The sequence below is a fragment of the Saccopteryx leptura genome, chromosome 4 (assembly GCF_036850995.1).
Source record: "Saccopteryx leptura isolate mSacLep1 chromosome 4, mSacLep1_pri_phased_curated, whole genome shotgun sequence".
Taxonomy (NCBI): Eukaryota; Metazoa; Chordata; class Mammalia; order Chiroptera; family Emballonuridae; genus Saccopteryx; species Saccopteryx leptura.
The window spans coordinates 111,929,056-112,217,413 of NC_089506.1; the positions used below are offsets into that span (position 1 = coordinate 111,929,056).

Consider the following 288,358-nt stretch of genomic DNA (forward strand, 5'->3'; position numbering starts at 1 on the left):
GAAAGAACCACAGTGCTCTCTAGTGGTAATACTCATGCATTTGCTTGAAAAAAAATTAAATCGGCTAACTTCTAGAAGTAAAATATGCAAAAAATAATTGTTAAAATTTTTTTTTCATTCAATATTTGCATGTAATTAGGTTGTATTTTTTTAGCATAAGTTTACTGTTATAGTCCATTATGCATGTATAGCCTGAAAATAGTATATAGAAAATTTAACTCTATTTCTGGAACCAGAGCTAGAATTCTGTCTGTGCTTCTGTACCCCTTGATGCTAGTGAATGCTGGGGTTTAGAACATCAGTGGGTAAGAGCAAGGGAACAGTAAGACCACTGAAAACTAAAATGAGTGAGTCAGAGCTATGGCCATTCCCAAATTCAGGCATCATCCAGAAGTCAAATGACATCTATGTGGTTACTCATTGGAGACGTATCTCTGAAGTGTATAATTTTCCTCAATTTGCTTGGTTGTTATACTGTTAAAAAATGTACTGTATCTTAACTGAAACCATACAAAAATGTTGTGTGTTTGCATATAAAATTTAGAAAGTGTCTAAATTCAGATAAATGTAAACAGATTTTCAGTTACAGGGATATATCATGGGACTTTTGAGATTTGTCTGATACTTAGAATAATGATTCGTTTTGTAAGCCTTTCCATGTATGAAAACAGTCTCATCTCCCTGTTCTTTTCCTGTTAAGTGACAGTGGAATGTATCCTCATCATAACAACAATCACATCATTCAGAAAATGTCATGTCATCTAGAGACCTGTAGCCCTGCTGAGGGCCAGTACATGAATAAAATGTGTTCAAAAAGAATCTTGAGCCACTTAGCTGATTTGGTACTTCAATTCAATATCTCAGTGCGATGGTGTAATGTTCTGTGATTCTTGTCTTGAAATTCTTTTATTATTATTGTTATTATATATTTTTATGAAGTGAGAATCAGGGAGTCAGAGAGACAGACTCCTGCATGCAACCTATTGGGATCCACCTGGCGTGCCCACCAGGGGGCGATGCTCTGCCCATCTGGGATAATGCTCTGTTGCAACCGGACCCATTCTAGCACCTGAGGCAGAGGCCATGGAGCCATTCTCAGCACCCGGGCCAACTTTGCTTCAATGGAGCCTTGACTGCAGGACGGGAAGAGAGAGACAGAGAGAAAGGAGAGGAGGAAGGATGGAGAAGGAGGTGGGCGCTTCTCCTGTGTGCCCTGGCCAAAATCAAACCTGGGACTTCTACATGCCGGGCCAATGCTCTACCACTGAGCCAGCCGGCCAGTGCCTTTAAATTCTTAATAATTTAATCTTTGAATTTTGTGTTTTGTAAGCCCAGTGGGCTATAGAACACACTTCAGATACTTTGGAGCATTCTCCCAGCTCCTCATCTCTATAGGATGAGTCTTGGCTGCTTTTTTTTCCTCCCAAGGTCTTCCTTCCCCTGAAGTCCTGTTCGCCACTGCTATTATTTACCTGGGGTGAGGATCAGGTCACAATGAAGGGGGAAGGCTCCAATTTCAGTGAGCCCCTCTGACTGTAGAGGGACCCATAGACATAGGGAGGATGGGCCTGGGCCAGGAACACCCCAGCACATTTGGCAGGCGAGTCAGTAGAGGTGACCCTCTTGGCCATTGTGGACCAGGTACTGAGTGTGAACCAGCTCACAGACTGGAGTTAATGAAAGTCATTTATCTCCCGTGGGATGGAGCAATGAGCCCTCGTGAAAGGAAGATGAAGTTTCCTGACCCCCAGCTGGGGTACAGAGCTTTCTTGCAAGGATGACAGAAGGAAGCCAGCATGCCTGCACATACACATCGAGTTCAAGGCAGTGGACCTGGCAGCTATGAGGGTCCATACTTCCTCTGCGATTATGCCCATGCACCAGGGAGCATTGCATTAAATGGAAAATACAAACCACCTAGACAGAAAAAAGTTTTTCATCTTTCTGCCTTAGATGGCTCCATTTTCTTGTGTTTTGAATGAAGGACCCTCCATTTTCATCTTGCACTGATCATGAAAATTATGTAGTCAGTCCTGACCAAGTTCTAAATTCCAAGACCCCAAATGGAGCCAGACCTTCCAGATACCTCTCACTTCTTCCACATCACCAATAAGTAATTTTCTTTTACCACTTTAATTGTTTTTCCTTTTTTATTATTCAATTACAATTGACGTTCAATACTATTCTGTATTATTTTTAGATACACAGCATAGTGGTTCGACAATCGTGTAATTTGCAGTGTTCCCCTGATATTTCCAGTACCCGCCTGGCCCCATACATAGCTATTACAATATTATTGACAATAGTTCCTATGCTGTAATTTACATCCCTGTGACTATTTTGTAATTACCAGTTTATACTTCTTACTGCCTTCACCTTATTCATCCATCTCCCAAACCTCCTTCCCTCTGTCAACTGTCAATCTGTTCTCTGTATCTATAGTATGAGTCTGTTTTCATTTTGTTTGTTTGTTTTGTTTTTTAGATTCCATATATAAATGAAACGATATGGTATCTGTCTTTCTCTGTCCAACTTACCTCACTTAGCATAATACCCAAGGTCCACCTATGCTGTCACAAAAAGTGAGCTTTCATTCTCTTTTGTGGTTGAGTAGTATTCCTCAATACTGGAATGGTATTTCTGGGGAGCATTTGGCAATATGTACCAAAACTTTAAAATGTGTACACTTAAAAAAGTTATTATTCTAGAATATTTCATATATATACAAAAGTGGGCAGAAGAGTATAATGAACTGTCCGTGACTCAACCTCAACGATGATTGACTTTGGGTCAGTCTTGTCTCAAATCCACTCCACTCACTTTCCACTCGTGCATTCACTTTGTTTATTGAAGCAAAGTCTAGTTATTATTTTTTTTCTAAAGAATTATTTTGTCACTTTTATTTCCATTTATATTTTAAACTTTATATTGAAGGATAATATACATACATAAATGTGCTGCTCATCAAATTTTTTTAAAATAAAGATTTTATGTTTTAGAGAAGGTTAGGGTTCACAGCAAAATTTAGAAGTTACAGAGATTTTTCACATACTCTTGCCCTCACACATGCATAGCTTCCCCCATTAACAACATCCTCACTAGAGTGGCACATTTATTATAATTGATGAGCCTCCATTGATCATAATAACCCAAAGTCTATAGTTTACACTAAGGTTCACTATTGATAGTATATGCTTTATGGGTTTGGGCAAATGTACAATGACATATATTCTCCTTACAGGGTATTTTCACCACCCTAAAAACATACTCTGTGCTCTCTGCTTATTTCTCGTCACTACTCACCCCTACCACTGGCAACCACTGATGTTTTTATTGTCTCCATAGTTTTGTCTTCTCCAGAATGTCATATAGTTGGAATCACATCATATGTAGCCCTTTTGGATTGACTTCTTTCATCCAGTAATATGCATTTAAGTTTCCTCCATGTCTTTTCACGACTTCATAGATGGTTTCCTTTGAATGCTGAGTATTATTCCTCTGCCTAGATGTACCACCATTTATTCATTAATTCAACTACCAGAGGACATCACGGTTCTTAGTTTTCACACTCATGAGTAGAGCTGCTACAAATGTTCATGCTCAGGTTTTTATGTGGATGTAAGTTTTCAACTCTTTTGGATAAGAGACTGCCAAATTGTGTGTCAAAGTGGCCGTACCATTTGTAGTCCCACCAGCAATGAATGAGAGCTCCTGTTGCCCCACATCCTCACCAGTATTTGGTGTTGTCAATGTTCCAATTTTTGGGCACTCTAATAGGTGTGTCATGGTATCTTATTATTTTACTTTGCATTTCCCCAGTGATATAAGATGTTTGTTTGTTTGTTTGTTTTTTGCTATTGATTTTTATAAGCTATTTATTTATTTACTTAGTGAGAGAAGGGGAGGAAAAACAGACTCCCACATGTGCCTGGACCAGGATCCAACCGGCAAGCCCACTAGGAAACAATGCTCTGCCTATCTGGGGCCCTTGTTCCATTGCTACTGGAGACATATTTTAGCATCTGAGGCAGAGGCCACGGAGCCATCCACAGCACCCAGGGCCAACTTGCTCCAATTGAGCCATGGCTGCAGGAGGAGAGGAGAAGAGAGAAAGAGAGAGAGAGAGAAGCAAGAAAGGTGTCATGGAGAAGCGGATGGGCATTTCTCCTCTGTGCCCTGACTGGGATTTGAACCTGGGACATATGCCGAGCCAATGCTCTACCGCTGAGTCAGCTGGTCAAGGCTGAGTTGTATAAGCTATTTATATATTTTGGATATTAACACCTTATGAGAAATATGACTTACAAGTATTTTCTCATATTCAGTAGAAAGCCTTTTTAATTTGTTGATGGTTTTTCTTGCTGTGCAGGAGATATTAAGTTTGATGTAATCCTACTTATTTATTTTTGCTTTTGTTCCCTTTGTTTTTGGTGTCAATCTTTGGAATTTATTTAAAAATTAGGACATGTTTTCTTGCAAATTGGTAAATATATCTAGAGGCTTGATCAGATTCAAGTTAGATTTTTATTGAAATAATACCTCATAGGCCTGTTATTTTCTTCTGTTGGGGCGCATCTAATGTTTGGTTGTTTCTCTGTGAAATAATAAGCAGGTGTTTGGATCCATGATTTTCATTATAATTTAAAACATAATAATATCCTAATATTTCTTCTTTATTTTTTTAGCTGGACTACTGTTCACAGGAAACTGTGGTTATCCAGTAGTATAGTTTGTATAAGACAGGCAGGGTAGGCCCTGGCCGGTTGGCTCAGTGGTAGAGCGTTGGCCTGGCGTGCGGAAGTCCCAGATTTGATTCCCGGCCAGGGCACACAGGAGAGGTGCCCATCTGCTTCTCCACCCCTCCCCCTCTCCTTCCTCTCTGTCTCTCTCTTCCCCTCCTGCAGCCGAGGCTCCATTGGAGCAAAAGATGGCCCGGGCGCTGGGGATGGCTCCTTGGCCTCTGCCCCAGGCGCTGGAGTGGCTCTGGTCACGACAGAGCGACGCCCCAGATGGGCAGAGCATCGCCCCCTGGTGGGCATGCCGGGTGAATCCTGGTGGGGCGCATGCGGGAGTCTGTCTGACTGCCTCCCCGTTTCCAGCTTCAGAAAAATACAAAAAAAAAAAAAAAAAAGACAGGCAGGGTAAATGATGGCTTGTTTCTGTTTATTTGTCAGATTTCAAAATAATGAGTGGGTTCATAAGCAACCTCTAACAGTGGCTGTGTCTTTATATTTTAAAATATATTATTAACTCATGGATTTAAATGTATTTTGTTACAATTCATTAGTGAACTATTCTACAATAGAGGTTTGTTAAATCAATTATGGTCTAAGTGTATAATGGAACAGTAGCATATAGTCACTAAAAATGAGGATATAGGTGTGTATTATTCACCTGAAAGTTATTCATGATATTTTCTAAAAGTTATTTTAATGTTAAATACATAATCACAGTACCAAAAGGAACATAGTGAAAATTTTCTCTTCCACCATTGCTCCCAAACCATCCAGATTTCTTCTTAAGAATCCACTAAGTGTGTGTGTTCTTGTAATTCTTCCAGATGTTTTAGAGCTGATCATTCAGCAGCTATGCGTTTGTGTGGCTGTATCAGTTATTAAAATAATTAGATACGGCCCTGGACAGTTAGCTCAGTTGGGTAGAGTGTCCTCCTAAAATGACAAGTTTGAGGGTTAGATCCCCAGTCAGGGCACACATGGGAAACAGTCAATGAATGCACTACTGAGTTAAATAACAAGTGAATGCTTCCCTTTCCCCTCCCCTCTCTCTCCCTTCCTCCCTCTGTCTCTCTAAAAACATCAATCAATAAATAAAAAATTAAGTCCTGGCTGGATCGTTTGGTTGGAGAGAGTGTCGTCTGGAAACACAGAGGTTGCTGGCTCAATTCCAGATGAGGGCACACACAGCAACAGCTCAATGTTCCTGTCTCTCTACCTCTCTCTCCCGGCCTCTCTCTCAAATAAATAAATAAATACTTCTTTAAGTTTGTCACAGAGTCACTTCCCGGACCCCCTGAGTGCTCCCCTTTTCCTTTGGGCACTCTAGTCCCTGCCTCATGGTTGCCTACCATCCCTCGACTGCAGGGGGAATGCCTGGCACCAGGAGGATCATCCAGCATTGTGCTCAAGCTACAGTTTTTATCTGTTCTAATTGGTCTTTGCCTATTCTCTACAGTTGCAAATATTTTAAACATTATCTCTAGAGATTTCTACAGAATAATATGCATCTTACATTTTTAAGGAGGTAAGTTAGTTTATAAAATATTATAAATATATGTTTAAGATATATTAAACTTATATAAAACATATAAACATTACATTTTTATAAAATGTGAATATAATATTTAAATGGAATATATTCTGAACTGATGTGTAACAAAGCATTAAAAATACTTTTCTCTGGTGGCATGATTATGATTTTTTTTTCCTTTTCAAGATTAACAGCATTTTAAGACTTCTCTACAATAAACACATTTTAAAAAAAGAATATACCTAAACTGGTTTTATTTTAGCAAACACAAGTGAATTTTAAAAAAGTTAATATTAATATTTTTCAACAGCTCCATCTGCTGGCTGCTGAAAAAAGTTTATTTTCTAATATTACTGTATTTATTTTTACCATAACCAGGAAAAGAAATTGAATTTCTGTATTTAAACAAAAGTTGCTCCTTATATTTTATGAATGGTAAATATCAGGAGTCAAGTTAATTTATCTGCAATGAAAAGTGATACAAATGTAGGCTGTTCACCTATAACACAAACATAACATTGAAAACTCAGTTTGATGTTTTTGGCTTAGATTGGCATACTGATTGAGCAAAATAAAAACACTGATTAGTGATTATGTATTATATAAACCGTACTTTAGGAATTCATATGTCTTTTCACAAATATTCAGAGCTGCAGTCTAAATTCTCCTGTGTCATTCTTATTAGTTTTCAAGTGAAATTGCTCTTGGTCCCATATCTCTATTATTTTCTAAAGCTGAATGAGTGATAAATGCTTTGCTAAACACAAATCTCTCTTTAGATGGTAGTGAGAGGTATGATATTTTGTGTAAATATCTCTCAGTCATCTAATAATGGAACTCTTAAAAAGGATCTTACATGAAGTAAACCAGTCATGAGAAGACAAATACTGTACCAATCCACTTATATGAGATATCTAAGGTCAAATTCATAGAAACAGAAAATAGAATTGTGGTTACCAGAGGCTAGAAAAAGGGGAGTTGTTGTTTAATGAGTATAGAGTCTTAGTTTTGCAAGATAAAAATGTTCTGGAGATCATTTCACAACAATGTAAATATACTTAATACTACTGAACTGCATTTAAAAATTAATAAGATGTAAATTTTATGCTGTATTTTTTTTACCACACTAGAAAAGTATGATCTCTCAAAAACACATATAGACATATAACAAATCTGAGACTATAAACTATACCTAAGGTTTCATTTTTGTTGTCTTCTCACAAGTCAATCAGTATTTTCACAAATTCTTAGTGTTTGTTTGTGCTTATATAGGACTACATTTAAAAAGAAACTCAAACATGTTTGTGAGATGGAATAGGATTTTAAAGTTACTGTCTAAATTAATTGGAGGATGATGAGATACACTAAAAAATTTTCTCCTATTTATATATCCCAGGACAAATCACTTGGCTATTTTGGTCTCAGCTTATTTACGTAAAATGAACTGAAAAAGGTGATCACTTCTAGGCTCTTTGAACTCTAAAATTCTCAGTGTTTTCATGGCAACTTTCTGACATCCTTTCCCAACCAGCTATAAAGCAATAATATCTGTAAGCAAATTGGTAATAAAAATTTAAAGCCACCATCAAATAATAAAAGACAATTATTTATAGTGATGTAAACTTAATAAAGAACATACTTGTGAAATATGCAGACACAGCATTAATATGGCATCACACTCTATTTGGGGAAAAGATTAAGATCCTGGGAAAGAATAGAGAATGCTTCCTTTTTTGTCCTTTTATAAAATGAAGCAAAATTTGGCCCTGGCCGGTGGTGCTGTTCATAGAGCATCAGCCTGGAGCACTGAGGTCGCTGGTTATAGCCCCAGTTGGGGCACATATGAGAAGCAACCAATGGCACAACTAAGTGGAACAATGAGTTGATGCTTCTTTCTCTGTCTCTCTCCCCTTATCTCAAAAAAAGGGAGAAGCAAAATTGTTCTACAATAGTACAGTAAGACTGTACAGAGAGGAAAAGAAAATTAAGATGAAGGGTACACTTAGGAGCAAAGGAAGTCATGGGCCAAAGCACTGTGATTGTGGGAAGTGGGGAAGATGTAAAGACTAATGAGAAGTAAATAAAAGTGGCTAAATTAAGTCAAGAAATCTGGCTGAATAAGTAAGGGCAGCCTGACATAACCTCAGGTCTAGTCAACAGTAGCAGGGCATGTCTGGGATGCCAGACAATTCATTGTAATAAAATGCAAAGAAGAGGTTTGGGAGAGAGCCCTCATTTTTATGCCATTCAGTCAGATTGTTTTATTATTATTTCTGACAATACATAAGAAAATTTTATTCTAAACAAAAAATGTTTTTAAAGGAGTTCATGTAAGTATGCTTATGGTTTTAAGTTTAACTGCTTGCTGAGAATTATGGCTAGTTCTAGTAGTTAATCATAATAGTCTTTAAATTAATTCTCATTTGCTTTCTTACATATCTGAGCTTATGATATACTTGATATAAATATAAAATTTAGAATGAGTCATTGTTCTATATCAAAATAAAAACATGAATGTAAAATAACCATATACATATATATAATGTATGTATAATACTATATAAATATACATACTTATGCATATGTTTCCATATTCCATTTTCAACTGGTATTAGCTTAACAAGCTCCAACAGTTGCAAAGAATACCTGATGAAACAATGTTACCTATTTATTATAAATTTTTAAGGTTTTTTTTTTTTTTTTTTGTATTTTTCTGAAGCTGGAAATGAGAAGAGACAGTCAGACAGACTCCTGCATGCACCCGACGGGGATCCATCCGGCACGCCCACCAGGGGCAACGCTCTGCCCACCAGGGGGCGATGCTCTGCCCCTCCGGGGCATCGCTCTGCAGCGACCAGAGCCACTCTAGCGCCTGGGGCAGAGGCCAAGGAGCCATCCCCAGCGCCCGGGCCATCCTTGCTCCAATGGAGCCTCGCTGCCGGAGGGGAAGAGAGAGACAGAGAGGAAGGAGGAGGGGGGGGGTGGAGAAGCAAATGGGCACTTCTCCTGTGTGCCCTGGCTGGGAATCGAACCCGGGTCCCCCGCACGCCAGGCCGACGCTCTACTGCTGAGCCAACCGGCCAGGGCCTATTATAAATTTAAAAAAAATAACATTTGATCCCAGAGTCTACGGGCTATTCTGTTCATGCTAGGAAACCACTGGCCTCAGGTGCTTATGGAGCTCCTGGAATACAGTTATAGTGAATTGAGATGAATTTTAAGTGTAAATTCGCAATGTGAACGGAAGAATATATAACATCTCACTAGTATATTTTTATATTGATTCCATGTGGAAATGTTCATATTTCTGGTGACAGAATGACTTTACTGTGTGAATTTAAGCAGTTGCCTCTCATGAACCGAGTTTAGGCCTGAGGCTGCACACGTGGCAGAGCCCTGACTGTGGGTAAGTGAACTGTCTTTGCTTTGGCAGCTCGGCTTCCTGCATGCAGGAACCCTCAGCCAGCAGCTCAGAACCTCAATTACAACGATGATCTATGCGGTTTCACTCCAAGGAAGCCACGGAGACTCTACCAAGTCAGTGTATTTAGCCAAATGATCTTTGATAACACGCATACACACATCCCAGAGAGTTCTTCAGGAAAAAAAATAAAATAAAAGGCAAGAATGTGCACAAGAGGTTAGGAACATCATTGGTAGGTAAAAAGACAGTCCCGAACTCTTTTGGGAACAAAATGTACCTAACAAGATGAGAACCCTATGAAAATGTTTTACAAAGAAAAAAAAATTGGAAGGTAACTACTTTGGTGTAGGTTTTCTAGCTCTAGGGTGAAGCTGGATTATGAAGTAGGCAAAGGTCCTCTCTGAACTCTGTCCCCTAACTTTCCTTTGTGGCATCCTTCCCCTCCTAGTTCCTCTCCCTGTCAGGAAATCCCTATGCCTTTCTCAGCCCTGCCTCTCTTATACCTCTCTCTCTCTCTCTCTCTCAAGGAAGGAAGGAAGGAGGGAAGGAGGGAGGGAGGGAGGGAGAAAAGGAAGGAAGGAGGAAGAGAGGGAGGAAAGAAAGAAAGAAAGGGAGAGAGAAAGGGAGGGAGGGAGAGAGGAAAAAAGAAAAGAAAGAAAAAAAGAAAGAAAGAAAGAAAGAAAGAAAGAAAGAAAGAAAGAAAGGAAGAAAGAAAGAGAAAGAAAGAAAGAAAGAAAGAAAGAAAGAAAGAAAGAAAGAAAGAAAGAAAGAAAGAAAGAAGAAAGAAAGAAAAATGAGAAAAAAGAAAGAAAGAAGAGGAAGGAAGGAAGGAAGGAAGGAAGGAAGGAAGGAAGGAAGGAAGGAAGGAAGGAAGGAAGGAAGGAAGGAAGGAAGGGAGGGAAGGAAGGAAGGAAAAACCGCAAATGCAGAAATTTCCCAGGTGATTTGGAGATTTCTGCACTCCACTCAAGGTAGAATAACTCTGGATGTGGCATTCTTTCAGGAATGTTTTTGCATTTTTAAAATAGTTTTATTTAGACAATTTTAACGGGGTGACATTCATCAACTAGAGCACATGGATTTAGAGAAAACATCTCCAGATCATTTTGACATTAGATTATGTTGTATGTCCATGACCCAAAGTCGAATCGTCCTCTGTCACCCTTCATTTGGTTTTCTTTGTGCCCCTCCTCTCTCACCGCCCCCTCCCTCTCGTCCCTTCCCCTCCCCTTGGTAACCACTGCACTCTTATCTATGTCCATGAGTTTCAATTTTGTGTCTCACCTATGTATGGAGCATACAATTCTTAGTTTTTTCTGATTTACTTATTTCACTCATTATAATGTTATCAAGGTCCATCCACATAGTCGTAAATGATCCTATGTCATCATTTCTTATGGCTGAGTAGTATTCCATAGTGTATATGTGCCACATCTTCTTTATCCAATTTTCTATTGAAGGGCTTTTTGGTTGTTTCTATGTCTTGGCCACCGTGAACAATGCTGGGGTGAACATGGGGCTGCATGTGTCTTTACATACCCATGATTTTGAGTTTTGGAGGTATATACCCAGTAGAGGGATTGCTGGGTCATAGGTAGTTCTATTCTTAATTTTTTGAGGAACCACCATACTTTCTTCCATAATGGTTGTACTACTTTACATTCCCACCAACAGTGGATGAGGGTTCCTTTTTCTGCACAGCCTCTCCAACACTTGTTACCTGTCTTGTTGAAAATAGCTAATCTAATAGGTGTGAGGTGATATCTCATTGTAATTTTGATTTGCATTTCTCTAATTACTAATGAAGATGAGCATCTTTTCATATATTTATTGGCCATTTGCATTTCTTTTTGGGAGAAGTGTCTGTTCATGTCCTCTTCCCATTTTTTAATTGGATTGTTTGCTTGTTTGTTGTTGAGTATTGTGAGTTCTTTATATATTTTTGGATATTAGCCCCTTATCTGAGCTGTTGTTTGAAAATATCACCTTCCATTTAGTTGGCTGTCTCTTTGTTTTGTTGTCAGTTTCTTTTGCTGTGCAAAAGCTTCTTAGTCTGATGTAGTCCCATTCATTTATCTTTGCCTTTACTTCCCTTGCCTTTGGAGTCAAATTCAAAAAATATTCTCTATGGCCAAGGTCCATGAGTTTAGTACTTACGTTTTCTTCTATGTATTTTATTGTTTCAGATTTTATATTTAGGTCTTTGATCCATTTTGAATTAATTTTTGTACAAGGAGACAAACCGTAGTCAAGTTTCATTTTTTTGTACGTTGCTTTCCAGTTTTCCCAGCACCATTTATTGAAGAGGCTTTCTTTTCTCCATTGTGTGTTTTTGGCTCCTTTATCAAAAATGATTTTACAGTATATTTGTGGTTTTATTTCTGGACTCTCTATTCTGTTCCATTGGACTGAATGTCCATTTTTCTGCCAATACCATGCTGTATCGATTACTGTGGCTTTGTAGTATAATTTGAAGTCAGGTATTGTAATGCCCCCAGCTTCATTTTTTTTTTCCTCAGGATTACTTTGGCTATTCAAGTTTTTTTTTTAAATTTAATTTTATTTATTCATTTTAGAGAGGAGAGAGAGAGAGGAGAGGGAGACAGAGAGAGAGAAGGGGGAGGAGCTGGAAGCATCAACTCCCATTTATGCCTTGACCAGGCAAGCCCAGGGTTTCGAACTGGCGATCTCAGCATTTCCAGGTCGACGCTTTACCCACTGCGCCACCACAGGTCAGGCTATTCAAGTTTTTTTTATGGTTCCATATAAACCTGATGATTTTTTGTTCCATTTCTTTAAAAATGACATTGGAATTTTGATTGGAATTGCATTAAATTTGTATATTGCTTTGGGTAATATGGTCATTTTAACTATATTTATTCTTTCTATCCAACAACATGAGATATTTTTCCATTTTATTGTGTCTTTTTCAATTTCCTTTAACAATGCTTTGTAGTTTTTATTATATAGGTCCTTTACATTCTTTGTTATGTTTATTCCTAGGTATTTTATTTTTTTGTTGCAACCATAAAAGGGATTATTTTTTAAAATTTATTTTCTGAAGTTTCATTGTTGGCATATAAGAAAGCAATTGACTTCTGTATGTTAATTTTGTATCCTGCGACCTTACTGTATTGGTTTATTGTTTCTAATTGTCTTTCTGTGGAGTATTTGGGTTTTCTATATACAGGATCATGTCATCTGCAAAAAGTGAAACCTTTACGTCTTCTTTCCCAATATGAATGACCCTTTTATTTCTTTCTCTAGTCTGATTGCTCTGGCTAGAACTTCCAGCACTATGTTGAATAGGAGTGGAGAGAGTGGGCAACCTTGTCCTGTTCCCGATTTTAGAGGAAAAGTTTTCAGTTTTTTTCCATTTAATATGATGTTAGCTGATGGTTTGTCATAAATGGTCTTTATTATGTTGAGATATTTTCCTCCTATACCCATTTTGTTGAGTGTTTTAAACATAAAATGATGTTGTATTTTGTCGAATGCCTTTTCTGCATCTATTGATAGAATCAAATGATTTTTGTTCTTTGTTTTGTTGATATGGTGTATTATGTTGTTTTACGTATGTTGAACCATCCTTGTGATTCTGAGATGAATCCCCTTGATCATGGTGAATTATTTTTTTTAATATGTTTTTGTATTCAGTTTGCTAGTATTTTATTATTTTAGCATCTGTATTCATTAGAGATATTGCTCTGTAGTTTTCTTTTTTTGTATTCTCCTTGCCAGGTTTTGGTATGAGTGTTATGTTGGCCTCATAAAATGTGTTTTTAAGTATTGCTTCTTCAATTTTCTGGAAGACTTTGAGTAGGATAGGAACCAAATCTTTGAATGTTTGATAGAATTCACTAGTACAGCCATCTGGCCCTGGACTTTTATTTTTGGGGAGGTTTTTGATAGTTGTTTCTATTTCCTCCCTGCTTATGGGTCTGTTTAGGCTTCCTACTTCTTCATGATTCAGTCTAGGAAGATTATATTGTTCTAAAGTTTTGCATTTTGAGGAGAGTCACAGGATGGATAGTGTTTAATGCAGGGGATTGATCATGAAAGGAGAAATTCTAGGCCCTAGGAACTGAGTTTGGGAAGACGATGGAGGAGAGTCGCTATGCACTTTCAGAGATGGCGGCATTATGAATAGAGTCTCACTTCAGAGGTTGGAGAAGACAGCTTTAATCCTTTACCTGCTGCCCTAATGCCTGAAGTATCACAAAACTAATGTGTGCTCAGCTTAATCTCTATTCATAAATACTAATGAGCTAGTGAATTATCTTTTTCAAGTAACACAGCCATATCTCAAAATGTTTTCTGGGGATCCAATGCCTTAACCCAAAGAATTGGTCTAGTCAATCTCAGCACTGTTGTAGTCTGGCCAGGGTCCTATGCTCAGTTTGACTCGACTTCAAAATACATGGAATAAGTAATAGCTTATATCTAGGTTGGTTCAGTCTTCTTATTTACTAGCTGTCCAGCATGCTTTACTATGGATGACAAATGTTTTACTTTTTTTGGAGTAAAATGATAATGTAAAAGTAAAATTATAAATTTGCTCTGAACAGACAAGGCCTTTCAAAAATTCTCTTTCTCCGTTTTTTTTTCTTTTTATTATACACTGATACATTTCTTACCTCCAGTGCATTTTGAAAGTGATTCTGACTTATATTATTTTTGCTATTCACATACTTCAATAAATTTCAAGTGCTAAGTGCTTTATTTCTAGAGGAGCACGTTCATATAACATTATGTTTATTTCTTTCTTTTTTTTTTTTTTCATTTTTCTGAAGCTGGAAACAGGGAGAGACAGTCTGACAGACTCCCGCATGCGCCCGACCGGGATCCACCCGGCACGCCCACCAGGGGCGATGCTCTGCCCACCAGGGGGCAATGCTCTGCCCATCCTGGGCGTCGCCATGTTGCGACCAGAGCCACTCTAGCGCCTGAGGCAGAGGCCACAGAGCCATCCCCAGCGCCCGGGCCATTTTTGCTCCAATGGAGCCTTGGCTGCGGGAGGGGAAGAGAGAGAGAGAGAGAGGAAAGCGCGACGGAGGGGTGGAGAAGCAAATGGGCGCTTCTCCTGTGTGCCCTGGCCGGGAATCGAACCCGGGTCCTCCGCACGATGTTTATTTCTTAACCTGAAAATAATTTTGTTTCAAATGGTATAAATTCAAAAAGGCCAGAAAATAAATTCTCCCTTAGGCTCTCCAGAGAGGAACAGGGCCTGTGCCCAAATCTTGATTGCTCAAGAAACCCTGTGCCAGTGAACTACAGAACTATAAGACCAATTCGTATTGTTGAAACTATAAATGTTGTGATTATTTGCTACAGTTGTAATAGAAAAGTAGTACATGTAGTGACTGGATTTGTGCTTCCTTATAATCAAATATACAAAATTCTCCTAAGCAAGGGTGTATAAAATCAGCATTTTTAAATATTCCCACATAATTTCTCTCTGTTGGGATAGACAGCATTCACAACTGATTTTTGAATGGTTGGGACAGGACAAACATCCAGTTATATTGCTTATGATGAGTTTCAACTTGGTTATGTATTTTTGGCCTTTTTTTTTTTTTTGTAGTAGATCAGTTCCAAGTTCACAGCAAAACTGAGAGAAGGTACAGACATTTTCTATGTACACACTAGTCTCCACACTTAGTTATTTTTAAAGTCTTATAAACATAGAAGTTTATTTTTGTTTTACTGCTAATTTCACATTCCAGTTTTCTAAAGTATTGTTTTAAATGGTTTTTATTACTGATTTTTGTAAATCCATTTGCTGCTGAATGAAACATGAAAAGTTTCTTCTGTTAACAACGTTTCATCGAGGCCTTAAAGATTTTTTTCTGTCTCTCTGTCTTAATAGGAATTGTCAGATCAACTTGCAATATACTCCCCAAGGCGCAGGAGGGAGGAGCCGCATCTCTAGAAGGTGAAGAGGAGTAGAAACCCACCTCCCTGAGAGCATTCTTGTGGTCTTCAGATTTTTTTCTCCCTCCAATAAGGACAATTGTGATAACAAATGAATGCAATGTTTTGTTACAGGTTAAATTACTCCATCCCCCCTCCCATCACCGTTTAAACAATTCTTCAAAATGGAAGGCTGTGGGATTAAGTAAAGTTGAGACACATACACTGTAGAAAACTATTTTATGGCATTTTGAGTTGGTTAGGTCAGTAAGGAGAGAAGTAATTAGTACCAATTTCATTTACATAGGACAACATCTGTATTCAGTTTCAGTGCTTTAAAAAATAAAAAGCCCAACTTTTATCCATCAAGTTAACGATCTATTGCAATTTATGTGGTTTTCAGCAAAAGTCGCAGAGTAAGAAATAGCAGGGATAGAGACGAGTCTTTCCACGACCCGGGCCACAGCAGAGACTTGACCGTGCAGCTGCGTGCGCGCGCGGCGGGGCGGGGCAGAGTGGGACCGCGCGCGTGTGCACAGGCGAGGCGGCGGGGAGCGGGGTGAGGCGGAGGGCGCGCGCTCGCGGGTTGTCGGGTCGGCAGGGGGCGCTGCGCACCCACGCCGCGCTTCGCCTGCCCCCGGGTGCTGTCCGCGGCGGTTCGATTGGAGCAGCCGCCGGAGAGCGCTTGGCGCCATTTTGAAGCGGAGAGGAGGAGGAACGACCCGGCTGGCTGCGGAAGGGGAGGGGGGGAGGAGGCGATTGGATGCGGCGGCGGCGGCGGCGGCGGTGGAGGATCCCGGAGAGCTGCGGCGGGAGAGGAGTAACGAGTCGGACGCCCGGAGGTAAGAAATGATTCAGTTAACGGAAAGAAATCGTCTCTCCTTTCTGGTCGCCGCGCTCCATTTTTCAGCGCCGGCCCCGGCGGCGGTGTCTGGCGGGGCTCCACGCCGGCCGCCCGCCAGGCGAGCCGAGCCCTCGCGCTCCGGGGGCTGCAGCCGCCGGCTGCCTGGCGGCGCTGGGGCCGGGCGGCGGAGCGCGGGCCGGGGGCGTGGGCCGGCCGGGCGGTGGGGGTGGGGCGGCCCGCGGCCCCGCTCCGTCCACGCCGCGGACTGCGCCGCAGCCCCGGGAAATTAAACTTGCCGCCCTGGCCCGGGCCGGGGCGCCGCGGCGGCGAAGGCGGCGGGCGGTGACCTTGCGCGCGGGCGGGGGTCCGGCTGGCCGCCCCTCCCCCGCCGGCGGGCGGCCGCGGCTGCTTCCCGGGGCGGGCGGCGCGCTGCTCCGGTGAGTCCTCCCGCTGGAGGGTCCCCCTTCCGGGCGCCGCGCGGGAGGCGCGCCGAGCTGAGCTGGCGGCGGGCGGCCTCGTCTTTCTCGCGCCCTCCACCGGGTCCCCGCGCCTCGCCCGCGCCGCCGGCCTCTACTCCGGGTGAGGGAAACGGGCTGCCCCCGGTGACATTTTTACGCGGTTCCTCGCCAGTCGGCGGAGCTAAAGCGCGCGCAACGCGCCTCCTGGCGCCGGTGCCGGGGGACCCGAGGACCTGGTGGGGCAGGAGCCCGGCACCCCGGACCGGGGAGGTGTCCTAGGCGACAGCTCGGTTTTAGCTCTCCTTTTGCAAGCTTCGGGGTGGAAACGACGAGGAACGGAAGGGTGTGCAGTAGAAGATAGTGAACACTTTTTGCATTCTCTGATTTTAGTGACACTTGAAAAGTTTGCCTTCGAGACAAAACCCTGTTTGTCAGTGCTGACTGGGTGTAAATGCGCAAGCCGCGCTCAGCTGCGGGACAGTTATTTGCCGGCGTGAATGTGAGCCCTGAAATGCGGCGCTTCGTCGCTTTCGGCGTCGCTCCGCGGGGACCCGCTCCGCCCCGGGACGTCTTTGAAAGAGCAACTCCTTGTCCGCTCGGCGGCCGTTTGTAGTAGCATCTTTACCAACCCAATAAAGGGAACCCTTTGTTTCTACTTGGAAGAACGAACCTCTCGCTCTTCTCTTACTCTGATTATAAAATGATTATGGTCAGTACTGTCCCTATCGACCTACCCTGTTTTAGAGAACTACTGTCTCCCAAGTAGTTCTACAAACTTGGGAGACAGCCCTTTATTCCCAGGAGTGATCTGCTGTCGTGAGTAGTGATTTAGGAGTCTTCTAATGTCTGATAACCTCTAAAAACTCAAGTGTGTTTATAAAAGATGAACTGTGGACAAATCATAATCGTTTAAAACTGGAAGGGTAATATAACCATTGTTCTCAGTCAATGCATGTAAATCAAGTTATAAGATACAACATTTTCTGTATTAACTCGTGCACTAGTCAAATATTGTAAAATAGCTAAAAATACAAAAGTGGTATTAAGCAAAATAAGGGCTAGAAAGGACGCTTCTTAATCTATGTAGTACTTATGTGGGGCATGTTAGCATTTTTCGAGTCAATAAAATGAGCATTCCTGTGGTGTACGCAGGTCAGTTTGTGGAATAACCTTGTATCACCTGGTGATAGCAGAAAACTCAATTAAAATGTAGAGTGGTGATATGTAGGTAAAAGGTTCAACATGGGTCTTCTTAGTTAAGATATATTTATTCTCAACATCTTAAGTCAAAACATTCCTTCGAAATAAATTTACAAATATACATTGTATATGGAAAAGATGCACTTTAGATTCTCTTTGATTATTGAAGTAGTTGTTTATTGCCTTTTTTATGGTGTAATAGTTATCCTCCGCTTTACTGGGTTTTTCTTAACGGCGTACTTTAAATGACAAGGTAGTGTTTGGGTTGACCTTTTTTTAAAGATGACTTTTGTGCCCCCTTTTTAATTTTCTCCCGTTTTGTTGAGGGTAATTCTCCTTCTGTTAACTCTGCTTTCACAGCAGCTTTTGTTCTTCCTGCAGCTTTTATTTCTGTCTGGTTATGTCTTTCTTTTCCCTCACTTTCCCCAAGAATTAAAGTAGATAAAAATGTGGGGAGCTGATTCTCGTCATGAGATGGTTTGTATTAAGCTTATTGGACATGTAGTTTTGCCAAGTTGGCTGTTGGATAAAGTTGTTATTTTTAAATTTTATTTAAAAGTGCTCTGTAGTTTTAACCGTCACAAAGAGGGAGATTTTGAGGACTAGGTTTATCAGTAATTTGTTAAGCATAAAATAAAGTGATACCCTGTATTAGACAGGCCATGCCCTGCTGAAGATTGATATGGTAGGATAAATGCTCTGTGAGGAGGGGAGTGTTTTAGGAGGTTGTGTTCTTTTGTTCTCTCCCTGTAGGAGAATTAGGATTGTCCTTTGGTTCCTCAGTACTACTTTTTTTGATCATATATGTTCCTAGAACTAATAGGAATGCTCACTGTGATTTAGCTTGGATGACAAGTATTGTATTTATATTAGAAAATAAAAAATCTGTGTGTTTCCTTTGTTAGTGTTAGACAGCTACAAGAAAAATTAAACATGATGTCCAGCTCACTTAAGTACATGAGAATTAGGTTTATATTGTCATATAATTGATTTATTGAAAGTCAGAGTCATATTCATGTGGCATTGTGGCCGCCCTTCCTCTTGGAAGTTTAGAAGCTTCCCCATAGTCTGCATTATTTTATTTAGGATTTAAGCAGTATTTAAAATTATAGCCAGGTAGTGTGTTCTTCTCCATCCTCTTCTCCCCTTTTCATTCATTCATCCATCCATTCATTCATTCATTCATTCATTCATTCATTCATTCAACTGAGAAATAAAGTTTCAAGGTTAACCATCTGTTTCAGAGCCTGGTTTTAATAATTTCTGTTCAGGATTCAGTCTACTTAAGTTGTCTCAGAAGATAACCTCTTGCATGTCTCTGTCTCCTGGAGCTGTGTGCTCTTCGATTGTGTAACACTTGACATGCCATTTATTTATTCTTTGTAAAATTGATAAGCCAGAGTAATTTGGAAAAGATGGTATCAAACTTTCTTTTGTTATAAGACGTATGTGATATATGAGGTGTGTGTGTGTGTTTACTTTTAAACAATTTGCTTTGTAAGTCATTTGTCACTTCAAATTACAATAGGTATTTGGTTTGAGAATATTAAAAATTCTAACAATAGTTTAAAAGTAAACCCAGGTCCTGGCTGGGTAGGTCAGTTGGTTAGAGCGTCTCTATATGCCAAGGTGCGGGTTTTATCCTCTCTCTAAAATCAATAAATTAAAAAAAAAAACACCCCTAAAAATAAACTCAGTAATTTCTGTGAGAATGTATTTACTTTTAAAGCCTTTTTAAGAACTTGTTAATGGTTCACAATTCTCACTCCTTCCATCTTAGAGGTCATCTCTTTCCTCACACTGTACTGTTATGAACCACCTGATTATACCCATTTTCCCCCATATTAGATAAAGGTTTTAAAACTTTCTCACAAATTAGTTCAAAAGTAAGGTTAAGTTTGCTGCTTTGAAACAGTTACTGTTGTAGTTAACATGGTGATCATCCACAGTGAGAAAATCATGAAGATTAAAGAGGAGTAAAATTTAGTTGTTTATATCTTAAAGCTATTCATCTGAGATATTAAGAATATTCATAATAGTTATTCTGTAATGATTAGACATTAATCATAAGTAGTAATTAGAAATACTTGGTTTAGATGGGGGTGTGTCTCTGACAGGGAATGTTCTGGACAGGTTCAGTTATAATGAACAAATAACTAAGCTTCCATATACATATTGTACCATGGGTGATGCAGTAACCAGGACTGAGATCCTGCCCTATGGAAGTTTAGAGTCGTGGTTAACCACCTGCGCCTCGCTGATGAGAACTGAGAAAAACCAGAATGCAATCCCTGCTGTTAAGTGATTCTACAAGGGTAGCATTTTTTTTTTTTAATATGGGAGTGAAATTGTGGTTTTCTGGGCAGTATAGGGATTCTTTTTCTCTTTTATTTCCTAGAAGGTCTTAGAGAAAGAAGTGAAAAGATTTAAAGAAAAGCCCCAGATATATATCCAAAAGTATATCCCGTGGTACTTGAAATTCTGCCTTCAGATATTTGGTTGGCTTGGGGGTTGCAGAGTTGGTGATGCGAGTAGTGGTTAAGGTTTGGGGAAATAGAGTATATTAAAGCATTGTGTATTTTAAGTTAGAAGTTATACATGTATATTGTAAAAAATTCTAGCCTTGACCAGGTAGCTCAGTTGGTTAGAGCATCTTAAAAGGTAACTCACTATTACTGGTAACTGTTTCCAGAAAGGTTACTTTTCAAAATATTTTACATTAATTGTATATCAGACTGTTTACTTTTAAACTGCATTTTACTGTTTTCCTTAGTTAATGTTATAGAGCTTTTTTTCATATTGGCATATATAGGTAAACATTTTAAAAATTAGAGTAATTTATTATATGGATGTATCATTTGTTCTGACTCCTTTTAAGTGATCCTTGGGTGCTAACAATTTACACTAACCAGCAGTATATGAGTATGCCTGTTACATGCGCACTGGTATTGGACTTTATTAAACTTTACATTTTTTTGACAACTTGATATGTGAAATTTATATCTTGTTTTGGGTTTGCATTTTTTTGATATGAGCGAAATGTGCTTGTTGGACAGAGAATCATTGCAGCACATACTTTGGATCACGTAGCTTAATTTACTTGTGTCCCCACCCCAGACCCCCTCATCTAAAATGACCTGATGGGAATGGAACTTACAGAGAGGAGTAAGAGTTCGGAGACCATGGTGTCTTGACAAGGGAACAAAGCTCTGCATGGAGAGGCTAAAATGTTAACAGGAGAAAAGGCAAGGAAAGAGATTTGAGAGTCAGGGCAAATTTTGTATAGACTCAGCTCTATCTCCTACTGACTCACCTCTCCCTCCTCCTGCCCCCAATCGTCATTTCATTTTTATATAGACTGTCCTTTGATTTGCTCCTTTTCCCTGGCAGGTTGGCAACCTTGACCTTGGTTTTTCAGTTCCCCCAGAGATGAGGGATACTTAGTCTTTCTTATCAGAGAAACAGATTTTTCTCCATATTAGTCAAAGGGAACAGCTCTTTTCTCTAGCATTTTTTACATCTGTTTACTAATCTTTAGTAATTATATTCTGTCAGAGGCCTTATGGGCTGAACTGCATAGAAATCTGGGGATGTTGGATAGACTTTCACTCTATTTAATCCTTCACTCTATTTAATCCCTACATGCAGTCCCTAACCTCAGCTTTACATTTTTTTATGAAATGAGGTTTTTTTTTTAAACTAGTCTTGGGAGGTGACTGGTTTAAAACAGGGGTCCCCAAACTACGGCCCGTGGGCCACATGCGGGCCCCTGAGGCCATTTATCCGGCCCCCACTGCACTTCTGGAAGGGGCACCTGTTTCATTGGTGGTCAGTGAGAGGAGCATAGTTCCCATTGAAATACTGGTCAGTTGTTGATTTAAATTTACTTATTCTTTATTTTAAATATTGTATTTGTTCCCGTTTTGTTTTTTTACTTAAAAATAAGATATGTGCAGTGTGCATAGGGATTTGTTCATAGTTTTTTTTATACTCCGGCCCTCCAATGGTCTGAGGGACAGTGAACTGGCCCCCTGTGTAAAAAGTTTGGGGACCCCTGGTTTAAAAGGCCTTGTCTGTTACACCCTCCCCACCCCCCACCACTACTATCATGGTAACTGTGTAGAGATGTTGGTCCTGGCAGGTTGGCCCAGCGGTAGAGCATCAGCCCAGCGTGTGTAAGTCCCAGGTTTGATTCCTAGTCAGGGTACACAGGAGAAACACTCATTTGCTTCTCCGCCGCCCTCCTCTTCCCTTCCGGCAGCCATGGCTTGAATGAGCATGTTGGCCCCAGTGCTGAGCGTGGCTCCATGGGCTCATCTCAGGCACTGCCATAGCTTGGTTGCCGAGCAGTGGAAGAGTGGCTCCAGATGGGCAGAGCATCAGCCCCAGACGGGGGTTGCTGGTTGGATCCCCGCCAGGGCACATGGGGGAGTCAATCTCTACGCCTCCCTGTCTCTCATTTGATTATAAAAAAGAGATATTGATAATTAGCTTGACTGTGGCTATCTTTTTATAATGCACACATATATCAAAATGTCATGTTGTATACTTTAAATATATACAGTATTTATATTTCAAAGATATCACAAAGCTGTTAAAAAAAAGGATCTTGTCTGTCTCCATTTGACAATGTCTGGAGATATTTTGGTTGTTAAAACTGGGGTGAGGGGATAAATTGGTGCCACTGGCATCTAATTTAGTAAGTAGAGGCCAAGGATGTTGCTAAACATCCTACAGTGTTTAGGAAAGCCCTCCATGACAAAAAATTATCTGGGCCAAAATGTCAATACAGTAGTGCCGAGGCTGAGAAACCATAGTCTAGGAGCTACTCCCAGAAGCCTGCGGTAACCCCCAGCGCGCCTCATTAGGTCTATCCACCAGCTTTATGATAGCAATCATGCAGTAGTAATCTTTCATGTAATCTTTTTTTTTTTTTTTTCATTTTTTTCTGAAGCTGGAAACAGGGAGAGACAGTCAGACAGACTCCCGCATGCGCCCGACCAGGATCCACCCGGCACGCCCATCAGGGGCGATGCTCTGCCCACCAGGGGGCAATGCTCTGCCCATCCTGGGCGTCGCCATGTTGCGACCAGAGCCACTCTAGTGCCTGGGGCAGAGGCCACAGAGCCATCCCCAGCGCCCGGGCCATCTTTGCTCCAATGGAGCCTTGGCTGCGGGAGGGGAAGAGAGAGACAGAGAGGAAAGCGCGGCGGAGGGGTGGAGAAGCAAATGGGCGCTTCTCCTGTGTGCCCTGGCCGGAATCGAACCCGGGTCCTCCGCACGCTAGGTCGACGCTCTACCGCTGAGCCAACCGGCCAGGGCTCTTTCATGTAATCTTATGCTCAAAATGACAAGCTTTGAAATTTAGCTCTTGAGTTTTGTTTTTTCTCTCCTCTGTCTTTGGTACCTTTCTTTAAACGCTTTTGACTTTTTCCCTACCTTTACGGTGTAACGTAATCACGTCAAGGCTCTGTGGTCCTGCTCTAGTGTTTAACTGAACAGCAGTGAGAGCGAATTTAGGGCTTTCATAGGATGCTTGGTGAGAGAAGTTCCTTTTTATGGAAGACAAAAGAACATGGTGGGTACGAATACAGAGTACTTAAGAGTCAGGACTGCATGGGTTTTTATCCTGTATCTGTCCTGAGCTATCTGTGTCACTGTAGGCAAGTTACCCAAGCCTGTTTTCTAATTTGTAAAGTGGGGATTATGGTATACTATCCCATTTTTAAAAACAGATTTGAGATATAATTTGCATACCATAAGTCACTTACTGAACATATGTAATTCATTGTTTTCTAATACATTCACAGGTTTGTATAACTTTCACCACAAACTGATTATAGAATATTTTTGTCTTCCAAAAATGAAACCCCTTTGTCACTTTCCATCACCCCTTATCTCATTACATAAGCCAGGCCAAATGTGTAAGTATGGAGTCCTTGGGTTATAATACAATTCTGTTCCTATGACAGTGACAACCTGAATTTTGGTGTAAGTTAAAACACACCCTAGTCTAAGTCACTTACCTGTCCATCCTAACACAGTTGTAAAATCTTAAACCATAAAAATACAACTAAGCCACAGAAAAAGGGATGGGACATAAATATACTGTACTGTACACTGTACTGTGTATTCCACTACGTGCAACCAAACTAGTTCTTCCACGTAGTCTGTAAGTACGATGCTAATGGTGTAAGTTGAAACACATCTCAACTTTTTTTTGATTAATTTTAATGCAGTGACATTGATAAATCAGGGTACATATGTTCAGAGAAAACAGCTCTAGGTTATTTTGCCATTTGCTTATGCTGCATTCCCATCACCCAAAGTCCAATTGTCTTTTGTCACCATCTAACTGGTTTTCTTTGTGCCCCTCCCCTCCCCCATCCCACTCCCTCTACCCCCCCACCCCATAACCCTCACACTCTTGCCCATGTCTCTGAGTCTCATTTTTATGTCCCACCTATGTATGGAATCATATAGTTCTTAGTTTTTTCTGATTTATTTCGCTTAGTATAATGTTATCAAGGTTCATCCATGTTGTTGTAAATGATCCGATGTCATCATTTCTTATGGCTGAGTAGTATTCTATAGTATATATGACCAAAGCTTTTTAATCCACTTGTCCTCTGACGGACACTTGGGCTATTTCCAGATCTTTGCTATTATGAACAATGCTGCCATAAACATGGAGATGCATTTCTTCTCTTCATACAGTGCTATGGTGTTCTTGGGGTATATTCCTAAAGGTGGGATAGCTGGGTCAAAAGGCAGTTCGAATTTTAATTTTTTGAGGAATCTGCATACTGTTTTCCACAGTGGCTGCATCAGTCTGCATTCCCACCAGCAGTGCAGGAGGGTTCCCTTTTCTCCACATCCTTGCCAGCACTTAATCTGTGTTGTTTTGTTGATGAGCACCATTCTGACTGGTGTGAGGTTATATCTCATTGTGGTTTTAATTTGCATTTCTCTAATGATTAGTGATGTTGAGCATTTTTTCATATGCCTATTGGCCATCTGTATGTCCTTTTTGGAGAAGTGTCTATTCATTTCTTTTGCCCATTTTTGGATTGGATTGTTTGTCTTCCTTGTATTAAGTTTTACAAGTTCTTTATAAATTTTGATTATTAACCCCTTATCAGATGCTTTGTCAAATATGTTCTACCATTGTGTAGTTTGTCTTTTTATTCTGTTCTTATTGTCTTTAGCTGTGCAGAAGCTTTTCAGTTTGATATAGTCCCATTTGTTTATCCTGTCTTTTATTTCACTTGCCTGTGCAGACAAATCAGCAAATATATTGCTGCGAGAAATGTCAGAGAGATTACTGCCTATGTTTTCTTCTAAGATGCTTACGGTTTCACGGCTTACATTTAAGTCTTTTATCCTTTTTGAGTTTATTTTTGTGAATGGTGTAAGTTGGTGGTCTAGTTTCATTTTTTTGCAGGTAGCTTTCAAATTTTCCCAGCACCATTTGTTGAAGAGGCTGTCTTTACTCCAATGTATGCTCTTACCTCCTTTGTCAAATATCAGTTGTCCATAAAGGTGTGGGTTTATTTCTGGGTTCTCAGTTCTGTTCCATTGATCTAAATGCCTGTTCTTATGCCAGTACCAGGCTGTTTTGTACAGTGGCCTTATAGTATAACTTGATATCCGGAAGTGTGATACCTTCCACTCTAGTCTTCCTTTTCAAGATTGCTGAGGTTATTCGTGTTCCCTTTTGGTTCCATATAAATTTTTGGAATATGTGTTCTATATCTTTGAAGTAAGTCATTGGTATTTTATTCAGTATTGCATTGAATTTATAAATTGCTTTGGGTAATATAGACCTTTTAATGATGTTTATTCTTCCTAACCATGAGCACGGTATACACTTCCACTTGTTTGTATCTTCCCTGATTTCTTTGATCAATATTTTATAATTTTCTGAGTACAAGTCTTTAATCTCTCTGGTTAAATTTATTCCTAAGTACTTTATTTTTTTGGTTGCAATGGTAAAGGAGATTGATTCCTTAATTTCTCTTTCTGACAGTTCATTGTTAGTGTATAAAAATGCCTCTGAATTCTGAGTATTAATTTTATATCCTGCCACCTTGCTGAATTCATTTATCAGGTCTAGTAGTTTTTTGACTGAGACTTTAGGGCTTTCTATATACAATATCATGTCATCTGCAAATAATGATAGTTTTACTTCTTCTTTTCCAATTTGGGTGCCTTTTATTTCTTTTTCTTGTCTGATTGCTGTGACCAGGACTTCCAGGACTATGTTGAATAAGAGTGGTGAAAGGGGGCACCCCTGCCTTGTTCCTGATCTTAAGGGGATTGCTTTTAATTTTTGCCCATTGAGTATGATGTTGGCTGTGGGTTTGTCATAGATGGCCATTATCATGTTGAGGTATGTTCCCTGTATTCCCACTTTGCTGAGAGTTTTGATCATGAATGGGTGCTGGATTTTATCAAATGCTTTTTCTACATCTATTGAAAGTACCATGTGGTTTTTATCCTTCCTTTTGTTTATGTGATGAATCACATTGATTGATTTACGAATATTGTACCAGCCTTGCCTCCCAAGAATAAATCCCACTTGATCCTGGTGTATGATGTTTTTCATATATTGCTGGATCCAGTTTGCTAATATTTTGTTGAGGATTTTAGCATTTAAATTCTTCAGGGATATTGGCCTATAATTTTCTTTCTTTGTGTTGTCTTTGCCTGGTTTTGGAATCAGAATTATGTTCGCCTCATAAAAGGAGCTTGGAAGTCTTCCTTCCTTTTGAATTTTTTGAAATAGCTTGAAAAGGATAGGAGTTAGTTCTTCTTTGAATATTTGGTAGAATTCACTTGTGAAGTCATCAGGCCCAGGACTTTTCTTTTCTGGGAGCTTTTTGATAACTGTTTTAATCTCATTTGTTGTAATTGGTGTGTTTACGTTTTCTGATTCTTCCAGATTAATTTTTGGGAGATGATATGTTTCAAGGAATTTGTCCATTTCATCTAGGTTGTCTAGTTTTTTGGTATACAGTTCTTCATAGTATTTTCTTACAATATTTTGTATTTCTGTTGTGTCAGTTGTTATTTCTCCACTCTCGTTTCTAATTTTATTTATTTGAGTCCCCTCTTTTTTTTTCTTGGTGAGTCTGGTTAAAGGTTTATCAATCTTGTTTACCTTTTCAAAGAACCAGCTCCTGGTTTCATTGATCCTCTGTATTGTTTCTTTAGCCTCTATGTCATTTATTTCTGCTCTGATCTTTATTATTTCCTTCCTTCTACGACCTCTGGGCTTTATTTGCTGTCCTTTTTCTAGTTCTTTTAGATATAGGGTCAAGTTGTTTATTAGAGCTTTTTCTAGCTTCTTGAGGTATGCCTGTAATGCTATTAACTTCCCTCTCAGAACTGCTTTTGCTGTGTCCCATAAATTTTGAGTTGATGTATGGTCATTATCGTTCGTTTCTAGGAAGTTTTTAATTTCTTCTTTGATTTCATTGTTTACCCATTCTTTATTTAATAACGTGCTATTTAGTTTCAAGTGTTTGAGTATTTTTCAGTTTTTCTGTTGTGGTTGATTTCTAGTTTTATGCCATTGTGATCAGAGAAAGTGCTCGATATGATTTTAATCATCTTAAATTTAAGACTGCTTTTGTGCCCTAACATGTGGTCTATTCTAGAATGTACCATGGGCACTTGAAAAGAATGTATATTCTGCTGCTTTAGGGTGAAAGGTTCTGAAGATATCTATTGAATCGAGTTGATCTAGTATGTCCTTTAAGTCTGCTGTTTCTTTGTTAAGTTTCTTTCTTGAGGATCTATCTAGTGATGTTAGTGGGGTATTGAAATCTTCTACTATTATAGTATTGCTATTTACCTCTCCTTTTAAATCCATCAAAGTCTGCTTTATATATTTAGGTGCTCCTATATTAGGTGCATAGATATTTATAATGGTTATATCTTCCTGTTGGATTGCTCCCTTTATCATTATGTAGTGATCTTCTTTATCTCTTACTTTAGTCTTTGTTTTAAAGTCCATTTTGTCTGATATAAGTATAGCTACCCCAGCTTTTTTTTCATTTCCATTTGCGTGAAATATTTTTTTTATCCTTTTATCTTCAGTCTATGTGCATCTTTTTTTTTAAGGTGTGTCTCTTGTAGACAGCATATGTATGGGTCCTGTTTTCTTATCCACGCAGCTACCCTATGTCTTTTGATTGGGTCATTTAATCCATTTACATCTAAGGTTATTATTGATATGTACTTGTTTATTGCTATTTTTTTCTTTAAAATTGTATTCCTCTTTTGCTATATTCTTTTTCTCCTTTGATCTATTTACAACAGGCCCCTTAGCATTTCTTGCAGCCTTGGTTTGGTTGTAGTGAATTCCTTGAGTTTTTTGTTTTGTCTGGAAAGCTTTTTATTTCTCCTTCAATTTTAAACGATAGTCTTGCTGGATAAAGTATTCCTGGTTGTAGGCTCTTGTTCTGCATTACTTTGAATATTTCTTGCCATTCTCTTCTGGCCTCAAGTGTTTCTGTTGAGAAGTCGGAAGTCATCCTTATGTGGGCTTCTTTGTAGATGATAGTCTTTTTTTCTCTAGCAGCTTTTAATATTTTCTCTTTATCACTTAGCTTTGGTATTTTAATTATGATGTGTCTTGGTGTTGATATCTTTGGGTTTCTCTTTAATGGAGTTCTCTGTGCTTCTTGAACATGTGAGATGTTTTCCTGCCTTAATTGTGGGAAGTTTTCATCTATGATATACTTGAACAAAGTCTCTATCCCTTGTTCTTTCTCTTCTTCTTCAGGAACCCCTATGATGCGGATGTTATTTCTCTTCATGTTGTCACAGCTGTCTTAGAGTTTCCTCAGACTTTTTGAGTCTCCTTTCTTTTTTCTGCTCTGCTTCCGTGCCTTTATTTATCGTGTCCTCTAACTTGCTGATTCGATTCTCAGCTTCATCCATCCTTATTTTAATTCCTTCCATTGTGTTATTCATTTCTGATATTGTATTTGTCATTTCTGACTGATTCTTTTTTATTATTTCAATATCCATTTATATATCTGCTATCTCTTTATTTAGGTGTTCATAATAACCATCTATTGTTGTCCTAATATCTTTGAGCATCCTAATAATTATTATTTTAAACTCTGCATCTGGTAATTTGGTTATATCTGATTCATGCTGGTCCTTTTCTAGGGATTCCTCTTGACTTATTTGTGTGGCATTTCTCTGCCTTCTCATCTTCTCTGTGTAAAAGAAGGTCTTGGCCACTGGAGTCCACTGGGTGTGGCCTCTGTTTCCTAGGTCTGGTCTGTCTGCAAGCCCACCATCCTCTCTGTTGTTGCTGCCTAGGGCATTTGAGTATGGGCATTGCCAGTGCCTTCCCACTGGGGCTGTTGCTGTGGTTTCTGCCTTTACTTCTCTGGGTGGCTGTGATCACGTGCTCGGGTATACAAGCCTTGGTGGCCTTGGCCTTCGCCCCGCCCCTGTGGGTGGTGTTATGCTCGGCCCTGAGGACAGTGACGAGCACCTTTGCTCAGTTGCGGGTCTCCCCTTGTGGGAGCCTTGTTTCCAGGCTTTTGCCCCATCCTTGCAGGAGGAGCCCGCTTGTGGGAGGGCTGCAAGCCTCGGCTCCACAGTCTGGACGGGACTGCATGCCCACGCTCAGTAGCGGGACTCTGCCTGTTCTGGGCTTTTGGTTTCACCCCCGCGGGAGGAGCTGGCTCCCAAGTCAGGCCAGAAGCCTTGGTTCCGTCGACTGGGCAAGGCTGGGCTCCTGTGCCCTTGCTCAAGGGCCTCTCTCCACTCCTTCCAGGGTTCCTGCCCTTCTCCTGGAGGCTGGATTACAGGCGGCCCGCAGCTGTGCTTGACCACTTTTGCACGCCTACTCCTCCCCAGCCGGGCAAGACAGAGATCACACCTGGGCCCAGTGGTGGCCAGCAGGCTTCCACCCCTGCTGACAGAACTGCGCCTCCACGTCCAACCGCCGCCTGCCCTCTGGCGAGCCCTCAGCCGTGTGGGGTGCGGGCGCTGCAGCTCAGACCCTAAGACTCACTACTGTCTTCCTGCTACTCCGGTCCTCTCCTCTCTCCCTGTTCCCTTAGCCCCGGGTGAGTGGTTGTGAGAGAGGTTTTCTGCGTGGTCCCTTTAAGAAGAATCCTGGGTCTGAGAAATCAGTCTCTTTCTCACAAACAGTATCCTGACTTGTTTCCAGCTAAATACTGTCCATACGCCTCTGCTAGGCTCTGGGGCTGCAGGCTGGGGCTTTGTTCCTAGGATTCAGGACCCTCCCCTTTCTGCTAAACTCACTTCCCGCCACGTGAGTCTCTCCCGGCTGCCATTCGCTCGGGGAGCTGGGCAGCCCTCTCCACGTTTCCGCTTTTCCTACCAGTCTCAGTGTGGCTTCTTCAGTGTTCCTTGGTTGAAGAGTCCTCTTGGTTTAGTCCAAAGTTGGTTTTTCCAGATGATGGTTCTTAAAATTAGTTTGTAATCCACTTTGGTTCTGGGAGGTGGGAGTTGGTACGTTCGCCTACTCCAGTGCCATCTTGTCTTCTCTCACGTCTCAATTTTTTTGAAAAGTTTTTATGGGAGTAAGTGTTGTAAACTCAAAGTGTTGTATGTAGACACTGTCATAACACGAGGACTCCTATATTTAATAAAATCCAATTATAACTTAGGGCAGGGAGACTGTTTATGGCAAAGTTCATTCTCGTTGCTTTAGAGAAGGCAAAGATGGATCATTGTTCGTTAAATGATATTTGCATGCTATATTATAAAAAAAATTGTGCTAAAAGAGATATAATGGTAAAAATGTTTCTTTCAGAGATATATATTCAAGTAAGAAGAAAGACATTGGTATTATAAAATGCCAGTTACGATTATAAAACAAGGCAGAATATAGTGCTTTCAGGAAGGTGTAGACAAATATTTGAAATTCAAAGTTTGAAGAAAGGAGATGGATTGATTATATTTTAGGCTGAGTGCAAGACCCAAAAAACTTCTTGAAGGAGGGACCATTTTGGCCAGGTATTAGATGATGAAATATAGGACTTTGGCTTCTGTGAAAGAAGCTATGATTTTTGAGGTATTTGTAGTATTATCACCTTTTTGCTACCTCATGCTGCTGTCAAATGATTGCCTCTGGTCGCTTATACCCACACACTTTTTTTTTGAGAGACAGAGATGGGAAGGGAGAGAGACGAGAAGCATCAACTTTTCGTATGGCGCTTTAGTACTTGGTTGTTCATTGATTGCTTCTCACTTTTGCCTTCATGGGGGGAAGGGGCTCCAGCCGAGCTAGTAACCCCTTGCTCAAGTCAGTGACCTCAGGCTCAAAACAACAACCTTGGGCTTCCAGCCAGCGACCATGGGATCAGTCTATGTTTCCACACTCAAGCTGGATGGATCAGCCCGTGCTGAAGCCAGCAACCTCAGGGTTTCGAAGGTGAGTCTTCAGGGTTCCAGGTTGATGCTCTATCCACTACACCAATACCAGTCAGGCCACACCCTTTTTGATGTTTCTAATCTGTTGTGAACTTGGGAAATTATTTAAATGTAATAAGCTTTTAGTGAGAGTCTGGTGTCTATGCAAAAACAAAAAAAAAAATGAGTATGTGGCCTTATACTGTCACTTTGTTAGTTGCCTTTTTAGTTTATTCCCTGGGTTAATTGGGTTTATAGAATAAGTACTTCTATATAAATTAGGCTCATATAACTGTTTTCCTCGCCAAGGCTTATTGTAACAGCTATATTATATCCCCCCCTTCAGATTTCCTGTCCTTTTTTACTAGTGTACTTACTATTGGACATCATACCTCCGGTACAATGTGTCCAAAAACTAAGCTGACTTCCTCTACTGTTTAACATCACCCTTGTTAGTAACACAGATATCCTTTATCAAGTCAGAAACCTGAGAGCCATCTTGACCACTTCATCTCTTTTACTTCTTACATTATGTGAGTGACCAAATTCTGCTGAATGTTACAGTATTTTCAAAGGCTTTTTTTTTTTTACATGATATATACAATACTTCAAAAGGAAAAAAGCTAAGAGAAAAAAAGAAATACAGTAAAACGTCTCACCATCTGCCTAGTTCTCAGACTCCTCCAGCAGTTAAGTAGTTTACAAATGTTACTGATTTCTTGCATGTTTTTCTGGGGATTAAAAGAATATAACCATACAGAAATGTGTTTAGTGTGCCTCACTCCCTCCGCCCTTGCACAGGTTTTACACTACGTAAATCTGGAAACTTTGAACTGTTTTGCCTTTTACTTTTTTCACTTAACATTATATCCTTCATCTTTCTGTATTAGTACAGAGAGTGCTAGTGTGCAGTGCTCTCTCTCCACAGCTGCAGTGTTAATTTTTATTGATGTACCCCAGTTTAGCCCACTGATGGATAGATTGTTTCTAGTTTTTACTTTTATAAAAATGCTGCATTAGCAGCCCATATATCATTTTGCATATACACAGGTATGTCTATAGAAGTTCCTGGAAGTGGAATTGGTGGGTCCAAGAATATAGCAGATCTAATTTTGAAATAAATTGCCCTCCATAGAAGTTGTAACAGTAATGTATATATAAGACTATTTGTTTTCCTTATAGCCTTGCCAACACAGTGTATAATCATACTTCTTTGGATTTTTGCCAGTATGATAGGTGAAAAATGGTATCGCAGTGTAGTTTTAATTTACATTTTGCTTATGAGTGAAACTGAGAATCTTGTCATATGTTTAAGAGCCATTTTTATTTATTTTTAATGGGAACTGTCTGATCTTAATCTTTACCAATTTTTTTTAATCCATTTTGGGGATTCTTTTTTTTTTTTTTTTTTTTTACAGAGACAGAGAGAGTCAGAGAGGGATAGACAGGAACGTAGAGATGAGAAGTATCAATCATTAGTTTTTCGTTGCGCATTGCGACACCTTAGTTGTTCATTGATTGCTTTCTCATATGTGCCTTGACTGTGGGCCTTTAGCAGACCGAGTAACCCCTTGCCCAAGCCAGTGACCTTGGGTCCAAGCTGGTGAACTTTTTTTGCTCAAACCAGATGAGTCCATGCTCAAGCTGGCGACCTCGGGGTCTCGAACCTGGGTCCTTCCGCATCCCAGTCTGACGTTCTAGCCAGTGCGCCACCACCTGGTCAGGCAGTTTTGGGGATTCTTAAATTTCTCTTCAGCCTCTGTGTCATTGGTTGATTTACTAAGAGTACGCATGATTTGTTTGTTCTGCAGTTGCCTTCTGACAGGTTTCTGCTTCCATTTGCCCTCCCAGGCTTTTTCTCATTCTGCTAGCCGGGATGTTTCTAATTGCAGATTTGAATGTGTCATTTCCTGGCTTACACAAGTATTCAGTGGTTCTTTCCTGATTCTACTCCAGGTACCTTGGCATTAGCATGGTACCTACATACCTGATAGCATTTCCTTTTACTTCTTCACAGGTCCTCTAAACTCAAAAAAACCACTGAACTGCTCCTCTCTACATGTTGTGTTTAGACCCTTTGTCCCTGTGTCTTTGCATGTGTTATTTCTCTGCCTGTAATGGCCCATTCTTGCTTATCCACACGTCCAGAGTCCTGCTTTTCATCCGTGACTTCATGGAAAGTCTTTTCAGAAACCTATCTCTCTGTCAGGTTATTTATGGTGCTCTTTTCTTTTCCTCACAAGACCTTATGTATGTCTCTGTAATGGAGACCCTCCCATTGTGTGTTACTTAAGTGTGTGTCCCCTTGTTAGCTTCTTGAGGGCACAGACTTTTACTTACTTTGAAACCCCAGAATAGTGTTTGGCACATAGTAGATGATATTTACATACATATAAATGTTTTTGTGTATACCAAGTATATTTGTGGACAACCCAAGACTAAAGGAAAATTAATAGAATGAGCTTGTAAATTCATTCTAAAAATTTATTTGTATTTTACTTACGTTGAGATGTAAATTAAACACATTAAAATGGACAGACATTAGGTGTTCACTTTGATGAGCTGTGACAGTTCTACTCATGTTATCATTGCTCTAGGTATCAGAGCATTTTCTTCACCCCCAAAAGTACCCAGGTCACTTTTCCCATTTAGTTCCCCACTTTCTCCCCCAGCACTCTGATTTCGAACAATGTAGATTAGTTTGCTTCTGTGTTCATATAACGTGTACTTTTGTGCATTTAGCTTCTTTTGCTTAACATATACTTCCAGATTCATCCATGAGGTGGGACATACCACTATTTTTTATTGCTGAGTAGCATATGTCATTAGTTGTTTACACTTTTTTTCTTCTTGTTAAGAATTAAGGCCTGTGTAGATCTTTCTGCAAACATGTGTTTTCATTTCTCTTGAGTAAATACCTGGAATTGGAATGCCTGGATCATAGGCAGATGTGTGCTCTAACTCTATGTGAAACGACCACAAGTTTTTCCAAGTGGTTTTCCATTTTATACTCATGCTGTAAATATATGAGAGTACTAATTGCTCTACAACCTTGCCAACACCTGGCTAATGGGTCTTTTTAATTTTAGCCATTTAGTGGGTATGAAATGGTACCTAATTATGTTTTTTTTGGGGGGGGGTTCTTGGCAGTGTATAATATATATATAATATATATATGTATTATATATATATAATGGAATGCCTCTAAGTTTTCTTAATATTAAAAAACTTTTATTGATGTATAAGAATTCTTACTATATAGTTGTCCTCGGTATCTGTGGGGGATTGGTTGCAGGACCCCTGTGAATACCCAGATATACGATGCTCAAGTCTCTTATGTAAAATGGCCCAGCATTTGCATGTAATTTACGCATATCTTCCTGTGTGCTTTAAATAATCTCTAGGCTAATTATAATACCTAATTACAATGTATATGTTATGCAGATAGTTGTTATACTGTATTGTTTAGAATGAGAACAAGAAAAAAGTGTATATGTACAGTACAGTACAACCATTATAGGCCTAATTGTATAATCCATGTCAGCAACAATACAACATTTTTTTCAATTATTTTCAATGCACTATTGGTTGAATCTGGGAAGGTAGAACCCATGGATATGGAGGGCTGACTGTATCAATAGAAATTCACTGACAGATCAGGCACTGGAAATATTTTCTCCTAGTTTGTAGTTTGTGTTTTCTTTTCATAACAGTATATTTTGATGAGCTGACATTTTTAATTTTGATGGTCTAATTAATTGGTTTTTTATTTAATAGATTATGCTTTTTGAGTTCTAGGAATCTTTTGCTTACCCCAAAATCATGTACATATAATTTCTTTTAGAAGTTTCATGGTCTTAACTTTTACATATAAGGCTGTGCTCCATCTTAAATAATTGTGGATGGTGTGAAGTAGGGGTTGAGGTTTATTTTTAAAAGTACACCATTGTTTGAAAACCTTTCCTTTCCAGTACTGAATTGCCTTTGTGTTTTTGTCTAGAATTTGAATTTATATACATGGATTTTTTTTCTGGATTCATGGTGTTCATTGATCTGATTGTTTCTCCTGTGCCAGTATCTTAATGTCTCTATTACTATAAGCCAGTGGTTCTCAAACTTTTTGAAGTCGGGGCGCATTTAAAATCCTACAAATAATTGTAGGCGCACTATATACAAATTTCTGAGAAATATGTTATAGTAATTAAGTCAAATATTAAAGAAAAAGAAGCATGCTTTTATGGTAATTAAACAAAATATGACAATTAAATTTATTCTGACATTAAAAATGTTTTTTATTTTACATTTTTTATGCTTTTTAGAATTCTTAAAAAAGGGGTAAAAAAAACAACAAAAAAGTTATCTTTTTATATTTATAGATACATTCTTAGTAAGATTTAGTAAATTTGGCAGGTCCTGGAGTGAATGTGTTAAGTTTTTTCATTCTTGTGTTTATGAGAAACATGAGTCTGATGTGTCCTAGTGATTTCTTAAATGTTTGGGCATATATTTGAAAGGCAAACTCATTTCCTTGTCAATACATTGAAGAATTCCTCTCTTTTTACTTTTAATTGTGTTGAGTGCAGAACATCTTAACTTGACACCAAAGGATAGAAGGAACTTACCTCCGGTCTTTCTGGGGAACATGGGAGGTAGTAAACAGTCCACAGTTTAACAGCCTTTTGCAACCTAATCAGGCAAGTGAGGTGGGGGGTTGGGCAGACTTTCAGCTTACAGCCAATTCCCCACACCTCTGTCCCCCAAAATCTAAACTCTAAAAACCCTGTTGGTTTTTTTGGTCCCCAACAGGCACATATTTCCCTGGAATACCATAGAGCACACCTGGAAATATCCTATGCGCACTAGTGCGCCCTGGTGCACACTTTGAGAACTACTGCCATAAGCCTTGGAATCAAATATTGTGAATCCTCTAACATTGTTTGAGCCAGTCTAGTTCCTTAGAATTTCCATACACATTTTTTTTTTTTCATTTTTCCGAAGTTGGAAACGGGGAGGCAGTCAGACAGACTCCCTCATGCGCCCGACCGGGATCCACCCGGCATGCCCACCAGGGGGCGATGCTCTGCCCCTCTGGGTCATCGCTTTGTTGCATCCAGAACCACTCTAGTGCCTGAGGCAGAGGCCATAGAGCCATCCTCAGTGCCTGGGCCAACTTTGCTCCAGTGGAGCCTTGGCTGCGGGAGGGGAAGAGAGAGACAGAGAGGAAGGAGAGGGGGAGGGGTGGAGAAGCAGATGGGTGCTTCTCCTGTGTGCCCTGGCCGGGAATCGAACCCGGGACTCCTGCACGCCAGGTCGACGCTCTACCACTGAGCCAACTGGCCAGGGCCTCCATACACATTTTAAAGTTTTGCTAATTTCTGGTTTAAGAAAGCTTTTTGGGATATTGATTAGAAGTGTGTTACTCTATAGATACATTTAGGGTAAACAAAATTCTGACAGTATTTGGTAATCAGTCTTTGACATGGCTCCCATTGATCCCTGCCTCCTGGCCTTTGTACCCTTTTATAGTCAATTATCTTGTGTATTGTATTAGGATTGGTTTGCATGACCAACAGAATATGGTAAAAATGATGGTATGTCATTTCTGAAATTAGGTTATCAGGGACACAGTGGCTTATGTGTTCATCTCTTTCTCTCATCACTGTAGGTGAAACCAGCTGTTTTTGTTGTAGAGAGGTCCATTGCCAAGACTAAAGAGTGAGATTTTTATCCTATTTGCACAAGATTCCTGGGTCAGAGTCAAAGGCAGTTAATTTCCATAACTATAGTAGAAGCCAGGGGTATCAGCATTTTTGCACCAGCTTTTCTAGCTCTGATTCACACCAGGTAATGTGAAGGCCAGCTGACACATGTGCATGCAGTGTGTTGTGATATAGGAGTGGAACTCTAAGCATAGAGAATTTGGATAATTTTTAATGGGCAGTAAGCTTACCTGCTCTTTGTTCTGAAGGAGACTATCACCCAAGGTTTATTTTATAGATGTCTTTGGAAAAGGCAGTATGGAACAAAAGGCAATCAGAGCTTTAGTTGTAAGAGGTGCAGAAACAAACTAGATCCAAGGAGTATTTTCTCCTAACAGCTATATGACAAAGAGCTGAGGCCTTCTGCCAATAGACTTGAGTAAGCTTGGGAGCAGATCCTATAGCCATCAGTTGGCTGCAGACCTAACACCAGTGTGACTGCAAACTCAAGAGAGACCTTTGAGCCAGACCCATCAGCTAAGCTGCTTCTAGATTCTTGACCCATAAGAACTGTGAGATAAGTATTGTTTTCAACACTAAGTTTTGGAGTAGTTTATTATACAGCAACAGATTACTACCTCTTTTTTTGTACCTCATTTTGTTTTGTACCTCTTATTTTTATTTAGATCATCTTTATTTTCACATGTACTACTATAAACATACACAGGGGTGGGTAAAAGTAGGTTTATAAGTTTTTGTAATAAATAATAATAAATAATGCAAGAATGAACTCGGTGTTTCATGTACTCAGAACTGTAAACCTACTTTTGTCCATCCTGTATATGTATATAAATGTGAGCTCTTCATATCAACTTACTAAAATAGGCTTTTGCATATTTATAAAATTTTAATGTTCTCTGTAGAGATTTTGCATATTAAATCTCTAAAGTTTTTTCTTTTTGATACTATTATAAATGAAATTTTATAAATTTTTTCCCTGCTAGTCCAAAAAAATACAGTAGTAGTTTTAAAAATCATTGTTCTTGCCTGGCCATGTGGTGGTGCAGTGCATTGACTTGGGACATTGAGGTCCCAGGTTTGAAACCCTGAAGTCTCCAGCTTGAGTGCAGGCTTACCAGCTTGAGTGTGAGGTCGCCGGTTTGAGTGCAGGATCACAGGCATGATCTCATGGTCTGTGGCTTGAGCCAAGGGGTAACTGCCTCAGCTGGAGCTCCCAAGTCAAGGCACATATGAGAAGCAATCAGTGAACAGCTAAAGTGCTACAATAATGAGTTTATGCTGCTCATCTCTCTCACTTACTAGCTGTCTGTCCCTGCCTGTACCCTCAAAAAAAAAAAGTAAAATAAAATAAAAATTATCCTTTGTCTTGGTCTGTATATAACAGTCATTTTTGTAATGCCTTTTGGTAGCATGTTGATGTTAATTGTTTAAAACTATTTATGAAGTGTTTTCCTCTTCTGGTTTCATAAATAGTTTATATAAGATTAGTATTATTTTTTCTAGTGTTTGATAACAGTCCAGGTGTGAAGGGATTTTGGAGGGGCTTTTGATAACAGATTTTGTTTCTTCAGTAATTGTATTATTATACAGATTTTCTATTTTGTCTTGTTTTCCAAGCAGTCTGTTTCAGTTAAATTGTCAAATTTCTTGGCATAAAGTTTATAATACTCCCTTGTGATATTTTTAATATTTGTAGGAACTGTAGTGATCTCTTACTCCTATTTTGATAGTTTTTATATTCTCTTCATGATCATTTTCGCTAGGATTTTGGCAATTTTATTTCTTTCCACAGTTTTTGGTTTTAATGATACCTTTTAATTAATTCCTGCTCTTGATAATTTCCTTTACTTCTGTTGGTTTAATTCTTTATCTTTTTAAGGTAGAATTTAGAGTTTTAAGACTTTATTTTAAATATATAAACACTTAGTACTGTAATTTCCTCTTTAAGCATTGCTTAACTACACCCCCCAAATTTATATATATTGTATTTTCATTATGAATCAGTTCAGAGTATTTTCAAATTTCCCTTTTGTTTTCTTCTTTGAATCATGGATTATTTAGATAATTACCCCAAATTTGAATAAACTATTTTGGGGAATTATCAATTAGCTTAAATTTTTATTCTAATTGATTTTTATTATAATTCTGCTATGGTTAGAGAATATACTCTAAGATTTTTGTCTTGAAATTTGAGACTTATCTCATGCAGTATAGTGTTCAAATAATCTATATCAGAGGTCAGAAAACTTGGTAAAAGACTTTAGAAAAATTTTATGTTTTGTTGATTATGCAATTTCTGTTGCAGCTACTCTGTCCTTATACATTTCTTGTCAGCTTTTGCTTTATGTATTGCTTTCATGCAGTTTTTGTCTCAAGCTCTAGTATTAGATGCATTTTCATTTACGATTGTTATGCCTTCTGATGAATTGATCCTTTTACCTTTGGTAGTTTTCCTTTATTGATTTTTTTTATCCCTCCTATTACTATAACCATGTCAGTTCTCCTATGTTTACTATTTATATTCATGGTGTATAATTTTTTATCATCATACTTTTAACTGGGTTGTATTTGTGGGGGTTTTTTTTTTTCCTTTTGTATTTTTCTGAAGCTGGAAACGGGGAGAGACAGTCAGACAGACTCCCGCATGCGCCCGGCCGGGATCCACCTGGCACGCCCACCAGGGGCGATGCTCTGCCCCTCCGGGACCAGAGCCACTCCAGCGCCTGGGGCAAAGGCCAAGGAGCCATTCCCAGCGCCGGGGCCATCTTTGCTCCAATGGAGCCTTGGCTGCGGGAGGGGAAGAGAGACAGAGAGGAAGGAGGGGAGGGAGGTGGAGAAGCAAATAGGCGCTTCTCCTATGTGCCCTGGCCGGGAATCGAACCCGGGTCCCCCGCACGCCAGGCCGACGCGCTACCGCTGAGCCAACCGGCCAGGGCCTGGGTTGTATTTGTTTTAAAGTGCATCACCTATAGATAGTTTATATTTAATGGGCTTGTTTCCAGTTTCTCCTGTGTTTCCCTTCCTGTCCTGTGCTTACCACATCTGTCTCTTCTCTCCTTCCCACTCTTCCTCCCTTTCTAACATTAAACTTATCTAACAGTCTTTACCTTTGACTGGAGGCTTTGGCAGTTTTACATTTATTTGCTTATTTATTATTTATTTATCTTTTTCTTTTTTAAGTGAGAGGAGGGGAGATAGACTCCTGCGTGCATCCTGACCAGGATCCACCAGCAACCCCTGTCTGTGGCCAGTGCTTGGACAAACAGCTATCCTCAATGCCTGGGCCTTTGCTCGAACCAGTTGAGCCACTGGCTGCGAGAGGGGAAGAGAGAAGGGGGAGGGGAAGAGAAGCAGATGGTTGCTTCTCATTTGTACCCTGACCAGGGATCGAATCCAGGATGTCCACATTGCTGGGCTATCTACTGAGCCAACCAGCCATGGCTAATAATTTTACATTTAGTGTTATTTATTTGGTTGAATATTAAGTGTACCATTTTCCTGTTTGTTATTTATCTATTTTTCTTTATTTTCTTTTGTGGCCTTCTTTTATGTTAGTGAAATTTTTTTTTTTTCATTTTTCCGAAGCTGGAAACGGGGATGCAGTCAGACAGACTCCCGCATGCACCCCACCGCGATCCACCCGGCACACCCACCAGGGGCGATGCTCTGCCCCTCTGGGGCGTCGCTTTGTTGCATCCAGAGCCATTCTAGCTCCTGAGGCAGAGGCCACAGAGCCATCCTCAGTGCCCGGGCCATCTTTGCTCCAATGGAGCCTTGCTGCGAGAGTGGAAGAGAGAGACAGAGAGGAAGGAGAGGGGGAGGGGTGGAGAAGCAGGTGGGCGCTTCTCCTGTGTGCCCTGGCCGGGAATTGAACCCGGGACTCCTGGAAATATTTTTTAAAATTTATTTTAAAGCCCTTGTTGCATTGTTAAGCTATACTGCCTTGTATATTTTTAATGCTCACTCTAGGAATTGCAGTATTCACAATTAACTTTTACTGTTTATTTAGTGTTAATATTATGCCACTTTATGTGAAATGAAAGACGTGTACAAACCATTTAACCTTTGTTGTACTGATGCTTAATCTTTTGCTTCAGCAGTGCTATTTTTGCTTTAAATAGTTATTTTTCAAAGAATTTAAGAGGGGAAATGAAATAGTCTTTTATATATACTTACATATTCATTATTTTCAGGTTTTCTTTATTTCTTTGCATAGATCTAAGATTCCTCTGATGGCATTTCTCTTCAGCTTGAAGAACTGCCTTTAACATTGCATAGTATATACCATATTTTTCTCTCCATAAGACACACTTAGGGTTTTAAGGAGGAAAATAAGAAAAACAATATTCTGAACCAAATGGTGTGTTAAAATATTTAGAAAAATACGGTAGGTCTTGTGATAGCTTTCATTTAGTTGAATGTATATATATTTTACTCTTATTTTTAAAGAATATTTTGACAGCTTTTTTTTAAATTTAAAAGATGTACAGTTGACTCTTGAACAACATATATTTGAAATGCTTGGGTCCACTAATATGCAGGTTTGAAGACAGTATTTTCTATCTGTGGTTGGAAATGAGGTATGAGGAGAGCTGACTTAAGTTATCTGCCAATCTGAGATTGCATGAGGGTCGATTCTCCCGAATCCTTGCATTGTTCAGGGCCAAATTTATTGTTTTCTGGTAACCAATGTGTTTTTAACTTTTATTTACAACAATTGGGTATTTTTCTTTAATTTCTTTTTTTTATTTTGCTTGGTTTGCCAAGCTTACTTGATTTGTAAGTTGATATTTTTCACCATATTTATGACATTTTAACCATTATTTAAAATTATTCTTTCGGCTCCATTCTCTCTTCTCCTGAGATCTTTGTTTTTCTGTTTTAAATTGTACTATAGGTCTGTGAATCTGTTATATTTTTTCAGTCTTTTCCCCTCAGTTCTTTGAATTGAATATTTTCTACTGATCTGTCTTAACTTTCATGACCTTTTTTATGTATTTTCTAATATGTTGCTAAGCCCGTGTGCCCCCCATTTATGTATTTATTTATTTCCCAGCTTAATTGAGATATAATTGACAAATAACATTGTGTAAATTTAAGGGGTGCAATGTGATGATTTGACATATGTGTATGTTGTGAGATGATTACTACAATAAGGTAGTTAACATATTCATCACGTTACATTGTTAACACTATTTTGTGTTTGTGTGTGTGGTAAAGACATTTAAGATTTCTCTCAGCAACTTTCAAGTATACAATGCAGTACTGTTAACTATAGTCACCGAGCTGTACTTTAAGTGCCTAGAATTTATTCATCTTATAACTGAAAGTTTGCATTATTTGACAAAATTTCCCTAGCAACTACTAATTTACTCTCTGTTTATGAGAGTTGACTTTGATTCCACATAGCTGAGATCATACAGTCTTTCTCTAATTTTATTTTATTTAGCATAATGCTTTCAAGGTTCTTTGATGTCAAAAATGGCAGATTTACTTTGTCGTGGCTGAATAACATTTCATTGAAAGTACATGTCACATCTTCTCTATCCATTTGTCTATCAGTGGACATTTTGGTTGTTTCCATGTCTTAGCTATTGTGATTAATGCTGTAAATATCTTGAATCATTTTCAAATACTGTGCCCATCAGTTACAGTATTTTATTTAGTTTTTCTTTAAAGAAAACTATTTCAATTTGTTCAGATTCTCCATTGGGACCACATTTCTGTTAAGTCTATGCACAGATTAATAGTATTCTGCTTTAAAGTCCTTGTTTGTTAATTATCTTGTTTGAATTATTTCATGGTGGTTTTTTTTTGTGTATGTGACTGCTTTTTTCACCCTTGACAATAGGTTATTTTTTTGGTTCTCTTCATGTCTAGAAAGTTCTAATTGTAAAGTGTGTAGCATGGATGATATAACACCTTTGAATTCTCTTTATTTTCCTCTTATGAGTATAGTTAAATTATGTACTGGCTGATCGTCCTGAACTTGTGAACTTCTTACTTTTTAAGATGGGTCTGTAGAAAGCCTGCAGTGTTTTCCAAGTCCTTGTAATTTGGTCAAACTCCAGGCTCATTAAAGGGCAACTGAAATTGCTGCTAAGTTCTTTCTACTTCCCACTGAGCCCCATGGAATCTTCCCTGAGCATATACAGGCCAGCGGCCAGTGAGAAATTTGAAATTTATGTTAGTTTTTGGGTCTTCCCTGCTCTGGTTCACACCTTTCCTGACTTTTCCTTCTGAATTTCCAGCCACACTGTTGCCGTGAACTTGAATAAAGGCGCAGCTTTCTGCTAGAGTTCCACTGGCCTTGTGCTGGTGTAGGCTAGGAGTGTCCTTGGGAAAGCTGTCTCAATTTGAATCTCCCTCCGTGGACCTTCCCTCTTTCGTGGTCAGATCTCTTATCTAGTTCGGCCTGCTCTCGCTTACTTTCTTTTGCTTTCTGATCATTAAAAAAAAAAAGAGTTTATAATCGTCATCTGTGAAAGGTTAATTTACTGAGTTGACAGAAGCTACTCCACCATTATGGGAACCCTCCACAGACTCATTTTCATTCATTTCAAACTGGACCATTAAGCACAGTTACTGACGTGTACACCTTGTTTTAGGTTTACATGTTTCAGAGTAACATAGAAATTCACTGTTGCTTCCATTGCATACACTTGGTCTAAATAGGTTATTACTCAGTGAAAAGCTGGGAGCTGAAGAACCTTGACGAAGAGGGGTTGAAAGGGACAGCCATACTTTTACTGCTATTTCTCTTCCCTTTATTAGCAGCGACCTCTAATAGACAGCAGTGGGACATGTGGTCCCAGATAATACTGGAAGATAAATGTTGTTTTTCAACTGCCTTCGACCTTTACTTCTCTTGGTATTTCTACCGTGTGGGAAAAGTACTAAACTGTGAATGTCTTTCTCAGCTGCTTTTGTCTCAAAATTCATGTTCAGGGTAGGGCCTTTGGAGCTCGATGTAATTGTCATGGACTAGCTGAGGTCCAGAGGATCCTTTAGGATCAGTCCACAGAACTTTGAGTTTAAGGCTCTGACTTAAGCTAAATGGCTTTTTTTAAAAGTATGTTCATGAGGGAACTGGATGAGTTGTGGTTGTAGAGGTAACACAAGTCTAAGGTTAACATTAAGATAGTCTAAATATATTTATTAAGGCGTGTTGATTTTTAACGTTTCTCTTGAATTTGGACAGTGCCTATTTTGTTATGATGTAAATATAACTTTGTAAGAAGGTGGATTTCAAAATTTAAACTTGCTACTTTAGAAAGTAAATGCATTCCAAACTTAATATTCTTCAGGTAAAGCCCTAAGTATTTTTTCTTATGGAAAGAAAGTGAGGTTCATGATAACCCCAATTATGATATTTGAATTTTTCTTTATAGTTAAGAGGCCTCTATAGTTAGGAGGCCTATAGTTGGACACATTGAACCTTTTCTACTGTAGTCTTAACTCTTAACTAACATTTCCATCTCTATCAATTGGGGTTTGAAGAGAAGTAAAATTATTCTAGTGATTGAGTTTTACCATTTGTAAGAACTGGCTGTACACTTCTGAGTCTGAGCGAGGCTTGAAGTCATCAGGACTGGCTTGTGCAGGGAAGATAGTGGGGAAGTGGGGGAGAGTAAGTAGCTAAGTGGAAACCGGCAAAGATCTGGAACTGAAGGAAATAAGCTGGAACCTGTCAGCATAGACTTGACCCTATCACCCTCTCACTGCTACGTTGATGTAGGGAACGTGCAGTCAGTGTGCACGCTTTATTGTGAAGCTGCACACAGCCTTTCCCACTATTTTTTGGAAAAGCAAAGGAGACCTGACAGGAGCTGGAGGAACTGTGGGCCCAGTACTGCCCCATGCCAACAAAAGTGAGCCCTTAGATCCATGACAGTGTTTGCGAATTGCAGGAGCACCTAACTTTATGTTAGCATCTTGAACATTTCTGCTGCTTTACTTTTGTCTTCTAAATCTCACAGGAATTTCTTTTAAGGCCAACCAAGCCTTACCCACAACCATACCATACAGGGAACGGAATATGGAGAAGTGTACTTGCAACCTAGTTAAAATGACAAAAAGCCATCACAGTTCATTCCTTGTCACCATGACACCTTCTTTTAATCATATTTAACTTATAAAAACAATTGCAAAATTACAGTTTTGATGAACATAATGCAACTATTTTTTCTTCAGATATTCAAACCTCCTTAGAGAGGATGCAAAATTACATTATCTATAGTTGGGTTCATTTTCCTTCCTTGTACATCACATTCTCTCTGTAATATTTTGTAAATGAGATACTGAGATATGATAAGACATTAGCTACTATTAGATGATTATAGAAAGGAAGGTAAATAAGTTGGCTAATTCACATATAAAATTTTTATATTAAAATAATGAAGAGATACTCATTAGAATTTTCATTTCTGCAACTAATCAGGTGGTTTAGTTGTTATCTCTACACCTTCTCCTGCTGTTATTCCACCGTTCCTCTGTTCTCAGCAGGTACCTCAGCTGGTTGTGGAGTGACCCAGACCTTTATCCTGAAGAGTCTGGATTATTAGCAGTCCTGCTTTCTGTTGGTTCCTCTGACTTTACTCACAGTACAACACATAAAATACTAAATGGTGTCCCAGAGGAACTCTTGCACTCCAGACCTACTTTTCCCTTAGCCCTTCCTGCATGATAGCAACCTCAGTTCCCCTTACTCACCCCGCTTTTTTCTGTAACCCCCCTTTGTTTGTTCGTTGGCATGAAAAGGCTGAAGTGGCTGGGTGATAGTCTAGACTCCATGAAATAGAACCATTGCCATATCCCTTGTGAAAACTAAGACCCACTAAAGAACTGTGTGGCTTAGGTGCATATGGGGGAGCTGATGTGGCGTGCTACCTATCCGTGAGTGGGGAAGCAAAGCAAATCAGGTAAGAGTGAGAATGAGTTCATGTAAATTAATAGATCCATTTCACAGTACTTGGGGAGTTAATTAGGATACCCTGTACAGAGGTATTTATTTACATTGAAAGAACTGTAACTACATCCAGAAAAGTACAAAAAGTTTTTCTTTATTATATAATTTTGAACAAATTAATGGAGAGATGGTTGTTTGTAATTGAGTTTAAATTCTTGGTCTGATAGGCTTCTTGGACTTTTTGTTTGTACCAAAAGGAGGAAACAAATTATATTTACTATTTTGAACTTTTTAAGAAATTATTTTAAAATAATATAAACTAGTGAGTATAAATGACTTCATTTTCTCAAAGGCAAATACTACACTAGTGTTGTATGTTATGTCTACTCTGAAATTGGAATTGATTAGGACGGTGAGCTTGGAGTCAGACCTGCCTGGCTTTAAATCTCAGCTTTTTTTGCCTTACCATGAATTTCAGTGACTATCCTGCAACTACCCCCCCACCCCATTCAGTGGCTTAAAACTAATCTGTATTATTATTATTATTACTCATGAACCTTTGGGTCAGATGGATATTTCTGATCATTTGGCTAAACTGGGCTCATTTCACCTGAGATGATTTCATCGAGGATCACTCATATATCTGTGAACTCTTGCCAGGTGGCTGGGAGCTGGCTGGTCTAGGGTGGCTTTTCTTGTTTCTAGTGGTTGGCTGGCTCTGCGGGATAGAGGCGTTGCTCCATTGCTCAGCAACCAAGCTCTTCTTAGTGCCTGAGGCGGAGGCCTGGGCCAACTTACTCCAATCAAGCCTTGGCTGTGGGAGGGAAAGAGAGAGAGAGAAAAGAGAGAGGGAAGGATGGAGAAGCAGATGGGCACCTCTCCTGTGTGCCCTGATTGGGAATTGAACCCTGGACATCCATACGCCGGGCCAACCCTCTACTACTGAGCCACTGGTCAGGGACAGAAATCTGTTTCCCAATCTGTAAAAGTGAATAGGAGAGTAATGATACTTTGAGATGATTTTTAGGGTTAGATAAAATAGCCTATGTGAAGTGCTTTTAGGGTAGGTAGTGTCTTGATAGATGCCAGTATGTGCTTAGTGAATGTTAACTATTATTAAAATAATTACTCAGGTGTTTTATATTCATGACTAAATATGCATAATAATCTTGTGATACTGTCATTATTGCCCTCTGATAGCTGAGGAGACAGACTTCAGTTACATAAGTTGTCAGTATGCCAAGATTGGTGGAGACACAGCATTTGAACCTAGGTTTTATTTTTTGTGGGCTCTGGAATTGATCGTGTTGGAATGTCGGCCCCACGCCTTACTAGCTAGTCAGCCTTGGGCGAATTCTTTAATCTGTTTATGCCTTACTCTCTAGGAAAAAAGATTGCTTACCACACAGGGTTGTTGGTGAGGGTTAAATGAATTAGTACTCATTAAGTGTTAGTATTCTGAGCCCTGAATTCAGAAGGCATGGGTCTCACAGGTGGTTGTTTCTTATGTGTTTGGTCATGCTTGAGTAGGACTCATCATGTGAAAATTTGGGAGCATAAATTGAGGGTTTTTTTTAACCTCTATAGAAGATTTGCTTTTGCATTCACTAACATTTAGATTTGTTATATACTGGGGACTTTCTAGGGTCCTTGTGTAAAGGATGACTTTAAGGTTCAGCTTCGCTCAGAATGGGCATAGTGCTGATAGGGATGTTCACCCTCTTGAATCTCCTGTGTACAAACTACTCACTGCTCAAGTCTCAATTTATGCTACTCTTGTGAGGAGTGTGGTAAGTGAAGGTGGAGAGTAGAGTGTATTTACAGATTTTCTTTACTTGTTAAGAGTTAGTCATGTGATACGTTTTCTGCAGGATATGTTGGCCCTTCAGAGTTATATAGTCTGTGTACTACTGGATATGGTGTTCAATTTTTTAAGGTGTATTTAGTTTTTTAAGCTGAGATTTAAAGCCAGGCAGGCTGATTTCATTGATTCTGTTGAGATTTAGTTCCCCCCCTCCCACTCCACCCTGTAAAGCCAGTAGCCACGGCCACCATCACAGTCGCCTGGCCCATGCAGGTTTGCATTTGATTCAGACAGATGGTAATGAAACAATGGAGCCAAGAATTGGTGGGCCATTAACTTTAATCCTAGCTTACACCTGGTGGGTGAGAAATACACACAGTGGGAAAACACTTCTCTTTCCATTCAGGGCTCCCAAAGCCACTGACTTATCTGAGTTTCCTAGAACCAAAGGTTTCTAGCTCACCAGCCTTATTCACCTCTGTTCCCCATCTCCTTCTCTCTGCACAAACTCTGCACAAACTGGCTTCTCCTTCAGCACTCTGACATCTTGGCTGCCTCTTCTCTGCAATGCTGATGGCAGGATCTGAGTTGAGAGTGCCCCTGGTCTGCCTTATTTTATAGTGTAGAAATTAAAGCCTTTAAGCCAATATACAAATAAGGAAGTCTGTGATACAAAGCCACTTATCTGAGGCATAAATGGGATTCCTCATAAGAGTGCACCACCCCACATCATGCAACAGTCGAGGGTGTAGGGAAAAGCTTAGTTTTGAGAAGATCTAGTATTAGAAGGATGTTGAAAAGATCTTAGTATTAAAAGGGTGGGAAAGGCTTAGTCTTAAAACTAAGCCCTAGGGCTATAAGGACCCTGCCTGCTTATAGCCCATCTCCCACACCCAATGCAAACTATAAGCGAGTAAACATATATAGCATATTTACAAACCTATTTGACTAACACCCCCCACACACACTCTTCCAGTTTGCACCAACATGCTTTCAAGTCCCCAGAATTCTCTTCTACAATTGCTGTTTTTCAGTGTAGTCTGTTTTAGGCAGTATGGATACTGATCTCTCCATATTTCCTTGGATTTACTAAGTAAAATTAAAAAAAACTTATTCTGTGTTTTTCTGTATTAACGTTTAATTTGGTCTGTTTACTCTCTCAGTTTGTGCACCTCTTTTGGATTGGACTCTTAGAGTCTCCTGTGTGCTTGTTCGTTTACTCTTACGCAGTTACATTTATATATGGGGTTATATTAATAAATTAGTCATTTTTGGTAGTTTATTTAGCACTTTGCACCAATTAGGATTATTTTCTTTAGATGAATTCTCCTAAGAGAATGGGTAACTCCAGTTTTTTTTGTGTGTGACTTATCCCTGGTATGGTGAATGAATCGACTTGAGAGGAGCTTTAAACGAAAAGTTGGAGTATTTTTAGGGTATATGGGCTGGGAGGATCCTGGCAGGGCTAGTGTCTCCCATGAATAAGACAGATGGCTGATGGAGCATTTGGGTCATAAAATCCCAACTTGATTTATCAATGCCAAGTCAAGAAAGCTCAGGTGCAAAACCTTTCTGTATCTTAATTCTGTTTTGGTTTCTGGTTCAAAATCTTGTTTGCTTTGTTCTCTGAGCTGAGATTATTAACAGGAATTAGGAAAAGGAGTCATTGGAAGAGTGTTTGCTTTTTTGTTAATTTGATGGGCCTAAGGTAGGGAATTTTCATTCTCTTGTTTTCATTCCAGCCCTCCCCTCCCCTCCCAGTGAATTTTTCTGAGTTGATTTGCTGAGTCCTGCTTTTGCCTGTTTTGACTATCAACACTAAGTGATCTGATTTCTCAGACTGCTTTAATTTTTTCCTTAGTTTTGTATTTCTTTGGCTATTTGGATTTGAGAAAGAGGAGAGCTAAATGTTTGTTATAATTCAGTTGCCCACCATAAAAATCAGAATTTTTTTTGATAAAGATGTAAATGTTTATCTTTTGTTTTTGGGTTGAATAGTTTTTTCTTAGCTATAGATAAGATCTTATTTTTTACATTTAGCTCTAATTCATGCATACCCCCTCCTTTCTCTCCACTCCATTTTTGGTGTTTTTCTTTGGTTTTGATGAGGTGGAAATCCTATGTTGTTTATATTTGTTCTTACCTTTCTTTTCTTCCCACTCCAATTTTTTTTTCTAGGTTGAGAAGTCATTGAGGTAATTTTTAGGCCCGATTTTTGTAAATGGGGTTTGTTTTTATTATTTTGTTTATTGAGTTTAGAGAGAGAGAAAGGGGAGAGAGACAGACAGACATCTATTTGTTGTTCTACTTATTTATGCTTTCATTGGTTGTTTCTTGTATGTGCCCTGACCAGTGATCTAACACTTAGATTCTAACCCACAACCTTGACATATCTAGGTGACACTAACCAATAGAACTACCTGGCCAGGGCTGTGACTGGTTTCAAATGGTAGAAAATCTCAGAAAGAATTACATGCAAGAAGAATATTATGTAATCAGGGCCTTTTTTTTTTTTTAAACATATATTTATGCAGTGAGTTGTATTGTGATTTTAAAGAGTTTGAAAGTTGTTCTAACTTTAGGCTATGGCTTGTAACCTGTGCTTTTCCAAATAAACATTTATTTAAATGAGATTTATAAAGGTGAGCTGCTCTAATGGAAGGTTGGCTCTTTTCCCTGCAAACTTTAAACTATTTGTTGAAACCCAGCGGTTGCAGTGAATATTGTCACAGGTGTGGAGGAGGAAGGGCCACACTGTGGTCTTAGGCTGCCCTTCAGCTGCTGAGAACTCTGCTTTTTAGGTATTTTGTAAAACGTAAGAGTTGGTGGGAGTTTTATTTCAAAGTAGGGCTCAGCTGCTAGTGTTTGAAAACCATTGAGATAACCAAGGCTTTGAGACTGAATTAGCCTTGTCTTTAAATAAAGCAACCGTTGGGTATTTTGCCCTTTAATTACTGTATTTCACTTTTAGTTTTGTCAGCTCCTTTTCTAGAATGAAATGAGGGAGAGCAGTCTGTTATCCTCATTTTTGGTATGTTTTCTTTCAGTCTTCTCAGTTTTTAACTTTCTTAACCCTGTTACCAGTGAAGATAGGGTAGAGATGTTGTTCCATAGTGCTACTGCAAATGTTGTTGAGAAACTTGTAAACATGCAGTGAGAGGTTCCTAATAGTTCTTGGCTCACAATGCCCTTAGTGCAGGGGTACCCAAACTTTTTACACAGGGGGCCAGTTCACTGTCCCTCAGACCGTTGGAGGGCCGGACTATAAAAAAAAACTGAACAAATCCCTATGCAAACTGCACATATCTTATTTTAAAGTAAAAAAACAAAACGGGAACAAATACAATATTTAAAATAAAGAACAAGTAAATTTAAATCAATAAACTGACCAGTATTTCAATGGGATCTATGAGCCTGCTTTTGGCTAATGAGATGGTCAATGTGCTCCTCTCACTGACCACCAATGAAAGAGGTGCCCCTTCTGGAAGTGCAGCATGGGCCGGATAAATGGCCTCAGGGGGCCGCATGGGGCCCGCAGGCCGTAGTTTGGGGACCCCTGCCTTAGTGTTTCATTGTCGTTTTTATAGAGGCAAGGAATGATACCTAACAGTTCTGTTTCAGTTAGGTACAAATAGCTTAATAAAATAATTATTTATGGTCTAAGAATTGCACATACATCAAAAGGAAAAATACTTATTTTTTATTCTTAAATAACAGGTGACTTACTGATGGGATATGCTTGCCTGTTGGGCATTGCAAGATCTCAAGTCTTAGAATCAAATTAGACACTGCTGCCCTCATTTTCTCTTTTACATTGGTTTTCATGTGGTGTTTTTTTGTTTTTTATCATATCAACTGCCTCAAACACATTTTCTCAAAGATACGGTACCTTCAGAAGGAGTATAGAATGTTGAGGTGAAAGTACTTTGTGGCAGAAGTTCACCCGATGTCTGATGGATCTTGAAGATCGCTGTTTTTCTTCATAATAATAATATCCCATGATGCCTGTGAGTTTGCCGTGGTGTCCGGGGTGTTCCAAGAGGTCTTGATGCACAGTGTAGTAACTGCAGGTATAGTGCTTTACAGTTTATACATCAACTGAACAAATAGTTCAAATAGTTACTGTTGGTCAAATAAGTTTATAAATATGATACATCTGTTTGCTTGCTTATAGTTTGCATTGTGTGTGGGGGACAGGCTGTAAGCTGGCAAAGTCATTATAGCCTAAGGCTTAGTTTTAAAACTAAGCTTTCCCCCACACCCTTGACTGTTGTATGATGTGGGGTGGTGTGCTCTTTTTTTTTTTTTTTTTAATTTTTATTTATTTATTCGTTTTAGAGGAGAGAGAGAGAGAGAGAGAGAGAGAGAGAGAGAGAGAAAGGGGGGAGGAGCAGAAAACATCAACTCCCATATGTGCCTTGACCAGGCAAGCCCAGGGTTTTTTTTTTGAACCGGCGACCTCAGCATTCCAGGTCGACGCTTTATCCACTGCGCCACCGCAGGTCAGGCGGGTGGTGTACTCTTATGAGGAATCCCATTATGCCTCAGATAAGTGGCTTTGTATCACAGACTTCCTTATTTGTATATTGGATTAAAGGTTTTGATTTCCACACTATAAAATGGGGCAGACCGGGGGCTTGCTCTCTCAGTTCCTGCAATTAGCATTGCAAGAAGAAGCAGCCAAGATGATGAAGTGCTGAAGGAAAAGCCAGTTTGTGCAGAGTTTGTGAAGAGAGAAGGAGATGGGGAACAGAGGTGAATAAGGCTGGTGAGGTAGAAATCTTTGATTCTAGGAATACTCGGATAAGTCAGTGGCTTTGGGAGCCCTGAATGGCAAGGGAAGTGTTTTCCCACTGTGTGTATTTCTTGTCCGCCGGGTGCAAGCTAGGATTAAAGCTAATGGCCCACCAGTTCTTGGTTCCATTGTTTTGTTACCATTTGTCTGAATCAAATTCGAACCTGTATGGGCCAGGCAGCTGTGATGGTGGCCGTGGCTACTGGTTTTACAGTTACTATCTGCATTTTATAGAACAGAAGATGGAGCCATCTTTGTAGGTACAGTTACAGGTATTGGTACAAAGCTGATCTGCTAGCTGTCTATTTGAATCTCAGGAGAGAGTCTATATTTTAAAGTTTATTTCAGATTTGTACTTTTTTGTAGTTTATTTTCTGAATTTTTACCCTTTTAGTAGAAGAAAGTTTGTTTGCCAGGTGATTAATATGAAATACCTAGCAAAATCATTTTTATATTGACATTCTTTCTGCTGCTAGTTTTTCTGAGAAAATATATAGAAAGGGGGTCAAAAATTAATTTTCAGTTTAGTAACAGTTTAGTAACCATTCATTAATGGTTCTGTGAAGAAAGATTGATAGTCATCCAGGATGAATGAATCAAAATTATACCTATTTCTTTTTGTCAGATTGGCCAAAAAATACTTTTTGGTGTGCTACAGGATTTTAGTAATTAGTTTATGTGTGCCCTGAGTTAAAAAAGGTTGAAAATTGCTTGTATAGAAGCTCTGATACAATTTGTTGTTTGTAATGACTGCATAATATTCCATGGTATTTCCACTTCATTTAGCTGTACCCTTGTTGATACGTTAAGCATTTTTTCATGTTCTTTTTTTCCACTATGAACAGTGCTGAAAAAAATACTCTTGTACTTTTATGTTGTTGATTTTATTCTTTTTTTTCTTTCTTTCTTTTTTTTTTTTTTCCTTACAGAGACAGAGAGAGAGTCAGAGAGAGGGATAGACAGAGACAGACAGGAATGGAGAGATGAGAAGCATCAATCATTAGTTTTTTGTTGCGTATTGCGACACCTTAGTTGTTCATTGATTGCTTTCTCATATGTGCCTTGACCACGGGCCTTCAGCAGACCGAGTAACCCCTTGCTCTAGCCAGAGACCTTGGGTCCAAGCTGGTTAGGTTAGTTTTTGCTCAAACCAGATGAGCCCGTGCTCAAGCTGGCGACCTTGAGGTCTTGAACCTGGGTTCTTGGCATCCCAGTCCAGCGCTCTATCCACGCGCCACCACCTGGTCAGGCGATTTTATTCTTACTAGACAGAATTGGAAGAGAGGAATTATTGAGTTGAAGGAAATGTGTCATTAACATTGAATAGATAGTACTAGTACATTTCAAAAGGTTGTTACATTTCTAACAATATTTGACATACCAGTGGTTTTCAGAATAGGGTCCTGTGGGCTTTCTTTTCTCTTTTTGTAAAATAAGATTTTATTATTGATTTTTATTTATCATTATTATTATTATTTTTTTAGAGAGGAGAGAATGGGGTAGGGAGAAGTGGGAAGCATCAAATCGTAGAAGTTGTTGCATCTTGTATGTGCCTTAACAGGGCAAGCCTGGAGTTTTGAACTGGCAATCTTAGCATTCCTGGTTGGTGCTTTATCTACCACCACAGGTCAGGCCCATGGGGACTTTCTTAACAAGAGGAGTTGGGGACGTTTGGGTACCCATCCCTCAATTCAGCCAGAGCAACTCTCTTAATTTGTTCAATATGTTGGACATTGTTAGAAGATTTTGGTTAGAAGAATGAGTTTTATGATTAAAATATATTTGAAGAATCATTGTTCTGGGTATTTTTCTTCTAGATCAAAACAAACGTTCAGATCACTGAGTTTTTAGCCTTGTGTTGGCTTCCCATTCCTATAGAATTGTTATTACTGAATCATACTTCAAGTACATCTAACTGTACTTTGGCTTGCATTGACAAGTAAGAAAGAAATAACTAAAACTCATTTCTTACCTTTAACAGCAAGCAGCATGGATGGACCTGGAGATGATAATGCCAAGTGAAATAAGCCAGTCAGAGAAGGACAAATACCGTATGATCTCACTTACATGTGGAATGTAATAAACACATTATACTGATGAACAAAATAGAAACAGGCATGAACACATGGAACAGACTGACAGCAGTCAGAAGGGAGAGAGAGAGAGAGGACAGGATGAAAGAAGGTGAAAGGATTAGCCAAAATTTATGTATCTAAAACATGGACACAGATCACAGTGTAGCAATAGCCAGAGGGAAAGGAGGGTGAACAAAAGGTAGAGGCAGTGGGGACAGAAAGACTTTGCTTGGGGTGGAAGATGCATGATGTGGTGTGCAGATGGTGTTATATTGAGTTGTACACTTGAAACCTGTATGGTCTTGTGAACTAATGCCATATCAATTAATTCAAATAAATAAATAAATAAAATCATCTACCAAAAAAAGAGTACGAATTGGCAGTTACAAAGTAGTAATAGGGATGTAGAGTCAATAATATTGTAGTAGCTATGTGTGGTGTCAGGTGGGTTCTGGATTTATCTGGGAGATTACTTCATAAGTTACATAAATGTCTAACCACTATGCTGCACACCTGAAACTAATATTATATTGAATGTCAACTGTAATTGAAATTTTAAAAAAAGCAAAAAGAAAGTGCACTATCACCAGACAGTGAATTTGCTGGCATCATCATCTAGGGCTCCCAGCCTCCAGAACTGTGAGAAATAAATGTTTGTTGGTTCTAAGTCAAAAAATAAAAAGATAGAATGAAGTTCTGAAACATTTAACATGGATAAGTGAAATAAGCCTGTATGGTCTTGTGAACTAATAATAAGTGCAAGGGGCACATATTATATGATTACACTTACATGAGACATGGTAAGTCTTCACTTAACGTCACCCATAGATTCTTGGAACTGTGATAGAGTAACATATAACAAAACCAATTGTTTCTGTGGCATCTCATCAACCTTATGCTGAACACTGTAATGAAACAATGCTGAATGGAGCTGTATTATTAAAGAACCTGTTGTACTTTAAATAGGTAAATTCATAGAGATAGAAAGTTGATTAGAGGTTATCAGGGCTGGGGAAAGGAGAAAATGGGTGGGTATTGTTTAATGATTACAAAGTTTCTGTTTGGGATAATTAAAAATGTTTTAGAAATAGATAGTGGTGATGGTTGTACAACATCTGAATGTAATTGATGCCACTGAATTGTACACTTGAAGATGGCTACAATGGCAAACTTTGTTATATATATTTTATAATGAAATATTACTATATCAAAAACTATTGAATTGTATGTTGTATCTTTACATACTGATTTATCTAGTATGTTCTCTTCGGGTAGTTCAGAGCTTCCTTGTTATTGCTTCTGTGAGGCCCTTCAGTCCCTCATGTTTCTGCCATCTTCTTATGTTTCAGTCGATATGTCTTTGTCTTTGGAAATTCTAAAATACAAATCTACTTGCTCTTAATGTTCTTTAGAGAACAAAGAAAAACAGCCGATAACTGCCCTCTAATGGGAAAAACCGAACTCCTTATCAGGGATTTGGAACCTCAGGTTAACTGGTTTCAATTTCTTTTAATATCACTTTCACAAGTACGTGCACATGTGGGTCTAGTTAAAGCATGCTGTTTAACATCATTCTGCTACAGTGCATGTTTCTGTAACATAAAAGTAGAGAAATGATATTAATATGATGCAGAAGTATCATTGGTCATATATGTCTTTTTTCCAGCACATTAATGTTTTGAAGCATTCATGGACAGTGTTTCCTCCAAAGATAATATTTTAACAGTGTATGAAGATACTGAGAAAACAGCTGAAACTATTCAATGCAACTCAGAACCACAGTGAGATATCACATCACACCTGTTAGAATAGCTACTATCAAAAAGACAAGACATAACAAGAGTTGGCAAGAATGTGTAGAAAGGGAACCCTTGTGCATCCTTGGTGGAATCATAAATTGGTGCAGCCTTTATGGACAACAGTATGGTGGTTCCTCAAATAAAAATAGAACTGCCATCTAAAGGAAATGCAAACAAAAATTTGAAAAGATTATCTAGCCCCCAATGTTCAATACAGCATTATTCACAATATTCAGGACGTGGAAACAGCCTCAGTGTGCATTGGTGAGTGAATGATTTAGGAAGATGTGGTATGTGGTTTTCAGCCATAAAAACGGTGGAACCCTCCACTGTGACTTCATGATGAACACTGAAATGCTAAGTGAAATAAATCAAAGACAAATCTCACTTCTATATGGAATCTAAAAAAAAAAAGTTCTAATTCAAAGATACAAGGAACAGATTGGTGGTTGTTAAAAGAGTCTAGGGGGAGGGTAAAAGAAGTCAAAAGGGCACAAACTTTCAGTTACAATATAAGTCATAAGGTGAAAGAAATAAAAAGGTACAAACTTTCAGTTACAAAAATAAATGTGGTGATGTAATGTACAGCTTGTACCTTACAGTGTAACTATATTAACACTATCGTTCATTTTAAAATTGCTAAGAGTGTAACTCTTTAAAGTTCTCTTCATAAGAAAATTTGTAATGATGTATGGTGATGGATGTTAATCCAGTGTATATATGAATTGAAACTAATTTGTCAGTTATACCTCAATAAAAATTTTAAAAAGATTTTAAACTGTGGGAATCATGTTTGAAGTTCTGTTAGATCTAGATAGTTTAGATTTATTGTGCTATGAAGGTAAATAGGTCCTGTAAATGATCCATAGATACAAGTGCAGAGAAAAAAAAGCCTAAAATTCTAATGCAGAATTGCCTTTGTTTATTATAAGCAGAAGCTCTAATAGTTTGAAGACTCCTTAACCTTCCTATATGAAGCTCTCTGGTACAGCTTAAAGTGCACCGTGAAGCTGTTTTCCCCATGTTTAACAAAAATTTGAATGTTGTCACTGGATTTTAATTTTGTTAAGAATTTTCTTATTAGAAGTACTTTCAAAGACTTATCTTTAAAGGGAAAGCCTGACTCCAAGATTTTGGGATGAAGAATTAGTTTATGATGTTGGGAACAAAGGCGAATGGAGAATAAATATGTTAGTATTTTATTAGGATTGTTGTTGTTTTTATGATCTGTCCATTATTTTGAAAGTGTGATTTGGCAGAATGTGAGGTTTTTCTGGAAACACATGTATATTCTAAGAGATACTATACAGTACTTGTTTCTTTCTTCCTATATGGCGTATCTTTGTGCTTTTGCTCATTGCTCAGTGTTTTCTCTGCCCAAAATCTTCACCTAGCCACCTGTTGTTTTATGGAGCTTAGCTTCAATTCCAACTCTGTGATGTGCAGCTTAAAGCTTTCTCTTCCATCTTTGTTGGAATGAGTTATTCTCTCTTTTGTGTTTCCTTTAGAACACTCGTGTGTATAAGTCAATGATTTTTGGTAAGTTTAGGGGGCAGCCATTGTCCTCCAAAGATCATTCTTGTCCATTTATAGTCACTCTTTTCTCACCCTCAAGCCCCACACACTGACTAATCTATTTTCTGTTTCTGTATATTGGCCTTTTCCAGATATTTCATGTGTATGTAATCATACAATATGTAGTCTTTTGTGTCCGGCTTCTTTTACTTAAATGTTTTTAAGGTTCATCCATGTTGTGTTGTATATCAGTATTTTGTTCCTTTTATTTTTGTTCGTATTTTCATTGCATGAATATAACATTTTGTTTATATATTCACCAACTAATAGATACTTAGATTTTTTACACTTTTTGGCTTTTATGAATTACACTTTTGGGCTACTAGGATGCATTGTTACTCAACTTTGCTTATAAAAGTTTTCATGGGACTTTTTTCAAGTGCAGGTGTTTTGACCTGAATATTAGGGGATTGAAGTGTGCTCCAAAGGTTGGGAACCATTAAGGGACAGGCCTTAGCAATCATGGATTAGTTCTAGTTCAGCTGCTGGGAAACTTCAGCATAATTCATCTCTCATCCTCAGTTTCCCCATTTAAACATTGGGCATAATTATCTGACTCATTCTATTATTAAAAATGTTTGTTGAAGGCCTGGCCTGTTGGCTCAGTGGTAGAGTGTTGGCCTGTTGTGTGGGTGTGAATCCCAGTCGCGGCACACAGGAGAAGTGCCCATCTGCTTCTCCACCCCTCCCCCCCCCCCCCCACTTTTCTCTCTTTCTCTTTTTCTCCCTTCCTGCAGCCGAGGCTTGGTTGGAGTGAGTTGGCCCCAGGAGCTGAGGATGGCTCCATGGCCTCCACCTCAGGTGATAAAAAATGGCTCCGGTTGCAATGGAACAAAAGCCCCAGATGGGCAGAGCATCACCCCCTAGTGGGCTTGCCCAGTGGATCCCAGTTGGGGCGCATGTGGGAATCTGTCTGCCTCCCCTCCTCTCAATAAATTAAAAATAAAAATAAAGAATGTTTGTTGAGCTCTTGCTTCTTGCCCACGGTTGTATTAGGCATTAGCCAAACAAAATAGGATTCTTGTTCTTACATAGTTTACACTTGAGAAGGAGAAACAGATATTAGAGGATATATATTTATAATTATGGTAAGTTCCCTAAAGGAAAACTACAGGGGTGGTGTGAGAGCATGTAACAGAGATTTCATTTAGCTTGTGCAGTTTGGCATTGTGTGCTTGAGAAAGTGACACAGGAGTCTTGACCAGTCAGCGTTTGCCAGGCATGAGAAGAGCGACAGGAGGGAAACATTCTTGAAGGAGAAAGAATAGCGATACTGAGATAGACCCGTCTTAACTTGGTGCCTTTAAGGACAAAAGAGGTAACTGCAGCACAGTGAGAAAGTGGTCAAATTAGTCCATTTAGAATTTATTCTAAGGGCGGTGAAAACCTATTTAAAAATTTTAAGTAAGGCAGTGATATGAAGAGATTAGCATATTAAGATTACTCTGGCTGCTGTCTGAAGAATGAATTAGAAGGTGGCTTATTAGGTTGTGGTTGACATGACCCCACGGTTGCCAGCTTGAGTCCAAAGGTTGCTGGCTTGAAGCCCAAGGTCACTGGCTTGAGCAAGGGGTCACCCACTCTGCTGTAGTCTCCCCCACCCACCCCCTGCTGGTCAAGGCACATATGAGAAAGCAATCAATGAACAACTAAGGTGCCACAATGAAGAATTGATGCTTCTCATCTCTTTCCCTTTCTGTCTGTCTGTCTGTCTTGTCTGTATCTGTTCTTTTCTCTATCTCTGTCACAGAAAAAAAAAATAGATTAGGTTGTGGTGAAGTGACGGCCAAATGAGGACAGGCTTCATTTATTTCTGTAGGTAACTTTTACAGGACTAGTAGTTGGCTTTTAAATATTGAAAGAGAATTGTCAAAGGTCTCTCCCCGTTTTCTCAGCAAAACAAGTCAGGGTTCACTAAGGCATCATATACAGAAAGAAGGTTGAAAAAGGATTTTTTTTTTTTTTTTTGAGAGGGAAGAAGTTGGGAGAAAGTATGTTTAGTTTTGGGTGTTTTGTGTTCAGGATACCTTTGGGAGTAGACCAGTGGTTTTCAACCTCAGGTCGAGAAAGAGTTAACCACCTTGATGTTGTATGAAGGTTATAGACCTAATGATTATAGACTCTTTGTCAGGATGGTTAACTCTTTAGCGGAAAAGTACAAAATTTCTGTTGGACCAAAGGTTGAAAACCACTGACTTAGTAGACAGTTGTATTTATAGATAGGAGTTCAGAAGACAGCTCTTGGTGGGGTGTGTATTTATTATTTTAAAGTCTTTGGAGTAGCTTTAAGAAAGCTTAGAGCAGAGGCCTTGGAATAAGAAACAGATTAAAAAGTGAATAAAGTGGTTGGAAATGAACTTGTGCAGGAGAAGGAAACAGTGGTCACAGGCATGTCCAGTAGAGAACGAGAAAAGTCAGGAAAAGGTCAACTGTAGTAGAAAGAAGTGTTTTAAGCAGGTGGCTGCATTCAACTATGTTATACTGTTGAGATCAATAAAATAAGTATTAGAAAAGTGTTCATTTGATTTGGCAACATGAAGTCAGTGACTTTTAAAAGGTTATCTTTTACTGCATAAGCCCCCAAACTAAAGGCTTAAAACACTATTTACTTTGCTCCCAATTCTGCAGGTTGGCAGTTTGAGTTTGGCTTAGCTTGGACAGTCATGATCTAGGTCACCTTAGCTGGTCTCACTCAGGTATCTGTAGGTAAACATCTGTGGTCACCTGGTGGGTTGCTATAGCTGGCTTGTTCATGATGATCATAGCTGGGATTCCTGGGCCTCTCTCCATATTCTCTCATTTTCTAGTGGGATAACTTCTGGGTTTGTGCACTTGTTAGGAGCAGAGTTCCAGTCGGAGCAAGTCAGTAAACCCAAAGGCACCAGCACTTAGTAAGCTTGCCAGTGTCTCATTGGCCAAAGCAAGTTAGAAGAACATGCCAAATTCGGGGCTGGAAAAAAGCTCAGGCTTCTTGATGGGAGGAACAACAAAGTCACAATGCAAGAGTGTAGATACCGGGAAAAGAGTATCTGCTATTTTTGAAGTTTGCCACGGTTATGGCAGAAGCTTAATGCTAGTGATGAGGGGGATGTTAGAAGCAGGATTGAACTGGTATGAAAGTGAATGGGAACTGAAGATGTGAAGGCAGACAGTATAGATGACGTTGAGAAGCTTGGCTGTGAGGGTAACTTGAGAGAGAAGGCAGTGGCTGGGGTGGGGTATTTGTAGTCTAAGCAGGTGTGTTGTATTTTCTTTCCCTTCCTGCCTGAACACTTTTCCTTCCTGCCTGAATGCTTTTCCTCTACTCAAGAACAGAGCATTATTGAATACTGAGAAAGGATCAATTGTGGTAGGAACTGAGGAAACAGGAGAGAAGTGAATGTCTCTAAGAAACTTGTAGAGGATGGAATTTTATATACTTGTGGAGGGCTTAAGTTTTGATCTGGTGATGGAGGGGCTAAATACTTTCTGGTAACAGGAAGGAAGCAAGGAATGGGTATAGACACAGTGGGTGGGCAAGTACGTTTAGTGATGGGATAGTAGGAAGGTGCCTGTTGGACAGCTCTGTGACTCAGTGACAGAGGGAGGCTGAGGGAATGGGTCTAGACACAGTGGGTGGGCAAGTACGTTTAGTGATGGGATAGTAGGAAGGTGCCTGTTGGACAGCTCCATGACTCAGTGACAGAGGGAGGCTGAGGGAGAGGGGCTGTTCAGGAAGATGTGCTTGAGGTTGGAGTTGAATGACCAAGTCCATAATTTTATCCCCCCACTGAATGGGACATTGAGCTGGCTACTTACTAGAGAAGTACTACTAATTCAATAAATGGGAAGATACTACCATTATTAGTACAAAAAGTATTACTGTAAAGGGATTCAACACATTTTCTGTGCTGTTAGAAACGAGTTAGTTGAGACGCTCTAGGGCCTGGGGTTCTTTTTCTGTTTGAGCAGGTTAGTTTGTAACTACTCCCTATTAAAACATTGATTGTCCTTAACAAGAATGTGGGCTAGAGAGTAAAACCATATTTAACCTTTTATAAATAAACATTACCAAAAATATGAACAGAATGGTCAGCTTTCTAAAAGGACTTCCTTAAGTATTTTAAATTACCTACTCTGTTTTACCAGAATACATAGAGATAATTTAAGTACACTTAATTTGAATTAATAAAGATTAACTCAAGCCAAACGATGGATTAGTGTTGACATTGTGTGTAGGGAGAAAAAAGCAAGTTTTTGTTTGAATAGTTGGAAAATTTATAAATATGGTCTTAAGGTTATATCCTTAGGGGATAATAACATAATTTGTCTTTTTTCTTTTTCTCTTAGAAAATACTCCCATTAATTTTTAATTGTCCCTGGCCAAGAATAAGCCTAACTTCTTTTTCTGTGTACTGACTATGTAGTGGAAGGGTTGTCTTTATGGAGGGCGCCATCTGCTGGTCGTAAGAGGTGCCAGTTGTAGGAAGACTGTCTTGCATTTAACCAGACTCTTCACAAAATTTTTTTTTTCCTAATTAAACCTCACACCTGGAGTAAAGTCCCAGGAGGGAAAACAGCTCTAAATAAACATGGCCAAGTCGGGATTCTAATAGTGGTTTGATTTGATTGCTGTGACTCTGAACTTCTTGTCACATAATAGATTTTTAAGAAAAATCATTATGAAAATTAAAGATCTCTGCCTTTATTTTTTCCCTGATCAATTAAAAAATGATTATTGCTACTGCTCTTGCCCTTGCTCTTTAGTTCAGTCAATGCTTTGTTCCTTTCTATTCATTGAAAGGATCTGTATATTTTTACTGCTATCTCTTGTTTAGTATCTAATGATCTCTTGATTTTTTTCCTTACTTGGATTATTAGTTTGATTTTTAAAAAATCAGTATGTTGTTTCGCCTGACCAGGCAGTGGCACAGTGGATAGAGTGTTGGACTGGGATGCAGAGGACCCAGGTTCGAGACCCTGAGGTTGCCAGTTTGAGCACAGGCTCATCGGGTTTGAGCAAAAGCTCACCAGCTTGGACCGAAGGTCACTAGCTTGAGCAAGGGGTTACTTGGTCAAGTAAGAAGGCTCACGGTCAAGGCACAGATGAGAAAGCAATCAATGAACAACTAAGGTGTCACAACGAAAAACTGATGATTGATGCTTCTCATCTCTCTCCGTTCCTGTCTGTCCCTATCTATCCCTCTCTCTGTCTCTGCAAAAAAATCCCCCCAAAACAAAAACAGTATGTTTCCTTTAATTAATGACCATTTTATTTGAACTTATTCAATGGTTGTATAAACTCTTTACTATTATAGTATTTACTGTGTTTTACTACTGTTTATATGGACATAAAAATGTAAATATAAAAATATTCATATCATTTTAAGATGTGCTTTTTGAAAGGATTTGTTTCAAATTACCCTTTAGAAGCAGGTAAATTCTAGACTATTATAGTCTTACCTATAATAATTTTACCATAAATTGGTGGTAAATTAAAAACTTAAACTTTCAAAATGGAGAAAGAAATTAATTGGCATTCTGTTCTATAGTATATACAGTACAAATATAGATTCTGACACAGGTCCGTTTTATATAGAGTATTTTTTAAATACTGTTACTATTTTCTCATTTTCATTTTATCAACCCTACCTTACATGTGATAATTGAAATTCCACAAAGATGAAAGGAATTAGGTCAGATAATTCCTCTGACTCGTTTAACCTCAGAGGAGCAGCTATATATCAATATCTTTTTTCTGTTGATTTCCAATAGCAATGAAAGATTTCTTCTACTCCATCCTTCCTCTGCTTTATCTTCTCTCCCCTTCTGTCCTTTCCACCTTTTTTCTCTTACCTTGTAGCTTGGTGTTTATTCTTTCTCTTTTTTGGACACATTTCTTAAAGGTCAGCTTACTAAATCCAAGAGACTGTTTGTTTGGTGAGGTCCTTTGTATCTTTTATTTAGTGATGCGTATTTCTGATGTGAAGAGCACTGTGTACCGTCCCATGTACCATTCTTCCATCTCCAAACATTTTTTGTGTTTTGTTTTAAAAACACTTTATTCTTATTTTTCTACCTTTCTTGATCTTCCATTTTCCTTATGATTTATCTCTCACTTCCATGTTAATATAGATATTTCCTCAAGGTTTAGTCTTGGTATCCCAGCTCACCCTACACATTTTCTTTACTGATCTTGTAAACTCACAAAGCATAAGCTATAAATGGTCCTAGAGTATTTCCTGGCATTGACTTTCTAGAACTTTAAATCTAACATTGCCAGTTGTCTTCTTAACCAAACATAATTTCTTCCAAGGTTTGATCTTACTCTGATTTTTTCCTATTTCTCTTACAATGACAGCAGAGAGTTTGTTGTGCTTATTGTTGCATTCCTAATGCCTAGGGTAGTAGTATATTGTACCAAATAAATTCTCAATAAATACTTAAATAATTGACTTGCTGGGAACAAGAGCTTTGAATCTTGTGATCCTCTTTTATAATCATTCAGTCTTTGAATTACTTTTTGTTGTTTTTCAGTCACCGCTTGCAGTCAGCTCCTCATTATGTCTTACCTGGGATTTGGTAGCAGTTTCCTAACTGGCTTTACTGTATTGATTTCTCCTCTTTCTAGTCCTTACTGCCTATGGGGCTATGTTCTGCCCATCTGAGGTGTTGCTCTGTTGTTCTGGATCAAGCTAATTTTAGCACCTGAGGCAGAAGGCAGGAGCCATCCTCAGCACCCACAGCCAACTCTCGAGACAGTGGAGCCATGGCTGCAGGAGGAAGGAGGGAAAGAGAGAGAAAGAAAGGGGAGGGAGGGGAAAGAGTGGAGAAGCAGATGGTCACTTCTCTTGTGTGCCCTGACAGGGAATCAAACCCAGGACATCCACAGGCCAGATGGACACTCTACTGCTGAGCCAACTGGCCAGGGCTGGCCTGCGATTTTTGACTGACCTGTGATCCTTTGCTTGTTTTTCTTTTGATTTGTTATTAGGATATACTTTAAAAATTTTACATGTTTGGAGATTTTCTTTTTTGTTGTTGAAGTATAACAGTTCAGAAAATTTTAAAAATGATAAATGTCTAGCTCTGTAACCTTACCTAAAATGCAAACAGCGGTATAACCAGCATGCAGATAGTAATGGCATACCTGTGTTAAAAAAATCCCCTCTTAACTCCACCAAAGGTTTTCACTGTCCTAACTTAATAGAATAGGTTAGGTTTCATTGTTTTTGAATTCCTATAGAGATGTTTACACTACATTTTGTTGTGTGTCTGACTTCTTTCATGTAACTTTCTTTGTAATGTTAATATTGTGTGAAGCTGTAGTTTATTTACTCTAGTAATTGTATGCTAGTCTCCTGTGATGAGTATACTACAGTTTACCTATTATCCTACTGTTATTAAGCATTTGTGGTTTTTGTTTTGACTACTGTAAATGGTATTGTTATGAACATCTTTATATATATCTTGTGATGGACACATGTATATGTTTCTGTTAAATAAATACCAAGGAGTGGGTCCTTGGAGCCTACATTTTTATTTTAAAATTTATATTCAGCTGAAGTGCTCTCTTTTGTTTAGTCATTGATGTATTTTTCCATCCTTTTACTTTGAACATTTGTAGCTATGGCATTTATTGTTTCTTGTAAGTTCTCTATATTGAAAATTTAAAATCTAGGTGGTCTTTTAACCTGATCATAGTGTTCTTTCTACATAATATATATAAATTTATTATAGCTTTTGATTTTTGTTTGGCTAAGTTGTCTTTATTTCACCATATTCTTGACAATTATATACCCTGAATATAAACTTGAGCTTTGCAAGTCATGTTCTTTTCCCACATTGAGTGTGATATTTTTCTTTCTTTTGGCTTACATTGTTGCTGTTGAGAAGTCACCTATTAGTTTAAGTTTAATGCTGTCTCTGTCAAAGTAATATGTCTACTTTAAGGTTTTGGGTTTTTTCCCTGGAATTATTATCATTAATATTTTGAATTTAATTGTTTTGCTTCTTGAATTTGTGGGTTGATATTTTATGATACTCTTCAGATATATGATACTCTCTTCAGATAGGGACTTCTGCCTCATTTCTTCTTGTACTTCCATGAATCACAGGTTTAACTTTTCTGTCTTCTTTTTTTCATTTCATTCTATTTTTTATGTTTTTGTTTTCTGTATTTTGGACAATTTCTTCTGACCTCTCTTCTAGTTCACTAATTTTAATAGCTTTCAATTCTTCATTTTTTATTTTCAGAAGTTCCACTTTTTTGTTCAAATCTTTTAGTTTACTTTTTATAATTCTTATTCCTTGTAGATATTTTAGAGTTGTTGATTATAAACAGTAGTTTTATAATCTGTTTGATAATTGTAGTATCTGAAGTCTTTGTGGATCTGTTCTTGAGGTGTACTGTTTCTGCAGGTTCTTGCTCACAATGCCTTGTTTTTTTAGGTATGTGGTTATTTTTGACTTGATAATGCTCATTGTCCTAGAAACATCATAGTGGGGTTTCCTTGAGGCATAGAATAAAGGTGCTGTCCTCTAGGCAGGACTTGGAATTATTGATATTAGATGCTTGGGGAGGTGCTATTGGTTGGGGTTAACCGCGTTCACATGCCGAGGTTCTCTGGACTACTTAGGTAATGTGAACCGCAGTAAATGTGCAGGCCCATGGCCAACACTAATTAGGGGGTTGATCCCTTGTATCAGTTATTACTATGCTCTGCTTAGTACCAAGGCAGCTTTCTCTCTTGTCCCCGTGGGTGATGATGGGGGCATGGACACATTTTGATTTCTGGTTTACTCTCTCTTGCTGGTGCTATCTTTTTGAGTGTGGGATAATATTCCACATAAATGCCAGAAAGGTCTGTTACTTCACATTCTACCTTGACAGATTGAGATTTTCTTGCTCTTCTTGCCCCATAAGAACACCAAACTAACTAGAATTTTCAGGATAGTTGAGCGTAAATGGATATAATATAATGCTCCAGTGCTCCACTTACTTCTCTGGATTCCTGTATTCTCTTAGATTTTGATCCAAGCAATTTGTGGTGCTTTAAAAAATATGCTTATTCTGGGTATTTTATCTGTCATTTGAAATTTTTGTAGTTGGAGGGTTAGTGTAGATAAACTAGCTTGCCACTAATGAAATTGTGGCCTGACCAGTCAGTGGCACAGTGGATAGAGCATTGGCCCGGGACGAATTTGGCCCCAGTTCAAACTCTGAGGTCACTGGCTAGCGCGGGGGATTAGCAACCTGAGCGCAGGGGGTCACCAGCTTGAGTGCAGAGTTACTGGCTTGAGCACAGGATCATCAAAATGATCCCAGGGTTACTGGCTTGAGCAGGGAGGTCACTGGTTTGGCTTGAGGAGCCCCCCCCCCCCCCATCAAGGCACATGATAAGTAATCAGTAAACATCTAAAGTGAAGCAACTACAAGTTGATGCTTCTCATCTCCCTCTTTTTCCTGTCCCTCGTAAAAAAAAAATTGGGAAATATTCAGTAAAATGCTTTTCATTAATTAGGTAAGTAAATTACTATAAATTAGGAGGTATAAATTATTGGGTGGGCAGGTTACTTTTCATGTTTACTGTGTATGTTGTTTATACTTATTTTTTGGTTTGAGTTTAATAGCTTTCTTGTTTTAGGAGTAAAAATATTTCCATCATGGCTCATTCAAAGACAAGGACCAATGATGGAAAAATTACTTATCCTCCTGGTGTCAAGGAAATCTCAGATAAAATATCTAAAGAGGAGATGGTGAGACGATTAAAGGTGAGTAGAATTGTGTTGTTTTTTGGACATCTGTTTGCAGGGGTCCCCAAACTTTTTACACAGGGGGCCAGTTCACTGTCTTTCAGACTGTTGGAGGGCCGGACTATAAAAAAAACTATGAACAAATCCCTATGCACACTGCACATATCTTATTTTAAAGTAAAAAAACAAAACGGGAACAAATACAATATTTAAAATAAAGAACAAGTAAATTTAAATCAACAAACTGACCAGTATTTCAATGGGAACTATGCTTCTCTCACTGACCACCAATGAAAGAGGTGCCCCTTCCGGAAGTGCGGCGGGGGCTGGATAAATGGCCTCAGGGGGCCGCATGTGGCCCGCGGGCCTTAGTTTGGGGACCCCTGGTTTAGAGTGCGGTGCTCACATAGACTATTCAGTGGTCTGTCATGTATCACGGGGGTTTGGTTCCAGAACCCTCTTCGATAGGCGAAAACCCGTGAAGTAGCAACCTTATATTTATTTTATTATTTATACATATTTTAAGGCTTTATAAACCCTCTCCACACTCTTATAAATCTTTCCCACACTGTTATAAACACTTCCTATGGTCTTAAACACTTTCTATACTTTTAAACCTATGTAATTTTAACAACATATAAAATTCTTATGGGTACTCACCAGTGAATATATAGTAATATTTTAATATGTTTTAATTAATATATTTTTATATTTTTTCAATTTTTTAGCCTAGAAAATGCTTATTTTACCACAAAAATAATTAAAATAATAAATATATAAAAATACATACTGCAAAATCCCGTGATATAGTGAAAAATCCCTGATGCAAAATTAGATATGTACAATTTAAAAATCCCCGATAAAGTGAGACCAAAAAAAAGTGAACCACAGTATGGCAAGGGACAATTGTATCTTGTTAGGGTAACTTGAAACAGCAAATCAAAGAAGAGAATGGCAGGGAAAGGATCTCAAAAAGTGGAGGCAATAAAGAACTATTGGGTCTCCTTAGCTATTATTGTTCATAGGAGAGCCTCTTAGAGGGGTAAAGCTTAGATATTTTTACACCTCCTATACTTGTGTATAAAGAACAAATTGACAATATTCATTTATTTTTATATATAGAAAACTGTCTCCTACACCTGTATCTCATTTATTTGATAAAAGCCACTATTTTTATTTGACAAGGGAAGTTTTAAGTTTTTGTACTGAGAACTCAGGCTGTATTTTACTTTTCTATTAAGTTATTTGAGAGTAGGTTAAAGAGCTTTACTCTTTCTCTGCTTCTGACATGTAGCAATGACTCAAGATTGATGATGAACTTTGTAGATGAGGCAGTTACTCTATGACTGGAGTCTCTTTGTGTGTGTGCTTGAGTAATATTTCATCTTTTTCTTCATGGCAATGATGGTTTCTTGAGATTGTTAAAATGATAGAAGTAACAGTAGCCAAGGAAAATGTTAAACTGATTTATTAGTTCACATTTGTTTATTTTTGAGTTTTTTTTTGCCATCCAGATTGTATCTACTTAGCCATTTATTTTGCTTGGTATATTATTATGTACTTGTATTTCAAGCCTGGAAAACTTGCCTTAATCATTGAAGGCCCAGGAACTTTAAAGAAAGTTACTCTTGATAGTTATTGCTCTGTGGTTTATTTTCATCAGAAGAAAAGGACTCTAATACTACTATAAATTTGATGTAAAGCCTTAGTATTATAGCTTTATGCATAAACTATTAGGATGTCAGATATCAGATGTTTATTATTTAAAGGACTGAATGTCTTTGAGAAGATTAAATTTACCAATATGTGGATATTTTATCTAGTTAGGAACTTCTGTATATTTATTAAACATATTAAGCTATAAACTTTCTGTATATGATATTTCTCATTTTCTGTATATCTACATTCTCTTGACCTGTAGGATTTTTAGAGAAGCAAATACATTCATTTCCTCAGATTTGTTTATATTTCAATAATCATAGGTAAACAACCCCATATTTGCTAAGAAACTAATGTTAAACACAGAGACTACACTTACAAGCTGACTAGCATTTAGTGACTTAGAGATGTGATTTTCTCGGACATCTTTTGTAATTTAGAGCCGTGGTCCCCAACCTTTTTTGGGCCACGGACCGGTTTAATGTCAGAAAATATTTTCACGGACCGGCCTTTAGGGTGGGACAGATAAATATATCACGTGACCGAGACAAGCGTCAAGAGTGAGTCTAGACAGATGTAACAGAGGGAATCTGGTTATTTTTTTAAAATAAAACATCGTTCAGACTTAAATATAAATAAAACGGAAATAGTTATGTAAGTTATTTATTCTTTCTCTGCGGACCAGTAGCAAATGGCCCACGGACCGGTACCGGGGTCCATGGGGACCACTGATTTAGAGGACTTATATGAATTATTGGTGAGTTTATAACACCATTCAAGTTGTAGACCCTAGTGAGGAATCCCCATTATCTAGCTCTTGAGTAAACTTGTTAGTCTTAGAATGACTAGCACAGTGCCAACTTTTAGTGTTTGTAGTATGCTTTCATTATTTTGTAGACATTTATGCCCAGCAATAATTTGGTCTATATACTTTATCTTCTTTAATTTTCTTATGTTATACTTCCCGTTATTTTAGCAACCTTCTTAGAGGAATAAAAACAGAATTTGGTGTGGGATGATGATAAATTTTTTACAAATGTATAGCTGTATGTGTCATAAACTATAACTTTGTTAATATATAAGGTGTCACTGTTTATATGATCTCTAGTTTCCTATAATATTTTTTTCAAAATATACATAACCTCTTACTCTTTTGTGATGAGGTTGTAGAGAAACAAACAATTCTCTGCATGCAAGTCTTTTTTTTCTTTATCTCTTCTTATAATACACTAGGCCCCTGGTCGGCAAACTGCGCCTCGCGAGCCAAATGCGGAGGCTCTTTGGCCCCTTGACTGTGGCTCTTCCACAAAATACCATGTGTGGGAGCTATCTCGATGAACAATGTACCTACCCATATAGTTTAAGTTTAAAAAATTTGGCTCTCAAAAGAAATTTCAATCATTGTACTGTTGATATTTGGCTCTGTTGACTAATGAGTTTGCCGACCACTGCACTAGGCCATTAAAGTATATATCATAATAATAAAATTAAAAAGTTAGAGTAGTTCTGGACAACGTACCCTGAAACTAACTATAGTACTAGACTGGAAGGCTTAGTCCGCTCTTTGTTCTGGCATCTGAAATAGTAGAACTGAAGGTCTCCTCTGTGAGGAGCACTGTTTCACACGGCGGCTCTGAGAATTCAGTTAAGACATGGGGCATTTATTTCTCAAAGTCTAGCTCTACAGCAGAGTGGAAACCTTGTCTCCAGGACCAAGTCATAGACAGACATTGATACTTGGCCAGCCCTACTGGCTGATTAGTATTTGCAGCACCACCTAGTGGACACCAGATATTCACCCTTCCTGTTCCTATCAAGTTGGACAATTTTGTTAAATCTCATTTGAAGTTGTAATAGTACAGACTGAGGGTTCATGGTAACTACTAATACTGAAATTAGAGAAAGCGTTTCACAGAATTTAGACTGTACTGTTTGTCCCAATTCTTGTTTTCATCCCACTTCTTTTATGTAAATGTTTTTGAAAAAGGAACCATTTCCTGTAGGTTCCTTCTGCTCATTTTATACATGCCACTGAGTAAGTACTACTAATGAACTATCCAGATCATATTCTCTTTTACTGTGGCACAAGAAATACTGCTTTGGGTACTATGGTAGTCTGTCATGATAGCTTCTTCACATTCATGGATGCATCCCTGTTATTCTTTCTTGAGTCTGTATATACATGTATATTATTAGTTGAATATATAAATCCATGTATCTGGAGTGGTTTATGGCTCAGATGGGAAAATAAATTGTCATCTTAGGTTTTTTTTTTAGAGGTATACTTTTTATCCTAATAAAAAGATTATACATACTTAGAAATTATATTTAATGGGGTGACATTAATCAATAAGAGTACATATGTTTCAGTTAAATTATTTTAAAAGATGCTGCTTTTTAACAAGATCATACTTCTTTTAGTTCACTGTAACAGTGAGACCAGAACGCTGTGTAAGGGTAGTTTTAAACTTTTAAAATCTGGTTAGCAGGTGTGATGGGTAAATTAAAAGTATTTTACTTAGTCTTTTGAAGAAAAGTTATTTGTCCTATGGTTTTAGAATGATCTTGTTCCCTCAGACACTTTGAGGGGAAAATGAAAGCATAATTATTGGAAGCTTATCCTTTGCAATTAATACGGCTTTTATTTCAAATGCCTATTTTTACATGAAGGATTTCATTATTTGATGATTGTGTGTTTGTATAGATGGTTGTGAAAACTTTCATGGATATGGACCAGGACTCTGAAGAAGAAAAGGAGCTTTATTTAAACCTAGCTTTACATCTTGCTTCAGACTTTTTCCTCAAGCATCCTGATAAAGATGTTCGCCTCTTGGTAGCCTGTTGCCTTGCTGATATTTTCAGGATTTATGCTCCTGAAGCTCCTTACACATCCCCCGATAAACTAAAGGCAAGTACTGATTTATAGAACTGCCAAGACTAATACTTTTATTTGTCTTTCTAACTAAAATGGGAATTAAAGTACTTAGGTAATTTATTTGGATTTTTTGATGTTAGCTATAGTAATCCTTTGTTAAACTTCTGTTTTCTTTATATCTTCCTCCCTTCAACCCTATCACCAATTTAGTACTTGCTTTTGTAAAACAATTTGTGATCTTTAGTCTATTTTATACATTTTATATCATCTTTATCTCTATTTCAGTATCACTTGTGGGATACTTTTCCCTTTTGAAAATTCATATTAGAGCCCATGTTTACTATTTAAAAGGCAGTATCTAGTATAAACCTGAATTTATATGAATCCTGATTCATTTAATGAAATGTGTGATGTGAATTATGTTGAAGAAAATAAATAGAATTTGAATATAAAAGGTGCAAAAGGCACTTAGTACTTGATTACAGAAGTTGTACATAAAACCATATGAATGGAAAGTCTGTAAATGATGATAAAAGAGGTGGAACAATGTAAGTCTAGCTGGTAGCATGCAGTAAATGTAATGAATAAAGTAGGTTAGGAGGAAAATTAGAAAAACCAAAAACAATAAAAGATAGTTGTGGAAATTATGGGTTAGAGAATGAGTCCATAGGAAGATTATTAATACTGAGTGTGAAAAAAATGACGGTTTAGGCTTATTTTATTTAACCGGTATTGACTTGAAATGTGTCAGGAACTGAGTTTACAGTGGTGAAAAATGACCAAGACTTTTGATTCTTGAACTCATGCAGTTGCTTCATGATAATTGGATGGAGGAACCTACTCATTTGGTCAAGTGTGTTGAATTTCAGTATTGAACACTTTGTTTGGGCATGCTTGTTTTACATTTTAATTGGTATAAGAATTTAGGATGGAGGGTGGTAGAGGTAATATATGTCATTTAAGAGTGGAATTGAATTGTCAGAGTTGAGAATGGTCAGAAACTTAAAGTAGCTCAGTGAATAGTGTGGAGTTATATACCCAGGTTTGTATTTTGACTTCTAATTGTGAACATCTCATTTGGAGGTACTAGGTTTAAGGAGTGATTGAATTTGATTGGGCTATAGACATCACCAGGTGTCTTTTTGGCATTCACATTAAAAGGAAGGTGTAACTTAAGGTACTGCTACATGATTTTGTCTATCTCTCATGTGTATTTCTCAGTTTGCATAATCATGACCTGTGTCAAGGCTTTGGGTGGTAAAAAATCCTCCTAAAAGAACAGCTTCAGATCTGTTCTATATTTAACAAAACAATTTACAGAAGAACTTTGAAGAGCTGAGATTAAATTAGTCTTTGGATTATTTCATAGCTGAAAAATTTAGAGCTGAGTTATTTATTCTGGTCAATTTTTTTGGGTCTTAATGATAAATACCTATTTTTTATTTTATTGGAGTACTTATAGATTATTCATTTTGAGGGTGTTTATTCTAAACATTTATAAAATAGTTTTCAGTTTATTTACATGAGAGTTTAGTGTTCTTTACAGTAGTAATAGTAGAAAATTGTGTTACTTTGGTTCTCACCTGTCCACGGTCCATTTATTGTTGTCTGTGGAAAATCCTTTACGCCTGACTTCATGTTCGGTCAGTGGTTGTTGGAGAGATTTCAGTGAGTGACTGTTGTCTTTCCGTCTCTAGGTAGAATCAGCATGACACTTAGTTTCCTCACTCAAACCAGAAGGGCTTATTTGTGGAGGATGTATTTTATATAGGACCCTCAAAATAACCATTTTTGAAGGTTGAAAATCTGCTTAGTCATCTGCATATTACATTTCTTCCCTTTTAAAAAATATGCTATTTATCATTTTACTTCTAAGGGGAACATTTTTTCTCTTTTTACTGATTGATTAGCATGCTTTCTTTGCAGAATTAATTTCTATAATTTTAACTTTTTCAAAACATCATCTCCATAAAAATTGACTCAAAGTGACATTGAACCTATCTCTATCCAGTTACAAAGGAGGATGTAGCAAAAAATCAAAAGCAAGAGATAGGGAGAGATTGAAAAATGGTTTATTTTGGAATTTTAAGGCTCCTAAACTGTGTTTTCTATATAATTACCATATGTAGTGCTGTTGCACCAAACCTAATCAACTTGTAGTCATTGCTGCTGGGTTTTTTTGTTTGTTTGTTTGGGTTTTTTTTTGTATTTTTCTGAAGTTGGAAATGGGGAGACAGACAGACTCCTGCATGCGCCCGACCGGGATCCACCCGGCACGTCCACCAGGGGGCGATGCTCTGCCCATCTGGGGCTTCGCTCTGTTGCAACCAGAGCCATTCTAGCGCCTGGGGCAGAGGCCACAGAGCCATCCTCAGCACCCGGGCCAACTTTGCTCCAATGGAGCCTTGGCTGCGGGAGGGGAAGAGAGAGACAGAGAGGAAGAAGCAGATGGGCGCTTCTCCTGTGTGCCCTGGCCGGGAATCGAACCCGGGACTCCTGCACACCAGGCCGACACTCTTACCACTGAGCCAACGGGCCAGGGCCTGCTTCTGTTTTTATTGTCATGAAGTTAGCATAAATTTTAGTTTACTCATTTTCAGGCCTATATTTTTTCCACTTTAAATTCACGATAAATAATTTAACTGTTTTCCTATGAAGGGTATTAAGATAATTGTTTTCATATGATAATCTTTTAAAAATTTTCAGCTAAATACAGTTACACATTCAATATTTGCCTGGTTCTTTACAATTTATTATGGTAGATATACATGAATGCTGAATTAGCTTTAGGAGTTTAGTGGATATTTAAATTTAGCATTCACAATCTAAACAATACTTTTTATTTTTTTAGGATATATTTATGTTTATAACAAGGCAGTTGAAGGGATTAGAGGATACAAAGAGCCCACAATTCAATAGATATTTTTATTTACTTGAGGTAAGCAGTATATTATATTTTGAGATGGCATTTTTAACTTTGTGTGTGTGTGTGTTTTCACTAATTAAAGTGTCTTTTTATCTCATTTTTAGAACATTGCTTGGGTCAAGTCATATAACATATGCTTTGAATTGGAAGATAGCAATGAAATTTTTACACAATTATACAGAACATTATTTTCAGTTATAAAGTAAGTTTATTAGGAATATAACTTTAAAAAAATTTTTTTTACCTATAGATAATTCTCCTTAAACTGTTATGAATATTGGAAAACTAAGACTTGTAATTTAAGAATTCATTAGCATTTTTATAGATGTTTTAAAAATAAATAGAACTTAATGAATTTTGTGATGTAAAGAATAATATAAGAGAGGCACTATAGCAGCAATCTATGTTAAATGTAAAAATAGTTTTTGGATTATACTTTTATCTTTTATTTAAATTACATATTACTCCTTAATTCATGTGAACAGTTGAATTATTTGTGTATTCTTTAAAATTACTAGAATTATCTTCAGGGCAATTTGATTTTCTGAATTTAAGGTAAAACTAAAGTTGCATTTAATCTAATTACCTTTGCTTGTGTGACTGGCCAAAGTTAGGGAAAAATCATATAGGAAATTTAGTTTAAAAATAGATTTTGGTTACTACTATAAGGTTTGGGAGAGAGAGAAGCTTTAAATGATAATAAATAATTTGATTTAATTAATATTTTAGAATCATTTTTAATGAAGTATAATGTTTATTGGTACCATGTTATGATTAAGTCATGAATATTTTTGTTACTCCCTAAATATCTATTTTGAATTTCAGCAATGGCCACAATCAGAAGGTTCATATGCACATGGTAGACCTCATGAGTTCTATTATTTGTGAAGGTGATACAGTATCTCAGGAGCTTTTGGATACAGTTTTGGTAAACCTGGTACCTGCCCATAAGGTAAGTAGCAATCTGTACTGAGATATGTCTAAAGCCTGTTGATGTTAAGGCCCAAATTTATGTTTCCGTTTTAAATATAACTTATCCTTCTTTAAACTTGGTTTTGGGGAATCTGCTTTATTGACTAATATTAATAAATATTATGTTTAATGTTTAATAATCATATACTTATTAGTCATAAATTAAATGAAATAACTTAGGTCATATGATAAAATATCTGAATCAACTCAGCTTTAAATAAGATATATTTTAAGAAGTGAATTTAATAGCTACTAAATGCTATTGTGTAACTTCATATGTTGGGAAATGTACAACCAAATAGGGCCTAGTGTAGATGAAGAGAAGGTGAAATTTAAAGGTTAAGTTTCTTCTAAGTTGGAGACAGGCTATGTTGATGATGTATCCTGCCCCGTTAATGTTAATCAAGGGGGATACATGTGTGTTTGTATATTCTTTGAATATAACTAACTTTTGAGTAAGCAGTTGGAAATATGGTTCTGTGATTCAAAAGGGGTCAATGTTAAAGAGAGGGATATAGGAATCACCAATATAAAGATCTGGGCAAACTTAAAACCTCCTGGCCGGGTATAATCTAAGTTTACAGCTACACAGCATTCACACAAATAATGCTTCAATCAAAATGACCTCATAATCCAAAATTTCCTAACACTTAAAATAGTTCATCAATGCTGAAACCCATACACTCTTAAGATTGGATCAAAAAATTTAGATAATATAATTATTAGATAAAAATAATAAAGTACCCTTAAAAGGATTAAAGATGACATGCTTAAAAGTATTAAAGACAAAAATAATAAAATAAGACTTAAAAAACCATGATAGCTAGATAAAAGAAGAAGGCTAGAAAAATAGTAAATTAAAATTTTTTTGATTATAACAGATATTTAGAAAAGTAAGAAACATATCTATGGAAATTATACAGACACAGAGAGATAAAGATAAAGAAAATATAAAAGATGCTAAGACATGAAAGAAAGGTCCAATATGTTTAATAGTGGTTTTATTTTAAAACACCAGGTGGAGAGTGAAGAAGAAATACTCAAATAGAAATTTGCTTAATATGTTTATGAATTGATGAAAAGAATGAATCTATGGTTTAGTTAGCAAAAGCGTCATGTTTATCTTGGAGAAATTGTAGAATGGCAAAACCAGAAATAATTTATAAAGTACCCACAGAAAAAAAGGCATAGCCCTTAACCATGGAATAAAGGTTAAACTGCTGACTTCTTAGTAACAAGAATAGGTGCCAGAAGAGAATGGAACTGTATTTCTACAGTGCTTAGATAAAATAAATTGTATGTGTGGATGCATATTTAATTTGAGTGAAATTAAGACATTGAATATTCGTCAATCGATCCTTCCTGAAGGAACCGCTTTATGAATACTTGAGAATGATGGAAATTGAATTTAAAGGGAATGAGCTACAAGAAATAGTGGTGAACAAAGAAATGCTCTAAATAAGATATATGACAAAAATTACAATAATTATTATAATTAATTAAAGGAGTATTAAGAAAATGATTTTAAAACACTGGATACAAATAACATAAAATCGAATGGAGTTGATGAATGATATAATCTGATGATCAGGAGTATAGACCTGTTGATTAACTGTGAACTTAAAATGTATTCAAATTAAAAATTTTAAGGAATACAGCCCTGACCGGTGGCTCAGTGGATAGAGCCTTGGCCCAGTCAGGGCACACAGGAGAAATGACCATCTGCTTCTTTCATCATCCCACTCCCCCCTCTCTCCCTTTTCCCCTCCTGCAGCCAGTAGCTTGATTGGTTTGAGCCTGGCCCCGGACACTGAGGATGGGTTGGTTGGTCCAAGTGTTGGCCTCAGATGCTAAAAATAGTTTGCTACTCGAGTATTGGCCTCAGACGGGGTTGCTGGGTGAATCCCAGTCAGTGTGCATGCCGGAGTCTGCCTCACTATCTATATATACCCCTCCTCTCACCATAATAAAAAAAAAAAAAAATTAAGGATTACACTAAAAGGAGGAATTACAATAAATGTAAATGACCCAAATTTATAACTTAAGGTAGATCATCAGATGAGATGGAAAATAACTTAGTTGGACATTGTTAATAAGAAATAACAAAAATACGGTCACAAAAATATTGAAATTAAAAGGATAGAAAAAAGACTGCCAGGTACATACTAACTAAGAAAACTGAATTAGCTTGTATTAAAATTAGAGGTAATAGTTCTTACTGGGTAAAGAAGAGATTTTTACAGTGATTTTGTTCACAAGGAGAAATCTAAACTTGTATATACATAGGCTCATAAATTGAAAGAAATATAAAGAGAAACAAATTCACAATTTGTGGGTGATTTTGACATATTTCTCAGTGATTATAAATGAAGCTGACCAAGAGTTTTTAAGAATATTAAGGATATAAAACATAATAAGACTTACAAGTTTATATTAGTCATGTTATCTTTCAAAAGAATAAATCATATTGGCAATTACACAATATTTAGAAATGATACATATTAAAACTTGTGGTTAGCTCTGGCTGGTTGGCTCAGTGGTAGAGCATTGGCTCAGCGTGCAGATGTCCTGGGTTCAGTTCCCGGTCAGGGCACACAGGAGAAGTGACCATTTGCTTCTCCACCCTTCCCTTCCCCTCCCCTTCTCTCCCTCTCACCCCATCTCCTCCCCCCACCCACAGTCATGGCTTGATTGGTTTTCTAGCGCATAAGCCCTGGATGGCTCCATGGAGCCTCTGCCTTAGGTGCTAAAAACAGTTGGTTTGCGAACATGTCCCAGATAGAGCATTGGCCCCAGACAGGGGTTGCCAGGTGAATCGCAGTTGGGGGGTGCATGCGGGTGTCGTTCCATCTCCCTTCCTCTCACTTGGAAAAAGAAGGGTTAAAACAAACAAATAAAAAACAAAGACAACTTACGGCAACTTAAAATGTTTTTAAATCTAATTTATAGTTAAATGTCCATTCAAGAAGTTATAAAAACATCCTCAGAATATACAAAGTGTACTGTATATAAGGGAATAAAAAACAATAAATACAAATCAATGAAATAGAAAACACAGTAACATGCTACAAAAATTCAGTTTGATAATTTGAAAAGCATTAAACAGGCAAACCCTTGACAAGGTGAATCAGAAAAGGGGAAATGGTATCAATACATCCTACATAATTGAGTCTATTAGTATAGTTTCAAAAATTTTTATTTGTAGCTTTAAACAAAGACTTGAACTTCTTAGAAATTTAACAAAAATGTGCATGACCTTTATTATGAAAGTCATTATGGTTGACTGAAAAATATAAAAGAACCTAACTATGTTGCATGAATTGTTACTGTTTATGGGATAGGAAACAGCATCATACAATCAAAATTGAAAATGAAAGTGTGTGCATGCGTGTGTGTGCGTGTGCGCATGTGTTGTGATTCAACAAACTGATTTTAAAATTCATATTGAAGGGCAAATGGCCAATAATAGCCAAACAATTTTGAATAAGAATAGAAAGTAGGGACTTACTGGACCTGTTATTAAGACATTATTTCAGTTCATTGACTATGATCAGGCAGTAATAGACAAAGAAACATGTGGAAGTAATGGAGAATTTACAAATGGATGCATAGGTTATATAGGAAATTGTTGTTTGGGTGTTAAATGTCATTGAAGGGAATAATGGAATATTCAATATTCATATGGAAAATAATAATAGATTGTTATTTCACACCATACCTAAAAATAAATTACAGGTAGAATAAAGACTTAAATTTGAAAAGCAAGTCTTTAAAATTGTATTTGAATTAGACTTGGAGTGATGAACACTTAGTACAGTATACAGGTGATGGATGTATTATAGAATTGTACACGTGAAACCTATATAATTTTATTAACCACTGTCATTCTATTAAACTTTAAAAATTTTTTTTATTTGAAAACATAAAACATCTTAACCACAATGTGGAAAGAATTTCTTAAGAAAGATAAACCACAAGGCAAATAAGCAAGGACTGACAAATTTGATTACATTAAATTTAAGAACTTCTGTATGTTCTAAGATGCCCTAAACTTCACTGAAAAGCATGTAGACTAAGACATGTTATGCATATAATTGACAAAGGTTTAGTGTATGGAACTTACTGAGAAACAACCAATAAATAAGACCAAGACCAAACAGAATATAGAGTCCTGAAAAATGGCAAAGATAGAATTTACAGAAAATAATTTTTTATATGTACAAGGAGGCATGTACAGGACACATAGTTTAATGTCTATGAATTGGAGAATGAATTAATAAGGTTTATTATATAGTAAAATAGTAAACAGCCATTAGAAATGAATAAAATAATACAAAATAAGCATCAGGACAAATCTAAAAATATGCTGAAAGTGAGTTTCAGCATATATCATATATATTATTCCTGGTCTCTGTAATATGTTCAAACTAGAATTCATAATGATTCCATTTTGGATTTATGGTCTTGATTCCTTCTGTTATCATCAAAACCTATCCAGAAACACATTTTAAGGTATTTTCTCACACCTGCTTTTTTTTCATACTGTACTATTTGCTGTGTTTCTTCTTGTCTACTTGAACTTAACTGTGCTCTGAGGTGTGCTTGAGTAAGTCTGCTTTTCCATAGCTGCCCCAGACTCTTGTCTTTCCCCTCCTGTGGGTGTTTCTCCTTCCCATTCTTGTCCACACTCAACCCAGTTCATCCCCTTAGGATAGTTTGGTTCTTTGTGACCAGGGTGAAACAGCCTGTATTTTTTTTAAGTAGCTGAATTGATAGCAATTTACTTTGGGACTAGATTTAGAATGATTTTCTCCATTTATTGACCTTTTCTAGATGGTTTACATTATGTTACATAGTTACCCTTGCTTGGAAGGATGTATGATTTAGAAGACCAGTTAAACTTAAAAAGCAATGTCTTTGACTTCTCTTTTTTATTCTGAATGTTACACAATTTTCTCATTCATTTACTTCAGTGGCTTTTTAAATACAGGAAATATTTTGTTTTTCATAGGGAAACATAACAGAAATGTAAATTATTTATGTTTTTCAGAACTTAAACAAGCAAGCATATGATTTGGCAAAGGCTTTACTGAAGAGGACAGCCCAAGCTATTGAACCGTATATTACCAATGTAAGTCTTACTTGTTGTAATTAGTTGTCCAAAGAGTTAGCCAAAATTTTAAAGACTCCTAGAAGTAAATTTTGGCAAGTAGCACATACTTTTAAATTTTGTGTTGTTTTAATTATCAAGTAATGTATTTTTTTTCTCCTTATTTAAAATTATTCTTGGTTAATATTTTCTAGAAGGTTAAGTCTCATCTTATTTGCTCACTCATTTGCTTCCTTCCCATTGCATAAGAACTAAGACTACTTTTATTTTGGTTAGCAAGATATACTGTTTTCTAATGTTAGAAATAAAGTTAAAAGTATTTAAATAAATAAAATATATAGAACTTTTCATTATTCTGAGAGATTGTTTACAGCTTTTTGGAGATTAAGTTGATTTGTACAAGAGGAAGATATAAACTAATGTCATGATCTAGAGATTGAAGACAAGTATGAATGGCTTTGATTTGGTGAAAGCTGGCACTCTTGCTTCCCCTGGGGTAGAATCCATATAAAGCTACCTTTTCCAAGAAAGGGGAATAATTGCGATGAAATGAGTCCTTTCATAATTATCCTAAATCTACTTATATGCAATTAACAATCTTTGGTTTTCAGAGGGAATGTATTTCAGCAGATGGGTTCACTGGTAGAATCTTATTATAAGTTTTTTCTCTCCACAGTTCTGTGAGTTGTACAACCCAGATGGCCCCATTCATACTGTATTCCATGTGAAGGGTTCTTTCTGGAACAAATCTGGAACATAGTGTTAATGTTGCCCTGGGTAATTTGTAGCAGTTGTGTCTCTCCTCCTGATTTCTACTTTCAGCCGCCTTCAAATGTAAATGATGTAAATATGTCGTCTTGAAAACAGTGAGAAAGAGAGCTTATGTACTTATTTCCTAAAGTTTATTGAAGGAAAGTTTTTCTTATAGTGTACAAATATTAATTCAGTATATAAAATATATCAAGAGCCTGACCAAGCAGCGACATAGAGCGTCGGTTGAGACACTGAGGACCCAGATTCGAAACCCTGAGGATGCCAACTTGAGTGCGGGGTCATTGCCTTGAGCATGGGATCAGTAGACCTGAACCCATGGTTGCTGGCTTGAGCCCAAAGGTTGCTGGCTTGAGCAAGGGGTCGGTCACTCTGCTGCAGCACACTGGTTAAGGCACATATGAGAAAGCAATCAATGAACAACTAAGATGCTGCAACAAAGAACTGATGTTTTTCATCTCTCTCCTTTCCTGTCTTTCCCTCTCTCTGACTCTTTCTCTGTCAAAATAATAAAATTTTAAAAAATACATCATGAAAAGATGTACTTTGAAGAGTAACATACTTTAGAAAAAAGTACCTTAAGTTCCAGTTTTTGTTTTTGGCTATGTCCTTAAATGATTTTAAGCATTGATAATTTGGAAAAATGTATTTGATTAATAAATTGTTTTGGAGCGTGAAGTTTCAGAAGCTGGAGAATGAAATTATGTCATCTATCTTACTGGCTCCAAGATTGGCAGGGAATACTTTCTGTAAGTTTTGTGAGACGTGGGTATTGGCTGGAGTAAATTGGTTAGATTGAGTGAATTGAGATTTTTCTTTATTGATGTAATGGCACTTTAAGTGTATACACCCAGACTTACACATTCTGTCTCCCTGACCCATTAGATAGACCAGGTGAGCTCCTCCTGGTGGTGTTTATTTAAATTGATATTGCTAAGCCACATCCTTTATGGGGGAACACAACTTTGATACTTTTTTCTGGAGTAAAAATAAGAAAATAACACTGTACCATGTTGGTAACTTCTGTAGGATTGGGTAATAAAAGAAAAAGTGTTCAAGGTAGATTAGTGGTATTTGTTGTAGCTAGGTGACTAGGCTCTTGTATAGTAATCTCACAATATTTGTGCATATTTGAAAATATTTTTAAAAAGTTAACAAAGATAAAAGGACCAAGATAGGACTTTTCAGCAATCTCAGATAAATCAAGGTAAAAACATTTTCTTATCACTTATACTTTATGTTAAGTTCCTGCTCTTAGTTTTTTTCTATAGAAATAGAACCCCCCTTACTTTCATGTTACATCTTGATCGGAAGCTGGGAGCAGAGGCACATAATTAGTAGAATGGTCTAAGCACAATTTCGATTGTATGTTTATTTCTAGTAGTTTGTTATTTTCTTCTTGTATTTTCTTGTCCCTTGTCTTACTTGAGGGTTAGCTGAGAAGTTATTGAGAATTGCCATTTATTTTCTCCTTTATTTTTTTATGTCTTATTTTTCTGCCTCACACCTATACATGGTAAAATTACTTAATAGGGAACATAATTGTCTTGTAGTAGGATACAATGAGCACAGTAGTAAAAATTCTCAGCCTTTTGAACTTGCATATGTAATCACCATTATTCATTTATCTTCCTAGTAGAAAATTAGTGAAAGAGAGGTAGGATACTATTGAGTAACCCCTCTTCTGTTTCTTTTTTATTTGTGTCTTTTTCACTTATGCATAGACACATTTAGGTTTGTTCTTTATAGGAAGTAATGTCTACAGATATAGGACTTAACACCTGACCAGACTGGGTCACAGAGGACCCAGGTTCGAAATCTTGAGGTTGCCAGCTTGAGCTCGGGCTCATCTAGCTTGATCATGGGCTCACCAGCTTGAGTGAGGGGTCTCTGGCTTGAGCGTGGGATCATAGACATGATGACCCCATGGTCACTGGCTTGAGCCCAAGGTTGCTGGCTTGAGCAAGGGGGCACTTGCTCTGCTGTAGCCCCCTGGTCAAGGTACATATAAGAAAGCAATCAATGAACAACTGGGAGCTGCAATGAAGAATTGATGCTTCTCATCTCTCTCCCTTCCTGTCAGTCCCTATCTGTTCCTCTCTCTGACTCTTTCTCTGTCTCTTAAAAAAAAGAAAAATCACTGTGGTGTTGTAGATTGTTTTTTAAAATAGAATTTGTTGTAACTTAACAACTCAGGAAACCAAAAGGCTTTCTATATTTTTTAAAAGTTTAATCAGTATGAGAAACAAAAAGTACATAGAGACAGGTAAAAAAATTTCCTACATGGATCACTTCTCAGTAATATATTATTTTCAGCAGATTGTTTTAATCAGAAGTTTTAGGAGACAGCACAAAATTATTTTGTTGTACTGAAAAAAAATATATCAAGACCCTGGCCGATGGCTCAGAGGATCAGGCGTCCCCAAACTATAGCCCGCGGGCCCCTGAGGCCATTTATCCGCCCCCCCCCCCAACTTCCAGAAGGGGCACCTCTTTCATTGGTGGTCAGTGAGAGGAGCACTGTATGTGGTGGCCCTCCAACAGTCTGAGGGACAGTGAACTGGCCCCCTGTGTAAAAAGTTTGGGGACCCCTGGAGGATAGTGTTGGCCTGGCGTATAGATGTCCTTGGTTCGATTCCTGGTCCAGGCACACAGGAGAAGCGCCCATCTGCTTCTCTCTTTCCTCTCGTTCCCCTTTTTCTTCTTCCCCTCCTGTAGACAGTAGCTCGATTGATTCCAATGTGGCCCCGGCGCTGAGGATAGCTGGGTTGTTCCGAGCATGTTGGCCTCAGGTGCTAAAAGTAGCTCAGGACTCGAGCAGCAGTCCCAGATGGAGTTGTTGATTGGATCCCTGTCAGGGCACATGCGGGAGTTGGACTCACTATTTTCCCTCCTCTCACCTAAAAAATAATAAATAAATATGTCAAATCCATCTTGATATAGGGAAAATTTGGTTAAATTGCATAATCTTCCTTAGTCTCAGTTTTTGCATCTGTAAATTGAGGTTAGTAATGCTTGGGGTAATGGTAGTGAATGTATTATTTAATGTGAAAGCACTTTGTAATTAAGGTAGAATTTATTTCTCACTTTTAAGTTACTCATACTCCTTTTATTAGGAGGTAATTGTTATAAAATAATTTAATTTCTAGTATGAATATTAGTTACCTGTTTGTAAATAAGAAACTAATGTTTTTGGAAGGGAATACTTAATGAAATCTATATTCATTTCCTCTGCTAAATTATAAGTCCTAGTGTAAGGGCATGGATCGTTTATATTTGTGTCATAGTGCTTGTTACATATTATTTATTCCTTTACTAAATGTGTTACATACTCTGCTGGTACTGTCCTAGGCTCTTGTTATAAAGTGGAGAAGACTGGTTTGGTCTTTGCCTTTATGGGAATTATAGAAGAGTTTAAAATGTTCTTGATAGACTTTGTGAGAAGTTAAACCAGGGGATTCTTTTTTCTTTTTTTTCTTTTCAAATGAATTTCCCCCAGACTGGTAGAAGAAGAAGATGGTTTGATCACCAAGGTGGCCATATTGGAAAATATTATTGCTTTTTGTTAAGGAAATGTAGATTGCCTATTTTTAAGCAAGAGAATATTCATGGCTTAAAACAACACAACCGCTTTATTTTCAACCTAAATGACAATGTTTGTTACCATGAAATTCTGTTTCCACAAAATTTATAAACAAGAGGTAAACAAGTTATTTTTTAAACCAATAAAGAAAGATAGTAAAACAGAATTTGTTCTTTTCTCCCTTGCATGGCTGGGTAGTTTATATAGGTTCATAAACCTAAGAAACTTTAAGAACAACCCAAGAACTAAAAGGAAGCAGAAGAGACAAAAATGTAAAGTCCTTGACTTTCCATATAGTAAACCTAGTTAAAATCAAGTTATGTGTTAACTGTCACAGAGAGAAGAGATTGGGGCAGTTTATGTGGTGTAAAGAACCCTTAACTCCTCCTTTGGGCAAACAAGCTACTATTGAGAACATGTAGTACAGGGATCCCCAAACATTTTACACAAGGGGCCAGTTCACTGTCCCTCAGACCATTGGAGGGCTGGACTATAAAATAAAACTATGAACAAATCCCTATGCACACTGCACATATCTTATTTTAAAGTAAAAAAACAAAACGGGAACAAATACAATATTTAAAATAAAGAACAAGTCAATTTAAATCAAGAAACTGACCAGTATTTCAATGGGAACTATGGGCCTGCTTTTGGCTAATGAGATGGTCAATGTACTTCTCTCACTGACCACCAATGAAAGAGGTGCCCCTTCTGGAAGTGCAGCGGCGGGGGCCGAGTAAATGGCCTCAGGGGCCGCAGTTTGGGGACCCCTGATGTAGTTAGTGTATGCTCTGGGTTAATTTTTACATATTTGGAAGACTTTAAATGCAAAGGAGCTTGACCATTATGTCACGTTTCTTTACCAGTTTCAGTAATATTATGATCTGAATGTGGGAGCTAGAGTTGGCTGCTTGCAGAAAATAAGTTGTTCAAGTTTGGATATTCTTGGTGTTTGTGTGTGCTTTTAATTGGATTTTAATCAGTGCCATAAACTTTGTATATTGTTTATTTCACTTTGTTTATGAGAAGAAAGAAGTAAAAAAGGAATAAAAAGAGGCTTTGCATTATAAATACAAAATTACATATTTTAAAAGTGGAATTAACTCATGCTGTGAAGGTGGAAGGCTTTGTCTGTTATCTCCCATACATGATAAAGTGAACAACATGTGAATCTTATCCTTAAGAAATTTATCTAGTAGAGGAATAAGATAACTAATACAGGATAAAATATAATGAGCACTGTAATGAGGAATAAAGTATGTTTGGTAGTGGGGTGTTTATTATATGCTAATTGTAAGTCAATATAAATTACCTACTTTTAATTGTGTCTGAGGTGAATTCCATGTTTTCACATACGTAGCCCATAGAGGTTTCCCACCTACTGTTCAAAAATGTTTGTATATGCCTTGTTTGAGTTTGTATAAACTAATAATAAATTTAATTGAGTAATAATTAGGATTTTAGAAGATTTATTTTTTGTGGTTTTATTAATGCTAAATTTCTTTTTCAAAAGTTTTTTAATCAGGTTCTGATGCTTGGGAAAACATCTATCAGTGATTTATCCGAGCACGTCTTTGACTTAATTTTGGAGCTCTATAATATTGATAGTCATTTGCTGCTCTCAGTTTTACCCCAGCTTGAATTTAAACTAAAGGTAACTGTTCTAAAAATGATATACTTCTGTCTGAAAAATTAGCAAAAGGCATTATTTGTGGCTTTTTGATTCTTGTAATGATTTTATATGTGTGTGTTAGAGATTCAGTATATGACTTCTTTTTTCACGTTTGTATCTCACCTGTTTTATGTATCTGCAATGCCTGCCAGGATTCCTGCTTAATGACTAACAGGGTGGTATTTTTCAGATAAATTCTAGGTTTTGACTCACTTTTGATGTCATAGCTATACATTAAGCTTATGTTTTCAAGGCACAGTTTATAGTGCTTCCCAAGACCCCTTGATAGGGACATAAAAGTAGTTTAGGGTCTGTATTATTCATAGCATGTGAAATATTTCTCTTTGGTACATACTATTTTTACTTGCCTATGTTAAAAGCAGTTTTGCTTTTCATGTAGTTCTCTGAAACCTTTTGGAAGCAAGTTCCCATTGCCTTGACACTAAATTGTGCTTTAATATTGAGGTTCATGTGCTGATTTAGGGAAAAAATTTTTTTAAATTATTATAGGAAGATAAAATAAATAAAGCTATGTATCATTAATAATCTTTGATAAAGTCCGGTGTACCACCCAGAAAAGTTCTTAAATTTTTTGTGTTGTATTTCCTGTTTCTAAAAATTTTGATTTGTCCCTTTCAAAACAACAAAATAAAGAGTCCATGTTGGTAGTGTAACACTTCCCATTTTATTTGTGGGTTACGGTAGTATTTTTCCTGGGTGAGCCATTTGTCCTCCTGCCTCCCTGCCACCACTTCTTTCTAACAGTTAGCAATTCTGATGAAGCAGAGGCAGGTGTGTACCTTTAATTATTTGTGGATCTTATTTTCTCTAACAAAAATATTGAATACTCTAAGAAATATAAAAATAAGAAATTATCATCCCTGATTTCAGCAAATTTAACATCTAGTATGAAAGGAAGAGGAAAAAATAATCCAGATCTAATAAGAGGCCAGATATTATAAGTGTCACAAAAGATACAAACAGCATACAATTGAAGCAAAGGAAACACCATGCAGAAGCATATAGAGGTAGGAAGGTGCTGGGTGATTTTGTGGAACACATAGAATTATAGTTGGATGGTAGTATAAAGTAAATTTAAATAATTTCTGGCTGCACATTAGACTCTTCAGCTATGGAGCCTTATTCAAGCAGGTGTTCAGGCATTAAACCAAACCACTTGAACAGAACTTCTGGCTTAGGGGTCAGGCATTAGCTCTTTCGGTTTTTTGTTTGTTTGTTTTTGGTGTGGTTTTTGTTGTGTTTTGGGGGATTTTTTTTTGTTTGTTTTTTGTAACTTTACAGGTCATTCTGATGTGCAGCCAGGGTTGGAAAGTACTTATGTAGAAGAATAATGCAAGCGGTAATGCAAATGAGTTAGGTCATATTGTGGAAGCTCTTAATGCTAGACAGGCATTGGTTTAAATTTTTTAAAAAATATTGTACAGTGCTGTCCATCACACCCTGAATATTAGTGCTTTTTAATATTCCCAACTACCACATTTTATGTTCAATTGTAGAATTATGCCAGCTTATTCATTTAACCATTGTTATCTGTTGGAGGTACCAAATCCGCAGTAAAATTGAGTTCTCATACCTAGGGTACCCATAGTCTAGTGTAGAAATTTTTCTATGTGCAAGGCTTTTTATCATGTTGTTAAACTCCATTATGAACCTGGTGTATGAAAATGAACTAACTTTCTAACTAGTTTTCTAACATGAACTAAATAACTTCAGCACATTTATCTCTATAAAGATCTTAAGCAGGACAGTCATGTGGGATTCTTTTGTTTACTGAAGGCCTGACTTCTATCAGTGTTTGTTCTTAAAAATGACAGTTTTTTAAGAGTTCTAAGTAGTTTTGATGCAAGTTAGTGTTTGAATTTGACTCTGAATGAAAATAAGGCTCAATTGTGGGGATAGACTTCTAACATTTGAAAGTTTGGGATGTAGTTTCTTATAGGGAGTATTGCTTTAATGTCATTGGAGATTATTAGCGTACTGAAGATTTAATTTTGTGAAAAGTACATTGAGCATTTTTGTGTATAATATTTCATGTGGAATTTATGAATGGTCTTCTGTGCATTTGGAGGATAAATGAAATTATGAGAAAATTATTCTGAATATATTGACCTCATGGTTTTAATGCTATGGTTGTATTTTGTTTTAGAGCAATGATAATGAGGAACGCCTGCAAGTTGTTAAACTACTGGCAAAAATGTTTGGGGCAAAGGATTCAGAATTGGCTTCTCAAAACAAACCTCTTTGGCAGTGTTATTTGGGCAGGTATATGATTTTGGTGTCCTGTTTAAAATGTGTGTTTACATTTACTTCTATTAATGTATTTTTTATTTTTACAGGGACAAAGAGAGAGTCAGAGAGAGAGAGAGAGAGATAGGGACAGACAGGAACGGAGAGAGATGACAGGCATCAATCATCAGTTTTTTGTTACAACACCTTAGTTGTTCATTGATTGCTTTCTCATATGTGCCTTGACCGTGGGCCTTCAGCAGACCAAGTAACCCCTTGCTCCAGCCAGCAACCTTGGGTCCAAGCTGGTGAGCTTTGCTCAAACCAGATGGGCCTGCGCTCAAGCTGGCGACCTCGGGGTCTCGAACCTGGGTCCTCAGCATCCCAGTTTGATGCTCTGTCCACTGTGCCACCACCCGGTGAGGCTGTATTAATGTATTTTAAAACACCATCCACATATAAGATTGTTCTCTAAAATAATAAAAGTGAAGTTTTGCCTGACCGGATGGTGATTATAGACATGATCCCATGGTCTTTGGCTTGAGCAAGCTGGTCAAGGCACGTATAAGAAGAGGTCGATGAACCACTAAAGTGACTCAACTATGAGTCAATGCTTCTCATCTCTCTCCCTTCCTGTCTGTCTGTCCCTGTCTGTCTCTGTCTCTCTTTCTCTTGCTTAAAAGATGTTTTATGTTTTGGAATTTTTGAATGCTGATAATGATTGATCATATTTATAACTTTTTCTTTACATCAGTAATTTTTAAAAATGATATATTTAAAAAGTTATCTCACAAAGTGTTATAATTGTGAAATTAAAATGTATTATTACATAACAGTGATTAAGTCCAACTAAACATACATTATTCTGAGAGATAGTTCCTCCACAAAAAATTGATATATACTTGGATTATTCATCAGTGCAATGCATACTGTAAGGACATTCACAGAATGAATAAATACATGATTATGTATATTCCTCCTCCTAGCTTCCATACTCCATTTTTCATTTAAAGAAATGATAACTTGTACACTTCTAATAATCGAAAAACGTCCTGAAATTAGTTGCAAAATTTTGAATGTGTTTATTTATTTCTCATTTCTCTTATAGGGATTTATTTATTTATGTTTCTAAAAGTATCGCTGACCTTGATTACAGGGTAGGGCAAAAGTAGTTTTACATTATTGAGTACACAAAAGTTTATTCTTGCATTATTATTTATTAACTATTGTATTATTTTTCATATGAATAACTAACTCTGCTTTTGCCAACCCTGTGTATTAAACCACTTCATCAGTGGGGTGTTGTCTCAGAGCGCAGAGGTTGATGGTCCATCCCTGGTCAGGGCACATACAAGAACAGCTCAATGTTCCTCGCTCTCTCCCTGCCTCTCTCTAACAATATATATATATATGTATATATAAAAGCATTTTAATGGTCCTGGCTGAAACCTGCTTTGACCCTATGGATAAAAGATGATTCTGCCCCCCCCATTACCTTCATATATAATGCAGTTAAGTCATAAATAAACAAATGGAAATTAAAGACTTCTATTTTCTTTGTATTGGAATATTTTTATTTTTTGCCAATCTCAATCCCACAACTGTCAATGACTTTTTTTAATTTTATATTTTTCTAGTTTGTTAAATTATGTTATAAGCCTTTATAAGTGCTTATTAAGGGCAGGGCTGAATTTTTATCTGATTTCTTAATGTAGCTCAATAACATTAACAAGTTGCATTAAACTAACAAAGATTAGCCCATTGTCATTTTGAGTTTTCTTTCTAGATTTTTTAAAATACAGTTTTGGAGTAGTAAAGCACAGTACTTTAGAAGTGTAATTTAATAATAATGAGACTCAATTTAATATCTTTTATTTATTGTGCTAAAACAAAAACATGATTTTTACATATAGACATTCAGTATATTTTTAAATCAGTACATGGATTACCCAGACATTATTTTACAGATATTTTGGAAGACAAATCCTAATTTAAATGTCACCTTTCTATTACTTTGTAACTTTTTCTTTTTAATATTAATGACATAAAACTCCTACATTATTAGCAATTGTAGGAGCTCGAATATGTCTTAAAGATGTCTTCTTGTATTTGTGATGGTTATAGGGCATGTTTAGCTGAGAAATAGTAAAATATACAGTAATTGAATACCTGGATTGGCTCAGTGGTAGAGTGTCGGCCTGGCGTGCGGGAGTCCTGGGTTCGATTCCCGGAGAGGGCACACAGGGGAGGCGCCCATCTGCTTCTCCACCCCTCCCCCTCTCCTTCCTCTCTGTCTCTCTCTTCCCCTCCCACAGCCAAGGCTCCATTGGAGCAAAGTTTGCCCGGGTGCTGAGGATGGCTCTGTGGCCTCTGCCTCAGGCGCTAGAATGGCTCTGATTGCGGCAGAGTGATGCCCCAAGATGGGCAGAGCATCGCCCCCTGGTGGGCGTGCCGGGTGGATCCGGGTCGGGTGCATGCGAGAGTCTGACTGCCTCGTTTCCAACTTCAGGAAAAAAAAAAAAAAACTCAAAAAATTTTAATAAGCTTTAATGAGTTTTTTTCCTTTTTCTAATTCTAAATTTCATATGTTATAGTATTAGGCAATACATGATTTAGAAACCTTTTTTTTTTTTGTATTTTTCTGAGGTGAAAAGTGGGGAGGCAAAGGGACAGACTCCTGTGAGCTTCTGACTGGGATCCACCCAGCATGCTTACTAGGGAGTGATGCTCTACTGCAACCGCAGGCCATTCTTGAGCCTTTGGTGGAGGCCATGGAGCCATCCTCAGCAACCAGGTCAACTTTGTTCCAAATGATCCTTGGCTGTGGGAGGGGAAGAAAGAGACAGAGAGAAAGGAGGGGGGAAGTGTGGAGAAGCAGATGGGCGCTTCTCCTGTGTGCCCTGGCCAGGAATTGAACTGGGGACTTCCACATGCTGGGCCAATACTCTGCCACTGAGCCAACTGGCCAGGGCTAATTTAGAAACCTTTGATCTTAAGAAATTAAACATACAAATAGAGAATGGAAAATTCTCGCTTTGTTTTAATGTCTTGTTGTGTCTTAAAAAGATTTTGATATCAGTTCTGTAGTCCATAATAACTAATACATACAGGCTTTGATTGAACATTGATGTTTAGAGGCAACTAGATACTGTGTGCTTCCTGATAGAGGAACACAGTGTCATCTATGAAGTACTCTTTCTAAATAAATGAACCTGAATATAATCTTTTTTACATCATAGTCATATGAATTTAGAATTTGGTAGAGAGGGAGCCTGTTTAACCTCAGAATGTCAAAATTAGCAAAATTTTAACTGGGAAAGTACTACACATAAACACAACAGTCATTTCACCAAATAAATTATAAGGGAGAAAAAAATGGAGGGAAAGTAGAAAATTAAAAGATACTTAAATGACATATCAACCAAAGGATTTTAGTATTTTTAGAGGTACATACAAAAGTATTTACATTTCTTTATAAAAATTGGCTTTGATATTAATGGGCATGTAATAATTGCTATAGCTGTTAGGACTAATTTGCACACAATTTTAGAGTCACATAAACTAATGTGGGGTTTTAGTACAAGATCTCCCACATACTGTATTTGTGAATGTCCTATGCTTAAGAAAGAATACTTTGAGAAAAAGTTTTTTTTTCAAACACAGTATGGGATGTGTATCGTGTTATCTATGAGCTATATTCACACATTATACTTTTATAAACAAATGTATTTGAAAGTATGTATGTATAAAAAACATTTTATTTCTTGTATTTGGGCCAAATGTGTATTTAAACATACTCCTTAAAAGTACATAGTTCTCACAGGAAATTGTTCTTATTTCAAAGCATTTATACACAAATAGTATATTAAAATATTTGATAAATTGTCTGGCTCCACTTTGAATTATCCTACATCAATTTTTCTTTTAATTAGAGAAATATAATTTGAAGATAAAAAATATACCTGTTTCTCTGATTTTAAAGATCAATGCCTTAATGTTTTATCAGGTTTAATGACATTCATGTACCAATACGCCTGGAATGTGTAAAATTTGCTAGCCACTGTCTCATGAATCATCCTGATTTAGCAAAGGATTTAACAGGTACTGTATACCCATGACAGCAAATATTTTTGGGTGCTCTTTGGTGAAAAAAATTGGTTTTATATATTGGGAAGGGGCAACTTTTTTTTGCTATTATTATAGGTGAAGTCTTGTTTCAGTTCTTCATCAGAGTTACTCTCCTAAGCTAGAGTTTTTACCTCTTAGTGCTTACTTAGGCTAGAAACTCTTATAAAACACTGGTTTTTATCAGATAATAATTAATTTCATAGTTTGACATTTTAAAAAATATTTCAGGCATTTGGATTTGAACAGATCTTGACTGTGAGTATATTTTAAGACTTTAGTATTTTCCAATATGTTTAGAACTTAGGTGAGAGTTACTAATTTGTAAACTAATTTAACCATCCTAAAGTAAAACTTATAAGGCAGTTCAGAACTTTGTATTTATCTATCATGTATTTGACTATTGCTGTGCTGTTCTCTAAAGTTATGGAATAGTTCAGAAAATACAGGTGAATGTAACAGCTGCTATCTTCCTCTGCAATGTTACCATTTTGCTACATTTGCATAAGAGATTTAGAAAAAGTTTTCAATTTAGTTAAAATGACGTTCGCAAACTGTATTCCTTTCTACTTCTACAGAGGGTAACTAGTCTACTTACTTTGGTCTGCATCCAGTTCATGTTTTTCTATCTATGCCACATGTGTATCTATCCATAAATTATATCTAATATTGTCATGTGCTTTAAAATTTTTATTTAAATATAATTTGAATTTGATATTGTTGAATTTACTTGTAATCTCATTTTCTGCTAAATTTTCCATGCTTTTTCCTTGCTTTTATTCTGTTTTTCTCTCTTCTGCTTAGTTCATTTTTTTCTTTATGCTCTTGGAGGTTAACATTTTCTTTTGTGCTTTCAGTGCATAACAGATTAATGAAGTTTATCTTTTTTTTTTTTTTTTTTGTATTTTTCTGAAGTTGGAAACGGGGAGGCAGTCAGACAGACTCCCGCATGCGCCCAACTGGGATCCACCCGGCATGCCCACCAGGGGGTGATGTTCTGCCCATCTGGGGCGTTGCTCTGCTGCAATCAGAGCCATTCTAGTGCCTGAGGCAGAGGCCACAGAGCCATCCTCGGCGCCCGGGCCAACTTTGCTCCAATGGAGCCTTGGCTGCGGGAGGGGAAGAGAGAGACAGAGAGGAAGGAGAGGGGGAGGGGTGGAAAAGCAGATGGGCGCTTTTCCTGTGTGCCCTGGCCGGGAATCGAACCCGGGACTCCTGCACACCAGGCTGACACTCTACCACTGAGCCAACTGGCCAGGGCCCAGATTAATGAAGTTTATAAAGTTGATTAGAATTCTCCTGATTCTTTTGATCAATTAAGGACCCTTGAAAGCTTTAATTCTGAACACTCTTCTTATCTGTCACATTATTGCTTGTTGTTTAGTTATTTATTCTTTTTTGACTTTACCAACTTGTAGTATTTTCATAACTGCTCTTTTACACAGTATTTGCTCACAACTGCTTCTTAAATCTTATTCCTTCTGAGTTGTTGTGTAGCTTTTTGTAATATTTTAACAATTATTTTTCATAGCAGTGCTTTCAAGTTTTGTTGAATTCCTATGCCAGATTTCAGCAGTAGGTATTAAACAGTTCCATCTTTTTTGAGGAGGATATAGATACCCTGCTTATAATCCTCAGTCTGCCGACTCGCATCTGAACATGGACTGCTTGCTCTGTGAGCTGCTTTACATCAATTGATTATGATAATTCATTCTTCCTCTCTTTTACCTCCCCTCCTTTTTCCTTCCTCTTCATTCATTCCTTGTGCTTGCATGCTGCAAAGTGCATCTGTCTCTCATTTGTCTTCCTCTTTTTCTTTTTCCTTGTATGTTCTTTTCACTGTGACTTCCTCTTATGTTAGTCATGCAGTATTCTCTGAGAAAATTAATGATAGTGTTTTGGAGAAGTTTTCTTTTTCCTATAAAACAGCTGTTTGATCTCACTTGTTTTTCCCACTTTTTATTTGCTTGTCTGTTTTCCCTTTTAGAGGCTTCCCTTAAGTGCCTGGCCATTTATGGCTATTTGCTTATAATTAAGGGAGTGGGCTTAAGTAAAAAACTGATTAGAAAGTCCTGAATGGAGGGGTGGGATAGTCGTCTGACCTTTACTCTAGGATGAGTAGGAGGATGAGTAGGATGGGTTCTTCCTTGGAAAACCTTTTATAATTCCTCTTCAAATAGATTCCCCAGAGAGGAGTATCCTGTCAAGAATTTAAAAGTCTAGTTGCTAGTACCTGAGACTCTTGTATTTTCTACTTATTGATTTTATTATCATTATTGAGTAGTATTCCATTATTAGGAATACACCATAATTCTTTTTTTCTTTTCATGGATATCTGGGTTATTTTGGTTTGGGGTTATTATGACTAAGATTACTGTGAGTATTCTTGTATATGTGTTTCTGTAGATTTACATTTTTATTTCTCTTTAGAACTACTAAGGAGTGAAATTGCTGGTCATGGGGTAAATACATGTTTAACTTTTTAAGAAATAACTAGGCTTTTCATATCAGTTGTACAGTTTTTCATTGAAGACCAGAAATGTTAGAGTTTTAGTTATAAAGTGTCTTTTTTTTCTTAAAATTTTTCCATTGATTGAGAGAGCAAGCGAGCCAGAGAAAAAAGGGGAGGTGGGGGAGAGAGAGAGAGTGAACAAGATAGTACTTCGGTTGCTTCTCTTGTGTGCCCTGATGGGGTCAAACCCATGACCTCATGCTCTGGCACAGTGCTCTCTCCACTGAACCACCTGGCCAGGACCAGTTGTAAAGCATCTTTGCCAACTATCTGGGTTGTCAGTCTTTTTGATTTTAGCCATTCTCATAGGTCTTGCTCTTTTGTGGTTTTCATTTGCCTTTCCTCAATGACTAATGAGATAGAGCATCTTTTAAGTATAAAAAAATGTAAGCATGTTTTTCATAGAACTTTAAAGCAAAGTTTATTATTGACTAAGTAATAGATATTTTGATTTTTTTTTTTATAACTATCTCAGTTAGTTAGAACATTGTCCTGATACACCATGTTTGCAGGTTCGATCACTGGTCAGAACACATACAAGAACCAGCCAAAATCAACCAATGAATGCATAAATAAGCAGAACAACAAATCAGTGTTCTCTTTCTCTCTCTCTCTTTCCCTTTCTTTTCTTCCCTTCCTCTCTTCAAATCAATAAAAATAAAAAATACTTTAGATGTGAATTATTTTATCAATAATATTTTTAGTCCTTATGTTATTTGAATGTGTTTGTTAACAGTCAGAAACATCTAAACTTGTAGAGAATTTTTATGAGTTTATTTGAGCCAAACTGACAGCATACACCAGAAAACAAGGTCTCAAATACTCCTGAGAGTAAGAGTTTTGCGGGGTTTTGTTTTGTTTTGTTTTTGTTTGTTTTTTTTTTGTTTGTTTTTTTTGCATTTTTCTGAAGCTGGAAACAGGGAGAGACAGACAGACTCCCGCATGCGCCCGACCGGGATCCACCCGGCACGCCCACCATGGGGCGACGCTCTGCCCACCAGGGGGCGATGCTCTGCCCATCCTGGGCGTCGCCATGTTGCGACCAGAGCCACTCTAGCGCCTGAGGCAGAGGCCACAGAGCCATCCCCAGCGCCCGGGCCATCTTTGCTCCAATGGAGCCTTGGCTGCGGGAGGGGAAGAGAGAGACAGAGAGGAAGGCGCGGCGGAGGGGTGGAGAAGCAAATGGACGCTTCTCCTGTGTGCCCTGGCCGGGAATCGAACCCGGGTCCTCCACACGCTAGGCCGACGCTCTACCGCTGAGCCAACCGGCCAGGGCGGGCCCTTGCGGGGGTTTTTATGCATTTGAAATGAAGGAAGGAAGGAAAGTAAAGATTTTATGAAGCAATTCAGGAGCTGGATCACAGGATGGCTAACACGATTATGTGCTCTCTGGTAGGTTAATGCCTCCTTCCAAGGGTATTACTTCTGGATGTTAATCTGGATGCACAAGAACAATAGATAGGCTGGTTTAAAACCTTTCACTATAGAAGCTGGGGGCATGATTGCCCACCACAGCCTGCTCAGTTAGGGATTTAAGATCAGAGCACCTTGTGAAGTTACTTTCCATAGAACCCCCTTATACCAAAAACAGTACATTTGTTCCTTGTTATCTACAGAGATTGGTTCTAGGATTCCCTTAGCCCTATCCTGTAGCTACCAAAATCTGAGAATGCTCAAGTCCCTATATAACAGGGGTTGGAAACCTTTCTGGCTGAGAGAGCCTGAATGCCACATATTTAAAAATGTAATTCTGTGAGAGCCATACGACCCGTGTACATTACGCATTATCCAATAAAAATTTGGTGGTGTCCCAGAGTACAGCTGTGATTGGCTCCAGCCATCCACAACCATGAACATGAGCGGTAGGAAATGGATTGTAGTACATAAGAATGTTTTATATTTTTAACGTTATTTTTTTTATTAAAGATTTGTTTGCGAGTCAGATGCAGCCATCAAAAGAGCCACATCTGGCTCGCGAGCCATAGGTTTCCGACCCCTGCTATAAATATATAGTACGCACATCCTACTCTTTACTTTAAATCAGTGGTCCCCAACCCCCGGGCTGCGGACCGGTAGCGGTCCGTGGGCCATTTGGTACCAGTCCACAGAGAAAGAATAAATAACTTACATTATTTCCATTTTATTTATATTTAAGTATGAACGATGTTTTATTTTTAAAAAATGACCAGATTCTCTCTGTTATATCCGTCTAAGACTCACTCTTGACGCTTGTCTCGGTCATGTGATACATTTATCCATCCCACCCTAAAGGCCAGTCCGTGATAATATTTTCTGACATTAAACTGGTCCGCGGCCCAAAAAAGGTTGGGGACCACTGCTTTAAATCATCTCTTGATTATCTGTAATACCTATGTATGGCCAGTGGCTGCCACCTTCGTGGCCATGCTGATTCTTACTGGATTTGGGCAGATGGTAAAGAAACAGTGGAGCCAAAAAATGGGGAGCCATTCTGTTTATTAAAGTCTCATACCAGTGGACAAGCAAGCAGGCAGGGAAGACTGCTTCTCTCATTCAGAGCTCCCAAAGCCCTGACACATGCTCTGGTTCCATAACCTGGAAAATCTCCAATTCCTCCTGGAATCAAAGGCCCCTACCAGCCTCAGCGGAGTTCCCAGAGCCCCTCAGCTCCTATTCCACATCTCAACTACTTCCTCTCTTCCTGCAAAACCCAGGCTGGGAAAAAATGCCTTCTCCAGCAAACATGAGCCCCTCCCAAGCAAGAAGGTAATCTGCAATTTGCTGTCCCGAGGGCAAGCACCACAGCCTTTAACAGACTACATACATGTGGCACTGCCCAGGCCAAAGCAAATTGTAAGCAAACAAACCTAAAAAACCATTTTTACAAACTTATTTGCCCAACAACCTAGTACAATGTAAATAGTTGTTAACTGTATTGTTTAGGGCAGGGGTCTCAAACTCGCGGCCCGCCGAACAATTTTGTGTGGCCCGCAGACTAATCCACGAAGTTCAAAATATTTTGGATAAAATTAAGTAAGCCTAGGGGCCTACTTGTATTTGCCGAACGGCTGTGATCTTGCTCTGCGGCCCACATGCTGAGTTGAGTTTGAGACCCCTGGTTTAGGGAATAACAACAAGGGGAAAAACTACATGTTCAGTAGACAGCCATGATAGCTAGCTAACTACATAGTACACATCAACAAATTATTGTAACTTTTTCCCAGTTATTTTCTGTTGGTAGGTGGTTGAATCCACAGATGCAGTATCTGTGTATATGGAGGACTACTAGTTTTAGTTTTTATGAAACATTTATATTGTAAGATTTTCTAGTGTTCATGCTCTGGGAACATTTTAATTTTTGTAGTTAGCGAAATGGTCTGTAAAATCTAGCCGACCTGATCAGCCACTCGTTTCCAGCTCTAGTCTTCATCTCTACCTTGCTCACATCTTGGTGCCTGAATCTCCAGATGTTCTCAAGGTTCTTCTGCCTTGGAAATGAGTTTGTTTATTGTTTTCTTCCCCTCTTGGATTTTATCCTTTTTCTTTTTCCTCTGGCATTTACTAATCATTTGCTAAATTTTTTTTGGAAATCTCTTTTATATGAACTCTTTTCTTGTTACTTGACCCTTTTAAAAGACATTTTCTTAGGGTTTCAGGAATGATCTGAGATAAATTTGGTTTTTCTCTCGGCAGTATGTTTGTGAGATTCATCCTTGTATTTTCAGCCAAGTTTAGGAGCATAACCATAGCGGGAAGAGAATTAGATGCTTCCTCCTGCTAAGTAACTTGAGGATTTCTTTCAGTTCCTTTGTTTACTTTTTCCCTGCACACTAAATATAAGTTAATAGTTCTTGTGTATACATCTGTTTTATAAATGATTGTTTTAGAGAAATTGGGATGTGTTTTAAAATTCATGATGTGTGTTTTTTTTTTCTTTTTTAGTGGTAAAAAAAATGTTTTGCATGCAAAACCAGTACAGTAAAAGATAAAATTCCTATATTTATCTTGGTGGGGAGATGAACTTGAGATAGAGTTAACATACTCCATTTGAAATCAGTTCTAAAAATAACTCTTTACTGAGTTAGGTAAAATAACCTTTCCATTTCTTTGGAAGTTTTTAGCAGGATATGGTCTTGCTCATTTTTTGGAATAGTTCCTATTAGTAGAGAGCTCAAGTTGGACAGACTTAAGACCCCAGCAGTGGTTTTATGAGTGTTTACACTAAATTATTTGTTAAATTGTTATTTTATGGAGAAGTAAATTCATTCATAGTCATAAGGATTGTTTGTTGTGTATAGGCATGGCTGTATTTATTGTTCCAAATTCATTGACAATGAAATTTTATCTTACATGTCCTTTTATACAAAAGGTGAATATTTATGTTTAAAATTTTTGTTCAGTTGTGTGACTTCTTCCTTAAGCCTAACATATGATGAAGATTGTTGATTTTTCTTTCACCGTTTTCAGTGTCAGGTCTGAACTCCCATGCATAAGACTTTAAGATCCTCTTCTAGGCACTCATGATTTTAAATGTTTCCTTTCTTTGATCTTCCCTTTGGCCTTTCTTAAGTTCAGTTAAATGGAATTGTCTTTGATCTTTCTTGTAATCTTATTTTTTTATGGCCAGTATCAATTGTATTCTTTCAATAATCTCATTGTGAAGGCTTCTTCCCTTAAGAATGGAAACTTGAACTGTTCATTTTCCTAGTAGAGCCCCTTGACTTGAATATTTTAACCATTTAAATGGAAAACAAAGGTAAAATATTTAATGTTGGTACAGTTCTTGGTTCTTCTTATATGATTTAATTAATGAGGTTAGGAACTCTTTAATCTACTAACCTGCCCTGCAGATGGGGAGGAGATTTACTACTCAATTGCAAGTAAACTATTTTGTTTAGACTCAAAGATTGACCTTCCTATTTTCTTTCCTTCCTCTCACTCTTCCTCTGCTGCTCCTAATGTACTTGACACATTGAACCTTTTACTTAGCTTTTGTTTTTATTGTAGTTTTCTTTCAAAGGTCTTATGCAATTTTTAAAAACATTGTAATTGTTAAAGTTTAATTTTAATCAAATAAAACTTTATCTTTCAGAGTATCTTAAAGTAAGGTCCCACGACCCTGAGGAAGCTATTAGACATGATGTTATTGTGTCTATAGTTACAGCTGCTAAAAAGGATATTCTTCTGGTCAATGATCACTTACTTAATTTTGTGAGAGAAAGAACTTTAGACAAACGGGTAAGTGGGAGTAATAATTACAGCTTTTCATTTTGAATACTTGAAGTTTAATAGTATTTCATTTGAAAATACTGAGGTTTAATATTAATATTCTCCCCTTTTGGCAGATAGGCATTTTAATATTTAAAATGTTAATAAAAAGGTTTTACATTTTGTTTCATTAAATTTTAGTAGTTATTTTTTATTGATTGTTCTCATTCTAAAAGTGAGGTGACCAGTGGTAGAGTAGTCAGATATTCAGCTTGTACACTAATTTTAATAAGTGACTTTTGTAAAGGGCCTCTGACATAGCTCTTCTCTCATGTGTTGGCTCTTTTTTTCTATTTTTTCCTTTCATACAGATATCAGTTTATAGTCTTCTTGTTGTCAGTTCCATGGAATAGGAAAAGAAAAGATGTCTTCAGTTTAGCAGGGCTAAACTTGACATGCTTTTAGCCTGTGTTCTGTGGCCCCAGACCTTCCTTCTTGAGTGAACACCACTAGCTGCACTCATTAATAGCAGCTTCTGAACAGAGGACCTTGCCTTGTGATGCTTAGGTTCCTGTTGCTGGAGTATGTTCGGCACTCAGTGGTGTTCATTGTCCTCTCCCCCCTTTGCCTTTCCTTCATGGCATATGTTTTATGGACTTATGCATAAGAGTAATTTTGCTGACAGATTAAAAAATATGTTTTTAGGGGTTAATTAGCAAAAAAAATGGAAGGCCTGTTAGCAGCTGTGAATAGCTTTGACCAGGTAAATATAGCTTTTTAGTAGTTGATTATAAGGCTAATTATGCTATCTACATAATTGAATTCTCTCCTTGTGGGTATAGAATAGATGGGAAGATATTCTGTGGCGTTTCTTCCAGATATAGAGGTATTCAGAACAACTTATTTTAACTGATAAATTTAGACTTGCCTTTACTGTTGGGGTATTAAACGATGAAAAGGCCAAAGTCATATAGAAGGAAAAGGAGAGTTGCCTTATAGTAGGAAAACTGCCTTCTACGTGACTGGGAATTTGAGAATAGTGTGTGTTGTTGGGTTCTTAATTCCACATATATTTTTGATTATCATGTTGTGTTCCTTTTAGGGCTGCTTGGTTCATTCATATAAATAGTTAATTGAGTACCAAAAAATAATTGAATATGTTTTTGGTAGTATTAGAATGAATATACTCTATTTTTAAATTCTCCTTAAAACAGCAATTTGGGGAGTTAGAGATAAGACAGTGCATTAGAGATAAAGTTTTTACAGACAAATTAATTTTTTTCTATGAGTTAGACTTATGAAGTCTCAATATGTATGGTGGCAGATAAGGATTAATCTTAATTTACTATAATTAATTTAAAGAAAAAAGGGAAGAATATTGCTATGAATGACAGTCTGCAAAGGAAAAATGAATAATCTGTACAGATTCATGAAGTTCTGAATATTATTAATATCCTGTGGACTGTAGTGTTGTGTTTTCATAAGATTAAAGAACTAACTCACTCCAAAATAATTAAATACTGTTAGACATACTATAGACAATATGTATTTATTTAAAAAAATAGTTGAATAGATCCTTTATACTTGAAGTTAATTCTCAGATACATAAATTAAAACACTGATGTGTCTTTACATTCAGCATTTGATAAAGCCAGTATCACATGTATACTTTTAATACAGGTATACTTAATATGCACCATAATTTGGATAAAACTGTAAGGGATAAGTCACCATTTATCTGACCAAGTCTTTACCTTTTAAAATTTCATAGCATATTTTCCCTTACTAATTCCAAGTGACTTTATGTAGATTGTGATTAACTTTTGATTTTAGGGTTAGGTCAGTGGTCGGCAAACTCATCAGTCAACAGAGCCAAATATCAACAGTACAATGATTGAAATTTCTTTTGAGAGCTAATTTTTTTTTTTTTTTTTTTTTACAGAGACAGAGAGAGAGTCAGAGAGAGGGATAGATAGGGACAGACAGAACAGAGAGATGAGAAGCATCAATCATCAGTTTTTCATTGTGACACCTTAGTTCATTGATTGCTTTCTCATATGTGCCTTGACCGTGGGCCTTCAGCAGGCCGAGTAACCCCTTGCTTGAGCCAGCGACCTTGGGTCCAAGTTGGTGAGCTTTTTGCTCAAACCAGATGAGCCCGCGCTCAAGCTGGTGACCTCGGGGTCTCGAACCTGGGTCCTCTGCATCCCAGTCCGATGCTCTATCCACTGCGCCACCGCCCGGTCAGGCGAGAGCTAATTTTTTAAACTTAAGCTATATAGGTAGGTATATTATTAACTTAATTAGGGTGCTCCTAAGCTGACCTTTGTGCCCGCACTCAAGGCTTGCGAGCCATGGTTTGCCAACCACTGGGATAGGTGATAAGTTTAAGATTCTAAAGCAGTAAAATTCTTTATACATGTTGATATATCTGTACTTACATAGTAGGTATATTAATTTGGTATATTAGATAGTTGTGTTTTTTCATCTATTATAAATTAATACCCAGTAATTTAGGCTTGATGAAAATAAGTGTGTATAGTAGATTAAAAACTAGAAACCTATACTTTAATATAATAGAAGCATTTTTATATTATAAGGTAGTATCTTTCTTTTTATTTAAAGTGGCGAGTTCGCAAAGAAGCCATGATGGGACTTGCCCAAATTTATAAGAAATACGCTTTACAATCAGCCGCTGGAAAAGATGCTGCCAAACAGATTTCATGGATCAAAGACAAGTTGCTGCATATATATTATCAAAACAGTATTGACGATCGGTAAGTTAAGGGCACCTTGTGTAAAAAGTTTTGGTGGTTATATAATTGTTGTTGAACTGTTATTTTAGGCAACCTATTTTCTTTATAATTTTAAACTCCTTTCTTAATTTTAACTGCAGATTAAAGTAACTAATTTTCTTCCCTCCAAAGCCATCAGTGAAACAGTCAGTAATGTGCATATAACTTTTAGGGATGGATACAGCTTGTATGTTTATTTTTCTATATTACTTTAGAATAGAATAATGTTTTAAAAGAATGTAATTTACTTTTTGTGTCATAAGTAATTGTGTTATAAGAATCACAATTATTTTATCCAAATACAATTTTTTCAAATAAGATTCAAATGAAAAAAAACACCCTTTGGATTATTGACATTTTAAATAAAAACAATTTCTACTGAGTTTAAAACACAGTTTATAAATTTATATAAAAACATCTAAATATAATTTTTATATTCTATTTCAATGTAAGGTTAGATGTTTATATGTATCCTAACCATTGAATAATTAGTAGACCTGTGCATCCTAGAAACTGCATATTTTAGGATAACAGTATCTAAGAAATTCCATAGCTGCTAATTTATAAAATTGAAGTATTAGATTTTTTCGGAGGGCAGCGTCAATGCATGGAGATTTGCATTATGATTTGATAGTGCTTTTTTGTACTTTTAACGAGGTCTTTTTTCATTGTGATCATTATGAAAATTCAAGAATCTTAAAAATTTCTTTATAGTTTTAACTTATGATGTGTAGTTTTATCGTTTCAAAGGACCTGGTGGTTTTTTTTTTAACCCTTTATTATTTAGATAAGGAAATTGAGTTCTTGTATAGCTTGTCCAGGGTCATGCAGAAGTACATAGTTATCTTAGCTGGGTATAGGGCTAAGTCCAGTACATTCAGTAAAACTTTATTTTGCCTCCCCCCTGTTTTTTAAATTACAGCTTGCAGTCAACATTATTTTGTATCGGTTTTAGGTGTATAGCATAGTGGTTAGATAATCATATACTTTACAGAGTGCTCACATGATATTTCAGTATACCCTTGGCATCATACATAGTTATTACAATATTGTTGACTGGCCCCTATTCTATCAGAAAGAAATCTTTTATTTAGAACTGTCTGCTCCACTCAGAAAAACATGTTTTGACATTTTGTATACAGTTTAATGCATACATTTTAAAAAATCAAGACAGTACCCTCTCTATCCTCTATGTTCTTTTGTAGATTGCTCGTTGAACGGATCTTTGCTCAGTACATGGTTCCTCATAACTTGGAAACTACAGAACGAATGAAGTGCTTATATTACTTGTATGCCACACTGGATTTAAATGCTGTGAAGTATGTGTCAAATGTCAAACTGTTCTTTCTGCCTTTTGTAGTATAGTTTATTTTATGGGGGAAAAATACAACTGTAACAAAATATAATTGTTAATTTATATGATTAAATGGTCAGGTAGTAAAACACAGCTATTTTTTTCAGAAAGTTACTGCTATCAACATGAGATTATCAAGGATTTTTGTAAGCAATTAAAAAATAGAGATGATTGGCATGGAATCTTTTAGGATTTGATTTTTCTCTCCAGTTTTTCCTATTGTTGTCTTAAGAAATATTGTACCCTTTTTTGTTGTTCTGTTTTTTTTTTCCCCCCTAAGTCATTAGAAAGGTCCACACTCTAAAAATACTACCTTTTATTTTCCCCTGATACTGAACTGCATTATGGTATAGAATAGTAAGTACATATTTTTGTGCTGCATAGCCTCAACATAGTGTTATGGTTTGGCATAACCATGTTTATTGAGTTTTTATACCATGTTTTATTCAAAAAGTACTTTTGGATGCCTTTATAGGGCATTGGCATTTTGGACATAGAAAAGACATTGCTGATGGAATCATAATGAAGTTTAGGAAATTGAGTCTAGATTTTAGAAAATGTAGTTCATTTTCCAGCAAATACAGTTACAACTTTTGGGGATTAAATGTTCAGAAATTTGAAGCCTAGGAGCTGTGTATAATTTTCATTCCTATCTCTGCTTACCGGGACCTTAGACTTTACATCCCCCATGGAAATTATTCTATGTGATATTTATATTTTTCATAGAATTTTTTTTTGAATAATGATATAATATTTTATTATTTGTTTTGGTTCTTTTTTTTAAATTAATTTTAATGGGGTGACATTGATAAATCACGGTACATATGTTCAGAGAAAACATCTCTAGCTTATTTTGACATTTGATTATGCTGCATTCCCATCACCCAAAGTCCAATTGTCTTCCGTCACCTTCTAACTGCTTTTCTTTGTGTCTCTCCCCTCCCCCAACCCCATTCCTCTCCTCTCCCCCACCCCGTAACCCCCACACTCTTGTCCATGTCTCTGAGTCTCATTTTTATGTCCCACCTATGTATGGAATCATATAGTTCTTAGTTTTTTCTGCTTTACTTATTTCGCTCACTATAATGTTATCAAGGTCCATCCATGTTGCTGTAAATGATCCAATGTCATCATTTCTTATGGCTGAGTAGTATTCCATAGTACATATGTACCAAAGCTTTTAAATGCACTCGTCCACTGACGGACACTTGGGCTGTTTCCAGATCTTTGCATTGTGAACAATGCTGCCATAAATATGGGGGTGCATTTCTTCTTTTGAAACAGTGCTATGGTGTTCTTGGGGTATATTCCTAAAAGTGGGATAGCTGGATCAAAAGGCAGTTTGATTTTTTAGTTTTTTGAGGAATCTCCATACTGTTTTCCACAATGGCTGCACCAGTCTGCATTTCCACCAGCAGTGCAGGAGGGTTCCTTTTTCTCCACATCTTCGCCAGCACTTATTCTGTGTTGTTTTGTTGATGAGCGCCATTCTGAGTGGTGTGAGGTGATATCTCACTGTGGTTTTAATTTGCATTTCTGTAATGATTAGTGATGTTGAGCATTTTTTCATATGCCTATTGGCCATCTGTATATCCTCTTTGGAGAAGTGTCTATTCATTTCTTTTGCCCATTTTTGGATTGGATTGTTTGTCTTCCTGGTATTGAGTTTTACAAGTTCTTTATAAATTTTGGTTATTAACCCCTTATCAGACGCATTGTCAAATATATTCTTCCATTGTGTAGTTTGTTTTTTTTCTGTTCTTATTGTCTTTAGCTTTGCAGAATCTTTTTAGTTTGATATAGTCCCATTTGTTTATCCTGTCTTTTATTTCACTTGCCCGTGGAGATAAATTGGCAAATATATTGCTGCGAGCGATGTCAGAGAGCTTACTGCCTATGTTTTCTTCTAAGATGCTTATGGTTTTACGGCTTACATTTAAGTCTTTTATCCATTTTGACTTTATTTTTTGTGGATGCTGTAAGTTGGTGGTCTAGTTTCATTTTTTTACAGGTAGCTTTCCAGTTTTCCCAACACCATTTGTTGAAGAGGCTGTCTTTATTTTAATGTATGCTCTTAACTCCTTTGTCAAATATTAGTTGTCCATAAAGTGTGGGTTTATTTCTGGGTTCTCAGTTCTTTTCAATTGATCTAAATGCCTGTTCTTATGCTAGTACCAGGCTGTTTTGAGTACAATGGCCTTGTGGTATAACTTGATATCCGAAAGTGTGATACTTCCCACTTTATTCTTCCTTTTCAAGATTGCTGAGGCTATTCGTGTTCCCTTTTGGTTCCATATATATTTTTGGAATATGTGTTCTATATTTTTGAAGTAAGTCATTGGTATTTTAATCGGTATTGCATTGAATTTATAAATTACTTTGGGTAATACAGACATTTTAATGATCTTTATTCTTCCTAACCATGAGCACGGTATATGCTTCCACTTGTTTATATCTTCCCTGATTTCTTTTATCAATGTTTTATAATTTTCCGAGTACAAGTCTTTAATCTCCCTGGTTAAATTTATTCCCAGGTACTTTATTTTTTTGGTTGCAATGGTGAAGGGTACTGCTTCCTTAATTTCTCTTTCTGACAATTCATTGTTAGTGTATAAAAATGCCTCTGATTTCTGAGTATTAATTTTATATCCTGCCACTTTGCTGAATTCATTTATCAGGTCCAGTAATTTTTTGACTGAGACTGTAGGGTTTTTTATATACAATATCATATCATCTGCAAATAATGATTGCTTTTCTTCTTCTTTTCCAATTTGGATGCCTTTTACTTCTTTTTCTTGTCTGATTGCTGTGGCTAGGACTTCCAGAACTATGTTGAATAAGAGTGGTGAAAGGGGGCACCCCTGCCTTGTTCCTGATCTTAAGGGGATTGCTTTTAATTTTTGCCCATTGAGTATGATGTTGGCTGTGGGTTTGTCATAGATGGCCTTTATCATGTTGAGGTATGTTCCCTGTATTCCCACTTTGCTGAGAGTTTTGATCATGAATGGGTGCTGGATTTTATCATATGCTTATTCTGCATCTATTGAAATTATCATGTGGTTTTTTATCCTTCCTTTTGTTTATGTGATGAATCACATTGATTGATTTGCAAATATTATACCAGTCTTGCCTCCCAAGAATAAATCCCACTTGATCCTGGTGTATGATTTTTTTCATATATTGCTGGATCCGGTTTGCTAATACTTTGTTGAGGATTTTAGCATCTAAGTTTATCAGGGATATTGGCCTATAATTTTTTTTCTTTGTGTTGTCTTTGCCTGATTTTGGAATCAGAATTATACTTGCCTCATAAAAGGAGCTTGGAAGTCTTCCTTCCTCTTGACTTTTTTCAAATAGCTAAGAGAAGGATAGGAGTTCTTCTTTGAATATTTGGTGGAATTCACTTGTGAAGTCATCAGGCCTAGGACTTTTCTTCTTTGGGAGTTTTTTGATAACTGTTTCAATCTCATTTGTTGTAATTGGTCTGTTTAGGTTTTCTGATTCTTCCAGATTAATTTTTGGAAGATTATATGTTTCAAGGAATTTGTCCATTTCATCTGGGTTTTCTAGTTTTTTGGTGTACAGTTCTTCATAGTATTTTCTTACAATATTTTGTATTTCTGTTGTGTCAGTTGTTATTTCTCTACTCTCATTTCTAATTTTATTTGAGTCCTCTCTCTTTTTTTTCTTGGTGAATCTGGTTAAAGGTTCATCGATCTTGTTTACCTTTTGAAAGAACCAGCTCCTGGTTTCATTGATCCTCTGTATTGTTTCTTTAGCCTCATGTCATTTATTTCTGCTCTAATCATTACTATAGCCTTCCTTCTACTGCCACTGGGCTTTACTTGCTGTTCTATTTCTAGTTTTCTTAGATGCAGGGTCAAGTTGTTTATTTGAGCTTTTTCTAGCTTCTTAAGATATGCCTGTAATGCTATGAAATTTCCTCTCAGTACTGCTTTTGCTGTGTCCCATAAATTTTGAGTTGATGTATGCTCGTTATCATTCATTTCTAGGAATTTTTTTATTTCTTCTTTGATCTCATTGTTAACCCATTCGTTATTTAATAGCATGCTATTTAGTTTCCGAGTGTTTGAGTATTTTTTAGTTTTTCTGTTGTGGTTGATTTCTAGTTTCATGCCATTGTGATCAGAGAAAGTGCTCAATATGATTTCCATCTTCTTAAATTTGTTGAGACCGCTTTTGTGCCCTAACATGTGGTCTGTCCTAGAGAATGTACCATGAGCACTTGAAAAGAATATATATTCTCCTCTTTAGGTTGAAAGATTCTGAAGATATCTATTAAATTGAGTTGATCTAGTATGTCCTTTAAGTCTGCTGTTTCTTTCTTAATTTTTTTCTTGAAGATCTATCTAGTGATGTTAGTGGGGTATTGAAATCCCCTACTATTATAGTATTGCTATGGATCTCTCCCTTTAAATCCATCAAAGTCTGCTTTATATATTTAGGTGCTCCTGTATTAGGTGCATAGATATTTATAATGGTTATATTTTCCTGTTGGATAGCTCCCTTTATCATTATGTAGTGACCTTCTTTATCTCTTACTATTGTCTTTGTTTTAAAGTCCATTTTATCTGATATAAGTTTTGCTAGCCCAGCTTTTTTTTCATTTCCATTTGCATGAAAAATTTTTTTCCATCCTTTTATCTTCAGTCTATGTGCATCTTTTGTTTAAGGTGTGTCTCTTGTAGACACCATATGTACGGGTCTTGTTTTCTTATTCATGCAGCTACCCTGTGTCTTTTGATTGGATCATTTAAACCATTATATTTAAGGTTATTATTGATATGTAATTGTTTATTGCCATTTTATTCTTTAAAACTGTATTCCTCTTTTGCTATATTCTTTTTCTCCTTTGACTGTTTAAACAGGCCCCTTAGCATTTCTTGCAGCCTTGCTTTGATTGTAGTGAATTCCTTGAGGTTTTTTTTTTTGGTCTGGAAAGCTTTTTATTTCTCCTTCAATTTTAAACTATAGCCTTGCTGGATAAAGTCGTCTTGGTTGTAGGCTCTTTTCTGCATTACTTTGAATATTTCTTGCCATTCCCTTCTGGCCTCAAGTGTTTCTGTTGAGAAGTCAGAAGTCATCCTTATGGGGCCTCCTTTGCAGGTGATAGTCTTTTTTTCTCTAGCAGCTTTTAATATTTTCTCTTTATCACTTAGCTTTGGTATTTTAATTATGATGTGTCTTGGTGTAGATTTCTTTGGGTTTCTCTTTAATGGAGTTCTCTGTGCTTCTTGAACTTGTGAGATGTTTTCCTGCCTTAATTGAGGGAAGTTTTCAGCTATGATATGTTTGAACAAAGTCTCTATCTCTTGTTTTTTCTCTTTTTCTTCAGTAACCCGTATGATGCGGATGTTATTTCTCTTCATGTTTTCACAGAGCTCTCTTAGAGTTTCCTTGACTTTTTGAGTCTCTTTTCTTTTTTCTTCTCTGCATCCGTGCCTTTATTATCTTGTCCTCTAACTCGCTGATTTGATTCTGAGCTTCATCCATCCTGCTTTTAATTCCTTCCATTGTGTTCTTCATTTCTCATATTGTATTTGTCATTTCTGATTCTTTTTTATTATTTCAATGTCCTTTTTTATATTTGCTATCTCTTTATTTAGGTGTTCGTAATGACTATCTATTGTTGTTCTAATATCTTTGAGCATCCTAACAATCATTACTTTATACTCTACATCTGGTAATTTGTGACTCATTCAGGTCCTTTTCTGGGGATTTCTCTTGATTCATTTGTGTTGCATTTCTTTGCCTTCTCAATTTGTCTGTGTAAAAGAAGGTTTTGGCCACTGGAGTCCACTGGGTGTGGCTTCTGTGTTCCCTACGTGTGGTCTGTCTGCAGGCCCGCCACCCCCTCTGCTGTTGCTGCCTAGGGTTTTTGGGTATGGGCGTTGCTGGTGCCTGCCCACTGGTGCTGTTGCTGTGGTTTCCGCTTTTTCAAGGAAGTGGCTGTGATCATGTGCTTGTGTGTACAAGCCTCGGTGGCTTTGGCCTTCGCCCCATCCCCACAGGTGGCGTTATGCTCGGCCCTGAGGGCAGGGGTGAGCACATTTGCTCAGCTGAAGATCTCTGCCTCATTCCAGTCTTCGCCCCGTCCTTGCAGGAGGATCGTGCTCGTGGGCCGGCTGCCAGCCTTGGCTCCACAGGCCGGGCAGGACTGTGTGCCCACACTCAGTGGTGGGACTCTGCCTTTTCTGGACTTTTGGCTCCCAAGTGAGGCCACTAGCCTGGGTTCCATGGACGGGACAAGGCTGTGGTCCTGGGCCCTTGCTCAAGGGCGGGTCTACTGCCCTTTCCCCACAGGCTGGATTGCAGGTGGTCCCTAGCTGGGCTTCACCACTTTTGTACGCCCCCTCCTCTCCAGCCGGGCAAGACTGAGCTCACACCTGGACCCAGTGGTGTCCGCCCTTGCTGACAGAACTGCGCTTCCTCTTCCCCCCACTGCCCACCGTCCGGGGAGCCCTCAGCCATGTGGGTGGGGTCGCTGCAGCTCAAACCCTAACACTCACTATGTAGTCTAGAAAGCTCCCTCCATCTAAGCAACTCTGCTCTCAGTGCCATGGGAGAGCTTGTTTGGCTGGTGTCCTGTTTCCCTTTGCTGATATTGCTGTTTCCAGGGGAAATATTCCCTTCAGATTTTGGGAGGGACTCATCCTAGAGGTTAGGGTGGCTGTATCTCAAAATGTTTCTCCCTGTGCCTCCTAGATTACAGTCTTTTTCTGCTACTCTGATCCTCTCCTCTCTCCCTGTCCCTTGGAGCCCCGGGTAAGTGGTTGTGAGAGGTTTTCTGCACGGTCCCTTTAAGAAGAATCCTGGGTCTAGGAAATTCGTCCCTTTCTCACAAACAGTATCCTGTCGTGTTTCCAGCTAATTACTGTCCTTACGCCTCTTGTGGTTTCTGGGGCTGCAGACTGGGGCTTTTTCCTGGGTCTCAGGACCCTCCCCTATCTGCTAAACTCACTTTCCGCCACACGAGTCTCTCCCGGCTGCCGTTCGGTCTGGGGAGCTGGGCAGCCCTCTCCGCATTCCGCTTTTCCTACCAGTCTCAGTGTGGCTTCTTCAGTGTTCCTTGGTTGAAGAGTCCTCTTAGTTTAGTCCAAAGTTGGTTTTTCCAGATGATGGTTCCTAAAATTAGTTTGTAATCCACTTTGGTTCTGGGAGGTGGAAGTTGGTACGTTCACCTACTCCATCGCCATCTTGTCTTCTCTTTCATAGAAATTTTAAGGAAAAGGTTATAGAGGGGAGAAATGTACATCTCAATATGACCTGTATTTTAGGCACAGGAGTATGTATTTAGGTTTGCTTTGAGTCTAAAACAGAATTGAGTTGTTTCAACAGAGATTATATGGTCTGCAAAGCTTAAACAATATTTATCATCTGACCTTTTATAGAAAAAGCTTGCCAAACGCCTAATATAAATGATAATTTTCTTGTTTTACATATGCTGAACTGTGTCCCATATGGGCCGGTTAACCTCACAAAGTCACAGTAGTTAAGAGACAGAGTCAGGATTTAAACTTAGTCATACATGGTTTTTCAGCTCATTTGGAGCAGAAGGTTGGAGAAGCGTTTCTCTTCAACATTTGGACCGGTTTCTGACTGCAACCCAATGGTATCTGCCTTTTTCTTTGAGTTGGTGAGAACTTGTAAGTTGGTGCAAACAAGGAAAAGCCCTAGTGAGGAAACTAGTTGTCTTGAAATGTCAGATAGCACATGTGAGAATATCCAGGCTCTCACCAGATTTTTTACATTACAGAACTGGAATTCAGGTTAAGAGCAAGGAGCATAGATATTTGTATTAATATTATCTTCTCAAATGTTTTCTCTTGCATTTGTTGTCTCTTTTTCTCCATACATTATAAGTTGCTTATTTCTGTGAGGTTAATTAGTCCTCAATCTCTGTTATCTCCTTTTGTAATTTAAACTTCAAAAAAAAAGTAACATGGCCCTGGCTGGTTGGCTCAGTGGTAGAGAGCATCAGCCCAGAGTGTGGATGTCCCAGGTTTGATTCCCGGTCAGAGCACACAGGAGAAGTGATCATCTCTTTCTCCAGCCCTCCATCTCTCGCCTCTCTCTCTCTCTCTCTCAACCTTCCTCCCTCTCTCTCCCTCTCTCTCCCTCTCTCTTCCTCTCTCTCTTTCTCCCTCTCTCTCCCTCTCCCTCTTCCCCTCCTGAAGCCATGGCTCAATTGGAGTGAGTTGGCACCAGATGCTGAGAATGGCTCCATGACCTCTGCGTTGGGCGCTAAAAACTGACTCCACTTGCAACAGAACAAGGGCCTATATGAGCAGAGCATTGCCCCCTCGTGGCTTGCTGGATGAATCCTGGTTGGGGCACATGTAGAGAGTCTGTCTGTGCCTCCCATCCTCTCACTAAATAAAAACAAACAAATAAGTAAATAAACGAGTGAGTGAGAGTGTTATTAAAACCTTAAAAAAAAGAACATAGCTAGAATATTCTGGAAGCATTTTTTACCCTTTGCATTTGAATTTATGTTTGTATTTTTTCAGAGCATTGAATGAAATGTGGAAATGTCAAAATCTTCTCAGACATCAAGTAAAGGATTTACTTGACTTAATTAAGCAACCCAAAGTAAGTTAAATTTATTGAAACGTTTTCCATTAGTGTTAAGTTTTGTCTTTATCTTGCTGTTCTGTGTTAAATAACTATTTCTGAGTGAAATAGTTCTGACTCTGAAGCTATGATTTCTGACTTAGAACACTGAAATTTCAAAGAAACTTAACTGCATGTAAAAATTGAAGTTTATTATATCTGGAAAATGTGATACCCAACAGGAAAGAGAATGTGCTTATGTATAGTCAGAATTAAGGTTTCTTTTTTGTAGCTTTAAATTAAAAAAATAAAACAAAATAATAACTTAATGTTATTGAAAGCATAGGTCATAGAGTAACATTATACTTTTATCTTGCCACACTGAAATATTCTCATCTTAATATAGCCTTGTGATTTTAGAAAGTTTTTATATGTACAGTTAGGTATGTTGATATTTTTACTTACAATTAATATTATGGCAATCTTACTGTTCTCAGTCCACAGTTTTATTGGTTGAACTGATTTTCTCAGTGTTGCTCAGAGTGACTATAATTTCTAGGATTGCATTTTTGTTGATGACTTGCTTTTTCCGCGGTCCGCGGTCACTTCCACTTGATGTGGATCAACTTCTTGAAAGCCTAGCACTACCTCTTTTCTCTCAAATTTAACAGAAATCTTATTCAGATACTTTAAATTACAAATATTTGGGCCTTAACTCATATTGTTATGTGCTTTGTCTCACTTGCTCTTAGCAAGCACCTTAACAGGGGTGGTGTGTTTATTTACTTATTTGATTTGTTTCCTTCACCCCAGTGTGTTTATAGCTCTGGACACAGTTGTTAGTTGTTCAGTGACATCTTTTTTAAAATAACTTTAATCTTACCTGACACATAAGTAACATTCTTAAAAACATCTTCTATACACGTGGCCTTACAGAGTGTATTACATTCAATACAGTGGTGCTCACATTCACTCACTGGTGTGCTACCCTGATGGAGCAGATAAGTAGCACTCTTGGGGAAACTGTACCTGTCAGTGACATCTTTTTAGATTGTCTTTATTTAACATTTTTACCTACCTTAAGCTTAATGACTATGCCTTATAATCCTCAGGCTTAAACATTTTAGGAACACCTTAGGTCAATCAAAGTTACAAACTTATTTTTCATCTTTTTGGTGGGGGTGTTTGGGGTGTTCAGGGTGAAAACTTGAAAACCAACATTTCAGATTATTTTGTTCCTTTTGTAAACTGAACTGCCCTATTCTTTTAGTAATAAAGAAAAGCAGAATATTATTGTGTCCCAAAGGCTAGTGCAGCAGTCTGTTTTCTCTTTTTGTTCGGGAGGCTGATGTAGCAGAGTGAGGGAGGAGTGACAGAGTGGGGTCCGCGGTCACTTCCACTTGTCCTCATGCTTATCTGGAGCTTACACAGTGACACAGGAGGGGCTGCTGGCAAGGCCGTGGGCCTGCAGCACTGGTAGGTTATGCTTAGGAAATTTTAACTTTGCATTTTTTTCTGTGATTTTCAGACAGACGCCAGTGTCAAGGCCATATTTTCAAAAGTGATGGTTATAACAAGTAAGTTATTTCAAACATTATATGTAAAATTTAAGGTGTAGTTGAAACATTTTTGTCAAAGTTCTTCATGGGTTCTATTTTAGGCTTTGATAATATAGGAAAAGACTAAAATGTTTTTGATTGGTTTGTTTTTGACAGCCCAGCCTCAGCTTTCCCCCTTTTTCCTGATTTTTATTTACTTTGCATATAACACAGAATTTTTATATTTTGTGTGTGTTTTGATACGAACAAGAGCTGGATAATGAATTTACATAGATTTATTTTGGAGAATTAATTCAGTTCATTACATAAGCTTGATTGTTAAAAGTGAATCGGTGCTTTTGTATTGCTTGCTCTAATGTGACTGTCTGAAGCTGATTTCATTTTGAATCAAAATTTAGAGTGAAAAATATTCCTAATACTTCAAAGGAGCATCTTTGAAAAAAAGTTAACTTTTTTGCTACCAGTGATTTCAAATAAAATATTACTTAATTGCATTGAACAGTAAAGACAGGATTGGGTAGCACATCTCCTTATCTGATCCAAGGGGAGACAATGGGGAGAGACAATGGTAGCTGTTGCCAGTCATTCCTGTTCCTCACACCTCAGAAACCACAGAGGATCACCCGGGGACGGGGGAGGAAGGAACACCCCACCTCAGAGACCACAGAGGATCACCCGGGGACGGGGGAGGAAGGAACACCCCACGTCAGAGACCACAGAGGATCACCCGGGGACGGGGGAGGAAGGAACACCCCACGTCAGAGACCACAGAGGATCACCCGGGGACGGGGGAGGAAGGAACACCCCACCTCAGAGACCACAGGATCACCCGGGGACGGGGGAGGAAGGAACACCCCACCTCAGAGACCACAGAGGATCACCCGGGGACGGGGGAGGAAGGAACACCCCACCTCAGAGACCACAGAGGATCACCCGGGGACGGGGGAGGAAGGAACACCCCACCTCAGAGACCACAGAGGATCACCCGGGGACGGGGGAGGAGGGAACACCCCACCTCAGAGACCACAGAGGATCACCCCTGGGACGGGGGAGGAAGGAACACCCCACCTCAGACCACAGAGGATCACCCGGGGACGGGGGAGGAAGGAACACCCCACCTCAGAGACCACAGAGGATCACCCAGGGACGGGGGAGGAAGGAACACCCCACCTCAGAGACCACAGAGGATCACCCAGGAACGGGGGAGGAAGGAACACCCCACCTCAGAGACCACAGAGGATCACCCAGGGACGGGGGAGGAAGGAACACCCCACCTCAGAGACCACAGAGGATCACCCAGGGACGGGGGAGGAAGGAACACCTGGAGGCAGGCTGCTGCTGAGCTCTCACTGATAGTAATGAAGGGAGGTTAGTGTACACAGGTGGTCCAAGATGTGTATGGAATGCTACGGCACTGAAGACTTCATTCACTGGGTTTCAGCATAAATAGTGCTTTAAGACCAAAATATTATATATTTTAGTCCTGGACAATTAAACACATTTGGTTTTAGTACTTTTGGATAACTTAAAGCAAGTGATAATGTGCTCTTGCTTTTATGTAACTATCTCCTCAGCCCCTAAAGAAAGGACATCATCTCCTATAATCTTTCTCTCCCTCCTTTACCCCTTATCCATTCTCTTTCAACTATTTTATAGCATTTCCCAAATTCTGTTCTGAGGCATGCTAGTGTCCTGCAGGAGTTAATAGTATTGTTAGAAAACAGGATTTCATGGTCAAGTACATTTGTAGAATGTTGAAATAAAGGTTTTTGTTGCTGTTTTCTCCACTCTCATTCTCTGTCTCCCTTCTTCCTTTCCTCTTCCCAATCTCCACCCACATCTTGTTTTGTTTGTTAAGTGGTAGGCAGCCTTTAATATAATGCCTGTCCATTATGGAGGAGTTGTAATGTGACGTTTGCCATACCAAATGTTATTCAAAAACAATGCAGTAGGTATTTTGTATTATAGAACCATGAAAGGTTATCAGTGAAGCCTTTAGGGGGAAATTTGTTCTTACTTCATTTATTGATCTAGCCAAGGATTTAAATGGAATTGCAAAGTTATATATGAACTTGAAGACTATATTTACTGTATTTACATTTTAATATACAGTTGAATTTCTTTTATTAAAGTCCATAGTTCTGTATTATAATTTCTGTTAGACATATCATATTCAGTTCTTTGTAACATGTGTAAATAGCCAGAAAAAAAAGATTTTAGTAACAACATTTTGTTAGCTGTCATCAATGTTCTGCTACATGGACGTATTAGGAGAGTAGCATTAGATTCATTAATGATGCTACAAGGACTCTTGTGCAGTAATGGCATATCCGGCCACAACACCTGGAACATACTGCTCAGCACGTGTTGGTGCCAGTAGTTTGTGTGTGTGTGTGCATATCTGGATGGTTTAATAATAAAACAGCAGAGTACAGGAAAATAGTTTCTTAAAGGTAAAACGTATTGGTCTCTTACTATAGATTTCAATGTATGCAGCAAGCTCGAGGGATATTAAAACTGGTATTGTTCCGATTGACATTTAATGCCCTTAATTATTATAAAGAGTTATTTAAAAATAGCCAGTTCAGTCTTTCCTTGCATAGATGTAAGTTAGGATTATTAAGATTAATAAAAATAATGAAAAATGTTGATGTTTTATTACTTTGAGAAATTCCTAAATTCTGTTTTAATTGAATCTTAATCTAATTTAAGGAAATTTGCCAGATCCTGGTAAAGCTCAGGATTTCATGAAGAAATTCACACAGGTGTTAGAAGATGATGAGAAAATAAGGAAGCAGTTAGAAGTACTTGTTAGTCCAACATGCTCCTGCAAACAAGCTGAAGGTTGTGTGGTAAGGAGAAAAATTTAAAAGAGCTAATGTTTGAAGAAACCCCCAAACTCATTCTTTCCCCTTTTATAAATTTAAATTCTTTGTGTAAAATAGCAATACAAGTAAACTACAAAAATTAGGGTATATTTTATTGCTTCATATTCATTTTGAAATATCCTCTAACTTTTCTGAGCAGTATTTATATAATACCTCTATAGAGACAATTTCTTTTTATATTTATTGTGTATATCCTTCCAAAATGAGAACATAGTATATATATAGCTTTGTGCATTTTACTTATTTTTATTAATTAGCCTTTTATAGTATTATTTAATAACAGTATCACATATCATTGAATATATTTACCATAATATATTGAACTGTTCATCTGTTACACATTTAGATTTTTTTCCCTAATTTTTGATTAAAGAACAGTTTAATATTTTTATGGCTACATAATTTTACACAATCTTGATTATTTCTTTAAGATAAATTCAGTATTAGCTAGTTTCACTGTTGGAAACAAGCAAAACTCAAACAAAAACAGTTATTTTTATAAGATTTGTATTTGCTAGTCATCTGGCCATATTTTTTTATTTTGGATGTATTAGCCATTCATAATTCTTTTTTACATATTTCTTTTTTGTTTTTAATCTTTTCCTAAATATCCAGAATATTTGTCTTTATCTTACTGATTTGTTAGTTTGTCATGGCATTTTATGTTAATTGAGTCACAGATAATTTTCTTTAATTTATTATGTTCCTAACATGCTATAATATTTTTTAATTTAAAATTTATATTTCGGCCCTGGCCGGTTGGCTCAGTGGTAGAGCGTTGGCCTGGCGTGCAAAAGTCCCGGGTTTGATTCCCGGCCAGGGCACACAGGAGAAGCGCCCATCTGCTTCTCCACCCCTCCCCCTCTCCTTCCTTTCTGTCTCTCTCTTCCCCTCCTGCAGCCAAGGCTCCATTGGAGCAAAGTTGGCCTGGGTGCTGAGGATGGCTCTGTGGCCTCTGCCTCAGGTGCTACAGTGGCTCTGGATGCAACAGAGCAACGCCTCAGATGGGCAGAGCATCACCCCCTGGTGAGCGTGCTGGGTGGATCCCGGGCGGGAGCATGCGGGAGTCTGTCTGACTGCCTCCCCGTTTCCAACTTCAGAAAAATACAAAAAATAAAATAAAATAAAATTTATTTTTCAATTACAGTTTACATTCAGTGTTGTTTTGTATTAGTTTCAGGTATATAGCCTAGCCTGATAACTTTATTTTTATCTAGCTGAGTCTGTCAGCAGTCTCATCAAGGATTTTGCCTTTGGTATTCTACTTATGAAATCCCATTCTATTTACAAGTCAGTGAAAATATTTTTTAAATCTGTTACCTTGTATCTTCTAAGAGGCTCTTTTCAGAAAAAATTCTTGGCTCCATCCCAGACGGACTAACTGGAAATCTTTACAGTGAGGTTCACGAATCTGTAGTTCAACAAGCTCTCCTGTTGTGTTTTGCTGAGCACTTGGTTTTATTTTAATTGTTTTTATCCTGTTGGAATATTTTTGGTGTTAAGTATAAGATAAGAGTCTATTTCTGTTTTTATTCTAAATGTGTGTTCAGTTATTTCCATATAATATACTGAATATTTTGTCTTTTTCCTATTTGAAATGTTACTTCTCTTATACGCTAAATTCTTTTTTTTTTTTTTTTTTCCATTTTTCTGAAGCTGGAAACAGGGAGGCAGTCAGACAGACTCCCGCATGCGCCCGACCGGGATCCACCCGGCATGCCCCCAGGGGGCGATGTTCTGCCCCTCTGGGACGTTGCTCTGTTGCATCCAGAGCCATTCTAGCGCCTGAGGCAGAGGCCACAGAGCCATCCCCAGCGCCCTGGCCATCTTTGCTCCAATGGAGCCGCAGCTGCAGGAGGGGAAGAGAGAGACAGAGAGGAAGGAGAGGGGGAGGGGTGGAGAAGCAGATGGGCGCTTCTCCTGTGTGCCCTGGTCGGGAATCGAACCCAGGACTCCTGCACGCCAGGCCAACGCTCCACCACTGAGCCAACCGGCCAGGGCTGATATACGCTAAATTCTTAATCTATTTTCTGGACTGGTTCAATTTCTGTTGATTCATCTCTTCTGGCACCAGTACTATATGGTTTTAATTATGGTAGGTTCTTAATGTTTTAATGTAATTATTTATATGTACCTTTGAAATATTTTTTAAAAATCTACATTACAGCGTGAAATAACTAAGAAGTTGGGCAACCCCAAACAGCCTACAAATCCTTTCCTGGAAATGATCAAGTTTCTCTTGGAGAGAATAGCACCTGTGCACATAGACACTGAATCTATCAGGTATTTGTATGTAAAAATGTTAAATTTTCTTATCTATTCATTTATTCATACTTTAGTCAGTCAATCACTACTGAGCACCTACTATACGAAGGCACTCATCTGTATAGACTTATGTATATATGTAATGGTTTTATAGTCATCTGTATATATCTCTGATACATATATTCATATATGTATGTGTATATGTATACACACTCATCTGTGTATATATAGTTTTTATTATTTTAATTTGAAATATTTTAATTTGTGTGAGAAATTATCAATACAAACCTAGTTTTTCTCTTGTTACCAGTATACCAGGAATTTCTATTTTTTGTTAGCTTTCATATATTTAGGGAATACAAACAAATTGTAATATACCTTCAGGAAAAGAAAACTAGGTGAACATGTTATAAAGAAGAATATGATGCTTTTCACAGGTAATTTGAAAACTGAAGATGTTATTTCTAAACAATCAGAACAGAAAGGGGAGGGAGAAGAGATAGACACTAAGGCATGGTTATACTTGTGGATGGTGGTAGTGTAGGAAAAGGAAGGACATATCTGAGAAAGGTTTTAAAAGAACAACCTAAAAAATTGGTCATCTTACTAAAAATGGGGAAAAAAGGTGAGGAAGGGTGACAGCTGTCAGTGTTCAGATCCAAATAATGAAGAAATAGTAATACCTTGGAAAAAATGAAGTGAGCTGGTTTTCAAGGAGGTGAGAAAGGGTGTGCTGCTTATTTGGACATGGCAAACAATTTTTGTAAAAAATCAAGGCGAATTTAGTTTAATGTGAAACTGACTGTGGATTACTTCTCTGAGCAAGGTGCTGGACTAAACCTTGTAGTTTGTTAACAGAAAAATTTGAAAAATACCTATCAGTGTGAATAATTATTTTAGATAATTGATAATATATTTACAAATGCTTATTTTAAAAATAAGAAGCGCCCTGGCCGGTTGGCTCAGCGGTAGAGCGCCGGCCTGGCGTGCAGGGGACCCAGGTTCGATTCCCGGCCAGGGCACACAGGAGAAGCGCCCATTTGCTTCTCCACCCCCCCCCCCCCTTCCTCTCAGTCTCTCTCTTCCCCTCCCGCAGCCAAGGCTCCATTGGAGCAAAGATAGCCCGGGTTCTGGGAATGGCTCCTTGGCCTCTGCCCCAGGTGCTAGAGTGGCTCTGGTCTCGGCAGAGGGACGCCCCCTGGTGGGCAGAGCGTCGCCCCCTGGTGGGCGTGCCGGGTGGATCCTGGTCAGGCGCATGTGGGAGTCTGTCTGACTGTCTCTCCCCGTTTCCAGCTTCAGAAAAATACAAAAAACAAAAAAACAAAAAACTTGTTTTTAGAAAAAAATTAAAAAAATTTTTTTTAATCTAGTCTCATATTCTAGTGATGCCTTATTGTATATCTGTTACCTAGGTATTTTTACACCTTTCAACAGCAGGCGTGTGTGTTTCTTACAAGAGTATCTGATGCAGTAATACTTGATAAATGTTTTGAAAGTACTTAATATTGTAATTTATTTATTTCAGTATATATTCTATTTATTGGAACAGTAGTGAATTTTTTATAATTAAAAAACATCTGTCATTCATGTGTTTGGGCATAGGCCTTTTGTGAAAAATACAAGAATAAAAGTATAGATAGTAAAGCAAATCACATTTTTTACCTCATTTGAATGAACAAAGAAAATACTATTTTTGAAAAGAAGCATCTTAAAATATTACAGTTTTTGTTTTGCTGTAATGTTTGAGAAACCAAGTATGTATATGGTTTCATTGTGAGCTATAGATAAAATATTAAAAATTAGTGTTCTTTGACAGTTTAAAATGACATTATTTTGGTTATACTTTAGTGCTCTAATTAAGCAAGTGAACAAATCAATTGATGGGACAGCGGATGATGAAGATGAGGGTGTTCCAACTGATCAAGCCATCAGGGCAGGTCTTGAGCTGCTTAAGGTAACTATGCTTAAGTGTCCACATTGATAACTGTTGAACATATATAGTATACCGTTTATATTTCTTATTCTTGTGATTTGCTTCTTAAGTTTATAGAACCTAAAGTAAAATTTTCTCAATTGTTTAAGGTAGTTTAGAAATTGCATATTCTAATAGATAAGCTAAATATTTTCAATTAACTTGTATATTGTAGCTTAGTATTAATTATACTTAAATGGTGGCTTATAATTTTAAGTTTTCATTAGTAAGTAAAGAAGGTGCTAGCCCTACCCCAGAAGGAGACAAATTCTTCCTAAAACTCCATTTTATCTTTTATTTTGTTAGCTAATGTACTGCTGCTGCCTTATACTGATTACAAAAATATTGGTTAATTCTTGACAACTTAGAAAGTATAAAATTATAAAGAACAAAAACATAAACCTATCATACATAAATATTAGTTTCTTTTATTCCTTTTAATCTTTAAAAACGTACATTTTTATATAGTTGAGATCAGACTAAATACATAATTTTATATCTTGACTATTTTTTCTTATTAAATTATAAACATTTTAAGACAATGTGAGTGTTAAAACATCTGATTTTTGGCCACCATTTAGCAGCTGCATGCTTTTGGGCAAGTTAATTTGCTTCTGCTTCCTCATCTGTAACAGATGGCAATAATAATAGTAGTTACCTTGCTGGGGACTAATTAAATCATGTATGTAAATGTTTTAGTACAGTGTTTGGCTCATAGTAAAAATAATAAACATTTTTTGAAATGATGATTCAGCTACTTTTGGAGTGTCATGGTGCTTCCAGCATTTTACTATTGCTGGATATTTAGATATTTTCAATTTTATTTCTAGTATTACTACTGAGATTATATTGAACATCTCTTGCTAATATTTTTTTGAATGCTAGAAGGGTATTACTAGTTCAAAGAGAATAACCATTTTCAAAATTCATAGATAAAAGTGAAATTTTTTGAAACAAATTTTTGTACCATTTATAACTTCATTAACAGTGTATTGAGGTGCTAACTCATGTCTTCACAAATATGGAATATTGTAAAATTTTAAGAAATTTTCTTATCTGATAAGCAAAAATAGTCTTTTAATTTGTATACTTATTACTAGTGAAGTACACCTTTTATTTTATTTTATTTTATTTTTTTTGAAGTACACCTTTTCTATATTAATTAGCACTGTTTTCCCAATGGTGAATTTATTATTCTTATCCTTTGTTCATTTTCTACTGACATCTCAGTCTTCTGAGTTTTTTTGTTTGTTTTTTGGCTCATTTAAATGAGCTTTTTTATTTCATTTGCTGGGTTTTTTTAGGATGTATTTGGTATATTTAAAAAATATATTCTATTTAAGTATAAAGTAAGTAAAGTATATTAATAAAATGAATACCATTGCAAAATAAGTAGAATCCTAATTTAAACAGTATTATCAACACTGTTGGATTTCCATGATTTTTCCCCCACGCACATTCCCCATGTGTAATTGTTCTGAATTTTGGATGTATTGTTCTCTTTCTTATCCCTGTCTGTGTATACATCTCCAAACTACATTGCTTATGTTGCTTGCTTCTGAATCTTAAAATATGGCATTATATATAATATCTTTTTCTATTACTTGCTTGTTTTTTACATTCCACATTTGATTATAGTTAAGCTTTAAAAATCCCATAATTTTCAGTTTTGTTTTTGTTTTCATCTGAGACATAACCTATTTGAAATTTATTTTGAAACTATATTTTGGGGGTGGTGTAATTTGATTTTCTCTAAATAACTACCCAGTTTTACAAGGACTATTTATTAAAAATCTCATCCAGCCCCAGCTGGATAACTTTTTTTTTTTTTCAATTATTTTTATTTATTTATTCATTTTAGGGGAGAGAGAGAGAGACAGAGAGAGAGGAGGGGAGGAGCAGGAAGCTTCAACTCCCATATGTGCCTTAACTGGGCAAGCCCAGGGTTTTGAACCGGCGACCTCAGTATTCCAGGTCGATGCTTTTATCCACTGCGCCACCACAGGTCAGGCCACCCAGCTGGATAACTTAATAGGTTAGAGCATTGTCTCTATACGCCAAGGTTGCAGGTTCATTCCCTGTCACGGCACATACAAAAATCAATCAATGAATGCATAAATAAGCGGAGCAACAAGTCAGCATTTCACACTCTCTTCCTCTTTTTCTCTCTCCTCTTCCTTTCTCTAAATAAATCAAAAAAAATTTTAAGGATAAAATAAAATTTTAAAAATTAAAATCTCATTCTCATTTATCTTCTGTTACCTTCTTTGTAATTTATTGCATTCTGTTTAATTTATATATGCCAGGGTCTATTGCAGGGGTCTCAAACTCAACTCAGCATGTGGGCTGCAGAGCAAGATGCTAGAGAAATGAAAAATACAAGTAGGCCCCTAGGCTTACTTAATTTTATCCAAAATATTTTGAACTTCGTGGATTAGTCTGCGGGCCGCACAAAATTGTTCGGCGGGCCGCGAGTTTTGAGACCCCTGGTCTATTGCTTTCTTTTTTCTGTTTTCTGTTTCTTCTGATGTTACTACCGTGTTGAATTAATTATTATAACCTTACAATATCTTTTTACTATGTGGTGTTTTACTTCCTTGGATTGCTTTTTTTTTTCCAAAAATTTATTAGCTAGTCCCTTTTAATGACTGTTATTTAGCATGATAGAGATATTTTGTTAAATTCTTTTTTTTAGTTTTTAGTCTCCTTTTCACTTACCCTCGTTCCCCTTAAAATATAATAAACATTAACTGATATTGAAATTATTTTAAGTAGAATTATGTTAACAATATAAATTTGATTATTTTAGATTATACAGTCTTACACAGGAATATTTGTTATATATTTGAGCATGTTTTAAGTTTTATTTATAGTGCTTTCCTTCTTAGGAGCATTATTTTTATCTTTGACTTGTATTTCTAATATGTAACAGTTTGGATTTATTTGTAGAGATGAACAGGGTATATACATCGTTTTTATGACTCACTTTTAGGTCCTCTCATTTACACATCCCATCTCGTTTCATTCGGCTGAAACATTTGAGTCCCTCCTGGCTTGTCTGAAAATGGATGATGAGAAAGTAGCAGAAGCTGCGCTCCAAATTTTCAAAAACACAGGAAGCAAAATTGAAGAAGATTTCCCACACATCAGATCGTGAGTTGAGTTTATTCTGATAAATGTTCTGGAACATAGAAAAATAATTTACTATTTTTTTTAATTATCCAATAATTGGAATCTTTTAGACTTTGAGACAGTATTGTTTAGGTTATTTTAAGTCCATACTATTTGGTTTGGATTCTCATTTTCTGGGAGAAAACATTGATTGGGTTTTCAGAATGTTCATGAAAGTATTGGGTACACATGCCATTTCTTTCTGAAGCATTGATTTTGCTTAAGCCTTTTTTTTTTTTACAGAGACATAGAGAGGGATAGACAGGGACAGACAGACAGGAACGGAGAGATGAGAAGCATCAATCATTAGTTTTTCGTTGCTCATTACGACAACTTAGTTGTTCATTGATTGCCATCTCATATGTGCCTTGACCACGGGTTTTCAGTAGACTGAGTAACCCCGCGCTCAAGCCAGCGACCTTGGGTCCAAGCTGGTGAGCTTTTGCTCAAACCAGATGAGCCCGCGCTCAAGGGCGACTTCAGAGTTTTGAACCTGGGTCCTCCACATCCCAGTCCGACGCTCTATCTACTGCGCCACCGCCTGGTCAGGCCAATTTTGTAATAAAATAGTCCCTTGTTATACTGTGGTACAAATAAACATTTTATGTGAATTTAAGGGTAAGTGGGAAATTCCAAAGGAATTTCAGTAGGACTTTCCATTGTACTGTTCACTCTTCTTTATGGTTAAGAATATTGGATCAAAAGTTTTCAAAAGCAATGCTTTATTTGTCACAGGAAAGCAGAGAAGTATGGAATAGTCATCTTATCAGTATGCTTTCTTTGTGTGTGTGTGAGTGTTCCAGTACTGTATTTCTAAGAATTTGAAATTGCACTGTTATGCTAGGGATCTCTAATGGTGGCCAATTATTGGTCAGGGTTCTGTAAGAGCTCAAGAATTAAGTCCTCATTCTTTATGGATCCCTGCTTACTTTACTTGCCTCTCTCCTTCCTGTGCCTGGAGAGCATATCATATCTGCATTTGGTCCTGCTACTGTCATAATTGTTGATGGCTAGTTTTGCCTTTACCTCATTACTTCTGGCTTTGTCATTGTTGGGTTAGTTGTGATTTGTGTAGCATGTTTCTTTATGTTGAAGAAATGCCTGTGCTCCTTTTCCTTAGAAGTAGACTGTGGACAGGCTCTTAAGAGCCTCAGTGACATTTTTTATTATTCCTGTCTATTCATGTGAAATTAATTTTAGAAACTATTGTTAAATAGGGAAAAGGCATTAATTAAATGCTAATTGAAACATACCAGAATTTTGTAACAGTATTCTGCTTGACAAGAGTAAGAAACTTATGGTTTAGGACTGACTTCTTAATTTTTAAGGGAGCTCAGAAAATGAATTTCCACTTGGAATGGGGCTGTCGTTTTCTCTCCAGATCATCAGAGATCAGAGTAGAGATATACATGCAGACACATTTTATATATACACACACACACACACACACACACACACATGTATTTATGTACGTATGTGTAAGCAAGCTATATATAACTATATACCATTTACAGAATGTTCACTTAGTGTACTATCTCATTTAGCACTTGTAACACTTCATTAAAGTAGAGGGAAGTAGCTTCATCTTTCTGACGAGGAATCCACTGTACTCTTAAGGTAAATGGTTCTAGCTCATTTTTCTAGCAAGCAGCAGAGTCAAGATTTGAAATAAGGCCTGTTTGTCTGCAATACCTATGGAACCATATGTATTATGGCACATTTCCTTTCTTAATTAGAGCTTTGAACGTATTTTAGTTTGCTTTATATATTGGAGGTTATTTTTATTCTAGACTGTCTTTCCTAGTACCTTTTATATTAAAAAAGTATTTGATATATTTATAGAACTACAAAATCAAGGTTGAAATGTGGGCATTTAGAACACAGAAGGGTATTTTGAAACATATGCTGCTGTATTGTGGAACTGAGGTACTTAGTTATTTGGTGGGATATATTTAGTTTTATGTGGAGTAGATTTCAGACGTCTGAGTACCTGCTGCTTGCATATACTATTCTCAATGAAGTGCTGTAATTTTTGTTCCATAAGATACACCTGACCATAAGACACACCTAGAGTTTTAAGGAGGAAAATAAGGAAAAAAAGATTCTGAACCAAATTGTATGTTAAAATATTTAATAAAATACCATATTTTTTACTCCATAAGACGCATGGGCATTTTCTCCTCCACTTTGGGGGGGGGGTGCGTCTTATGGAGCGAAAAATACTGTAACTCACAGTATGTTTTCCAGGAGATAAAATAGGAATGCAGATTTTATATTTTAAGTTTTAGATTTTATATTTTAAATTGGGTGAGTTGATTTTGAGGAAAAATAATAGAGTTGAGTGAATGTTGATTAAATCATTTCCCTTGAATTTACCAAAATAATTTAAAAGAACCAACTGAAAAATATATTTAAGTAGAAGCTGCAACAAAGACAAATTGGTGTTAGATAAGCCTAGAAAATTGGTGTTAGATAATTTCTGTATAAAGGAATGTATAGCAAGTGTTTTGTCTTTTGCCAAGGATTGGGATATGGCAGTCTGGAAGAAATATGGAAAACCTAGGTTCAGCTGTGCTAGAATTAAAGGGAGAGCCTGTGTGATCAGACTGTTTTTCTTTGGGCTGACCTGTTTTTCATAAAAGAAGGAGCAAAGATTAGAGTGAAATTATGAAGCCAAAGTTATTACCAACTTTGCAGGAACAGAAAAAATTATATGTTGACCCACTGAACAAAAATGATGGTGAGTTTATGAGTTTCATTCTTACTCAGTCTGTTTTGGAGTCTGACTCACCGCAAAATTGAGAGTCGCTTGATAGCATTGGGTATAGCCATCATCAAGTGGAGCCAGCTCTCCCCACTGGAAGACTTTCAGCAGTCCTAGAGAGAAATTACACAGAGATAAGCAGAGCTCACTACCGTTATTCCCAACTCCCTCCTCCATGCTTCTTAGCCAGCTAATTAAGCAAGTTTGGAACTCATTGTAAATTTTTTAAGAGAAATGTCCAATGTACAGTCATCAGGGAGGCACCATCTTCACTTTTGTTTAAATGGCAGAGCCAGAGGAGAATTTCTGTTATTCAAAGATGAATTAACAGAATACAGATTAATTAACAAACATGAAAGAATTTAATTCTTCTAGGGAAATAATAAAATTTAGACAGTTGTTCTAAACTGCCAAGAAAGTTAAGCTGTGATGACATCTGGGGGTAGAAAAATAAGATAATATACAAAAAGGGAGGTGGCAGAGCTAAGGATAAGGAAGAGCTAAAACATTTGCCTTGCAGAATACAATTTATTACAAGCAACAAGAAGTAAAGTAAATATAGAAATTGTTACTGCAAAGCTAGAGATTAAACCTGAGGAAATTGCATAGAATGTGGAGATTAGTGGGCAAAGAGATAAAAGCAGTTTAAGAGAATGAATAGCAGACAATGAAAAGCTATAATTGGTTTCTATGGAGAAGAAAACAGAATAATGGGAAGTGCAAAATATTCAAAAAAAATAATGTAACTTGTTTAGAATGAATAAAAACATGAATCTAGAGATGAAGAAAAGTTCATATTTTAGGAAAATATTCTGATAGAATTTATTAAATTTTTAGTGATTTCACAAACATCAAAGGAAGGGGGGGGAAGTAGGTCACACACAACAGAAAAGTAATGAGGCTGGTGTGTTTCTTTTCAACCAAGTAAGATTTCCAAACTTCAACAGCTAAGGAGTTTTGATGGACAAGAATATAACTAAAGAATTTCCTAACTAGCCAAGGTTGTTTAGGGGTAAATGAAGAATGTTCTTTAGGATACAAGGATTCAGAAAATGTGTTTTGTGTGTGTGTGTGTGTGTGTATGTGTGTGTGTGTGTGTGTGTATTCTTTTTCCCTTTGCATTTAGTTTTGCTTATGCCCCTAACTCCAGCTTTTTTCATCATATTTCTCTATCTCTGATACGTTTTTTCATTATTTTACTTTCAGTACTTAAGTTTTAAATGTGGCTATATCTGTGCTTCAGATGTTTGGAAACTTGAATATTTTTTTTTTAAGAATGATATAAATTAAAATTGGCTCAAGAAGAATGAAGGAAAACATAATTGGCTATAATTATAAAAAAATAGGAAAACTCTCTAATAAAAGTATCAATAAAAGTTGTGTATTAAAGAGATTATTTCAAATCTATAGGAAACCAGGAATTCTAATTCTCTTAATTATTCAGAACATAGTGAGGGAAAAAAAGCATATCACATTTTATAAAGCCAAGATAACTAGCAGGAATACTAAATCCCCACCCCCAAGAGAAAATGAAGACAAATCTTAACAAATATTGATGCTAAAATTACAAGTAAAATACTAACAGTTAGTCGATTACAGTAAACATACTATGGTCAGATGTGGTTTATTCCAGGAATACAAGAGAGTTGTTATTAGTAAACCTAATATTCATGTTACAATTCATTATATAAGTGAGTAAAAGGGGAAAGGAACATACTAGTTCATTTTGATATATGTTGAAAGGACTCTGATTAAAAAAATCCATCTATTTATAATCAGTAGGCATCATCATATAGTAAACCAGTAGAAGCCTCCCAAGTAAAGTCAGGACCCAGATGAGAAAATATACTGTCATGATTTAACATTGTTCTGAAAGCACTAGCTATTATAATTACATAAAAGATTAAAGGCAGGTAGCTGTCATGGAGCCCTGTGGTGTCCATGTGTGTGGTGGCATGCACTGTGGCTGTGGACCGTGGGACAGCAGCTCTCCCAGCAGCAGGGCATCATCCTCAGGGGAGTGCTGAAATCGGGGTGAGTTCTCGTTTGGCATCAACAGCATTTTATGTCAGCTTCTCAGTTATCCATGTGAAACCTTTACTTGAGTGCAGAAATATGGACCTTCCTTTCAGTAACTGCTGATCCTGAGCTCATGAAATACCTAAATAATGTAGTGGGACAACTAAAAGATTGGTTATACAAGTGTTCAGTTCAGAAACTGGTAGAAATTATCTCTAATATTGAAAATGGTGAGGTCCTTGAAAGATGGCAATTTGTTATTGAGTGTGACAAGACTGCCAAAGTGAGAAAAGTCTCAGAAAGCTCTCAAAGGTGAAATCCACTCAGTGATCAAACATATTACAGCTAAATGACATTGCTACCACTGTTGGAATTTTCCTGATCATTTGATCTGCTCTTCTATACAAAGATTTGGTTGTACTTGAAAAGTGGGAAGAGTTGGGACCACAGTTCATGACCAATTCTGAGCAAGTCCGTCTGCATTCTTTCACTGCTGTAATCTACAAAGTAAACAGCATGGTGGCCTGCAAAATCCCTGCCCGTGCCTAATGATGAGAAAGGAACAATAATGTCCTTCTCAAATGTCCATTTCCTGAAACCAAGTCATCTATAGTTCATGTTATATGAACTATATAATTCATTTTTATATGGGGAAAACTTGACATTATACTTGACTGAACTGTGCACAATTATTCCATTTTTTCCTGTTTGACTTTCCATAGGGTTGACATAATTTTTTGCACACTCTTCAAAAAGGAACCAGCAGATTACACCAGCACTGTAATGCCAATTCCTTTGAAGGTGGTAACTCTAGATGGAGAAACTTTTGCTCTAAAGCTAACTGCCTTTTAAGTCAGACCTTTTGGTCAAGTTGTTTGACTCAGAATATGGGTAAATATGAAACACAGCAAAAGAAGTGAGCGTGCAGACTCTTTAGGTCCTAACATAATTGATAATCCACAATACCAAAATATTACATATATTATATATAAGGTCCTTTCACCATTTATTTTATTTGTATAGTTTCCATATTGGAAAAATATTCAATTATTTGATTTTAATGTATATAATTTACATTTACAAGCTATTGCTGTTTTTAATGTTTAATTTCTGGTGATACAGACCTCATGTCTTTTTGTGTTTTATAAAATCAAGCTTTAAGAGTTAAATGATAAATAAAAAATGTTTGTTTAAAAAAGTAAATAAAAGATTGAAGTATTGGAAAGGAGGAAGCAAAGTTACAGGTTTTTTTGGAAGATCTTAACTAATTAATTGAAAAACTACGGAAAAACAAGGTAGCCAAAGTATGTAAAAATTCAAATCTTTCCTTATATACCACTAACAGCCATTTAGAAAATACTGTAGGAGTAAAAAATGAGAAGAACTAGAGGTGTAAAGTATACAAGAAATTTGCAATCCTAGAGTAGTCGGGTGAATTAGGAAAAGTTTGGATCACCAGCAGGCTATTTTGAAAACAAAAATACAGACTGTGTCTTGATTTTACGTATATTTCAGATGAGTCAAAGATAAATTATCTAAGATTTAAATATATAAAATGAATTAAAGTATTAGTAACATATATTTCTGTAACTCCCTTGGATGGGGGACCAGATACTTCTCTGTCAGAAAGGAAATATTGATGGGTTGGAGTTTTAAAAATTCATATATTGAAAAATTATTTATAGAGCCTGCACTGTACAAGGTATTAAGGATGTGGAAATAAATAGGAGAGTGCCCTCATATTTTAGTGAGGCAGAATGATATTTAGAAAAAGCAAAACTCATGAAATAAGTTAAAACACAAGTGGTATGCTGGAAACCTATTTTCAACATATACATGTGACTTACAGAAGATCAATATTTGTACTGTATAAAGACTCTTAAAGAAATAATAGAAACATCTCACAGAATGCTAGCAAAGGGAATGAACAGGAACTTCGCAATAGGAAACTTCCAGCCTCCAAATCAAGAAAGTACATCTATGTCTGCTAATATTAATGGAGGAAAGTAAAAACACACACAGGACTAGCTAGCATTCTAGTGACACTCTCTTGTTTGGAGTATACATTCATGTAGTTTTTCTGGGTTGTTAATACAACCAACTTAAAATGTATATAAGTCTATAACATTGCTGTTTTACTGCTAAGAACTCATCCCAGAGGTAATTAGAAAAGATGTATACATAATGGTTTTATGGTTCAATGTCCAGTCAGAGAAATAAAATTATACTATGTATTTTAAACATAAAGTAATTAATACAGATGTTTGAAGGAACAATAGGAAAGAAGTGGTGTTAAGAATTGCTCATTGGGTAGAAGAGCCTTGTTAACATCAGCCAACTGTCAACTGTAGGGGTCGCCTGGCTATTGTGAGGGTGGGGGTGGGAATGGCAGTGAAACTATTGCACAGAGTACCTAAAGAAGTTCTAGTGCCTTTAGAAGAACCTAACAGGAAGACAGTTCTTGAGGAAGTCTGGGAAATGCAATTTGCCGATTTATAGCTCTGGATCTCAGAGCAGGCTATAAGATAGGTAGGCTTAATGCTCAGTGATAGTAGTTAAGTAATTAGCACAGGGATGTTTGTGGTTTCATTGCTAAGGTTTAAATAAAGAATAAAAAGACCATCTCTGCTCATCAGTAGAGATTGGTTAGGTCAGTTGAGTTATAACTATCCACTAAAGAACTACCGTATTTCCCCATGTATAAGACACACCGTTTTTTGAAAATTTTGGAGTCTAAAACCTGGTTGTATATTTTTTTACTTGCATTTCACACTTTTGTGATTTGTCATCAGACACAGAAGAGGACAAACTAATGGATGGGAGTTTTGACAGTGGGCGGAGTTGTATGAATTTTATGATGAATAAAACTTGAGTTCAATAACTTTATGTAATACATTTTCCTTTTCAAATTTTGTACCCCAAAATTGAGGTGTGTCTTATACATGGGAGCATCTTATACATGGAGAAATACGGTATGTGACTGTTAAAAGAATAATGTGTGACATAGGAGATTTCTGCAACATTGTTGGGTGAAAAAGTTTCCAAATAGTATTTTTATTGTTATTTATTTAATATACATATGTATGTATAGAGAAATTTTAGAAGTGTGTTCAAAATGTTAAAAGTGGTTTTAAGGTAGTGGAATTTGGTTTTTTTTCTTTACTGGTTTTAATATATTTTTCAGTTTTGTTTGTATTTCCTGCACATATATGATCATCACCATGGAGAAAAACTTGAATTTGAATTTAATGAGGGAATAAAGGATTCCTTTTAATAAAAGTTTATTAATAGGGAAGTAGTCAAAAGGTCCATACATTTTATTAAGACTGGTACTTGAGAATTCTTGAAAACTATTTCTCTTTATTGTTTTGGTTTATTTCTGTTTAAATGACTAAAGAAAACATTGCATGAGCTTATAACTTCTCATGTTACTTTTTTAAAGTATAGTTATAGGCCTGACCTTTGGTGGCGCAGTGGATAAAGCGTCGACCTGGAATGCTGAGGTCGCGGTTCAAAACCCTGGGCTTGCCTGGTCAAGGCACATATGGGAGTTGATGCTTCCTGCTTCTCCCCCTGTTCTCTCTCTCTCTTTATCTCTCTCCCCTCTCTCTCTAATAAAAATGAATAAATAAAAAAAACAACTATAGTTATGAAGTATTATATTAGTTTCTGGTGTACCTTACAGTGAGTAGATATTTGTATGCCTAGTATGTTCTCACTGCCCGAACTCTAGTAAGCGTGTGTTACTGTGGAGTTTTCATACTGTTATTGATTATATTCCCGTTTGCCTTTTCAGCTGTTCTTCCACTCACTCTCCCCTCTGGCAAGCATTACTTTGTTTCTATGGGTCTGGTTTGGTTTTGTTTGGATTTTTTAAAAAATTCCACATAAAAGTGAATTCATACATTGTCTCTTTTTCTTATTTCACTTAGCATAATACCCTCTAGGTCAGGGGTCTCAAACTCGTGGCCCGCGGGCCGCATGCGGCCCGCTGAACAATTTTGTGCGGCCTGCAGACTAATCCACGAAGTTCAAAATATTTTGGATAAAATTAAGTAAGCCTAGGGGCCTACTTGTATTTTCATTTCTCTAGCATCCTAGCTAGATATTAGCTTAGTTAACAGCAGTTGTGATGCGAACTACAGTTTCTGGTCGTTTTGTGACACTGAGTAAACTGCATGTACGATTGTGCTTGTTGTACTGATTTTTTTTGTTTTCAACTGCAGTGAGAAAAGTGTTGCGTAACAGTTGCCTTTTGTAGACCTACTGCGGCCCGCCGAATGGCTGTGATCTTACTCTGTGGCCCACATGCTGAGTTGAGTTTGAGACCCCTGCTCTAGGTCTATCTGTGTTGCCACAAATAGCAGGATTTCATTCCTTTTTATTGTTGAGTAATATTCTATTTGTGTGTTTGTACACACCACATCATCTTTATTCATTTATCTATTGATAGACACTTTGGTTATCATAACTTGGCTATTTTATCTTTCTCTCTCTCTTTTTTTTTTTGTATTTTTCTGAAGTTGGAAACGGGGAGGCAGTCAGACTCCCGCATGCGCCCGACTGGGATCCACCCGGCATGCCCACCAGGGGGCGATACTCTTCCCATCTGGGGTGTCGCTCTGTTGCAACCAGAGCCATTCTAGCGCCTGAGGCAGAGGCCACAGAGCCATCCTCAGCGCCTGGGCCAGCTTTGCTGCAATGGAGCCCTGGCTGTGGGAGGGGAAGAGAGAGACAGAGAGGAAGGAGAGGGGGAGGGGTGGAGAAGCAGGTGGGCGCCTCTCCTGTGTGCCCTGGCCGGGAATTGAACCTGTGACTCCTGCATGCCAGGCCGACGCTCTACCACTGAGCCAACCGGCCAGGGCCAACTTGGCTATTTTAAATACTGTATATTGCAATGAACAGAGGGGTGCATATATCTACTTGAAATTGTGTTTTTGTTTTCTTTGGATAAATACCCAGAATAGTACTGCCAAGACATGTAATATATCTACTTTTAGTGGGTTTGTTGCCCCCTCCCTTTTTTTTTTTGCCAGAGAGACAGCGGGATAGACAGGGATAGGCAGATAGGAAGGGAGAGAGATGAGAAGCATCACTTCATAGTTGTGACACCTTAGTTGTTCATTGATTGCTTTCTCTTATGTGCCTTGACCTGGGGTCTCCAGGTGGGCCTGTAACCCTTGCTCAAGCCAGTGACCTTTGGCCTCAAACCAGTGACTGTGGGGTCATATCTTTAATCCAACACTCATGCTGGCAACCTGGACTCAAACTGACGACCTCAGGGTTTCAAATCCGGGTCCTCAGTGTTCCAGGCCAATGCTCTGTCCACTGTGCCACTGGCTGGTTGGGCATATTTTTAGTTTTTTGAGGAAACTCCCTACTGTTTTCCATAGCAGCTATCCCAATTTGCTTTCCCATGAACAATTCCTGAGGGTTCCCTTTTCTCTACAACCTTACCAACACCTGTTATTTTTTCACTTTTTTGACAATAGCTGTTCTGACAGGTATGAAGTGGTATCTCATGGTGGTTTTTCATTTGCATTCCCCTGATGATTAGTGATGTTGAGCATCTTTTCCCATATCTGATGGCGATGAGTATGTCTTCTTTGGAGAAAAACTCCACATTTTCTGCCCATTTTTTGGTAAGATTATTTTTTGATAATGAGTTATATAAATTTGTTATTTTATACTATTTTAAAAATTTTCAACCAGTGTTGCTTCTTACTTGTGTGTAATCTGTAATTTTTCTCTAGATTATTAAGAAAAGATTATGGATGTTCATATCATAAAATCTGATTTACGAGAAGACAGGTTTTACCTAGGGAGTTTAGTTATCAAAGTAACCAGCCAATAATAACTTTTCATTTCACAGATAGACCCATAGACCAAAAGGATAATGAAACTAATTGTTTTCTACATATCTTACTGAAATTTTAATATATATATATATATAGAGAGAGAGAGAGAGAAGTAGATTTTGATGGACTCGCTTGTATCACTAACCAGTTTATATATGAATAACTTATAGCCACTTTTGTTGAATTTATAATTCTACTCACTTCCCCTGTTCTTTTTATATTTGAAAGCTAACCCCAGACTTACTAATATCATTTCATCTGTACATTCAAGTATCTAAAATATAAGAACTCTTAAAAATTAATCACAATATTATTATCACAATCACAGTTAACAGTTGCTTAATTTTAATAATATCCAGTCTTCTCAAAAGTATAGTAATTTGGCCCTGGCCGGTTGGCTCAGCGGTAGAGCGTCGGCCTGGCGTGCGGGGGACCCGGGTTCGGTTCCCGGCCAGGGCACATAGGAGAAGTGCCCATTTGCTTCTCCACCACCCCCCTCCTTCCTCTCTGTCTCTCTCTTCCCCTCCCGCAGCCAAGGCTCCATTGGAGCAAAGATGGCCCGGGCGCTGGGGATGGCTCCTTGGCCTCTGCCCCAGGCGCTAGAGTGGCTCTGGTCACGGCAGAATGATGTCCCGGAGGGGCAGAGCATCGCCTCCTGGTGGGCAGAGCGTCGCCCCTGGTGGGCGTGCCGGGTGGATCCCGGTCGGGCGCATGTGGGAGTCTGTCTGACTGTCTCCCCGTTTCCAGCTTCAGAAAAATGCAAAAAAAAAAAAAAGTATAGTAATTTTTTTTAATAGTTTGTTGTTTGATTCAGGGTCCAAGTGAGGTTTTAATAGTTACTGGGCTCCCCCTCCAGTTCTCTTTCTCTCCTATGTTTGAGAAAGAAACCAGGTTGTCTCACTTGCAGAGTTTACTTGGCGTACTTTAACAGTTCCTTATATTTTCTATAAAATGATAATTAAAGCTGGATGCCCGATTGGACCCAGCTCCACTTTTTTTTGTTGCAGGACCACTTTATAGGTATTAGAATGCTCTTCTAGGAGGCACATCATATCTAGTTACTGCTCTTTTTAAGATATTAGCAGACGATACTACTTAGTAATCAGTGGTGATATTTTATTCTGACAATTCTTTATCACTGTTAGCTGAATACTTTTATAAAGAACTTTCTTATCGTTCTTTGATTCTCCAATGTTAAATTTATTTAGAAAAGGCAGGATAAATACTTTCTTAAATTTTTTTTGTAACAGAGACAGAGGGACAGATAGGGACAGACAGACAGAAAGGGAGAGAGATGAGAAGCATCAATTCGTCTTTGTGGCACCTTAATTGTTCATTGATTGCTTTCTCATATGTACCTTGACCGGGGGTCCACAGCAAAGCAAGGGACCCCTTGCTCAAGCCAGCAACCTTGGTCTCAAGCTGGTGAACCTTGCTCAAACCAGATGAGCTCATACTCAAGCCAGCGACCTCAGAGTTTTGAACCTGGGTCCTCCGTGTCCCAGTCCGACACTATCCACTGCGTCACCGCCTGGTTGGCCATATACTTGATTCTTTTATATTATTGAACAGTGTTCAAAATAGGGTGACTTTACTAGCAACCTCCCAATGTGACCAATTAACTGTTGGTTTTTAAAAATAACATTATAAACTTATGGATTTACATGTATTTGTGTTTCAGTCAGTTATGGTGATCAATCTCATTGATGCTCAGATTGTCCCATCTATATTTGGAAACCTCTGAGTCTTTTTGAACAACGCTAATCTTTGTTGTTTCTTTGCAGTCTCTCATGACAAAATGTTTCAGGCCCGTCTAGTACATTTCCTGCTTCACACCTGAAATTTGGGGATGGTATCAAGAGTGTCAGTCATGTGAGATACTAATTGCTGGCTATCGTGTGGGTCATTTTGCTAGGATGATTCAGTGAACACAGCTAAAGAATGGTTTTTGGAAGATAAAATGTTTTGACTATTTATATTGATTATTCCAGTTCAGATTCAGGATCATAAGGATTTTATTGAACCTCTTCAACTTTACATTTATGTCTTTACTTCCCCATGCTGAAGTAACCCAGGATGATAAAACAGCAATGTTTTAATAAATATTGTATATAACAGTCTCAGAATAGTAGCACTACCAATGTCGTTCCTAAACACAGTTATTGATTTGTTTAGGGAGTTGTCTTGTATTTAGGGTATTGGACAGTAGCAGTGATGTATGGTCAAATTCCCATGCTAAAGTCACTTGGAATGCTTCTTCTTTGTGTAGTTATACCACCAAATGGGTACTTCTTTTTTCTGTTCATTTGTTTCATTTTACTTTTTAAGAGATTGCCCTTTTAAAATTAATTTTATTACTAAATTAAATGAAATATTCACTTGTTTTAAAGACAAGTCTAAAAGCAAGATGTATTGCAAAAAGTTTAGCTTCTGTTTTTTAACTTTTTTTCTTACATATAGATAAATGTTTAAAAAAATGTCTTTCCATATGTTTGTCTGGAAGTGCTCAAGTGTGTATGTGTATATATGTATGTGTTATGTCCCCCTTTTAGTAGGTAAATGATAAACTACAGGATACATACTTTTCTTCATCTTGATTTTTTTCTTTACTTGTATTGGCAGTTACTCCATATTTCTTTTTTTTTATTTTTATTTTTAACATTATTATTATTATTTTTTTAATTTTATTTTTTTAATGGGGTGACATCAATAAATCAGGATACATATATTTAAAGATAACAAGTCCAGGTTACTTGTTATCTTGTCGTTCAATTATGTTGCATACCCATCACCCAAAGTCAGATTGTCCTCTGTCACCTTCTATCTTGTTTTCTTTGTGCCCCTCCCCCTCCCCCTTTCCCTCTCCCTTTCCCCCCTCCCCCCCCCTAACCACCACACTCTTATCAATGTCTCTTAGTTTCACTTTTATGTCCCACCTACGTATGGAATAATGCAGTTCCTGGTTTTTTCTGATTTACTTATTTCGCTTCGTATCATGTTATCAAGATCCCACCATTTTGCTGTAAATGTTTCGATGTCATCATTTCTTATGGCTGAGTAGTATTCCATAGTGTATATGTGCCACATCTTCTTTATCCAGTCATCTATTGACGGGCTTTTTGGTTGTTTCCATGTCCTGGCCACTGTGAACAATGCTGCAATAAACATGGGGCTGCATGTGTCTTTACGTATCAATGTTTCTGAGTTTTTGGGGTATATACCCAGTAGAGGGATTGCTGGGTCATAAGGTAGTTCTATTTTCATTTTTTTGAGGAACCACCATACTTTCTTTCATAATGGTTGTACTACTTTACAGTTTGACTCCACAGGCAAGAGAAGTGAAGGCAAAAATTAATGAATGGGACTACATCAGACTAAGAAATTTTTGCTCAGCAAGAGAAACTGATAACAAAATAAACAGAAAGCCAACTAAATGGGAAATGATATTTTCAAACAACAGCTCAGATAAGGGCTTAATATCCAAAATATACAAAGAACTCATAAAACTCAACAACAAACAAACAATCCAATAAAAAAATGGGAAGAGGATATGAACAGACACTTCTCCCAGAAAGAAATACAAATGGCCAACAGATATATGAAAAGATGCTCATCTTCTTTAGCTATTAGAGAAATGCAAATCAAAACGGCAATGAGATACCACCTCACACCTGTTCGATTAGCTATTATTAGCAAGACAGGTAATAGCAAATGTTGGAGAGGCTGTGGAGAAAAAGGAACCCTCTTACTCCATATTTCAGTGTTTATTTTGTTGATAGAGTAAATGCATATCTGATTTTCCTAGATGTCACTCCACTCTCCTCCATAGTGGTTATAACACTCTGCATTTCCACTAGCAGTGTACGAGTGTATCTGATCCCCCATAGTTTTGTTGACAACTGAGGTATGACATGTCTCTCTCCCTCGTCATTTTCTTTGTTCTGTAACCTTTTTCTGAGAGTAGCAGATCACTTATTTATTAGTGTTTGTGAGGCATGTTCTTTTATTTTAACTTTAAATCTTCCAGGGGCTTATATACTGCTCACAAAATTAAGGGATATTTTATAGCTTCATATTCATTTAGAATTACCTCCTAATTATTGTGAGAAGAAAATTTAAAATGAGTTTCTGTTTGGTCTTTGTTTTCTTACACTTGATCTTGCCAAAAGGCCAAGAAACAATTGTCTGTGTCTTCTTTTGTTTTTGTTGGAAACGGTTACCATTTCTGTTGCTCTCTCTTTTCTTTTGGATATGTAGCCACTTTTTCATGCTACCATTTTTCTTCTTAAACTTACTTCTTATAATTCTGCTTATACTTATTTCAGCATTTCTTTGTCTGAAAATGTCTCTATATTTTGCCTTCATTCTTGCAAGGTATTTTTGCTCACAATAAAACTTCAGGTTGACAAATGTGTTTATTTTAGTAGCTGAAAGACGTCATTGTAGTTTTCTAGGTTGTGCAGTTTTTGATGGAAAGTGTTCATTCATTCTTTGTCCCTGTGTTTGTTGTGTGTTTTCTATGTTAAAAATTGTCCTTTTTGTTGATATTTTTACCAAATCAATGATAAAGATAGACCTTATCATTTATTTTCTGTTTCTGCTGCTTTAGGTTCATATTGATTCTTGGGACTATGGGTTATTTCCATCATCCTTGGAAAAATTTTGGCTATTATTTCTTCAAATACTGTTTTCCTCTCCCCACCTCCTGTCTCGGACTCCCAATTACATGATGTTTGACTACTTGATAGTGTCTTACAGGTCAATAATGTTCTTTCTTTTCTTTTTCTGTTCTATTTTTCCTCTGGTTTTATTTTGCATTGTTTCTATTGCTGTGTTAAGTTCACTGATCTTTTTCTTCTCTGATAGATATGGGTGGGAAATACTAGGTTTGCAGTTGTGAGTACATAAAACAGCTTATTCTTAAATAGTTTCTCTTGTATTATATGTTTTTCTATATAAAAACAGTAGATCTACTTTTGCTCAGCCCTGTATAATCTGCCTTTACCTCTTATCAATATTGTTATTCATATTTAATAATTCCACCTGGGTCTTTTCTATTTATTTTATTTCTGTGCTTATCACGTTTATATTTTCTTCTTACCTTCTTGAGCCTGTGAAGCATAGTTCTGTCAATGTCTTTGCTAGTTCCATCACTTGTACCATTTCTGGACCTGTTTCTTTCTCTTTTTTTATTATTTTTTAAAGTATTAATTTTAATTTATTGTATTAACATGTATTCAAGTGTTTCATTCAATATAATACTCTCACCACCTACCCCCATGTCCCCCATTACAACCCCACTTCTCCCCTCCCCCTAAATTACTCCCCCCTACCCTCTGGGATTTGCTGTCCTGTTACCTGTATCTATGTGTTATGTATATGTAATTTCACTAATTCCTTCACCCTCTCTGGTCCCATCCCCTCGTCCCCCTTCGCTCTGACAGCTGTCCCTCTGGTCCCTGTGACCTCGTCTCTGCCTCTGTTCCATTCCTCAGTATATTTTGTTGATTAGATTCCACATATAAAAGAGATCATATGATATTGTGTTCCTTTGCCTGGCTTATTTCACTTAGCATAATAGTCTCCAGGTCCATCCATAATATCGCAAAAGGTAAGGTTTCCTTTTTCACGGCCACGTAGTATTCCATTGCATATATGTACCACAGCTCTTTAATCCACTTGTCCACTGATGGACACTTCGGCTGTTTCCAGATCTTGGCTGTTGTGAACAATGCTGTAATAAACATGGAGGTGTATATCATCTTTTGAATCAGTTATTTTTTATTCTTAGGATATATTCCTAAAAGTGGAATATCTGGGTCAAAAGGCTGTTCCATTTTTATATTTTTATTATTATTTATTTTTTTGTATTTTTCCTGAAGTTAGAAGCAGGGAGGCAGTCAGAAAAACTCTTGGATGCACCCAACCGGGATCCACCCGGCATGCCCACCAGGGGACAATGCTCTGCCCATCTGGGGCATTGCTCTTTTGTGGCTGGAGCCATTCTAGTGCCTGAGGCAGAGGCCATGGAGCCATCCTCAGTGCCCGGGCCAACTTTGCTCCAATGTAGCCTTGACTGTGGGACAGGAAGAGAGAGGCAGAGAAGAAGGAGAGGGGGAGAGGGGTGGAGAAGCACATGGGCACTTCTACTGTGTGCCCTGATGGGGAATCGAAGCAGGACTTCCATCCACATGCCAGGCCGACTCTACAACTGAACTCACAGGCCATGGCCCATTTTTAATTTTTTGAAGAAACTCCATACTGTTTTCCACAGTGGCTGCACAAATTTGTATTCCTACTAGCAGTGCAAGAGGGTTCCCTTTTCTCCACACCCTCACCAGGTCTTATTGTGTGTTGATTTATTAATGAGAACCATTCTGACAGGTGTGAGTGGTATCTCATTGTGGTTTTAGTTTGCATTTCTCTGATGATTACTGACATTGAACATTTTTTTCATATTCCTATTGGTCATCTGTATGACCTCTTTGTAGAAGTGTCTGTTCAGTTCTTTGGCCATTTTTTAATTGGATTGTTTATCTTCCTGGTGTTGAGTTTTAGAAGTTTTTTTATAAATTTTGGTTATTAACCTCTTATCAGACTTATTGGTGAATATGTTCTCTCATTGTGTGGGTTGTCTTTTTATTTTGGTCATGATGTCTTTTGCTGTGCAAACACTTTTTAGTTTGATATAGTCTCATTTGTTTATTTTGTGCTTTATTTCACTTGCCTGTAGAGATAAATCTGCAAAAATATTGCTCCGAGAGATATTGGAGACTTAACTGCCTATATTTTCTTCCAAAATGTTTATAATTTTGAGACTCACATTTAAGTCTTTTATCCATTTTTGGTTTCTGTCTGTGAATGGTATAAGTAGGAGGTCTAGTTTCATTTTTTTTGCGTGTGCCTGTCTGGTTTTCCCAATATAATTTATTAAAGGGACTGTCTTTACTGTATGCTCTTGGTTCCTTTGTCCAATATCTATTGCCCATAAAAATGTGGGTTTATTTCTGGGATTTCTGTTCTGTATTGATCTGTCTGCCTATTCTTATGCCAGTACCAAGCTGTTTTGAGTACAATAGCCTTGTAGTATAACTTGATATCAGGAAGTGTGATACCTCCCACTTTATTCTTCATTTTCAAGATTGCCAAGGCTATTTGTGTTCTTTTTTGGTTCCATAAAAATTTTTGGAATATGTGTTCTATATCTTTGAAGTATGCCATTGGTATTTTAATAGGAATGGCATTGAATTTATAAATTTCTTTGGGTAAATAGAAATTTTAATGTTTATTTTTCCTATCCATGAGCACAGTATATACTTCCACTTGTTTGTATCTTCTTGATTTGATTTTTCAATGTCTTATAATTTTCTGAGTACAAGTCTTTTACCTCCATCGTTTAATTTACTCCTAGGTCCTGTATTTTTTTGTTGTTGCTGTAATAGTGAAGGGGATTGTTTCCTTAATTGCTCTTTCAGACAGTTTATTGTCAGTGTATAAAAATGCCACTGATTTCTGAATATTAATTTTATATCCTGCCATCTTGCCAGATTTATACATCAAGTCTAGTAGTTTTGTTTTTTTTTTAACCTAGACTTTAGGGTTTATTACGTACAGTATTGGATCATCAGAAAATAATGATAGTTTAACTTCTTTTCAAATTTGGATGCCTTTTATTTCTTCTTGTCTGATTGCTGTGGCTAGGCGTTCCAGGACTAGGTTGAATAAGAGTGGTGAAACCCTGCCTTGTTCCTGATCTTAAGGGGATTGCTTTTAATTTTTGCCCATTTTGTATGCTGTTAGCTGTCACTTTGTCATAGATGGTCTTTATCATGTTGAGGTATGTTCTCTGTATTCCCACTCGGCTTAGAGCTTTGATCATGAATGGGTGCTGGATTTTATCAAATGCTTTTTTGTATCTGTTGATATAATCATGTGATTTTGATCCTTTTGTTTACGTGATGAGTCACATTGATTTATTTGCATATATTGTACCAGCCTTGCCTCTCTGGAATAAATCCCATTTGATCATGACCTATGCCTTTTTTAATGTATTGCTGGATCCAGTGTGCTAATATTTTGTTGAGAATTTTAGCATCTAAGTTCATCAGGGATATTGGCCTATAGTTTTCTTTCTTTGTAGTGTCTTTACCTGATTTTGGAATGAGGATAATGCTTGCCTCATAAAAGGAGCTTGGAAGTCTTCCTTCCTCTTGAATTTTTTGAAATACTTTGAAAAGGATAGGTGTTAGTTCTTCTTTGAATATTTGGTAAAATTCGACTGTGAAGCCATCCAGTCCAGGACTTTTGGTTGAGAGTTTTTTGATAACTGTTTTAATTTCATTTATTGTAATTGTCTGTTTAGGTTTTCTGATTCTTCCAGATTGAGTTTTGGAAGATTGTATGTTTCTAGGAATTTATCCATTTCACTTAGGATGTCCAATTATTTTGCATTAGATCTTCATAGTATTTTCTTACAATCCTTTATATTTCTGCAGTAGCAGTTGTTACTTCTTTATTTTCATTTCTAATTTTATTTATTTGAATTCTCTATTTTCTTGGTGAGTCTGGTTAAAGGTTCATCATTCTTCTTTACCTTTTCAAAGAACCAGCTCTTGGTTTCATTGATTTTTTTGTTTTGTTTTTTTAGTCTCTGTGTCCTTTATTTCTGCTCTAATGTTTATTATTTCTTTTCTTCTAATTCCTCTGGGCTTTATCTGTTGTTCTATTTCTAGGTCTTTTAAATGCAGGGTTAAGTTGTTTATTTGAGCTTTTTCTTGCTTTTTAAGGTAATGCTGTAATGCTAGGAACTTCCCTCTCAGGATTGCCTTTGCTGTGTACCATAAATTTTGAGTTGTTGTATGTTCGTTTTCACTTGTTTTAAGGAAATTTTTTATTTCTTCCTTGATCTTGTTAACCCATTCATTATTTAATAACATGCTATTTAGCCTCCAAGTGTTTGATGTTTTTCAGTATTTATTTTGTAATTGATTTCTAGTTTCATTACATTGTGATCAGAGAAGATGCTTGATATGATTTCAGTCTTCTTAAATTTATTGCGACTTATTTTGTGTCCTAAAATGTGTTCTGTCCTAGAGAATGTACCATGAGCACTTGAAAAGAATGTATATTCTGCTTCTTTGGGGTGAAAGGTTCTGAAGATATCAATTAAATACAGTTGACCTAGTGTGTCATTTCAGGCCGCTGTTTCTTCGTTAATTTTCTGGCTGGAGGATCTCTCTGGTGATGTTAGTGTTGTATTAAAATTCCCTACTATTATAATATTGCTGTAGATCTCTCCCTTTATGCTTATCAAAATCTGCTTTATATATTAATACTTAGGTGCTTCTATATTAGGTACATAAATATTTATAATGGTTATACCTCCTGATAGATTGCTTCTTTTGTCATTATGTAGTGATCTTCTTTATTTCTTACTATAACCTTTGTTTTAAAGTCTATTTTGTCTGATATAAGTATTGCTACCCCAGCTTTTTTTTCATTTCCACTTCATGGAATATTTTTTTCTATCCCTTTACTTTTAGTGCATGTGTATCTTTTATTCTGTGGTGGGTCTTTTGTGGACAGCATATGTATGAATCCTGTTTTCTTATCCATGTAGCTACCCTATCTATGTCTTTTGATTGGAGCATGTAATCCATTTATATTTAAGGTTATTATTGATATATACTTATTTATTGCCATTTTATTTTCTAAATCTACAATCCTCTTTCTCTAGATTTCTTTTTTTTTTTTCCTTTGCTCTTTTTACAGGAGGCCCCCTTAAAGATTTCTTGCAATACCGGTTTGGTTTTAATGAATTTATTGAGTTGTGTTTTGTCTGTGAAGCTTTTTATTTCTCCTTCAATTTTAAATGATAGCCTTGCTGGATAAAGTAGTGTTGGTTGTAGGTTCTTGTTTTGCATCACTTTGAATATTTCTTGCCAATCCCTTCTGGCCTCAAGTGTTTCTGTTGAGAAGTCAGATGTCATCCTTATGTGGGGGTTCCTCTGTAGGTAATTAACTTCTTTTCTCTTGCAGCTTTTAGTATTCTTTCTTTGTCTCTTAAATTTGGCATTTTAATTATGATACGTCTTGGTGTAGGCCTCCTTAGGTTCCTCTTTATTGGGACTGTGCTTCTTGAACTTGTGTGACTTTTTCCTTCATCAGTTTAGGGAAATTTTCAGCTATGATTTCTTGAAACAACTTCTCTATCCTTGTTCATTCTCTTCTCCTTCAGGAACTCCCATGATATGGAAATGTTCTGTCTTTATGTTATCACAAAGGTCTCTTAGAGTTTCCTCATTCTTTTTTAGCCTCATTTTGTTTTGCTGCTCTGCTTCTGTGCTTTTCTTTATCTTGTCTTCTAAATTGCTGGTTCGATCCTCTATTTTATCCAGACTGCTGTTGATCCTTTCTAGTGCAGTCTTCATTTCTGATATTGTATTTTTCATTTCTGACTGGTTCTTTTTTATGATTTCTATGTCCTTTTTGATGTTTGGTATCTCTTTATGTAGGTACCCATTATGTCCTTTCATTATTGCTATAAATCTTTGAGTATCCTAAAAATTATTATTTTAAACTCTGTATCTGGTAGTTTGGTTTCTTCCATTTCATTTAGTTCTTTTTCTGGGGATTTTTCTTGTTGATTCATTTGTTTGCATTTCTTTGTCTGCCCATTTTGTCTGTGTATTAGTTAGTGTCTGACTTTGAACTTTTGTGGGTCTTTGTGAGGAAGATGGGCTCAATGTTGTACTGACCTCCAGGCCACCTGTTTTCCTTGAATGCATCTTGAGCTTACTATTTTCTCTCTTTTTTGAATGCAGGTGGTCCTTTCATGGGTATGGTTATTTCTTCAGGCTGGCTGGCCCTAAGGGTCAACCTTGATCATGTGTATTACACACTGTGCAATGTCTGTCCAGTTGGGTGTATTTATTCTCCACACTGTCTGATGCCTGGTAGACTCCTCCTTTGGGTGTGTTGCTTGTGTAGGTAGCTGAGTCTAGGTTTGGTGCTGTCTGCCACCCACTACCAATTGTGTTGTTTCTAGATCTTTGTTAGTTGGCGTCAGCTGTTGTTTGGAACCTGCTGTGGGCTACCTGTTTGCAGCCACTGCTCATTTCACTATTTATGTCTCTGTGTTTAGTGCCTGGGTAGTGTGGCAGGGGCCAGCCTATGTATAAGGACTAGCTTCCTCCTACTTAGAGATGACAACAGTTCCATAAGAGCCCCAAACTGTGTAAAATTTGTCTCCACTTTTCAGCTGTTCCACCTCTTCTTGCAGCTGCCTAGTCTTCTCACAGTGTCTTCATAGAAAGACTGTATAGTGTTGGCTCAGACTGGCCTCAACCAACCAATCCCTTTCCAGGTTACAATCTTGGTGGGTTAGGTCAGCTGAGGTTGTCAATACAATGTTAGTGAGACCCCCCTACTTCAGGGGTCTCTTAGTCAGGAGCTCAGTACGAGAAATGTGGCCCCTACTCCAGATCTTAATCCCTCAGCCACTGCTGGATACTCAAATTTTATTTTCCCCAACAAGGTGAGCAGTAGGTTCAGTCCAAGTGTGGCCAACAGTCCCCTCTGTAGAAGTTCTTTCAGTTGGTGAGACCCTGGTCTCAGGGAGAAAGACTGGAAGAGTCCTCTCCTGGGGCTGACTGTGCCCCCCACTCCAAAGGTGGCTAAGCCCCTCGACCAGATCCAACAGTAGTTGGCTAACAGGGACCCACACGTTAAATGCCCATGTTCCAGGCCTCTCTCTTTTTCCTCTGTGGGATCTAGCCCAGCAGAACAGGATATCCAGTGCCCAGGCTGGCTGACTGTGAAGCCCCACCCCATCCAATGCACATGAGCCGCTGTGCTGGTGTTGATCACAGAGAGTGAAACTCGCCTCAGCTGGGTCAGGTGTGCAGAGCCCTTCCTTAGGATACCACTCTGGCAAGAGTTGTTAGGACCTGAACCGTTGCTCTCCTCAACTGTCCGCTGAATGTGCCAGCCCTGGGTCTTCTGGCAGGAACCTGGCACAGACCATGGGAGACACTGCCCATGAATGGTCAGTAACCTTGGAGCTACAAGCAGTCCAGAGTTTGTGGCTGCCTCTGTTGGGCTCAGTTGCCCATGGCAATACCAAGCTGCACACCTAGGCTGGCTTTTACTCATACTGGACTTGGGGAAGGGTTCTTTCAAAATCCCAAGGTTCTCTGATTCCCGCCTCTTGCAGCTTCTGTCTGCTTGTGGTGCTGAGCCACTGAAGAAACCTCTGGTAGAGTCTAGAGCAGGAGTAGTCAACCTTTTTATACCTACTGTCCACTTTTGTATATCTGTTAGTAGTAAAATTTTCTAACCGCCCACCGGTTCCACAGTAATGGTGATTTATAAAGTAGGGAAATAACTTTACTTTATAAAATTTATAAAGCAGTTACATCAAGTTAAAGTATATAATAATAATTACTGGCCCTGGCCGGTTGGCTCAGCGGTAGAGCGTCGACCTGTCGTGCGGGGGACCTGGGTTCGATTCCCGGCCAGGGCACATAGGAGAAGCGCCCATTTGCTTCTCCACCCCCCCCCCCTTCCTCTCTGTCTCTCTCTTCCCCTCCCACAGCCAAGGCTCCATTGGAGCAAAGATGGCCCGGGCGCTGGGAATGACTCCTTGGCCTCTGCCCCAGGCGCTAGAGTGGCTCTGGTCGTGGCAGAGCAACGCCCCGGAGGGGCAGAGCATCGCCCCCTGGTGGGCAGAGCGTTGCCCCTGGTGGGCGTGCCGGGTGGATCCCGGTCGGGCGCATGCGGGAGTCTGTCTGACTGTCTCTCCCCGTTTCCAGCTTCAGAAAAATACACACACACAAAAAAAATTACTTACCAAGTACTTTATGTCAGATATTCGCTAAGTTTGGCAGTATAAATCTTTATAAAACAACTTACTATAGTTAAATCTATCTTTTTATTTATACTTTGGTTGCTCCGCTACCACCCACCATGAAAGCTGGATCGCCCACCAGTGGGCGGTAGGGACCAGGTTGACTACCAGTGGTCTAGAGCCTTCAGCAATTTAACGATTAGGAAAGATGGTGGGTGTCGCTCCACCCCTTGGCCCCTGGTGTCAGCCTGTCCAGATATTTTTTGCAGACTTCAGTAGGGTGTGGCCTGTGAGGCCCAGAGGTGTGGTCTGCCCGCACTCCAGACAGTTTCTATTGAGTCTCCTGTGAGGCGAAATTACCAGTCTTAGACTCAGGAGTGTGTGGGGAAAGCTCCGTCCTCAGCACCAGACAACTGAGTCACTTATGTGCCCTCTGTTTCCTGGCTTCTCAGAACAACCCATCTCCCTGACTGGGGCAGGAGAGACTCCCAAGGGTGGACCAGTTGCTTTTCCCCAGGCTGATGCCACTCAGGGAACTGCTCCACCCAAGAAAGATGGGGACTGCAGTACTGGGGAATGACTCAGCACAGGGTTCCAGTGGCCATCTCCAACAGTGTTTCTCCCCGAGCCTCCAACTTTACAGTCTTCTCATACAACGCTAGTCCTCTCATCTCTCCCTCCACCAGAGCCCTGTGTAAATGGCTTTGAACAAGATTTTCTGTGTGGGCCCTTTAAGATGGGGTCTGTGTCTTCAAGTGCTCCATCTCTTTCTCGCAGACACAAAACTGGCTCTTTTCATTGCCAAATACCGTGTGGGCGCTTCTTGTAGGCTCCGGTACTCTAGGTTGGGGCTCTGGAACTGGGGCTGAGCACCCACACTTTTCAGGGCGGCCCTTCCCGCTGTGCAAGTCCCTCTGGACCCTCATTCTCAGCTTGTTCTGGGAGCAGAGCAGACCTTCCCGCGTCTCTACCATTCTTACTAGTCACAGTGTGGCTTCTTCAGTGATCCTTGGGTATAGACTCTTCTTAGGTTAGTCCAAAGTTGCTTTTTCAAGATGATTGTTCTTAAATTAAATTGTAATCCATTTTGGTCCTGGGAGGTGGTGGTTGGAAAGTCCTACTCCATAGTCATCTTGGAATTCAATGGACCTGTTTCTATTGATTCACTTTCTACTGGTTATGAATGAAAGTGTTGTTTACTATAGCTGGCGGAAACATGAATTATTACCAGGCTTTTTTCTTCTTTTTTCTTTTTTTTTTTTTTTGCCTGCTTTTCAGCGTTTTTTTTTTCTGGTTTCTCATGTGTAATACTGCCGTTATTCAGCCAAAGACTTGAGGATATCCCTCCCTCTTCAGATCTCCAGAACTTATGCTCTCTTTCTTTCTTTGTAGCTCCTTCCTCTGTGGTTTTCTGCCCTAGAAAGTACTTATAGCTCCTTTGGCATCTCTGACGCCTTTCTGTTTTCCTCAACTTCACAGGGCCACTGGGCTCCGTTTGGGTTGCTTCCTTTTGTGATAGTCTGGAAGCCACCTCGGTGCAGTAAGCAGGGGCCAGGTGGTCGGGCTTCTCTAGTTCTCTTTCTTTTAGGGTTATAGAAGTGTGCTGCCTGGAGTCCAGTGTCTGAAACCTTTAACATTTGTCTTGTATTCTACTTGTTTACTACAGTGTGCCAATAAAGCCAGTCTCAGATATATTAGCATAATCTGGAGCAGAAGTCCTCCTTGTGTAGTTTAATTTGTATTTTATTTTAAATAAGTGATTGTGGACATCTTTTCACACAGTGTAGGGTAATTTGTATATATATATTTATAAGAACTTTCTCTTTATGTCCAACCCATTTTTTCATGATATTATTGGCTTTTCCATTCTCTATTTGTTGCAGGACTTTGAAAATAATATGTCTTTTTAAATATATTTTGATTTTGTGATACGATATTATTGTGTTGTATTATTATATCTGTAAATTGTTAGAACTGGAACACTGGGTTGATGTTAGGCAAAGAGAAGGATTCAGAAGTTTATTTGAATGTCATTATTTGAGTAATAGTTGAGCTGAAAGATTCTATTTTATTTAGTATTTATTTTAAATTTTTGTGTTGTGTAATAATGTGATACATGAATGTTTTTCCAGGCAGCTACGTGACTCACTCCATGATCCCTCAGAACTCAGATCATTAACTTTATCAAAAAGGTCTTCTGCCCTGGCCGGTTGGCTCAGCGGTAGAGCGTCGGCCTAGCGTGCGGAGGACCCGGGTTCGATTCCGGCCAGGGCACACAGGAGAAGCGCCCATTTGCTTCTCCACCCCTCCGCTGCGCTTTCCTCTCTGTCTCTCTCTTCCCCTCCCGCAGCCAAGGCTCCATTGGAGCAAAGATGGCCCGGGCGCTGGGGATGGCTCTGTGGCCTCTGCCCCAGGCGCTAGAGTGGCTCTGGTCGCAACATGGCGACGCCCAGGATGGGCAGAGCATCGCCCCCTGGTGGGCAGAGCGTCGCCCCATGGTGGGCGTGCCGGGTGGATCCCGGTCGGGCGCATGCGGGAGTCTGTCTGACTGTCTCTCCCTGTTTCCAGCTTCAGAAAAAATGAAAAAAAAAAAAAAAAAAAAAAGGTCTTCTGTAACCATCCTGTTTAAAGTTGTAACATTCTCACAAACCCCTCCCCATCCTTCTTTCAGTCCTCTTTCTGTTTGTATTCCTCTGTGGCAGTTAATTCCTCTGAGGCAGTTAATCACAATTTGATATAACATATATTTTGCTAATTTACATATTATTATTTGTCTTGTCCCAATATACTGGTAGCATGAAGGGAAAGAATTGGAACTTTTAATATGTCTGGCACAAAAAAAGTATTCCATTTGTATGGAATAGTTAAGTAATCAGATTTCCTTTTATGTAGGTTCTGAAACCAAGTGAAAGATGAATCAAAGTGGAAGAGAAGTTTTAGAAAGAGGAACAGTTAGGTCCTTTACAGTTGTCTTAGGTGAAAAGTCGCAGGTTAGCTGGAGTGATGATATTGAGAATAGAAGAAAAAAGGCTAATGGAAATTAGAAAGAAGAAATGGACCACCATTCTTGTTTGTATTTATAGTTTTTAAGTAAAAAGGAAGAAAAATACTTGTATTTGGGTTATATTTTAATATAAATGTTTATAAAGCAAAAATTATAGATGATTGAAAATGAATCTGAGTAAGTGTGACTTTTTTTCCCTCAAAACATTACTTTAACAATACAAAGTGCCTAGTAGAAATCGTGTTGATTTTTCTTATTTATTTTTTTAGAGCTTTGCTTCCTGTTTTACATCACAAATCTAAAAAAGGACCCCCCCGTCAAGCCAAATATGCTATTCATTGCATCCATGCAATATTTTCTAGTAAAGAGACCCAGTTTGCGCAGATATTTGAGGTAAAGAGATTTTTTATTTCGTATGTAAAATAAATAAATATTAATAATTTTATAGAATGTTCCCATTTGAAGATATATCATTTTATAGTATACAGTCAGTCCTCACTTAAATTTGTTAATAGTCTTGTGAGTTTAAGTGAAATTACTTACAGTAAAAAGTTTTTCCATAGACTCATTCATTCAAACAAGAGTTAAGTTCCTGTGGCATCTCAGCAAAATAATGTTATTTGAGGACCCACTGTATTTTCAGAGTTGAAGCAGTATAATTGATATTGGTGAATCATTAAAATATGGAAATAACTTGATTATTCATGTGTATGCTAACTCAAATTTGTATATTAAACAATTGAATAATTTTTTGACATGTATATTTACATTATATGTTATGTATACCTTTACATTGTATTTATACTACTACATTTAGTATTAGGAGACTTTTATTAATAATAAATTACATATAAAATAGTACTTACTAATAGTACATAATAGATGATTACTCTGTCAGTTTACTGTTAGATACTACTGAAATGTGAGATTTTGTAAATCAATACTGATTGGTAATATAAAGTAAATGTTTATACTTTAATGGCTGATCTGACTTTATGTCAGATTAAAGTATATCTTTTTAATATATATATTTTATATTATTTTTCTTGACTTTAAATTACTGTTACCCTTTGTAAGCATTGCAATTTTATTGCAGTCCGTTATAGTCAGAGTCTATCTTTAGCATTCTTATTATAAATAGAAGTTACACAGAAAATCTATAAAATTCTAACTTATAATTTTTTAGTTCATGAGACTTGAATGAAGTCAAATTTAGAAATTATTCTGAAGCTATCTACATAAATTCTTTGACTTGTGATTTTTATCTTATAAACATTGACTAGTTTTGTCATGTTTTTATGTTATGTTAAAGACTTGAAGGAGGAAGAAAGTCATATTCTTTATCAAACAACATCTTTTCTATAGGGAGCAAATACTTGTTTTAAATTTTGTTATTTTGGGGTGGACGTATTACCTGTAATATGTTTTTGTATGTGCGAATGACTTCAGTGAATTTATGTTGATTTATATAAAGCTTTTGTTTTTCTTAATCTGCTTTTTAATAATAAAGAGGACGATGTAGATAATAACTTGAGTTTTTAGGGCACATTTATTTTCATTTTGGTATTTATATCTATTTATCTTTATAAGAACCTACCCTGTAATTCTCCTACTATTACATACAAGATTGGTTGGCTTTCTGAGAAAAGTTTTTATAGCACTGTCTGACCTTTAATTAATTAACCATTAATTTTTCTTTTTCTGAAATGATTTTACTATTTTATTATGGAAAATTGTCACACTTATAATAACCTAACTGAAACTAATTTACAGTATTATTTTTGTTTATAGAGCTGGAACTTAAATGTGCAATGGAAGTATTGAGGGAAGTCATCAATAATAGCAAGAAATACATTTAAATATAATTTTGATTAAATGAAGCTTATTTGCCCTAATATGTTGGGAAAGAAGAGTTCTATATTGCTTTTTTAAAGCCTAGATTTCTTAGTGTTTAGTATAGGAAGATAGAACATCAGTCTTTATTAAAATTAGTCATTAAAAATTTTAATAGCGCCCTGGCCGGTTGGCTCAGCGGTAGAGCGTCGGCCTAGCGTGCGGAGGACCCGGGTTCGATTCCCGGCCAGGGCACATAGGAGAAGCACCCATTTGCTTCTCCACCCCTCCGCCGCGCTTTCCTCTCTGTCTCTCTCTTCCCCTCCCGCAGCCAAGGCTCCATTGGAGCAAAGATGGCCCGGGCGCTGGGGATGGCTCTGTGGCCTCTGCCTCAGGCGCTAGAGTGGCTCTGGTCGCAACATGGCGACGCCCAGGATCGGCAGAGCATCGCCACCTGGTGGGCAGAGCGTCGCCCCTGGTGGGCGTGCCGGGTGGATCCCGGTCGGGCGCATGCGGGAGTCTGTCTGACTGTCTCTCCCCGTTTCCAGCTTCAGAAAAATACAAAAAAAAAAAAAAAAAATTTTAATAGCTAATATACCGTATTTCCTATGTATAAGACACGCCCATGTGTAAGACGCACCTTAATTTGGGGGCCTGAATTTTGGGAAAAAAAGTTGATTACATAAAGTTATTGAATTCAAGTTTTATTCATCAAAAAATTCATACAACTCATCACTGTCAAAACTCCCTTCTGTTAGCTTATCTTCATCTGTGTCTGATGACGAATCACTGTCTTCAACAATGAGCACAAAAACAAGCATGAAAAAATAGGAAATGCAAGTAAAAAAAACTACAACTACTGCATAAGACATACCCAGGGGTTTTTTTTGTTTTTTGTTTTGTTTTGTTTTTTCCAGGGACAGATAGGGACAGACAGACAGGAATGGAGAGAGATGAGAAGCATCAATCATCAGTTTTTCGTTGCGACACCTTAGTTGTTCATTGATTGCTTTCTCATATGTACCTTGACTGCGGGCCTTCAGCAGACCGAGTAACCCCTTGCTCGAGCCAGTGACCTTGGTCCAAGCTGGTGAGCTTTTTGGTCAAGCCAGATGAGCCCACGCTCAAGTTGGCGACCTTGGGGTCTCGAACCTGGGTCCTCGGCATCCCAGTCTGATGCTCTATCCACTGTGCCACTGCCTGGTCAGGCAAGACATACCCAATTTTTAGACCCCAAAATTTTCCAAAAAGGGTGCATCTTATACATGGGGAAATACGGTATTCACTTGCTTTGCAATCAAAAGATGAAAAACAAAGATCCTGATGATAAAATAGCAGGAAGTTTCCACTGCATTTGAGGCCTGTATCCTCAGCCACCCTGTTCCCTTTCTCATAAGCATCCAGTGTTGTCAGATTCTAATATACTTTTCTGGACAGATTTTATTCATATGCAAATAATATAGAGACACACATTTTGTCCCCTTACCCATATGCCAATGATAGCATACTATAATCACGCTTATGAATATTCAGTTTTAAAAATTCCACAATACATTTTAGATTTCATTTAATATGTGAATATGAGGAGCGTCATCGCTTTGTAATGGCAAAGTGCACATTGTTTGGGTATCTTATCACGGTATTCAATAATTGATGGTATAAAAATCCGCAAGAAATGCATACGACTATACATAATAAAAGCTTATTTTTTGCTCCTGAAAAAAGTCCAGTAGAGTGTTTGGATTTCATTCCAATCAGTGGCTTAGGCACACATGTTCTTTTTGACTAGTGACTTCTCCTTAAGTCTCAGTGGATCCTAAGTATTAAGTCAGCCTGTGAGGAAGGAGAGAGAATGTGGAGGAGACAAACTGGTCATACCTGCCTCAGTATAGGCAGGACATACCTCACTTTCACTCCCATTCTCTTAACCAGAACTTACTCATGTGTTCTTACCTAACTGCTGAGGAAGCTGCCCCTATAGTCACTATGCCCAGGAAGTAGAAGAGAACTGATATTGGTGAGCCTAGCATTCTCTGGCATATTCATATATGTGGTCGTAAAATATGTGATTCTCTTGCTGAAATGTTTCTTTACTTCTAAATATGACTTAGGCAAAACCGATAATATTTAAATGTGATGCTTTTTAGACATAAATAACCTATAGAAGTTTAAATGTAAGCTTGAGCTACTATGTATTTATACCATGTCTATGATATGAAAATTTGTAGTTTTTTTAATTTGAAGATAAAATGTGTGAAGTTTATTTGCATATTTATAGAGTTGGATATATTTTCCTTTCCTTGTTTTCAGCCTCTGCATAAGAGCCTAGATCCAAGCAACCTGGAACATCTCATAACCCCGTTGGTTACTATTGGTCACATTGCTCTCCTTGCACCTGATCAGTTTGCTGCTCCTTTGAAGTCTTTGGTAGCTACTTTCATTGTGAAAGATCTTCTCATGAATGATCGGGTAATTTGTATTTTTTAGACTTGTGCTCTTTATAATGTTATCTTCTAAAATTTTATACAACAGAGAAGTGAAATGGCATAAATAATATTTCGATTGACTCCCTTGTTTTAGATTTTCCTATCTTTTTAACATGCTGTTTCTAGATCTCTTGAGCTGAGCCAAGGCATGTCATCTGAAATAAATTTCTGGTTAAATACAAAATATCACCTGATTCTGTCTATTTCAACTTTACAAGGGCTTAATTTTTGTAACACATCTCTTTTTTTTCTTCTTTTTCCAAGTGAGAGGAGGGGAAATAGATTCCCGCATGCATCCCGACCAGGATCCACTTATCAACCCTTGTCTGAGGCCGATGCTTTGTTTATCTGTGGCCATGCTCCTAACTGAACTATTTTTAGCACCTGAGGTGGAGGATCCATGGAACCATGCTCAGTGCCTGGGGCCATGCGTTCAAACCATTGGACCTATGGCTTTGGGAAGGAAAAAGAGAGAGAGAGAAGAGGGAGAGGGCAAGGAAGAGAGGCAGATGATTGCTTCTTTTTTGTACCCTGACCAGCAATTGAACCTGGGACATGCATATCCTGGGCCAACGCTTTACCACTGAGCCAACCAGCCAGGATCATGACATCTCTTTTTTAAAACATTAAGACTTACGAGATTGTTCACAATATGGTCGTCATGACAGTGGTTGTTCCTTTCCATACCTACAACAGAGTATTATGAGAGCCACAGGAGGAAACATTGGGAAAGAAATAGTGATTTTTATCTGTCACAATTTATAAGTACAGTAGTCCCCCCTCATCCTCAGTTTTGTTTTTTGTGCTTTCAATTACCCACACTCAAATGCATTTTGAAAATATTAAACGGAAAATTTCAGAAATAAGCAATACACTGTGCAGGATGAAATATTGTGCTGTACTGTCTGGGGTGTTAATCATCCCTTTGTCCAGTGTCTCCATGCTCTAATAGTACAGTGCGATATGATATTGTGGAACATTGAGACAGTGACCGTGTTCATATAACTTTTATAATAGTATATTGTTATAATTGTTCTATTTGTATTAGTTACTGTTAACATCTTACTGTGCCTAATATAGAAATTAAACTTTATCATAAATATTTATTTATAGAAAAAAACTATATACAAGGCAGGGCAAAAGTAGCTTTATAGTTCATAGGAAAAGTAATACAGTAATTAATAAATAATAATATAAGAATAAACTGTGTTTTACATATTCACAACTGTAAATCTACTTTTGTCCCACCTTGTATACTAGCCGCATATAGTGATTTACATATTAAGTTTAAACTAAATAAGATTATAAATCTGTTCACACTTTTCAAGTGCTCAGTTAGCCACATTTGACTAGTATTGGACAGCATAGAACATTGCCACCGTCTCAGAGGGTTCTGTTGAACAGTGTAGAAGCTTTACAGTTTTAATTTTCACATTTAACTCTTAAGTCTGCTTGAAATTGATTTTTGTATATGATATGAGATAGATGTTCAAATTTTTTTTTTGAGAGAGAGAGAAAAAGACAGGAAGGGAGAGAAGTGAGAAGCATCAACTCATAGTTGTGGCACCTTAGTTGTTCATTGATTGCTTCTCATATGTGCCTTGACTGGGGGCCTCCTGCCAAGCCAGTAAGCCTTGCTCAATCTAGTGACCTGGGGCTCAACTCAAGAGACTTGGGCTTTAAGCCAGTGACCTTTGGGCTCAAGCTAGTGACTGGGGTCATGTCTGTGATCCCTCGCTCAAACCAGATGAGCCCACAGCTCCCAGGTCGATGCTCTATCCACTGTGTCACCACAGGTCAGGCAGCACTGTTTATTGAAAAGACTTTCTTCCCTGCTGCTTTGTTTTTTTAAACGACATGAAATTCAAATAATGTAAATGAACTATCTGAAATTATACAATTCAAGTACCATTTAATACATTCACAGTGTTGTACGACTACCATGACTATCTCGTTCCAGATCATTTTCACTAAGTAGATACTCTACAGTCTTCTACTCCTGGCGGCCCCCTATCTTCTTTTCTGTGTTAGTGGTTCACCTGTTCTGAATATATTCTGTGAACAGTGTCAATGAATATGTGACCTTTTGTGTCCGGTTTCTTTCACTTCGTGGAATTTTTTGAGGTTCATATTCATTGTAGCATGTATCAGTACTTAATTGTATTCTATGTCTGGATAATACTCTGTTCTATGTATTCACCACAATTTGTTTATAGATTCGTTCACAGTTGGACATTTGGGTTGTTTCCACCTTTTGAACCACAGTTCACTATTGGAAATAGTGCTGCTATGAATTTTGTATCTGAGTATTGGTTTGCGTATTTATTTTTAGTTCTTTGGGGTATATGCCTAGGAATAGATTTGCTGGGACATATGGTAATTCTATATTTAACTTCTAACGACCTGCCAGACTGTTTTTCACAGTGGCTGCACTGTTTTACCTTCCCACCAGCAACATGTGAAAGTTCCAATTTTTTTATATCCTTGTCAACTTGTTATTTTCTGTTAATTTGATTATAGCCAGCCTAGTGAATATGAAGTGGTTTTTCACTGTGGTTTTGATTGGCATTCTCTAATTAGCTATTTCTGTATCTTTTTTTGGAGCAGTGGTTATTGAAGTCCTTTGCCTTTCTCTGTTGCTTTGTGATAGTTCTTTACATATTCTAGATATAAGTCTCTCACCAGATATATATTTGCAAATATATTTTCTCATTGTGCTGGTTGTATTTTTACTTTTTAAAATTTGCTCTTTAATTTTTTTTATATGATCGACATATATTAGTTTTAAGTGTACAATGTAATGATTCTATATTTATATGTATTTGAAGTGATCAGCACAGTAAGTCTAGTTAATATTCATCACCACACATAGTTATAAATTTATTTTTCTGTGGTGAGAACTTGGGAGATCTACTGTGTTAGCAGTTTTCAAATATACAATACACTGTTGTTAACTATACTTACTGTGTAATATTCAATGACTTATGTTATACATAGAAGGTGCACCCTTTGCCCCCTTCACCCATCCCTTGTCCTCTGTTCTTGCAACTACCTCTTTGTTATCCATATGCCAGTTAGGTTTTTGTTGTTATTGTTTGGGTTTTATTTGTTTTGTTCTGCCTTTTAGATTCCACATGTAAGAGAGATCATATGCTAAAAATTAACAGAACTAGATGGCTTACATCTCTATACAAATACAGAAAGGAAACACCCAACAAAGAAGTTGTTTTTTTGTTTGTTTTGTTTTGTTTTCAGCACAATCACAAAATAATCCTGAAATGATAAATTACAGCTACGGAAAATGTGAATTTACAGTGGCAGCCAAGAACTTAAATTAAGGTGACAAAAAAGCTGATCCCAATCTTGGAAGCCTGATGATGCCATTTTTATCCACAGCTGATAATTTGTGGTTTCCAGAGGCTCCCTGGGAAACAGAAATCGAATACCAGCTCAGGTAACCCTCTCACAACAGGATAGGTATCTCTAAAATCCAGCGGACAAACTCCCCAAACACATAGAGCTGAAAATTTACATACAGTTTAATAAGCAGTTCTTTAGTTGAGAAGTACCTTCAAAGTATAAAATGGAAATAATGGAAGTGGAATCGCAGTGAAAACATTATGCTAAAATTTCTTAACTAAAGATGTCCAAATGATCTCAAAAGCTTCCATGGAGCAACCTACCAAAAAAGAATAATCAGATCAACTTCAGATTTCTCAGCTGCAAGACTAGATTTCAAAAAAACAATGTTGCAGATTTTCTGCTGCCAGTTGACTTGAAACATAGAATCTTAGTCTTCAAGAACAAGCAGGAAAATATTTGCAGATATCCAAGCCTGAAAGTTTCTAAATTACAAACCATTTTGAAAGAATTACTCAAAAGTATGCTCCACTAAAATATTCAATTCACAGGAAAAAATTTCAGTTTGCATAAATTATTTACAAATAGAAAAAAGAAAAATATCCTAATAATACCAACAGACTTGTCAGGTGGGTTCAAAAATAATAAAACCCAACAGATGCAGCTCAGTGACAAATAAAATCTAAAAATAATATAATGGAAAACTATAACAGTCAAAATGAAAAGCATTAAATATGGATTTAAATTGGATACTGATATAAATAAGATACTCATGTACTTGTACTGTCTAAAAAATTTACATCATAAGATATAAAAATCTATGAACATTTATACAACTAGCAGAATAATATCAAAAACCAAAAGAAAAATGATTTTTGAAAAAATATGAAAAATTTTATCATCACTGCAGAAGACATGAATATACCACTTTCAAAAACTGAGATTAGGATGAAGTGGAAAAAATGTATAGAAAAGATATCTACAAATATAAGGAATATATAGCTAAATTATTAAAGGATTAGAAAATAATCAAAACTGATTTGCTTCATAAATATGATTAAAACTAAAAAGTTTAATAGGAAAGGTGGATATAAAATCAAAACTACAAAGTAATTTTCCAAATTAACCACAAACATAAAACCTAATTTATTTATTTGTTTGTTTTTCGTTCTTTTTCCAAGTGAGAGGAGGAAAAATAGACCAGACTCCCACATGCACTCTGACCTGGATCCACCCGGCAACCCCATCTGAGGCCAGTGCTTTGCCCATCCGGGGCCATGCTTGCAACCCAGCTACTTTTAGTGCCTGAGGCAGAGGCTCCATGGAGCTATCCTTAGTGCCAAGGGCCAATACACTCGAACCAGTCCAGTCATAGCTGCAGGAGGAGAAGAGAGAGAGAAGGGGAGGAGGAGGGGTGGAGAACCAGGTGATCATTTCTCCTGCATGCCCTGACCAGGAATCAAACTGGGACATCCACATGCCAGGCTGATGCTCTACCACTGGCCAACCAGCCAGGGTTATAAAACCTAACTTAAATAACCAAAGTACCTAACAGAGTTGGACAAAAGAAATTTTTAAATTTTCTTTACAGAGACAATGATAAAACCTCTATGAAAGGACTCCTTGTGAAGTAGCAGACAAAACAATGGAAAGAACAGAGTTGATATGTGGTATGAGTGGCAGCACTGCAAACAGCTAGAAGGAGAAGAGAGTATTCCGGAAATTGCTCTGTCCCAAGGGGAAGTAAAAAGAAAGGGAATCCTTAAGTGACAGCATAGAGAGAAAACAAATGAAACAATTCCAGAGGAATTAAATTTTTAATTGTGAAAAAAAACCTTAAAACTTTTAGAAGAACATACTCTTCTAAAGAAGAACATATTTTTTATGACATTGAAGTAGGAAAGGATTTCTTATATGACAGTACCATTAACTACAAAATAATTATCTATTTAGCTACAATAAAATTAATAACTTTTGTTCAAAGGACACCATAATGGGAATAAAAGACACATCACAAATGAGATTTTATGAAGACATTTACCTGAAAAAAAGTATTAATGTGTGCGAAGATAACCTGAGGAAAAGACAATTCAGAAATAAAAAGACAAAAGACATTAAAAGGAGTTTTGGAAAGGAGGCAACATGAATGGTGACTAGACATATAGAATAAATTAGTAACCAGGGAAATGCAAATTAAAACTAGAATGAGACACTTATATCAATCAGAAGGGAAAAATTAATCAGTATATAACACCAATCTGACAAGAATTCTTGTCAGATTGGTGTTATATACTGCTAATTGGAAAATAAGTTATAACAATTTTGAAAAGTAATTTAACAATAAGTTAAAATACATGTACACAGTGCAATTAATCAGTTTCATTCATATACTATAATCTAGAGAAATTCTTGCTAATATGTATCAGGATGCCTCTATTAAAACATTTATAGGAGAAAAGAAATGGAAATATTTCAGTTGTCCACTAAGAGAATAAATAAGTTATTTTATACAATGATATAATACAGGGTAATAAATGAACTACAGTTAATTTTAATAACAAGGAATATTCAAGAAACAAATATCTAATGATAAAAGTGTTATCCAAGAATATATATGGTATAATATTTTTATAAACCTCAAAAACTAACAAAACATTGTATTATTGTAAAACAAGTGATACAAATGTTACATACATACAGGGGTGGGCAAAAGTAGGTTTATAGTTGTGAGTACACGAGTTTATTTTTGTATTATGACTTAAAACCTACTTTTACAGTTCTTGTATATTGGACATATCTAATATGACATAAAATAAAGCAAGTTAATGGATTAAAAGAGGTGAAAGTGAATTCTGTTTCTGACCAGAGCTGACTGGGTTGTCTTGAACCTATATTCCCACTAAATCAAAAAGACTGGACAAAATATCTTTTTTTAAGTGAGGAGAGGAGACAGTGAGACAGACTCCTGCAAGCACCCCAAACGGGACCCACCAGCTAACCCCCACTTTGGACTGATGCTAGGATCAACTGAGCTATTTTTAGTGCCTGAGGCTGATGCTTGGACCAACTGACCTATCCTCAGCACCTGGGTCAATGCTCCAGCCACTGGCCATCAGAGGAGAAGGGGAGGAGGGAGGGAAGCAGATCGTCACTTCTTTTGTGTGCCCTGACCAGGATCAAACCCAGGACATCCATATGCCAGGATGACTCTATCCACTACGTAAACCGGCCAGGGCCAATATATTTTTCCAAAATCAGTTTGAAGACAACAGTTACCAAAGCAATGAGAATTGGCAGGGCAAAATTTCAAAAGAGGAGAGAAATCAAGAGATATAAGTGGTGCTGTGATGGTTTTTTATACACATGAGAGCTGACTCTGAAAGTGGAAGAGGCTGAGAGGTTGATCATTGATTGCTTTCATCACTGTTACAGAGCTGATAGAGAAACACTGGAGTGCTGGGCCCTTGTTAAACACTAAACTTTCGGGTGGATCATGACTGGAGAGTTTGCCTTCTGAATCTTGGAGATACCTATGCTGTTGCCAGAGGGTTACCTGTTTCCTAGGCTGCCTCAGGGAAAACACTTATGAGCTGATGGTAAAAATTGGATCTCCAGGCTTTTTTGTCACCTTAAATTTAATTTTCTGGTTGCTACTGTAAGTACACATCTGTCATTAGTGGCAGGTTATCATTTCAAGATGATTCTGTGATTGTCCTGATTTAAAAAAAAATACAACTTTTTTTGAGGGGTATATCCTATATGTGTTTGAATAGAGATGTAAACCTTCTAGCTCTGTTAATTCTTTACTGTATATTTTGTGGTTTTAAATTTTTTTCTATGAATCTAGTCTTCTATTGGGCGTTTTTGTTTCCCAGCCGTGTGTGTGTGTGTGTGTGTGTGTGTGTGTGTGTGTGTTGCCATTTTGGTGGGATTTAGCTAGGAAAGTATTAAAGCTTGTTTTCTGTTACTTACCTTTAACTGCAAACCTTTAAAATATTTCTCCTGCTCCAGGTTTTTTGTGTATACCTTCCCCCTTATTTAATATCTATACTTTCTGGCTTTATTGATTTTTATCGGAGACCTTGCCAGGTGCCTTAAATATTGAATCAGTCTCAAAACAGGTATTTATGGTAGCAACCATAGGAGGTTAAAGTCAGTCTACCTTTGACCTAGAAAGACCCAACTGGTGAGGGCTTGTAAGTGCTAAATGCCAGTTTTAGTGAGATACACCCTTCAGCATTTTTGGGGAATAGGGTTAGATAAGGTGTTTTTCTGTTTTTGTTTTAAAAACACATGTGGCTGTCACTCCAGAAGATAAAGTTTTCATTCATTCACTAAATATTAATTAAACATGAAAATTCATGTTTACATTTTAAATTCCTTAATTTTTGTTTAGCTTCCAGGAAAAAAGACAACTAAGCTTTGGGTTCCAGATGAAGAAGTTTCTCCCGAGACAATGGTCAAAGTGAGTAATGAGTATAGATTTATTGATTCAAATGATATTTAATGTATTCTTAATGTAGCTGTAAATTTTCCATTTTTGTTATAAAGATTGCTGTTCAAGTTCACTAAGGTTTTTACATTTATTGTGTAGCATTAACCCATGTATTGTGGGAGAGTGAGGCAATAATGAGAAAACCGAGGCCTTGAGGGTCGTCAGCTGCAGGCTAACTGGAAAAGAGAAGGTTTGTAAATGACCTCCGGGCTGCTGCTGCTTAGATGCCAACCTTAACTGGCAGAGACAGCGCTGCTTCTCTTACATACGTTCCTCTGTTTCAGGAGAGATGGTTTTTCAGGTTTGACAATTAATTATCTTTCCCATAGGAGTTGATAAAATTTTTTATTTTGATCTTTTTGAGAAATTCAGCCTGTGAGTGATTTATACATAAAAAATAGCTCATCATCAGTGTAGAGCATATTAAATTTCCTAAAACCATCAACAGTCTGTAATTGTAGACCTACCTCAGCCCACTGCCCAAGGTGTAAGACCAGGAACAAATATATTAAATATTGTTGTTTTTCTAATTGTAATTTCTTGTAAACCCTTTTGGAGGGGGTGTTTATATTTTATATTATTAACTACCTCATGTTATTCCTGCTTCAGATTCTGATACTATTTCTGTAGACCTTTAGAGCATCCCTTCCTTGAGCATTGAATGCTGCCTGGTATATATTTTTAGAGTACGTTTATGAAAGCTGAGGACAGTAAAACAAGGGTTTGCTATAGAAGAAGCAGCAGGAGTGGTGGGGTGCTTTGGCTCACTGGGAGGTCAGAAGAAAGGGGCCTAGGAGACAGGTTGTCCATTGCTTCGCTGGTTACAAGTCTCTTGGGGACCCTTAGAGTTTAGGAGATGCACGCCTGTGGGGGAAGAAGAGGCAAAGGGAAAGGCTTGGGTATGCTTTAGGGAGGGAGAGCACGCCTGATGGGTGATACTTTTAAGTTCCAGTATAAACCTGTTTTCTTAGCGTTGGTCCCAAGCACCAATTTTGTATAGTTGAGCAGCACTGGACTGGAAGACAGGCCATTTATGCCTACCAAATGGCCTAAGAAAGGGATCTTAAGGGGGTCTGACATATGCCACTGTTTCAGACCCACTTATCCCCTGTGACTTAGAGCTGTTAAAAGCTAAGCTAATGAGTGGGGGGAGAAAAGATAATATGTACCCCTTCAAAAGGGGTCATTTTAAACAATTTAGGTTCTTTAGTTGCATCATAATTATAAAATGTAGTACATAGGTGAATGGTATCATCTCTCAGACACAAAAGATTGAATGTAATTTATAATTTGAAACTTAACTTTTCTGCCTTAGGGTAGTTAGTAATGATTTTACTTAGGATTATAAAGGGTAGTGTGTGTGTTGGGGAAAATTTTTTTAAATATGAAAAGAACCAGTTTTTTGTTAAATCATTCATTTGTCAATTGCCTGGTGGAGGGGTGAAGCATGTTTAATAAAATATTCAAAGTTATCTTCACATATATGCAGAAAAGAATAATTCTTTTTTTTTAAAGGCGCCCATTTAAAACTCTTTTCATGTTTAAAGCTTGATAAAGATATTCTAATTAGTGTTTTATTTGTCAATTTGTCTTTAAATAGATTCAAGCTATTAAAATGATGGTTCGATGGCTACTTGGAATGAAGAATAATCACAGTAAATCAGGAACTTCTACCTTGAGATTACTAACAACAATATTACATAGTGATGGAGACTTAACAGAACAGGGGAAAATTAGGTATGAAGTTACTACTATTTATGAGTTTTTTGGATTGCACAGTATTTCAGCATCTGGTATAATTGTTGACTGATTGTTTTTTACAAAAATAATTAGTTTGCATTGTAGGTATGTACATATGTTTATTGTAATATGGCTTCGTGCAGTGGTTATTTCATAATGGCGGACACATATCTAGTGCAAGGTATTACTATAATTATTTTAAACAATACAATTTGCTTCTTTTAATACCTAAATATGAAAATGTTAGTGTACCAATAAGTAAGTGATATTTTATATTCCTGTTAATTCATGTCTAAAGGAAAAAGAACAGTGGATAAAAGGCAAATTACTGAATTTGCTTTCAAAAGTATAAATACATACACATTTATACTTTCTTTTTTTTTTTGTTGTTGTGTTTTTTTTTTTTTTTTTTTTCATTTTTCTGAAGCTGGAAACAGGGAGAGACAGTCAGACAGACTCCCGCATGCACCCGACCGGGATCCACCCGGCACGCCCACCATGGGGCGACGCTCTGCCCACCAGGGGGCGATGCTCTGCCCATCCTGGGCGTCGCCATGCCGCGACCAGAGCCACTCTAGCGCCTGAGGCAGAGGCCACAGAGCCATCCCCAGCGCCCGGGCCATCTTTGCTCCAATGGAGCCTTGGCTGCGGAAGGGGAAGAGAGAGACAGAGAGGAAAGCGCGGCGGAGGGGTGGAGAAGCAAATGGGCGCTTCTCCTGTGTGCCCTGGCCGGGAATCGAACCCGGGTCCTCCGCACGCTAGGCCGACGCTCTGCCGCTGAGCCAACCGGCCAGGGCCACATTTATACTTTCAAAAGTATAAGATATATACATTTTAAAAGTGCACTTGATGTAAATTATGTAAAACACATCTTTTGGTTGTTTTTGTTTGTTTAAAAGATGTAATACAGGATAGTGATTGGAAACACAGCCCTCTGGAGCCCAGATCAAATCCTGGTACCATCACTTATTAGCTAGGTGACCGTTAGCAAGTTACTTTAACCTCTCTGTACCTCATTTCCTTCTAGAGCAGGCGTCCCCAAACTACGGCCCACGGGCCGCAATGCGGCCCCCTGAGGCCATTTATCCAGCCCCCACTGCACTTCTGGAAGGGGCACCTCTTTCATTGGTGGTCAGTGAGAGGATCACTGTATTTGGCAGCCCTCCAATGGTCTGAGGGACAGTGAACTGGCCCCCTGTGTAAAAAAGTTTGGAGACCCCTGTTAGAGAATGATTATATGGCATCTCACTTAACTGGTATGATAATTAAGTAGGTTATTATATTTAAGGTATTTAAAACACTGCCAAGCCCATACTAATTAGAAGTATAGATGATGGCAATGATTATTATGTGTCAGGGTTAGGTAAAATTTAGAAATTTATCTTCTGTGAAAATACAAATGACATTTTAGACTCTTTGGTAATAAACATAAGAGAATAACTCTTCTCCTATTAATATATCTAGCTTAAAGTCTTATTGACAAGATATAAAAAGATGACTGCCACCTGTGTTTTATTCATACTGTACTTTTTGCATAGACTTTTGTTTTGAGAGGACATTTATTACCCAGCTGGGGACGGTGAAACAAGGAAGGGCCTAGAGTAGAAGAAGCAACAGGAGAGCCCAGGCAGGGCTGCCTCGTCTCACCGGGAAGTCAGAAAAAAGGGGGCCTGGGAGACAGGTTCTGGGATCAGCCCAGGACGAGCTGCTGCTGCTGGTTTCTCCCCTGGTTGCAAGTCTATTAAAAATAGCACATTTTTATCAAACAAACCAAATAAAAATAAAAGTTGATCAAGCGTTCCATGTATACAATTCTTTTATGTCCTTCTTTTGGTCTTAATTAGTTGCCTTTACCTCTCTACTCATGTATGCCAATGTTCAAGCATATAAGTAATTCACTGTTTAGGCATGTAATTATTAATACATAATTGGAGGAAAAAAATTCTAGTATTAATACATTTTTATCTCAAACTTATTAATTACATTATTCATGTGCATATTTAGATCTCAACTCACCTGTTTTTTATTACTGGTATTCCTTTAAAATCAAAGGGTACTTGACTTCTGCAAATATATGTGAATTCCACTGGTTCTGCATTTTAAATAGGCTTTGTATAGAAACCTGATTTTCAAAATCTTTATTGTAAAGTATTTAATTATAGTTTTGTTTATTTATATTAAATAAACTCCAGCAAGAAAAAGACTCCCTTTTCAGTGGCTGAGTGACTTACGTCATAAGAGCTCTTAGACTGTTGCTGTGGATGAACTGAAAAGCTCCCCTGGGACATGTAACTTATTTTTCAGTTACAGTTGACATACAATATTATATTAGTTTCAGGAGCACAACACAGTGATTAGACATTTACAAAGTTATGTTGTCTGGGAGGACTGGCCGCAACCACTGATCACCGCTGAGGAGCTGCTGTTCAGGGGCCGACCCCATGGGGCAGGACTTGCTTCAGTGGGGTTCCGATGCCCACAGAGTCCACTCCTTGACTGTTGCTCCTGTAGGTGGTGGGGTGGGTCTTTGGGGTGGTCCAAAACTGCGCGTGTGGTTTATTGGCCCTAGGGCCTGAAAGCCAAGATCAGCCAGTGCCTGTGCCCTGCCCTGGGCCACGAGCTACAAAGTGATCTGCAGACAGTGGCTACTTGTGCTGGGCTTAGAGGTGTCCAGAACAGTCCATGGTGCAAACCAAGACCATCTTCTGCTAGTGCCAGCCCTGGGCCACTTATCAAGAGGTATGGGGCACACCAAGACCAGATGCTGCAAGTTTGAGAGAATTAGGAAAGTCTGCAGTATTAGCCAAGACAGGCCGTTTCTGTGGGAAAGCCACTGGGAATGGCCTGGCTAGGCCAGCAAGTGTGGTAGAGGGGTTCTAAGGGAATAAGCAGGGCGAGCAGTGTGAGCCAGCTTGATGGGGACTGAGATAGGACTCCACCTGGGGGGGGGGGGGCTCTGCTAGCACTTCTGTCTGGGAGAAAGCTGTCCCTCTAGCCCTTGCCTTTATGCTGGACAGTCTACTGTAGTTCCTTTCTGTATGCTCTTGGCACCTTTTGAGCTGCTGCCCCACTGCTGGGGCTCTGAGCTCGTAAGTCCGAGTAAGTCTGTATTTGGGCCCTTTAAGAGGAACACCTGGGACTCCAGCAGCTCTCCCTCGCACTCAGCCACAATCCCCGCTGGTTTTCACAGGCGAATGTTATGGAAACGTCTTTTTCTGGCACTGAAACCCTGAGCTGGGGGAGCCTGGTATGGAGTTGGGACTCTGAAGGAGGGATGTGCACAGCTGAGATACTCCTCCCAGTCTTCAACCACCACACATGGGTGTGGAACCAGTTTGTTCTGCATCCACCTCTCCTGCCAGTCTCAGTGTGGGTGCCTCTGTTTATCCTTAGTTATAGGACTTCTGTTTAGCCAGATCCAGGTGGTTTTGAAGAATGGTTGTTCTGTAACTTGTAGTTTTGACATGGCTGTGGGAGGAGGCAAGTACCATGCTTACCTATGCCACCATCTTAACCAGGAGCCTCAGACTGTGTTAATGTTGTCATGCATTCAGCCAGTATTTTTATAGTCTTAGAATACCAGCTCTTGGAAGATTTAAGTTACAGCTTTCCATCCATATGTTAGTCCAAGATTCCTATAATTAATCTAGTAAGTATAACTTCACTAAATTAGGAAGGGTTGTTTAGATGTCTTAGCCATTCAAGAATTTACTACTTTTTCAAAAGTGTCCCATTTAGCAAATGTGTGTGTGTGTGTGTGTGTGTGTGTGTGTGTGTGTGTGTGTGTGTTTCTGAATTAAGAAGCAGGGAGGCAGAGTGACAGACTCCCACATGTGCCCAACCAGGATCTACCTGGCCAGCCCACTATAGGGTGATGCTCTGCCCATCTGGGGTGTTGCTCCTTTGCAACCAGAGCCATTCAAGCACCTGAGGTGGAGGCCATGGAGCCATCCTCAGTGCCTGGGCCAACTTTGTTCCAGTGGAGCCTTGGCTGCAGGAGGGGAAGAGAGAGAGATAGAGAGGAAGGAGAGGGGGAAGAGTGGAGAAGCAGATGGGCGCTTCTCCTGTGTGCCCTGACCAGGAATTGAACCCAGAACTTCTACACACTGGGCCGATGCTCTACCACTAAGCCAACTGGCCAAGGCCTGTTTTCTTTTCTTAAACTTAAAGGAGCTTCTTGGTGCTGTCTGAAAAGTTGGATTCTAGATAAAAATAGTAATGTTTTGTCCACTACACCTGCTTTCATTCTCCTTATTTTGTACTTAACATATTAGTTTTAGTTGATGAATTATAATTAGCACATTAAGACATTTTTATGCCTAGTTTATAAGTAAACAGATCCTAAAATAACCCACAGTGGAACACTTAGCACCTAACAACCCCATACACAAATTGTTTTTATTTTTTCTAGGCTTGGCTACAAGCTGTTTTTGTAGGATGAGAGAATTAAATGATTTTAGCAGAGACTTACGTTTAAGAGAAGGATTTTGTAGTATTGGACACTATCTTCCGAAGTTAAATAAATATAATATGGTGTTCAGTATCACTAAACTGTTTTCTACCCTTTTTTTTTTACCTAGAGGGATTTTTGTAAAATTAGATATACAAAGCAGGAACGTTTTTGTGCATATAGTTAGAAATCTAACTTACATTCTTTCTTCTTTTTTTCAGCAAACCAGATATGTCACGTCTGAGACTTGCTGCTGGGAGTGCTATTGTGAAGCTGGCACAGGAACCCTGTTACCATGAAATCATCACATTAGAACAGTATCAGCTGTGCGCATTAGCTATCAATGTAAGGAAAATGGCTGTATAGAACTACAGAATTGTCACTTAACTCCACTGTGATATAGAGATAAAAATCTTAAATGTTTATGTCTCCTTTTGAACAATTTATGCATGAGAAACATTTCAGAATTCTTAAACTTTATCATTTGACTTTTGAGTTGCTAACATAGTACAGTTGATTCTTGTTTTACAAAGTCAGTCCAAGTACTGAATTAACAAATATTGAACCACTGCTCATAGGAAAATACTGGAATGGTTCATGCAAGCCTCATGTCATAACATTGTTGTCAGTCAGTCAATATATAACCTTGTTTTACATGTGTTTCTGTTTAAAGGCACCTTATCATTTAGTTGTTTCATTAACATTGATCTCAGGGCCAACAGCACTATACTTAGGCCTGAAGGAAGATTAACACTCATACTTTCTCCAAAAAGTACATTCCCTCCTTCTTGCTGTTAAGAATAGTCAACAGCATTTCAGCACTATGCTTGGGAGCTAATTTAAACAGCAAAGTCAAAGTACAGAAATGTGAGAAATATGGCACTACATAGACCAGCAACAGCCACTTGTTTGTGCCGTGGGAGCAGAAGCAGACACCACACTGGCCTGGTGCACCCTGCTGAGTGTGGCGGGCTTTCTGCTGTCAGTGCCGTCATCCAGGATCGACCATGAAAGCGTTGCCTGTATTGATTTGGGGGTTACAAATATATTTTAGTGACTAGGTAAATTTACAAGTGCAGAATGTATGAATAAGGAGGCTTGAATGTATTTGGTTTTTAAAAGGAAAATAATCTATAGAAATTTACAGTTTTATAAGGACATGGTGTAGATTAATTTTAGGCTAGGAGCATTCCTTATTACTGAGTTAAAATTTCAAATTATTAAAAGTGATATTAATGGGTGTATGTTTGGCTTAAGGATTTCAGATTAGAGTAACATACAGTATTTGAACTATATTACTTTAGAAATATTTAGTATCGTTTATAAAAATTAAATGAAAAAGGACTTTCATAATAGTAAAGATAATATTATAATCTGAATATTTTATAATTTGTTTATTTTACACTTAGTTTTGCTGTTTATTTTCTGATTGTCTTAACTATAAGAATTTGACAATTGCTTCAGGGATTATGGTAGTTTTTCTTCCATGTCCCCTTTCTTTCTACTGCTTATTTTTACATTGCAGCTTATGTTTAACCCTTACACATAGTCATATGCTTTTTTTTTTTTTTTTTTTTTTTTTTTTTTTTTTTTTTTTCATTTTTCTGAAGCTGGAAACAGGGAGAGACAGTCAGACAGACTCCCGCATGCGCCCGACCGGGATCCACCCGGCACGCCCACCAGGGGCGACGCTCTGCCCACCAGGGGGCGATGCTCTGCCCATCCTGGGCGTCGCCATGTCGCGACCAGAGCCACTCCAGCGCCTGAGGCAGAGGCCACAGAGCCATCCCCAGCGCCCGGGCCATCTTTGCTCCAATGGAGCCTTGGCTGCGGGAGGGGAAGAGAGAGACAGAGAGGAAAGCGCGGCAGAGGGGTGGAGAAGCAAATGGGCGCTTCTCCTGTGTGCCCTGGCCGGGAATCGAACCCGGGTCCTCCGCACGCTAGGCTGACGCTCTACCGCTGAGCCAACCGGCCAGGGCAGTCATATGCTTTTTAATTAATATTATTTTGTCAATTTCTGGTACTTCAGTCTTTAAATGTTATTTTAGATCTTGTATAATTTGTTTTAGTTTTGGTGTTATTCAGATATTAGACTAAACTATTTGAGAAATGAGATTTTGGGGAGTCCATAATTTTCTGGTTTTGTTTCCATTTAATGTTGGAGATCATCTTGTTTTGCAAGAAAGTAAAATTTGTTTAAAAAGTGTAAAGTTTTCTAGGAGAAAATGACCTATGTAACTTTTTTTAAATGGAAAGTACTTGTATTTTATTAATTAATCAGGTTCTTTGTCTGCTATTTCTTAGGGTATTGTTGCTATCAATATTAAAGTATAAAAAATTTTAAAAACTAAGAAAATATGGAAACAGGTAGAAAGGTCTTTGTTTGAAACTTAGTGTAATAAGTATGTGCAAACCATTTGTTAAATGTCCACTATTTGTAAAAATCATTCACACTTAGTAACTTCTGGAGGCTCCTTTTTAGGCCAGAATTTGTTATTATAGTACTATCTCCGTAACTAAATTCCTAAGGTAGAAGTTCACATTGCCGAAGTTATAAAACTGCTTTGGAATTCTGTTGGCTGGAACATATGTTAATGGTTAAATTCAGTTATTAGCATATTCTCACAATTTACAGACATATGAAATTATCTTCCTTTCTTCTAAATTAAACTTTTCCATAATCCTTTAAACCACATGCCTATCTCTTTTTAAATCTTGAACCTCAAGAAAGAGTAATCCATATTTTCGTCTTTTACCCTCTTACCCTCTCCCTCCTCACTACTCCTTTGCCTGCACTGTTTTTCAGAAATGTTACATTAGAGTCCCCAGATCCAGTGCCATTAGTCTATATTGTACATGTGCTTTCTGCATCATCTGACACAGCTTATTCTTGAAATACTATTTGGTCTTTGTCTCCTGATTTTTGTTGTACTTCTCTGACTACATCTTCTAGCTCTTCTCTTTACCTTGAAATGTATGCGTTTTAGGAGGTTCTATCCATGATGAACTTGTCCACTTGCACAGGGTGGGGCAAATGTTGGTTTACAGTTGTGTGTGAAACACAGTTTATTCTTGTATTGTTGTTTATTAATGTATTATTTCCATATGAGCAACTGTAAACTTGCACCTGCCCTCCCACACCTGCCCCATATTCTTCAGCCATCCCATTTTCTATGTACGGTATGTGATTCTTGTACTGTCAACATTAAACATGTAACTCTTTGGGCCCACTTCCACTGCTAAACAGAATTTTCAAAACTTTATGTTCTGTGAATGTAAGACTGAATTCATACTTTGCCAAATCTATTCTTTTCTGACATGTAGAGCCTCAGTAAGCCTTAAATAAATCTGAATGGCATTTCTGAGACCTACAAGCATGATTTTTATTAGATTATTTGCTTGTCCTTAGACCTCTTAGCAAAGGTACAGATAATTCTGATATCTATTTTATATCTTTTTTATTCATACTTCTTAACCATTCTTATTGCTGTAACCATCATTAGCTCTCACCTAAATTATTGTGAGACTTTCTCTGTTATTGGTTCAGTTCCTGTCACAGTTCTGATCATGTTATTTCCCACTCAAAAATATCTAGAACCTTATTCATAAAAAAGAAAAAAATCGCATATATTTGAAAAGTTGCTGTTCACACATTACCCTGTACCTACCCTCATTTCAGTGAAGTCAAACATTTTTTTTCGTTAACGTGCTTGTGATTTGCTTTCTGTTTTTCACCCTCTATTTTTACACACTCACATTTGAGCCCTTTTTGCAAAGCAAGACTCAAGCACAGTCTTTCTGCATAAAACTCTGTTTCTTACAGCGTAGTGTCCTTTTGATTCGCTACCCAGTTTTGTCTGCAGTCCTCTTGATATGTGCATGCCTGTGCGTTAGCTATTTATGTACCTGTGGTTTATCTCTTAACTTATTTTGAATTTTTTAAAGGTAGTATTTTATTTTGGAGACCCTTGTTAAGTGTTGAAATGGAAAGTAAATCTTGAGGAAGAGAAATTCAATAATATGAATCTTAACATTTTTAACAATTACTAAGCTAATTTAATATTTGATTGCAATTCATGAAAAATCTCCATGTTGTGCTGTGTGCTATGCATTGTATTAGATTATGTAAATATAAAAATGAGTGTCATGGTTATAGCTCGCGAGGAAAAAATACTTAGGAAAACAGAAAATATAAGTAAGTGTTGACAATACAGTAATTGAACTGTTTACAAGATACTAGAAGTAGTTCTGGTGATAATTTGTACTAGAAAAGGCCACAAAAAGTAAATTTACTTAAGATACAGACTACTTAGGGTTAAGACTTTTATTCATTATCAGTAGTGAATAAAGTTCTCTCTCCAACTTTATATTCAGGAAATATATTTTGTGGTATTAGATATCTTTTTTTTTTTAGTATTCAACCAATTATTGGTTATGATCATATCAAGGGCTTGCTTTTTTTGTGTTTTTTTCTGAATAAAAATTATGATACTCTATCCTTTAAATGTAACTTTTATAACATACCCAAAAGGATAATTACTTTGCAGAAAAAACAAACATTTGAGGACCTTGTCAAATTTCAGGAACACAGCTTTTAAATCTGTTCAGACAATTCTCTCTTGCTTGATGTACCTTTGTGCATCATTCTTGTCCATGTCTCCTCTTTCCTTGGTTAACTATGTCAGTTTCCTTGCACATGATTTGACAGCTCTAAGATTACTTTAATGACTTCTGGAATCCTACTATTTTTGCCATGCTTTGTGTTGTTGGATCCTGAATAGTTAGAGAGAGAAGAACAAAAACATGGTTTTGCTAGGAAACCTAAGTAGGGGAGGGTTTGAAGATTAATTTTTTAATGAGTGGTCTGTTCACTTATGAATATATTTTGATGTGTTGGTTTATACAGATTGTCATTCCATATTTTCATCATATATAATTGGTAATGAAGACTCCTCTCCCTCATGAGAATGATACTGGAGGAGTGAAGTTAACTTTAACTTTGTTTTATTGAGATTGAGAATAGATAATAGGCAATGTTTCTGTGAAAACTAGAGTACTTTTTTAAAGGTAGGTATTTGGCATTAGAAACTCAAGTTTAAGTGAAGGAAGATGCACAAAGTAAGGATTTAAAGATAAGGGCAAGATATTATTACAGTGATCCCTCGTCTATCACGGGGATTAGTTAGGTTCCAGAACTCCCCGCAATAGGCGAAAATCCACAAAGAAACGACCTTATATTTATTTTATTATTTATATATAATTATATATATATGTATATTATATATATATTTAAGGCTTTATATAAACCCTCCCCACACTCTTATAAATCTTTCCCACTCTGTTAATCTTTACAACACTTATATTGCTTATTTTACCGCAAACATAATTAAAATAATAAACATAAAAATAACTGTATACCGCAAAATCCCACGATATAGCGAAAAATCTATACAAAATTAGATTCATACAATTTAAAAATCGGTACAGTGAGACCACAAAAAGTGAACCGCAATTTGGTGAGGGACGACTATACCTTGGTTTTAAAAAAGAACATTATGAACATTCTAAAATAAAAGAAACAATATACATAAAGTTGCAAAAATATGAGACACTGCACACCCTGTGTTAGTTGGTGGAGGGTAAAGTATAATTATGAAGGTCTCTGTATGTCTCACATATGACTCAAAAGTCATGTCAAGCTTTCCTAGTTTAGAATAAGTTTTGACAGTGTGTGTACCGGATACTGTGCTAGGGTTAGCAGCACGAAGATGAATCAAGACATACTATAGTTCTTGTCTTCAGGGAACGAGCAGTGGTGGGTAGACACATATAAACAGTCTTTTTAGTACTGTCTACCTACTGCTGTGCTGGAGACCTATACAGGGCGCTGGGGGAGCACTGGTGGATACAGGATAAAGATTACAGTGATTCTGGAGGGTAGAGGCGCCTTCTGAGCTGGGCAGGAGGGAGCTGGGAGAGTGGAGGCAGGCACTTTAGGAGAGGGCCAGGTGTAAGGAAGGCAGGGATGCAGAACAGGAAGTTGTTAGGCATTTCTGAAGTTGATTAATTAACTCTTGCCTTCAGAGTTCTGCATATTAATTCAAGTAGTTTTTTTATATATTTTTTATTTTATTTTTATTTTTTTTACAGAGACATAGAGAGAGGGATAGATAGGGACAGACAGACAGGAACGGAGAGAGATGAGAAGCATCAGTCATTAGCTTTTCGTTGAGACACCTTAGTTCATTGATTGCTTTCTTATATGTGCCTTGACCGTGGGCCTTCAGCAGACCAAGTAACCCCTTGCTCGAGCCAGCGACCTTAGGTCCAAGCTGGTGAGCTTTGCTCAAACCAGATGAGCCTGCGCTCAAGCTGGTGACCTCGGGGTTTCAAACCTGGGTCCTCCGCATCCCAATCTGAAGCTCTATCCACTGTGTCACCACCTGGTCAGGCAATTCAGGTAGTTTTTTAAATGACAGAACCAAAATATGTAAATTAGAGTTTTATCTTGCTAAATCAAAACGCTACATGAGACAGTATTTAAACTTTATTTTTTGTCCTACCTTATTTAAGTTAGAGTGGGTTGATATTCATGAGTTCTGTCTGTTTTAAAACTATATTCAGTATTTTCTGACTCTTGTAACTGATAGTTATTAGGGTCTAGGTAAATGCTTCAGCCTTGAAATTAACTTTTAACAACACTGCAGTCTTGTGAGTGGAAGCTGTGGTTGTGGATGAACTTGATATTGCAGTTTGTGTCTGAAGTTGCTCTTTGCCGCCACGTGGGTAACATGTAGAATAATTGTCTTCACAGGATGAATGCTATCAAGTAAGACAAGTATTTGCTCAAAAACTTCACAAAGGCCTTTCCCGATTACGGCTTCCACTGGAATATATGGCAATCTGTGCCCTTTGTGCAAAGGACCCTGTTAAGGAGAGAAGAGCTCACGCCAGGCAGTGTCTGGTAAAGAACATAAACGTGAGGCGCGAGTATCTGAAGCAGCACGCAGCTGTTAGTGGTAAGCACGCACAAAAATGAAAATCTACCTTTTCAGATGGCCGCTTCATTTTATAGAACACAGAATGATGTTACTGTTATCATTATATTCCAATCGCCTCTCATTAAATAAGTATTACTATTTCTCAGTAATAGCTTCATCTTTAAAAAATTTATTTTTAAAATAGTAATACATGAGTATTTAAATATTAACCCATCTCTCTCTCTCTCTCTCTCTCTCTCTCTCTCTCTGTAACTGATGAAATGGCTAAGGAAATAAGCAGTACATTGGGTGGAGGTACTTTTAATAGAACAGTAAAATGTGTACATTTGTATAGATTGTCTGAGTGCTCTCTTTTAGTTTAAAAATGTACTGGTCTTTGGTCTGTGCTGATTATTGTCATCTGTAGCTGACATTAATGTGGCTGTCTGTGCATTTTAATCTGCTCACTTTACCCCGTCTTTAACTCTAAACTGAAAGGTTAGATTTTGTGCCTCTGACTTCTGATACATTTCACACTATTAAAATATATCCATGTATCCAAGTTACAAATCAGAGACATTCTTCATATCTTTTATTTCTCTCTCATCAGTCACTAAATTCTTAATTCTTCTCTGCATATCTTGAACATCTCTCCTCAACTGTCCTACTCTGCTGGATTTCCCTTGGATTAGTGTATATACTTGCAACTACCTCCCTCTTGTAAATGTTACTCTGCCTCTAACCCACCTCCAGCTGTGCCACATAGTGTTCTAAAACAGATTGCGTCATATCACTGCCTTGTTTGAAATCTGTGTTAATTTTCTTTTTATTGCTCATAGGATCAGGTTGAAACTCAATAACATGGCCCTTTAGAGCTGACTCAGCCTGATTTCATGCTTTCTTTCTAGCCACTCCCCACTATCAATTATGTGTTCCTTGCACTCTGCATCACTGTATTTGAAATTTGCACAGCTATCTTTTTCATCTGTTGTCAGCACTATCTGGAAGTTGTCTCCCCTTCCAGGCAGACAGATAAAACCAGGGAGTGTGGTTTTCACCTTTTGACTCTTTTAAAATGAAGTTTTGGTGTTACTGCATCACTGGGATCTTTTTTTTTTGTCCTTCGTTCCTCACCTTGGACAATACTAGTGCTCTGGAGTCAAGTCCTACTTCTGCCATTTACTGGTTATGTTGGGCACGTGACTGAAGCCATCTGAGCCTTAATATCCTTATTTGTAAAATTGGTGTAATTACACTCATTTCTTTTGGTTGTTAAGAGGTTTAAAACGGTACATAAGTAAGGCATCTGGCATAATGTATGGTCCAAAGAAGTAGTCAGTGGCCATTAGCTATTCTTGTCTTAAGACGCCTACTGCATCGAAAGATAGCCTCTGTCTCTGTTTATGCTTTAATATGAAGGCTTTGTCTAATCTTATTCATCCTTATATTTAAAATAATAAGCCTTAAAAATTTTGGGCAGTCAATAAATATTTGATAAGATTTTACCTTGAATTTCATTGAATTTTGAACCTTGATACTTTATTCTCCTATACCTGCCTTAAAATGAAGGCTATTATAGCCTGGCCTATGCTGGCACAGTGGATAAAGTGTCAACCTGGAACAGTGAGGTTGTGGGTCTGAAACCCCAACCTTGCCCAGTAAAGGCACATACGACAAGTAAATCAATGAACCAACTAAAGTGAAGCACCAAGAATTGATACTTCTCATCCCCCCTTCGCTCTCTGTAAAATCAGTAATTTAAATCCTTTTTAAAAAAATGAAGGCTATTACACACAAATTATTCTCTTTGAGTTTAGGAATAGAAATAAGAACTTGCTGCCTTATTTGACACATACATTATTATACTCCAGGTTGAACATCTAATTTAAAATTATATTGTGAAAGTAGAAAATATAAAAGGAATTGTACAGAATATGAATATTGGTCTTTTTGAATCACTATTAAAGTAGGGTTGGAATTCAGACCTCTTATGGGATATGCTGATCTCAGTTAAAATATATAAAAACTTTGGGCCCTGGCCGGTTGGCTCAGTGGTAGAGTGTCGGCCTGGCGTGCAGAGGTCCCAGGTTCAATTCCCGGCCAGGGCACACAGGAGAAGCGCCCATCTGCTTCTCCACCCCTCCCCCTCTCCTTCCTCTCTGTCTCTCTCTTCCCCTCCTGCAGCGAGGCTCCATTGGAGCAAAGATGGCCCGGGCGCTGGGAATGGCTCCTTGGCCTCTGCCCCAGGCGCTAGAGTGGCTCTGGTTGCGACAGAGCGACGCCCCCTCGTGGGCAGAGCATCGCCCCCTGGTGGGCAGAGCGTCGCCCCCTGGTGGGCATGCCGGGTGGATCCCAGTCGGGCGCATGCGGGAGTCTGTCTATCTCTCCCCGTTTCCAGCTTCAGAAAAATAATAATAAAAACAAAAACAAAAACAAAAAACAACAACCCCAGGTTTGCCTGATCTAAGCACATACAAAAAGCAGCTATGAGTTCATGCTTCCTGCTCACCCCTGCCTTTCTGTCTCTCCTCTCTAATAAATCAATAAATAAAATGTTTTAAAAGTGTATTTTAATTTAAATTATAAAAAAATGTTTCTTTATTATACTATTCTAGAAACTCATGGTTGGTTATTTTTTATATATATTTGTTCTATTACAGATAGTATCAAATACTTTTACTTTATTTTGATCCTACAGATGGTATCAAAAACCTTACTTTCCACTTTTGTGTCATACTAACTCTGAAAGATTTACTAGTTTTTAATTTTGCTCATCAGCTTACAGGGGAGTGTTGAGCATAGAGTTGCTCATAATAACAAGAAAAATATTAATCTTAAGTTTCTTAGAGTTTGTTTGGGTCACTTTTTCCCATATGTGTTTGAAAACTGAGTTAATGGTCTTTGTAACCACAGCATATGGTGCATTTATTAGGCATTTCAATATTGGATGTGATGGATGAAAGAATAAACTGTTTAATTTATTATGTACCTCAGCACTGGATATTTCAGTGTTTTTCTTCTAGCCATGATGTGGTACTGCTGCGGTATAGGGAATATGGGATCAGAGAGAGAGAGAGAGAGAGAGAGAGAGAGAGAGAGAGAGAGACTAAGATTTGGTTTTCTAATCTGCATGTTTTGTTTTATTTTTATTTTTTCTTTTTCAGAAAAATTATTGTCTCTTCTACCAGAGTATGTTGTTCCATATACAATTCACCTTTTGGCACATGACCCAGATTATGTCAAAGTACAGGATATTGAACAACTTAAAGATGTCAAAGAGTAAGACTTTTCCTTTTTCTGAAAAGCGTTTCACATTTTCTGAAAGTGTTTTCCTTTCCTGCTGATAATGGAACCTCAATTATAATTTATTATATTTTATACCGTAGGAATTTAAGTTTTTTTCCTTTATTCTCCTGTTTTTATTCTTTCATACCATCTCTTCATATTTCATTTCTTACGTAAATTTCCAAAACTTAATTTAGCATAATTGTTCTATACTGCCCTATTTTTCTGCTAGTCTGGCATTTCTTTTTATCGAAGCAATTCATTAAATGTTTACAGTTCTTATCTTCCCTCCTCTCTTCTGAAACTCTGTATATTTTGATGTGGGGTGAAGTGTAATACTCTCCTTTAGTCATGTGATAAGCACTTTTTTCCCCTCCAGAAACTATTTCCTTTCAGAAGAAAGAAAGAACGGTCTAATGTAGTGATGGGCCAAATTGATAACAAGGGAGCACTCCCATTTAGTACTGTACTGGTGATTTTTCTAAATAAAGTTTATAATCATTGTAATTTTTTCAAAGATTTTTGTTGAGAGGCTACGAAACTGTATATTCGGGCAATATAATGGCATTTGGAGAAGTCTTTATAAGACCAGCAGAAAGTCAAATCACTGATAACCTGGCAAGGGAAAAAGCTGTTACCCTCTTTTCAGTAGAGTTTCTGTTTTTTAAAAATGAGCTATTTGTTTTCCCAAAATGAGTCCTATTAATTAGAGTAATTTTTTTAAATTTTTAATTTAATTTAATTTAATTTTTTTACAGAGACAGAGTCAGAGAGAGGGATAGGTAGGGACAGACAGACAGGAACGGAGAGAGATGAGAGGCATCAATCATCAGTTTTTCGTTGCTACACCTTAGTTGTTCACTGATTGCTTCCTCATTTGTGCCTTGACTGTGGGCCTTCAGCAGACCAAGCAACCCCTTGCTCGAGCCAGCGACCTTGGGTCCAAGCTGGTGAACTTTGCTCAAACCAGATGAGCCCTGCTCAAGCTGGCGACCTTGGGGTCTCGAACCTGGGTCCTCCGCATCCCAGTCCGACACTCCATCCACTGCGCCACTGCCCGGTCAGGCTAATTAGAGTAATTATAACTAATGAAAACTTCTAACAATTCCTCTTTCTCAGGTTTTTGAAAAAGATAAACTACTCTTTGGAATTTACTGTACATTTTTGGCTGTATTTTCTCAGTTTCCCCAGTACAGCCATGAGGTAGTTGGATTTTCTTGAAGACTTCCAGTGGGACTACAGTCTTGAGTGTTTGAGGTATCACTTTATTCATGGCCCAGGTGTTCCCTAGGTAGACCTCCTTTCCTCTCGTAGCTAAGGTCACTTCATTCTTTTCACCATTTAGTCCTTTTTAACCTGCCTCCCCGGAAAAATTAGTGAGTCTTTGAGAAGGGTTCTTATGGACTCACACTTACATTCCTTATATGGTGTGATATGTATGTGTGATACATCTTTTTTCTCTGATAGCTGTTTATTTTTAATTTTTTTGCTCCTGGTGTTCATTATATTTATATTTAGAATTTTTATATCTGTATTTAACAACCAAATTTTCTTTTCTGTTTCTCTTGTTCTTTTAGATGTCTTTGGTTTGTTCTAGAAATATTGATGGCTAAAAATGAAAATAACAGTCATGCATTTATCAGAAAGATGGTAGAAAATATTAAACAAACAAAAGATGCCCAAGGACCAGATGACGCAAAAATGAATGAAGTATGTAATTTTTTGTAAATAATAATTATGATTTTGTGTCTATTTAAGCATCTGAATGTAGGATGTGGAACTTCTGTAAGTATGTATTTGTAGACAACATCAATCTTTCCTATTAGTACTCGTGAATAATCAGTGGTATTTTGATTAGTAGTAATTAGACTTACTAATATAAAATTAGTAGCAATACTGTTACCGGTAAACTAATAGAAACAATAGCCAGTGTATTTTTTCTTATACGATTGTATTGAAAACTGCATACTAAACATATGTTTTAGAATTACTTCCAATTCAGACTTTAGGATGCCAACTTAAGTACCTAATTTTTTTTTAATACCATTGCAGAAACTGTACACTGTTTGTGATGTTGCTATGAATATCATCATGTCGAAGAGCACCACATACAGTTTGGAATCTCCTAAAGACCCAGTACTACCAGCTCGTTTTTTTACCCAGCCTGACAAGGTAGTTAGTTTAGAATTTGTTTGTGTATGTTGGAAATAAAGTGTATTCAATACTAGGTTGTGGGGTGATCAAGAAGGATTACCATTCAGAGCTGGCCCACCACTAATACGGAAAAGTCACCATCAGTCATCATAATGTGCTTCAAGGCCAGAATACGGGCCAAACTAAAGGGCACAAATGCGATTTAGAGATTAGTTAGTAGATCTAGAGTGTGTATTCTAAGTTTCATGCCAGTCTAAGGTCACAGGCAAGATAAGATCAAAGCACATAGATAATGTGAGTTAGTGGCCATTGTTCCAAAATGAGAAGGAGAATGCTGATAGTGTGAAGTTAAAGCTCTTTAATGAGTTCTATATGTAAGGAAACAAGCAGAGACAGATGCTGGAACAGTCCCAAGACCCTTGCAGTGCTGCAAGAATGTTTCTGCTGTCATAAAGCTCAAGTATTGTATGAGGTATAAACGTTATTTTTAAGAATTTCTTAACGATTCATAAACTACATAGGCCTGTTGAGTAACTGAGAGCATAGAAACCACCATCACCTTTTCATTTATTCATTCATTCCATTCATTCATTCAAGCAAAACACCTTAATAGTATATATTGTATATTAAGTTTTGGAATAGCCTTGTAGCTATTCCAAATAGCTAAAAGTGATTATCTGCTTTTAAGCTCTGACTTTGGGTGAAGTGTTAGGATAGGGTTTCCTGTGGCTATCGGGAGTCCGTGTGATCTGTCTGGAGAGTACCCTTACCGAAGTATGTTAGACCTCACACATGTTTTGTTAACATTGCAGTTCGTACCAGGTTAGTTCAAGTATAGTATTTATAATCAGTGACTGAAATTTTGTGTTTCAACTGATTGTTTAGTTTTAATAAGTAAGAATTTTTTATGTACTTTAGAATAAAAGTTTCTCTTTGCTTGGTTGGCCCTTGGACCTCACAGACTCAGTTTCTCACTGTTCACTGACTGCATCCTTTTCCCTTGCTTGCAGAACTTCAGTAACACCAAAAATTATCTGCCTCCAGAAATGAAGTCATTCTTCACTCCTGGAAAAGTATGTTTTAATTCTTGTGTGGTAGTTTATTCTAGTGTGATTAGTGGCATAATTGTTATTTTTTTATTTCTTTAAACATGGTATATTTTAAGTTAGAAAATATAATTATTAACTATCTTATAAATATAATTATTAACAAGAGTCTAATTATTTTTATTGTTGACTTTACATTTGACTTGTTCTCAATTATATGTAAGCCTTCAAATAACTAAGAAACTTGACATTTATGCTATTTAGTTTTTTTATTTATTCAAGTGATACTCAATTTATAATTCTTACTTAAGAATAGGCATATTTTCACCCTGGCTCGTTGGCTTAATGGTAGAGTTCGGCCCAGTGTGTGGAAGTCCTGGGTTCAATTCCCGGCCAGGGCACACAGGAGAAGCACCCATCTGCTTCTCCACGCCTCCCCCTCTCCTTTCTCTTTATCTCTCTCTCTTGCCCTCCCGCAGCCAAGGCTCCATTGGAGCAAAGTTGGCCCAGGTGCTGAAGATAGCCATGGCTTCTACCTCAGGCACTAGAATGGCTCTGGTTGCAATGGGGCAATGCCCCAGATGGGCAGAGCATTGCCCCCTGGTGGGCATTCTGGGTGGATACCAGTTGGAAGCATGCAAGTCTGTCTGTCTCTCTGCCTCCTTGCTTCTCACTTCAGAAAAATACCCCCCCCAAAAAAAAAGAATAGGCACGTTTTTTGTGATTTGTATGTATCAATACTTTGACAGAGATGTTATTTATAGTTCTTTAAATGTAGATTTCTTTCCAGTTTAATCAAATAGAAAGAGATATGCATTTTTCATTTCAGCCTAAAACAACCAATGTTCTAGGAGCTGTTAATAAGCCACTTTCATCAGCAGGCAAACAATCTCAGACAAAATCATCACGAATGGAAACTGTAAGCAATGCAAGCAGCAGCTCAAACCCTAGCTCTCCTGGAAGGATAAAAGGGAGGTGAGTACATAAGAAATGTATACTTTATATTTAAGGATTCCGACAAGGCTAAGAGATCTAAAATAATGTAATCCAAAACATCTAATGTGATGAGGGTGTGGAAATCAGCACATACCATTTAACATTGGTAGTCATTGCAAGTTTATATTGCTTTGCTTGCTCATTTAGACAGGTTCTCCATATTAGCCTTTTATAGTCAGTCTAGCTTGGAGTAATCCAGTTGTCTAGCAGTTGTAAAACTATTAGATTGCCATCCATCCATCCAGTAGAATAAGTCATCAAAAATGATGCGGTAGGAGCTAATATGCAGTTTCCACAATGCTACATTATTGAGTGAAAAGGCAAAGAATAGAACTTGATACGGTATTGTTCAGTGTTTATTTATTTATTTAATTTTTTAGAGAGAGAGAGAAAGAGAGAGACAAAGACAGGAACATCAGTCTGTTCCTATTATATGTGCCCTGACTGGCAATCAAACCGGCAACCTCTGAGCTTCAGGATGATGCTCTAACTATCCAGCCCCAGGGCATTTTTGAGGTTTTAAAAGATTTGTATTTATATTTGCTTATCTATGTATAGAAAGTTTTTGGAAAAATTTATCACATCTTAAAGGTGTTTTATGTAATCCAGTGTAGGAGGGAGATCATTTTATACTTCGTATGGTTTAAATTTCTTGTTAGCATGTACACGTATAAACATTTTGTTCTTGAAGAAAGAACAGAAAGGAAACATTTTACACTTGCTCAGGTTTTAGCATAGTACTTAATACATCATTTGTTAGCAGTAGAGCCTCATACTAAGGTAAACTGCCACTGTTCATTGATTTTGCTAAGTTATTATGAAAGACTATATGCTGTCTTTTGCATTGTTCATAACTAGTTAGTAAAGAAAGGAGGAGACGTTCTAATCTAGGGTATCTTACTAGTGTCCTTGCAATGAATGTTTAAATTATACATAGTACAATAGAAGCCTATATTAATATTTGTTAGTGGCTTACACCTAAGGGACTCTCCACCTGTATTATTTGGACATTTTCTAGTAACTATCCTCATACTGAAAATACCAAAGCATTTCCAGCAACTAATTTCTAAATTAATGGGTTTTCTGCTTTAATTCCTAATGCTAATCCAGATGATCTAGTTTACTAGCCATAGGCTGAGAACCTCAGAACTGTCTTGAACTCTCTCCACCACTAGGTTTCGCCGACTGTGTTTCCTAGTGTGTTAGGCTCCTCTTTTCTGCTGTCTTCATTTTATTATTCTCTTTCATTATTATATTCAGCTGTTTCCCGTTCTTATTCCTTTAGCTATGTAGATCACATCACTGCTAGATAAATCTTTTTTAAATGTTGCCGGTTTAAGGTTATTCCATTACTTAGAAATCTTAATTGGCTCCTCTTGTTTGCTTTCAAGATAATCAGAATTTTCCCTGTCCTCATCACCCATTGTTACTCAAAACAAGGAACTCCTAGTTTTCCTACTATACTTTTTCAATATACTTTGGTTAAATTTTCTTTTACCCTTTGATTAATCTTATTTTGTCTTTTTTTCATCTAAATCCCATCTGTTCACTAGGACTCTTTCTAAGAGAATGAGCTAGATGTGTTTGAGACAGTTTGGTTGGAGAGTAGGAACAAATGCATGATAGGAGATGAAGTTGAGAGGTAGCCAGATACTTTGGACTTTGTGAGTGTAAGAAATTTGGATTTGATTTTTAAGTACGACTGGAAGATGTTTTGGAGTCTAGTGATCTAATTTGTGCTTTAAAAGGTTGCCCTGATCATTTGGAGAATAGAGGAGCTAGAATTAAGATAGAAAAAGCCAGTTGGGAGTCAGCTAATAGTATTCTAGGGAAGGGATAAAGAGGGAAGAAGATGGTAAATAGTGAAATTTGGGATTCATTTTGATGGTAGATCAAAATGGTCTTGCTGATAGAGTAGTTGTAAACAGTTAGGGAAAAGAAGGATTTAAGGTTAAATCCTGGCTTTAATACCTGAATACCTATATAGATAGGTGATGGTACCATTTACTGAGATGTGGACTCCTTGAGAAGGAACTGTGTGTGTGTGTGTGTGTGTGTGTGTGTGTGTGTGTGTGTGTGTGTGTTCTAGGGTGGTGGGGAAAATAGGGGTGTCCAAATAACTTTGGCTCTGATAAAGTTGAAATGCCTATGAGAAACTCAAGTGAGTGGGCAGCTGGATATGTGAGTCCAGAACTCAGGGTAGCTTCTTAGCCAGTGATTGAAATTCAGGGTTCAATTTCAATAATGTTTAAGTGAGTTGTAAAACCGGATAAGGATAGTTTACCCAGGAAAGAAGACTGAGCCTTTATATCAGTGCATGAAAACGTGCTATTAATTTATTTCACAAGTATTTTGGGGTGCCTGCTCTATGCCAGATACTGACTCAGGTGCTTTAGTATACATTGGGAAGTAAAACCGACAAAAGATCCATAAACCTAATAATACATTTGGTGTATTACAGGCTGTTAAGTTGAAGAAGAAAAGATGGAATGGGGATATGGGAGAGGCAGGGGACCAAGCAGGTTGTAATGTAGACCAATCCACCTTGCTAACAAGAAAAGTTTCAATTTTATGTTCCCCTTCCAAGATAGAAGTTAGGTTTTAAAAAGAATTACGAAATAAAAATCACATTTTTAAAAAATTGTTTCTTTTTTGTTAAATGTTCTTCTTTGCTTGGTGATTTGGTGCGAAGTAAGATAGAATAAAACCAATATTTTTTTTAATGGGATGAGCCTTTTTTATATAAAGTTATGTTAGGGAACAGAAAAAACTTTTATGGTCATTTGATTTTAATAACAACTATAAATATCTGTGTTAAAAGGCTTGATAGTTCTGAAATGGATCACAGTGAAAATGAAGATTACACAATGTCTTCACCTTTGCCCGGGAAAAAAAGTGACAAAAGAGACGACTCTGATCTTGTAAGGGTGAGCTGTTTGGTTTGAAGTTATAATTATAGTTATTATTTTACTGTAAATAATTTTTACGCCAAAACCAGTTAATATTACCAGTAAATTTAACACATGGTTTTCTTTTATTTATTTATTTATTTTTAATGAAGACAATTAAATTTAACAGGGTGGCATTAGTCAACTAGAATACATAGATTTTGAACAAACATCTTCCACATCATTTGGCAGGTCGATTATGTTCTATACCCATCACCCAAAGTCAAATCGTCCTCCGTCACCTTATATTTGTCCCTCTTTATGTCCTGACTCCTTCCTCATACCCCTCCTTCTTCCCCCCCCCCCCGGTAACCACTGCACTCCTATTTATGTCCATGAGTCTCAATTTTGTGTCCCACCTATGTATAGAATCATACAATTCTCAGCTTTTTCTGATGTACTTATTTCACTCAGTATAATGTTATCAAGGTTCATCCATGTTGTTGTAAATGATCTGATGTCATCATTTCTTACAGCTGAGTTGTATTCCATAGTATATATGTACCATATCTTCTTTATCCAATCATCTATTGAAGGGCTTTTTGGTTGTTTACATATGTTGGCCACTGTGAATAATGCTGCAATGAATGTGGGGGTGCATGTGTCTTCACATACCAATTTTTTTGAGTTTGGGGGTATATACCCAGTAGAGGGATTGCTGGGTCATATGGTAGTTGTATTCTTTATTTTTTGAGGAACCACCATACTTTTTTCCATAGTGGTTGCACTAATTTACATTCCCACCAACAGTGAATGAGGGTTCCTTTTTCTCCACAGCCTCTCCAACACCTGTTATTACCTGTCTTGTTAATAAATACCTAGTCCAACAGGTGTGAGGTGGTATCTCATCATAGTTTTGATCTGCATTTCTCTAATAGCTAGTGAAGATGAGCATCTTTTCATATATCTGTTGGCCATGTGTATTTCATCTTGGGAGAAGTATCTGTTCATGTCCTCTTGCCATTTTTTTTATTGGATTGTTTGCTTGTTGCTGAGTTTTTTAAAAAACATGATTTTCTTTTAAAGTATTTAATTACAAACTTGAGTTTAAGGTTATCCTCTACCATGTACTTTAACTATATTGAATTTTTTGTATTTTTTAAATACTTTTTTGTTTAGGTCTTTAGACTCTAACCTGCCAGTTTCATTACTCAGACTGCTTGTGTTTTTGTTTTATTTGCCCCCCCACACCATTTTTTTTATTTTTATATCTTATTTTCATATCTTTATTATCATATCTTATTTTAGAGATGAAGGGCGGGAGGGAGAGATGCATCAGCTCATTGTTCCACTTAGTGGTGCCATTGATTGCTTCTCACATGTGTGCCCTGACCAGAGCTCAAATCAGTAACGCGTCCCTCTGGATTGGGCCAGTGATCCCCAGCACTCTGGGATGATGCTCTATTCACTATGCAACCCATTGGGGCCTGTTTCCTTTATTATTTTTTTTTTAACACATTTAGTTTAGACTTAGTCTTAGAGAGAGGAAATATAATGGAGTGAGAGTCCTTAAAGTCTCCTCCATTTTAGTTGATTTCTTGAGCCTTTGATTACTAGGTAAGCTTCTAGTAAAGGTAGGAAATGCTACAGTTCTCATATAGTCTTTGTTTAGTTTTTAAATCTTAATAACAGTGATAGCCTGTGTGATAGATACAATTTGTAAATGTCATTTGAAGATAGATTTGGTAGTTTGGGCACAGATATAGAATACATTCACATATTCAACACAACCCAAGGGCTTTAATAATTGGGCACATTTTGACTTTCTAGGTTAGCTCTAAACAGTTCTTGAATAACTGATGAGGTTCTCTGAATCAGTTTCTTTATTTTTAAAATGTGGATACTCACTGGTAAGGTTTATCAGAATAAATTAATTAGCCCAAGTGAATTGTTATAAAGATTAATATTTTTGATTAATGATTATCACAAAATATAGGTTAATGTGTATGAATCTACCCAATAGGGGTGGAAGATTATTAGGAAAATAATTATTTTAAATACATAAATGGGCAGAGGAGGTTTACAGAAGACAAAGACAAATAATACAACAATTAATAAATAATAAGACAAGAATATACTGTTTTGTGTACTCACAACTATTTACATACCTACTTTTGCCCACCCCTGTATCACTGACCTCTGTGTCTTTACTGGACCCAACATTACATGGCCAAAAAGATTATTTTCAGTTTTTTCAAGTTTCCCCACTAACTTATTTTGCCACATTGTTTCTTTTTCCACTTAAAAAATTACAATGTTAAAATCCTTACTAAATCCTTACTACCTCTTCTGTAAATTCTGATTTTAATTGGGTGGTTAAAAGTTTCACCCAAGAGCCCTGGCCGGTTGGCTCAGTGGTAGAGCGTCGGCCTGGTGTGCAGAAGTCCCGGGTTCAATTCCCGGCCAGGGCACACAGGAGAAGCGCCCATCTGCTTCTCCACCCCTCCCCCTCTCCTTCCTCTCTGTCTCTTTCTTCCCCTCCTGCAGCGAGGCTCCATTGGAGCAAAGATGGCCCGGGCACTGGGGATGGCTCCTTAGCCTCTGCCCCAGGCGCTGGAGTGGCTCTGGTCGCAACAGAGCGACGCCCCGGAGGGGCAGAGCATCGCCCCCTGGTGGGCGTGCCGGGTGGATCCAGGTCGGGCGCATGCGGGAGTCTGTCTGACTGTCTCTCCCCGTTTCCAGCTTCAGAAAAATACAAAAAAAAAAAAAAAAGTTTCACCCAAGAAAAATTAAATATTTTTTTAGCCTTTCTAGATTTATAGAATAGAATCCTTGAATTGGTAAAGGTATTTGTATCTCTAGTCCTTCTCACTTAGTGCAAAATTCCTTCCTTATCATCTATGAGAGTTGGTCACTACTTGCTTGAAAATGCTGGAAGTGGAACAGAGATTATGATTGCTCTCATTTGTTGGAAACATCAAGTAGGCCACACACAGCCATAGGAAGCTCACCTTTATCCCCTCAAATTTGGAAAACATGGTTTTGATTAATTATTAATAGTTTGTTATTCTGTAAATTCCACATTTAGTTTACCTTATGAAGCAATGCAAAACACATTTTCTATTTTTTGAGTTTCTGAGCTTTTGGGACTTATTTGTATAATTATAATGAAGGCCTTTGTCCTCTGTGTAACATTGCATTCATTTTCAAAAGTACTAGAACTTTATTAATCTAGTTTCTGCTGAAATATCCTCAGAGAGGTATTATTAATCTAGTTTCTGCTGAAATATCCTCAAAGAGGTGAGTATCATGAGACAGAAGTTTAATTTAAAGACCAGTAAATTATACTGAAAGAGCACAGTCTTCTTTGCCTACTGCTGGCTTCACATTGGTATTTTACTGCAAAGGAATTCTCCATATACATTTATATTCCAATTTTAGTTTTACAAGTAACGTATTTCTCCATTTCTTGCTCCTAAGCTGTTTTATACTCCCTCTGCTCTTAAAACAATGCAGTGCAAAACGAAGAAGAAATTAGAGAATGTAGTGCCTTAGCAAACAAGTATTTTATGGTATTCTCAGGATGCAAGCATGGGGTTTCTGTCTACCATCACCCTTTTCCAGAGCACAAAGGAATTAAAGCATTATTGCAGATCTTTGGACATCCAAATGAATTACAGCATTTAAAATTGGAAGTGACACTTTAAATTTAGTTTTAATATTTCTTTTTTCTTCCCATCTCTGAGTAACAACAGTTAATTTTTAATTTATGTAAAAAACTAAATAAACACTGACAAAACCAATCATTTATAGGTCTTGTTTTTGTAATGCAAGGATAACTTAATAACAAAAAAATAATTTAATATAGCATATTAATATACAAAATAAAAATACAAGAGAATTTCATGTCATGGTAAAGAAGACATAAATTTTCAAATATGAACTTCTAATAAACTAATACCAAAAGAATACATCCTTAACATGCTAAAATTTGTCTGTTTATATTAGTAGTGAATGATTTAGTCAGTTATTTTTTTATGAAAAAGGAACAAAACAAGCAGCCTGCTTTGACCACTATTTTTAAAAATTATTCTAAAAGAATGTTTATTTCAAGAACACATTAACTAGAAGTCAAAGGTATGACATTGAAAAAGAAGAAGAATTCATTTTTTATTTTTGTACTCCTAGAAAAATGAGAGCAGTAATTGAAAACCTAAGAGTTTAATATGGTGTCTGTATATAAATGTGTATGCAACTAACTTTACTCTGGTGATTTAACCACTACAAAAACAAAATTAGACAGACAGATAGATCTAAACAGGATCTTAAAGAAGTAGTGATAACCTGTGTGGATAAATACCAAAGTTTGGCTCAGCAGTAGACGTCAGCCCAGTGTGTGGAAGTCCTGGGTTCAATTCCCAGTCAGGGCACATAGGAGAGGTGACCATCTGCTTCTCCACCCCTCCCTTTCTCCCTTCTCTCTGTCTCTCTTCTCCTCCCACAGCCATATCTCGGTTGCAGCAAGTTGGCCTCAAGCACTGAGGGTGGCCTTGCCTCGGGTGCTAAAAATAGCTCTGTTGCTCAGCAACAGAGCAATGGCCCCAGACAGACAGAGCATTACCCCATAGGGGGATTGCCTGGGTGGATTCCAGTTGGGGAGCATGCAGTAGTCTTTGTCTCTGCCTCTCTGCTTCTCACTTAAGAAAAAAAAGAAATATCAAAGTTGAGAAATCTAGAAGACTTGACTAGAAAGACCACATGCCATATTCCTTCGTGGAAAAAATGAATTTAAAAGATGACAGTTTTTTCTAAATGAATATATAATTGTTAAACTCCAGTGTGATTTTTAGATCCAGGTGGAAGAATAAATGGATACAAAAAGAGGAGTAATAATGATAAGATCAATCCAACCAGGCAGAAACATGTTTATACATAGTAAAATTTTACATTCTATTCTAAAACAATATAAAATAATGTTTTGTCCGCTCAGGCTGCCATAACAAAATATCGTAGGCTGAGTAGCTTGAACAGCAGACAACACAGATTCATTTTCTCACATTTCTAAAGGTTGGAAAATTTAAGATCAAAGTGCTGACCAATTCAGTTCCTGGTGAGTGCTTTCTTCCTGGTTAGTAGATTGCTACCTTCTTGTTATGTCCGTCATTGATGGAAGGAGAGAGACAGAAAGAGATCTCTTATATTTCTTATGAAGTCAATAATCTCATCATGAATGCCCTGCCTTCATGGCCTCATCTCAACTGAAGTAAGCCTTAGAAGATGCAACTCCAAATACTATTTTATTAAAGCTTGTAGCTTTAGTCAGTAAATTTTGTGAAGACAAAATTAGGAAATAAAAATTTTAAATATACAAAGTGTAGAAGGACATAGATTAAAAACTTAAGAATCCAGTAAACAAATGGAAAAGAACATAATACCAATGGTACAATTATGCAGATCCCAAATAGGAAATGCAAATGTCTAATTAAACATATTTAAAATTTACAGGTAGCAGATCATTATTGCTTATATTGATTTTTAAGAATGTAAATTGCTACAAATGTTTTGGAAGTTAACATTACTTAACATATTTGTGTTTTACATATGTGTGTATGTGGAGAACATTGTACATGTTCATATATACTAGTCTTTGTTTCTCTGGGGAATTTGCTCAGTTCCATCTGCTGGGAAGTGTATAAATTCTCTGAATGTAGGCTAGGACTGTATTTTAAATTTGAAAGTCATTGGTTTTTTAAATTATTTTTGTTGTTAATTTTACTTAGGAAGAAACAGTATCTTTGATTCAGAAGTGTGTTCAAAACTTAGTAACTGATATATTTAATTTTTTGTAAATTGAAATTTTCATTTATAAAGCAAAAATAGTTCTTTTGTGAGGTGTAGAGCATGATTTAGAACACAGCTAGCTGATATTTTAAGTTTTATATACTGTGTGGTAAAATTAGAATTACATTGAGTATCAGGACAGGTCCATTTCACTTAAATATACTTATTCATTATTCAGGCATTCAATTTAGAATGTTCTTTTCATGAAGTAGCTCCCTACCAAAATTTATAATGTAATAAAACACTGATCTTGAGAGGTTTCCATTTGAGTTTTTCTAGCTTAAAAAAATACCCTTTTACCCCAGATAACTTTTTTAATTAAAAAAATAAAAACAAGTGAGGTTATAGTTCTGATGTATTCAAGAGATCTATATTAGGTAGTAGATTTTTGTGACAAAAGTGGGTAACAGATTTTTTAGGTATCCTTCTTCAAAATGTGCTAACAATTTTATATTTGAAATTGTGGTTTTAATTCATAGTCTGAACTGGAGAAACCTAGAAGCCGGAAGAAGCCGCCTGCCCCCGACTCAGAGGAGAAGTTAGGAGTGGATGACCTGACGACGCTGGTGCAGGAGCAGAAGCCCAGAGGCAGCCAGCGCAGCCGGAAGCGGGGCCACACGGCTTCTGAGGCCGAGGAGCCGCCGTGGCCTGAGGAGAAGAGGCTCAAAGAAGATCTCTTAGAAAATGAGGATGAACAGAATAGTCCACCAAAAAAAGGTAAAAGAGGCCGACCACCAAAACCTCTTGGTGGGGGAGGAACAACGAAAGAAGAGCCAACAGTGAAAACTTCTAAAAAAGGAAGCAAAAAAAAACCTGGACCTTCAGTAGTGGAAGAGGAGGAAGAAGATGAAAGACAAAGTGGAAATCCAGAGCAGAGGTCCAAGAGCAAACAGCACCGAACATCACGGAGAACACAGCAGAGGTGAGTTGTGTGACCTACGCTGTATGTATTTAGCGACTATCGTATCAAACATAATTTGATGCTATCCACATTTGGGTCTTCCCCAAAGCAGAGCAGAGTCTCCTGAAACTAGTGCAGTTGAACCCACACAGTCCATACCACAGAAAGGACGAGGAAGACCATCAAAAACGCCATCACCATCACAACCCCCCAAAAATGTGTAAGTTGTAAATGATGTTAAATTTCAAACCAGTTTCATATTATTTTGCAAAATTTTTAAATATACATAGGACCGCATTTAAATCCCATATATTTAGCACCAGTACACTAGGTAAGATAAAATTTTTATAAACTTTTCTAGGTTACTGATATCCCAATTTACCCTCTGGTAAATGTTGTACCTTTTTAGAGCTTTTAGGCAAATCTTTATTTAATGAATACCAAATAGTTTATTATTTACAATACAGACTTTATGATACCTAAAGAGGTGGTAAGGTATTTTTAAATAATCACAGCATATTGACAAGGTTGCCTAATTATTCCATGCTATAATTTTTCTTCATGTCTTCCCTCAGCAACCTTTTTAAAAAATAATTTATTTACTTTTGCTTTTATTCTTTGAACTGTGTAGGAGAGTAAACAGGAATCTTTTTAAAATTACATCCATGGAAATTATCACATGCTAATCTAAAGTTTTTGATGTTTTGATTCTTTTTTTCTAATCAAATTAACACATCTCTATCTATATACAGATAGTTTTAGATGGTCAATCACATGTTTCTATGAGTTACAATAACAGATCTGCATCCAGAATTTTAAAGTGATGGGCACCTGTGCTTTAATTTAATTTTATACTTTCTCTTCTCAGTTATTTAAGTGGAAATAGAATAGCAAGTGTTTAATTTGTCAGTAAATTTCCAGTTTTTCTCAAAGTAATCCCATTACATAACTACATTATTGACTTGAATTTTCAGAGTTGCCAACACACTTTGGTTAAATAGTTATCTTAGAAGTTTTTCCTATTCCTGTGTATTCCACAGGAAGAGGAAAAGCTGCCCGAGTGTCTAGCCAGTACTTCATGTGTTCTTCCATTTAATTTTTCCCTCAGATAAAAAGTAAAGGTAAGTAAATTTTCTTGGCAGCTTCATTGTATTTGGATGGAAACCATGGAAAATCACTGACTTTAAAAAAAAGAATTCTTAAGGAATGTTAAATTCCCATGATTAATTTTATAACAAGGAAATAACAGGGGTAATATCTTTCAAGCTCATAACTTTAAATTGCTTATATTTGGGCATCATAAAATTAAGGGCTTAAATTATTATGTTCTCTCCTAAAATTGCACAAATTCTCACATAAGTATTATAAAACAAACAAGTATTTCTTTTAAAAAATCAATACCAAAATTCTATATTCTGTCTAACAGCCTGTGTTAATTCTGAAAAACTTTTATCAAGTGAAAAAAAAAAGCTTGGGGAAATTGAAGATGATAGCAGAGAAGGTGGAAATTACACTTACCTCCTCTCAGGACCAAACTGGAATAGCAGCTAAGATATAGAATAATCATTTTGAATAACCAGCTGAAGACTGACTGAACAGAAATCTTATAACCAAGGATTTAGAGACGAAGTCACATTGAAACTGGAAGGAAGGACAGAGATACAAAAAGAGCTGGCCTCACACTCCTGTGTGACGTGGCTGAGAATCCAGAGGGGTATCTCAGCTGCATAGGTTCCCGCTGAGAAGAATGGGTTATCAACACCACACTGGACGCCCCAGCTCAGAGCACCAGATCCAGGAAGAAGCACCCACATAACATCTGGCTGGGAAAATCAGTGGGGAGATAACCAGATTCTGCTAGCAGCCCAGGTACCCTCTTAAAGGGCCAGCCTCTGATACTTGGCTCCTGTGGAAAGAGGGTGGCTCAGCACTGACTTGACTTGTGTAAGGAGAGACTAGGTTGTGTGGCTACAGGAAGAGAGCCAAATGGACAGCTGCTAGGGTTCCTGTGCTAGTCCCTCATCTACACCACCCACAGACACCATCTTTCTTGGGGTCTAGCAATCCCTTCCATATGGTCACCTCACCTGCCGAGAGAACGCGCTGCAGAGGAGTCAGCTTCCCAGACCACTGACGTAGAGGTCCTGGTGTCAGAGACTGAGTTGTGAGGCTCTGTAATGGGGGTGGTTCTCCACACTTTCCCTCTAGCCTGACCATTGCCACCTTTTCACAGTAGATCCACTAATCCCACCCTTTTGAAACATGTGGCATCATGCTGCCAATGTTAAGTCTCTCCAGGAGACCCAGGCAGAATCTGGGACAAACTGAGTTGTGTGGCTCTGGAACAGGGGACATTTTTCCCTCACACACCCAGGTGGTGCAGAGCCCTCCCTTCACATGGCCAAATAGCGGTCATTTGGGGCCATTCAGGGAGATAGCCTAACCCTGATGACTCCCGGAGGCCCCACCCCACCACAAAGGTCTGTGGCCATCCACTGGTGAGCAGCTAGACTTGGTATTCTCTGGGACTTCTGCTGAGTGGCTTCACATCCAGCACTGGCTCCGAATTTGGATCTGTATCAATCTGGTGAACACTCATTTCCGCCTCGTGACTCACTGAGACCTATCTTATGCAACTCAAGTCTAGCCAGAGGCTCTTTCAGAGTCAGCCTAACAGGCAGCCAGCAGTTGGATCTTGGGGTGCCTTGGCCTTTTGCTCACCTGCCCCCAGGTTGGTGCTGTTATAAGCGCACCTCGGTGTCCACATTGGTCTCTTCCACACACACACCAGGCCCTAAAGAGCATCCATAAACTGGATTGCTTTAGAGCTCCAAACAGGTATCCCAGGACCAATCTAAGGCATGTATGACATTGACCTGCACCAAGGTCCCTCCTAAGAGACCCCAGAACCAACACACATGGTGGTGGGCTGCAGACCGCATCAGAGATAGGGCCTAATTAGCTCCATAAGTAGCATGTTCAAACAAAGATCTCAGTGAGAATGAGACCCTGCTGGGGCAAATTCCACTTCCTGTGGTCAGCATGCTCATAACTACTTGTGCACTGTGGTTGGGGTTGATCCTCACAGTCAGCCAGCTTGAAGGTCAGTGTCACAAAAGAACAAAATAAATGAACAAAGAAATGGACTCATGGACACAGAGACCGAACTGGAGGTCACCCTGGGAGGACAGGGTGGAAAACTTGAAGGGATTAAGAAGTACAGGGTGATACGGTACAGCAAAGGGAATGTAGTCACTAATAATGCAATAAGTATGTGTGGTACCAGGCAGGTACTGGGAGTATCGGGCCCACTTTGTAAAGTATATGATTATCTAATCATTGTGTTGTATACCTGGAACCAATACCAAATAATACTGAAGGCAAACTAATTGAAATTTTTTAAAGTAAATTGAAATATCAAAAAAAAAATACTTGCTTTAGTGTGAAGAATGTGTCTTTTGCTTATGGAAATGAAAACATAATATTCTTAATTTTAGAAATAAATATTTACCAGTAGGTATACATTTTATTGTATAAGTACCGCGCGCTAACCGATTGCGCCACTGGAGCTCCAAGGTATACATTTTATTAACTGGTAATGTCCTACATATTTGTTGGTTGCCTTGTAGGTTTTAGAGCAGGAGTCCCCCTTTTTACACGGGGGGCCAGTTCGCTGTCCCTCAGACTGTTGGAGGGCCGCCACATACAGTGCTCCTCTCACTGACCACCAATGAAAGAGGTGCCCCTTCCGGAAGTGCAGCGGGGGGGCGGATAAATGGCCTCGGGGTCACAGTTTGGGGACCCCTGTTTTAGAGAGTATTAATTGCTAGGGAATATAGTGACACATAACACATGATTCTTGTCCTTGTGGGATTTACCATCTAAATGGGCAAGTAGTTATAAAATAATCACGCATAAGTAATGGAATTCTAAATGTTTATATGTGCCATGCAGGAACAATTTAGGCTACTATATTAATATAATGGGAGATCTGGGAAATCAGGAAGTGTTCTCTCTGGAAAGTGATGAGTTGATTCTTTGAAAATAGTAGGAATTAGACTGATTGAGTGGATGGGGAGGGACATTTCAGGTGGAGGGATTGCTGTATTTGAAGGTTCTGAAGTGGGGGAAATTTTAGCAAATTCTGAGAGTGAAAGGACAGCAAGGGTTTGCTGGATTGTAGTTGTGGGGAATTCAGTGGAGAGCTCCACATGGAGAGGTAGGTGGGACTGTCTGCATGGCCTTGTGTACTGTGTTCAGAGATTTACAGAATTACTGAGTACAGTAGGTAGCTGCCCATGGGGAGTGTATTAGCTGTGTTTACATTTTTCAAAGATTACTTTTTAAAGATAAGAACCAAGAGATGAAAATAGTTTTGAAATACATAGTAGCAATGGAGGTGGAGCGAAGTGAGTGGATTTGAAATTTCTTTATAAATTGTACTGATAGGGCCAGATTAAGAGTACTATACTATTAGAGAAGACTGAATTTTTTGCTTTGAGCAGCTCTAAATGCCTTTTACTAGTTGGGGAAGATAGAGGAACAGAGTTTGAGTTACGTTTTTAATTCCTTTAAGGTGTTGGTCTCAGTTACACTTATTTTTGTTACTTGGTAGGTAGATCTTTGTATAATAAGAGACTACGATTAAACACTGGTTTGGGGTGCAGAATATAAGAAATATATTTCTTGTTTTATAAGTTAATTGAGGATAAAAATGATCTGAAAATTCGTGAAATATTTAAAGCATTCTGTCTAATGAGGTGTAATCTACTTCAAGATCAGAATGTTCACTGTATCTTACATGTGTTTTTCTCTAGCCGTGTAGGACGCTCCAAACCAGCAGCTACAAAAGAAAATGATTCAAGTGAAGAAGTGGATGTGTTTCAGGGTAGCTCTCCTGTCGATGATGATATTCCACAGGAAGAGACAGAAGAAGAGGAAGTTTCTACAGTAAATGTATGTGTGTATTAAAATACCATGGATGATTTTATGGAATACAGAAATAGGGTTGGTAAATATTTGGTCACATCTATTTAGCCCTTGCTGTTACTTAAAATTCTAAGTATATATTTTTCTTCATTAGTTTGTAGCATTGTTTTATCTATCAGCTTGTATAATGGAGAAAACATCTTTTATGGAAACCTGAAACTAGGTGAGAATAATGGATCTAGCCTAGTGAAAGTGTAAATGTCAGGTTTAAACTGAATACGAGAACAAGCACCACTGTAAGACTGACACTGCAGGCATGTTTGTGCCTTGGTGTCAGAGCACTGGTAGCTGTTAGGTACACTGTCGTTTATATTTCATTACTTGTGGTTTCTGTTTCACAGTAGAAATTAGAAGTCAATCATACAGAGTAAAATCCTATCTTAAATTAAAATCAGCCTTTGGAATTCATAAAGTTGGTACTAGACACTTCTCCCACAGTGGAATGCAGGGCTGCCTGGATGATTGTTTTCTTTTTTCCAAGTAACGAATAGTGTTGCCAGTTAACACATCTCAAGTAGTTCTCTTTGGAAGAACTATAATTAAACATTTAAGTAAGAGCTATTCTCTTGATAATGCTAATGCTGAGTCTTTGGGTCAGCTCAGCCAACCATCTTATCTGAGATACTTGTGTTCTGTGATCAAGTCCCAGAGTTGATCCCCATTCTTCTGCCCTATTTAAAATGTAATCAGCTCTTCAGTCTGCACTAGGACTCATTATGTGAATGAATGGGTTAAGACCACAGAAGAAAAATGCTGAACGGTGGTCTCAGACTAGCTAGCCTTGTTTGTTTGTTTGCTCCTCCCTCCCTCGGGCCCTCCCTCCCTGAGTTTGTGTGTCATCCTTGCATAGGGGCCATGGTAATCTTTGTATCATTCCAGTTTTAGTATTATACTGCCAAAGAATTCACTGGCCTTGTTTCTTATAGGGTTTTTTGAGGATGTAAAAATAAGACAAATGAGTCTCTGATAACGTCATCCAAAAAACCCTGTACCAGGCCCTGTACCACTGTTGGCTCAGTGGTAGAGCGTCAGTCTCGCGTGCAGGAGTCCCAGGTTCGATTCCCGGCCAGGGCACACAGGAGAAGCGCCCATCTGCTTCTCCACCTCCCCCCTCCTTCCTCTCTGTCTCTCTCTTCCCCTCCCGCAGCCAAGGCTCCATTGGAGCAAAGTTGGCCCGGGCGCTGAGAATGGCTCTGTGGCCTCTGCCTCAGGCGCTAGAATGACTCTGGTTGCAACAGAGTGACGCCCTGGATGGGCAGAGCATAGCCCCCTGGTGAGCGTGCCGGGTGGATCCCGGTCAGGCGCACGTGGGAATCTGTCTGACTGCCTCCCCGTTTCCAACTTCGGAAAAATACAAAAAAAAAAAAAAAAAGAAAAGAAAAAAACCCTGTACTATAAATTAAATTAAAGTCTTGTTCTGTTTATGTGCCTCTTGTTAATACTGATCTTTTTTGAACTAAAGTTTTACTCTTTCATTAGCTATTGTCAGTTAATGGTGACATGTCTGAATTTTAGCTTATTTATATTTGATAGTCGTTAGGCTCTAAACTCAGTAACTGTTTTCCCAGAAACACAGCTGTAAGCCTAAGTTCTTTTTTTTTCCACATGAAAAAGAAATAGCAGGCACTAATTTTAATAATGTTTTCTTTAATCCACTCTCTCTAAAGCATTGTCATGAACCCATGTAATCAATATAAAATTGTAAATGAGACTTTTTATATTATTTTTCTTGTGATAGACTTTGAAATTTGGTTTGTATGTCACACGTACGGCCGGCGGATCTCAGTTCAGATTAGCCACATTTCCAATGCTCAATTGTCACACATGGCTAGCGGCATTCATATTGGATGGTGCAGTTCTAAAGCAAGCCTCTGGGTGTCCTGTCTGAACACGGCCTGTGTAGTACAAAATCACCCCCTGGGGCCCATGAGTGGGGCACCACTGCAGTTATAAGCGGTTTTACGGCCTTATGACAACAGTGGGCAGGGATGTGTCAGGTGAAATAGCTTTCAACCGCAGAGGCTGTAAGCCTAAGTTCTTAAGTATTAAAGATTTTCTTTTACCACAGGAATGTAAGTAAAAAGATATTTGCAACTGTTTTACTTGCTGTTGACATCGATTTTTCTGCATTTCTTTTTAAACTTATTAAATAGAAAAGTAATAATTTTCTCTTGCTATTGTGAGAAAAGCTATTTATAAACATTCAAATATTACATAGGTCTAAATAAGTGATGCCAAGGCAACAAGTTAAAATAAGAGAAAGGTTTCAAGGAAAGAAAAGTAGAGAAAATCAGAAACGAGTAAAAATAATGATTGATTAAAAAAATAATTATTATTGCTGTGTCTAATAAATGTGTACCCATTTTAATTAAACATCTGGTGATTTTTCTTTTAAGGTACGGCGGAGAAGTTCTAAGAGAGAAAGGCGATGAACAAATGTCATTGATAATTTCTATGTGAACGCTTTCAAAAAATAATTTTTTTGTCAAGCTTGAGGCTAAGTAAAGCCTTCGATGCACAAAGTGGGACTGCTGAAGAGTGGACAGTGGACCTTATTTTGATGACCTCATGTATTTCTGGTCACTGCAGCCATACGCATGGTGATACCATTGACTATGGAGTCTTGTGAAAGTAAATTGCGATGGCTATGTAGAAATAAACGAAGGAAGAAACTTGTAAATATATATTTTTCTTTTTTTCTTTTTTTTTAAATGTTTCTGACTTCTAAAGTGCTTGTATAGCTTTTATCTGTGGCTTTAAACTGACAGTGCCCAACTGTTTACTGGATCTATTGATTTGAAGAGTTTGTTAGGATAGATCTTAAGCAGTCATCTGTCAGTGTTTGTATTTGTATACTCTGCAGTTTACTGTGAAAATAATTTTTTCAAAAAATGGTGTCATTTTCTTGATGTCACTATTTATTAGAGAGTTAAATGGCCTCTTTCTCTTGTGTTATCTCACCTAGTGTTTACTCCTGTGCACCCTTAATCTTCAGAGGTACTAACTCATCTGCCATTACACCTGAACGATACCTCTGATGGGAGGAAACCACGTCAGTTGTGAAGTAGTCCTGAAGTTGTTTGATTATTTTACACCTCAGTGTTGATCCCGGAATTTTCTGGCCTTTCATGGCAATGAAAATTTAAAAAAGAGAGATTAAAAATATTTTAATTTTAAAGAATGTGTTATAAAATAATGTACTGAATTCTCTATCCCATTTTATCTTCCCTTTTCAGTTCTTATTAATCTACTGTATCAATAAAATTATATAATTTGAATTAGTTTTTGATAGTCTAGAATGTTATTTGTGTGTAGATATTTCCTCTTGGACATGATGTTCAGAAGATGCAAATTATTACACTATAATATAAAATCTGATATATACACATTAGAAAAGCTCTAGTTCTTCATAACAATATAAAGGTAATCAGAAAGAAAAAATTTTATTGATGCAGTGTGTCTTTATAAAGCTGTTCTTGAAAGTGTTTTGTATTTTATAGTGAGTTGCATGTTTATGAAAAATGCTGAAAATGAGATATGCTCTTTTCTGTAAAATTATATTTAGTCATAGTATATGATAGATTGTCCCATAACATAGTTTTTCATCAAGAATTTATTGTACTTTATTTTGGAGCCAAAAAACTTGTTTCGGGGAGGAAGGGCCAGGGTGAGATAGGTGTGTCCAGCACTACAGGCTGCGCAGTGTCACACACAGTCTTTGGAACTCCAGACGACGTTTCACTTGGTTCTGATTGGGGAGTGGAAGTTTATTTGGATTTAGAGATTTGGAGAAGACCTTTTTCCCCCTTCATTGTAATCTGCAAAATTATAGAAACAAATTACTTAAGGCAGTATCCTTTTACAGTTTTATAAACTGTATTTTGAACCAAAACTTATAGGTTGCTAGTGAACTTCATGTTAGTCTTTCAGGTGCTGCTTTTTTTATTTTTCATGGTTAACATCAGAAAAAAAAATCATATTCTAACTTATTAAATTTATCACATTGAATAATGGAGCATTTTCATACACCATTATGTTTAAGATATATTTCCAAGATTGGTTATAATAGATGGGGGATATAATAAACTATTTTGGAAAATGACATTTTACTATTTGCCATTGTATATCAAAATTGATGTGATTATTATTTTTTTTAGAGATTTCTTCATGTTTATGAAACTGCCTATTATTTTTTAAAAATATGTTTTGACTTGTAATCTCTCAGTATTTAACTATTCTTCATTTACAACAGCACTGACACCAGTGATTGTGGGAGGCTGCTGTACATCAAGGCAGCTAATATTGGGCCAAGATATGTTGGTTTTTAAACATTACATTAGCTCAGCTCTCCCAGACACACTGTTTCTATTTCAGCAGTACAAAGGCATGTTTATAAATCTATAAAATAAAGAGTAAGCGATAGCTTTGTATTTTTGTCATTGACTAAATTGCACCAGAAATGTTTATGGAAGTATATCTTTAAGACCATTTTATAAAACAAACAGACAAAAAATGATTGTGGAGGATTTTTATTTGCATGATCATAGTTAAGCAGATTTTATTGTACATTAATTCTGTACATCAGTTCACAAAAATGTAGATTTTGTTCAATGCCAATGAGTCTGTGATTTTCTAACATGTCTGTTCCCTTTTGGGGAGCATTATGATGTAAATTTTTCATTTTTCTGTAGAAAAATAGGGGCAATAATGATGAAAGTTTTGATGTCCTGCGTCTTCATCTTAAGGGGTTATCTATCTTATTATGTTTAAACCAAACATTTCATGTACTAACATTTGGCAAGCCACATTACTATAAAGTAAAATTATTATATAAACATTAACTGCTAACAGTGGTTAGCAAGCTCTTCAGTAATAATGTTTATTTTGAAAATATGTACTGTATAAAATTAAGAAAATATTTAACTCACTGTAACAAGTTCCATTATGAAAATCCTACAATTCTTTAGTGAGGTTACCTTGCTGTACTCCAGCAAATCCATTTAATCTGCGTCATAATAACATGTCTTACTGCAGTGCAACAGGAAGCTTTCAGTGATCTCCACTGTATATGTAAATGACAAATGTGGCTGTAAAACTTGTTCCCGGTATTAAAGGTTAAATTTACTTTGTGTCTTCTTACAATGTGCAAGTATGCTTTTTAAGATTTCCTTTTTGCCCACTGGAAAAATGTCAGGAGTTTAAGAATTTGTTTAATTTAGGCTTATCTCCCCTGCCATATAGTATTATGTCACCATATAAACAATTGGTATTTAGATAAATAACCAATTTTCAGACACATTTTTGGATTTCTGTAAAGTTGAATAAACATGAAAGCTACCATAAAGTTGTATTTTATTTATGTGAATCTATATCTATCTAGCTATATATTTAAGTATGTTTACTTATTGGAGAAAGGTAAAATTTGATGATTTTTAATTTTGGAGCCTTTGTTTCATGAAGAGAAAATAATATTTCCCAGTAACAGGTTTTCTTTTCTTTTTTTGTTTTTTTTAAATTTTGAAGAAATTTTAAATATGCCTGCCGCATATGGCTGACACGGGGCATCTGCAGGTCCGAATTGTGCAGCCACCAGTAACAGGTTTTCAAACCAAACTTTTTGTTTAAACTTCTTATGCAAAATCTTGGCTGACAGAGATTTAATAAGTACTATTTAAGCCAAATGATTGAAGAAAGTAAATATAGCTAGTGGTAGTTCTATTAATTTATTCAGCAAATACTTATTCAGTGCCTACTGTGTGCTGGGCTAGTGATGAAGGATAAAGTGTTATCAATCAAGATAGGAGAAGCCCCTGCCTCTGGGCAGCTTACGTTCTCCAGAGGGAGGTAGACGAGCTGAAAGAACAATCATTAAATATGTGTCTGGTACAAATATAGCCATACTAATTTTGTTTTAGCTATTGGCATGACAGAGCTCTTTCTGTCCTTATTTTCAACAAATATTTGTTCTTTGTTTAAAGTTTTGTTTTGTGTAAACATTTTGAATCTTAGCCTTGCTTTTCAATCCAATCTTATGATCTTTTTTCTTTTATTAGATTGTTCAAACTATTTCCTTTTGGGATAATTGCTGATATTGTAGGATTCAAGTCTACCTACCATCTTGCTATTTATATTCTTTTGCCAGTCTTTATATATTTTCTCGTTTTCCTACTTTCTTTTGGCTCATTAAAAATGCTTCCTACTATTCTCTGTTAGCTTTTTAGTTATGCCTGATAGTATTTTTTTTAGTAGTTACCTTGCAAATTGTTTCTGTTTGGCTTATTATAGTGTGTTACATTAATGCTTCTACCACCTCCAGAACAGTGAAAGAATTTTAAAACAGTTCAGCTCTCATTTGCTACCTCTCTACTCTTTGTGCTATAGTTATATGTTTTGCAGTTACAAATGGCACAATACTGTTGCTTTAAATAGTGTTCCCTTTTTTGTACGTTTTTTTTATACTTTATGCTTCATCTTAATTTGTTTTCCTTTAGCGTGAAGAACTTTTAGTATTATAGTGCAGGTCTGATAGTTAATCAGATTTTGTATGAAATGTCCTTATCACATCTTTGTGTGTGTGTGTGTGTATGTGTGTGTGTGTGTTTGACGTGAGAAGCGGGGAGGCAGAGAAACACACTTCCGCATGCGCCTGACTGGGATCCAATCCACCTGGCATGCCCACTAGGGGGCAATGCTCTGCCCATCTAGGGCATTGCTCCTTTGCAACCATAGCCATTCTAGTGCCTGAGGTGAAGGCCATGGAGCCATTCTTAGTACTTGGGCCAACTTTGCTTCAATGGAGCCTTTGCTGCAGGAAGGGAAGAGAGAGATACAAAGGAGAGAGGGAAGGGTGGAGAAGCAGGTGGGCGCTTCTTCTGTGTGCCCTGACCGGGAATCGAACCCGGGACTTCTACACACCGGGCTGATGCTCTACCACTGAGCCAACCAGCCAGGGCCACGTCTTTAATATTGATGGATATTTTCATTGGCTATAAAATTCTAGATTGACATTTTTATTTATTGGGCAATTTAAAAATTGGCATTCCACTTTTATTTTGGTTTTTATATATTCTGTTGCAAAGTGAGCCAAAACACTTTTTTTGCTATGTGTTGATAATATGTCATTTGTTCTGGCTGCCTTTAGGATTTTATCTTTATCTTTGTTTTCAGCAGTCTGACCAAGATGAACCTACTTATGGTTCATATCATTTTATTTATCTTACTTGGGATTTACTGAGCTTTTGAATCTATGTTGATGTATTCCATCAGTTTTTATAAATTCTTGGCCAGTATCTTTTCACATGCCTTCAACACTATTATTGCTTCTTTTTCTCACACTTTATTGTAAATATTTTATACTGTTTTGTGTCTTGGGTGCTTTTAATTTTCAGATTTACAAATCCTATCTTCTACCATGTCCAGTTGTCCATTTAACCCATACATTTGGTTAATTTCAAATGTTTATTTATTTTTTTTTTAGTTTTAGAATATCTAATTATATTGTAGAGATTTAGGGGTTTTTTTGTTGTTGAAAGATTCTTTTACTCTTTTTCTCTTTTTTTTAACATGGCTGACAAAGGTCTGAATAGTGTAACTTCAACATCTGAATCATTGGTAGATCCAATTCTGTTGCCAGATTCTTTATTTCTTGATTATCAGTCAGATTTGTTGGGTCACACTTCTTTTTGCCTCTTTATAGGCCTTGTAATAGTTTTCTTTTATGCAGAGCAGTGTATAAAAGAATTGAAGAATTAAGATGTTTTTCTCCCAGGAGGAGATTTGCCTTATTTTCTGTTCGGCATTGTAGGGAATTACTGCTTCAATCCGTGGAGTTCGGGTTGGGCTTCAGCTTTAGTTGGACTTAGTCCACACATTTCAAAAGTCTTTAGGGTAAGACTTGTATTATATGACAGATCTCCAGCACAGCAAGGCCACAGGAGGTTTCATTCAGCCTTTTCAATCCTGCCTCAGCAGGAAGGCTGTTATAGATAGTAGAGTTGGAGAAGGTTCTTTGAGAAGAGTACATCTAAGAATGGAGCTTCGTTAAGTGGGGAATCAAGCCATATGCATACTTGAGGAAAGAGAATACAGGTTGAGGGAAGACCACATGCACATGTCTTTATGGAAGAATGAACTTTGAGTACATCAGAGATTTCAAGAAGCCTAATGTTTCCGGAGTGAAAGCGACCAAGGGATAAAGTAGTAGGAAAGAAAATCAGATGATAGCAAAGAGCCAGAATATATACCTGTATACCTCTCAGGAATTTTGTTCAAAGTCTGATGTGAATCCATTGTAGGGCTTTGAGTAGAAGAGTGGTAAGGTCTGACATTATTATTATTATTATTATTATTATTATTATTATTATTATTGCTTGTTTTAGAAAGGGAGAGACATTTATTTGTTGTTACACTTATTTATGCATCCCTGGGTTGATTCTTGTATGTGTGCTGACCTGGGATCAAACCTGGAACCTTGGTGTATTAGGATGACACTGACTGAGCTACCCAGCCAGGACATCCTTTTTTTTTTTTAATACTTTAGATTCAATATGTTCAAATCTGAATGCATAACCTTTCCTTTCCAAATCTGATCATCTTCCTATATTTGAAAATAGAACTAGTAATATAAATCAGATATCTAGAAATTGCTCTCTTGACTCCAATATCAAGTCCTGTTGAATTTACCTCCTGATTATTTCTGGAAGTTTTCTACCTTTTTTTTTTTTTTTAGTTAAATTTATTGGGGCAACATTGGTTAAAAAGCTCATAAAGACTTTAAGCATATATTTCTATGATGCATACCTGATCTGTATTTTGCTTTTTTAAATTTTTTATTTTAATTTGTTGTGTTAACATGGATTCAAGTGTCCCACTGAATATAACTCCCTCACCCCCACCCACTTGTCCCCCATTGCACCCCATTTGTCCCCCTCCCCCCTCCCCTCTGGGATTTGTTGTCCTATTATCTGTATCTATGTGTTGTGTATATATAATTTTACTAATCTCTTTACCTTCTCTGATCCCATCCCCTCATCCCCCTTCCCTCTGACAGCTGTCTCTCTGGACCCTGTGACCCCACCTCTGCCTCTATTCTGTTCCTCAGTTCACTTTGTTCATTAGATTCCACATATAAGTGAGATCATATGATATTTGTCTTTCTCTGCCTGTCTTATTTCACTTAGCATAATAATCTCCAGGTCCATCCATGCCGTCACAAAAGGTAAGATTTCCTTTTTCATGGCCCCATAGTATTCCATTGTGTACATGTACCACAGCTTTTTAATCCACTCGTCCACTGACGGACACTGGGGCTGCTTCTAGATCTTGGCTATTGTAGACAATGCTGCCATAAACATGGGGGTGCATATCTTCTTTTGAATCAGTGATTTGGCATTCTTAGGATATGTTCCTAAAAGTGGGATACCTGAGTCAAAAGGCAGTTCCATTTTTAGTTTTTGAAGAAACCCCATACTGTTCTCCACAGTGGCTGCACCAGTCTGCATTCCCACCAGCAGTGCAGGAGGTTCCCTTTTCTCCACACCCTGGCCAGCACTTATTGTGTGTTGATTTGTTACTGAAGCCATTCCGAGGGGTGTGAGGTGGTATCGCATTGTGGTTTTAATTTGCATTTCTCTAATGACTAATGACCTTGAGCATTTCTTTATATGGCTGTTGGCCTTCTGTATGTCCTCTTTGGAGAAGTATCTGTTCAGTTCTTTAGCCTATATTTTAATTGGACTGTTTACCTTCCTGGTATTGAGTTTTATAAGTTCATTATAAATTTTGGTTATTAATCCGTTATCAGATGTATTGGCGAATATGTTCTCCCATTGTGTGGGTTGTCTTTCTATTTTCTTCATGGTGTCTTGCTGTGCAAATGCTTTTTAGTTTGATATAGTCCCATTTGTTTATTTTGTCCTTTATTTCACTTGCCTGTGGAGATAAATTGGCAAAATATTGCTATGAGAGATACCATAGTTTGCTGCCTATGTTTTCTTCTAAGATGTTTATGGATTTGTGACTTACATTTTAAGTTTTTTATTTATTTTGAGTTTATGTTTGTGAATAGTGTAAGTTTGTGGTCTAGTTTTATTTTTTGCATTTACCTGCCAGTTTTCCCAGCATCATTTATAAAGAGACTGTCTTTATTTCCCTGTGTGTTCTTCTTTTGTGAAATATCAATTGACCATAAAGACATGGGTTTATTTGGGTTCTCTGCTGTGTTTAATTTATCTGTCTGCCTGTTCTTATGACAGTACCAAGCTATTTTGATTACTATGGCCTTGTAGTATAACTTGATATCAGGAAGTGTGATACCTCCCACTTTATTCTTCCTTTTCAAGATTGCCGAGGCTATTCGTGTTCTTTTTTGGTTCCATATAAATTTTTGGAATATTTGTTCTATATCTTTGAAGTATGGCATTGGTATTTTAAATGAAATTACATTGAATTTATAGATTGCTTTGAGTAATATAGACATTTTAATGATGTTTATTCTTTCTATCCATGAACATGGTATATGTGCTTCCACTTGTTTGTATCTTCCTTGATTTTTTTTTTTTTTTCAGTGTCTTAAAATTTTCTGAGTTCAAGTCTTTTGCCTCCATCATTAAATTTACTCCTAGGTCCTGTATTTTTTTATTGTTGCTATAATAGTGAAGGGGATTGTTTCCATAATTGCTCTTTCAGACAGTTTATTGTTGGTGTATAAAAATGCCACTGGTTTCTGAATGTTAACTTTATATCCTGCTACCTTGCGGAATTCATTTATCAAGTACTTTTCTGACTTAGACTTTAGGGTTTATTATGTACAGTATCAGATCATAATGATAATTTTACTTCTTTTCCAATTTGGATGCCTTTTATTTCTTCTTGTCTGATTGCTGTGGCTAGGAGTTCCAGAACTATGTTGAATAAGAGTGGTGAAAGGGGGCATCCCTGTATTGTTCCTGATCTTAGGGGAATTGCTTTTAATTTTTGCCCATTGAGTATGATGTTGACTGTTGTTTTGTCATAGATGGTCTTTATTATGTTGAGGTATGTTTCCTGTATTCCCACTTGGCTTAGAGTTTTGATCATGAATGGTGCTGGATTTTATCAAATGCTTTTTCTGCATCTATTGATATAATTATGTGATTTTCATCCTTCCTTTTGTTTATAATTCACATTGATTTGCAGATATTGTACCAGCCTTGCCTCCCCAGAATAAATCCCATTTGATCATGATGTATGACTTTTTTTAATGTATTGCTGGATCCAGTTTGCTAATATTTTGTTGAGAATTTTAGCATCTCTGTTTATCAGCAATATTGGTCTATAGTTTTCTTTCTTTGTAGTGTCCTTATCTAATTTTGGAATGATGATAATGCTTGCCTCATAAAAGAAGTTTGAAAGTCTTCTCTCCTCTTGAAGTTTTTGAAATAGCTCTAGAAGGATAGATGTTAGTTCTTCTTTGAATGTTTGGCAAAATTCTCCTGTGAAGCGATCCAATCCAGGACTTCTGTTTTTTGGGAGTTCTTTGATAACTGTTTTAATCTTATTTGTTGTAATTGCTCTGTTCAGGTTTTCTGATTCTTTCAGATTGAGTTTTGGAAGATTGTATATTTTTAGGAATTTTTTCATTTTACTTAGGATGTCCAATTTTTGGCATATAAATCTTCATAGTATTTTCTTACAATCTTTTGTATTTCTGCAGTGTTACTTGTTTCTTCTTTATTTTAATTTCTAATTTTATTTGAGTCCTCTTTTTTCTTGATGAGTTTAGTAAAAGGTTCATCATTCTTGTTTACCTTTCAGAGAACCATCTCTTGGTTTTATTGATCTTTTGTGTTGTTTTTTTATCCTGTATGTCGATGGTAGTCAACCTGGTCCCTACCGCCCACTAGGGGCATTCCAGCTTTCATGGTGGGCGGTAGCGGAGCAACCAAAGTATAAATAAAAAGATAGATTTAACTATAGTAAGTTGTTTTATAAAGATTTATTCTGCCAAACTTAGCAAAAATCCAACATAAAGTACTTGGTAAGTAATTATTATTATATGCTTTAACTTGCTGTAACTCTATTTATAAATTTTATAAAGTAAAGTCACTTTTGTACTTTATAAATCATCATTACTGTGGAACCGGTGGCAGTTAGAAAATTTTACTACTAACAGAGATACAAAAGTGGGCGGTAGGTATAAAAAGGTTGACTACCCCTGCTCTGTCATTTATTTCTACTCTGATCTTTATTATTTCCTTCTTTCTACTTCCTCTGGGCTTTATTTGTTATTCTGTTTCTAGTTCTTTTAGATACAGGGTTTTTTATTTGAGCTTTTTCTTGCTTCTTAAGGTATGCCTGTAATGCTATGAATTTCTCTCTCAAGACTGCTTTTGCTTGTGTTCCATAAATTTTGAGTCATACATTTTTATTTATTTCAAGGAAATCTTTTATTTTTTTCTTGATCTCACTGTTAACCCATTCATTATTTAATATCATGCTATTTAGACTCCAACTATTTGAATGTTTTCAGTTTTTCTATTGTAGTTGATTTCCAGTTTCATGCCATTGTGATGATCAGAGAAGATGCTTGATATGATTTCAGTCTTTTTATTGAGACTTGTTTTGTGTCCTGTTCTAGAGAATGTGGTCTAAAATGTGGTTTATCGTAACATGTAGTCTATCCTAGAGAATATACCATATACATTTGAAAAGAATTATATTTTCTGCTTTGGAGTGAAAGATTCTGAAAATATCAATTAAATCCAGTTGATCTAGTGTGTCATTTAAGGCTGCTCTTTCTTTGTTAATTTTCTGTCTGGAGGATCTCTCCATTGAGGTTAGTGGGGTATTAAAATCTATTATAGTATTGCTGTCTATCTCACCCTTTACGTCCATCAAAATCTGCCTTATTAGGCACATAAGTATTACTACAATGTTATTAGGCACATAATATTTACAATGGTTATAGCCTCCTGTTGAATTGCTCCCATTATGTAGTGACCTTCTTTATCCCTTACTATAGCCCTTTGTTTCGAAGGCTATTTTGTCAGATATAAATAGTGCTATCCCAGCTTTTTTTTTTTTTTTTTAATTTTTGTTTGCATAAAATGCTTTTTTCCATTCCTTCACTCTCAGTCTCTGTGTATCTTTTGTTCTGAGGTGGGTCTCTTATAGTCAGCATATGTATGTGTCTTGTTTTCTTATCCATGCATCTACCCTTTGTCTTTTGATTGGAGCATTTAATCATTTACATTTACTGTTTTTACAGCAGGCCCATTAACATTTCTTGTAGTTCTAGTTTGGTTGTAATGAATTCCTTGAGTTTTTTTTATGTCAGGGAAGCTTTTTATTTCTCCTTCAATTTTAAATGATGGCCTTGCTGGATAAAGTAGTCTTCGTTGTAGGTCTTGTTCTGCATTACTTTGAATATTTCTTGCCAGTCCCTTTAGGCCTTAAGTGTTTCTGTTGAGATGTCGGATGCCATCCTTATGGGGGCTCCTCTGTAGGTAATTAACAGCTTTTCTCTTGCAGCTTTTAATATTCTTTCTTTGTCTCTTAACTTTGGCATTTTAATTATGATGCATCTTGGTGTAGGATTCCTTGGGTTCCTCTGTAATGGGACTCTGTTCTTCTTGAACTTGTGTGACTTTTTTTCTTCATCAATTTATGGAACTTTTCAGCTATGATTTCTTCAAACAGGTTTTCTATCCCTTGTTCATTGGCTTCTTCAGGAACACCTGTGTTGCGGTTGTTGTTTCTCTTCATGTTGTCATAAAGGCCTCTTAGAGTTTCCTCAGCCTTTTTGAACCTCTTTTTTTTTTTTTTGCTGCTTGGCTTCCATGCTTTCATTTATCTTGTCCTCTAAATCGCTGATTTTATCCTCTGCTTCATCCAGCCTGTTATTGATTCTTTCTAGTGCAGTCTTAATTTCTGATATTGTATTTGTCATTTCTGGCTGGTTCTTTTTTATGATTTCAGTGTCCTTTTTGATACTTGCAATGTATTTAGGTGCTCATTATGTTCATCCATTGTTGCTCTAAGATCCTTGAACATCCTAAAAATCATATTTTAAACTCTGGTAGTTTGGTTACTTCCATTTCATTTAGTTCTTTTTTTCTAGGGATTTCTCTTGTTGGTTCATTTGGGTCGCATTTCTCTGCCCATTTTGTCTGTGTGTTAGGTAGCACTGTCTGACTTCGGAATTTTTGTGGTGTCTTTATGAGGAAGATGGGCTCGGTGGTACTGATCTCCAGGCCTCTTGTTTTCCTTGTTCTAGGAATGCTTCGTCAGGTAACTTTTTTCTCTTGTATGTGAGTATTGAAATCTGTTGGTCATTTTGTGGGTACGGTTATCCCTTCAGGCTGGCTGGCTATTACACACTGTGCAATGTCTGTCCTGTTGCACATATTTATTCTCCACAGTGGCTGATGCCGCTAGACTTCTCCTTTGGGTGTGCTGCTTGTGTAGCTAGCTGAGTCTAGGGTTGGTGCTTTGTGCAACCCACTAGCACATGTGTTGCTTTTAGATCTTATTGGGTTGGCATCAGCTGTTGTTTGTAACCCACTGAGGGCTTCCTGTCTGCAGCTACTGCACTTTTCGCTGTTTGTTTCTGTGTTTTCTATGCCTGGGTAGTGTGGGAGGGGCCAAGTTTTGCATAAAGATCAGCTTCCTCCTGCTTAGAGTTGACAACAGCTCCATACAAGCCCCAAGCTTTGTAAGATTTGTCTCCACTTTTCAGCTGCTGCTCCTCTTGCAACTGCCTGGTCTTCCCACAGTCTTCTATAGAAAGTTTGTAGTGTTGGCTCTGATGTCCTCACCCATCAACCCCTCTACAGGTTGTTGGGTTAGGGCAGCTGAGTTTGTGAATATATTACTGGGACCCCCTACTTCAGGGGCTCTTGGTCAGGAGCTCAGTACAGAAAATGTGGCCCATACTACAGAGCCTAATCCCTCAGCCACTGCTAGATACTCAAATTTTATTTCTCCCCAACAAGGTAAGCAGCCCGTTCAGACCAAGTGTGGCTGACAGTCCCCTCTGCAGAAGTTCTTACAGCTGGTGAGACCCTGGTCTCAGGAAGGAAGACTGGGGGAATCCTCTCCTGGGGCTGACTGTGTCCCCCCAGGAAGCCAGAGGCTGTGGCCTCAGACCCTGAGGTGTACTCTGCCTGCAGTAGAGACAGTTTCCACTAAGTCTCCCATGAGCACCAGTCTTTGAGTCGGGGAGTATGTTGGAAAGTTTTGGCCTCAGGACCAGGAAACTTGTTTCCCTACATTATTTCCTATTGTGAGAAACATGAACATTTCACAAATAAACCTAGACTTGCCCAAAGGTCACAGAGTAGAACCAATCAAAATTGACGGTCTTAAATAATATGCACCATTGATTTGGACTAGAATGCAAATAACATAGTTAAAATCACTTATTATTGAAAGCATATAAAATGCTTCAGAATGAGAGCTTAGTGATGGATAAAAATGTAAATATTTATTATACTCAGTTTAAGTTCTTGAGCTAGTAAGTTTAACTTGGCTCATTATGTAAGTCTTCTGCATTAAGCCCCTTGGGTACCAGTACTGACCAGTATAAAAATCCTGGGAGAGGTGGAAATACTGTTAGCACTTTGTAGATGGTATGTGAATGTTTGGGGATTGGGTGCATACTAGATAGGTTTATTTGGTAACTGAAACCAGCTAGGCTATGCTGGAGAACTTTCTGAGTTGTGAGGAGATTTCCTTTCAAAAGTACAAGAGAACGTTGTGTAGGGCTTTGAATTCCGAAACCAGCTAATGGTACAACTGACTATGGCTCTTTCAGAATGAAAATTAGGGGGTCAGGGAATGTGCACATACTCCAGTACTTTCAGCCTTTTGTATAGTGCATTTTTATGAGTGAAATAAAAGTTGGTTTTGTATCTCATTTACATAATTAAACAACTTTCTTTGACTTGTCATTTGCCTTTCTGATATTCTTAATTTTAAAAAGTCAAATGCTTTTTTTTATTGCTTCATATTCATTTTGAAATATCCCCTAATTTTTGTGAGCAGTATATTATAGCTTTTAACATGGTGGCTTCTAAAGAATAAAAAAGGGAGACAGAAACAACACAGACATTCAGGGCAAAATATGAAAGTAACTTCAGTTCACTAGATCAGGATTTTAGTTTGTCACTTACATGTATATTTTGTTTTTATGTAAGTAGGATCATGTACCTATCTAGACTTTTTCTCTAAACATTACTGCACAGCGGTCAGCATATGTAAGTTTATCTCGCTATTTTAACATCTGCATAATACCCATTGTATAGGCATGCTGTGATTTGAATCATCTCTTTGCTGTGGGTGGGCATTTGAGTTATTTACATTTCCCATTTTTACAAACAATGTAGTAAATGGTCATCCCTGTCTATGTCTTTGTGCCTTAGTGCCAGATTTCCTGTAAGAAACAGTCACCTATGCAGAGAATTGTGGCATTCCTTTAAATGATAAATTCTGCCAAATTGCTTCCCAAAAGGTCCACCAGTTAATGCTGTTTATAATTTTTGTTAATCCAGAGGATACAAAATTATTTGTTTTCATTTGCATTTCTTCAGTTACACATGAAACTACTTTGTTGCATGTTTCCATTTTGATTGGCTATTTCTAGTTTATGGATCTTTGTTCATATTTGCCCACTTTTCTCTTTAGTTGTCTCTTTATTGTTTTATCTCTGGGTATAAAAGAATAGGTTATGGACTTTAGTGACAGTGTGTTACATTTTGTTTCTTAGGGCAAGGTAGTGCAGTTTTGGCTAGCACATATGCTAAAAGTGTATTTACCATCTAGGAGCTCTACATGTTCTCACGTTACTCTTTGGTTAAATATGTAGAAGATATCTTCTAGTAGTTTTTTTTTTTAAGTGGTATCTTCTGTCATATTCAGAAGTTTTTCCTTTTTGTGAGCTCAAATCTATCAGTATTTTTTATTATGGCTTCTAGTTTTTTTTGCTTATAAGATTTTGAAGGTACAGTAAGTAGTTCCTCATCTATTGTGGGGAAAAATCGACCTTATCTTTATTTTATTATTGAAATATATTTTAAGGCTTTATTTTGATTTAAAATTCTTTTAATATGTTTTAATATTTTATATTGTTTTCAATATTTTTAGGCTAGAAAATGCTCATTTTACCACAAAGGTAATTAAAATAATAAATATATAAAAATACCTGTATGCTGCAAAATCTAGCAATACAGTGAAAAATCTGCAATACAAAATTAGATAAATACAATTTTAAAACCCACGAAACAGTGAGACCACGAAAAGTGAACCATGCTATGGCGAGGAATAACTATATTGTCCTAGTTCTTCTAATACTTACACTTTCTTTACATTAAGTCACTTAATCCATCTGGAGGCTATTTATGTATTTTGTATGTGATTGTGGTCTAACTGAATTGTTTCCTAAGTGTATAATTAGTATTCTCCGCATAGTTTATTGTATACATTCTCTTATCTCCACTAATTTCAAATGGCACAGGTGTCATGAACTAAATATCTTCTAAATATCAGGATCTGTTTTTGGACTCATTTCATTGATCTGTCTATGGCTATAACAGCATCTCATGTGCAATTATTATTCTGATATTATATTTTTATATTTGGTCTGAAAATCTTTCCTAAGATTTAATTTTAACAATGTCTTGTTATTCTTGACTACTGTATTCTTATTTTCTCTTCCTCATTATGTCAACGTCTTTACAATATTGAGTCGGCCCACTGAGTCATCTTCTAAAAGACCTTTCCTTCAATATAGTTTTATTATTTTCTTCGTAAGAATAGACTTTTCATCTTTTAAAAAATATTTTATGGATTTTATTATAGCTAACATTTTTATTTTTATCATTCCATTTTCTAATTAGTTATACCTACCATGGTATGTTTTCAGTCTCTTTTTTTTCCTGAAATTAGAAGCAGGGAGGCAGTCAGACAGACTCCCACATGCGCCTGACCATGATCCATCCGACATGCCCACCATGGGGTAATGCTCTTGCAGCCAGAGCCATTCTAGCGCCTGAGGCAGAGGCCATGGAGCTGTCCTCAGCGCCAGTGCCAACTTTGCTCCAATGGAGCCTTGGCTGCGGGAGGAGAAGAGAGAGAGAGGAAGGAGAAGGGAAAGGGTGGAGAAATATATGGGCGCTTCTCCTGTGTGCCCTGACCAGGAATCGAACCTGGGACTTCCACACGCTGGGCCAATGCTCTACCATTGAGCCAACCAGCTGGGGCCTGTTTTCAGTCACTTTTATGTGCTTTTATTAGTTGTAATAATTTTTCAGTTAATTATCTTAGATTTGTTAGCTAGGTAATACTTTGAAAATAATTTTGTCAGTATTATTTAAAGTTATTCTGTTACTCATATATTATGCTTTCCTGGTCTAATTGTGTTAGCTGGTACCTCCAGAGCACTGTTAAATAGAAAACATTCTTTTTTCAGATTAAGAGAATTTTAAATTCTGTCTAATCAGGGTTATTAAAAAATAAAATCTGGGGCCCTGCCCAGTTGGCTCAGTGGTAGAGTGTCCACCAGGCGTGTGGATGTCCCTGGTTCAATTCCCGGTCAGAGCACACAGAAGAAGCACCCATCGGCTTCTGCTCTCCTCTCTCTCTCCTCTCTCTCCCTCCTCCTGCAGCCATGTCTCAATTAGAGCTCAGTTGGCCCCAGGCGCTGATGATAGCTCCATGGGTTTTGCTTCAGGTGCTAAGAAGAGCTTGGTTGGTGAGCAACAGAACAATGCCTAAGATGGACAGAGAATCGTCCCCTAGTGGGCTTGCTAGGTGACTCCCTGTCGGCACATGCAGCAGTCTGTCTCTGTCTCCACTCCTCTCACTGAATTAAAAATAAATAAATAGATAATAGATAAATAAATCTGGAATGTGTTGAATTTCATGTCTGCATGGCAGTTATTTTTTTTTAATAATATAATGAATTATATTTCAGTGGTACCTTGAGATATGAACAGACCAACATACGAATTTTTTTAAGATACAAGCTGTGACTCAGTCTGGATTTTTTGTTCAAGATCCAAGCAAAATTCCAAGATACGAGTCATGATTCAGGAAGCTGCTGCTAGTTGGAGTGTTGGTGCACAGGTCCAGTATCAGCAGTTTGATATACAAGTTGACTGACGAGCTTGGTTATAGAACAAATTAAATTCGTATCTCAAGGTACAACTTAGGTAGATTTCATGTGTAGAATTATCATTGCTTTGTCAGGGTTAACCCAGCTTTTCCAGACTACTAGACTGAAACTTTTATTCCACACTTAAATTGATGTTGAGTGGTGAGATTGGTTTATGATTGTTTTCTTGTGTTATCCTTATTTAAGTATTGGTTTAAGGAGTTTTGCCAACCTTCAAGCATGAAAGCTATTCATATTTTTCTTTGCAACAGTTTAATTTAGGTTACTTCCTGAAATATTGACAGGTCATGTTATAAATTGTATATGGTGCCTTTTTAAATTTTATATGTTTAAATGTTCAAGTAAAACTATTTAGAGACCCAGGAAATAATACATTAGAGCATCATGATGTCGTTGTCCAGTTTGAAAAGATGTTAGCACCTCATCATGTAGTTCGAGGTGCCCCGTCTCCACACACACATTCTCTCCCTGAGAGGAGCAGAAAGATCTCTGGAATGTTGAGCGAGCTGTGTTTCCTTAATGTGTTTTAAGAATAAGCATTTTCTAATTGTGTCACAGATGCTGTGGAGTGATAGAATTTACATCTGTCCCTTCATGGGCTGAAAAATCTCACTTTTAGTGTATGTGCTGTGGAAAATTTTCATTCCTTTTTTTGTAATAAATACAGTGTTAAAGAGATGTAACTAAAGCTTATAACCTCTTTCTGTTCCTTCCCCCTTTTATACCTGATACTAATGTGTATTATTCCCATGCATGTTTTCATCTTCATTTTACATATGTGTAGTTTAAAAAATATGTGACTATTTTGGTTTTAAATTTTATAAGGCCCTGGTTGGTGGCTCAGTGGATAGAGCATTGGCCTGGAGTATGGACGTCCAGGTTTGATTCCAGTCAAGGTGACCATCTGCTTCTCTCCACCTTCCCCCCCCCCCCCTTTCTCTCCTTCTCCTCCTGCAGCCAGTGGCTTAACTGGTTTGAGTGTGGCCGCGGACACAGGATAGCTCGTTTGGTCTGAGTGTGTCAGCCTCAGGCGCAACAAAAGAGCTCGGTACTTGAGCATTGTCTCCAGACAGGGTTCCCTGGTGGGTCCCGGTTGGGGCACACGCAGGAGTCTGCCTATCTCCCCTCCTCTCACCTAAAAAAAAGTTATGAAAAAGTTTATAGTATTTATAAATTTAAAACCTGTTTTTCACTTAGTACTCTGTCTGAGATATAGTCCTGTTGATACATGTTAATCTATTCATTTTTTTTACAATATAATGTCTCTGAAAATGGGGTGCTGCTTAAATCAGTGATGTCTTAAAATTGGCAGCATTTTCTTTCCTAATGACAAAATAATGGTACACCTTATAATCTCAAATTTGATTAAATCCTGTAGTTAATTCCTCTTAATTGCTTTTGTAAAGCATTTTATTGTTTGGAAATACCAGAGTTAATCACTTTTTTTATCGATGGATAATCCAACTGTTTACACTTTAACAATGACAAACCAGTGCTAACGTGAACATCCCTCCTGTCTCATAAACAATTCTGAATGGAAATGTCGAGTTTAATGAATGTATTTTACTTTCTAGATATTATTGCCCACCTGCATTCCAGAGTAATTGTATTACTTTATACTCCCAGCAGCAATGCTTAAGAGCTTTTTACTTTTAGACTTGTATCCTTTTGAAGTCAAGTTTTTATATGCTGTGGGTTAGGGTCTTACTTTTTCTTCTTCAAATGCATAGCCATTCACCTCAACACTATTAGTTATTAAGTAGTTCTCTCTGCTTTGATTTTAATGCCATAGCTGTCCTATAATGAGTGTCTTCATATGTTGAGAACATATTAAGAATAATATATTTTTATAATATTCATTATGTTTCTAAGCTCTCTTATGATCCATTACTTCATAATGTGCTCCTGCAACCTGTGTGTTTTCGTTACTATAGATTTACTCATACTCTTCAAATTGTCTTGGCTATTCTTGCCTTTTGACACCTCCACATGAATTTTAAAGTTAGGTTGTAAGTTGCCAAGTTCTGGGAAAAGGCCTTAGGCTCTTTATTGAAATTTAGTTGAAGTTAAAAAAAAACAAACTTGAAAAAAAATAGAAGGATGATTTTGATGAAATTGAATCTTGCCATCCATAATTATGTCTTATCTTTTATATTCAGTAAAGTTTAACAGTCTCCTTCATAACAGTCTTGCAAATTGTATCTTTCTTTAAAATTAATTTTTCTAATTGTTGTTGATAGATAGGAATGCTAACTCAGTCTACCTTCACTCCTTTGGAGTCTAAGATCTTCTTTAGAAGTTAAAGCTTTTGTAATCTTTTAGCTTCTCTCTTATGATTAGTTCATCCAAGTTTTTCACTTCTTCCTGAATGAAATTTTGATAACTCGTGTTTTCCTTAGAAATCATGCATGTCTAGATTGTAAAATTTGTTGGTTCAAGTTTTACATAGGCTATGTTATTTTATAAATCTTTGCAGCATCTCTAAATAGTTACTTTTATTGATTAAAATATTTTTGTTACTTTTTCCTCACAGTGAATTTCATTGAAATTTTCTGAGAAATAGCCTGGTTTTTTTTAGGAATTTTTATTTTTCCTTTTTCTGTAATTCTGCAGTGATCTTTATTTCTTTCAACTTTATTTTGATTTTTTTCCTTCTTTAGTGTTTGGGTTGTATACTTAATCCACTTACCTTTAGTCTTTCTTGGTTTCTAATACATGCATTTCTCTTCTAAGTACTGGTTGATTACATATATAGTGTTTGTTTTGTAGTGTTCCCCTTATTACTCATTTCTAAAGTCATTTGATTTTTTATTTTAAGGTCAGTGATTTTCCCCCAGAGGACTTTTAAGTCCTCTGTTCAGTAGATAGAAGCTGGATATGTGTGTTTGTTGGTGGTGGTGGTGGTGGGGGGTGGGGGGGTGTTCTAATCTCTCTGTGATTAATTTATAATTTAACTAAATGTGGACCAAGAATGTCACTTATGTAATTTTGCTGCTTAGTGTGTATGGAGAGATTTTTTTTTTTTTTTTTTTTGTACAAAGACAGAGTCAGAGAGAGGGACAGCTAGGGATGGACAGGAAAGGAGAGAGGTGAGAAGCATCAAGTCTTTGTTGCGGTTCCTTAGTTATTCACTGATTGCTTTCTCATATGTGCCTTGACTGGGGGGCTACAGCAGAGTGAGTGACCCCTTGCTCAAGCCAGCGACCTTGGGCTTCAAGCCAGTGATCATGTGATCATGTCTGTGATCCCACGCTCAAACCAACAACCCCGTGCTCAAGCCGGTGACCTTGGGGTTTCTAACCTGGGTCCTCCGCATCTCAGTCCGACACTCTATCCACTGACCACCACCTAGTCAGGCTTGAGAGATATTTTTGGTGTGTGTTTCCATATGTATCTGAAAAGAAAGTTTATTCATAGTATTTTGGAAACCAAATTGTGCGTGTATGTGTTTAATGTTTTTGTTTGTTTGTTTTAGTAAAAGGAGGGGAGGCAGAGAAAGACTCCTGCATGCGCCCCAACCGGATCCACCCTGCAAGCCCACTAGGGGGCGATGCTCTGCTCATCTGAGGCCCTTGCTCCATTGCAACCAGAGCCATTTTTTAGCACCTGAGGTGGAGTCCATGGAGCCATCCTCAGCACCCAGGGCCAACTCAATCTAATCGAGCCCTGGCTGCAGGAGGGGAGGGGAAGAGAGACAGAGAGAGAAAAGCAAGAGGGGGAAGGGTGAAGCAGATGGATACTCCTGTGTGTCCTGACTGGGAATCGAACCCAGGACTTTTACATGCCAGGCCAACACTCTACTACTGAGCCAACTGGCCAGGTCCATATGTGTGTGTTTTTATTTCTGTTTGGGAGACAGAACTTTTTATAAGTCTGTCCTTAATCCATCATCTTTGAGCCTTCCTGAGCTGCTTAAATAAACCTATTATCTGTAGCATATCAAGTTACACTGCTGTGACAATAGTTGGAGGCACTTCAGCTCCTCAGAGCATCTGCCGTGCAGCCCAATTCAGAGCAGCTCATATGGGATTGTTACGGAAGGCACCAATGAGTCCAGGCCTCACTTTTCAGCTCTCTTCCTCCATGACTTCTACGTGTCACTTGCTTTTTGACTGGCCCTTATGACACTGTTAGAAAAGGGTGTTCTTCCTACCTTTCTGACTGTTATTTTCACTAGGGTTTGTCTTCCTTCATTCACTCCTTAATTAGCTGTAATTTAATGTAAGAGTTAGGTTCTGAACAATTTTACTGACTTCTGCACAGTAGAAATATCCATTGAGAGAATTTATATCTGTACATACAGATCTAGTAATATGTAAGTAGAGTCAATCAATGTATTTAACTTAATACACTAAGTGTAGATCCTTTTCTAATATCCACCTTTGGTGGTTTCTCAAATCCATGACCTCTGCCATTGCCCAAATTAGAGTGCATCTAGCCCACTGATCAAGTTGATTATCCCCCCCCCATTTTTATTGTGGTAAACTACACATAAAATTTACCATCTTAATCATTTTTAAGTGTATGGTATTTAATACATTCATAATGTACAACCATCACTATCCATCTCCAGAAATCCTTTCTTCTTACAAAACTGAAACCCTATTCCCATTGAACAATAACTCCCTACTCCTCATGCCAGCCCCTGCAACACCATTCTACTTGTTCTCTTTGATTTGACTACTATGAATACCTCTGATATGTGGAATCATTCAATATTCATCTTTTTGTGACTAGCTTATTTCACCCACTATAATGTCCTCATTGTTTACGTCGGAGCAGATGTCAGATTTCCTTCCAGACTGAATTCTATTCCACTGTGTATATATGTCACATTTCCTTACCTGCTCATCTGTCAGTGAACGCTTGTGTGGCTCTCACATTTTAGCTGTTGTGCACAATACTGCCTTGAACATGGGTGTTGTAAATCTCTCTTCACCCCATTCTCAGTTTCTGTGTTGACCCAGAAGTGCACTTGCTTGATCATGTGCTAATTCTACTTTTAAATTTCTGAGAAAAGTCCATGCTGTTTTCCACAATGGCTGTGCCATCTTCCATTCACACTAACTGTTCACAAAGGTTCGCTTTCTCCACAGCACTGATCCTATTTTATTTATTTGTTTGTTTATTTATTTATTTGAGGGGAGAGAGAAAGAGAGAAGGGGGAGGAGCAGAAAGCATAGCCCATACCACTTCCTTGATGCTTGATGTTTTCAGCTTTCTAAAATTGATTGAACAGCCTGACCAGGTGGTGGAGCAGTGGATAGAGCGTTGGACTGGGACGCGGAAGGACCCAGGTTCAAGTCCCCAAGGTCTCCATCTTGAGCGCAGGCTCATCTGGCTGGAGCAAAGAAAAGCTCACAAGCTTGAACCCAAAGTCGCTGGCTCAAGCAAGGGGTTACTCGGTCTGCTGAGGGCCCATGGTCAAGGCACATATGAGAAAGCAATCAATGAACAACTAAGGAGTCCCAATGAAAAACTGATGATTGATGCTTCTCATCTCTCTCCGTTCCTGTCTGTCTCTATCCCGCTCTCTGAATCTCTCTCTGTCTCTGTAAAACAAAAAAACAGCAACGATAAAATTGATTGAACATCTTATGCATCCATGTTATCTATAGTGTAAGCTTCTATAAAAGACTTTTTTTAATTTTAAAATATCTACTAAAAAATATCTCAGTGCTTTACATACAGTAAAGACACAATAAATGTGTACCAAGTTCACTTGATTTTCACAGTAATTGTGTCCTGGTTATCGCTAGTTGGACATCTAATTACATGTCCAAAACCTAATTCCTGGTCTTTTCACACTCATATTTGTGGCAAATTCATATTTTCACTAAACCCTAAATTCAGTTTTGTCTCTCTGGTTTCTCCTTCACACTCCCTCTAATCCAGGGGTAGTCAACCTTTTTACACCTACTGCCCACTTTTGTATCTCTGTTAGTAGTAAAATTTTCTAACTGCCCACTGGTTCCACAGTTATGGTGATTTATAAAGCAGGGAAGTAGCCTGACCAGGCGGTGGCGCAGTGGATAGAGCATTGGACTGAGATGCAGAGGACCCAGGTTCGAGACCCCGAGGTTGCCAACTTGAGTGCGGGCTCATCTGGTTTGAGCAAAAGCTCACCAGCTTGAACCCAAGGTCGCTGGCTCCAGCAAGGGGTTACTCGGTCTGCTGAAGGCCTGTGGTCAAGGCACATATGAGAAAGCAATCAATGAACAACTAAGGTGTTGCAATGCACAATGAGAACTAATGATTGATGCTTCTCATCTCTCTCCGTTCCTGTCTTTCTGTCCCTGTCTATCCCTCTCTTTGACTCTCTCTCTGTCTCTGTAAAATAAATAAATAAATAAATAAATAAATAAATAAATAAATAAATAAATAAATAAAAATAAAGCAGGGAAGTAACTTCACTTAATAAAATTTATAAAGCAGAGTTATAGCACATTAAAGCATATAATAATAATGTTTACCAAGTACTTTATGTCAGATTTTTCTAAATTTGGCAGAACAAATCTTTATAAAACAACTTACTATAGTTAAATCTATCTTTTTATTTATACTTTGGTTGCTCTGCTACCGCCCACCATGGAAGCTGGAACGCCCACTAGTGGGCGGTAGGGACCAGGTTGACTACCACTGCTCTAATCTGTGAGGAGATCCTGTTGACTTAAATATATTCATAATCTAACCACTTCAACTGCTACATCTGTGGCCCAACTCACTATTCTCTTTTACCTGGTATGTTAGTTGGCTGGAGCTGCTGTAACTGAGCGCCATGGGCTGGTTAAATAGCAGAAAGTTGTGGTCTCACGGTTGTGGAGGCTGGAAGTCCATCAGGTGGTCCGCAGGGTTGTCTCCAAGGGCAGTAAGGGAGAACCTGTTCCAGGCCACTGTCCTTGGCGTACAGATGTCTGTCTTCTCCCTGGGTCCCTCCACATTGTCTTCAGATGTCCCCTTTTTATTAAGACACCAGTTCTATTGGAATAGTGCCCACCTTAATGACATCACCTTAATTACTGCTCTAAAGACCATTTCTCAAAGTCACATTCCAGGGTACCGGGGGTTCTCAAAGGGGGACACAAACCCATAGCACCTCGACTACTGCCCAAGCTTCTTACCTGCTTTCTCTCCTCTTGTCACTCGGAGCTCACTTTCCACACAGGAGCCATCGTTACCTTTTTTAGTGGAAGCAAAATCAGACCTTTCTTCTTAAAATTCCCCAGTGACTCAGCACTGGAGTGAAAGCCACAGTACTTAGCATGGCCTACGGAAGAGGCCCTGTGAGCCGGCCCCGCTCCATCTCTGGCTTCACATCCCTTGTTCTCACACTGTCGGCCCCGGCTTCCTCACGCGTCTTCAGACATGCCAGGCACGGTTCAACTCCACGTTATGTACACATGGTATTCCCTCTGCCTGGAGTATCCTTCCAGATACTGCCATGCCTTGTCCTCATCCCCTCAAGTCTGCTCAAATGTTTCTGACTCCGTGAGGCCTCACTGAGGTGGCATCCCTCCCCGCAGCACATCAGCTCATTTCCCGTGGATGTGCTGTTTTTCTCCATTGCACTCGGCACCTTCTGGTCTGTTCCTAGCCCTGAGCCTGCGGCTCAGTGAGACTTGCTCTCTGTTGTGTTCCAGAGTCTGCTGGCAGGCAGGCAGTGCACACATACAGTGTGAATAAAGGAGTTCTCATTAGATAAATGTTGGAACTAAAGGTCAGAGAAGTTATGCTGTTTTCAAGGTGGCACAGTGAATTGATAGAGTTTAGATCAGAACCCAGGAGGCCTCTTGGTTCAAAACTTGTTTGTACCATAACCAGATCGTATTTCTTTTTTATGCTGACGTCACTAATTAAAGATCTAGTTTTCATTTTAAAGCCACTCTTTAGCTCAGTAAGGTTCCTTTGATTTCAACCCATGGAGATCATTGCACTGTCAGTCTATAACTCTCCCCTGTGTGGCCAATTCCATTAGCATGGCTCCCAAGCAAAACTCTCAGTCTGCTCAGGGCCTGCATCTGGACCATCAATAAGAATGGTAAGTAATTAATATTATTATTGCCAATAACATTAATAAACCAATATTTTACATTAAGATAAATTTTATAAAGTAATACAAGGACACGGTTGAAAAACAATCAAACATTGTGGAGAAGCCTGCGGGAAAACATCCCAGCTCCCGGAATGCCTTACATCGCAGCCACGCCTGCGCCCTGCTCCCCTGCTCCCCTGCTCCCCTGCTCCCCTGCTCCCCTGCTCCCCTGCCGCTGGCCCTTGAGCTTTCTCTCTGTGGAGCTCGCAGGCCTAGACTTCCCTTCTCGTGAGTAGAATCTGTTTCCTAGATCTCATGTCTCCCTCTTGGATTATGTCCTCATTTTGTTGCAACTGATCTTTAAGTAGATTATTAAGAAAAGATTATGGGAAGTAAGTTTAGTACTTATGTCTGAAACTGTGTTAATCCTACATTAAGGTGACCAACTATTTTACAATGAAAAGGAGGACAAAAATAAATTGAAGAAAACAATATCATAAATAAAATATTTTATTCATTGCAACAATAATATAGTATAATATAAATAAATAATAAAAACATTTGTAATATTTTATATTGTAATTATGCTTACATGCCTATTAATTTTAAATAATAATTGTAAATAATTTTAAATAAAAATTTTTCATTGAATATTTTTGTCAATGTGTCATCTTGTAACAATATATTGGAAATATCTGAACAAGAAATATCCTTCATATTGAATTTTACGGCAAGTGCTGTAGCTAGAGGATCAACATTCAATCTCGATTTCTCACGTGTCCAAAATTCATTAGCAATTGAAAAAATTATGTCAACTGCTGCATTAGTTCCAGGGCAGCACAATGTAAATTGAACAAGAATAAGTGAATTTTCATATGGAATATGTTCATTTTTGAAATGGCTGAATATTTCTACCCATCTTTTATCAATTTTGATGCATTCATTTTCCCGTTGTATTAATTTTTCAGAATTTCAATATGCATTCAGTCTTCAAAGAGACAATTGTCGTGGGGTTTTTTTTTGGTTTTTTTGTTGTTGTTTTTTTGTATTTTTCTGAAGCTGGAAACGGGGAGAGACAGTCAGACAGACTCCCGCATGCGCCCGACCTGGATCCACCCGGCACGCCCACCAGGGGCGGTGCTCTGCCCACCAGGGGGCGATGCTCTGCCCCTCCCGGACGTCGCTCTGTTGCGACCAGAGCCACTCCAGCACCTGGGGCAGAGGCCAAGGAGCCATCCCCAGCGCCCGGGCCATCTTTGCTCCAATGGAGCCTCGGCTGTGGGAGGGAAGAGAGAGACAGAGAGGAAGGAGAGGGGGAGGGGTGGAGAAGCAGATGGGCGCTTCTCCTGTGTGCCCTGGCCGGGAATCGAACCCGGGACTTCTGCACGCCAGGCCGACGCTCCACCACTGAGCCAACCGGCCAGGGCCTTGTTGTCTGTTTTGATGTCTGGCATTTCTTTAGATAAAAACTCAAGACAAGATTCAATATCTGTCCAATATACTTGCGATGAAATAAAAAAACACCATTGAAAACTGTTCTTTCCTGTGATGTTTGTTTCAGACTATTCTTCGATATATTGAAAACATGTCTGGTAAAAACTCTGCACTTCTTTAATAAACTTTTCTGTTATGCTCGGATTTGATTCCTCTAAGTCTGGAAATTTTCTTTTTATAATTGAAAAAATGTTTCTTCAAAATGAGATTTCAGCGGTAGAGCGTCGGCCTAGCGTGCGGAGGACCCGGGTTCGATTCCCGGCCAGGGCACACAGGAGAAGCGCCCATTTGCTTCTCCACCCCTCCGCCGCGCTTTCCTCTCTGTCTCTCTCTTCCCCTCCTGCAGCCAAGGCTCCATTGGAGCAAAAATGGCCCGGGCGCTGGGGATGGCTCTGTGGCCTCTGCCTCAGGCGCTAGAGTGGCTCTGGTCGCAACATGGCGACGCCCAGGATGGGCAGAGCATCACCCCCTGGTGGGCAGAGCATCGCCCCCTGGTGGGCAAAGCGTCGCCCCTGGTGGGCGTGCCGGGTGGATCCCAGTCGGGCGCATGCGGGAGTCTGTCTGACTGTCTCTCCCTGTTTCCAGCTTCAGAAAAATGGAAAAAAAAAAAACCAAAAAAAAAAAACGAGATTTATATTGAAGGATAAAGTCATTCAAAATAAGACTAACTTCCGTAGCTGAAATTTCACCTTCACCCCGTGTTCACCTTCAATCTTTTGAATCATTTTGTGAAAAATAGATGCTTGATTATGTACAAAATACATTAATATCTCAGATATTTTATTATTGAAAAACGATTCCAGGATTTTAGGACATTTGTCTAAACTTTAAAAATATGAACGGAGAGATTCAAATAATTGTTGAACACACTCTATAGCAGGTGTTAGGGCAAGCCATCTAACTTTAGAATATCATAAAAGTTTTTTGTATTCAACATTTGCTTCTTCACAAAATTGTTTTAAAGTGGCAACGTGAATGGTAAAATGACTAAAATGCAAATAAATTGTAGTTATTCTACATCAAATGGCGTGGCATATGATGCTGTGTTGATTGCATCTGACAAAATATGTGCATGACAACCTATTCTTAGTATTTTCTTTTGGAGTAACTCTTGTTATTTTACATACACATTATTCACCCCTTTGTGTCTTCACCCACCAAAATTTGTATTTGTATTATCAGCCGTTAGTGCAACAACTTTGTATTTCAAATTGTTTTCATTTATTACTTTGTATAGTATGGTTTGACAAAATTTTAGAAGTTTCGCCTTCAATGGATTCTAAATTTAAAATTTTTATTTGAATGCCCTTGGTAACATTAAAATATCTTACTATTATTGGATACAATTTAATTTCATTATGATTTGATGCATCAGATAAAATCGTTACAAATGCTGCAGCCTCCAAGTCCTCTGTAAGTATTTTGTCACAGTAATTTTTAAATACTGATTTCAAAATAGCCTCGCATTTTGTCCTGGCACATGACAATTTTGCATTGTGAAACTTTTTCAATAATTTAGTCGTACAATCCATACTATAAAAACTTTGTTAGCCCTGGCCGGTTGGCTCAGTGGTAGAGCGTCGACCTGGCGTGCAGGAGTCCTGAGTTCGATTTCCAGCCAGGGCACACAGGAGAAGCGCCCATCTGCTTCTCCGCCCCTCCCCCTCTCCTTCCTCTCTCTCTCTCTCTTCCCCTCCCGCAGCCAGTGCTCCATTGGAGCAAGGTTGGCCCGGGCGCTGAGGATGGCTCTGTGGCCTCTGCCTCAGGCACTAGAATAGCTCTGGTTGCAATGGAGTAATGCCCCAGATGGGCAGAGCATCGCCCCCTGGTGAGCATGCCGGGTGGATCCCAGTCTGGCGCATGCAGGAGTCTGTCTGACTCCTCCCCGTTTCCAACTTCAGAAAAATATAAAAAAAATAAAATTAAAAAAATAAAATAAAAAACCTTTGTGAATTATGGTATGAAATGCAAATGTTCTCTCCATTGCAGCCAACTGTTTTTCAACTTCAGAATAATTTGAGGTTTTAAAAAACCTTGTTACTTTACAACTGGAAGCTGATGCATCTAATGATTGCTTGTTTTTGTTGGTGGTCAAGTGTTTTGTTATCGCTGCTCTGCCTCCAATTGCAATACAAAATTTTCCACTGCAAATATTGCAGAAAACAATGGTATCTTTCTTTGATATGAAGAATGAAAATTCCTTTTTCAATTTATCATTAAAATGGCATTTTCAATTTTTTTATTTTTTCATCCCTTAAATGAAATTAAAAATTAAAAATAAAATATAGAGCTACACGAATGATGCAAACACATTAGGAACTGACAATGTTACATCATGGTAGGCAAATTTTCCGGAAGCTAATTTAACAAAACTAAATATCAAACAAAACCACTACTTTGGAGTGCTATTTGGGCATATTTATCATTTTCTAATAAAAAAGTCTATTTTATGCAACTATTTAATCAAAATGCATTATTAATAGATATAGTTTGAGGTTAGATTTCTACTTTAAAACTTGAATTTTGGGAAAATACTTGTAAATAAAATTATACATATTTGGAAATTTTTACATAGATAATAAATTAATAAAATGTGAATTGTGCTTACCTGTCTATGATTATTTACTGAGAAAGAAATAATCGTGAGTCTACAATGTTGTATGTGCCGTGTCATGTTTCAGTAAGAAGTACACAAAGTAATTGGAGTGCTTGGTATATTGCACGCTCTCTCAAGGTCTCCCATGCGGAGCGCATGTGTCTCATAATCGCATCTCGCCGCACTGTGCTGAGCCTTGACGAATCGTCATGGCAGATACAAATACATCACATTACACACAATGGATCAACTCTGCATCAATTGAATACGGGCATTTACAGATTAGTCTTCCAATATCAAAAAGGAGGACACTTTTTGAAGGAGAACAGAACTTACAAAAGAAGGACTGTTTTCCCTAAAGAAGGACAATTGGTCACCTTACTTACATTCACACTTGAGTGTCACTGGTGGGAACATGGCCCCTACAACAATGGAGGAGTGTCAAAGGCACTGTAGGATTAGCCTGGGGAAGGGGTGTACATTGGTGTGTCTTTCTGGAAGGAAATCGCAATCTGCCCCAAGTGAGTGATTTAGCAAGAGGTATTCTTGCCTCTTTGAGTCCCTGGTGCCCCCTTCCTTGTGTGGCCCTGACCCCTAACTCCATTTTCCCATGAACTCCTCTGTAGCCATTGGGAATGCTGACCTTTCTGACCTTGGACCCCTGCCTCCTGTTTTATGCCAGAGTCAGACTCCCTGCTTGGGGCTTGCTTTTTGGCATTTCCCTGCTTCCCTCAGTTCTCTCCACGTGTCACGGTCAGTTTGATTTGTAGGTCTGCAGATCTAATAGAGGAGGAACACCGCTTGCAATTACAGTGATCTAATCCAAAAGACAAGTACAGCAGAAGCAATTAATCCCTCTTTGCCTATAAAGTCTGGTTTTCTCCTTTTACCTACTCCAGTCTACAATTCTTACTGCTGGGGGAAAAAACCCCTAAAGCTGGAGAATTCAAATGCAGGGCCCAACTAATTTAAAATAAAGTGGTTTGTGTTTGAAGAGATTTATTTTCTTGGCAGAAGGATTATTCAGTAGCTGGAGCTTCCCTGGTGATCCCTGAAGAGGTGGTGGAGCTGTTTAGAGCTCAAGGAGGTGGAACCACAACCAGTAGAAGAAGAAATGAAAGGTCACCAAAGCAAGATGGTTTCCCTGTGAACAGGTATTGGGTGCTGAAAATTGGTTAGAAAAGATATAAGGGATATTACATGTAAGGGAAGATATGAAATAGCTGAGTGTGTGGAGAGGCAGAGAAGATTTCCTGGGGATAAAAAAACTGCTATGAGTTTCTATCCCCCCCCCACTCCCAACACACGCAAGTAGTGAGGGGCTTGCTGGGTGTTCTGCTGCTGGTGACCAGCCTGGGCTAGAGAGCTGAGGACTCCTGAGGCAGCTGGATGGAGGCTCCACCTGACAGTGCCTGGGAAGCAACACCTACTCCCCTCAGCTGGCCTGACTGGTTCACAGCACAGAATCATGGCCACCAATATAAAACAAGGGTAAGGAAAAGCTTTGAGGTCACTTAAAAGAACTCTTATTTGGCCCTGGCTGGTTGGCTCAGTGGTAGAGTGTCAGCCTGGCATGTAAATGTCCTGGGTTCAATTCTTGGTCAGGGTACACAGGAGAAGCGACCATCTGATTCTCCCCTCCTCCAACCTCTTCTCCTCCTGCAGCCATGGTTCAACTGGTTGAGCACATCAGCCCTGGGTGCTGAAGATGGCTCCATGGAGCCTCCACCTCAGGCACTAAAAATAGCTCAGTTGCAAGCATGGCCCCACATGAGCAGAACATTGGCCCCAGACTGGGGTTGCCTGATGGATCCTGGTCAGGATGCATTCGGGAATCTGTCTATTTCCCCTCTTCTCACTTGGGGGAGGCTCTTTTTGAAGTAAGTGGCCTGCCAGGGTAAGAATTGCTCAGCAGTAAGACTTGTGGGGGGTTTCCAGGGCCAAATTTGTGGAGTGGCCTTTACCTAAAGGTATAAAAGAATCTGCTGGGAGCATCTACCACAACCTAAGAGATTGCTCAATGGCACAGGTAGGAGTTTTCTCTCCCCAGTATCCCCACTCCTTATCCCACCCTCCAGGATTCATCACAGAACCATCAAAAACAGCTGTCTGCGGAGAAGACACTGAGCTGTCGCTGCCACAAGGCAAGCTGCTCACCTGTGACCGGCCTTCGCGTGGGAAGGGAGGGGAGGAGGTGGGGAAGTGATTGAAGTGTTCATTAATATATTGGACCCAACACTCCAAGTCTGAATTTGAGATGTATGACTTAAAGTAACCATAGAGTCTGTCTATTAACAGTGGTCACAATGGTCATGGGCTTCCCTAATTTTCATTTTCATTTCTTCCTCGATATCAGAATGAAACCCATGCTTTGAAAAAATGCCATGCCCTAGTCAGGTTGAAGATTATATGGTGGGGAAAAAACACCTGGCAAATTATAACAAAATGAAAGCTGAGAGCACCATATGAAGAACAGATGCTTTGAGACAAGAAGCATGATCACCAAAATAATAAAAACTCCATTTTACTGGGAATCTATAATTATTCTAAATTTGTGCACTAATAAGATGGCTTCAAAGTCTATGAACAGATGGAAAATCTAAGGGACAAATTCATTGTCATAATACTGTAGATGAGTTTATTCTCTCTCAATTGTTAAACAAAAAATTACCAAAGGAATAGAATACTTGAACAAGGCATTAATGTGACGGGCAACCAACTTAAACGACACGTTTTTTTCTCAAGTACATGGGGATAGTTTACAAAAAATTGATTCTGTGTTAGCCTTATTGCTAGTTCTCAACAAGTTTCAAAGAACTGAAATCAGGTAGACCAGGCTTTGTTTCTTACCACAATACCACAGAGATCGTTTAAAGTTTTTCATACATCTGAAGATTGACAGGATATATCATAAAGGGAATTTCTAAATACTGGAATTGAGCCATGACAACAATATATATCAACAGTTATGAGATGGAACAAAAGAAATACTTGGAGACAGATTTATAGTCTTAAATCCTGATATCAGAAAAGAAATAAATCTGAAAATTAATATGCTAAGCATCTAACTTAAGATACTAAAAATCCAATATAAAATAATGATTTTCTTTGTTTTTTATTTTAGTGAGAGGAGGGGAGCCAGAGACAGACTCCCACATGCGCCCCTACCTGGATTCACCCGGCATGCCCACTAGGGGGAGGTCCTTTGCCCATCTGAGGCCCTTGCTCCCTAGCAACCAGAAACATTTTTTTTAGTGCCTGAGGCAGAGGCCCTGGAGCCATCCTCAGCACCCAGGACCAAATCACCTCAAGTGAGCCATGGATGTAGTAGGGTAAGAGAAGGAGAAGGAGGAGGTGGAGGAGAGAGAGAGAGAGAGAGAGAGAGAGAGAGAGAGAGAGAGAGAGAGAGGGAGAGAAGCGAGAGGGGGAGGGGTGGAGAAACAGACGGTCACTTCTGTGTTCCCTGACCAGAAATCAAGCCTGGGACATCCACACGCCAGCCAACACTCTACCGCTGAGCCAGCTGGCCAGGGCAAAGTAATGTTTTTAAAAGTAGAAAGAAGGAGTTAAGAGAAGAAATCAGGAAAATAGAAAACAGCCTGACCAGTGGTGGCACAGTAGATAGAGTGTCAACCTGGGACACTGAGGTCCCAGGTTTGAATCCCTGAAGTTGCCAGCTTGAGTGCAGCTTTGCCAGCTACTTCTTAAGTTGAGAGGTTTGATAATGGACACTTCACTTGTTATTATGGCGTGTGACCCACTGCATATACAGTGGTACCTTGAGATGCGAGCAGACCAACATACGAATTTGTTAAGATAAGAGCTGCGACATGGTCTGTATTTTTGTTTGAGATCCAAGCGAAATTCCAAGATACCAGTCGTGATTCGGGAAGCCGCCGCTAGTTGGCACATTGGCGCATGGGTCCAGCATCAGCAGCACAACACCAGCATCTCGTTCTTTCTCAAGTGTTACCCGCAGAATCAAGTCAAATGTCATGCGCTGTACTCATTCTTGGATCATTTTTGCATTTTTTACTAACTTTTTTTGCATTTTTTACTAACCAAAAAAAGTGAGTGTAAAGGACAGTGGTGAGAAGAAGAGAATGATGTTGATAGAAGTAAAGCAAGAAATAATAGAAAAACATGAGTGTGGTGTATGAGTGATTGAACTGGCAAGGCTGTATGACTGCAATACATCTACAATTTGTACCATCCTTAAACAAAAGGATGCTATCAAAGGTGCAAATCCAGCAAAAGGAACTATAATTCTGTCCCAATTAAGGACAAATATCCATAAAGAAATGGAGAAGCTTCTGCTGGTGTGGGTAAAAGAGAAAGAGCTGGCAGGAGATACAGTGATGGAGACTGTAATATGCAAAAAGGCACGTATTATTCACAGCAACTTGAAGAAGAAAGAATCATCAACCTCAAAAGAGGCAGCAGAAGATACGTTTAAGGAAAGTCATGGCTGGTTTGAAAATTTCAAGAAGAGATCTGGCATCCACTTGGTAGTGTGGCAAGGTGAAGCTGCGAGTGCTGACGTTAAGGCAGCTGAGGAGTACATCGCACGTTTTGCTGTGCTTATCGCAAAGGAAGGCTACATCCCCCAACAAGTGTTCAACTGTGATGAAACAGGATTGTTTTGGAAAAAAATGCCCCAGAGGACTTTCATTACCACAGAGAAGAAGCTGCCAGGCCATAAACCCATGAAGGACCAATCTGATCCAGCATTATGTGCAAATGCTAGTGGTGACTGTAACGCCACTGCTACTGTATCATTCCGAAAATCCTCGAGCATTTAAGACTCACAAGATTCTTAAAGAAAAACTGCAGGTTATGTGGTGCACCAATGCCAGGGCATGGATAACGAGGCAGTTTTTTATTGAATGGGTATATCTCATCATTGGTCCTGCAGTGAAGAAATATCTTCATGAAAATAAACTCCCAATGAAAGCATTACTAATCCTTGATAATGCTCCAGCCCACCTACCTGGTCTTGAAGATGACATACTCCATGAGTTCAAATTCGTGAAAGTCCTCTACCTCCCACCCCAACATGACTTTAATCTTGCAACCTATGAATCAGCAGGTCATTTCCAACTTTATTTATTTATATATTTATTTATTTTTAAAATCTTTAGAAATTTTAATGGGGTGACATCAATAAATCAGTGTACATATGTTCAAAGAAAACATGTCCAGGTTATCTTGTCAATCAATTATGTTGCATACCCATCACCCAAAGTCAGATTGTCCTCCGTCACCTTCTATCTAGTCTTCTTTGTGCCCTCCCCCTCCCCTTCTCCCTCCCTCTTCTTCCCCCCTCCCTCCCCTCCCATAACCACCACACTCTTGTCCATGTCTTTTACTCTCGTTTTTATGTCCCACCTACATATGGAATAATGTAGTTCTTGGTTGTTTCTGATTTACTTATTTTACTCTGTATAATGTTATCAAGATCCAAACATTTTGTTGTAAATGATCCAATGTCATCATTTCTTATGGCTGAGTAGTATTCCATAGTGTATATGTGCCAATCTTCTTTATCCAGCCTTCTATTGAAGGGTTTTTTGGTTGTTTCCATGTCTTGGCCACTGTGAACAATGCTGCAATGAACATGGGGCTGCATGTGTCTTTTACATATCAATGTTTCTGAGTCTTTGGAGTATATACCCAGTAGAGGGATTGCTGGGTCATAAGGTAGTTCTATTTTCAGTTTTTTGAGGAACCACCATACTTTCTTCCATAATGGTTGTACTACTTTACATTCCCACCAACAGTGAATGAGGGTTCCTTTTTCTCCACAATCTCTCCAACATTTGCTATTACTGTCTTGTTAATAATAGCTAATCTAACAGGTATGAGGTGGTATCTCAATGGAGTTTTGATTTGTATTTCTCTAATAACTAATGAAGATGAGCATCTTTTCATTTATCAGTTGGCCATTTGTATTTCTTCCTGGGAGAAGTGTCTGTTCATGTCCTCTTCTCATTTTTTTTAATTGGATTGTTTGTTTGTTGTTGAGTTTTATGAGTTCTTTGTATATTTTGGATATTAGGCCCTTATCTGAGCTGTTGTTTGAAAATATCATTTCCCGTTTAATTGGCTGTCTGTTTATTTTGTTAGTTTCTCTTGCTGAGCAAAAACTTCCTAGTCTGATGTAGTCCCATTCATTTCTTTTTGCCTTCACTTCCCTTGCCTTTGGAGTCAAATTCATAAAATGCTCTTAATAACCCAGGTCCATGAGTTTAGAACCTATGTCTTCTTCTATGTACTTAATTGTTTCAGGTCTTATATTTAGGTCATTGATCCATTTTGAATTAATTTAGTACAAGGGGACAAGCTGTAGTTGAGTTTCATTCTTTTGCATGTGGCTTTCCAGTTTTCCCAGCACCATTTGTTGGAGAGGCTTTCTTTTCTCCATTGTGTGTTGTTGGACTCTTTATCAAAAATTATTTGACCATATATATGTGGTTTTATTTCTGGACTTTCTATTCTGTTCCATTGGTCTGAGTGTCTATTTTTCTGCCAATACCATGCTGTTTTGATTGTCGTGGCCCTATAATATAGTTTGAAGTCAGGTAATGTAATGCCCCCAGCTTCACATTTTTTCTTTAGGATTGCTTTGGCTATTTGAGGTTTTTTATAGTTCCATATAAATCTGATGATTTTTTGTTCCATTTCTTTAAAAAATGTCATTGGAATTTTGATGGGAATTGCATTAAATTTGTATATTGCTTTGGGTAATATGGCCATTTTGATTATATTTATTCTTTCTATCCAAGAACAAGGAATATTTTTCCATCTCATTGTATCTTTTTTTATTTCCCTTAACAATGCTTTGTAATTTTCATTATATAGGTCCTTTACATTCTTTGTTATGTTTATTTCTGGGTATTTTATTTTTTTTGTTGCAATCATGAAGGGGATTATTTTTCTGAGTTTGTTCTCTAATGTTTCATTGTTGGCATATAGAAAGGCTATGGACTTTTGTATATTAATTTTGTATCCTGCGACCATACTGTATTGGCTTATTGTTTCTAATAATCTTTTTGTAGATTCTTTGGGGTTTTCCATGTATAGGATCATATCATCTGCAAAAACTGATACCTTTACTTCTTCTTTTCCGATATGGATGCCTTTTATTTCTTTGTCTTGTCTGATTGCTCTGGCTAGAACCTCTAGCACCACATTAAATAAGAGTGGAGAGAGTGGACAACCCTGTCTTGTTCCTGATTTAAGGGGGAAAGCCTTCAGTTTTGTGCCATTTAATATGATGTTAGCTGATGGTTTATCATATATGGCCTTTATCATGTTGAGATATTTTCCTTCTATACGCATTCTGTTGAGAGTCTTAAACATAAAATTGTGTTGTATTTTATCGAATGTCTTTTCTGCATCTATTGATAAGATCATGTGGTTTTTGTTCTTTGTTTTGTTGATATGGTGTATTAAGTTAACTGTTTTACGTATGTTGAACCATCCTTGGGATTATGGGATGAATCCCACTTGATCATGATGTATTATTTTTTTAATATGTTGTTGTATTCGATTTGCTAGTATTTTGTTTAGTATTTTAGTATCTGTATTCATTAGAGATATTGGTCTGTAGTGTGTTTTTTTTTGTGCCATCCTTGCCAAGTTTTGGTATGAGGGTTATGTTGACCTCATAAAATGTGTTTGGAAGTATTGCTTCTTCAATTTTTTGGAAGACTTTGAGTAGAATAGGAACCAAGTCTTCTTTGAATGTTTGATAGAATTCACTAGTATAACCATTTGGGCCTGGACTTTTATTTTGGGGGAGGTTTTTTAATAGTTTTTTCTATTTCTTCCCTACTAATTGGTCTGTTTAGGCTTTCTGCTTCTTCTTTACTCAGTCTAGGATGGTTGTATTTTTCTAGGAATTTATCCATTTCTTTTAGATTGTTAAATTTAGTGGCATATAGTTTTTCGTAGTATTCTACAATAATTCTTTGTATATCTATGATATCCGTGGTAATTTCTCCTCTTTCATTTTGGATTTTGTTTATATGAGTCCTTTCTCTTTTTTCCTGGGTGAGTCTTGCCAAGGGTTTGTCAATTTTGTTGATCTTTTCAAAGAACCAGTTCCTTGTTTTATTAATTTTTCTATAGTTTTTCTGTTCTCTATTTCATTTATTTCTGCTCTGATTTTTATTATTTCCTTTCTTTCTCTGGTTTTGGGTTGTCTTTGTTCTTTTTCTAGTTCCTTAAGGTGTGAATTTAAGTGGTTCACTTGGGCTCTCTCTTGTTTGTTCATATAGGACTGAAGTGATATGAACTTCCCTCTTATCACTGCTTTTGCTGCATTCCATAGATTCTGATATATTGTATTGTCATTTTCATTTGTCTGTATATATCTTTTGATCTCTGCGCTTATTTCTTCTTTGACCCATTCATTTTTTAAAAGTATGTTGTTTAGTTTCCACATTTTTGTGTGTTTATTTTTCCTCTTTTTTGCAGTTGAATTCTAGTTTCAAGGTTTTATGATCAGAAAATATGCTTGGTAGGTACAATTTCAATTTTTCTGAATTTGCTGATGTTATTTTTGTGGCCCAACAAATGGTCAATTCTTGAGAATGTTCCATGTACATAGAGAAAAATGTATACTCTGTTGCTTTGGGATGAAGTGTCCTGTAGATGTCTATCATATCCAGGTGCTCTAGTGTTTTGTTTAAGGCCAATATCTTTATTTATTTTCTGTTTGAATGAACGATCTAGAGCCATCAGCGATGTATTTAGGTCTCCAAGTATGACTGTATTTTTCTCAGGTTTTTTTTTTACATCAATAAGTAGCTATCTTATATGTTTTGGTGCTCCTTGGTTTGGTGCATATATATTAAGAATTGTTATGTCTTCTTGATTTAGTGTCCCCTTATTCATTATGTAATGACCATTTTTGTCTCTGAGTACTTTTTCTGTCTTGTAGTCAGCATTATTAGATATGAGTATTGCTATACCTGCTTTTTTTTTAATGTTATTTACTTGGAGTATTGTTTTCCAGCCTTTCACTTTGAATTTGTTTTCATCGTTATTGCTTAGATGTGTTTCTTGTAGGCAGCATACAGTTGGATTTTCTTTTTTAATCCATTCTGCTACTCTGTGTCTTTTTATTGGTGAGTTTAATTCATTTACATTTAGTGTAATTATTGACACTTGTGGGTTCCTATTGCCATTTTATAAATTGATTTCTGTTAGTTTTGTATCTTGTTTGATTCTTCTCTTTTGTTTTTCTATCCTTTGTTTTTGTTTGGTTGTGTTCCATACTTCTTTCCTCTGTTGCTATCTTTTTTAAGTTATGTGCTTTGTGATGGTTTTTTCAAGGGTGGTTACCATTAAGTAATGAAAAGGGTTCCTACCCTGTTTATTGTAGTACACTATCTTGTGAGTACTTCTGCACTCTGTCATCCTTTGCTACTGTTAATCTCTGTCCTCTCCTTTTTTTTTTTTTTTTTTTTTGTTGTTGTCACAGTTTAAATTTGGTTTTATTGTGTTCTTGGTGGAGCTTTTACTTGTGGTTTTGTTTTGTTTTGTTCTTTGTATCTGGTTGGAACACCCCCTTTAGTAATTCCTGGAGTGGGTGTTTTCTGATGATAAATTCCCTCATCTTTTCTGTATCTGTGAATGTTTTTATTTCTCCTCGTATTTGAAGGATAGCTTTGATGGGTATAGTATTCGTGGCTGAAAGTTCCTCTCTTTCAGGACTTTAAATATTGGGGTCCACTCTCTTCTAGTTTGTAGAGTTTCTGTTGAGAAATCCGATGATAATCTAATAGGCCTTCCTTTATATGTTGTACTCTTCTTTTCCCTGGCTGCCTTGAGAATTTTTTATTTGTTATTGGTTTGTGCCAACTTCATTACGATGTGCCTTGGAGTAGGTTTGTTGAGGTTAAGAAAACTCAGTGTTCTGTTTGCTTCTTAAATATGAGGCTTTAATTCTTTCCACAGGCTTGGGAATTTCTCATCTATTATTTGTTTGAATATGTTCTCTATTCCATTTTCTCTCTCTTCTCCCTCTGATATACCTATTATTCTTATGTTAGTCTTTTTGATGGAGTCAGACAATTTCTGTAGGGCTTTCTCATTTTTTTTAAATTTTTGAGTCTCTTTCTTCTTCTCTCTGTTGTGTCTCAAGTTGTTTGTCTTCTATTTCACTAATCCTACCTTCTATCTGGCCTGTTCTATTAGCTAAGCTTGTTACCTCGTTTTTCAGTTTGTGAATTGAGTTTTTCATCTCTTTTTGATTTGTTTTTATAGTTTCAATTTCCTTGATAATATATTCTTTGTGTTCATTGAGTTGTTTTTCTGAGCTCCCTAAATTGCCATTCTGTGTTTTCTTGTATATCTCTGAGTATTTTTAGGATTTCTATTTTAAATTCTCTGTCATTTAGCTCCAAGGTTTCCAATATATTAAATTTTTTCTCCATAGATTTTTCCTCATCTATCTGTGCTACCTCTCTGTTTTTTGTATCCATGATATTCTATTTCCTTTTCCTTAAAAGCATCTGAGTATGTTTTTTTATAGTACTAATGAGAATTAATAAAGAATAAAAAGAAAAAAATTATTATTTTCCTTTTTTTTCTCTCCTCTCCTCTCACCTCCTTCTTGAGAAAAAATTGTGATGAACTGTGAATTATATTGTGCTAAATAGAACAAAAATAATGGAGGGCCTGATTTGGGGAGAAGTGATAAAGGAGCAAAAAAGGAGTATGGGCCCACAAAATGCAAAAAAGAAAAAAATTTGGGTGAAGAATAAAATGATTTGCTTTTAAGTGATGGTTGACTAAGAGATATAATGAGAGGGATAAGAAGAAAACAGGGAAAAGGGATAAAAAATTTAAAAATTACTATTGTATTTAATGGAGCAAAAACTAGATAAAATGGAGAACAAGGGTTGGGAGCACTGCTAAAGAGTTAAGAAAATGAAGTAAAAAACACCCAAAGTGCCACAAAAAAAAATTGAGTCCCAAATAAAATATTTTGTTCGTGATTTAGGATTGTATGAGAGTAAAAGTAAAGGAGAAGAAGAAACTAATATAGAGGGAGTAAAAAAGCAAGAGAAAAAAAGATAAGAAGGAAAAAAAACAAAAACAGAGAGAGAGAGAGAGAGAGAGAGAGAGAGTTAAGGGTTTTGGAGTTCAACCCTCATAGAGAGAAAGAAAGAAGAAAGGAAAGAAAATGGGAAATGTAACACTTATGGGTAATGTAGTTCAAGGAGAGAAGAGAGTAAGACCGGCAGAGAATTAAACGACCAACATGGAAGAAGAAGAAAATAATCAAGACTAGGAGATGAAAGAAACAAACGAACAAATAAAATAAAATGGGAAAGGTTATAAAGTCTGAGGATTTTTCCTGATTTTGAGAGGTTATCTTCTTGCTTTTTCTTTTCTCTCCCTCTTCCTGGTCGGTGACTCTGTACCCCAAGTTCTGCCCCTGTGGCATGCTTAGGTAGAGGTTTGCAGTTGATAAGTCTCTATGGCGATGTCACATATTAGGCTTCAGTCTCATTGGCAGTCAAGGCTCATTAGCTTTGCAGGCTCCTACAATGAGAGAGTCCGTGTTCCCGGAGCCTCTCTCCTAGTCTTTCCTTCCTGAATTAGCAGCCTGAGGATCCAGCTATGGGGTTGCTGCTGCCTCTGCCTGGAGAGTAAGAGGCTCAAAGAGCTGGCAAATCCCCACTCTATCCCCACTCAGTGCAGAGCTCTGGGTAAGGCTCTATCAGTCAGAGCCGCTAGCATAATCAGGCTGGCTGGGAGCCAATTGTTTTCAAGGTGCCTTTCTATGTGCCTCTAGGTGTGTCCTGAATGCCTCAGCACTCTGTGGGACCACTCTCCCCAGGCTTTTGGCACTTTGTAACCTGTTTTGGCTGGGTAGAAGATGCTCTAGTCTCTGTTTGCAAAGCAGGAGGATTTACAAGCTGCCAAATCCCTCTTTTTAACATATAGCCCTGAGTATGAAAGCTCTATCAATCAGAGGTTGCCCCCACCCCTACGTGCATAGCATAACAAGAGGCACTGAAAAATATCACACCTCTTGTCTTAGATCACTGAACTGAGAGAGATCTTGTCAGTTAAGGTCGCATAGGTCAGTTGGGAGGCGAGCAGACTGTGGGTTAAGCTAATCCTTCCTGGGTCTGTTAGCTTGTATGGCTGGGTGAGGCGCCCCACCCTCCTGGAGAACTTCGAGCATAGGGAATTTTGCTTTCACGCACTCCCTGCACACCCTCTTCAGGGTGCAGGGGCGGCACCGAGACTCTGATTACAGCCCACGCAAAGGCCTCTGACTCTACCTCTCTGTCCAGGAACACGGGCGCCCACTCCTGATGTGTTGGGAGGAACCTCTCGCACACTATCTGCACACACCGACCTGGATTCGGGGTGGCCACCACTCGTCCCAGGTGAGGTGCCCCACCTGCCCAGAGAAGTTTGAGCATAGGGAAGTACGCTTTCGCGCACTTCCTGTGCTGCTCTTCAGGGTTCAGGGCGACACTGAGACTCCAGTCTCAGCCCACATAAAGGCCTCTGACTCTGCCCCTCTGTCCGGTAACACGAGCACCCACTCCCAGGGCGCTAGAAGGAAACTCTCTCACACTATCCGTGCTCGCCGACCAGGATATAGGGGCTAATGGCTGCCGCACTTGCCTTTCTTTGTCTGGGTTTGGCGCAAGCGTTAGCTTGTGTTGACTGGGTCACCACAAGCATAGTCTTTCCTCAGTTTGGACATCCGTGCCACAGCCTGGCTCGGACGTTTGTGCCAAAGCCTGGCTCTATTCACACCCTATGCCTGCCTTAGTTCCTATACTCTCAGTTCCCAGTGAAAGCAGCCCTTCCTTGTTTAGGTTAGTGAGGAAGGTGAAGTGTTCCTTTCTCCGTCCTATTTCCTTTGGAGTTGATTATATATTTAGTCAATTTTTTGCTTGATTATACCTTCATGTTCAGTGTGGGACTTCTAGATGCTTCAAGGATAGATTTTTCTGTCTCTGGTTGAAGAACTTGTTGAAATTTTGGGGAGATTTATCGGTATCGCTCCTTACGGTGCCATTTCTCTGATGTCACCTTATTTCCAACTTTAAAAAGCTTTACACAAAGCACTTGTTCCACCACTGCTTTGATGTGACTGAGAATACAATTCTAACCCTTTGAGAGTTTTGGAAATATCACTACAACATTGTGATATGTTCACACATTATTGACTTGGCATGGCAAGAGATTACAAGAAGAACCTTGAAATCAGCATGGAAAAAGTTATGGCCTGATGTTGTTGCAGACAGGGACTTCAAAGGATTTGAACCAGAGACTGAAACTGAGGTAGAAGCATTGGAGGAGATTGTGTCTCTCAGAAAGTGGATGGGTCTGGAGGTAGATGAAGGAGACATAAACGAGCTCGTCAAGGAACATGAGGAGGAACTCTCAACTGAGGAGTTGAAAGAGCTACAGATGATGCAACAACAGAGCTTCTGCAAGAGATTAGTAGTGAGGAGGAGGTAGAGTCAGAGGAAGTGATTTGTACAAGTGAAATTAAAGACATATTGGCAATGCGGGAGAAGCTTTCAAGTTTCATTGAAAAAAAAAAACAGAAAAAGTTTCAACTGGTCGTGCTTCAGCATTTTTTCTTTTTTTTTTAAATAAATTTTTATTAATGGTAATGGGATGACATTAATAAATCAGGGTACATATATTCAAAGAAAACATGTCTAGGTTATTTTGTCATTAAATTATGTTGCATACCCCTCGCCCAAAGTCAGATTGTCCTTCGCCACCCTCTATCTAGTTCTCTGTGCCCCTCCCCCTCCCCCTAACTCTCCCCCTGTCCTCCCTCGCCCCACCCCTGGTAACCACCACACTCTTGTCCATGTCTCTTAGTCTCATTTTTATGTTCCACCAATGTATGGAATCATGTAGTTCTTGTTTTTTTCTGATTTACTTATTTCACTCCGTATAATGTTATCAAGATCCCACCATTTTGCTGTAAATGATCTGATGTCATCATTTCTTATGGCTGAGTAGTATTCCATAGTGTATATGTGCCACATCTTCTTTATCCAGTCTTCTATTGAAGGGCTTTTTGGTTGTTTCCATGTCTTGGCCACTGTGAACAGTGCTGCAATGAACATGGGGCTACATGTGTCTTCACGTATCAATGTTTCTGAGGTTTTGGGGTATATACCCAGTAGAGGGATTGCTGGGTCATAAGGTAGTTCTATTTGCAGTTTTTTGAGGAACCACCATACTTTCCTCCATAATGGTTGTACTACATTACAGTCCCACCAACAGTGGATGAGAGTTCCCTTTTCTCCGCAGCCTCTCCAACATTTGCTATTACCCGTCTTGTTGATAATAGCTAATCTAACAGGGGTGAGGTGGTATCTCATTGTAGTTTTGATTTGCATTTCCCTAATAACTAATGAAGCTGAGCATCTTTTCATATATCTGTTGGCCATTTGTATCTCTTCCTGGGAGAAGTGTCTATTCATGTCCTCTTCCCATTTTTTTATTGGATTGTTTGTTTGTTTGTTGTTGAGTTTTATGAGTTCTTTGTAAATTTTGGATATTAGGCCCTTATCTGAGCTGTTGTTTGAAAATATCATTTCCCATTTAGTTGGCTGTCTGTTTATTTTGATATCAGTTTCTCTTGCTGAGCAAAAACTTTTTATTCTGATGTAGTCCCATTCATTTATCTTTGCCTTCACTTCTCTTGCCATTGGAGTCAAGTTCATAAAATGTTCTTTAAAACCCAGGTCCATGAGTTTAGTACCTATGTCTTCTTCTATGTACTTTATTGTTTCAGGTCTTATATTTAGGTCTTTGATCCATTTTGAATTAATTTTAGTACATGGGGACAGGCTGTAGTCGAGTTTCATTCTTTTGCATGTGGCTTTCCAGTTTTCCCAACACCATTTGTTGAAGAGGCTTTCTTTTCTCCATTGTGTGTTGTTGGCCCCTTTATCAAAGATTATTTGACCATATATATGTGGTTTTATTTCTGGGTTTTCTATTCTGTTCCATTGGTCTGAGTGTCTATTTTTCTGCCAATACCATGCTGTTTTGATAATCGTGGCCCTATAATATAGTTTAAAGTCAGGTATTGTAATGCCCCCAGCTTCATTCTTTTTCCTTAGGATTGTTTTGGCTATTTGGGGTTTTTTATAGTTCCATATAAATCTGATGATTTTTTGTTCCATTTCTTTAAAAAATCTCATAGGGATTTTGATGGGAATTGCATTAAATTTGTATATTGCTTTGGGTAATATGGCCATTTTGATTATATTTATTCTTCCTATCCAAGAACAAGGAATATTTTTCCATCTCATTGTATCTTTTTCGATTTCCCTTAACAATGCTTTGTAATTTTCATTATATAGGTCCTTTACATTCTTTGTTATGTTTATTCCTAGGTATTTTATTTTTTTTGTTGCAATCGTGAAGGGGATTATTTTTTTGAGTTCGTTTTCTAATATTTCATTGTTGGCATAGAGAAAGGCTATGGACTTCTGTATGTTAATTTTGTATCCTGCGACCTTACTGTATTGGTTTATTGTTTCTAATAATCTTTTTGTGGAGTCCTTCGGGTTTTCGATGTATAGGATCATATCATCAGCAAAAAGTGATACCTTTACTTCTTCTTTTCCGATATGGATGCCTTTTATTTCTTTGTCTTGTCTGATTGCTCTGGCCAGAACTTCTAGCACCACGTTAAATAAGAGTGGAGAGAGTGGACAACCCTGTCTTGTTCCTGATTTAAGGTAGAAAGTCCTCAGTTTTATGCCGTTTAAAATGATGTTGGCTGATGGTTTATCATATATGGCCTTTATCATGTTGAGATATTTTCCTTCTATACCCATTTTGTTGAGAGTCTTAAACATAAAATTGTGTTGTATTTTATCAAAAGCCTTTTCTGCATCTATTGATAAGATCATGTGGTTTTTGTTCTTTGTTTTGTTGATATGGTGTATTACGTTAACCGTTTTGCGTATGTTGAACCATCCTTGAGATTCTGGGATGAATCCCACTTGATCATGATGTATTATTTTTTTAATATGTTGTTGTATTCGGTTTGCCAGTATTTTGTTTAGAATTTTAGCATCTGTATTCATTAGAGATATTGGTCTGTAGTTTTCTTTCTTTGTGCCATCCTTGCCAGGTTTTGGTATGAGGGTTATGTTGGCCTCATAAAATGTGTTTCAATTTTTTGGAAGACTTTGAGTAGAATAGGAACCAAGTCTTCTTTGAATGTTTGATAGAATTCACTAGTATAACCGTCTGGGCCTGGACTTTTATTTTTGGGGAGGTTTTTAATAGTTTTTTCTATTTCCTCCCTGCTGATTGGTCTGTTTAGGCTTTCTGCTTCTTCATGACTCAGTCTAGGAAGGTTGTATTGTTCTAGGAATTTATCCATTTCTTCTAGATTGTTGTATTTGGTGGCATATAATTTTTCATAGTATTCTACAATAATTCTTTGTATATCTATGATGTCTGTGGTGATCTCTCCTCTTTCATTTTGGATTTTATTTATTTGAGTCCTGTGCCTTTTTTCCTTGGTGAGTCTTGCCAAGGGTTTGTCAATTTTGTTGATCTTTTCAAAGAACCAGCTCCTTGTTTTATTGATTTTTTCTATAGTTTTTCTGTTTTCTATTTCATTTATTTCTGCTCTGATTTTTATTATCTCCTTTCTTCGGCTGGTTTTGGGTTGTCTTTGTTCTTCTTTTTCTAGTTCCTTAAGGTGTGAAGTTAAGTGGTTTACTTCGGCTCTCTCTTGTTTGTTCATATAGGCCTGAAGTGATATGAACTTCCCTCTTATCACTGCTTTTGCTGCATCCCAGAGATTCTGATATGTCGTATTTTCATTTTCATTTGTCTGTATATATCTTTTGATCTCTGCGCTTATTTCTTCTTTGACCCATTCATTTTTTAGAAGTATGTTGTTTAGTTTCCACATTTTTGTGGGTTTTTCCCCCTCTTTTTTGCAGTTGAATTCTAGTTTCAAGGCTTTATGATCAGAAAATATGCTTGGTACAATTTCAATTTTTCTAAATTTGCTGATATTGTCTTTGTGGCCCAACATATGGTCAATTCTTGAGAATGTTCCATGTACACTAGAGAAAAATGTATACTCTGTCGCTTTGGGATGAAGTGTCCTGTAGATGTCTATCATATCCAGGTGTTCTAGTATTTCGTTTAAGGCCACTATATCTTTATTGATTCTCTGTTTGGATGACCGATCTAGAGCCGTCAGCGGAGTATTGAGGTCTCCAAGTATGATTGTATTTTTGTTAGTTTTTGTTTTAAGGTCAATAAGTAGCTGTCTTATATATTTTGGTGCTCCTTGGTTTGGTGCATATATATTAAGGATTGTTATGTCTTCTTGATTCAGTGTCCCCTTAATCATTATGAAATGACCATTTTTGTCTCTGAGTACTTTTTCTGTCTTGTAGTCAGCATTATCCGATATGAGTATTGCTACACCTGCTTTTTTTTGGGTGTTGTTTGCTTGGAGTATTGTTTTCCAGTCTTTCACTTTAAATTTGTTTTTATCCTTGTTGCTTAGATGTGTTTCTTGTAGGCAGCATATAGTTGGATTTTCTTTTTTAATCCATTCTGCTACTCTGTGTCTTTTTATTGGTAAGTTTAATCCATTTACATTTAGTGTAATTATTGACACTTGTGGGTTCCCTACTGCCATTTTATAAATTGCTTTCTGTTAGTTTTGTATCTAGTTTGATTCTTCTCTTTTGTTTTTCTATCATTTGTTTTTGTTTGTTTGTGTTCCATACTTCTTTCCTCTGTTGCTACCTTTTTTAAGTCAAGTGTTTTTGTGGTGGTTTTTTCTAGGGTGGTTACCATTAAGTAATGAAAAGGGTACCTACCATTTTCATTGTAGTACCCTATCTTATAAGTATTTCTGCACTTCATCGTCCTTTGCTACTGTTAATCTCCATCCTCTCCCCCCTTTTTTTCCTTTGTTGTCACAGTTTAAGTTTGGTTTTGTTGTGTTCTTGGTGGAGCTGTTACTTGTGGTGTTGTTTTCTTTTGTTCTTTGAATCTGGTTGGAAAACCCCCTTTAGTATTTCCTGGAGTGGGGGCTTTCTGTTGATAAATTCTCTCATCTTTTCTGTATTTGTGAATGTTTTTATATCTCCTTCATACTTGAAGGATAGCTTTGATGGGTATAGTATTCTTGGCTGAAAGTTCCTCTCTTTCAGGGCTTTAAATATTGGGGTCCACTCTCTTCTAGCTTGTAGAGTTTCTGCTGAGAAATCTGATGATAATCTAATAGGCCTTCCTTTATATGTTGTACTCTTCTTTTCCCTGGCTGCCTTGAGAATTTTTTCTTTGTCATTGGTTTGTGTCATCTTTATTATGATGTGCCTTGGAATGGGTTTGTTGGGGTTAAGAAAACTCGGTGTTCTGTTTGCTTCTTGAATTTGAGGCTTTAGTTCTTTCCACAGGCTTGGGAAGTTCTTGTCTATTATTTGTTTGAGTATATTCTCCATTCCATTTTCTTTCTCTTCTCCCTCTGATATACCTATTATTCTTATGTTATTCTTTCTGATGGAGTCAGACAATTCCTGTAGGGCTTTCTCGTTTTTTATTATTTTTGAGTCTCTCTCTTCTTCTCTCTGTTGTGTCTCAAGTTGTTTGTCTTCTATTTCACTAATCCTATCTTCAATCTGGGCTGTTCTGCTAGCTAAGCTTGTTACCTCGTTTTTCAGCTCGTGAATTGAGTTTTTCATTTCTGTTTGATTTGTTTTTATAGTTTCAATTTCCTTGGTAATATATTCTTTGTGTTCATTGAGTTGTTTTCTGATCTCCCTATATTGCCTTTCTGTGTTTTCTTGTATATCTCTGAGTATTTTTAAGATTTCTATTTAAAATTCTCTGTCATTTAGCTCCAAGGCTTCCAATATGTTAAGTCTTTTCTCCATAGATTTTTCCACATCTATTTGTGTTATCTCTCTTTCTTTTGTATCCATAATATTCTATCTCCTCTTTCTTATTGGCATCTGAGGGTGGTCTTGTTGATAGCACTAATTAGAATTAATAAAGAGTAAAAAGTAAAAAAAAAAAAAAAAAAAGGTAAAACACCCCACAAAAAAAAAAGTAATAATTTATTATTTCCCCCTTTTTTTCTTTCTTCTCTTTCCCTCCTCTCCCCTCCTCAGGGAAATATCGTGCCTATAATGGAGGGCCTGATTTGGGGTGAAGAGTTCAAGGGGCAAAAAAAAGGGGAGTAGGGACCTACTAAATGCAAAAAAAAAAAAAAAGGAAGAAAATCTTAGAAAAGCATAAGATGATTTGCTTGTGAGTGATGGTCAACTAAGAGATATAATGAGAGGGATAAGAGGGAACCAGAAAAAAGGACAAAAAAGGGAATAATAAAGAAGAAAAAAATAAAAATAATAAGTAAAAATCTGTTGTATTAAGTGGAGCGAAGACTAAATACAAAGGAGACCTTGGGTTGGGAGGACCCAAAATGCCACAAAAATAAACAAACAAGAAAAAAACAAAAACAAAAGCGAAAAAGAAAAATAAAGCCAAAAAAAGCCTTGAGTCCCAAATTAATTAATTTGTTCATGATTGAGGATTAAATGGGAGGAAAGTAAAACAAGAAAAGAAAAAACGAATAGAAAGGAAAAAATAAGAAAAAGAAAAACGAAGGAAGAAATAAAAAAGGAAGAGAAAAAAACAAAATAAAGCAAAACAAAAAAAAACAAAAGAGGAGAGAGTGAGAGTTAAGTGTTTTGGAGTATAACCTTAAAGGAGGGTGAGGATGAAGAAGAGAAATAAAATGTAACACTTATGGGTAGTGTAGTTCAAGAAAAGGGAAGCATAAGATGGGCAGAGAATAGAAGGACCGAGGTGGAGGAAATAAAGGCAATAAGATAGAAGAAGCAAACAACAACAACAAAAAAAATTAGTGGAACAAGTTGTAAAGTCTGTGGATTTTTCTTGATTTTGAGATGTTAACTTCTTCCTTTTTCTTTTCTCTCCCTCTTCCTGGTCGGTGACTCTGTACCCCAGGTTCTGCCCCTGTGTCACACTTAGGTAGGGATTTGCAATTGATGGGATTCTATGGCAATGTCATATAATTGGCTTTAGTCTTGCTGGTAGTCAAGGCTTGTTGGTGTTTGCAGGGTCCAACGATGAGAGAGTTTGCTTTCCTGGATTCTCTCTCTTAGTCCCCCCTTCCTGAATTAGCAGCCTGGTGATCCAGCTATAAGGCTGCCACTGCTTCTGCCTGGGGAGTAAGAGGCTCAAAGAGCTGGGAAATCCCCACTCTATCCCCACTCAGTGCAAGGCTTTGGGAAAGGCTCTGGTAGTCAGGGCCTCCAGTGTAATCAGGCGGGGCTGGGAGTCAATTGTTGTCAAGGTGATTGTTCAGCGCCTAGCATTCAGTTGGACCTCTCAACCCAGGCTTTCCACACTTTGTAGCCTGTTTTGGCTGGGAAGAAGAGGCACTAGTCTCTGCTTGTGACTAGTGTAGTATAGATCTTATTATCTGCCAAGTCCTTCTTGTTAGAGTTTATCCCTGAATATGGAGGCTCTATCAATCAGAAGTTGCCCCCGCCCCTTTAGCGAGAGGCACTAAAAAATATCACGCCTCTTGTCTTGGGTCGCTGAACTGAGAGAGATCTTATCAATTAGAGCCCGTGGGTGCACAGATTTCACGGGTTAAGCTGATTTCAGTGATTGGGTCGCAGCTGTGCTCCCGAAGGTATTTCAGGCTGCCTGCGCGCGCCCCTCCCCCAACGCTTGATTGTTAGCTTGAATGGCTGGGTGAGGTGCCCCGCCCACGGAGAGAATCTCCCAAGTAGGGAAGACCGCCCTGGCGCCTCTCCCGCTCCTCTCGCTGCTGGCGGCTGGGGCGCACCGGGCGCAGGATGATGGGGCACCCTGGGTGTGCGGGCCAGCAGGGCGCTCTGGGCGCGTGGAATGCCCAGGGTACATGCGCGAATGGGGTGCTCCGGGCACCGGTGGCTGGCGACTCTCACTCGCAGTGAGTGGGCTGCTGGGAACGTTAGCGGTGCTCGCTCTGCAACCAAACCGGGCGCGCGCCTGCGGCTGCTTGCGGCTGCTGCTCGCGGCTGCTGCTCGCGGCTGCTGCTCGCTGCTCCGGAGTGTGGGCTGACTCACCACAGGCGCACTCCCTCGCGGCTTGAATGAACATCCCTGCGGTAGCTTCCTCCACACCCTCGTCTCTCAGATTCAAGTGATAACAGTCCTTTCGCTTTCAGTTTGTGTGGAACTCCGGAATGCTCCGAGGATAAATTTTCCTGTTTCTAGTTGATAAATTTGTTGTGATTTTGGGGAGATCTGTCGGACGCGCTGCTCACAGCGCCATTTCCGTGACGTCACTCCTGATGCTGCTTTAAAAATTCCAGCATTTTTTAATGACACTTGTTTGTCACATTTCTGTAACATTTTAAAAGGCAGGCAAAAACAAACTTCTGGTTAGATTTTTATTCAAAAGTTCTGCAAGTGAAAGTGCTGAAAGTGCAGCCAAAAAGGCAAAAACAGGTGATGATTAAATTAAAAATATGTAATGTTAGGCTTAGGTTAAGTTTAAAGTTAAGAAAGTGCATTTTTTACAATTAAGTTTTTGTGGTTTCATTTTAAGTAAAGAAAGTGCAGTTTTAGTTTTGTTTACAGTAAAGAAAATGCAGTTTTAGTTTACATTTAGCATTAAGAAAGTGCAGTTTTAGTTTACGTGTCTACAGTGCCTGCATCCCTTCCTGCCTCCCTCCTCCTCCACCATTCACCTCCGCTAGCTGCACTTATCTGTCTCCAAGGTAAAAATACAGTATTAAATAACACTATTTTCTTTTATTTCCTATGTTTTTTTATGCATTGGTAAAGTATACATGTGTGTTTCTTAATTAAAAATATGTCTTTTTTCATAATTTAGGATGGTTTGGGGATGTTTCACAGATTTCATCTGTTCCAGATTAAATCTATTTCAGTTATTTTAAATGGGAGAAATTTTTTTGATATACAAGTTGACTGACTTACGAGCTGGTTACAGAATGAATTAAACTCATATCTCAAGGTATGACTGTATTCTTGTTGATGTATTAAGTGTATTCAAAAAAGATATAGAAGAGAAACACATGATACATACTTGTCCTCATTCTGGACTCAGGTTTTCTTTGTGTACCTGGTGCTGTGTGTCGGGGCTGCAGCCTACATGAACCAGTGCATTAGGGCCTGCGGCCTTTCAACCTATGGAAGGAGGAGCCAGCTCCCAGCACCAGAGCCTTGGTTTCCAGAAGGAAGGAGGCATTGCCTTTTCTCTCACTAGATGGGCTCTTGGCCAGTCTAAATCTTAAAGAGAGAGAGGCCAGGAAGTAAACAGCAAACACTGTTACCAAGGACCTGACAATGCGTAGAGAGAAAAGCTGCCCTGATTTGGAACACCTCTACTTGAACATTCCCTAAAAAGGGAAAGGGGCCATCCCCCCCCCCATCTTCTTTTCTTTTTCTTTTTCTATTAAGTGAGCAGTGGGGAGGCAGGGAGGCAGAGAGATAGACTCCCACATGCTCCCCGACCGGGATCCACCCTACAAGCCCCCTACCGGGCAAAGCTCTGACTGTCTGGGGCTGCTGCTCTGTTGCTCAACAACTGAGTTATTTCAGCACCTGAGGCAAGGCCATGGAGCCATCCTCGGCACCTGCGACCAAACTGCTCAAATTATTCAAGCCATGGCTGTGGGAGAGGAGGAGAGAGAGAGAGAATGGGGAGGAAGAGGAATGGAGAAACAGATGGTCACCCTGTGTGCCCTGACTGGGAATCGAACCTGGGGCTTCCACATGCAGGCCAATGCTCTACCACTGAGCCAACTGGCCAGGGCCCCATTTCCCTTTTGCAGAGCTCAGAGTGCACAGTGAGGCCCTCAGGCAGACATGAGATGACAGGTCCTGGGAGGTGGCCCTTACGCTTCTGTCACACATCAGTGCCCCTTGGACACTTCAGGTGCCAGTGGAGCCTGCTGGCTGGAGGCGTGGCGCCCACTAAGGCTTCGTGAGAGGAGACCTGTGTGTCCACTGGGACCCTGGGAAACACCTTGGTGATGGTTATTACTCTGACCACATTAGTATTCACAACCCAGATGACATTTTTATTTAAGAAAATGGGATTTATAAAATGCTAAACTTTTATTGAAATATATATAGTATCAGTGTTAATCGTATCTGTCTGTGTCCCTGTGTCCCTGTGTCTGCCTCTTCTTCCTTCCCTTCTCGTTTCCCTCCATTCTAATAGGAATGGTGTGGCCCTCTGAGCACAGGTACATAGTTGATGCTATTTGCTCTTATAGGGGGTTCTAAATTATTTTTTTCTAGAAATAAAGGGTAAAATTTTCAGGGAAAAGTGCAAATGTGTGTGCACTTTCCAGCACGCCCTGCGTCCTGGCAGCCCGCTGGCTCCCCTGTGATCGGACCTGGGGTGACGGTGCGACTCACTTCTGTGGGGACATGGTCTGCTGGGCTGCCCTTGTTTCCAGAGCTGGGATGTGAGCACGACTATGTCTGTGTTTTAGTTTTGCCCTTTCTGTGGCATTGTGCTTCTTAACTCAAAGCATTCTAAACAAATCTATTAAGAACTTTACATAACTATCCATGCTTATTGTGTAAATGCCAAGGTTGAAAAACTGCTCTGAGAAATTTAATTAAATACTGAGCAAGCTTCGATGGAAATTGAGAAGTGGCATTTTATTTGCTCCTAACAATATCTGCCCATTATGAGAATATAATATGATGCTGGAACCCAAGAGATACTGAGCTCATATTAATTGATTTTTAGGGGAAGAGCTTCAGTGTCTCATTCGATTCAAATTATGCCTTTCGAATCTAATTTAACAGTGCAAATCTCTGCAGAGCCCACCATTGTCAAGCCCTAACAAGAGCCATGGATGTCAAGCAACAGTCTAAATACAAAGCTTTTAGAACACTTCTTTGAGATTTTTGCAATTGAATTGTCCTAAAATGTAAGGTTCACTATACTCTTCAACAAGAAACCTATCTTTTCAGTTCATGATTTTTAGATCAACTTGAAATGAGATTGTCAGATATATATATATATATATATATATATATATATATATATATATATATATATATATATATGTTACTTATTTATTTTTAGAGAGAGAAAAGGGGGAGGAGTGGGAAACATCAACTCCCATATGCACCTTGAGGTTGCCAGTTTCAAACTGGCAACCTCAGCATTCCAGGTGGACACTTTATCCACTGCGCCACCACAGGTCAGGCAAGGTCAATGCATTAAATACTGAAACAGCAGTCTTGCCATTCAAACAATTACAGTTGAGTGTACAAAACTTGATTTTTTTAAGGTCAGATTTTTTTACCAGTAGAAAGAAGGAAGTCTGTAGATATCCTTAGTTTTGTTTTTGTTTTTTTGTTTTGTGTTTTTTTTTTCTCCAGAAAGTAACAGCTTCATTAATTACATGAGCACTGTTGGGCTACTTATCAGAATGTGGTCAGGTTTGCATCAACATTATATAAACATTGATTGTTGTGAATCTCCGTGGATCTAGAGAATCAATGCTCTGATTTTTTACTGCATGTGTGGCAGAAACTCTGATGTTAATAAGGATAATTTCTGTGACTATTTCTGGTATTAAAACTTCTTGACCCTTCTAAAATCTGTTTTTGAAGACCCTGGCATTATGAAAGGGTAGTAAAGAGAATATGCATTTTATTGCAGTAATATCTTTTGTTAATTTTAGCATCTTTGTGGTTATTTGTTAAGGTTTTTAGTCTTTGCTCCATCACTGAAACAAACCAAACAAAATCTAGAAACCAGGTCAGTTCCCAGAGGGTTGAGAGTAGAATTGGTATCATCTTAGAATATAAAATTTAAATTAAAAATAATACTGACAAGAGGAATTGTTAGCAGAACAAGTAACCTTATGTTTATTGGGAACAAAGGTATATGTTGGGTGAGTAAAAATACCTAAGTCCAAGTCCTGCCTCCAGATCCCAAAAAAACCCCAGAACCTTTTGAGCCTTAGGTTTCCCTGTGTGTGAGATGCGTGGTTAGATAGATAATCTTTGATATATCTTTCCAGTAGGAGACATTATTTCTCTGAAACAAAAATGGAAAAGGAGTCATCATATACCAGTGCAGAATTGCTAGGGCTCCTGATGGTACATGCAATGACCGTGTCATGTTAAAGAAAGCCACCTGTGTGTTGAGACCAGAAGCCCTGGTGTAGCAGAGGGTGAGATGCCTACTCCTGCCTCTCTGCCTCAAGCACTGCTCTTTAACTCAGTGGGTGAAGAATGATACGTATGGGTGTCTTCCAGCATTGCCGTACACCTCCAGAATTCTCATTCTTGCTGTTGGGCAGCCAACGTGCAGTCACTGGCATGATGACGGTTTTCACACTATGCTCTGGACCTTAGCACACTGTGCTAGCTTACAGAGGGGCAGTTCCCTGCCACTGAAGATGCTTCTCTGTATCATGAATTTTCTCATTAAAAGTTTTCCTCTAACCATATAACCCTTGGGACTGTTTGTTATTTTACTTCACTTCTGTTCTGTTCCTTGGGGGTGTTGGGATCTCTTTGATCTGGATTCAGTGGCTTACTTTTGGCCCCTACTATTTTAATGCCATATACATGCCCTGCAACACTCTCTCGTATTTGTGCACATGTCTCCTATTGTAAAATCTCCTAGAGCACGTGTAATGTCCAGGACCATTTACATTGTTGAAAGTGTTTACCTGGTTTGATTACTCTGAGCACCAGAATTGATGGTAATAGGAGAGTTTATTGGAGTCTTTAAAAGTTAGTCTGGTTTGGGCTGCAAGAAAAAGAAAATCCTCAATTCAATTTACTTGAACAAAAGAAGAAAATGCATTACATATAACAATAAGTCCGGACCAAGAACCCAAATGAGGGTAAAGTAAGGATTCAGCCTCATACTGCTCAGCATTCTGGCTTGTTCTCAGGGTCACAGAATGCCTATAGCACCTGCAGTCATCACACCAAGCTGTCAGCAGAAGGGAGATTTTCTGCATGCCTTTTGCTAGCAAAGACATATTTTTCACATTGCCTTGCCCCTGCCACCTGCCAGATTGTTGCTAGTATATTGTCAACCACAATGAATCAATGTCCATGCCTTCACCAATTTTTGGTAAGAGGAATAAAACTATCATGATTTTTATTTAATTGATATCTTATTTTATTTGACCAACTTATTTATATAGGCATAACAAGGCATGTTAAATAACACATAAACACCTTCTTCTTATATGTAACAAAGCTAGAGCCACATGGTATTAAAGCTTTAGAATTAACTTCTGTTTGGAAGCTTCGTACAAATTCTTCTTATGATTGAGAGGATTTTTAGTATTGTTATTAGTATTTCTCTAATTTTCCCATATTTGTTCATATTCCATGCCTGCCAAGAAATAAAATTCTTTGCTACTTGTAAGATTGAAATGTCATAAGTCATAGAGCAGACGGGTTTTCCTAGGAAGACTATTTGTAGAAGTAATTCCCACATGTAAAATGTAGTCTTTGTTCCTGAATAGAGGCCTACATCTAATTAAATAGAACCTTTGGCATAAGCAATATTCAGTTATATCCTGAGAAGAAAAAGGCCTGGCTGTAAGTGATAATTCTCTCCAAAAGTGAATAAGCTATATCAATTTGTTTGGTTAAAATTTTTAAATTATAAAATATAAAATTTGGTCTAAAAAAAATAAGGAACTTAGTATAGGTACTTTTCATATTGTTTAATCTTTATTATCATAGTTTTGTAGAAAAGACCATTAATACATGTCAGTATAATCTAAAAAACTGTTATTTAAAAATTGTCTTGATGATATATTAGCTTATAATTTATATCTTATAAGACAAGTTCTCTCACAGGATTTTTTTTTCTTTTTTTCTTTTGAATTTTGAAAGTTCATTTGGTACAACAAAAAGCTGTGTTAAGAGTGCTTCATTGCCCTGGCCAGTTGGCTCAGCGGTAGAGCATCGGCCTGGCGTGCGGGGGACCCGGGTTCGATTCCTGGCCAGGGCACATAGGAGAAGCGCCCATTTGCTTCTCCACCCCCACCCCCTCCTTCCTCTCTGTCTCTCCCTTCCCCTCCCGCAGCCAAGGCTCCATTGGAGCAAAGATGGCCCGGGCGCTGGGGATGGCTCCTTAGCCTCTGCCCCAGGCGCTAGAGTGGCTCTGGTCATGGCAGAGCGATGCCCTGGAAGGGGCAGAGCATTGCCCCCTGGTGGGCAGAGCATCGCCCCTGGTGGGCGTGCCAGGTGGATCCTGGTCGGGCGCATGCGGGAGTCTGTCTGTCTGTCTCTCCCCGTTTCCAGCTTCAGAAAAATGCAAAAAAAAAAAAAAAAAAAAAAAAAAGAGTGCTTCATTGTGGCCTTGGCCTGTTGGCTCAGTGGGTAGAGTGTTGGCCCAATGTGCCGACGTCCTGGGTTCAATCCCTAGTCAGGGCACACAGGAGAAGTGACCGACTTCTCTCCCCCTCCTTCTCCCTCCTCTCTCTCTCTTCCCCTTCTGCACCCAGTGGCTCTATTGGTTCGAGCAACAGCCCCAGACAGAGTGGATCCCTGTCTGGGCACAGGTGGGCAGGTGGGAGTCTGTTTCACTATCTCCCCACCTCTCACTTAAGAAAAAAAGAAAGAGTGCTTCATTGCAATGTATAGATACAACCTGTTAAAGGTAGATTTAACATTTTTTTCTAATAGAGATTAAAAAAAAACACGAATCATAATGAAACCACTACTCAAAAACCCTTGAGAACACATATCCATCTTTATTATAACTCATCTTCAATTATTGAAAATATTGAATTTATTATTCAGTTCACTTATTGATTGAAAAGTAAGAGTTGTTTGTAGTGTGTATGTATGGTACCTTCATTGTTCAAAGACAACATTTTCTGCAACTGGTCTATTTGATTTTCTTTTGTGTGTCTAGATCCATTCCCAGCAGGATCTTAGCGCTGTTAAATTAGCTTATAGTGGCTAAAAGGAGAAAATAGGCTTCTAGTTAGCCCATTGTAATGCCCCTTCAGAGAAAAGAATTACAACAAAATTGAACTGAATTGTAAAAACATTATACTTACAAAAGCATGAAACTGCACCTTAGTTTGTACATATCTGAACGTCTTCTTTGTGTGGTGGTTTCCCCACAGACAGCACTCAGGCCTGCAGCACGCAGGCATGCTTTTGTGCCGCCCAGGACCGCATGGCACAGCTGTGTCGTCCACTGAAAGAACATATCTGAACGTCTTCTTTGTGTGGTGGTTTCCCGCAGCCAGCACTCAGGCCTGCAGCACGCAGGCATGCTTTTGTGCCGCCCAGGACCGCATGGCACAGCTGTGTCGTCCACTGAAAGAACATATCTGAACGTCTTCTCTGTGTGGTGGTTTCCCCACAGACGGCACTCAGGCTCTGCAGCACGCAGGCATGCTTTTGTGCCGCCCAGGACCACATGGCACAGCTGTGTCGTCCACTGAAAGAAGGGATGAGAAGGGACAGGGAAAGACAAGCCAAGACTAGACAAGGGGACACAGGCAATGGAAAGGAAAGGAACACCCAGAATAGTTTGGGCTGATGCAGGAGGGAAGGATCCTTTGCCGACTGCCTTTCTTCTGGACTCCAACCCCTGTGTTCTGTCCCAAATGAGGGCTCAGTCATTTCCTGTGGACTGACAGCCCCTGCCGACTGGTGGGTATTGCTCATCTCAGTCTTCTGGCACCGGAGAAGCACATATTTACATTCAGAGGATCACAGCCAGGCCAGACAGCCCAGATTATACTGACGACCAAGTTGCTGCCACTTAAACCCAACCGCTATGTCAATCTGTTTGCAAAGAACTGTCAAGTATTGCACATGCCAAGCATTCTGTGAAGTGGGGTAAACAAGCCCTCTCTGAACTCACCAGAAAGAGGCTCTGAGATGTGTGGGCTTCTGAACATATTGTCTTGATGACATGGAAGGGCAGAGGGAACAGAACCAGCACCTGCTCATGTAGTGCATTGTATTTTTTATTTTAAATGAGCAACATTTCTTTGGCCCACAGTTTGAAACTGCCCTGTCTAGAAAACAGTTCTCTAACATGTGTATAAATAGTAACATGTTTACTTTGGGGTGACTCGCAGGGAGCTCTGTCTTCCAAATCAGACAGACATTCTGTAATCACAAAGATCGAGTTTCTAAGCTCAGCTCTGCAATCGTACACAAATCCCAGCTGATTCTTATTTTTCGTGGTAGCTATGTCCTACAAAGTTGCTGTGAGCACTGGCTTAGTAAATACGGAAGCACTGCTACAAGAGGAAATAAATCAGGGAAGGTTCCTGCAAGCCTCTTATCACAGCATTTTTATCAACTCATCAATGCAAAACCTTGTTTGATGTGTTTCTGTTTAAAGATATCTTACTTAATATATATTGTTGATTCATTAACATTGAACTTACAGCCAAGAGACTATAATTTATACCTTCTGAACAAAGTTGATTTAACACTTTTTTTCCCTCTGTAAAGCACATTCCCATCTTCTTGCACGTAGGAACACTAGACAGCAACCACAGCGTTGCACTTGGGAGCCATTTGAAATAGTGAAATCGCCAACAAAAGGCACAAAAGTGTAAATACTTGACACTAGATGGAGTGTGAGAAGGACACTTTACAAGAATGTGTCAGGTGACTCAAACTTTCTGCTGCTCTGCACATGTCCGCAAATGACCACACAAATGCTACAAGTTCTGACTTGGGGATATAACTAAATGTTAGTGAGTAGGCGAATTCTAAATATAGAAGCCAACAAGAATAAAGATTGACTGTACTTAATCTCCATGCACTTTAGCTTTCTCATCTATGAATGAGAGGTTTACAGTTGAGTCTGGAAGGTTGATGGGGAAATGAGATGAGGAGGTCTTCATAGCATGTAGCTCCTATTCAGGACTTACTAGGCTTTGGGCATTACCGGGCATTTCTTCTTTCGTCTCTTCCCCATTGTGCTCTCTGGCCTTGTCTTAGGCCCATTTTGCTCTTGGCTGCCCTTGTCCTTTCCTTTGCATACCCCTCCAGACCCTAGGGGTCTCCCACCTGCATCCTGCTAGTCCAGATTCCCCTCTTCCTTTGAGATGGGGTTAAGACTCAATTTTGTCAAGAACATTTCCAGATGATCTAGCTCCCACAGGGCTGCTGCCAAGATGGTATCCCTTTGTTTGTATCTAGTTGTAGAGTCTTGTTTCCTCACACCTTGTAAATGTCTGTGGCCAGGGCTATGCCTTCTGTCTTCCCTATTCCTCACAGCATAGACACCACAGTGGGAGGCTTTGAAGATACTCTATAATTAATGCTTTAAAAAAAATGAATGACTGTGGAAGAAAGAAATGCACAAGCCAACTAACCTGGGTTTTCCATACAACATGTGCTTGCTCATTTGAATGTCTGCTTTGCACTGCTCTGTGTCATCTCAGTTAAGAGGTCCTCATGGCTGACTTAGGCACTTGATTTGCAGCTGTGCAGTGTGGTTTGAGGGCCACATATTGTAGCTCTTCACTGGGCCAGTTTGTCAGATTCGAGATGCATCTCCACAAGGAAACAGTCAAGAAGGACAGAAGCAGCTACACAGATGACTCAATGCTCACTCCCAACACATGCATGATTCAAGGTACTTTAGATTGAATCTTACAAAAATAACTACTCTGACCTGATTCTCCAACTGCCTAATCTCTCTTCTCTCTACTTCATGCACCCGTTTGATGTGACCCTCACAGTCACTGATAGCTTTCTGGCGACCAGACCTGGAATCAGCCATTTTCTCAAGAAACCCTAGTGTCTTTTAGAGAGAAAGGGTCATTTCAGGACCAAATTAAAAATGGCCATTTTGTTTCTAGTCCTTTTATGTTAACAGAGCAAAAGAAAAAAGAGAGACATATATGATCTCATATTGGGTAATTCCAATTCAAATTTGAGACTAAAGCTTTTACTTAACTCATTCTCTATTATGTCTAAATCTCCTTTCTATACCAAGAATAGTGGTTTTCAAGGACAAAAAGAATAATAGACTTAGAATAAACCACATTACTTATTTTTTAAATTTCATAATCACACAGCAGTCTCAGAATAACAATACTTTAAAGCAGGGGTCCCCAAACTTTTTACACAGGGGGCCAGTTCACTGTCCCTCAGACTGTTGGAGGGCCAGACTATAAAAAAAACTATGAACAAATCCCTATGCACACTGCACATATCTTATTTTAAAGTAAAAAAACAAAACGGGAACAAATACAATATTTAAAATAAAGAACAAGTAAATTTAAATCAACAAACTGACCAGTATTTCAATGGAAACTATGCTCCTCTCACTGACCACCAATGAAAGAGGTGCCCCTTCTGGGAGTGCGGTGGTGGCCAGATAAATGGCCTCAGGGGGCCGCATGTGGCCCGCGGGCCGTAGTTTGGGGACCCCTGCTTTAAAAACCAATCTGACCACTAAAAACAAGACAAAACAAAATTTGCATATGCTCCCTCCATTAAAAAAAAGTTACACTAACTTTGTAATGTCAGATCATGTAGCCACTACATACTATATATATGCTCTCTTTTTAAAAAATATTTTCATTTATTTATTTTATTGAGGTTCAATGGACATATAACATATTAGTTTTGAGTGTATAACATAATGATTCTATAAATATATTTGTATATGCTGTGAAATAATCACCTCAGCGAGTCTAACTAGCCTCCATCACCTTACATAGCTACACAAATTTTTTTCTTTTTTAAAATTTTATTTATAAAATAAAATTTAATGGGATGACATTAATCAATAAGAGTATATAGGTTTCAAGTAAATATTTCTATAGCATTTAAACTGTTGATTGTGTTGTGTGCCCATCACCCAAAGTCTAATAATTTTTCGTCATTGTATATTTGTCTCTCTTGAATCCTTACACCCTCCCCACTTCATTTTATCTATGTCCACAAGTATCAGTTTTATATCCCACCTATATGTGAAATCATAGAGTTCTTAGCTTTTTCTCATTTACTTATTTCACTCAGTATGTTGTTAAGGTCCATCCATGATGTTGTAAATGGCAACATATCATCTTTTTATATGGTGAGTAGTATTGCATTGTATATATGTACCACATCTTCTTTATCCAATCCTCTAAAGTGGGACACTTTGGTTGTTTCCATGTCTTGGCCACTGCGAATAATACTGCCATGAACATGGGGCTGCATGTGTCTTTATGTACCAATGTTCTTGAGTTTGGGGGATAGATACCCAGTAGAGGGATTGCTGGGTAATATGACAACCCAAGACTTTTAACAAATTTCACTTCTCTAAGAATAAATTCTTCCTATATAAACTAATATTTAAAAAATGGAAATCTGATTATGTCACCCCATCTCCATTCTGATTCCTCAGTGACTTGTCACAACAGTTGGGATAAAATCCAAAACTCGGCCATGGCTTAGAGCCTCTCTACAACCTTCCCTTGCCCACCTCTCAGGTCTCATTTCAATCCTCTCTTCCTAGCCCCCGAGCTCCAGACGTTCTGTTTCTAAAATAACCAGGCTTAGTCTGCCACAGGGACTTTGCACTTGCCAGTCCCTTCCTTTGGAACTCTTTTTCCTAGAGTTTCAGCTCATTTTCATCCTTCCGGTATCAGCTCAAATGTCACTTTGTCAGAGGTGATTCCTGCCCACCTTGTGTGAGGTAGTCCTGTAGTCCCCTAGTCACAGTCACTGCCTATCACATATTTCTTTTACAGTATTTCCATCTCGGTTCTTGTCACAGAAATTCTTCGGTTTTTACTTTTACTTGTTCATTGCAGACTCAGTGGGCCAATGGCCTTGCCTGTCTGATTTTCTTCTATGTCTCCAGTGCCATCAACAGTCTTGACACACAGTCGGCACTCCATAAATGTATGCTGAAAAAAATAAATGCATTTAGTTCAACCATCATCTTTCTTCTTTTTAAAATCTTTGCAGACCAGCCTGTCCCATACACACATTTGTACTATTAGTCACCACCTGCCACATGTAGATGTCTTTTACGCTTTTCACCTTTCATTCAGTTACTCTGTTACTCACTTACTCATTCACAGTCATACCTGCTTACTCTTTATTCCTATCTCTTTCAGAAAAATCCATGTTAATCATCTTTGTGTTCCCAGCACACAGTGGGGATACAATCTTTCTTTCTCTCTCTCTCTCTCTCTCTCTCTCTCTTTCTTCTTCTTTCCCTCCCTCTCTTCCTTCCTTCATTTCTCTCTCTTTGTTTCTTTCTTTTCTTTCTGTAGAGATTAGAGGTGAGAGGACATTGGTAAGACAGCCAGTGAGTGAACTGGGAGATGAGAGAAATATATTTTTAAAATCTGATTTTAGGTTCTGTGGCATTAATTTTGCTTTCTTATATAATTCCTCATTTGATCCTCACAAAATTCTACAGCATGGAACAGCTATTTCTGTTCCCATTAAGAAACAGAGATGCAGAAGCCTTGTGAGTGTTCCTGAGTTCACAAAGGTAGTGGGTGGTGAGTCTAAGATAAAAAGTGAGATCATTTGATTCCAAGCCCATGGCTTTTTATAGTAAACAAGGGCAAGTGTGTCTCTGATACAACACATGAGATATGTGCACTTTCATGGAGGATGAATGTTTGAAGGCAAATCCACAGGGGAGAGCTCAGATTGCTTTAGGTGAATGCAGCATCGTTGGAATAAGAGTATAATCTCAGAAGGACTATGATGGATAGAATCCATCTGGGTGTACACAGCTTGGTGTGGTTTAAAGAAAAATGAGTCTTCCTTTCATGCTTGTCTAGAATAGGAGCTGAGAAACAAAGGGAGCTGAAGGTGGGCATGTGGGTTGGAGTAAGAAAACACTGGCCATGGGGCCACAGTGGGTCAGGAGAGGCAGCAGTGATGTGGCAAATTGTGCATTATGGACAGCAGGGAGCTGTGTGGGATCTAAAGGGACAGTGAGTAGCGGGTGGCAGGGAAGGCCAGGAGTGCCTTTTGCTGAGGTGGGGGACAGTGACTGCCTGCAGCCAATTCATGATCTTATCTAAGTCCACCTGGTATCCTGACAGAGGGAGCCTTCTGATGTGAGCCCACAAGTGTGGTTTGTCTTGTGCTGCCTTTGGGTTCTCTTATTCTTTCTGTACTTCAAACTTACAATTTGAACATCCGAAGCATTGTCTAAGCTGGATCCCAGGAGAGAAACGCCACAGAGTTGCCAGCTTCGTTCTTGATTCACTTATTGTTTCAGCAGGAGCTCTGCTGTCTTCTCCGTGGGTCCTCATGAATGTGGGTGCAGGCCATGGGGAACTTGAAGACGTGCCTCCACGGGGTCCCGGAGGGTGTTCTGTACACAGACTGGCCGTCCCTCCTGTGCTCAGGCTGCGGTCCCTCTGCCTTACACCCACAGCCACTAGACAGGTGAGGGACACTGGTGTCTGTGGCATGTTCTGAGCACTGACTGCTTTCCTGGATGGAAAAGGCACTTTTTTGTGAGTGTCATTTGTTATGCTTCTCCTTTTGTTTAATGTTAATTTTTCAATTACAGTCTACTTTCCTTATTGCTCTGTATTGCTTTCAGGTAGGCACACAGTGGTTAGACAATCACATACTTTACAAAGTGGCCCCTGATACCTCTGGTACCCATCTGGCACCAAGCGTAGTCAGTGCAATATTGTTTTGTTTTGTTTTATTTGTATTTTTCTGAAGCTGGAAACAGGGAGAGACAGTCAGACAGACTCCCGCATGCGCCCGACCGGGATCCACCCGGCACGCCCACCAGGGGTGACGCTCTGCCCACCAGGGGGCGATGCTCTGCCCCTCCGGGACGTCGCTCTGCCGCGACCAGAGCCACTCTAGCGCCTGGGACAGAGGCCAAGGAGCCATCCCCAGCGCCTAGGCCATCCTTGCTCCAATGGAGCCTTGGCTGTGGGAGGGGAAGAGAGAGATAGAGAGGAAGGAGGGGGTGGGGGTGGAGAAGCAAATGGGCGCTTCTCCTATGTGCCCTGGCCGGGAATCGAACCTGGGTTCCCCGCACGCCAGGCCGACGCTCTACCGCTGAGCCAACCGGCCAGGGCCAGTGCAATATTGTTGACTGTGTTCCCTATGCGTACTTCCCATCTCTGTGACTATTCAGTGACTACCAATGTGCACTCCTAATCCCTTCACTTCTGTCACCATCCCCCAGGCCGCCCCCTCTGGCAGCCGTCAGTCCACTCTCTGTGTCTGTTAGTCTGTTTCAGTTTTGTTTGTTTTTTTATGGAAAAGCCACTTTGGAAATTGTTATTACACTTTTCAGCTCTGCCTGTCCCTGCCCAGCGTCACTGTCTCTCCTTTGGACTGCCTGTCCCCTCTGCATCTCCATCCTTGGCCACAGATGTTTGAACCTTGACCTCCCCTTTCAGGTTGGCCAGGTCTAGGCATCGATGTTCTCAATTGAGAGAAGCATGCTCTGGGAGGTCCCCTCGTTCCAATCCTGCTACGTTGATTGCTGAAATGTCACTCACTTCCTCAGATACCTCTCAAATGCCATGCATTCTGTAGTCTCAGAGTCAACCCCAAGTCTCCCCACCTTCCTTCTCTTTGCATCACAAAATGCCCATGGGAATTACCCCGCTAATATCCATCACCACCCCTTGAGGCAGTAGTTCTCACACTTGTTTGGAAAGAATATAATTTTATTTGTGACCTAAATACTAAGTCATGGGCTAGTGCAGAATCTACCCCATGCTAATCTCTAGTGTATGTCCTAGAGATAGAACTGTACCAGCAATGTACGGGAAATTTATTGGGAGAATTTTAAATTAAGCAAATTTTCCATTGGTTGTTTTTGGCTCCTATATCAAAGACGATTTGACCATATATATGTGGTTTTATTTCTCGCCTCTCTATTCTGTTCCATTGGTCTGAGTGTCTATTTTTCTGCCAATACCATGCTGTTTCAATTATCGTGGCTCTGTAGTATGATTTGAAGTCAGGTATTGTAATGTAATAATTTTAATGTAATTGTAATGACCCTAGCTTCATTTTTTCCCCCTTAGGATTACTTTGGCTATTTGGGGGTTTTTATGGTTCCATATAAACCTGACGTTTTTTTGTGCCATTTCTTTCTAAATGACATTGGAATTTTGATTGGAATTGCATTAAATTTGTATATTGCTTTGGGTAATATGGTCATTTTAACTATATTTATTCTTCCTATCCAAGAACAAGGAATATTTTTTCATTTCATTGTGTCTTTTTTTATTTCCTTTAACAATGCTTTGTAGTTTTCATTATATAGGTCCTTTACATTCTTTGTTATGTTTATTCCTAGGTATTTTATTTTTTTTGTTGTAACCATAAAATGGATTATTTATTTAGTTCATTTTCTGAAGTTTCATTGTTGACATATAAAAAAGCAATTGACTTCTGTATGTTAATTTTGTATGCTGAGATAAATGGTGCTGGGAAAACTGGAAAGCCACATGCAAAAGAATGAAACTTGACTATGGTTTGTCTTCTTGTACAAAAATTAATTCTAAATGGATCAAAGACCTAAATATAAAATCTGAAACAATAAAATACATTAGAAGAAAACATAGGTACTGAACTGATGGATCTTGGCCATAGAGAACATTTTATGAATTTGACTCCAAAGAAAAGGGAAGTAAAGGCAAAGATAAATGAATTGGACTACATCAGACTAAGAAGCTTTTGCACAGCAAGAGAAACTGACAAAACAAACAGATAGCCAACTAAATGAGAGATGATATTTTCAAACAACAGCTCAGATAAGGGATTAATATCCAAAATATATAAAGAACTAACAAAACTCAACAACAAACAAGCAAACGATCCAATAAAAAAATGGGAAAAGAACATGAACAGACACTTCTCTCAGGAAGAAATACAAATGACCAATAGCTATATAAAAAATGCTCATCTTCATTAGCTATTAGAGAAATGCAGATGAAAACTACAATGAGATACCACCTCACATCTGTTAGATTAGCTATTACAAGACAGGTAATAACAAGTGTTGGAGAGACTATGGAGATAAAGGAACGCTCATTCACTGTTGGTGGGAATGTAAAGTAGTACAACCATTATGGAAGAAAGTATGGTGGTTCCTCAAAAAATTAAGAATACAACTACCATATGACCCAGCAATCCCTCTACTGAGTATATACCCCCAAAGCTCAAAATCATTGGTACGTAAAGACACATGCAGTCCCATGTTCACCCCAACATTGTTCATGATGGCCAAGACATGGAAACAACCAAAAACCCTTCAATAGAATACTGGATAAAGAAGAGTGGTACATATATACTATGACCATAAGTTCCCCCGCCACTAGCTAGCCATCCCTCCTGTTCTCAAGCTGACTGAGAACTACTCAGCCATAAGAAATGATGACAATACTACTCAGCCATAAGAAATGATGACATAGGATCATTTACGACAACATGGATGAAGCTTGATAATATTATACTGAGTGAAATAAGTAAATCAGAAAAAACTAAGAACTGTATGATTCCGTACATAGGTGGGACACAAAATTGAGACTCATGGACATAGATAAGAGTGCAGTGGTTAACAGGGGGAACAGAAGGGAGGAGAGGTAGGAGGTGGTGGAAGGGGAGGGGCATAAAGAAAACCAAATGAAAGGTGATAGAGGATGATTGACTTTGGGTGATGGGCATACAACATAATCAAATGTCAAAATGATCTGGAGATGTTTTCTCTAAATCTATGTGCTCTAGTTGACCAATGTCACCCCGTTAAAATTAATTATCTAAATAAAACTATTAAAAAATTCTATCCATGAAAATAACACCCCCCCCTCCCAAATGAAGACAGGGGATTATGTCATACTGACAGCAGAGCTCCTCAGTGTGCTGTTGGAATGAGGCAAGATGTCAAGGAGTGAGTGGACAGGGGAAAGGGTAACAGGCACTGAACACCTGCTATAAATCAATGTTGGGGGCTTTATGGTTAAACTTAGGTGTCTTAGCAGGTGGGCCCAGTGGAGTGGTGAGAGTTTAAAATGATGACAATGGGTTTCTAAGAAACTTCATGGCAACATTTTTACCCTAGAGGAAAACTTTAAAGAGGGAGAAAAAATAATCATAGCTAATTCTTAAAATAATGCCTACACTATGTCCAGCACTATTTTTTCTTTGCCACTTTATTGAGATATAATTGACATACAAAAAGCTGTACATAATTAATGTATATTTCTGATAAGTTTAGAGATAAATAAACAGCCATGAAACTGTCACTATATTCAATGCCATAAATATATCCACCACTTCCAAAAGTTCTTCCTGCTCCATCCATCCATCCATCCAGCACTGTTTTAAGTGCTGTACATATATTAACTTATGGAATCCTTACAACCTCCTAATGAAGTATGTCAACCAATGATCATTGGCGTTAATTCAACATCAACAAGAATCCTCAATTTGTGGAGAAGTGAAGAAGGAAACAGCTCAGTGCAAACAGCTAGGTTGGAATACAGCACAGCTGTGAGAACAGCATGGCTTTGAGGCAGCCCTGAGGCCAGACCCTTCTTCAACTGGCCAGCTCTGCTCTCCTCTGCTCCATGTAGGTCTGCTTTTGTAACACAGGAGGTCCAGACCTGGAAAATTGGTCTGCTGTTGTTGTGGGATCCCAAAGAAACCACAAGGGTTTATTACTCTCTCTTCCACAGCTGTGTCCAGGATCTGTGACCACAGTGCCAGGAACTGGGAAAGCGGCGGGAGAGGGGAAGAGGTAGGGAAGGGGGAGGGGTGGGAAAAAGGAAGGGGAGGGGAGAAGGAAGGGAAGGGGGAGGGGGAAGAGGAGGGGGAGGGGGAGAGGAGGGGAAGGGCCATGACTAAGCATGGACCATACAGCTTTGCATTATGCTGCTCTGCTTTGCTCTGGCAAGATATCTTTGCTATTTCATCTCAGCCAGGGAAACCAACTCTTCAGTGGAAAGAGAATGTGCATTCTCAGAGTCAGAGGGGAGCTGGCTTATATAGACAGAAGTCTCCGCCCCTGGTCCTTGATTGGTCTGACCTCATGCAAATGAGGATTTCTAATTCTTACAGATTGAATGGTCCAAAATGCACTTTTCTGACTGCTCAGAATCGAGCTGCTCTAACTGGTCAGTGAAGATGTTGATGAGCTATAACTATGCAGCTCTGATTGGATGGGGAAAGCCTCAGTCCTATTGGTTGTAATAAGATTCCAGGAGCTCCTTTATAAGGGCCGACTCAGATGGCAGGAACACAGTGCAGGTCAGTGAAGAGGCAGCTAGTTCAATGCAGGCTTCTCTGCGAAGTGCAGTTTGCATGAGAGGCCCTTGTATAGAAAGAGTTGGGTGAGATTCTTTTCCATCAGTAAATGTGCTGGTATTATCTCTATTTTACAGATGGGAAAAGTGAGACACAGAGAGAGGTAGCTGACGAAGATAAATTAATAGAGATGGGATTTTCAGAGTCTGTGCTTTTCACTGCCTTGCCCAGTCTTGCTGAGAAATTGCCAGGCAGGTACAATTTCCCACCCCACAAAATGTTGTCCCATTGGCTCACTAAGTTTTGCTGTGTGTGTGTGTGTGTGTGTGTGTGTGTGTACATGCTTATGCATGCCCAAGGCTTAGCGCTAAGCTCTGGTGGTGCTGAGATCTTTTTCTCATTATTGTGTCTTTAGGACCCAGCACAGTGCTCAGGAAATGTTGACTCAATGAAGAAACACACTGAGGTTTTTCTGAGTACAGGGCTCATGTGGCTCTTTTGTTAGCAGTGATTTTGTGACCTTCATCATGATCCAATTTTCTTTTTTCATTTGAATGAAAAATGATTTTGGCATTTAAACAGCATGACTTCATTATTAATTTTTTAATCTGCCCTCACTGTCAAATCTTCCTTCTGTTATTTTGTTACTCCTGTTAGATTTAGATACATTTATCTTTGTAGCCTTTTTTTTCTTATCTATAATGCATTTTAACAAGGAGTAGTCATGAATGCAAAATAGTTGAATTTTTTTTTAGTCTTTCTCCCTTCCTCCATACAGAGGTTAAGTATATGCTTATTAAACAACAAAGAACTTTCTTACTATCTTTTTGGTTGACTGGGCAAAGAAAACACCATAATTGTGTGAAATGGTCTGATTTAGAATTTAATTATAAGAAACATAATTAATAGAAAAATATACATGGAAGTCCTTGGTTTGCTGCTTTTAATGTTACTGTTGACAAATGTATGCCAGCAGTAGCGTGCATAAAGTGAACTGAAAGCCAATCATTTCTGGATTATTTCTGAAAAATCTCATGAGAACCAACACTTCAGAATCAAAAATAATATCTATTTTTCTCCTGCAGATTCGTCACCATCTCAGTGTGTGTTGTAGTGACAGTGCTTTCTGATCTGAAATTAAAGTTCACAGTTCCCTTTTCTAAACTGGTGATTATCAAAACTTCAATCTAATCCACTCGTCCACTGATGGACACTTGGGCTGTTTCCAGATCTTCGCTATTGTGAACAATGCTGCCATAAACATGGGGGTGCATTTCTCCTTTTGGAACAGTGTTATGGTGTTCTTAGGGTATATTCCTAAAAGTGGGATAGCTGGGTCAAAAGGCAGTTCGATTTTTAATTTCTTGAGGAATCTCCATACTGTTTTCCACAGTAGCTGCACCAGTCTGCATTCCCACCGGCAGTGCAAGAGGGTTCCCTTTTCTCCACATCCTCGCCAGCACTTATTCTGTGTTGTTTTGTTAATGAGCACCATTCTGACTGGTGTGAGGTGATATCTCATTGTGGTTTTAATTTGTATTTCTCTAATGATTAGTGATGTTGAGCATTTTTTTATATGCCTATTGGCCATCTGTGTGTCCTCTCTGGAGAAGTGTCTATTCATTTCTTTTGCCCATTTTTTGATTGGTATATATATACTATTGTTAAGCCTAATCCAGAGGGACCCGAAACATTGAAGACACGAACAAGGTCCGTTGATTACACACCAAAGCTTTATTGTCTAGCTTGGCCAAGTGGTGGCTCCTCCAATAGTGGTCTGAGGGAGCGCACGCCGGCCCTTTGTTCTACTTAGTTTTTATAGTTTTGTAAGTGGGAAGTACAGAAGCAAAATTGTAATTAGGAGCCCCTTACCACTATTGGTTATAGTCATATGTCCTTTAACATGATAGGACCACGTTCAATTTGCAAGCCACACATTATTTTGGAGAAAACAAAATTTACAAGTCAACACAATGGTAGGAAGATGTCTCTTTATATATTAAAAGGCTTTCCTATATTATCTAGTGTTCATCTGCTATCTCTCTGTCCGGAGTCACACATGTTAACTACATGCATTTACACAGGAGAGGTATTTTCTGTGGGAACACATGCCCACAAATGGCTCATTGCTATAAGAAAAGGTTTGTTTTGGCTTTTCTCTCCCTGTACCTGGCTAGCCGTTCACCCCTTTCCCCACAGGCGTGGTGGAATGTCTGGAGATCCATGTTTTTCTCCCCTTTGCATTTACAACACAATGCCAAGGGCCATCCTGGTCATGCCAATCACACAGTACAGGGACTATTCTCACAATTTCTCTGCACACCTTAACCCAAATTAATAAAATGTTCTTCAAGCCTCTTAAAATATTAATATTAATTCTGTAGTTTTTGGTACCTTACAACACCTGCGGGTGAAGTGGCTCAGTGGCTCCTCACTATGGAATACTACTCAGCCATAAGAAATGATGACATCAGATCATTTACAATAACATGGATGGACCTTGATAACATTATACTGAGTGAAATAAGTAAATCAGAAAAAACTAAAAACTATATGATTCCATGCATAGATGGGACATAAAAATGAGACTCGGAGACATGGACAAGAGTGTGATGGTAACAAGGGGGGAGAGGGAGAGGGGAGAGGGGAGGGGCACAAAGAAAACCAGATAGAAGGTGACAGAAGACAATTTGACTTTGGGTGAGGGGTATGCAATATAAATGTCAAAATAATCTGGAGATGTTTTCTCTGAACATATGTACCCTGATTTATCAATGTTACCCCATTAAAATAAAAAAAACACAAAAAAAACTTCAACCTACAGGTTTCTCTGGGCCTCAAAGTCCGAACTCTAAGGTCCTTTTTTTTTTGTCATAAGGATGCAAATAGACAGAAAGCCCCCTTGACCCCTTAGGAAATGCATCATTAAGAAACATCCCATTTTGCACCTCAATTTCCATAAGCTGTGTAGTTGAGAAAGGGAGGTGAACAAGCTGGTGTTCTTCCTCTCAGGGGATCATAGGGCCAGCAGAGCGGTCAGCCTCTGGCAGAAGGCAGAAGGAGATGCTTCCCAGCCTGCCTCGCCCCGTTTGTCTTGCAAAGGTGTTTGTAAGGAGCTTGTTACAGTGGGATTAGGAAGGAAAGCACAGTGGGAGCAAGCTGCACAGCCCGAGTCCGCGGCAGTGACATTCTCCTCTGACTCTAATAGCCAAAGGTCAATGCTGGAATATGAAGACACAGAAGGGGCACATAGCCTGCAAATGATTGCCTCACTCATGCAATCAGAGCACATTCTCACTATCCTAAGGCCAAGCAAGCCTGCGTTATTACATTTTCCTGTCTGAGTCCTTATCCCCACGATGCTGCTTCAATCTCCTCACTTCCTATATTTTACCTGTTCTAAGATGTGGGGTTTTTTTTTGGGGGGGAGGTGCATTTTAGCATCTTTGAAATCAGGATTCATCTCATAGTCCATGGTTTGTCATAGTTTAATGGGTGGTGTTGAGACATAAAGTAACGGTGTGCTTTAGAATCTATGAATTCTATGAAATAACCTTAGTAACAGCTCATCTACAGGCTTTGTGAAACACTCTCCCTCTCCAGCTTTGCTATCTGTTGCCACACACACCAACCTTGTCCAGAACGACCTGCTGCACTCTTTTACCAGGTTGTCACTGTCCCTGGCTTCGCTCTGCTTTGATGCCCGCCCCCTCTCTGTCAGAGGCAGCTGTCCCACTCAGCACATCGCCCAGAGCCCTCCCAGCTACCCCACCCAGAAACCATCCCTTCCCTCCCAAGGCTCTGTGCTAAGATCTGTTCCTGCTGCCTTGTGGTACTTAGAGCACTATGACAAACTGATAACCAAGTTATTGCTCCTTAATAAATTCATATTCTGCTGGTATTTGTAAGCAAAGATGCATTTTAAAACCTCACATATTTGCTTTTTCAATTTGGTAAGGCATGTTTGGCAAAACTCTATTCTCTAATTCAGAGGCAATATCTGCTATCAATTTTATGTGAAATCTTTCTATTTAAGGTTCAAGTGGAGGGTTTGAAAATATGAGTAATTAAGAATACATAGAGAGAAGACAAGATGGCGCTGGAGTAGGTGGACATACCAACATCTACCTCCCAGAACCAAAGTGGATTACAAACTAATATTAAGAACTATCATCTGGAGGCCCTGGCCGGTTGGCTCAGCGGTAGAGCGTCGGCCTAGCGTGCGGAGAACCCGGGTTCGATTCCCGGCCAGGGCACACAGGAGAAGTGCCCATTTGCTTCTCCACCCCCTCCGCCGTGCTTTCCTCTCTGTCTCTCTCTTCCCCTCCCACAGCCAAGGCTCCATTGGAGCAAAGATGGCCCGGGCGCTGGGGATGGCTCCTCGGCCTCTGCCCCAGGCGCTAGAGTGGCTCTGGTCGCAATATGGCGACCCCCAGGATGGGCAGAGCATCGCCCCCTGGTGGGCAGAGCGCCGCCCCATGGTGGGCGTGCCGGGTGGATCCCGGTCGGGCGCATGCGGGAGTCTGTCTGACTGTGTCTCTCCCTGTTTCCAGCTTCAGAAAGATGAAAAAAAAAAAAAAAAAAAGAAAAAAAAAAAAAAAGAACTATCATCTGGAAAAACCAACTTTGGACTAAACTAAGAGGACTCTTCAACCAAGGAACACTGAAGAGGTCACACCAAGACTGGTAGGAAAAGCGGAAACATGGAGAGGGCTGCCCAGCTCCCCAAAGCGATCGGCATCCCAGAGAGACTCACGTGACGGGAAGTGAGTTTAGCAGAGAGGGGAGGGTCTCGAGCCCCAGGAACAAAGCCCCAGCCTGCAGCCCCAGAGCCCAGAAAAGGCGTAAGGACAGTATTTAGCTGGAAACAAGTCAGGATACTGTTTGAGAGAAAGAGTCTGATTTCTCAGACCCAGGATTCTTCTTAAAGGGATGGCACAGAAAACCTCTTTCACAACCACTCTTTTACCTGCTGCACTCTTTTACCAGGGGGCTCCGGGGGTCAGGGAAAGAGGAGAGTACCAGAGTATCAGGAAGATAGTGTAATCTAGGAGGCACAGGGAGAAACATTTTGGGAGATAGCCACCCTAACCCCTGGGATGAGTCACTCCCCAAATCTGAAGTGAATATTTCCCCTGGAAACAGCAATACCAGCAAAGAAAAGCAGGAGAGCAGCCAAACAAGCTCCCCCCATGGCACTCAGAGCAGAGTTGCTTAGAAGGAGGGTGCTTTCAGGTCTACAGTAGTGAGTGTTAGGGTCTGAGCTGCAGCGCCTGCACCCACGTGGCTGAGGGCTCGCCGGAGGGCGGGCGGCAGCGGGAGACGGAAGCAGGGTTCTGTCGGCAGGGGCGCAAGCTGGCTGGCCACCACTGGGCTCAGGTGTGAGCTCAGTCTTGCCCTGCTGGGGAAGATGGGGCATGCAAAAGCGGTCAAGCCCAGCTGCCGGCAGCCTGTAATCCAGCCTGCGGGAGAAGGGCGGGAACCCCAGAAAGGGTGACGACCAGCCCCTGAGCAAGGGCACAGGAGCATAGCCTTGTCCCGCCCATGCAACCCAGGCTTGTGGTCTGACTTGGGAGCCGGCTCCTCCCATGTGGGTGGAGCCAAAAGCCCAGGACAGGCGGAGTTCTGCTACTGAGCTGAGCATGGGCACGCAGTCCTGCCTGGCCAGTAGAGCCAAGGCTAGCAGCCATTTCATGAGTGAGCTCCTCCTGCAAGGGTGGGGTGAAAGCCCGGAAACAGGTGGAGACCTGCTGCTAAGCAAAGGTACTCGCCAGTGCCCTCAGGACCGAGCATAACATCATCCACGGGGGCAGGGCAAAGGCCAAGGCCTCTTTCACAACCACTCATGACCTGCTGCACTCTTTTACCAGGTTGTCACTGTCCCTGGTAAAAGGGCCACCAAAGCTTGTGCTTTTGGTGGCCAAGGCCACCAAAGCTTGTGCACCTGAGCATGTGATCACAGCCACTCCCGTGAAGAGAAAATGTGAAGGCAGAGAAATACAACACAAATGAACCAAGAGAAATCCCCAGAAAAGGACCTAAATGAATCAGATATAACCAAATAACCAGATGCAGAGTTTAAAATAACAATTGTTAGGATGCTCAAAGATATTAGAACAATAGATGGTAATTACGAAAACCTAAAAAAAGAGATAGCAAATATAAAAAAGGACATTGAAATAATAAAAAAGAATCAGTCAGAAATGACAAATACAATATCTGAAATAAAGAATACAATGGAAGGAATTAAAAGCAGGATGGATGAAGCGGAGAATCGAATCAGTGAGTTAGAGGACACGATAAATAAAGGCATGGAAGCAGAGCAGAAAAAAGAAAGGAGACTCAACAAGTCTGAGGAAACTCTAAGAGAGCTCTGTGATAACATGAAGAGAAATAACATCCGCATCATAGGGGTTCCTGAAGAGGAAGAGAAAGAACAAAGGATAGAGACTTTGATCAAACATATCATAGCTGAAAATTTCCCTCAATTAAGGCAGGAAAGCATCTCACATGTTCAGGAAACACAGAGAACTCCATTAAGAAGAAACCCAAAGAAATCAACACCAAGACACATCGTAATTAAAATACCAAAGCTAAGTGATAAAGAGAAAATATTAAAAGCTGCTAGAGAAAAAAAGACTATCACCTACAAAGGAACCCCAATAAGGATGACTTCTGACTTCTCAACAGAAACACTTGAAGCCAGAAGGGAATGGCAAGAAATATTCAAAGTAATGCAGAACAAGAGCCTACAACCAAGACTACTTTATCCAGAAAGGCTATCATTTAAAATTGAAGGAGAAATAAAAAGCTTTACAGACAAAAAAACCCTTAAGGAATTCACTGCAACCAAACCATGCCTGTAAGAAATGCCGAGGGACCTGTTGTAAACAGATCAAAGGAGAAAAAGAATATAGCAAAAGAGGAATACAGCTTTAAAGAATAAAATGGCAATAAACAATTACATATCAATAATAACCTTAAATGTAAATGGATTAAATGATCCGATCAAAAGACATAGGGTAGCTGCATGGATAAGAAAACAGGACCCATACATATGCTATCTACAAGAGACACACCTTAAATCAAAAGATGCACACAGACTGAAGATAAAAGGATGGAAAAAAAATATTTCACGCAAATGGAATTGAAAAAAAAAATCTGGCATAGCAATACTTATATCAGACAAAATGGACTTTAAAACAAAGACCATAGTTAGAGATAAAGAAGGTCACTACATAATGATAAAGGGAGCAATCCAAAAGGAAGATATAACCATTATAAATATCTACGCACCTAATATAGGAGCACCTAAATATATAAAGCAGACTTTGATGGACTTAAAGGGTGAGATCAACAGCAACACTATAATAGTAGGGGATTTCAATACCCATTAACATCATTAGATAGATCCTCAAGAAAGAAAATTAACAAAGAAACAGCAGACTTAAAGGACATATTAGATCAACTTGATTTAATAGCTATCTTCAGAACTTTTCACCCTAAAACAGCAGAATATACATTCTTTTCAAGTGCTCATGGTACATTCTCTAGAATAGACCACATGTTAGGGCACAAAAGTGGTCTCAACAAATTTAAGAAGATTGAAATCATATCAAGCACTTTCTCTGATCACAATGGCATTAAACTAGAAATCACAACAGAAAAACTGAAAAACATTCAAACACTTGGAAACTAAATAGCATGTTATTAAATAACAAATAGGTTAACAATGAGATCAAAGAAGAAATTTAAAAATTCCTAGAAACAAATAATGGGCATACATCAACTCAAAATTTATGGGACACAGCAAAAGCAGTCTTTAGAGGGAAGTTTATAGCATTACAGGCATACCTCAAGAAGCTAGAAAAATCTCAAATAAACAACTTGACCCTACATCTAAAAGAACTAGAAAAAGAAAAGCAAGTAAAGCCTAGAGCTAGTAGAAGGAAGGAAATAATAAAGATCAGAGCAGAAATAAATGACATAGAAGATAAAGAAACAGTACAGAGGATCAATGAAACCAGGAGCTGGTTCTTTGAAAAGGTAAACAAGATCGATGAACCTTTAACCAGACTCAACAAGAAAAAAAGAGAGAGGACTCAAATAAATAAAATTAGAAACGAGAGTGGAGAAATAATAACTGACACAACAGAATTACAAAATAATGTAAGAAAATACTATGAAGAACTGTATGCCAAAAAACTAGACAACCTAGATGAAATGGACAAATTCCTTGAAACATATAATCTTCCAAAAATTAATCTGGAAGAATCAGAAAACCTAAACAGACTATTTACAAGAAATGAGATTGAAACAGCTATCAAAAAACTCCCAAAAAAGAAAAGTCCTGGGCCTGATGGCTTCACAAGTGAATTCTACCAAATATTCAAAGAAGAATTAACTCCTATCCTTCTCAAGCTATTTCAAAAAATTCAAGAGGAAGGAAGACTTCCAAGCTCCTTTTATGAGGGGAGCGTAATTCTGATTCCAAAACCAGGCAAAGACAACACAAGGAAAGAAAATTATAGGCCAATATCCCTGATGAATTTAGATGCAAAAATCCTCAACAAAATATTAGCAAACCGGATCCAGCAATATATGAAAAAAATCATACACCATGATCAAGTGCAATTTATTCTTGGGAGGCAAGCAAGGCTGGTACAATATTCACAAATCAATCAATGTGATTCATCACATAAACAAAAGGAGGGATAAAAACCACATGATAATTTCAATAGATGCAGAAAAAGCATTTGATAAAATCCAGCACCCATTCATGATCAAAACTCTCAGCAAAGTGGGAATACAGGAAACATACCTCAACATGATAAAGGCCATCTATGAGAAACCCACAGCCAACATCATACTCAATGGGCAAAAATGAAAAGCAATCCCCTTAAGATCAGGAACAAGGCAGGGGTGGCCCCTTTCACCACTCTTATTCAACATAGTTCTGGAAGTCCTAGCCACAGCAATCATACAAGAAAAAGAAATAAAAGGCATCCAAATTGGAAAACAAGAAGTAAAACTATCATTATTTGCAGATGATATGATATTGTATATAAAAAACCCTAACGTCTCAGTCAAAAAACTACTGGACCTGATAAATGAATTCGGCAAGGTGGCAGGATATAAAATCAATACTCAGAAATCAGAGGCAATTTTATACACTAACAATGAACTGTCAGAAAGAGAAATCAAGGAATCAATCCCCTTTTCCATTGCGACCAAATAAATAAAGTACCTAGGAATAAATGTAACCAGGGAGATTAAAGACTTGTACTCGAAAAATTATAAAACATTGATAAAAGAAATCAGGGAAGATACAAACAAGTGGAGGCATATACCGTGCTCATGGTTAGGGAGAATAAACATCATTAAAATGTCTATATTACCCAAAGCAATTTATAAATTCAATGCAATACCGATTAAAATACCAATGACTTACTTCAAAGATATAGAACACATATTCCAAAAATTTATATGGAACCAAAAGAGAACATGAATAGCCTCAGCAATCTTGAAAAGGAAGAATAAAGCAGGAGGTATCACACTTCTGGATATCAAGTTATATTATAAGGCCATTGTACTCAAAACAGCATGGTATTGACATAAGAACAGGCATATAAATCAATGGAACAGAACTGAGAACCCAGAATAAACCCACACTTTTATCAACAACTTATATTTGACAAAGGAGATAAGAGCATACATTGGAGTAAAGACAGCCTCTTCAACAAATGGTGTTGGGAAAATTGGAAAGCTACCTGCAAAAAAAAGAAACTAGACCACCAACTTACACCACTCACAAAAATAAACTCAAAATGGATAAAAGACTTAAATGTAAGCCGTAGAACCATAAGCATCTTAGAAGAAAACATAGGCAGTAAGCTCTCTGACATCTATTGCAGCAATATATTTGCTGATTTGTCTCCACAGGCAAGTGAAATAAAAGACAGGATAAACAAGTGGGACTTTATCAAACTAAAAAGCTTCTGCACAGCTAATGACAATAAGAACAGAATAAAAAGACAAACTACACAATGGGAGAATATATTTGACAATGCATCTGATAAGGGGTTAATAACCAAAATTTATAAAGAACTTGTAAAACTTAATACCAGGAAGACAATCCAATCCAAAAATGGGCAAAAGAAATGAATAGACACTTCTCCAAAGAGGACACACAGATGGCCAATAGGCATATGAAAAAATGCTCAACATCACTAATTATTAGAGAAATGCAAATTAAAACCACAATGAGATATCGCCTCACACCAGTCAGAATGGTGCTCATCAATAAAACAACACAGAATAAGTGCTGGCGAGGATGTGGAGAAAAGGGAACCCTCCTGCACTGCTGGTGGGAATGCAGACTGGTGCAGCCACTGTGGAAAACTGTATGGAGATTCCTCAAGAAATTAAAAATCGAACTGCCTTTTGACCTAGCTATACCACTGTTAGGAATATACCCCCAAGAACACCATAGCACTGTTTGAAAAGAAGAAATGCACCCCCATGTTTATGGCAGCATTGTTCACAATAGCAAGGATCTGGAAACAGCCCAAGTGTCCACCAGAGGACGAGTGGATTAAAAAGCTTTGGTATATATATACTATGGAATACTACTCAGCCATAAGAAATGATGACATCGGATCTTTTACAACAACATGGATGGGCCTTGATAACATTATAGTGAGCGAAATAAGTAAATCAGAAAGAACTAAGAACTATATGATTCCATACATAGGTGGGACATAAAAATGAGACTCAGAGAAATGGACAACAGTGTTGGGGTTACAGGGTGGGGGGAAGGATAGGGAGGGGGTTGGGAGAGGGGAGGGGCACAAAGAAAAGCAGTTAGAAGGTGACAGAAGACAATTTTATCAATGTCACCACATCAAAATTAATAATAATAAAAAAAAAGAAGAATGTTTCTCATGGCTAATTCAGGCAGTTGGAAGAATAGTATAAGGATGCTAATTCTACTTCTCAGGCCACAACCCTCAAAAGGGGCCCCAAGCAAATTGGTGATTTGGCTCCTCTGATTATGCCAATTGGATTAAAAAAAATTCATCAGGAACGTCCTGAAATGGAACTAACGATACATAAGCATAAATTTAAAGGACTTTTAGATACTGGAGCTGATGTATCTGTTATTGCTGAGCTACATTGGCCTCCTTCCTGGCCCACTCATGCAGCAGCCACAGAATTACAACGTATAGGGCAGAGTAAATCCCCTCAACAAAGTTCTAGTTTTTTACATTGGGAAGATTAAGAAGGTCATTCTGATTTTCTAAGCCTTATGTGCTCCCTGGATGGCCAATTAATTTGTGAGGTAGAGATGTTTTGAAAAATATGGGAGTGTTGCTTATCAGTCCTAATGGTTTAGTCAGTACTCAGATGCTTGATCGGGGAATTTTGCCCACCAAGGGTCTAGGGAAAGAGCAGCGAGGAATTCTCACCCCCATAGAAGTGGCACCCAATACAAGAAGGTGTGGATTAGGATATCAAAATTTAGCATAGGGGCCATAGCATAGGTAGCTCCTGCTACCTCAATAAAGCATTGTGCAGGCCCAATTACTTGGAAGTCAGATAATCCTGTATGGGTAGACCAATGGCCCCTTTCTCAGGAGAAACTTAGAGCAGCTGCTCAATTGGTACAAGAGCAGCTACAGCTTGGGCACATTGAACCATCTAATAGCCCATGGAATACACTTCCATATTTTGATCTTGTTGCCTCCTGGATTATCAAGGGGCATAGGTGACCCTTACAGTTTATAGGTTTTGAGCCTCAAAATTGTTGTTTTTCCTTTTTTCAAAGGATCAACAACAATGGCTCTGGGAAACTTCCACTAAATGGCAAATCGCACTTGCAAATCAATGGACTTTATACTGAAACTGTCAACTTAAAATCAGCTCAAAGTCTAGAATTATATGCCATTATCATGGCTTTTCAGCATTTGCCATATTCCCCCCTTTAATCTATATACAGACAGCAAATATTTATTTATGGTATTTCCACTATAAAGACTGCTGTCTTAGGGACAAATGCTGATGAACTATTTCAGCAGTTCCTCCTTCTTCAAAGACTTGTATGTCAACAAGAGCTCCATGTTTCATAGGACATACTTGAGCTCACTCCATGCTCCCTGGAGCTTTAGCACAAGGAAATGCCCTTTTTTCTTCTTTTTCTTTTCTTTTCTTTTTTTTTTTTTTTGTATTTTTCTGAAGTTGGAAATGGGGAGGCAGACATACAGACTCCCGCATGAGCCTGACCGGGATCCACCCGGCATGCCTACCAGGGGGGAATGCTCTGCCCATCTGGGGTGTTGCTCTGTTGCAACCAGAGCTATTCTAGCACCTGAGGCAGAGGCCACAGGGCCATCCTTAGCGCCCGGGGTGGCTTTGCTATGGTGGAGCCTTGGCTGTAGGAGAGGAAGAGAGAGACAGAGAGGAAGGAGAGGGGGAGGGGTGGAGAGGCACATGGGTGCTTCTTCTGTGTGCTCTGGCTGGGAATTTAACCCGGGAATCCTGCACACCAGGCCGATGCTCTACCACTGAGCCAACTGGCCAGGGCCTAGGAATGCCCTTGTTGATCAAGCTACCCAAAAGAAAATTATTTGGAGCAACCATGACAGATCGAGCAATTCAGTCTCATACTATTCATTACCAGAATGCTGCAGCCCTGTGTAAACAGTTTCAACTTTCTCGGGAAGCAGCATGGCAGATTGGGAAATCCTGTCCAAGGGGTCCTATACTACAATCTGCCCCTTCATTTGGAGTTAACCCTCAACGACCCCTACCAGGACAACTTTGGCAAATGGATGTTACTCATATACCTTCACTTGGCAAACAGTCCTATGTCCACGTTACAGTGGATACATATTCTAGATTTATAGTAACCTCTGTCAGAATAGGAGAGGCTGCTAACCATATTATAGCTCATTGTATGCATTGTTCTATTATTGGATTTCCTAAACTGGTTAAACTGAAAATGCTCCTGCATATGGAGCAAAAACATTTACTGTATTTTGTCATTCTTACAATCTTTAAAGTTAAGGTATTATTAAAGTGTACCCAGCAAATATTTTAAGGTCAATTTAAAAAAATTTTTTTTAAAGGGGTAGTCATATCCTGGAACTCCTATGGTCTACCGTATCATGCTTTTTACTTAACTTTTTTTTTTTTTAAATTTTCTTTTGAATGCTAATGAACAGGAGACGCCAAATCTTTTTCTCCTGCAAACTACTACCTTCTTTATTTTATCCAGCTAATAACACTGTTTTGTCTTTTTCCGAATAGCTCCAGATATATGGAAAAGATTTATATAGGCGGATAGGGATCCTCAAACCCCTCAGCAAGATCTTCTCAGCATGGCTTTTAAGATACCTAGAGGGAGAAAAAGCCCTATAGCAGCGGTTCTCAACCTGTGGGTCGCGACCCCAGCAGGGGTCAAGCGACCGGGGCATGGGGGGGTCACCTAGAGCCATCGGAAAATACATATTTATTATACAATACATTTTTAAATAAAGTGTGTATTTCTTATGGCTTTGGGCGACCCCTGTGTTCTGGTCGTTCGACCCCCGCCGGGTTCGTGACCCACAGGTTGAGAACCGCTGCCCTATAGAGATCAGGGGAACTACCAGCTTTTAGGATATGCCCTTAAAGGCTCCAATGCCCCAAAGGGGTCTCATAGGATGCCAGCTGGGTCCTGCTTCAATAGTGGAAAGGAAGGTCATTGAGCTAAAGCCTGCCAGACTTACATGCCTCTGCTGTGAGGAAACAGGGACACTGGAAGGTAGGCTTCCCCCTCGCTCCTCTAAGGGAGGGTTCAGTCTCTTCCAGCCCTGCTCCAGCCACCTATCACCTAACCTTGCCCAGAATACTGGGGTTTGCCACTGAAGGTGCCCAGGGCCGTCGGCCCCATCTACAGCACTGTGGATGAGCCTAGGTTATTTCTTCCAAGAGCAGGTAAACTGATCTCATTTGCACAAGGGCCACTTAACTATGTCTTGCCTGAATAGTCAGGTTTTTTATTCTTCCCTCGAAGATCTCTGTTGTGGGTGTTGATAGTCCTATTTTCTGCTGCTTTGTTTAATATATAGTGTTTCCTTTATTCCTCCTACCCCAATGTCCCACTTATATTTCAGGCTGGGACCTACCCCTAATTTAGAGCTCTCTTTCCCCCTTTTGCCAACTTCTATTATGAATCTACCTTTGCCACCCAGCTTAGTGTATCCCAAGGTTCTTTTTACCAAGCCACAGTCACAGAGCTCCAGGGAAAAGGCAGAGAACAGAAGCTCCATATCCACACATGCTACAGATGGCTTTTCCAGTCTACCTGACTCATTACCAGCTAGAAGCAGCAGTCATTGGGACTTGGATGTAAGCTGCAAAGTATAGAATTGTGACAACAATTCCAGTGCCATGCGGACTTTTCCTGGATGTGGACTTTTCCTGGACTCCTGCTCCTTGTGACAGCTCCTAACAGACTGAACTGGGGTTGGGTTGCATTTTTCAGGGATTTGGCATGGTGTTGGGGCCAACTTGGACTTGGTGAACAATGTTAAGGACACTACTCTTTTATGGATTCTTGCTGTATTGGCCAAGAGTTTGCTTAAAGGCTTTAATCACTGAAAAAAAAAAATAAAAGACTAGATAAAGAAGATGTGGCACATATACACCATGGTATACTATTCAGCCATAAGAAATGATGACATCGGATCACTTACAACAAAATGGTGGGATCTTGATGACATTATATGGAGTGAGATAAGTAAATCAGAAAAAAACAGAAACTGCAGGATTCCACACATTGGTGGGACATAAAGACGAGACTAAGAGACATGGACAAGAGTGTGGTAGTTATGGGAGGGAGGGGGAGGGATGGAGGGAGGGGGGAGGGGGAAGGGTACAGGGAAAACTATATGGAGGGTGACGGAGGACAATCTCTCTTTGGGTGATGGGTATGCAACAGAATTGAATGACAAGATAACCTGGACATGTTTTCTTTGAATATATGTACCCTGATTTATTGATGTCACCCCATTAAAATAAAAATTTATTTATTAAAAAAAAAGAATACACTAAACATTTTATTATTCTAAAATTTCTATATATTTTTTAAAATAAAAAATAATTCAAGGCAAGTGAAAAATAAGAATATTTTAAAAGTTTATTCTTTTTAACATTCGTCCCCTTTCCCTAACTCTAGGCTGTTCACTTTTAGTAATGATGTGGGGGGGAGAGTAAGTAATGAGCCCATATTTTGGGCATATATCTTAAATGCCAGGATGATAATATGGATTTTAACTCTACTTAATAGAAGCTATTTCAGAAAGTTCTAAGTTGAGGACTAGGGTAAAGAAGTTTCTTGTCCCAGCTCCCAGAGGACTTGGACACTGCGGTTACTTGCAATGGGAAATGGGCACCTTGTTGAGGACCCTCGGTGTCCCCTGGGCTCGCGGTTACAGACCTCCTTTGGGGCGGAGGAGGAGCGCCCATGGCTGGTGGGAAACGGACCCGAACCTGGGCTTCTGGCACTGTGCAGAGAAATGAGTGCTGCTGGCTAGAGATGAGAGCATTGTCAAAGGTGAAAGTCTGTATGAGCAGAAGAATAGGACCACCATAAAAGATAAGTAAGGCAGAATGATGACTTTGAGAGAAAAAGATGGGTTCAATTAAGTGTCCCCAAAGATCTGCATTGCTGAAGAGACTCCTTGTTGAAGACACACTTTAAGCTATTATTAGTGTGTCTACTTCAGTGCTAATGAGACTGGGGTCATTTCCATAGAGCAGGTTTAGAGGATTGGCAGAGAAAGGGCTGGTGGGGGTGTGGGGAGGGTGTCCGTGCAGGGGCTCCTGCACTGTGATCTCGAGGCCGCCTGGTGGAAGAGGCAGGGCAGAGGCCTACTCCTGTTTTCCTGTGGGCCTTTGACCAACATCTCCCCATTTCCAACCCCTATCCCCCATCACCCCACCAGCTCCTGGTAACCACAAATCTACTTCCTGTGTTGAGTTTGACTTTTTAAATTTCACATGTGAGATTATACTGTTTGTCTTTCTCTGACTTGTTTCACTTAGCGTAATGCCCTCAAGTTCCATTCATGTTCTTAAACGGCAGAATTTCCTTCTGTTTCTGACTAATGTTCCATTGTATCTACCACATTTAAAAAATCCATTCATTTGCCTGACCAGGCGGTGGCTCAGTGGATAGTGTGTCAGACTGGGATGCGGAGGACCCAGGTTCAAGACCCCGAGGTCGCTAGCTTGAGTGTGGGCTCATCTGGTTTGTGCAAGGCTCACCAGCTTGGACCCAAGGTCGCTGGCTTAAGCAAGGGCTTACTTGATCTGCTGTAGCCCCACAGTCAAGGCACATATGAGAAAGCAATCAATGAACAACTAAAGTACTGCAACAAAAAACTGATAATTGATGCTTCTCATCTCTCTCCCTTCCTGTCTGTCGCCATTTGTGTGATCTTTTAATACAGTGGTCTTCAACTGTGGGCATTTGGCAATGTCTGGAGATTTTGATCATCACAACTGGAAAGGTAGAGCTACTGGCATCTAGGGGGTCAATGCCAGGGATGCTACTAAACATTCTAGAATGCATGGGACTGCCCCTGCAACAAAGAGGATTCCAGACCCAAATGTCAACAGTGCCATGACTGAGAAGCCCTATTTTAATATAACATGGGACAAATCCAGCTTGGGTAGCATCTAAAGTTAATACAAATTTTAAGAAAGAAATATAAAATCACAAGTAAAAATCAGCAGAAAAACATTTATTTATCTAACATGAGAAATGCAACAGATTATTGGAGTTTAAAGATTCAGCTCTCTCTCACATTTTGTGAGAGAAGGGGAGGCAGAGAATGACTTCCACATGTGCCCTGACCAGGTTCCATCAGGCAAACCCACTAGGGGGCAATGCTCTGTCCATCTGGGGTTCTTGCTCCATTGCAACTGGAGCCATTTCTTAGCACCTGACGCAGAGGGCATGGTGCCATCCTCAGTGCCTGGGGCTGACCTGTTCCAATTGAACCATGGCTGCAGAAAGGAAGGACAAGAGAAAGAGATATATAGAGAGAAGTGAGAGGGGGAAGGGTGGAGAAGCAGATGGGTGCTTCTCCTGTGTGCCCTGACCAGGAATCAAACCTGGGACATCCACACACTGGGCCGATGCTCTACTACTGAGCCAACCAGCCAGGGCCTAGATTCAGGTCTCTTTATCAGAGTATTTTGAGGCACACTTTCAGAAATGTTTCCTGCTTGTAACCTGACTCCTGTTTCCTACCTAGGCCATCCCCGGGACTTTGAAGCCAGTGCAAGTAAAAAGCTCCCATGATTAAGCTTCGTGAGAGCTTTGCAGTAAGTCTGCCTTTGACTGTCTCAAAGTGTGTGGATAGCAGCTTCAGCCCGAGCCTCGTTATCCTCAGAAGGGGGACTGGAAATGCCTGCTCCTGCCAACTCAGAGCCACTCCACCTGCATAGCTCCATCTTAGGCTCCTGCGGCTGCTGACTTTCGTGAAGCTGAACCCGCAGTTGTTCCTCCCACAACTGCCACTGCCAATGTTCAACCTCCAGGGCAAACTGCAACTCACGAATCTGTTCAGCCTTCTTCTCCAGCACTCGCTCCAGTTCAAGTTGTTGCTGCCACTGGGTCCACAACTCACCCTGGAGTTCTCAACCTCAGGCTGC

General features: G+C 38.2%; 1 protein-coding gene and 1 pseudogene across 3 annotated transcripts; both read left to right on the forward strand.

The window, feature by feature from the left end:
• Positions 1-16,294: 16,294 nt before the first annotated feature.
• PDS5B (PDS5 cohesin associated factor B) lies at positions 16,295-205,215 on the forward strand. 3 transcript variants are annotated; one of them, XM_066381007.1, is made up of 35 exons: positions 16,295-16,446; positions 67,819-67,945; positions 72,291-72,494; positions 75,313-75,399; positions 75,492-75,589; positions 76,213-76,339; positions 81,410-81,490; positions 87,337-87,477; positions 89,663-89,778; positions 93,749-93,843; positions 101,451-101,596; positions 104,192-104,343; positions 105,567-105,680; positions 114,247-114,328; positions 115,818-115,866; positions 118,561-118,700; positions 120,904-121,019; positions 122,850-122,955; positions 125,966-126,126; positions 152,906-153,029; positions 156,780-156,938; positions 164,712-164,780; positions 166,411-166,547; positions 171,222-171,345; positions 177,815-178,019; positions 181,145-181,259; positions 182,843-182,975; positions 183,318-183,437; positions 184,430-184,492; positions 185,295-185,440; positions 188,283-188,388; positions 194,670-195,112; positions 195,204-195,311; positions 199,909-200,047; positions 202,477-205,215. In XM_066381007.1, the coding sequence occupies exons 2-35, from the start codon at positions 67,838-67,840 to the stop codon at positions 202,510-202,512; spliced, it is 4,350 nt and encodes a 1,449-aa protein (XP_066237104.1). In that variant the 5' UTR covers positions 16,295-16,446; positions 67,819-67,837; the 3' UTR covers positions 202,513-205,215. The 3 variants fall into 3 exon arrangements, with proteins under 3 accessions (XP_066237104.1, XP_066237102.1, XP_066237103.1); XM_066381005.1 differs by having other exon boundaries at positions 16,319-16,446; positions 188,283-188,382; XM_066381006.1 differs by lacking the exon at positions 195,204-195,311 and having other exon boundaries at positions 16,319-16,446.
• LOC136403293 (mitotic spindle assembly checkpoint protein MAD2A pseudogene) lies at positions 128,879-131,476 on the forward strand (annotated as a pseudogene).
• Positions 205,216-288,358: the final 83,143 nt, after the last annotated feature.

Bases quoted from the DNA above. Each gene is read 5' to 3' on its own strand.
- PDS5B (XM_066381007.1), top strand. From the start codon at position 67,838: ATGGCTCATTCAAAGACAAGGACCAATGATGGAAAAATTACTTATCCT. The intron at 118,701-120,903 runs GTAAGGAGAAAA...TCTACATTACAG, and splicing joins AACAAGCTGAAGGTTGTGTG to CGTGAAATAACTAAGAAGTT. The intron at 184,493-185,294 runs GTATGTTTTAAT...TTTTCATTTCAG, and splicing joins CATTCTTCACTCCTGGAAAA to CCTAAAACAACCAATGTTCT.